The following is a 245,130-nucleotide window of genomic DNA, read 5'->3' as shown; positions in this document are numbered from 1 at the left end:
TTTTAAAAACAATGATTTTGACACCTTGTTGAAAGTGATCAATATTCACACTTTTTTGGAAATAACTTTAATAATTTATATTTTGGCACTTTATGTATGACACTTTAATTAAAATTTTCTAACAATTTTTGAAATTAATTTTGGCACTTTTTTGGTAATAAGAAGTCGATTTATCATTTTGACACGTTTTATGAAATAATTTGTTACATTTTTTGAATTTTGACATTTATATATTACTTTTGGTATGCTTATGAACATAAAAATAATAATTTTACCATCTTAACAAGACTAAGCCATAAATACCACTAATTCTTACTATCAAAAATTGCAAGTAAACCCTAAAAATTAAGAGATGTAACCCTTCAATATTTATAACATACAACATTTTATGCTTTACATCTTATTAAATAAAATTTTCAAATTTCAATATTTATTTACTAAAAACAAACATTAATACAAAACTAAACTATTTTAACATACTAATAGTACTATTAAAACAACACTAATATATTTCAAACAAAATAAATATTATTCTATAACTAAAAATCAAGTCATATCTAATCAGTGGGAGAGTAATTATCATTTTTTAAAAAGAAAATATCTTAAATTCGATTCTCACCTGATTCACTCCGTCTTCAGCCTGATAAAAAAAAATATTCTTATTTGTAACTAACTAATGAATACTATGACGATGAAGCTTCCAATTTACCCATGAAGGAGATAAAACAGGAGTAGGCTCATATAAATCCATGGATTTATTTCTTCCACCATGATCTTCTTTCCTTTTATCCTCTTCAATTTTACAATTATTCTTCATTTGATCTTGCAAAACTTTAACTCTCCATACCTTAAAAGTTTGATCCAAACTAGCACTAAATACTAAGAAATTAATCTCATCTTTAGTCTCCTTTTGTAATAAAGTAGCCAAACATCTTATAGGTCCTCTATGTCCTTCTAAAACCGCAACACATTCATGTGACGGTTTTTTCTCATTCTGTCTTCTAAAAATCTTAATTGTCGAGTCTTCTGATCCACTTAACACAAGGTTGTCTAAGGAAACGAGACAAAATATTGCGAACTGATGACCTTGAAACAACGAGTCGTTTTTATTTCCTAAATTATTATTGTATTGAGAAGAGATTATCATTTCTTGTTCCCAAAATTTAATGGACCCATCAAATGAACCGGAGTACAAAAAACTATTGTGATTTTGTGATGGGGATGTACTTAATGTTAAGGCATTAATTGGGGAGGTATGAAAAATAAGGACCTTAATAAGGGCATGTGAGGTTTCCCCATATACCCTTAACCACATTTTGACTGTCCCATCTGATGAACAAGTGAAAAGGTACCCATTTTGTTGGTTAATTACCATATCATTAATTTTATTTGAATGACCAATGAAGGAATCTATACATTTTCTTTCTACTAATCTCCAAGCTTTAATAGTTTTATCAAATGATCCTGTGTATAATATCCCTTCAATATGGTAATAAGCCATGCATGAGATGATGTCCTTATGTAATGGGTTTATAGGGTTTGATATAGACTTATGTTGTTGATGTGACATTGGTCTAAATATAAAGGTTTTGAAATTTGTAATATTTGGTAGGGTAGTCACTTTTTTAGGCCTAAAATTAGGGTTGGTGTGAAAACTTTTTATGTTCCATACCCTGATTTTATGATCTTTATGTGAAGTGAAAAGCATATTATCTTGAGTGATCATAGTTCGAATTTCACCTGAATTAGTACGAATGTAGCCTTTTGTATGACAGTCGAGTGACTGCCATGCATGGATTCTACGACTTTTTGACCCTGTTAAAACCAGATCTCCTAAAACTGCAATGGAGTATACATCTCCGTCGTGGCGGAGAGAGGATATGCAACAATATAAGAGTGAAGAGTTTTGAGATGGGTGTAATGATGGAGAATGAGACCATAATGATTCCGGGCTTTGTGGGAATAATGGTGATGATGATTGAGGGAAATGAGTAGGAGAAAGGGTTTGAGATAGGTGATGAAAGCTTGGTGATTGATAATCTTCTATAATCTCTTCTTTGAAGAAGGTTGAAAGAGTTTTTTTACCACTAATTAGTAGATTTTCATTCATTTTTAGGAGAATAAATAATGAAGGAAAGAGCTAAGTTGAGGGAAATATATTTATATATATATATTTGATGTTTTAATGTGAAAAAAAAATTGAATTTTGTGGTGAACAAATAGGGGATTTAAGCATGGAGGATCATGCATTTAATTGAATGTCAAAATAGTGGTTAATTGTTAAATGACAATGGTCCTTTCAATGTTAGTAAGAATACAACTACAACCTTTTGTTTTGCAAAAATATTGTATGCAAAGAGTATATAATTAATAATTTAGTGTGTTATGCATCTTTTGTTTTAATTTTGAGCTATTAAATCATTGGTCATAATTTCTTAATCTACTTTAATTGTATGTCGTCTTTTATCTCTTTTTAGATCATAATTTTTATAAGCAAAATATTATAAATATAACGATGAGAGGGTTATTATGAGTATAATGATAATAGATGAAAAACTGTAATTTACAAAGGCTAAGATTATTATTCAAACAAAAAATTGAGACACAATCCATCCCCCAAGCACAAAACTACACTTTTAACCACTAAACCACACTTTTTATGTAATTATATTGTCATAGAATCAACATTTTGCTATTGTATACTAAACTAAAAATTTTCACGAGAGTCGGGCCCCTTTGAGCCTTTACAAAAATCCATCACCGGCTCACCGCTAATGCTATAATATACTCCCTTCTTCTATCTCAATCTGCCTCATATTAGTCGTCCAAATAATTTTATTTTGTACTGGATTTTTCGCACATATTAAGAAAGATAAAATCTTTGAGTTGTAGTGGATATTATTTTAATTAAATAGTAGTGTGAAGTGATGATTGTATTGGAAGTATGAGGTTTATAGCGGGTATTATTTTAATTAAATAGTAGTGTGAAGTAATGATTGTATTGAAAGTATGAGAGTGAAAATAATTATAAATAAAAGAAAAGGGGTACATTAAAAGAAAAAGGGGATTTTAAGGGGTAAAAGTGGGATAAAAACTTTCTAAAAATAGAAAGTATTCTAAAGTGGAAGAACTTTTGAAACTACCCATTATATTAATACGAAAGATAAAAAAAAAATAGAGAGAATATCTATTTTGGGATAAAATCCTACTATTTTTACACACTTTTACTCTTTATTTTTTTGTTTCTAATTTCTAAATAAATTCACCACTTTAACTCATCTAACTCAATCTCTTAATCTTTGTTTTATCAATTTAGGCAAAATAACTAGGACAACAGAGTATACTTTTTTATCATTGGAGTCATATTTTTTGAGTAATACTCCCTCATATTCACTTTAAATGTTCCATTTGATTTTGGCACATTTGTCAATGCTTATACATATTTTCAATCATAAATATCTCTACTCGTGTTTGAGTAAAAATTATAAAAAGTTGATATTAATAAAATTTACAATAAGACAAATCTAACAAGATTTCACTTGCATATGTTTGAACTTATAGATTAAAAACAAAACACATTATAAGAGTAATTGATGAATAGCGTTAAAAAATCAAATTGAATATTTAAAATGAATAGGAGGGAGTATAATGATAGAGTTAATACTTTTTATTTGCATCTTCTTTTATTTAATATCTATTTATTCTTTATAGTAGCACGATCACCTATTACTTAACTGATCATTTTCTTATTAAAATCCAATTTACTATTCAAAAATTAAAACAATCATTTTTGTTGCAAAACATACCTATTTATTATATTAAATCATTGTTGATAAATTAGTACACAATTATTATGCATCCAATAATACATATTAATTTTAGTTTCAAAAAAATTATACATCTTAATTTTATTATTATTTTTTTTTTTGAGTTTTTTGAGCGGTTAATGTTATTGTTGGTACACCTCATTCTAGTGTGCATCATGGTCTAAGGGTAGGCGGACCAATGTAATAAAACTTCTACTTAATTGCTAAATTAAATTTTCTCCATAACATTCATTGATTTTACAGGTTGACAATTGTGTCCCCCAATTAATTAATTGTAAGGTACATATTATCTTAGAGCCATTTTCTACTATTATTAAGTTAATTTAAGAATATTAGATCCTATTTCCGTCGGAATAAGTGTAATCCCCAAGTTAATTATAAATTTGTTACCAGTGTGAGACAATAAAAATTCACTACGACATTATAATATATTTTTAGTGGAATATATTTAATGATATTTAATTTAAATGTCATTATTTTAAATTTTTAATGGTATATACAAGTTTTCTGTAATTATGTATTCAATAGATTTTTTTGGCTTAATTACAAGAGGTAAAATGTTGTGTTTATATATACATCAAGCTACCTAGGGTTTCCTATAATAAAAGATTACACAATATGAAATTCCCTTAATTACAAAATCTTAGTTTCCATATTAAACTAAATATTCTGATTTATTCTGATTTTCTTATATTCTAACATTCCCCCTCAAGTTGGGTCATAGGGTCACTAACACCCAACTTGCACAAAGTTTCTTCAAAGAGTTGCATCCCTACTACCTTTGTGAGGATATCTGCCAGTTGGTTCTTAGACTTTACATGAGGGAGCTTAATCACATTTGCTTCCAGTTTTTCTTTTATGAAATGTCTGTCGATTTTGACATGTTTCGTCCGATCATGTTGCACTGGATTTTCGGAAATATTGATGGCAGCTTGATTGTCACAATAAAGTTCACAGCTTCTTTTGGGAGTAAATTCAAGTCATGTTAATAGCTTTCTAAGCCATAGGATCTCAGTAATCCCCTTTGCAACCCGTCTGAATTCTGCTTCTGCACTGGATAAAGCAACGACTTTCTGTTTCTTGCTTCTCCATGTTACTAAGTTACCTCCTACAAGGGTAAAGTACCCTGAGGTTGACTTTCTGTCATCTTTGTCACCTACCCAATCCGCATCTGTGTAGGCAGTAAGGTTTAGGTGTTTATTCCTTCGATATAAGACTCCTCTTCCGGGGGTTTCCCTTAAGATATCTCAAAATACGAAACACTGCTTCCATGTGTTGTGTTTACAATTTGTGCATAAATTGACTGACAACTCCTACTGCATATAAGTGATCTATATCAAAGAGCACCAACATCAAAAAAAAGATGGATCATCAATTTAATGGCGCCTCTATTAATCATTTTATATATATATATATATATATATATATATATATAATTACATGAGTTTTGTCAAAATTACTTTCTGAAAATTGTAAAAAAAAAAAATTGTAAAAAAAAGGATAAATTTAAAAAAAAAACGATCTTCTAGAATTTTTTTTAACAATTTATTAAAGAGTAGCTGATTATAGGATTCGAGGGTGTCGATAACATAATACTTAAAATTTTCAACTTATTTTACAATTTTTGTTAAAAAAATTTATAATAATTTATATTTTATGATAAGGTTTGGGCACTATCATGATCTTTAATATAGGCCGATATGTATAGATTGGTTTAAATAAAATCAATAATTATGTAATATATATATTTTCAGGTTGCCTTGTTCAAAAAGAATTTCTTGCAGCTTCCAAACAATACAAATTACTTTGAATTGTATATTTTGGGAGCTGGAGGTAACCAAAATTATTTCATAACTTACGGAAATGTTAAATCAGCCGCAAGAATTCAAGATCACCTATGTCCTAATGCTGCTCATCGTTGTTATAACTATGCTAATAAAGAACCCAAGTATGCCTTCTTTTTCCTTTTTCATACAAATTTATTTATTATCTTCTTTATTTTACAAACTTCTTAAATGAAACGGTTTTACGGTGATACCATTTTTATTGGGCTGACCCATACATATTTAGTGTGTTACTACCATTGTTGTCGCATTCGAAAATATGAGTCATTACTAATAAAAATATTCTCTCTATTTCCCTGAATTTACACATTTGGATGCATATGGTGAGAATTCATCAAAGAAGTGGAGGGAATAACAAGGGAGTATTTTTTTTATAGTTATCGGAAACCTAATTAAATTCATCAAAAGTTAAGATTATTGATAAGTTTGATAACAAAACAATTCACTACATTAATATTGAATCTGTCAAAATGATCGATTTCAACTTAGGTCATTGTTGATTGGGTTGTTTTTACTTTGATTATATAATACCATATATATCCTTAAAGAGTAAATTGAGGAAATACATTTTCAAAATTCAATAATCTACTAAAATTATTTTAACTAGTGGATTCCGACTCAACAGATATTGTAATTAAATTTAAAAAACGGATCAGATAATAATTGAATTTGACTCACTCAATTTGAATATTTGATCATCAATTTGAAAATATGTAGTATACTTTATTCCATAAAAATTAATTAAACTGTTACAATGTAAGAGCATTTTAAGTCAATTACAGAGAAAATAATTTTTGCATAAATGGTTATAAATATTGCTTAAAGACAAATTCATAGTTTAATTTATGATAAATATTGACAGAGAAATTACATTAGACGAACAAGTAATTTTGCAATACACATATGCAAGATTCTCCGACTTAACTTCAAGAATAGATGTAAATCATGTCAGCCTACAAAAGAGGATGTCAAACGATGTTTTTGGTTAGAATTTGATCAAACTGTAAGTTACTATAAAACCATTTTATTTCCTGCGAGCTATTTAATAATTAGTTTTTTTTATTGGTTTTTGACTTTTAATTTTTGACTTTTTAGTTTAGCAGACAATAAAAAATATTTGGTTATTAGATTGTAAGCTAGTTAAAATTTTAGTTTTATTCAAAACTTAAAAGCTACTCGTAGTAAGTTTTTTCATTAACTTTTAACTTTTAGATTACTTTTACTCTAATAAAGTCGATGTAGCCAGCAATTAATTTTATCGAATATCTCTTTGATTAACACTTGGCTTAAACAATAAGTTTATTAATAGTGCTTTCATCTGGTCAAATCAGCTAATAATTCCAATCAACAGCTCCAACTCACACTCATATATGTCAAAGAAGCCTTGTATATATAATACTTTACTTTTTTATGGTAATTTTATTTCTAATAATTAAAAAAGAATTTATTGTTTATATAATTTTCAGACATTTGTAGTCGCTTCTACTGAAACACCTGGAAAAATGTTGGAATGGTGAGAAAACTTAATTAGCACATGCCTTATATTCAAGACTTCAATATTTTTGTTATTAATCATTTTATTGTTCATGTTTAATGTTGTCTATTTTATTTGAAAGTGGCTAAAGAATCTTTATACGGGTCGAAATCTCATCCTTCTCTCCTTTTAAGTAGAATAATACAATAGTTGAGAAAGACGTACATCGTTGTTCATACTCTAAGATTTCAATCACCGGCTTAAGTTTTTTGTTAAGTTGATTTCTTAATAATTTACTCATTCTTTATTTGTATCTAATTTTGTTTGCAATGTGTAAAATGATTTTGCATAGGTATAAAAGCTTTTTCGTTAATGATTTATGTTCTTGTCTAATAAATTTGCTTGTAATTTAGGTACCGGGATCATGTGGTTTGGACTAATAAAGAAATGAACCTAAAACTATCCAACTATGGTTTTATGACTCGCATTTATACTCCTATGGTAAGTCCAAATGCTATTTATTTTCAAATATTCACGTATGAGACTATCTCATTGTGAAACATGTTTTATATATAAATTAAATAGTTTAATTAATAAAAATATAAATTATTACTTTCTCTGTTTCATTTTAAATGTCATTTGTTTTTTGTATGTTTATCATTACACTTATTCAATATTTAATAGGAACAATTATGTATAATTAAAAATCATAAAAACTAGATATTAATAAATCTTATGTTGCGACGAATCATAAAAGATCTGTCTTACTATGTTTAAATGTGTGGATTAAGAATAAAGTACAAATTAAAAGTGATTAATAAATAGTAACCCAAAAGCAAATAAGACGTTTGAAAAAAATGGAAGGATCGTAGCATATAAGCTCTTTATTTCAAGGTCGTCTCATTGAAAAAATGTCTCCCACAAATCACAATATAACTCATTATTTGGTCAAATATATTTTTTATCCAATAATTATTTTTACATGTGACAATAATGTTTGTATTGACTTGACTTTATATATATATATATATATATATATATATATATATATATATATATATATATATATATATATATATATATATATATATATATATATATATATATATATATATATATATATATATATATATATATTCTGAAGAGAAAAATAGTATGTATATTACCCCCAACTTTTGTAGCTTGATATTGATATACATTTTAAAAATTTGTTTATTAATTAGGTAATAATTCAAAAGTTGAGGGAATCTGGAATTTTTGCTTCTGTGGTTGCATCACCACAAGCTCCTTCACCAGGCCTAGAATCATCATCAATGCGAAAATTTCTTTTTGGTAAAAAAATAATTTTGCATTAAAAAAAATAATTACATTGTGATCGAGTAAAAAGATTGTATAAGTGGTATACTTCATCATCTCTAGAAAATTAATTATTTCGCCATTTCACTAATAATTTTCTAAAATTTCTCATAAAAAATTGTTATAATTTTATTTTGGGTAAAGATTCTATAACTTTATGTAAATCTCAATTAATTTTTTTTTCCTTTTAATATATCTACACAATTCAAAATTTTATTGTATTATCGCAACTCATCCAACCAAAATTAATTTTGTTATAATTCAATAATCCATAGTGTAATAATTTTTATGGATGGATACATGTGATTTGTGAGTACTAAACTACAGCCAAATGTGACCAAGAAATTTTTGCCAAAATTAACTGAGAAGCTCATACTTTCAAATGACTAATCAATGTCGCACTATTTGTTTCACACATTCATGTTAAATGTCTTATATTCTTATTTAATTTCCTTATTCTTATTTATGTTATCATAGAATCCAAATATATACACGATTGCTATCTAATTATTATTTTTTCCTTAGCTACATCATAAGGATAATTCAATTGAATTAACTACTATAATTTCAATTCAATTACTTGATCGTTAAAGTTCAAATAATTATTTTTTTTATGAAAAATTACCTATAATAATAAAATTATCCTTTTAATGATTTTCTTACGATAATTGATTAACTATGAATAATTTCAATCTTGGAGATTATTTTCCTAGAGTAAACCCAGTAAACGGATGACTTGGTAAAAAAACATAAATTAAAATTAAATATCAAAAAAAATGTTTAAAATATTACAAAAATTTCTGGTTTTTTAATTATTCAAATTTTTTTATGTAAATTTTCAAAATTTTTCTTTAATTTTACATTAATTTTTAGTTAAATTTTTTGGTGAATTACCTACTATAAATGGTCATCGAATTATACAAGCTTATTATATGCAAATATCCCTTAAAATTAAAATTATTCATATTAATCAATAAGTGAGATTATTATATGAAAAAATTGTATTATTTTAGATAATTTTTTTAAATTAAAATTTTATGATAAAATATATATATTTTTTTTGGAGAACCGCGTGCTAGTAAGCAGAGAGTGACATGTACAAATAGTAGTGTTTCGAAACACCTGGTTAATTACCGCGCCAATATCAATATCAATATGCCCAAAACATTTTCATATACATTCCTACAACATGCTATTAGGGTTTCGAAATCTCATCAATTTTAGGTCAATTCTTCTCTAATTAACATATTTTTCCTAATTACTACATATTGTTTCAAATGAATTCTTCAGTGAGAAATTGTGTAACCCATTTTTGAATATCAGCACTTACAGTTGTACAGGTTTACAGAAGAATCTGAATAACAGAAAATTGTTTGCGATTCGAGTGGGAGTAATGGGTTCTGGTAATAAAGAGAAAAGGGCTAAACTTTCTGTTGCTGTTAATCCTAATTCTCAAGACAATGTCCCAAATGTTGGTTTTATATACCTTTTTAGTCCTAAATGTTGATTTTGTTCCTGTTTGCTGTTTTGTTTATCTGGGTTCTTTTATTTTTGTTCATATATGTATGTTTTATTATACAGGAGAATGTTGTGGGAAGCAAATTAGCTGAAATTTTAAGCTTAAAAAAAGACCCAGGAAGGGTGGAGAATTTGACAGTTCAAGAACTTAGAACAGCACTAAGGTGACTTTTTATCTCCTTCATTAATAGAAATTTTCAAGATTTTCTGATTTTTGGGTTGATAATTCGGAATGCTTTCTAAGATACATTATTGAATTATCTCTATTAGCTTGTAGCTCTTTGTTGGTATATCCTGGTAACCAATTCACTCTACTATTTTTTTTTTCTTTATACTTGTGTTTTACATGGTCTTCCTTGCATGTGTTTGTGTCAAGGAACCAACTCAACCAAAAGCTTAAGCCAATGGGTGAGTCCCTAGGATATCTCATATACTCTAAAATGTCCCCTCATACGCGAGCCATTTGGGCCAAAGTTTGGATTCAACACAAGCTCTGTTTATACTTGATGGAAAATATTAAGGGGTGGTTGAGATTTGATTCTATGTCCTCTTTGTCACGTTGAAATTTGATACCATGTCATGAAACCAACTCAACCAAAAGTTTAAGCTAATGGTAGAGAACTCAAGATCTTATACACTAACAATTTGACCATTAATTTCTTTAATTTTGTATAGGTAAGAATTATAAAAAGTTGATGTGCAACTGAATATTAAAAAGAATTAAATAAGAATTGAATCACTAACTTCCAAAAGTTCTATAAGTAGGACCACATGAATAGTTAGTGTGAAGTATACAGAAAGATAACTTTTGGGTTGAGATTATGGTAACGTTTGATGTGGTTGTTTTATCACCGAATATCGGTTGAAACCATGATATTCTCCATGGATCAACCCTAAAACGCAGTTTTTTATGCCTTTATGATAGGGCCTGGTTTGAAAACCTTGTTAGATTTTCAAACCTTCTATAACTGGGCCAATATGATACGATGTGGCTTTGTTTTTCTATATGGTGTGAAGGGCAATATACGTACTTGGGGAATTTGAGTATGAAAATGGTGTTTCTTTGTTTAAGATTTTCGAGATTGAAACTTTAACAAGTAATCATTACGGGTTGATGTTGGAATGTGTATTCATTTTAAATTATTCACTGGTGGTGCTTTTGTAGAAACGTTGGAGCACCTTCCAAAGGTCGAAAGCAGGAGCTTGTTTCAGCTTTGAAAACTATTTTGGAAAATGGAGTTGATGGTAAGAACTCCAAAATGCCGACTTCTCATAGGAGTATATTATGCGGTAGTGATTTGGTTTTTTTTTTTTTTGTAGCATGGCATATATTTGTGTTCTTAAAGTGTTGAAATGTGGCATATGAGCAGGTATAAGTTCCGTGGTAAGTGAAAAAGAGTCTTCAGAGGAGCAAGTTTTGAATCAAATCAACTCACCAAAACGGAAAGTGAATAGAAAGAAAGAAATAAAAGATGAGACTTTAGAGATCGATATTGACATCAAGACAGTGAAGCAGAGTACATCCGTGAAAACTGGTCATATATCTGGTATAGATCTTATTGTTTCCCTAAATTGAACTGCACATGCCTGTGTTGATGAACCAAGATTTCCCATTTACGAATTGTATGGATGCATGTTGTTTTTGCTATATTTTTAATCTATAGTCAATACTAAGAGTTATGTTATGGGTATTTGAATGGGGTTAATTGCAGCAGGAAAAAAATGTTCTGCAGAAAGAAAAGTGGCTGCAGAAGCTACTAGCATTCATGTGAAAGTAACTCAAGAGGTTGAGGAATCCGCTTATGAGAAGGAACCTTGGACTAGGTTTGCCCACAAAAAGCCTCAGAAAGGATGGGTTGCTTATAATCCTAGAACTATGAGACCGCCTCCTCTTACGCGTGCTACAAAATTTGTGAAGCTGGTGTCTTGGAATGTAAATGGTTTGAGAGCACTACTGAAATTGGAAGGATTCTCTGCACTCGAGCTTGCTGAACGAGAGGATTTTGATGTTTTATGCTTGCAAGAGACCAAATTACAGGCGAGTATATTGTAATTACAATTTTTTTAAAAAATTCATCTAAATTATTACTGAACACTGTTAGTAATGTTGTGTAAATATTATTCTGATTTTGCTGAGGCTAATAGCTGTGGAGGCAAATCCTTGCATATTCAGTTCCAGTTGATTTTGATTAACCAGAACTAATGTCACATGATTCGCTAATTTCCTCGCAAATCGGGAATCAAAAAAACGAATTATGGTCACTCTAAGGCTATTTTTGGTCATTTTAAGAGAATCGCGAATTCAAAAAGCGAATTAGAAAACGAATTATGTAACACGGTGACCAGAACATTTCTATGGTTATCTATTTGGACCTTGGAAGCTAAGTTGACTCCTAAAGTTACAGTTTAGTTATTGGATCATCTATTAAGGAAGCAACTTAGATTTCATAGAATTGTGGAATTGTTTCGTGTGGTAGTTCCCCTTTTCTTTATTGCTATCACTATTCATTTGTGACGCTTCAATGAGGCTGTTGGCTTCCTAACGGCGTGAAAAGATAGGAGACAGGGAATTATATGTACAGTTGTACACGACCTTACTCTTGTGATTATGGATGTGTTCCTTTCAAATCCTTGATTATAAGCTATCCTATTTTCCCGTTTGCATTCTTGTGTTAAAAGAGTAAAAATGCTAGCCAGACATGCTTTTGTTTATTGTTACTAGGGGCTGTTTTGTATCATTGGAGGTTATGCCGCATCGTTTTGTGTTTGTGCGTGATCAATCATCAATGTAGAATGCAACTTCGAATCGTCATTTAATTCTCATATAATAGTTGAATAAGGTTACTTAGTTCCTTGGAACCCTACAGTGTCACATGATTTGCTAATTAACTTGCAAATCACGAATAAAAAAAGCGAAATTATGGTCGATTTTAGGCTATTTTTGAACCATTTTGAATGAATCGGAAATCTAAAAGACGGACTAACTAGCGAATTATGTTTCGGTGGAACCCACATTTAGGGCAGTTAGCGGGAGGGTGACTTTGACCACAAATGACGTAAAGCACCCAATGTTGTAGGTTGGTCTAAATAGCAACTTCAATAATGTAAATCACACTTTTAGAATCTAATGGCGGACCCACGAAAACTTCCTGAAGAAATAAAAGTGGTTTTTCCTTGCCATCTTTGTGTTATTGACCAAAAATGTTCACCGACTTCATGTTTGATTGAAACCAAATTGACTATAAGAACTGTCTTCTCTGCTGTGAAACATGAAGTTTTTTATAAGGTTTAAACACAAATCATATGTAAAAAAATCTTGAAAATTCATGCACTATATATTGTTGTAAGACATTACCGTCAAACTTCCAAAATCATGCCTTGTTGTAAATAAAACATAATGGAATGAAGGATTTTATGTCCTTTTCTTTACTATTTTTTCTCTTTCTTGAGTGCAATGAACGCGTGAAAATTCTTTATATGATAAGAGAGGTGTACTATATCTGAAATATATGGTACCTTTGCCAGGAAAAGGATGTCGAGAGAGTCAAAGATCTTTTGGAAGGCTATGAAAATAGTTTTTGGACATGCAGTGTAGCCAAAGCTGGATACTCCGGCACTTCAATTGTTTCACGGGTATAGCTAGTGAACTTGTGCCCTTTTTTTCAACAATTATTATAGTTGATATTTTTTCTCTATGTGCTAGATAAAACCTCTATCAGTGCGATATGGCCTCGGGATATCAGACCATGATACAGAAGGGCGTGTGGTGACGGCTGAGTTTGAGTCGTTTTATCTACTATGTGTATATGTTCCCAATTCAGGAGATGGCTTAAAAAGATTGGTATCGGTTCCTTTTCATTTCGGAAATATTATTGCGATTGTTTTTGTCAGGTCTCGGGTGTGTTTATATTCATTTTAACTAGTGCTTTTGACATTAGGCGTACAGGACTACGGAGTGGGACCCCTCTCTCAGCCATTACATGAAAGTAAGAATAAATTTTGTTATTTGTAGAATTTGTGCCGTGCCCATAAACTAGATTTTTCGGGTTCCTGTTCTCTTTTCCCACACCCGACACTCCACACATATAAAACCAAAAAAAATCGTGCTTGATATTTAAATTATTGTATTTTTTTCCTGTCTATTGAATACATTTTTCTTGATGGCTCTTTGAGACCGATCTTATAGTCTTTGATTACAAAAGGGCGGCATTACTTCGTATGTGTGTTCTCTATTCTAACATTTACATTTGTCATGTGATTTTGTTCTAGCTGTTGATTGCTGGTATTTCGTAAACTCCTTTGAATTTTTGTGTTAAAGACTGTTCTATTTTTGACTATCAATTACAGATCCATGACATAGCTTTTCTTTGCGTCCGGCAGGAACTAGAAAAATCGAAGCCTGTAATATTGACGGGTGATCTGAACTGTGCCCATCAAGAGATAGACATTTACAACCCTGCCGTAAGTCATTTCAGTTCTGTTAATCTCCTAATCTACAAAATACAATGTGATGTGTAATTCCTTGCTTTGTTATCTCCTAGAAAATGGATTCAAAACATGGTTAATATTTCATCACATTTATTGTCGCATAAATATGCCTTCTGGGACCTCTTATGTTAGGCGATACTCGAGTTGAGGGGCTCCCTTTAATCGCGACTTCCTCGTGATGATGAGGGTTTTGGTCTGTTTTCTTACCCGCCCTCCCCCGCCCCCAATTAAAAACCCTTTTACTTTGACGCATTGGATTTTTCTGTCAATGCACTTGATCGCCATCAAAATTTCCAGGGGAATAAGCGAAGTGCTGGATTTACAATCGAAGAACGGGAGTCATTTGAGAAAAACTTTCTGTCAAAGGGATTTGTCGATACATTCAGAAATCAGCATCCTGATATTGTGGGCTATACTTACTGGGGTTACAGGCATGGTGGACGTAAAACAAACAGAGGTATTAAACTTTTTCCGTCAACTTTATGCATCTTGCATACAACAATATTGCCAAAGCCTTAATCTCAAAAAAAATAAAAAACAATAATCTGGTTACGCCGTCTGTGGGGATCGAACCCACGACCACGTGGTTAAAAGCCACGCGCTCTACCACTGAGCTAAGACGGCAGTATTTGTCATTAACTTTTTATGGTTATATATATTTCTTACTCATGAATCATGATTTATGTATTCGGACAACATCATGGCTCCATCTTAGCTTCCATTTGATCAAATTTCTCCTAAGCTCGTTCTGTTTCTCGTATTGAATTGAATTGTATTCGTATTGAATTGAATTGAATTTTGTGTACCAATGGTGTTAATCTTCATGATCATGGATAATACTATAATCTTCACTAATTCCTTATATGATTCTTAATACCCTTCTCATTACCACGCAGGATGGCGACTAGACTACTTTTTAGTCTCAAAACAATTAGCCGACCAAGTTCACGACTCGTATATACTCCCTGATGTAATCGGTAGTGATCACTGTCCCATTGGCCTCGTACTGAAGTGCTAGTCTAACGCCCAAGTTTAGATCTTGAAATGTTTTCCGAAGGTTTCAAATCAGTCGGAGGGGAGAGTTTTGAACCGTTGTATGAAGGCATCAAGCATTTAGGAGTATTAGTTTCGGGGGATAATCTCCCCCGCCTTTTGGGACATGGTGAAGTTGGGTTGATCGAATGAAGCTTATGCTTTTTTGTCCAAATTATGTAGGTTTATTCTCTTGTAAAACATTGGGAATGGCTTCCGCAAAAATTTTGGTTTTCATTAAGAATTAATCTACAAATATCATTAATTCTTGATATCTAATTGTTTTTCCTAAAATGATTTTGTATTTGAAGATTTGTAACTCTCTAGTCTAGAGTTAGGTACATTAATGATTATCTTGTTGGATCAACTATTCTTGGTCGCACTTCTACATAGAGAATCCCTGCAACTAATATGTCCAGTCAAATATATTATTGTATAATTTTATCTTATCTTAGCGCAAATAGATGATTGGGTGGTTAAATTGTCTAATATTGGTGTTTCGTAAATTAGCTAGTTGAAACAACTTACTGTTATGAATAACAAACTATTCCTAATAAGATTTTCAAAATTAACCACTCCAATCAACTATCGGGTATAGTCGTATAGAGATTGTTTAGCAAAGTGGCTTATCGAGTAATTTTAGCTTATTTTGATACAAATTGAAAGTTGAGTTGTTAAACTAGGAATGCTAAGTAAACTATATGGTTGAAAATGCTTATTGTTATGAATAAGCTATTTTTGAACAAGCTGCTCATAGTAACCGATTAAACAATTTAATAAAATCAGCTGGTCAAATTAGTCATAGTAATCATCTAGCAAGCATCAATCAAGCTATGGATTGTTTGCGAAACACCTAACATAATCTAGTTTGAGACTTTGAGTTATTATGTGTTGAATAAAGGCTATCTTTGTTGCCATTGGTCAGAATAATGTGGTCAATCCATCACCGTCGATTCATCCGCGTCTCTTAACTCAAAATCCAAACGAAATTACAAATTCAGGCAATTTCGACAAAACGAGAGTAGTTTCTACGTAAAGCGACGCTTTTTAAGTGTGAGAAGGAAAAACCATAATGACTTCCCGGCGACGAGTTCCGTCAACGTCGAACGGCGGAACTACACCGTCGAACAAATCCCAAATCGACGCATCTCAAACACAATCTTCATCATCAATTGAAGAACCAAAGATCACAATTTCAGCTTCGAAATGGACCAAAATCATCATACTTTCTTCTCTTTTATTGCTTCCTTATGCTTACCTTCTCTTCTTTCACTTTAAAATTGATGAAGAACTTAAGCGATCTATTCTCATCAATGGTGCTCTTAGTTTTGCTGGTTTTCTGTTAACTGTGAGATTGATTCCTGTGGCTTCTCGTTATGTAATTCGTCGAAATTTGTTTGGGTTTGATATTAACAAGAAAGGCACTCCTCAAGGCAATGTTAAAGTGTTAGTCTATTTTCTTTTCCTCGATTTTTGCTTGTTTTATTTGTTGATTTTATTGCTGGGATTTTGATGGTATTTTGTAAAATGAAGTAACTCATAGCTTAATTTAATTGTTGGATCATTGATTTTAATATTTTATATTATTTTCTAGTTTTGATTTGATTTTGGTCCTTAATTATATGATGGAAGATTAAACATTTCATTACCTGATGACATTAAGTGGCTCCCATGGGGTTTGAAATGAAGGGTCGGATGTTTGTGACCTTGCCCTTGATAACAAACAAATTTTGTTTATAGTTGAATCATGGTAACAGATATGATTGAAGATAACGGGATGATATTATTGTTAAATTGAAATAATATTGATATTTTCGTGAGATGATTTTTGTTGGTGGTCTTTGAGACTATTATATCAATTTGAACTGGGATTTATGAATTTTTATGGGTTTTTGGTGATGACATTTGGGGTAATATGGGTTTGATCTTTACTTTTGGCTGTCTGTTTAGAGGGACTATAGGAATCTGTAAAAAAAAAATGTCAAGGAGTTATTTGAGGTTGAGACTTTACCTCCAATTCTCAACTAAAAGTATAACATAACAAATAAAGGATTACACTGTTTTTAGCCCTAGAGTGAAGAGGCTCATCTTAAATCTCAATTAAAAATGTTACAATTCTCGTTCATATTTCCCATTTTCCAAACACTCCTATATTAGCCTTGTAATGTTGGGAAAATATTTTGTTTTTGTGTTATATGAGATTATGGGATGTTTTGGCAAAATAGAGGTTCATGTTAAAACAGATGATTTGAGGCAATATCGATGTTTGGGAAGTCAAACTAGCCATTTTTATGTATGAGAATTGAGAAGTAGGAATTTGATGGATTTTAGTGAATGCGTTTTCATTTGTGGGTTCATGGGACTAGTCTAGTTTTTTGCTCTTGGATTTGTCAGGAGCTGTTGGATTTCTAATTTATGCCTTGAATTTTTGGTGTATATTTTGCAATTGAATTATGTGCATTGTGTACGCTCATTGTAGTGTTTGGTGTATGCCTCTTCATGCTTTTGTAGTTTCAACTTAATGAGTTTGACTATGATATTGCTAGTTAGGGAACCATCACCTAGAATGCGTGAAGCCATGATGTTATTTCATCGAGTGTTGATAAGGTCGCTGGATGAATTTAGCTGTAAATGTCATGAGTTTTTTAGGTTGTCTAGCTCGGACAATGACTTCAACATACACGCCCCTTATTTGTTGCAAACTACATCGTTCTTTAATTCTTTCCAGTATGTAGTTTACCCTCTGAATTCTTGCTTATCTTTGTGCCATGTATTGTCTTTAGGAGTCACAATGGTTTTTTTTTTTTTTTTTTTTTTTTTTTTTTTTTTTTTTTTTGAAATAGAGGGAAATGGATGTAACTTGTAAGAGTTGAGGAATATATCTAGGTTAATGACTTGTAATGAGGACCGGATTTGGGCTCTTACCATTAGTTTTCACTTGTATTTGTCTTCTCTTTTGCAACTTTCCTTTCTTATGTAATGATATGGCGTACTGATATGCAGACCCGAGTCTTTGGGTATAGTTGTGGGAATTGTCTTTCTGGTTGTGGCAATATTGTTTCAACATTTCAACTTCACTGCCGATTCCGTTGTAAGTTCTTGAACTACTTTAAATTTCTTTCATTTTGCTCCTGAATTTCTGGCTAATTATTTTCCAGTAGTTTTTTTTGGCATGTATTGTTTTATTTCGATATAAGTTTGTTGTCTGTTAATATGGAATCTTAAAAAGCTGTTCACTTTGGCCTTCTTTTGACATTGCTGTTGTAGTTGTAATGTGTAAACCCACATATATATTGTTGAATGGTTGCTTGCTACATTTTTGTGGCATGAATCATAGGGAACAATGTATCTGCAAATAAGTACAGTATTCATATCGTAGTTATATGATTCAGAATCTTCACGGGTTCTTGTTTTTCATTATTTTGTGGGTGGTGACTTGGTGCTAGAGAGGAATGCCACATTGCCACTATTTCCAACCTTCGCCTCTTTGGTCACTCACTTGCAGACAGCTATCGACTGTTGTAGAAGTGTTGTGGCCTGTGGGTGTTAACAGGCTGAATGCCCCTGCCCATATTAGAGAAAATAGTGAATAGCAGTAGAAAATACTGAATAGCAGAAAATGGGGAGGAAAAGGTTGTAACGTAATGTGTAAAGAAATGGATAAAAAAAACCCATTAAGAGTACTTCGAGCTACTCTCATTCCCATTAAATACACTGTAAATTCAAGCATAACTCTATTCTTCCTTCACCTTATAGACTAGCCTTTTGGGGTGAGATCTCCTATTTGATCTATAACAATCTGCTTTCTAACTGACTCACAAATGAAAACAAGGAAATCTCCCTAATCAAATATGTAACTTTCATGTTTAGGCCGTTGACATTAAGAGTAATTAACTATTCTGGATATTTGGGAGTTGCTATGTAGATTCCTCCTTGAATATAGAGCCACATATCCTGGCATGTTATCAAGAAAAGTATTCACATTACTCGTACATTGTTTTGCAGTGGCTAGTTGAGTATAATGCAGCTTTGGCATCCATCTGCTTCATGATTTTGCTTGGATTTGTGGACGATGTTCTTGATGTCCCATGGAGGGTGTAAGTATCATGTTCTTTGAAGTATCCTTCTACTGATTTTTGGGGATAAAATTCATACTGAAGCATCTTTTTTGTGCATGCTAAATGCAGGAAATTAGTCTTGCCTTCTTTTGCTGCTCTTCCTCTGTTGATGGCTTATGCTGGTCATACTACCATTGTAATCCCAAAGCCTCTTATTCCATATGTTGGACTGGAGGTGTTAGACCTAGGTAAAATGCATTTGTTAGTTCGTATTCTTATTAATACAAATTCAATAAATGCAGCATTGCTTCAATGTAACTATGATTTTTGATTTCTTGTGTTCCCATGAGTTTTAGAGAGAAAACATGAAGCGTGTTTCATCATTCATTTATTACATGAAGGCTTTCAAATGTGTGAGAATCGGGTCTTGTTTTGGTTGGAGCAAGTACCACTTTCCTCTGGGTTCTATTCTCACCTAGCCCTCCCCTTCCATCAGCATCTTCTATAATTAAAAAAAATGGCTTTGAAATGTTTGATGATTAGGAATCATGATTCATGTAGATCATTATGTAGTGCTCAATTAGCATGATCCAATGATCTAATTGTGACAATGTTCAATCACTCCCAAAAGTTCCCTGTCTTGTAACTTTTAAGAGGGTAATAGTTCTTTGTCCCTTAGAATTTGCTACATTGTAGTTTTCTGTATGAGAGGTTTTTTACCACAATAAAGCAAACTCAAAGGGACAAAGGAGTATCTTTGTCAAAGTCTGCAGTATGTGTAAGCTTGACTTGAGGGGATCGCTTCTCATTCCATGTAATGGTTTTTGTTGTGATTTCAAAAAATGTTAATGCCGACTTCCAATTGGTGGAAGGAAGCCGTTGTAGGAATATGCTTGATAATTTGATGTTGTGCGCTTTAACTTTCCTGTTATGTCATTGCTGTGATTTGTGAAGTCCTTCTAATTTTGGCATTGCTATCTTCCAATGTAAGCAGGTTGGATATATAAATTGTATATGGGCCTTTTGGCAGTGTTCTGCACCAATTCTATCAATATTCATGCTGGTATTAATGGTCTTGAAGTTGGGCAGACAGTTGTCATTGCAGCTGCTGTAAGTCTAAACTTTTGAATTTTTTTCACTATACTCCCTCTGTCCATTTGAATTTGCTACACAAGTAACACAACATCCAAAAAGCTCTCGTTTCGATTTGCAAAACGAGTTCAAAGAGACAGAGGAGTAAGTTTTTTTCAATCTGATCAATTGAGTTGTGTTCAGATTCTTATACATAATATTATGCAAATCGGAGCATCTACGGACCCGGACTATCAGCAAGCTCATGCATTCTCTATTTATCTTGTACAACCTTTGTGCGCTACTTCTTTGGCTTTACTCTCTTACAACTGGTAATTTTGATATTTGCTGAACGACTTGCATGATGTCCTAATATGTTAATCGTCGTGTATCCTCACTTACCTTTTTTCTTATCTTCTAGGTATCCTTCTTCAGTGTTTGTGGGGGACACATACACATACTTTGCGGGAATGACAATGGCTGTAGTTGGCATTTTGGGTCACTACAGGTGAAAGTTCTTCCTCTTGTTATTGCTAATGTTATCATTTGTATTGTAAATATGTAACTCTTAAGTTTATCTGTCTAAATCTTAATCGTGCTCAAAAACTTTGTGTTTGGTGTATCGGTGTATCCTGGTCAATTATGCGATGTTGCTGAAAGGATCAATTAGAAACAACCTTTGTTTTTACAAGGGTAACGGCTCATACGTTCGACCCCCCCGATTCTATCCTGGTGGGAGCCATATGTAATGGAATTTGGTTAATCAAATTTTGGTTTTTTTAGACTATAATGTCGCGTTTTCTGATTTGTAATAGGGCTTGTCTCTAATATTTCATATTTTCTGATCTTTCTTGAATAATTGTACAGCGAAACACTATTGATTTTCTTTGCTCCTCAAGTCTTGAATTTCCTCTTGTCACTTCCCCAGGTTAGATTTTCTTACTTTCTTCTCATTTTCCTCTTCCCTTGAGCATTGCTAACGTATTAAGAATTCGTACCAGCTTGCTGGAATTATTCCTTGTCCTCGGCATCGTCTCCCAAGGTAATCCTTTCTATTTTCTCAACCAATGATAAACTTCTCTCCGGCCTGAGCTGACGATGACTCTTTTGGCAGATTTGACTCTAAAACAGGACTGTTAACAGGGACAAAGGATGGGACGCTAGTGAACTTCTCTTTAAGATTGTTCGGAAGGATGTCTGAGCAATCGCTTTGCATTGTTCTTCTTTCTCTCCAGGTGATCTTGCTAGATCCTCTACGGTCCTTTTTCACATGAATCATACCATTAGGGGCATGTTCGGATTTGTGGGTGTACTAATGTAGCTATTAGATATTTAGTTGTCTAATTAGTTGTGTAGCTAATATTGTTTAGTAAAAATAGTGGTTAATGGTAAAAGTAATTGGTTTTAGAACATAATTTTATTGTAATCCTGAGAAAGAATGCTTATTTACAGGCTCTAGCTTGCGGTTTTTGTTTCTTACTGCGGTGGCTCCTTGCCGGTTGGTACAAGTAAGCGGTTTTAGAGAATTATTGAAACGAGTCCAACAGATAATCAGTGTCTTTATCGCACAAGGAGGTGATGCATCGTGTGTCTTCCCCTTGGAAGGACGTCTAATTTGTTGCCGAGCCAGACTGGAGAATTAGGCGAGAATGGAGTTTACGTTCTTAAATTAACATTGATAGTGTGAGGGAATGCATGCATTGATGCTGCATTGTAACATCAACTACAGGTTGAAGTTCAAGAATTCTATGTTTTTCTTGGGGAATGAGTGTTCAAAGAAACAATTTTTATACAATTTTGCCAAAACAAAAGATGAGTAGTGGAAACTATTTGTTGTGGTTTTGAAGTTTCAGAAACTTCGTTCTATCCTGCTCTTTGAACTTTCGTAGTCTTTGATCCTTCTCTTTTCGTCTTAAATCGTAGTCTTTGATCCTCATATTAAGATTCAATATAGCATATTGAATAGCATAAAATCAAGTGTAACATCTAGTTTTGTTTAACAATTTAAACAAAACGTACAATGAGATAGTTCGTTTTTTATCTTTCTTTAAAATTAGTTGTTTGATTTAAACATAAGCTAACAAAGTGTTTGTCTACTGTTCTATTGTACTACAATTTCTGATTCAGCCTTTGTCAGTAAAAAAGGGGCCAAAAACAGGGGAGCAACACTGTAGTCTCTCCCACTCTACAATCCTACAAGCAACACTCCAAAAAGATACATTAATTTCCATTCTCGATTTCTGGTACTTGAGTTGGTACAAGTTTATAATGAGCATGGCAATCTATAAATCATCAACTTAAATCCAACAAAATTGAACAAATAGATCTATCTTCCTGCTAATGGCGAATATGAAAGGCAGTTCGGTATCAGCAAACCAACTTCAATCCACATCCATCAACTTCTCTTCTGAAGGGGTACTGCTTGACCATAATTTAATGGTCCTATCATGCGCAACAGTCACGATGCTTTGTCCATCTGTTTAACAATGTCGAGCAATGAAGAGAGATCAGAGAACACAAAATCATGTACTCTTCAAAAATCACAATTTACAGTACATATTTTTGATAACCCAAGTAATCTGGATCAGATTGCGCCCACCAACTATTCCCATGGGCCCTGAAAGTAACGACCGGAAAAACTTCTAGTGGCCCTAAGGGAACTCGAACATGTGAACTCTAGGATATAATCCAAGAGCTCAACCATAAGAGATATACTTTTTTTAATATAGTTCGATTTGATGCCACCAATCGATTTAGCGGTTGTTGATTCAAAGCAGATTTTTACAATATGCATATAAGCAAAGCTAATCTGACAAATTTTCCGATTAATGTGTAGCACACATAGGAATGCGGCAATGCAGGTCTAAAAGATGTTCATGAGTTATAATTTAAGCCTCTAAAAGTTCAGAATTAATCATTTATCAAGAAAGTTGAGACTTGGGACACGCCTCAAGTCTCATTATCCCTCAAACAAACATCCCCTAGGCCCTATGAGATCTAAGGGAAATAATATGGTCACCACAGACCCTATATGTATTTTGAGAGACTAGCTATAATGATCAGACTCCCATAGGCCATAGCTAATAATGACTGCTTAATACGAAACTGCTTGAGAGCTTAACATGAGCACATACGAAACTGCTTGAGATATTAAACCGTTTTCTGGCGAGATATAAAGGTAAAACTTACTTTCATAATGAAGGTAGCTACTTTCACAAGGTCATAAACAGAGGAACAGGCAATGATGGGATTTGTTATTATGTGACACTGCTAGCTTGCACATATCGGGATTTTCATGCACCATTGAAAATGATAACTGACCAAAAAAAAGATCTTACCTTCTGTAATATCTAAGGATGTAACTCTTGCTTCATGCCCTGACAATGTCTTTACTGGCTTGAAGTCTCGAGAAGACCATACCTGCAAAAATAGGATCAAATTAGACAAAATATTCTTAATGGGCAAAAACCTTATAGAAGGATGTTATTCCACCAATGTAAAGTGACAAATCTCACACCTTAGCAGTTGTGTCGTATGAAGTGGTGACCAGATAATATCCTTCCTGAGGTTCATATTTGACCCGTGAAATCAGCTTTGAATGTGCTGGAATAATGTACAAGGATTTTTTCTTTCTCAAGTCCCAAATCCTACAAGTGTTATCCTCAGAACCAGTGGCCAAATGATAGCCATTAGGAGAGAAATCAACTCCAAGAACCTGATAAAAGAGACCACACAGAACAGCACTCGCAATATTAGAGCAGAGAATTTAGCCTGCATAACCATCAAGAAGAAAAGAAACTTACAGGTTTGACATGTCCTTCCAAAGCAAGAATACTTCTTCCTGTTCGAAGATCCCAAACACGTGAAAGAGAATCTAGACCACAAGATGCTGCCAATGATCCATCAGGATGGAAACACATGCCATAAACACTTCGGCTATGACCTTCTTGAAGAAGCAACTCTGCACCACTTTCAATATCCCACAGACGCCAAGTTTTGTCAAAACTTGCAGTGCCCAAGTACTTCCCAGATGGATGGAAGGCAATACGAGCTAGTCGGTCTAGATGACCTTCAAACGTTCTCAATTGAGTACCCTTTGTGTCCCAGAGCCTTGCTGTACGATCAGCTGAGGCAGTTGCAACATTCTCATTTACAGGAGAAAATACAACATCAGTTACATGCTCAGTATGTCCTTTCAAGGCAGAGACCTTTCCCACCTGAGGCATACTCCATATCTTGGCAACCCCACTAGAAGAACTACAAACAAAACAAAAAATAAATAGACGATCATTATCCACCTTCATCAAGGACAATAGTTTTCAATCTCATTAAGAAGGGAAACACATGATTGATCTTTGAAAAGCACGGTGAAGAATCATTTTCTCCATATAATTACCTTGACAGATATATCAGCTCACAAACTACCTATCTATGTCTATATGCATAGCCAACTAAGTATTAGTTAATTAAGAGTAATGGAAGAGGAAGAACAAAAGAAGCCCTCTTACCTTCCCCCACTGCACATGGAATGATATTTGAAAGGTTCTGAATGACATAAAACAAATCATAAAAACATATGTAGGTGAAGGTGATATTTTAGGGGAAAGAAATGTTTTCTTTGATTAAAAAAAAAACTTCAACATCTTCAGAGAACTTTTTATTGACAAGCACATGACAGATAGCTAGAAATTATGATTAATTCCATCACAGAAAAAGTCACAGCTTCCATTACTTTAGTCTTCAAACACAAATCATTTGACATTTGGCAGAGACTAAACTCTATAGTCTTTGCAACTACTTTTTATCCAACCAAAGGAGTAGTAGATTAGAGGATTGAATAAAATACCATGTAGCGAGCATACTCCCATCCTTTGAGAATGAACATCCCCAAAGTGGACGGTCATCACCATACTCACTGGAAGTCAGAACAAAAGTTTCAGCCTGTTTAAGAGCCCAATCTATCTCAGCATCCTCATCTTCATCTGGATCATCCCTTTTCCTCCTTGCACGCTGCAGACGCTGAGATGCTTTAACTATAGAGAACTCTGCAATGCATTTCCGAGCCTCCAATAACTCTTGCGTCCCTTCTGTATAAAATGGATACTGAATCATTTCATCTTCAACGACATCCTTAGAAGCCGCTTCCTCCTCTTCCTCATGAATTTTCAGCAACTTCTCCAATTGACCCTCACTGTCGAGCTTCGCCATCAGCATTCGAAGTCGGTCCCGTCTTTCCATCTCTCTCTCCCCAAAGAGAGTGATGGGTTCACCAAGACGACGAAGCCGAGTCCGCACTGCCATGTCGTTTGTTGGCACAGCTAGAGCAGCAGCTCGCCGCTTCATCATGAGATCCCGCATAGCCTTCTCCTGGCGTTCTCTTACCTGTCGACTTTCCTCTGTGATTTCATAATCAACAGAGGAATCCTGTGCACCCTTTCCCAGACCCGGTTCATCATCAGATTCTGATTCACTTGGTTTTACCTCGCCATTTTGCACCACAGATGGTTTAAGCACAGGGAGTCGAACAGGGAGAGGTGCTAATGGTCTAGGAACTACATGAGGCACAGGTAGAGGAGCAATTGGTGGTACAAGTACTGGAGGTGGAGCTGACAAAGGTGCAATTATCGGAGGAATTGATGGAGGCACAGCTGTGATTGGAACTGAAATGGTAACAGCTGAAGTTTCCAGCATCTCAGTGTCAGCCACAGGACTTGTTTCTGGAGCTGGAACTGAAGCTGAAGAGGGATTCTCTTCGTCTACCTCCATTATACCTATTCAAGATGTGAAATTAACCTGCAGCCCATATAACCTTTTAAGAAGCTCTCAGCTTATCAACAATGCTGCTAATGCACAATGATAAAGCAAGTTCCAACGACTAAAGCACAAAATTGACAAGCAATCATTAAAGGTAAATGGCCACAGATTTATGCCATCTTACAATTTTAATATAATATTAATATAACGATAAGGCAAATCTTAGAGTTATCGTATCAAGATATCATTTGTTACATTCTCCAAAGCTATTAAGAACTATAGTCAAAACAACACGACAATTAACTTTAGCAATCATCGACGATAAGTTGACATTATGCTCTTGGCTTACTAATATCATGTATATAGAACTTCAATAACAACCTAATAAGGGTATTTGTAATTCACAACAATCAAACCACAACAATTAGTAGCTATTATTCTCAATTTAATCAATCAAAATCACTTTCATAGTCAACTAACATCATCACCATTACTAATTATGCACAATAATAACCAATCGACCAAATCTTAAAACAACTTTTAAAGTTATTTAATCAATCATCACCAAAATATAGTATAAAACACACATTATTAATAATTTCATCTCTAAATCCAAGCCCTAATTACTACCCATATTTAATTACTACCCATACTAAGATTCGAAGAAACTAATACAAAATCAACAAACAACCCATAATTTCAAATCACACTTCAAACCCTAAGTTATAAACATATTTAATTCATCAATCAAATTCTTACCCACCAAAAAGATTCAATGAAATTAACACAAAACCAACATCAAACTCAATACACTTGATAAAACTTCAATTAAAACTAGAAAATTAATTAGAGAATAAAAGAGATGGCTTACAATGGAGGAACTAGAAAAGGGTAAGATTGTAGGTGGTTGTTGTGGTGGTGGAGGACCACGGTGGGGAGTTGATGGCACTAGGGGCCACCGGCTGCTGTGAGAGCAACACGCAGCCCTGCTCGTTGCTGGGAACAGGCGACACAGCCCATTGCTGCTCGCGATTGTTCGTGGGGAGGAAGAGGGCCTGCCTTGCTTGGTGGTTGCTCACGGTGAAGGAGAAGGAAAGCAGGTGGCCGGCCGGTGGTGTGGTGTGCCGGCAGCTGCTGTTTTCTTTTGTGGGCCGTGAGGGAGAGAGAGTTTAGAGAGAAGAGAAGAGAGGGGGAGTGACGGCGTGAATTGAGTGAGAGAGGGAGTAATACCCCTTAAAATCCTAACTCGTCCTATTTATTTAATTTATACACTTATTTATTGATTTGTTTACTTAGAATCTAAAAACATTGGTAGCACCAACATAAAAAGTATTGACGAGCAATATGTAACACTCCAACTAATTCATAATGGATTAAGTATTCAAGGTCATTCTAAAATAATCAACAGAGTTTTTCTTTTAGTAAATAAAAGGTCTAAAATTTTCATTACGCCAAAACATCAAGCATAATAATCATTGATGTTCTTATTTTGTATTCAAAAACAGACATCGCAAGGTTCCAAAGAAAATCTTAAATGCTCGCAGCAATTTACCTATAATCTTCAGATGTATAAGAGGAAGAAGAGAAGAGTAAGAATCAAAGGGCGAGTGATGGTGAAGAGTAAAAATCGGATCTTGAGAGCCTGAAGATGATAGCTGTTTCTGCCACGGGGATGATAAATTACTTTAACTGGTCACAAATTTAAATTCACCAATGAGAACCACCTATATACTCAATTCCCAAATTGACAAAATTTACTAATAGCAATCACAAAGTCACCAATATTATGAATACCAAAAAAAATCTCAAATTCAGTAAAATTACACATTCAAAACTAATCAAACATCAAAGTCAGTTTAACAAGTTTGCTGAGCATTAGTTCTTCAAAGTTTAGGGTTTCTCTTAAAATAATATCAATTGTATATAGTGAAAAAACTACGCAAATCATTAAAAGATAAAAATATAATCCACTGAGAAGATTGTTAGCCAACAGCGAAATTTGTAACCCTAATTTATAAATTTGAACAAAACAATTGAAAAATTATTTGAAATGAAATTAGAACATAACTAAAAGTGCAAATACCTAAAGCTACGAACAGATAAAACAATAAATTACTCCATGCTAAAGAATAGATATTTGCGAAGGTGCTTACCAGAAAAGCGTCGCCTGCTTTGCGCCAGCCACCAGGTGACGCTCGGCGTTTATAGCAGTACGCGAGTAGCGTTGTAGGAGTTCCTACTAACTCAGTATGAAGTAGTATCTTTCATACTCCTAAACTTTCACCATAATTTTTTGAAATAATGTCAAAATTAACCAAATTCTTTTGAAGCACCTCTTGTATGAGACTGAGATCAGTCTAACAAAAGGCCCATTAATATACAAAAATTCCGTGTTAATCTAATATATACACTTAAAAGTGATATTTGAATGTAATTACGTTTTATACTCTTTGATCGATCAGTGATCGACTATAATTTAAATGATTAATTAGGGAACAGATAATCTCTTGAGAGACCGTCTTTTCTAAAGACTACTCTCAAGAGCTTAGCCTATTAAATTTCATTAAAAAAACTGCTATCAGGCTAAATTCATTTAAAAAAAAAAATACTGTTAGGTTCAAAATATCACGCGTGTGAAATGGAATGTAAAAGGTAACTGTCCATCTTCCTCTTCCCCATATTTATTACTTCCTCGAAATGAAGAAATCATTTTTTTTTTCATCTCCTTTGTACAAGCTTCAACTGTACTATCATTGTTTGCTCCTCAAATCATCTAACAATGAAAGATTTGATGCTTGAATTCGATTGTAATTATTCGAATACAATGTTCTAATTTTTTTTTAAATTAAGCTTTATCGATGGTGGGAAACAATAAAGTTGAAGAAGCCAACAATGTCTACCATTTGGAGAAAGGTAATAAAAACAATTGTGCTTATAAATTCATATATTTGGGGATATAACCAACGATAATTGGTATTATAACTATGAACATTTGATATTAGGTTGACTGAACATACTTTTTCTAAAAGAGTTTGGAGTTTTAATTCTGAACATTTGGTAATATAATTATACGTAATTGATATTATAACTATGCATGTTTGCTTGTATGATTATATATAGTCATATGTATAAAAAATGTGTTAAGACCCCAACTTGAACGTATAACCCCAACTAAACTATATTATAACCCCAACTAATGAATGTTATAACCTTTACTAACTTGTGTCATAACCCCATTTAAACAATTTTATAACCCCAATTAAATTATGTTATAACCCCAACAAAACAATGCTATACTCCCAACTACATTATGTTATAGACCCACCTAAAAAATGATATAACCCACACTAAACAATGTTATACTCCCAACTACATCAACCTATGTCAAATGTTCATAGTTATAATACCAATTATATTTGGTTATATTCCAAAATATATGAATTTATAACTGCAATTGCTTTTATTACCTTCTCCCAAACAGTATACATTGTTGTCTTCTTCAACATTATTGTTTCCACCATTGATAATGCTTATTTTTTTTTTTAAAAAAAAGAACAGAAGATTGTACATTTATAATTACGATCATTTTCAACAAATAAAATCTTAAATTTTCACACCTTTCAAAACAATCGAATTCCCACATTAAATATTCCATTGTAATATGATTTGAGAAGAAACCCAAAATCGTATAGTTGAAGATGAAGAGGAAGTAAATCAACCAGAATGATATACTTGAAGAAGAAGATGAAGAAAATCAATATCAGGCAAGAAAGAGAGAGAAATTAAAAGAATCATAAATAGAAATTATAAGGATATTGACTAAAGAAGTTTTAAAAATGGAATAAAAAGCGAGTAATTAATTGTATTTGATTACTTTTTTTTTTAATTTTAAAAATAGGCCGGCCCAAAATAGGATAAGTCTATAAGAGATGGTCTTTAGTAAGAATTGGTGTTAGAGAAATAATTTAATATATGGAATTTTATTATTCTTTAAAATACTTTTTTGGTCCAATATTTCGCCCCATTTGTAAATGTCAAGGGTAAAGAGTTGGATTTTGTAGATTAAAGTGGTGAGATTGTTAAAATAAGAAAGTATATAGATATATTTAAATTTGTGGACATTATATCCAAAAATAAAATATGGTAAATTTATTTAAATAAACCAATCCCTCTCAATTTGTCTCACCTCCTATTTCAATTTGTTATAATGAATTACTATTTCACTCTATCATAATTTTGGAACAAGACATCACCATCCTATATTCTATCTTGTATATTTCCTCATTAGTTAAAAAAAGACAAAAAATTAACTCATTCAACTTGATTCTTTAAACTCTATGTCATCACCCTATAGTGCAAAATCAATAAAAGCATCAATATTCTTCAAACACCAAAAATTGTATGCGACCTCCTTACGCGTTGCAAACAAAAAAATTTTATACTTCTCGAATTCAAGTCTTAAAACATCTTTTAAGACTGAAAAAGTCAAATTTAACACTTAAAACCCCTACTCTAAACCTCAGTGTTCCTTCTCAAAAGGCTTAATTTAATTTTTTAGTTATCCTTTTCTACTCTTAAAGCACTAATTCTACCATTTAAAATGTCAATTCTAACTCTTAAAACCCCTATTCTAACAGTTAATTTTATAATATACTATTTACTCCAACTGTAAAATATTTATTTTAAGACTTAAAATGTCTATTTTAATGGTTAAAATTTTGTCAAATCTAAGACTTAAAGTGCTTATTTCAAAGTTCAAAATGTTCAATTCAAACTTTAAAATGACAATTTTAAAATTATAAGCCGGATCCGTCAGTAATTGCACGATCGTCTCACCGTAGATTTGTTGTTCTTCAAAATACTATCCACATAGGATAGTTTCTCTTAAACTGAATAGTTACGCCGGCATTTAATTAGAACCAAACTACACATTAATAAAAACTAAAATAATATAAGTACTAAAGGTACACTATTGTAAAAAATAATTTGAAAAATCTTAGTTATGTGTAGAATAAAGTAATAGATAATAGTTGAAATATACCAGAATATATCAAAAGAAAAATGTGAAGTAAGAAAATAAATATCTAGATAAAATCCTAGCTAACTACTAGAATGTTTCATAACAAGTATAAAAAGAGTATTATGACAATTGCATCTTGTATGTAGAGTAAGAAGCTTTCATAAAAACAAAAGATTGAGCCATGAGCTCAAATCACAAAATATATATACAAAAATAGAGAGATTGACAAATGAGACATGGGCTCATATAAAAATAGTAGTGAAAAGTGTATAGGTACGAAACAAGTGTCCCACCAAAAATATTATTATACAAATTATGATGTAATCAAATGTCTGTATACAAAAAATATAATATAATATCTATTTAAATTCAACTATAATTCTACGTGCGCCCAAAACTTCGATCAACTAGTACTTGGTGCTCAAACATAAATTACATTGATGGAATAGTTGTAATGACGGAGATCTCTTGAATAAAATTGCATTTAACAATATTTTGCATATATGATTGGTGTTTGATTATTAATTAATTTATCTTATCATGACAACTAGAAGAAAACGTGGTTCCAAATTCGTTTTGCCATTTGAAATATGTGACATTTTATCTTAGAAAATCAGAATTTATTATTAGAGTTGTAAGTATAATAGAACGAAAAAAAATATTATTCTGAAAAAAATATTTATTAGGGTCATCGGGTTCATTTTAAATCACGTGTTTCAGTTTAGTTTAAAATCAGATTTTGTTTCCACATAAATTTACATAATTTTAAATTCATTTTGAAGTCGGGAAAAGTCAAATTCGATTACAAAGTCAAATAAATATAAGATTATCGAGTCTGTTTTGAACACCTCAATAATTTGAACTTACAAGAACACAGTAATACAACTACGTCAAATTTAAGAATCCTGATATAAATATGAGCCTAGGAAGGAAGAAAATAGAGATCATAAGCAAAGATTCAACATCTTATTAGTAGTAAAGTTTCACTATATTCTTCATTCCAAGTTCAAGAGTCTAAAATGCAAAAGAGGATGCTTTCTTACAATCGGATTGTTGTGCTTCTCATTATTGCCACAGGTTAATTTTCTTCACTTTTGTCCTTTTAAGAATTCTTTCTTTATGGGTATGTGTTGTCGTCTCTCTTTTTTTCCCAAATTTTAATTATAGTTTTCTATGAATCGATACATAATGATTAGCTTAAATATGCGATTTTTTACAATATATCTGATCTAAAAATAAACTGAACTATAGATATAATATATGTTTATTGTTTATACTCAAATTTTTGTCTTAGGATTTTAACATATAAAAAATTTGCATAATATCAATTCTTGTTGCAAAGAGTCAAACAACTTTTATTCCTAAATAAGGATAATCTCCTATAGCTACGCAAGAGCGAGAGGTGATTTAACCTTATTGTAAGTAATGAAAATCGAATCTCTATTAAAAAAGTGAAAAGAAAAGTTTTCAACCAATAAATTCACTCGTAATTCTCAACGTTAAACAATGTTTTAATTAATATTGGATTTATACCATTGAACCAAAAGGAATGGCTTTAAACAAACTCAATACGTATATATAAGTATATAACATTACAGAGCTAGAATTTAGACTCGGGCCTACCTAAGTTATGGTTAGAGTTATTTTTATAAAAAAACTCTATCAACATTCATGAATAATTGTGTAATATATAACATGAAATAATGACCGTTGACATTGAAGTATTAGTATTCAACTCACGAATTCTGAATGTGCGCATTTCTCTTTGCCTACTCATTAGAGGGGGCATGTGTATGATTTGTCCGCTATCCTTCTTCTCCTTCGAATCCTGTTTTATGCGGGATTTTAGGTTGCTGACTCTTACTCTGACTTTGATATTAATAGTGATGCTGCAACTATCGGTTGTGAACGCACAAAAGAAATGTAAACCTCTAGGAAAAGAATGTGTACGCAATGCCGGACAATGTTGCAAAGGGTTACGTTGTAGGCGCTTAGAATTATTAGGCTTTAGGTGCGCAGTTCCAAAGCCAAAAAGGCCCAAACTGGTTAAGGAGCTAGCACCACCACCGATTGAGTGCGGAGGATCATGTTTGGATGCATCAACCTGTTGCCCAGGACAAATTTGTACTCAAACTATATTAGGTGTTGGAGTTTGTAAAGCCGATTCGAATTAAGAATTCATCGAACTTGTTTCGTGAAAAGTTTGAGGTTGTGATTTTAAGGCTTTAAATTTCAGTCGTAAATAAATGTGTTTCTTCGTAAAAAGATTGAGGTGTTTTATGTGTTTACCTACAGATTGATGTTTCCAAATATAAAAAGAGTTCGACGAATCTGAACTGATGATTCATCAAAATCAATTTAAGTTTTACGGTATTTAGTGTATGCTTTCATTATTACGAAATTGTGAGAGGATAATGTTTGGAAATCATAATAAAATTGTACTATGTAACCGTGTCATTATTATATGTAGACTAAAGAGAATTTATTAATGAATTATGATTTTTCCTAGTGTATTTGTTTTTTTTTTTTTTTTACTTTATGTTTAGTTTGTTGCCATAAGATGCAAAAAATAATTTTGTTTAATTTGGAAAATATTATGTCGTTACTCCTATCAACCACTTTAATATAAAAGGTTATTAGGAGTTTTTTTCTTTACATTTTGATTAAACTTCATTCATATATTGGTGTGTAATTAATAAAAGCATGACCAAGATTACAGTTCAAGAGATAATAGTAAAACATTATTAACAATGTAAAAAGAGAAAAGACACCCAAATTAAGGTGTTTCATTAAATTAGTGTAATCGTTACATTCACGGACCACCAAACACATGAATAATCTTTATTGTTGTATGGAAAACAAATGCAAGAAATGAAAAAGTTTATTTGCAAAGCTTGAAAATAAAACTTGTGGTGAACAGAAAATATAAAGTTAAATTACTATTCATAAAATTATTCGTCGTCTTTGACTATGTTTTAGACTTATTTATATCGGCATCCATAGCAAAAACTAAACATAAGAAAATTGTTACTTAAAATAATTGAACCTTTAATCTATGCAATATCAAGTCTTCCTTTACTATCAAATCACCAATTCTCTACTACTTATGTAACAACTTATTTAACAAAATAGTAGTATATAATCAAAAAATCTAAAGGCGTCGAACTAAAAGATGGATCATAAGAGTGGACCGCAAGCTGGTTCAAACACTAGCCAATTCCAATATGACTTAGTCATAACCAACTTCCATTTAAATTTTAACCGATTTACTACAAAGAAAGGAATAAGAACTTTAGATTTCTAAAGAACTAAATTTAATGACATTAAATAATCAGCAATCACTCTTTTTCTACAAGAAGATAAGTTTGAGTTTCGAACCTTTAAACAAGACTCTATATAGAGTATCAGTTACACACAAGATTTTTTAAAAGGTTTTCGTAGATACCTACTAAATATATTCTTCATGTTCACAAAGAGGGCACAAACACTAATGCCCATTTGTTCAACCATCCATTGATTTTAAATCTTCCAAACATAGCTAATAAATGAACAAAAGCATGTTTAGGGAAGATACTCTAAAATCTAATACTTCCCTGATGTTGTACCTTAATATCCAACATAAGATTTTGCTGGCCGACCAAAGCAATTTATGTGCCCTTTAATCTAACAAATCTTCTTAGAGATAATACTATTAAAACTCTTTGGAGGAAATCCTCCAAGATTCCTTTAACATAGTACTCATCGTTTCATCTATAAGATGAACTATCTTACTTATTATAAGCAGTATGTCAAATTTACTTTACTAATTATAATAATAATCTAAAATTATAATTTAAAAAAATATTAAAATCGATTCTATAAATTTATTTAATATTTAAAACATCCATATATGATTCATCAAGATATTTATAACTTTTTTTTCTTTTTGACAAAGATATTTGCACCTCCCATCACCCATTCAACACAAAAATCAACATCGAAACTCAATCCCTTGGGCATCTCACACAACTAGTATATCAAAAATAATATCCACCCATAAAATGGTCCAATATTTTCACACGTGCCAGTACACAAAATCTTCCCCAATTTGCAACCTCTTCTCACGTGCCACTTTTTTCTCTTATTTAAATACTAACCGCTCTTTAGATTTCTTCTTTCTACTTGGTTTTCGTATTTCTTACCGGAATATCTTCTTCGCCGTTGTTGTTCCTCCATTGATCAATTTTCTCTCTTCTAGGGTTTCTATTCCGGTTAATTTAATATCCTTTCTGTATTACCAACAAGTATTTCATTCATTTTTTTTTATATTTTAATCGATTTCGTTTGATTTTCATCTGATATTGCAGGTGATTTTGATCTGATATTGCAGGTGATTTTGATATGCCGTATTTAGTGAGAGAAAATCTCTTCATCGGAAACATTGGCGATGCTGCGGAGATTCTGGAAAAAGGAAGCTCTGAAATCACGCATGTATTATCGGTGTTGAGTTCGGCGTCGATTTCATTTTTTTCGGAATGGCGTAGCTCGCTTGAAATTCCAGCGAAGGAAATAAAGAGAGTTTTTGCTGGTGATTCTGAGTTTTTGGAAGGTTCTAAAAGTGCACTTTCACCTGAGAAACTTGTTTATAATATGGAATATGCTGGAAAGGATTTAAAGATTGTGAGGATGGCTGTACCTATTAAGGATACTGAAGATGAGAATTTATTGGATTATTTGGAGGTTTGTTTGGATTTTATTGAAGATGGAAGGAAAAATGGAGCTACTTTGGTTCATTGTTTTGCTGGTGTTTCAAGGAGGTACTATATCTTTAATTGTTGCAGTTCTGATTTTGGTTTTTTTTTTTGGTTACCTGATTGTTGAATTTGTACTATTTAGTGTCCAAGTAAACTTAATGATAAAAGGAATAATCTTTAAGTGTAAGAACTTTAGATTAGAATTAAAACGATCAGTGTAAACTAAATTTGCAAAACGAAAAGAGCAGGAGTATATATCTAATGTTTTGTAAAGCATGTGGATGTATATTATACTTTAGTTATTCTTTCTGTCCTAAATTATTGGTTAATAGGGAATGAATGTCTGCTGATGGAAAGGTCGTCGTCAAAAGACACTTAGTTTGATAAGGAACGACACTATCTTGATTACCAAGGGCGAAAAGTTTGCTCAATTAAATGACTTAGTGTGATAGGGAACAATACGTTCTTGATTCAACAAGGGCATTTTCTTGATTCAACAAGAGCGAACAGTGCGCTCAATTAAATGACTTAGTTTGATAGGGAATGATACTTTCTTGATTCAATATAGGCGAAACCTTTTTTACTGGTTTTAATTAAATGATCAGTAAGTCATAGGATACTGAAACTTGGATTTATCTACAGAAGTGGTCAAAAGGAGAAAGAAGCTTTGGGTGATACTTTTTTGATTCGTAGTAGTTATACTACTAAATTAGTTGTTGTTTGCATTTTAGTCTTGGATTTTTGACATGGAAGATAGTTTTCGGGAGATTATTTGATTCCGGTGAGAGTTAATTAAAGACGAAGAGATTAGGAAGTGTTATTCAGTGTTTGTGTAACTGAAAGGATGCTCCTACTTTAAACTGGTTTTGAATTGATGGGAGGGGGTTGTTTACAGCTAGCAAACTTGATTGGAAAGGCATGCTAGACAATGTCATAACATTTTGATATAGGTTTCAGTTGCCGAGCAGTTCACTTTTTTGTTAGTGATAATCTTTAATCGCCCTATTACTTTCTTTCCTGCTGAATTTATTGGTTTCATTCTTTTAGTTAGAAAAGGAAACAGGATTTACCTTATGGAGGGTGAAACAAGAGTTTTTTTGGATAAAGAAAATTTTGGGAAGGTTACTGGGGTGAGAACTTTTTTTATTTGTAAACCAAGGCAAACATATTTCTTACATGTACGTGATTACTTGTTTCGTGGTTCCTTATGGTATGAACTGTGTGGCAGTATTTACTGGGTTGTGATGCAAATTGAAGATCAGGATGCAGTTAGCCTCACATACAAAAGTATAGGCTACTCATAGAACTACGATCATTTTTCCAATTTTCTATCGTACTTTAATATCTATCGGTTTGGAAATGATGTTTATGGTTATTTGTAGGCCATTTTTAGAATTTCTGTTGTACCTTTTGGTATTATATTGATCATTATTGTAATATTGTAATAGAAATGAGCTCTATTCAGCTATTTCAGTGTCCTTTTGCAATTTGCTAATCATGTCCTGGATATTTTCTGAGCCTGTGCCTATAGGCAGTAATAGAAATGACCTCTATTTTGCTATTCTAGTGTCCTATTGCAATTTGCTATTTCCTAGATATTTTATGATCCTGTACCTAGGGGCATTATAAAGATCATATTTGCAATATTTAAATGTAAATGGCCTACATTTATCACACATTTCCCAGATATTTTCGAGACTTACATTGCAATTGCTTTTTCAGTTTTCTGCTTTGTCAAGTCCTAAAGGGTTTACACCCTTCTTTGCATGTGTTCGTTGCAGTGCAGCTATTATTACAGCATATTTGATGAGATCTGAACAACTATCTCAGGAAGGTCTGAGAGCTCATTATTTATATACTTTTTGAAGTTTTTTTATTCATCTGTGAATTTTGTTTCTTGATTTTCTCCTGCCTGTTGGCTTGTGCTGTGAAACAATATGCAGCTGCACTTGAATCATTACGGGATTGCTGCGAGTTTGTTTCACCTAATGATAATTTTCTAGAACAGGTGAGAGAAGTGCTTTGCAGACAAGAGCTTCATGTTATATTACATTTAATGCATTATACTCTCAGCTTCTCAAGTGTCAATTTCATAATTATGGCTATTACATTTGCCTATTTGCAGTTGAAAATGTTTGAGGAGATGAATTTCAAGGTTGACCGTGGTAATCCCAAATATAAACGTTTTCGTTTGAGGATACTGGGTAGGTTTTCTTTGTTAGCCTTATCATCACTGTATCTTATTTATTAGTCTTTCTTAGTGCCATTCGTTGATGTCTCTTTTTTTTGTCGTAGCTATGTATATTTATCCTATTATAGCAGCTGCTTGCCTAGTTCATCCTGACGCTCAGACCAACTATAGACTTTGGATATAAACTTTTATGTTGGTATATGGATCCTTCCTAAGAATATGCTTTTGAGGTAACTACAGGTCGTGTAGTTCTGTTTGTTGACCAAAATAATGGTTGATTCTTATTTTGATGGGACCGAATTTTTATAGTTTTATATGTCAGATCATGAGGTACTATACTAATTGTATACTTCCTCTGGATTTTAATAGTTAGTTACAGTTACTGTAGCAACTACTATTCATCAATAGATCTTAATTGGTATATATTTCTCCATGTATAATGTAAAATATAGTCAAGTGGGATTTTGTTTGATTTGTCTTAATACATATTTTCATAATATTAAATTTTTAGAATTTTTTATCATATGAAGCTGAAGATATTAAAGATTGCAATTGTGCATTGGTTAGCGTGAAAAACAAAAGTGTAGCAACTATTAAAAAACAGAGGAAGTAAATGTGCTTTTTCTATTTATGTGAAGTTGCATATGATATTTGTTACGAAGGGTCAATCGGAAACATCCTTGTTAGGGTAAGGTTGAGTACACACGACCCTCCATACCTCATCTAGGTGAGAGCCACTTAAAGGCATTGGGGTGATGGAATGTTATGTTGTGTTACGTTATCTAACATGCAGCTGTCTGAGATCATTCTTTCTTTATTTTCTTTATTCTGGCTGTTTATAGAAATCAAGTCCTGTAGCAGACAGCAATGTGAAGATCCTATAAGGCCATAGCTATTTCCAAGTTTCTAAAGCAAAGACATTAATCTATTTTTTCACTTCATTTCTCTTTTCAGCCGTAGCAATAACTTGTATCTTATAGTAGTAAAAGAACATTAGCAAATAGCAGTATAATAAGCTTATAAGTCCATAATTTGCTAGTTTCAAAAGCAAAGACAGTCTATCACGTCTAAAAGCTGAGGAAACAATATTCTTATTTCAGGTGATTCATATAATCGGGGGCATAAAATCGACAGTTCCAAGTTTGGAGCAGATCCTGGTTTGCCGCGAGAAGTTGAGTCGACTAATCCTGAAACATTGCCAGATGGTAATAAAAGTTCTACTGTGGCTTACCGTTGTAAGAAATGCCGGAGGGTTGTTGCTGTGCAAGACAATATAGTAAATCACAATCCAGGTGAAGGTATGACAGCCTTTCAGTGGCAGAAGCGAAGAAGTGGAAATAACTTTAATAAACCTGATGATTTTGGATGTTCTTCTATTTTTATTGAGCCATTGAAGTGGATGAAAACAGGTATTGCACCGATTCTTTCTTTCATCGTGATCCCTGTTCCTTTCCTTTTCCTCGTCTTTATTTTAGAAAACCATTTCAAGAATAGTGACGAGGATTTGCTCTAATGAGGTCTTGCTGAATCATTTGTTCCATAAAAAATCGTCATTTTTTCTTCGGGAGGGGGTTAGAGTGTGGAATGTCGATAACACCTTGTTAAGTTTACGCTGCTGATCTGACCCCCTCCCTAAATTTTTCCTATTTAGTAATATGAAGAGCTGATTTAAACAACACGACTTATAGATATTTTACGGGAAGGGGGAGGGCCGGAAATTACATGAAGTTGCATTGTTTAAGGTTAATTATTGATCAAATACACCATATGATCATACAGTTGAAGAAGGGGCGATTGAGGGGAAGCTATCGTGTGTCCATTGTGATGCTCGCTTGGGCTATTTCAACTGGTCGGGTATTCAGTGCAACTGTGGGAGCTGGATCACCCCGGCATTCCAACTTCACAAAAGTCGGATGGATATCAGCACCGTCTAACTTTCATTGCCCATGCTGTTGTATCTTTCTCTTTACTATGCAAAACATAAGCCTTGGATTACGAGGTGTTATCAGGAAACTTGTTCGCTTTCGGAGCCTTGGAGCTGGTTCCTTAAAAGCACATAACACAGATGCTGGGTGACACCTCAACTTAATCACTGGTTCAAATTTACATTTCACTGGAGTTTTAAGCAAGTTTTTTACTCTACTTGAATATATTTGTAACCTTTCAGGGAATATGCTTCTATCTCTACTATTTTGTTACAACACTTGAGTATAGAGAAGCCCTTAATTATATGATGAAAATTTGGTTCAAGTATTAGTGATATGTCATAATTTTGGCTGACGAAAATTAACCTGATTTTTAATTCGAGTCTAATATATAATTCCTTCCAGCTTATATTGAACAATTAGGGTATTTGTAGTTTGCACAACAATGTCAAAAACCTGATTTTAGTAATATAAGTCGGCTATATAAACCAAAATAAATTAACATGAGAATGTCGCTAACAAAAATTATATTTCTATCAATCTGATCAATTGTTATATGAAAGCAGTTATGTTATCACTTTGACTCTAACTAGGATAATCGTACGAGTTACCAAACCTCATGACAACTTTATTTCAGATACAAGAGAACGAGATAAAAAGGCATGAAATATAGTGATTACTTTCCTGCGTTTCTAGTACGAAAAGATTTACATAAAAAGTACCACCTAAAGCGGTACAAGTAAAAATTGTCGGCTTATATGCACCGCTCTAACCGAGTTTTCCGCATTCAAGGAAAAAATAGGAGGTAAAAATTATAGGCCGAAGAATTCTAGGCTTGTTACAACGGAACCCATTACGCACAGATGCAAGCAACCTTTGTTTTCTCGTCTTTCCTAATTTCTTCACAACTCGACTATTTTAGTTCATTACCGTATTTAGAGGTAAAGAAATGAATGAACTGCACTACAAGAATCCAAAACGAGCCAATCCACTAATTTAATGGGCCTGCGCTTCAAGGAGGATATTTGTGGCTACATTTACATCATTTCTAGCTTGTACAAGTGCTTGTCTGGCGGAGTCTTGGTTGAATCCCATCGATACTAACATTGCAATGGATTCTTCTGATGGTTCGATAGGTCCAACAAGAGGAGCCGAGAAGTTTCTCTGATTTAAACAAAAATAGTAAAAAATGTCAATTTAAGAGAAATATTTTTACTTAAAGTAAGAAGTAACAATTACAGGCCGAAAACTTCATATGTTGATCACAAACACGGATGTAACTTGCGATAAATGTCGACTCCATAAACAATTGACCAATTTTATCGATCAACCCAAACATAGATTGGATTGAAAGGAAAGTATGCGAATGTAATTGAGTTGAAAAGCAACATACTCTAGGGTTTTGAAAAGCAATAATCACCATCACACTTTAAACATCAAAAACTATGCATTTCATAGTAGGAAATCAAAAGGGGACAAAAATTTTTCCAATGCATAATCACAAACCTTGTAGTAGTTTTTCTATATAAAATAACATTAAATTTCTAACATTCTCGGTTTACCATCATTTAATAATAATAACCAAACGGACCGTTACGTTTGGGGAGGGGGAGGGGGGGGAGGGGTGGGGAAGAAAAGACAAAATTGAGAAGACAAAGTCAAGATTCAGATATACTTGCCTCGACTTGTCGTCCTGCATACGAAGGAGCAGAACTTGATACACTCCTAATTCCATTTGCCGATGATGGGCTACTCGTAGACAGCCAAGATAGCCGTGAAAACAGTGAAGCAATGAAATCAGGCAACTGCAAACATGAAAATCAAGGTGGTGCGTTAGGAAATATATTCCCTTGCACAGATACCGATTCTATGAGTTATGACCTAAAAATTTAATCTACATCATAAAATCCTTTCGACCGAATGGATATCCACCAAATACCACCCCTTCATCTCAGAATAACAAGTTAAAAATAGAAATGAAAAGAAACAAAACGATTGCCAAAACCAGGGTTTAATCTAGGCCCGGGCTTGCCTAAGCTATGGCTCGGGTCATTTGATCGAAAACCCAATTTTGATTAAATTGTGTACATATGACACAGAAAAATGACAACCAATTTTTAGTTCAGTACACGTGCAAATATGAGTATTTGGACCACCCTATACTAGTATATTGGATTCGCCCATATAAATAATTGTTGCCTGAGGAATTAGTTATAAAAGGCAACGCAAAGGGGCATAAGAAACTCAACAAGTGCATTAATTGCAGAAAATAAATGTCAATAAGGACTTTTAAGTGAGAGATACTAAAAGGAAACAAAGAGGAGAGTATGTATAGAAACTTTTCCATCGTGTATGTAATTTCAAGCGAATGACCGGGCATCAGAGGTCGGTAGTCAGTGGCAACTTTGCAGTGGCTAGGCAAGCAAAAATTGAAGCCAGAAAACCGCCGCTTCAAAAAAATTATATAAATCAAATTCATTCGTATCTTCTTACGATAAAATCAAACACTAAAATAACACGATTTGAACATTTATATCCTGTAGACTGATTTACTGAAAAGTCTCAAATCTTATCTGCTCTTTCAAAGCAGAGTGTGGATTAGATTATGGTGCTTTGAAAACTCGTTCAAACGCCAAAGCAAACAAATCTTACAAGACAGGGAGTATTCTTTGTGGACATCTTAAAATATCAGCCATCAGCATACGCAAAGTATAGCGAACAAATACATATGACTCTTTTCCACCGAAACATTAATAATATTCCATCACCCCAACGCCACTAAGTAGCTCTTGCCTATTCGGGGTTGGGGGTTTGGTTGTATTCAACCTTACCCTTGTAATACAAAGAGGATTCTACAGAAACAAGAGGGAGAAACTGAGTTTATGAATAGAACCTTTGCTCTGCGGATGTAAAAGATGTTCATACGGTATAAAGAACCAGCTATGATACCGCAAATCCCCGGCAGAATAGATCTTTTCCAAGAGGATAAAAGCAGCTGCAAAGTAAAAACCGCGTAAGGACAAGATTGGAAAAAAGAAAGGTGTTGAGAATTATATAAACTAAGAGGTGAAGCTGGAAAAACCGCAAGGAGCGAACAAATTACACATGAGAGAAAGATAGCCGCTAGTAATTCAAGTTACCTGAAGACCAGCCAGGTAAATGAACGACTTATCAGAGAAGCGGGAACCAAACACTCGGAATCGAGTTGACACGGGAATATCAAAAAAGAAAGGTACAAACGAAGCAAAGATCAGTCCATATGGTCCAGACGTGATAAGGGCTTTGGGATCTGCAGTAATACATAAATAATTAACATCAAAAATCAAAAAAAAGCATTTAAGCTTTTCAAAAAGGATGAAAATATACCAACTTTACCAAGGGATCACACACAAAATCAGAAAGTATGCATAAATAATAAATAATTGCGCAATTTAATTTTTAAGCAACTTTAAGGAGTGGGTTGCATTATTCTAATTTAAAGGCATAGGGATTCAATACATATGATAAGTGACAGCTTGAATTAGTCCATCAAAAAAGAAAGCCCAAAATGTTCAACATAATTGAGTGAAACAGTGAAGTGTTTAGATTTGTTCAATAAACATAAAAGTCAAAAGTAATTTCCTCCAAAATCTCCGAAACTTGCTATTAATATTCAAAGACGGTTTCTAAGGCGAATTTTTATCATTTTGAAAGTGTATCTGAAAAGTAAGGCACAGTCTTTAAAGAATGATTTTCTACGATGAATTGCTTCCGAAATCATTTTTACTAATACGGACCTCTATAAGATGCCACACGTGGTCAGAATAGTCACTGGTTGGCCTGAGTCCTCAAGCTTTCACCAGGTTCTATAAGATTCCATAAAGGCCAAACACTATAAACAGATATACACCTATTCTTTCCTGTAACTAAGGATGTAAACTCCACATCAGTATTGCCTTGTGTCTTGTAGTACTTACAACATAAAATAGTACACAAGACTACGACAACTAAAACAATGACAAACCCTTAACCCCAAAAGATTAGGGTTGGTAACACGAACTAAAGTTCTAGTGGTCATCCATAGGAATTCTCATTCTTCATTCATTTCAATTTTCTACCATGTTCACCTATAAATTTAAAATATTAACACGACCACTATGTAGCTTATAACAGACACGGAAAATAAAATTTTAAACACAACCTTTCATATGACTTACAAATCATCTCCATGTTCAATTTCTAAGCGACAAAATCAGTTTATTAGCCAGTTAAGCAGAAAAGATTTCAGTGTAACTATCTTTATGTTACGAAAGTTCTTGAAATTTTACTGATAGTAATAGCGGAAAATTAATCATAAATCAAAAGCTAGTCTTGATTATTAACACTACACACCTCTAAGAAGGGCTAACGTAAAACTGCCTAGCAAGAACGAAACTGCCAGTGAGAATAGAATAAACACCTGCAAAGAGTTAAGACAACAGTTAAGTAAAAAAGCTGGACAAGTTTAGCAAAGAATGCTCATTAAATTGGGATCACTCCTTCCTTCCCCCCTCTACAGAAGAGAGTGAAGCAGGCTACCCATACGGCACCTAGTGCCCTTACGTACAATAGATTAGGGTCGGCTACATATTCCTAAATCAATAGCTCAGTGGAAAGTTGGTACAAACTAAAACATATTCCACTTCTAGGGGTACATATTTCATTGGCATTTTGATAAATATTTGCAACATTCAAATAGGGGGTACATGTTTGAATTATGGGGATGCATACTTTAAGTGGTATTTTTGACTTAAAAAACATGCGTACCCCCTTACTTAATATATGTACCCCTTTTTAAAAGATATGTACCGTTTTGGCCTGTGTGTACCAACTTAGTTGTTTTTAATTGACCCTGCTCATGTATATATATATATATATATATATGTGCGTGTGTGTGTGTATACAATTTAAATTACAACACGTTATCAAAAAGATAAAACCTATCTTAATTGTAATGAATATAATATGTAAATTGCCAACAAAATAGACGTTAATGTAGTTCACGACTTCACATATATGGCCTTTTCTTTTCTTTTCTTATCCATCTATTAAATTCAACAAAAATATTTGGAACAATCTATAGTTTGGACTTGGATTATTACGAGGAGACCATCCAAATTAGGATTTGTTCTACATATGTTTCCTAAAGAAAAAGAAGAGTTGCATACATCAACTGCAAATTTATCTATTTTTTAAAAACAATTAGCCAAGAGAAGCAATGACAAAAAGTTCAAGCAAGCCAACATTAGGTTTAATGAAAAATGACATAATATTAAAGCATCAAGTGGATACAATATTCTAAACTAATAATTATGGTTAGTCAAATGGTATAGACCATTATAGGAAATATGCCCATAAAAAGCACATTTGATATAAGGTGATGTAATATAGAACTAAAAATTTCATGGAGAAATTTATGATTATTTAATACTCACAGAATACTTATTGGATCCAATCTGTCTTTCAAACACTCGGAAGTAATACAGCAAATATAATCCAAACATCATCTCAGGCGTAGACGTAAATGCAAAGGTTGAGACAATGACCTTCCAAAGTTGAGGTTTTTGGAAAATATCCTGCACAAGGAATTAAAAAATTAAGTACAATTATTATATATAATAGACACATGCTCTGGCCATTTATTTTTAAGAGAAATCAGCTCGAAGGTTTCTTGTCTTAGGTACTGTATGATCTTAAAAAGAAAAGAGAAATGAGAGAAAAGATGTGTCATCACATATTTCTAATTGAGTATATACTATATTAGTAATCCAAATTCATAGAGAGATATGCCATATGCCACCCATCAGAAATCAGACCATGAATTATACTTATTAGAAATGAAAATCATATTAGATATGACATAGAATATAAAAAAGATGCACACTTTCCTTTACAATTAATAAAAAACTATCAAAATCTTTCCACTTTAAGGATCAGATTCCAGAAAAAAACTATAAAAACATGTAATTGCCAATTGCTTAAGTTGTAAAAGAAGAAAAACATGAGCTCAAAACTTTCAGATTGGATCCAAATGGTCACAGACCACAAATTTACTACGTTCAGAAGATAATCAAACTAAGGGTCCAAAGTGAAAAAAACAAGCACCTCACATTCTCTGACATAGATAGCTATAAGGAGCTCAGTTTAATAGTTAAAGTTACTAGACTGAGGCATAGTGCTCCACCAAGGTTATACATGCCTATATCGCAACATAGAAGCAAACATGGAGCTTTCATCGCTAATTTTAAAAAGGGTTTAACAAATAGCCCATGCATAACAATAAGGCAAGATCTTCAACCAGCCTGTGAAATCAATTTACTATCCAAATCCTCAAGGAAGAGTATGCGAAATACCCCTAGGCCCTAGCATTTTAGACTCCACCAGCCACAAGGGCTAGAAAAACTATCAACAAATTTACTCACAACAATACAAAAAATTCCCAATCCAATACAAAGCTTCTGACAATCTGTTGTCATACCTAACGCATAATGTTTTGCCAAAAAATAACTTCAAAAAATTTCCTTTTTAGTTTGTCCGAAGATGATTGCTACATACCTTTTTGGCATGCTTTTTCTCTAAGTTGGTTATGTTTTCATCGTTCTAAAATGTGTCTCTTGTCCTAATGTTGCACTCAAAATGGGACAGAAGAGCGTATGATTATATCTGATGTTAGAAAAGAGAAAGGTTGAAACTCTGAAAAACTAGATAGGCCGAAGATGACGTGGATAGCAACATAAATGAAGAATGGCATGAATAACTGAGATTTTTCGAATCATATGACAATAGAAATGAATGAATGGAGGAAGAGAATATAAGTGGATAATTATTGTATCTGATTTAGATAAGTATTTGAGGTGACTAATAAAGTAAAATCTTTGTTATCAATGATCTCTCATGTTGTAGTATGTATATGATGTTGTTGAATAAATAAAATCTTTGTTAACAACGATTTCTCACATTAATTTGTTTTGTTTTATATAGCCAACCCCATATATAGGATTGGGGATTTATTATGAACTACAACCAAGCTCCATTTAATAGGTCTTACGAGTAACGAAAACGGAAACAACTTGCTATTATAAGGGTGTGCTTAGATTGAGAGTAAATATCTAAGGGTAAAAAAAGTTAAACTAATGGAACAAAGGTAATTAGAGATGCAAATGAAATAATTGAAATAATAGTAAAAGAGGTATAATGAAAGTAAACTAAAAAAGATGAATAAAAAAAGGATGATTTCCATCACTTGGAGGAAAAGATTTTCCCTACCCTCCCCTAGGGTAAATTTATACCCAAAATGAGGGAACTAATTTCCATTTATCTATTTTCATTACTTTCTAACCAATTCCTTCATTTCTCTAACAATTAAATTCCTTTAATCATCTATCAAACTAAGTTTACACTCATCTAAACGGATCCTAAATATTTTTCTACCACAAGAAACTATCGTAATGTATCCTGACGGACTAAAATGCTCAATTCATAACATAGAATTTCTCTAATTTTGTTCACCGTTTAATCGAAAGCACAGATTTTTTCAAAATTCCAAATAATATCTCACCATTCTCCTAGTGTGGCTTGAGCATTCAACTACCAAAAAGACACATTAGAAGGGTCTGGAAAGACCCTCAATAGTCAAGGGAAAAAAACTTAATTGCTAACAAGATTCAAGAGAATCCTCTGAGTGCAACTTATCAACTATTGGATCTTATAATAAGCTTAACTATATAATACAAAAGATACCATTACAAGACCTATTGAAAGTGCCTAAACCTAAAATTATAATTATGTTTCAACACTAATTGAGATGACCATGATCACTTCATAGAGCAAAGAATCCATGTTAGAATTAATATTACCGAGAAAACCGTAGTACCATACCATATTCAACAAATTAATAAGCTTTCAATTTTTCATTTTTCAAAATATGCCCATCAAAATTCAGAAATACAAGAGCAAAATCAAATATAACACAAAATCTGAAGAGAGAAAAAAGATCATCAAATCTTGAATTATTACAAAGGCGGCATCAAGGTATCAAATACTCAAATCAGACAAAATTCACCAAAATAGGCCACAAAAACATCACCAATATGAATATAACAAACTTAATTAACCAACAATGCCAACAATTTAATCCCAAAAGATTGAATTCGGCTAAATGAACCAATAAATCAATCTCACTACTTGTCCACACATATTCTCCTTCTATATTCCAATTTTTTCAATTAAAAAAACACCAGAAAAATTCAGAACACAAAATTCATCAAATTGGGTAAAGTTTGATTTACCAGATATGATAATCCAATCTTATTAGAACGTCCTTGAAGTCCAAAAAAAACGGTAAAGAGGGCAGAGAAAATGATAACAGCTCTAGTTACAGGAGCATTATCTGCAATTAAGACAATCAATCACAATTCTTCATCAAATCGTCATCATTTATAAGCAAAATCAACAAATTTTAGAAGATGGGTTATTGATTTTGGACAATCTATGACATGGGTATACATCAAATTTTGCGTAGAAGAATTCACACGATAAAAATAATACTCACTGAATCCAGATGGTCCGCCGTTCATCTTGCACTTCGGGCGATTGATTGATCTCCTTCTGAGGTTTTCTTCTCTACCTTCCTCACTGATTAATCTGGGATGTGTTAATTTCTAAAACCAAAGATTGTTGCTTTTTACCCAGAAACTTCGCTTTTCCTGGGATTTTTCGTCACAATACAAAGTCACGTAGAATATTAGAAGCAGAACTTTTACCCACTCGTCGGAAATTACTGATCTCAAATCACAATAGTGAATAGACTATTGATTATATTGATTTATCGAGTGTTGGCCATCTAGAAGTGGTGGAGAAATGACACACTAGAGGCCAGAGGGTGGTCAAAAAGCCCACTAGTCCGGGTCAACTCTGGATCAATGGAGATAAAAAATGGCTCGACCTTGAATGAGATTTGCTAGGAATAAAAATAATTATTATTTACTAATCTAGTAAATTACATGTGGGTGACAAATATTTATAGGTGTATGACTCTAATGATTCTGTTTTATTTTTATTAATCGTAAGAAATAAATTAAAAATTAGACGGATTGTATTTAAAATTGATTTGATTTAGAATTTGAAGACTAAGAAATTAACCGACTAAAAACAAATTATAAATAAATTGTTTTATTAAAAGCATCATATTATATCATACATACTAATAAAAATGTTGAAAAATAATATATTTCATCTTTATAATGCCTTGACAAATGAAATTATTTTAAGGGATTATTATAGCAATCATAAATGCCAATACAAATATTGAAAAATGACATATGTCATCTTCAGTAAGCCTTGACAAATAGAATTATTTTAGTGGATTATAGTTGATTACATGACAATATTTACCTAATTTAGAATTTAATTTTTTTAAATTGAAAACTAAATTAGATAAACCATATATATAATTTATTATAGCAATTTTATTTGTCTAACCTAAATTTAATGCGTTTAATTAAATGAAAAAGTGATTTATTCAAAAAAAAATTTATAAAATCAATATTTTTTTTGGCTTTAAAAAACATGTTTTCGATAAATTTAATCACTATAGTATATACCTGCATTATTCATTGAACTTATATTTTTTTATACATTTCATGCTTATAAATTTATTCATTGCACGAATTTCTATACTAGTATTACTGAAATTGTCTACTAATTAGTAGAGTGTTATTTACTCATTATATATATGTAAATATGTTTCACAAATTGTTGTGAGAGACGTCTGTCCGTGAGACGCATTAGATATATGGACTAAATAGTCTATTTAATACAAATTATAGAGAAATAAGAACATAGACTTTTTATTTTAAGGTTTTCTTTTTAAAAGACAGTCTTTTACAAGAATAGCTAAATATTTATGCATTGAATTGTCAAATTAGTTATCAATAATTGGTATATTATCATTGAGTTTGTAACATTGACTCAAAACTCTGAAGAAGGGAATGTGTAACACTCCCTAGCGCAAAGAGGCTTTAACGAGGATTAAACTTTCAATTGTGCTATTCTACTTGATTAGAGTTTTGGTTTTTTTCGAGTTAAGCTTGATATAAAATTTTAATTTTAAAATTTGTTTTAAAAAATCATACTTTGGGTGTTTTTTTTTTTAAATCAATCTTTAGTTTTATTTTTTTTAAAAATCTCTCATTTTTCTTGTTTTTTTAGTAGAGCTCCCTTGTTTAATGGCCTAAAGAACCGGTTAACTCATTAAAAAGTAATTAAATTTGAAAAACCCTAAATCAGCAGCTATATAATCTCCATCTTTCTGTACGGTTTGCTTGTCGTATAGACATTTTCTCTCCCTAAGTAATGAATTCTCAACAAAATCTTAGTGGGTTTTCTTCTAATTGTTCAAATTCTAAAAATATGGAGGGGTGAAGCGTCTACATCAATTGGAAGCCAAGCTCCGAGTTGCAAGTACTTCTAATTAATATTTGAGGGTCCCTTAATTTATATAATCATGTATAGTCGGACATCTTGTACTTGCCTGAAACCACTTTATTTATGAAGCTAATTGTGATAACCATCGTCATCATCATACTCAGTGTACCTCGCCCATAGAATATTATGATCAAGATCTGGGGAGGAAGGTAAGGCGACAACTCATACCCATAAAGAAGAACGCGATTTCAACTTTAGAAACGTACCAATTGCAGATTGATTAAACGTGTAGGCGTGTTGCATAATTGACCAAATCAGCTATTGTATTTGACAAATACACACAAGGATCCAGGATGGAAATGTAACTTCAACGTCAAAATTTGTGGAGTTTTTGGACAAATGAAAATGACTTGACAGTTGACAACTACCAACGAATCTTAGCAGTTTCCAGAACTTGCTGTATATTATGTTCTGTACTATTAATGATACTTGCCTGAGAATAAGACAATGGCGTCTATTAGATTCTTTTGTTCCAATGAATGAATACTAGGTACTATGTATGCCTTCTACTATCAAATTGTTGGTTCAAAAACTTAGATTACTCAATCATAACTTTAATTCACTTTCGAGGTATACTGTCTAAATTGCACCGAAATGAAATGAGATCACAAATTATGAGACGGATTCACCGAGAAACACACCTCATACATGAATTAAATAGCCCATCTCGTATATATTATAAGAATATAGACTCTTTGTTTGAAGCTATCTCACCAAGCAACGATCTCACATAGTAGATGTGTGAATAAAAGTGATATGTATGACTAAATTGTGTAGAGTTGATTTAGATTGAATAAAATGAGCCGACTTAGTGGTGGCTAGTTTGAGTTCTAGAGAACTTCATTATTTCTTAATCGATTAATAATACAATTTAGGTCTAGAGAGCACGGAGCCCACATCTGGTGATCTTGCTTAAAGCATTGTGTTGATTGTTTGTACATTTAATTTCGTGTTCTTGCATTAGAATCCCGAATTTCTGTTTTGAAATTCGAAATCCAATTAAATGCAATTACCATCGATCTTGGACAATTATAAATTGGCGAACTGCCTTAAATCTACATTCAGAACATTTGTATTACCAGAGGTATGCTAAATAGGCAATGCAACTTCATCTGTACAAGTCCAAATGCCTTTGCACATTGCAAATAGAGAAACAAAGGCCAACTTTTTGCATTCTCCAATCTCAAGCTAAACATTGTTGGTATCTAAAGTTTTCGGTATTTACGGTTCTTAAGGTAGCTAGGCGAGGCTCGATTGCTCGAAAGGGTAAAAAGATGCATTACTAGTTTAAGACTTTAGTTGGCCATAAGCTTTTCCAAGTAGCGATCTCTTCTTCATTGTAGATTTTTCGGATGCCTCCATAGAACCCATCACCCTCGTTTCCTTCTTCTCGATGACTCTTCCTGCTCACGGTCATTTTCCTCCATCTCGAGCCAGGGGCGTACTGGTTGAACTCTAGTACTATCATGTCTGTCACAATTAGAGAATTTAGTTAAGAAACGAGCTAACCGATTCTAACTTGATAAATCAAATCGACATGGTGATTATTGTCTAGTCTAGGTTCGTGTGGCAGACAGTAGTCAAGGTAGTGTGTACGTAGTTTACTAATACATCAATAAAACTAGGAAAACCATTTCTATGTCCCATTAAAATTGCAACATTTGACCCTGAAAGCTCTCACATGAATAGGTCAAATATAGCAATCTCTGTCCACAAAGGAGTAACAAGGAAGAAAGGTCATTATACGCCAAAGATAATGATGATTTGTGAACTAATCGGACCATGGTCAAGGTCATGGTCATCAGCCCAGTGCCCCACATAAAGTCTGGGTCCGGGAGGGGAGAGGTAGCGAACAAACCATACCCGTACCCCTCAAGGGAGAGCGAAAGTAGATGAAGAAAATTGGACCCTTTTCTACTTTCTAGATATCAAGAGTTTCTATCTCTACCTTAGTTACCAAACTATAAAGCATTTAAATGGGTTGTCCTATCCAACTAAACAGCAATCCATTTTCAGGAGACCATTTGATAGTTTTCTATCACCTCAAAAATACCATCTAACCACCACCTAAACCTTCAAATTATGATCATCTAAAAATTGGCTGGTCTACCTAATTGCTTGATGTGATGTCGTTTTACTTCAAACACCGCAACCTCTAATTTATTATATATCATTCACTCGATCAATGACAAACAAGTTATTTTGCCAAATCATTCTAGCAAGTAGTTTAACAGCTAACGTAACAACTAGCAAATCAGTCAATACTATTAGCTCCAGCTGATGGTCCTTATTTGTGAACTATTGTATACTACTAAATCCCATGAAATTTAAGCACAACAATAAATCTCAAAGACCCATCAACACATAAGACCTGAACTAGAATAAGTTCCAATACAAGGGCAATAATCCGAGCACTTGTCGGCGAGTTTTGCTCCGTAAAGTGGGGATAACACCTTACGATTTCAGTAGTGATCATGTATAGCCACGGAATACCACCAGCGTATTTGTCGCTGGCTTAATAGCTCCGTAGCTTGTGCAAGTCTGAATCAAAAGTTACCTTTAAATATAACTATAAGAACAAAGACAATGTATCCTAACCAAGATCATCAAGGGTATTTCAGAGGGTAAATTCTACTCTAAGATAACAAGATAAGGCGATATTCATCTCGAACTGTAAATGACGAAAGAATCAAAAATCTAACATTTGTATATCAGAAATTTGCAATATTAAATTGAAGAAAGATTCGTCATGTGACAAGATGATCGATGAATTCCTCACCATTATCGTGACAGATGCAGTGATTTTCATTTCGGGTGCATGATTCTATGTGACCAACGACTCCATACCACCAACCTGAAATGCATCAATAAACACGGAAAAGAAATTTGCAATCAGAAGTTATATCGAGTTGATTCTTTGATTACATATCTAGATACACAAAGCACAATAGAACACACCATATGGATACCCTCGGTTTCTTCTCCACTGAATCTCAAAATGATTTCCGGGCTTCAAATCATCCAGACTATCAGACACATGAAGTTCATAAGGTGGGTTATCAACGGGTGGTGCTCGGATTCTACTCCAGGAAATGTTGTCCTCAACTGTCTGCCGCCCGTTCACATTATACCTTTAACACAATAAATCAACCCATTTCAAAAACAAAGCTCCAAATACCCAAAAAGTTATCCTAAGTATCATCCAATATCAACTTGAAAAGCATCATGCTACAAGATAGATATAGGCTTTATTCTTTCTCCTAACACAAATAAATCTCATGAAAAATAAGTTCAAATAACTATTTACAACTAAAACAAGTTCAAAACTTTACATACGCTTCATCAAGGCAATAAAATTTAGGCACTAAATGATGTGCACATTTTATTTATGTGAACTGGAGATGGTGTTTGTTACCAAACATCATTCGGAAATAACATTTTTGTAATCACTAACAAGCGTAAGATTGCGTACATCTGACCCCAACCCTGCCCTTAGTGAGAACTGAGAAGGGCTTAATGGCATTCGGGTAATGGAATATAGTTGTTGCATATAAGCTTTCTTGGGAGAAAAGAACAAAGCCATGATGCAAGGGAAGAAATATAGAGAACTGATATTCATTTTCTCATAGCTATTAAGTCCTTGATCATTAAGTATAGAGAACTGATATTCATTTTCTCATAGCTATTAAGTCCTTGATCATTAAGGACTCAACTCAACCAAAAGCTTAAGTTGATGGTTACTTTATAACACAGCATCATATGAGAGCCCTTAGGTACAGATGGATGGATGCATCACAAGCCCACTTCATAGGTGGCGCTAAATGTTCCACTTGAATTGAGAGATGGATGATATTCAAACCTGTGACAGTTTCACTAACTTATGATAACATATCAACAAACCAATTCAACCAAAAGTTTGAGCTACAATACTCTATCATCAACAAAGAAGAGATCCTTACCTAGCTTGGAATGTGTCTGATTTTGAGTTGTAGCAAAGTTTAGCATCATAACAAGACAGCACAAATCCATCATGCCCATTCTACACAAACAGAAACAGATAACACAATAAATCATGATAAATCACAGGGACTTCAAAAGAAACAAACATGCTTCATACACTAAACAAGAACATATACAAAAAAATTGGTGTATACCTCACGATTATACACCTGAGCAGGGAACCAAAACTCGCCGTTTTCGAGAGAAAGATACCTACTCATGATTGAATCAGGAGGTAAACAAACCTTAAACTCACTTCTATGTTTTAACTTTGATCTAATCAACAATGACAAAGGCCAAAAACTAAGCATAGACCCAAAAATCCCTCCATTAATGTTACCATTTAAGGAAAGTTTCCTCATATTTTGAGCCATATTCTCATGCCATTTTACAAGAGCAACATTACCAATAACTCTTCCCCATTTTCTCTTCATATGTTTCTCCCACAAACGATTACTCCTACATTTAACTCTTAATTCACTACATACTCCTGCCATGCTACACAATTCAGCAGGTGAAAGTTGCCCTAGAATCAAATCTAAAGCCAAATCTGGCAAATCTAGTAGTGATATTTCCTCATCATCCACCTTTACAAACTCATTAATGGTAGGAACTTTCATCATTGGACTCAAAAGGGTACCTTCAAAAACACCAAAAACAAGCCCCCTTTTCCAAGTATTACATATTAAAGACTTGGTAATTTCTACCCAATACAAAGGGGATAGAAGTCTCATCTTAGCAAAAATGAATGAAAAACAAGATATGAAGAAGTAAAGCATTGGATTTGGACCAAATAGTAAATAATATAATGGTATAAACAAATAGTTCGATTCTCACCCCCTACAGAAAGGATTAATTCTCTTGTATTACCCCAATATAAAAAAATATTCCTAATGGTGCAAGATCTGAGAATCTTTACACCAAAAGATTACACAAGATACACAATATTATAAAAAAAAACTCCTTTATTAGTGGAACCAAAATCTAAGCAATCTTAGTAAATATTTTTTTTAAAAGAAAGTTTGTCAGCCGACATAGTTTAAGTGTAAGGTAGTTAAATAGGTAAAGAATATAGCATAGGATATTAACAAACAAATACAATAGAACTGTATAAATGCTGGGCTAGCTAGATACAGTGAACTGCCACCAACTTTAAGACAGAAAATATTTAATGGGCAAATAATAACTTAAAATAAATTGAAATAAACTGTATAATGAGATTGATCTAGGGTTTAATTTCAATCAATTGAAACAGAAGGGAAAAATAAGAAGATTTTGATATTCAGGGTCTTGTCTTAGTTAGAGCATGTAGTAACTTAGGATTTGATTCTCGCTGTCCAGAGATTAATGAAATTACTGTCAATCCACCAAATTGTGGTCATGAATTGAAAAACCCACATAATGAAATTGTGATATTAGATTATATAAAGCGGAAATCATGGGTAAAGAAAGAACAAAAATGAGGTATATACAATGAATGGAGAAAGGGCTATATTTTAGGGAATATTGGCATTAATTAAGACAGATTGAACTAAAAGTGGAAACCCGAAATAACCCAGATGATGAAAAAGGAGAAAATGGCCAAAATTGAAGTGAATTTGAGGTGTTCTTATGGATTTTAATGAATGGAGGAATATGGGTTTTGTAGTGCATCAACTTTTAGAGAAAGAAGGTAGTGGAGAGCGAAATGAATTACTCAAGCAGTCAAAGAATCGTCTAATGGACGGTGGAGGAATCAATATGCCTTCTATTTGAGAAAATGGAAAGCTACGAATAAGGGTGAATTTAAAAAATTAGTATAAAAATAAATTGAGATTCGAATGTTAGTCTTTGCGCGTGTATTGAATTAATCTGATTATTATTATTTTTTAAAATACTTTGTAAATTAAAGTCTTTAAAGTTTAGTATTTTTACAAATTATAGTTTTAATGTTTATTTTTTTAAATTACGGCCATCAAAGTATCAAAGTTTACAGGTTTAGACCAAAATATAGAATTTCAACCATTTTGGTGGTCGGAATTTTAGATTAAGTGGTCAAATTTTTGTATTTTTACCCTGGACTTGTAAACTTTAATACTTTAATAATCGTAATTTACAAAAATACTAAATTTTAAAGTTGTAATTTACAACTTATATTTTTATATACATAAAAATTTTATAAAGTATTAATAAAATTTTTAATCAAGTAATGCGAATTATATATAATATGTCTTACAACTAACGTTAAGTTTACTTGGAATCTTACCAAACACTTTCAACAAGGCAAGAAAGATCAAAATTCAAAGCCACCATAGAGTTGTGAATTGACATAAGCAATGTTTGTAGAATGTAAGTTATGTTAAGGTATGGCCTTGTTTGGTTGATCATATGGTCAAAAATTCCCACTTAATAAGGGTAATTCATTTGTAAATCAACAAGAATGACATGAATAGTGTAATGGTTTAGTCTTATTATGAGGAGTTAAATAAATAAGAATGGGTTTATGATTAAAATTTACGTCTATTCGATTTTCATTAGACAAACAAAACCTCTTATGATATCGTGATTATCTATTGAAATTAGGTTGTATTAATTCCAGTTGAATAGTATAGTTTAAGTAGAGGTAAATAAATGATTCAAAATAGACATGAATCTGAATATAATCAAATTCAACTTTAAAATAACTTATAAAAATAAAACTGAACTAATAGTAAACCAAGTTATAAAAAAACTTAAAAATGACTTAAATTAACATCTAAATTAGTGATTTAAATGTTTTTATTTACTTATATTTGTCTTATTTTTTTACTATTAAACACCAAATAATCAAAATTTTAATAAAATAGCAAATTCAATTCAAACCGCAGCAAATTCAATAAAATTTAAAAGTACTCTATGTTAGAAAATCAAAGAGAATACATAATTGGTGATATGATCCCAATTTTTATAGATATGATCCAAAAATATAAATCAAAAGATCAAATAAACACCTATAAGAGAGTTATGTCATCATTTGTGTAATGTGATCCCTTAAATAAGCAAAAGTTGCAAATTACTTTCATTAGCTTTGCTCTAACAAGCACCAAAGGTGTCTACTATGCTAGTACGTTCCTTTTGTTATACTTAACATGCTTTTGATAAAACCTTTAAGTACATCTCAAAGTTTCCTCCATAATAAAAATAATTATTTAAATGGATAATGCCTACTCTTCTATTAAAATATCCACATTTTCTTTTCTCATATCTATTTATAATGATAATGCGTAAAAACGCGATATTTTAATTCATATATTACCGTTAAATATGTCTTTCCAAAAAACTAAGCTAACAATAAAAAACTTAGATCACATATCTCTAAATTTTGTATATTTTACAATCTAAAATAGATATTTTCTTTGTCTTAATGGTTTTGGTCGTATTTTGTCTTAGATAATATATTTGAATATTTCACCTGAAATAGAAAATAATTGAGATTCAAATTTATAATCTTTCATCATGTTGGCTATAATAATATGTCAAAAAACAAACTCAACATATATAACAAATTTTTTGGACCAGAATAATTTGATTATTATGTAACTTAAATTTGCTTTCCAAATAAAAAAAATAGTAAGAGGAGCAAGTACTATTTTTTTTTGGTGTTATGATAAATAAGTTGCATTAATGCATATTCATTTATTTTCAAAAAATATTTTGAATGACTTAGATAGTCCAAATCCCTTGTATCTACCACATTTTGCCAACTTCCTTGTGTAACGAACAAAGCCATAGCCAATATGCATGTGCCTTAACCATGCTGTCTATTTTCTGTTAATTAAACATACTTTTTAGTACTTGTTTTGCACCAATATAATTGTATTATTTTGTTTGATGGAGGAATAAATAATAAAGATCTGTATAACATGAGTGACATTTAACTTATAAAGCAGGAATTGTATGATTTGATAGAAAATTTTTTAAATTTTTTTTAAAAAAACTATTTTAATAAAAATTCATCAAACTAAAACAATCTACTAATTGGTCATGGTCATGGTCTGGATTGATGACCATAACCACGATCATGACCAATTAGTAGATCCTTTAATTTGATGTTAAAAAATTAAAAAGGTACCCTGAGACGAGTTTAAAATAAAAAGTTTATATGTTGATAGTTTGTATATTAAGCTTATGTATAGGGCACGTGATATAGTGAGTATGACTATGGAAAATCAAAGAAAGGAAAAGAAAATGTGGAAATGAAAGAATGGATAAAAATGAATATCTATTTTAACCATACTAGTATTTATTAAATTACGTTAGTTGGGAAGAGTTACTTTAATTAGACAAACAATCCCCAAAGACCAAAGGCCAAAGTCTTAAAAGTCATGTGATCGACCATCAAGAAGGTGGCATTTATGATACCTTATAGTTCGATTCAAACCAATATAGAAGTATATAGATCCTAAAATGGAAGGAAAATATAATGGTATGTATGACCGTTGATTAGCAAGGGCAAAGTAAACAATTAATTAGGGTTTTAAATTTTTGTAAGGCTCAAAAAATGTATTTTTATTTACACAGTTAATATTAACTTTACTAAAAATTTAGGTATATTTTACATTTTTACTACGTAATATGAATCATTAACGCTTTTTAGAATTAAAAAAGTATTATATTGTTTATTGCGCCTTAAATTTTTAGAGCTATTTTTTATTTTTCGCTCTGAGGCCCAAAAATAAATGAGACGGTCCTAATGGTATGCTAAATTATAACATTTTTGGATTAAATTTTAACAAAAGTTATAACCGAAATTAAGTGTTAAAAGACTTTTAACATTAAGACTAGGATAAATTAACAGGAATACTGAAAAATGATGTGAGAATTGAAATTCGCACGAGCATAGAAGAATGGGTATGAATGATTTGGGGAAGAATATGTGAATCACACATGCAACGCCAAATTTTGGACGAGAAAGGGCCAAATATATATAATTACAAGGAAGGGAATCTATTTTTTATATAAAAAATATTGTGTAAAGAGATGGGAATATATTGTGTAATGGTCATTTGTATGTCAGATGTCATCAAAATTATACTACTAAAAAGATTCTTCTAATTTTTACTATAAATTATAATCATGATTAATTATTTACAATTTCTTTAAACATCATTGTGCATCTTTTTTTAACGAGTAACAATAATTAGATGTAAATAAATGAATTCCATAGCAAAATGTTTATATATAGGGGTGTTTGGTAATATCTTATTTTAGTACAAATAAAGGAGGGTTGGATCGTCAAAACCTCTAATAATGATGTTCGATAAATTAGCTGGTCTAAACAACTTATCGTAATAAAAAAAAACTATTTTCAAACAAGCTATACATAACAGTGTGTTCAAAATCAGCTCATCAAACCAGATCATAAGATCAAATTGTTAAATCAATCACTCCAATCAGCTACCAGCTATTAGCTATCAATCATTTGCCAAACATCCCGATAAGTAGGATAATGATAATATATTATGATCTATGATTTATGTTCTAGGGAATATAATTTTCATGTGCGAGCTTTTAGGGGCATGACTTTATGTTCCATTGATTCGATCAGTCTTTTAGAGATCTAATTTGGTTGATTAAAGAATATTATGTCCCCTAATTATTACATGTTTTAGCATAAAGACGATACTAATTACTACAATAATAATATGCTCTTACATCAAGTATCATTATCTCTAAAGAAAGTTTCCAAACTACTTTTTGTATATAAATATGATTTTGTGAAGTATATTTTATTCTTTGAACACACTATACACACAACACTTTGGTGTGGTCTAAACTAAGATGAGACATGGGAAGGATGAGAATCTAGAGATTGAGCCTACTGCGCCTACTGTCTGTTACCTAACCATACGATACGAGCCAAGCCAAGAGCGAACCTATTCGCTTAATCCTACAAAACTAACCTAATTAGCTAGTCTCGACAACACTCCTACGTATACACTATACACTTATTATGAAAAGCATCTTAAATCTTGCTAGTTTACAAAAATAGGGGAAATGGAAACATATTGTAAGACAATGAAGTTGAATCAAATTCTGAAATCAATGCTATAATCAAGTAAATGTTTCTTTCCGATTTGGTGCCAAGAACACTCTAGTTTATAATAGCCACACGACACTCATTGAGACACATCAATTAATAGAAGATACCTCTTTTCCCATGCAACCGAAAAAATTTAGCGAAAACACAGGACATGCTAGGAGTTCAACCAGTACACTAAATTAGTTCAAGTTTGCATAAAATTATTATTTTCGTTAAGTATTAAGCATCTGGTAGAATTGTCAAAACCCCATGTACTTACACGAAAACATGCAATACCCTCAACTTCGGGTTCTAAACAAACGACCTTATGTGCCTCAAATCTGAAAAGCACGACACATACAAACCTGACAGCCAATCAGCAGAAGATAGCAATGCACAAAAGCTAAGAGCAAGCCTAGAATTTTTCAATTCCTTAATAGTGTATGACTCTACTCCCACCAAAATTCTCATACAGAAAATACAAATAAGACAATGTGATATTAATGTATAGTGTGCAAGGAAACTGCTTGGATAAAATCTTACAAACCTAACCCTACAGTGCGACCATCTCTTCTTCGGAGCCCAGCAGTGTACTGCTTCTCCAGATCCAGCTGAAGTTCTCTCTGTTTCTCGGCATCTTGACTGCTCGGAGGTTTTGGGTCCACCTTCACCTCGCCCTTCACGCCCTACAATTGGCCATATGTACCAAGGCAACCTCAGACTCTAAAACTGTGTTAGTGAAGAATACTAATTGTGAAAACGTCTTGCTTTAGTGTCTATGACAGTGTAAGATAAATCGCCAACCAATCCACTTTTTGAATTCGCGATTCGCACAAAATAGCACAAAAATATCCCAAAACCGACAATAATTTTCTTTTACAATTCACGATTTATGAGGAGATTAGGGAATTATGTGACACCGGTCTATAATTTCTTCAATAGGCTAACATAATATTCCCATTTACTTTCATCTAGCCAAAAAAATAGATTACTACAAGAGTATTGCAAAGAAAGGAAAATTACCATGAGTTTGTTAAACTTCTCTTGTCGCTCACGATCAGAAAAAAGAGATGTATCCCAGCGGTGGCTAGACTGTATACATCAAAAGCATTAAACAACCCATAGATAAGCACTGTTTAGAACAAAAAATAATAGAGGTTTTTAGTGGAGGTACTAAACAGGGGATTATTATCCTGGTCATTTTCCATCTGGGAATTAAGGTTGTGAACCACTCACCAGCCTTCAATTGGACATGCAGAAGGCAGTTCAGAGTTTGAAAAGCAGTGATGCATAAATTCAATTGTGAGTTGTGACCTATGCTGTTAATGATTTCTTTGAAAACAGAATAAGGGAAAGAAAAATTATAAACAAGCAAGGATTTAAGTGACAGAACGACTTTCATGAATCACAAGAAGACAAATCTAGACAATCAAAAGCAGGAAAGTTTTCTTTTTCCTGTTGTCTGTAGCCGTGACTAGAGATGAGATTTAGAAGTGTGGAAATGGCATAGATATTAATAACTCCAGATTACCTAGATTGAAGCCAAAAAAAAAGATGGAAGATTTTGAGTAGTACCTCTTCGGAAGTAGTGCTCTTTTTATTTCCCCATAGCAGCTTCTTCTTCTGATCAGCGGTCATGAAACCTGTACTCGTAAGGTTCTGATTAACTGCATTGAATAAGATCAATTTGACATCAAAATTTTTTCCACAACGTTATCCAACATTATAAATTGATTTCCAGGGAAAAAAAAACTTAATACAATGCACAACAGAAGCACCAGTTCAAAGAAACATTCCAGTTAATACTTAATAGTTTGTATGCTATAATTTATTTTTCAACTCATCAGTATCGTTCAAAGAAATTGGTATTTAGAGAACAAACGCTTCAAAGACAGAAAAAATATACCAGATGAAAGTAAGAACAGTTGACAGCTACATAGCAACCTCAAGAATGACATCAGCATTTCAGGTTATTATGCAGTCTGTTTCAATACTTGATCCAATGTTAGATTTAAAGAATATGAACACGGGTATTCCAAGTTACATCAATGCTTAATTGAAAACAACATCTTTTTAATTACAATTTGATTACAAGGGTAATGGACTGTTACTTTTGTTATCAAGAAAGTTATCCAAAATCCACCTTTTCACTCCAAATCTAAAATTAACCCAATGCTTCAATATGCAGTTGTGCGCTTCTAAACAACCAAATCACCAGGTCACCTGGCCTTTTGTATCATCCACAAGCAGCATAGTTGCTCCCAGACTCAGTAATGATAAAAACAAATTAAATCAGTATCTCATCGAGAAAAACTCTAATTTTGTGCTAAGCCTTTTACATTCAGATTTCCTGAACTTTCAACCAAATACAAATTCATAGGTTTTGGCATTAGAATTGGGGTTTTAACTCGTAAGTTGTGCATATATTGGAGTATTAAAATGAACGGGGGCAGGAGAGCTGGCTAATAATAGCATTCATATTTTGCTATGACAATCAGCATCCAGCACAGGTGTAACAACCTACAGCGAGATATTCCCTTTGGTAATGATTTTTAAAAGCAGCATAGCATTCAGCTCTGAAGACAGTATAGCTGGAACTTTTGGTCCTTGATATTTTTTAAAGGACTGAAGGAGTGATTTCATTGAGTAAAATATGTTCAGCACTCGCAATCACACTGTGCCATCCTCAATATTACGGAAACAAAAGATGTTTCTATCTTCTAAAAGTTCACACACATTCCCTCAGGACACTTATCTAACCCAGTGCATTACTAATCACTCAGCGAACTGAAGATGTAATTAAAGAGCTTAAAACTTTGCAAACAGGTTGAACTCTAGGCCAATTCCTTGGATTGAATTACATATGGAAAAAGGGTTTGCTTTATTACTGCCAACGGAAAGAATAGTAAAAGGGTCCTAGTTTACTTATACCTATCCAGTACTCATACCAAAAGATTAAATTTTTTGGAACTCTTTTATGTAAAAAGTAAAAGCAAAAAAAAGGGAGAGCTGGAGAGCGGATTCACAATAGAGTTACTGGGTAAGAAATAAGATACACAAACAAAGCACATATTTAGATCAAGATCTTGGCTATCTTATTTACTATACCCAAGTGGCAACAGCACACATTGTTAAACAACCAATGATTTTTCAGTGACTTCTTTTGATATTCAAAAACTTACGGTTTATCACATCCCTGACATTCAAAAACAATGTTCAACCCTTTAATCCCATTCCCAACATATGGGAAAAACTTCATCACTGATACAGCTTTTATCCTTCTACCATGAAATGATATCTGATTCACCCTCCCAAAAAAGATAATGCAGAATGATAGTCATGAGTATTCATTTAATGATAGATCAGACCACCATAACAAGACCTCATAATGAAGAGATTAAAGGCAGAAACATAACTTTAATTTACCCATAAACACATGTGCACGGCAATCCTAATAGCAGAGATGAGTAGAGAGGAGTAAAAGGCACCAAACTACAAGAGAAAGTGCAAAACACTTTTACACACTGAATACAGGCTTTATATTCGCTCCTATTCTGTTCAAGTCCCTTATCTTATGATGCACACCATCTGCCCCAGGATCATCAAAGCCGCCCTTTCCCTAAAACCGTTTCAGATTGGAAGCTAAGCCCAGTCAACTTACAGATAAGCTGGACCCCTGGCTGTTAATCCCCCATTAGTTTCCTATAAAACCAGTAAGCAACCTCCCACACAGAAACCTTAACCTTAAATAGTATCCTTCAAGTAACACAGTAGTAAAAAAAGCTCATCACTAAGAAAAGACTTACCAGAAAAGATATCAAAGTCAGAACATAGGAGGGCAGAGAATGAAACAGGGGCAATAAACCAAGGCTATAAGCTCGTTACAATAAAACTTTCCCTACTGTATGTTTGATCAAGTGGAGCAGCCTCGTTATAAGATAGGTGCAAGAAACAGCATTAATCAAATATAAAAGTAGAAAGCACCATGTACGAGGCATAAGTCATTCTGAATAGAGGATACCATCATAATTCAAGAGCAGATCTATGGATCCAATGATACATAGTCAGAGAAATTAGTATTCAGAATAATGATACTATGTCAAAAAGATATGGAATCTCGACGCTTAGGAAATGAGAAAATAAAAAGACATGGCTGAACATTAAAATTAAAATGTATCTCCCTGGAGTTGCTTTTTCTCATTAAATGCATGGATCTACTAGACTACTATCATAGTACCAGGTTCAAATTGACAATTGACAATTGACAATTGACAAAAGCAAAGCACACTGCCTTCTTCAGTTATCAATTGTCCACTTTTACTTTCGAGGTCAAACTTTTCAAACTTGAAGTCTTGATCTATAACTTAAATATAAGCTGATATAAAATGTGACATAATGAGCAACAGAACAGTCAAAGTTGTGCTTGTCTTATCTGGCACTTTCACCAACACTAGTCAGCAATGTTTTAGGTAAATCATGTAGTTTTGGAGGTCTATGGATGTAGATTGAAGCATTCTTTTTAACTTTCTAACTAAATTCCCCCAGTCAAGGTAAACAATCTTTTCTAGAAGTAATTATACATGCTGGATCTTTACTAATTATGACAATCTCAACCAATATACGATAGCATAGTGAGAACAAAATGTAAGACGACTGAAAGAAAATCCATGTTATTTTACAGAAAGGACAATAAAAAAAAGACAAACAATATATGTCTCCTTTTAAATCGTCTTCGTCTAAGAACATAGCAATAGAAACGGCATGCCTAAAAACAATCCAAATTAGAAAGGAACATAGTTAATGAATTCAAGCAATAACTCTAGCCCTCTCTCCTCTTTTATCTAAGAGCAGCTTTCAAGTTGTTTGACCATTACAAGCATTGAGAAGCTTGGCGATTTATGACAAACAACGGCCCTCAGGTAATTTTTTTTAAAAAAATCTATATGCAGTCCCAAAGGCTTGACATTATCACTAAATAACTTTTTGAATCAGAAAATTATGACAAAAGCAAGTGTTAATTGGCGTAAGATTTGTTTAGTTATTGTTCCCTGTTCCTACTTTTAGCATCTTGTGGGCTACATATAGCATGGTCCTACTTTATAATATCATTAGCTGCCTTCTCAGTTTAAAATTGTGTATCTCAATCCAAAATTCTGCTTCATAAATATCTCTCTATGACCTACAGAATTCATGAGTTGACATCCTCACTTCGAACTCTTTAAAAGGGTGAAGGCATATCCAAATCCCATGTCATGTTAGGTTAACACAGACTTTGACCACTTTATGCTGTGTCAGAATAACGGAGAATCGGGAGGTCAAAGCCATACAATTAATGATAGAAGAGAGTGGGAATATTAAAAGTAAACTCACACCAGAAACATGCTAGGCACTTTATGTGGTAGAAGATTAAGCTAACACCAAGCACATTAAAATTTGTTACCAAATTGCACTAACCTAATTGAGCAGCTCTGATAGCCGCAACTTTAGCAGCATCCACACTTGTAGACAAATCAGCACCAGAAATAGGGCCTCGTTCAGACGACACTTTAGGTGCAAGATCTTCAACTTTCTTTAGAACTAAATTTTGATTTTCTTCTGTCGCAATTTGAAATTCGAAGAAACTTCAATGACAAGGACAAAGAATCAAATTAAAGACATTAAAATTCGAAGAAGTCCTACACCCACCTTTTCTGTTATCACTGCCATAGCTGAACTTGGGCCTTTTTGAAGCAACGTCTTCACTCTCCAAAGCAGACTTATCATCTGATCTTCCTCCTCCTCCTCTGCCATGCCTATCTTCAAGTATGTCAACTCCCTCATTTTTACTCTTGTACTTTGAACTATCTAATTCCTTCATGTCACCACTTTCCTTTTTTGCATAGGAATCACCACGATGCCGCGTCGAATCTACATATGAGGTTTTCCGATCACCTCTGTAATCCCTTGAACTCCTGTACTCCCTCCTCTCATCTTGGTAGTGATCTTTATCCCTAGAATACCTATCACGGTCATCATACCTATGTCCGTGCCTCCCATCATATCTACTTCTATCAGACCACTGATGTGGATACTTCTCCCCATCTCGGTAGCGATCTTTTGACCTATTGTAGTCACTTTCTCTATCTCTAGAATCAGAATCAGTGCCAACTCTAGACTCTCTTCCTAATCGATCAGATGGTTTTGCATTTCTTCCATCTTCGTTAGCATATTTTCCACATCTAGAGCTGTCATCATGCCGATTATCATTGGAGGAAAGTCCATAAGAATCACTGTTGTGACCCCGCTGGCTTCGACCGGAGAACATGTCATCCCCTTTATCATAGTTCCTTCTTTCATGGTAAGAAGTTTTTGAAGTTCCTCTAGAGATGTGATCACGTTTTGGGCTCCCTGAAAATAAATAATAGTCACAGGCCCACAGCTAAGTCTAAATCAAGAAGTCATATAACATGTTAGCAAAAGAATAGACAGGGAATAGAGAAAAGAAAATAGCAGCAAAAATAGGAAGCTGTGAATCTCTAACACGGCTACCAGTGTCAAACTCTGGTAAGAGATCCAAGTGTCAGACGCATCCAGTTCTAATTTTGAGGACTCTGGGATCCCGTAGAACACTCAAATATTAACATCATTTACGTCATTCAAAACAAATGATTTAGGTTAATACTCTTTCATACCAGTAGAGAAAGCACCATTAAGTCCAGTGTAATATTCTAGATGAAATATTGCATCTAGATACATAGAAAGTAAAATGATATAGTCTCACCAACAAATATCATGCTTTTTTTATTACCTTCACCAAATTCATCACCTCAACTTCAAACAATTGTTTATTTTGACAAAAGTCAGCATCTCAATCTTATAAAAGGAGGCATTTCTTTCAACTTTAAGAATGAGGCAATGTAAATCTCCATGAGAATAGATGTTTTGGCTTGATGAGAAAAGGAAGTGTCCATAATGTAGAAATATTAAAACATACAGAAGTCTAAAAAATCCGGCATTATATCTCTTAAATAACTTTTGATTTGATATGTTTCTAGAAAGGAATAAATCGTCAAGAAAAAAGACTAACCATCTTCAGCTGATGATCCAGAAACTGGGGAGTAACGCCTATACTTCCGGATAGTTGCTTCATTCGTAAGCTTGCGAAATTCTGCTTTCTCTTCATTACTTTCTTGGTTTGGCGAGGGTATGTCAGAATCCATTGTGGCAAGTAGAATATGAATAAAGTCCTAAACAAATGTGTGAAGACATTGAAAACATCAGCAGGCCATGTAGTTAACCCACATAACTTGACGATCTGACAAAGTTAGATTACAAATTCCACCAAGGTACAAATACCTTGATTGTAAGTTTAAAAAACATCACCCAAATATCAGTAAAATAAAATCTATTAAGCTTTAAAAAAAATGACATCATATCATGAGGAGCCTGGCTAATAGCAAATACTGATTAGCAAATTGATAACAAGACAATGAAAATTTTATCGTTTGACGTTGAACTATTCATGCATCCTGTCAATTGTTATCACTTTGCAAAACAACTTTTATCATCAACTCGGACTTGTTTTTGCGTCATAAATAGACATTTATACATTCTACAAAAGAAAACAAGCATCATAAATCGATTATATCCAATTCTAACTCTTGGCAATTAACAATGAACAAAAGATTATACGTGTAGCAGAAGCATGAGAAAGAACACAAACCAATAGAAGCCTAACTAGCTACCATCCTCCTAAACACCCGGATAGTATAGCAAAAACTAATTGTAGAAAAAAAAATAAATAGTAGAAGGATAACTGGATAAGGCCCTAATAATTGCAATCAAAAAAATCAAACAATTGACTGCAAACCCAACAATAAAATGGAGATCTTCATTCAACCATGAGAACCTACATTGAAGAACCAAACGCTTCAACTTGTATCCCAAATTCCAAGATATAAATTCATATTTAACCCAAAATCAAGTACTGTAGTTTGTAGCTAAATGACCTTTAAACATATATTAAATATTTCAATAGGAGAATCTAGGTCCGCAAGCCATGGTCTGCGTCATTTGATTAAAGGCTATTAATTTTGCATTGTGTAACACATCACACAAAATAAATGGAATCGAAGTTAATTTAGAGTTGAGTAATTGTTATGATTAAGGGTGACTTAGGCCCTAAATCCATGTTGAATACGCATAAGTAAAGAAGAGATTAGAAGGGGTAACTTGGACATAAGGAATGTTAGCCTTAAAAAGCAACTTTGGTTTTGGAAACAGAAGCAAAAGCCAAGTCGGCTTTTCCTCTGGCCAAGGAAAAGTCGAGTTGGCTTTAGAAACTGGAATCTTATATTGGTTTTTTCACTCGGCTTTTCTGTTCCTAGGATCTTTATTGTAATTGTTTAGTCCCTATGTGTTATAAATAGGACTAAACACATAAATTAGGATATCTTAGTTTTCTAACCCTCTTTCTCTCTTTAGATTACTTAGTGTTTCTCTCTCTCTCGAACTCTCTCATTTCTCAATTGTGATCATACTTCTATTGTAACTCCATTGGAGTGTTCTTGAAGGCAATAAAGACATCTAGGCTAGACCATGGACATAGCCCATTGGGGTGAATCACGTATACCGTTGTGTTGTGTTTGATTACTTCTTTATTGCTTTTACTTTGTTGTTGTTTATAGTTGTTTCATTGGTTCTGTTTTTGGGTCTCAATTGTTCAACCCAATTCTTAAATACTTAAATCTTAGATCTTAGGTAGTGGGGGCTAAAATCTTCGGTATTCAACCCAGCATTTCATAATAAACATCTACTTTCAAGAAACATAAAGCATTTTTCGAAAGTTCGGAAACCTATAGGAATTGAAAACTTAGCTAAAAATTAAGTTACCAAGGTTCATCTTGTAAAAACCAGGAAAAATATGTAAATAACATAATTACAAAAAAAAAAAAAAAAAAAAAAAAAAAAAAAGGTAAAGACACTAGCTAAATTTCATTCATTGCGGAAATCAAATTGAACAAAATTAAAATGAAACAAAGAAGGCAAAAGGAAATTGCGAGCAAAGCCCTAATTATCAATATGCTAACAATATAAATCATAGCTTGAAACCCTAAGACGTCAAGCATTCCATTGAATCAGTACCAAAAACCCTAAATTTAAAAATTGAAACTGAGAGTGAATAAATCAAAGATGAGCGAATCGAAGAAAACTTACAGAATTCAATTCAAGTTGATGATGTCTTCGTTGCTCTTTGAATATAGGATTTCCTGGGTGTTCAACGTAGGCCCTGCCTTGGCCCTGTGTATTCGAAATATCCCATCTACTTGTACTCTTAATAACTACTCTCCATTTTGCTATAAATGTCCTTTTTATTTAATTTTATCCAAATTTGAATAGATTATTTTTTATGAAAAAAATATTTAAAACTACCTAAAGATCATAGGAGTATCTTTTTAATCTCTAACACTAAATTTTTCGAAAGTTAGTGTATCAGTGTATCACCCATGTTTATGATAAAATTCTAAATCAATTTTTAGTTTTTTTTAATTACAGTTAGTGTCTTGAGAGTCGTATCTCACGCTCAACTCATTAAAGATTAATGTCTACTTAAATTATTCTTAATGCTTACTTATTATATCTTTAATGCCTACTTTTAATCTCTTGTCTATTAATATTATTTTTAATGTCTACTTACAATATTTTCAAAAATATATAATAGGCTGACCTAATAAAAATAGTTTTTTTAAAGAGATCATCTCTCATAAGAATTTACGTTCTTATTAACAAAAACTATATAACAGTAATAAAAGTAATGGTCGTGTGAGATAGTGGGTTTATACTAACAAATGGAGTAACTATTTTCTCATGAAATTATTTTACTATATAAGTCATAAATGAGGTTTTTTGTATGAATGTGCAATGTGCTACATGTGTAAGACATCGGTTGGAATTTAGAGAAATTTTATGTGTTTTTATATTTATGATTTTTTATACGGATAATCTGAAAATTTATAATGTAATAGTCAATAATTCTTTTGTCAAAAATGATTTTATCATTAACTATTTTTTTTAATGCGCCCTTAACAATAATTCTTCATGTGCCCTTAACAATTTGATTAAACCTATATTTATTCTTGTGCAACCAAAAATTTCAATACCATTAAATTATCAATAACACTAGCAATAAAAATAAAGGTTTTAAAAATTTCAATACCATTAAATTGTCAATAACACTACCGTTAAACCTATTCAAATAATATAGAATTTTTTTTTATTACACCTTTATCTATAATAACTCCACTTTATCCCTTAAAATTTGAAAACACTACCCTTTCTCTCTTACCCAGTCCTATTTAGCTTTTTTAAAATTTCTGCAAAGTCAAATAAAACACATATGATGAATAAGAGGAAAGTTTTTTAATAAATTTTTATGGGTATTATTATATATCGCCACCGTTTTCATTTTATCGTCACCCCAATAAAATGACGAAAATGTCCTCGGATTTAAAAATTTTAAAACCTCTATAAAACACTTCAAACTCACTCAATAACACTCTTATCACTTCAAAAAACACAAAATCTACACATAAAATTAATCGGAGCTAAAGCCTTAGAATCAAAGTCGTTAACAAAAACTCGGGGTAATTTCTATTTTAATGTAATTCAAAAATCAAAAAAAAAGAAAAAAATAATACCAGTCGCACTTTTTGTGCGATCGGTATTATTATTCTTTTTTAAATTCAAATTATAAAATTTCCTTTGTTTAATTAATTTATTTTTTAAGTTATTGTTATTTAATAAATGTTGTAATAAATTATTTTATTTTAATATATTATTATATTATGATAAAGTGATAATGTTATTATAATAATTAGTTTTGAATTTAAATAATTTATTTAATTTTTAATTATTTTTTAATATAATAATAATATAGTAATTCGAAATTCAAAAAAAAAATAATAATAATAATACCAGTCGCACTTGTGCGACCAGTATTATTTATTTTTTATTTTTTTTTGAATTTCGAATTATAAAATTTCTTTTATTTAATTAATTTATTTTTATTGTTATTTAATAAATGTTGTAATAAATTATTTTATTTTAATATATTATTATATTATGATAATGTTATTATAATAATTAGTTTTGAATTTAAATAATTTATTTAAATGTTTAATTATTTTTAATATAATAATAATATATTAATTAAAATTTAGTTGTTGATTAATTTTTAATATAATAATCGTTAATAAAATTTTATTTTAGTTGTTAATTAAATTTTAGTTGTTTAATTATTTATTAATATAAAATTGTTTATTTGTTTATATGTGTGAATTGTTTTAGTTGTTAATAATTTATATGATTGTAAGTGTTTATTTAATTTACTTAAATGTTTATTAAATTAATATTGTAAGTGTAATTAAAATGAATATAACTTAATGTATTTTTTTATGCTTTTAATTTTTTATTAATAGTTTATTAAAATATGAAAATTATAGTAAATGGCTGGAAATCAGGGAAAAGGAAAAGACTTTTTTAGAGGGTTATTGAGCAGCAATAGTTCTAGGCCGAGTTTACTAAGAGGGGACCCCCATGAGAGGGGGGTTACGGGTTCTGCAAGGCGAGCCAGGCAGGAACAAGCGGCCAGACATAGTCAGGCCCAACGTTCGAGTACCCTAGACCATGTGCGTAGTCGCTTTGAGCACCAGACTAGCTTGCGCAGTAATACGGTCGGCTCAGGTGATGATGATACTGATTACGATGAGTCTGTTAATCGGGAAGAGTCTATCGGTTAGGATGAGTTTGCTGGTCATCCTGTTGATTGGACGCTCGTCAGAGGGCATGCCGGTTAGTTTATGTAACACCCTCAGAATTGGTCGGACTTTCGAAAACACCTTTAATGAAAAACATGAGCCAAAACCTACTCATGGGAGTGTTACCGCCACATCTATTTCTAATAAAATAAATGTAAGGCTTAACGACTAAGAAATAACTTAATAATTTTAAATCCAACAAAGGGTCTTACAACATAAGAAAAGACTGAAACGCAATCTATGTCCATATAAAATTTAAACGACTTAGAAAAATTTAAACTGAAATACGACTCTAATAAAAGCTATATTTCTAAGTGATCCTCACTCCACGATTCCCACGCAATCAATAACCTGCAACATAAGAATGCAAGAAAAACAAGGGAAAAACTCCCAAAATCAGGAAATTCAGTAATTTCAACTCCATCCCGTAAAACGATTAAGTTTGAAAATGATTTAAGAAAATAAAATATAATTAAATTGAAAATAATTTTAGAAAATAATTAATAGCCGAGTTTAAAAGAAAAACAATTTGAGAAAACAATATATATAATATCACATAAACCAATTTATTAATTTGATATTTAATAATGACAAACACATAATCAAATTTTTTAAATTTGAGGGAACGAGAACGCCAGTAGGCCGAGGCTTTACCCCTATACCTACTTCATCAAGAGGTCGTCACCCCAAATAATTCAAGGCCAGCAGAGTAGTCTCAAGGAACCCTAGTGTGCACACCCCTTCTACTTGGATCACAACAAATAGAAGGAAGACCAAACATCGTATCAAGTATCAGAAATAATAATATCTGTCGGCAACTATACTAACCAAACAGGGCAACCTGTTCATCACCCTTATACTTGGATCACAACAAATATAAGAGCTTCATTTTCCTCGTGTTACACTTTACGTGATTTAATATATTTTAATAATTAGTCGCGTGCACACAAACATATAATCAAACATACATTTTACATTTTATTTTATGATCATAGGTTTTCCCAAGAAAAATATATCTCAAGAATATTCAATTGCAATATTAATATCATAATATTTTTCTCCCAAATTCAATCGCATTTAAAAACATCATTAAAATAATAATATAACCTTCATCAAAATAATAATATTATAAGTATTTCCCTTTCAAATTAAACCGAATCTAATTTTGTTATCAAAATAATAATATAAATTTTATCGAAATAAAAATTATAAATTCAAGTTTGACAAAAATAATAGTAAATATAATTTGAGAATATATAGAACATAATATCATACAAAATAATGTCATATCAAATCATGCACTCATTTAAACACATTAATTATCACTTAGCACACAGTACTAACGGGATAGTCCTAATTAGATGGACATTGAGAATTACCTTGTCACGCGATCCTAGAAAACGTACGCTTCTAATAATCTCTGTCTACGAATCCGCTGTCTTTAATATCGAAATCTTGCGTTTTCTCGACTTGAATTTTTAAGCAAATAGGAGATGGAGGAAGAGTTTGTAGGAGAAAAAGGAAGTGTGAGTAATAATGTAATTGAAATTAAGGATAATTGGTTTAATTTATAATAGGTAAGTGAGGTTGGTTATAAGGTTTAGAGGGAGGAGTGGGAAGTTATTTGTTAATGGAGAGTTTTTTTTTTTTTTTAATTTCTGAAATTTATTTATTTATTTATTTATTTATTTATTTATTATTATTATTATTATTATTATTATTATTATTATTATTATTATTATTATTATTATTATTATTATTATTATTTAAAAAATATGGTTGTTACAGTTTAGGATTAGAGGGCATAGCACGACTGGCACTTCTGATCGCGCAGGAGTCAGCCAGGTTGAGGATGCGGCTCCACGGGGGAGGAGGTGCTCACAGTCCGCGGACATGGACTGGTTGATCACATCACCCCAGCCCGGGGGCCCTGTTGACACCAGTTTAATACCCAGCTACGGTGGGCACGTAGCGAAGGTATTTGAGGGATCGGAGCGCACGCCTCCGATTTTGGATTGTCGTCCTAGGAAGAGGACGTTGGATGCGATCATTAGACTGCAGGACATGTCTGATGAGCTGTACGGGGTGTTACCTATCACTCCTCTAGGCCGTCTGTCGTACATAATGCACCAGCATATTAATAGTGCTCTTATTATGACCTTTGTGGAGAGGTGGCAGCCTAATACCAACACCTTCCACATGCCATGGGGAGAGATGACCATAATGTTGCACGACGTGCAACGCATTTTAGGAGTTGGCATTAACGGTTCACTTCCCACTGAACCTGCTGATGGTGACTGGAAGTTTGGCCTGGCCGGTCTGTTTGGGGAGCCAATGTCGGAGCTGCGTAGAAAAGGGGTAATTCACCAGCGGGAGCATTAATGTTGGTGAAATGTTGCAGCTATGCCACCGTTCTCAGTCTCTGGAGACTCAAGCTACTGCGTATTACATGGCTATACTAGGTGCAAGACTATTGTTGGTTGTCTGACACTGTTGCAGACATGGATTTACGAGTACTTTCCATCCTTCCGCCCCCATCCTCGTCAAGCTAATATGCCTAACAAGACTAGGGCGGAGATGTGGTCCCCGCAGAAGCCAATCCGTGAGCTGAGCAGACTGAGAGACTGTAGGAGTATACTGGATTCCATAACAGAGACACAGGTTTTGTACATGACCTCACACATCGTTATACTAATTATTTTAATTTTATATTATGTTGTTTATGTTAATTTTCTTTGTAAGCAGGTGGAATGGACTCCGTACATGACCTCTCCTAGGGCTTTATTAAATGAGCACCCACGCACCGCCTATATCAGGGGTATCACCTGTTTTGATATCGTGGAGGTGAATTTTGCACAGGCTATTCCCCCCCCCCCCCCCCCCCCCCCCCTCCCGTTGAGACCTACCCAAGCTCTGCGACTGGCACAGGGTTTCTATTCAGTGACATTCACTTCTCCGTCTATGTACACGGAGATGTGGAATAGGTTCCCTTATTGTGCCCGTGTTGGTGATCAGGCACTGCGTCGAGCATCCGTTCCTTCAGAGGCTGCCCCTGAGTATATCAACTGGTTTAGAGTGTCTTTCCATACATTTCTCATCCTCGGTGAAAGACCTACTGCTGCGTGTGGTGCAGCGGATAACAGAGTTTAATACGTTAGTGTTTCTGTTTATCTATTTCATTTTTATGTGTCATTACCGAAATTGTTGTCTAATTTTTTGATAATAAAATTTTTTTGTTTGTACAGTTTGCAGCTGAATTTCCAACTCAACTCGCGCCATTGCTGAGGATGCCAGCTGTTGTTAATATGACGCCCCGGGAAAGACAGGCTGCTGATATGTATTTTGGATGAACTTAGAGATTTGTTTGCCGAATGGAAAGAGTTTAGAGGGCATAACCCTTCATAGACATTTATGTTTGTATTGATGAAGAATTTGTATTATTACGCGTTGCGTTTGATTCACTAACATATTTATTCATTAACATAATTATGGAATGAATACTATAAATACAATGAATACAATTAATAAAATGAAAACACTAAGTACAATCAGTACAATAAACACAATCAACACAATAACTACACAACATTGTACTATGGAGTATCTAAATTGAATGCGGCGATGTTATTTTGTTGTGGTCGTTGTACGCCGCACAGTCTATTCCAAAGTGAAATCCTGTTGCGATACTGTCTCTCTAAATCTCTACATGAATTGTTAGCTGCTACTCTCCAATTTTGCTGGACTGGCGGCAATGAAGATGAATCATCGTTCATTAAAAGCTGAATATAATGATTTTCGTTCACCCAAAGAATATGTACAAGTTTATTAACGCCATGCATTCCCCCTTGTTGTCCTTACCGGAAGCACTAAACAATTATACATTGGATTACCATCGGCAGAGCCATAATACACAATTGCAATGTTGAGAAACGTTGCTGCAGAATACAATGCTGTCATTTCCATGTAGTGACTGTACGGGGCATGTCCTTTGCTATGGGCACCAATTCTGTATATAGCATCCTCCACCAACTCTGCTGATAGATACACGCGTGCATATTGATCTCTATGTGTTTCCATTTCCAAACTCATTGCACGTCGTAAAAGAGGCCATGCCTCCTCGCCCCCTAACTATGTGATGGCAATAGCTCTAAATCCACAGTTTCCGTCACCTATAACATCAATCCAATCAAACATGTATGGCGGAAGAATATACAAAATGTGATTTGGCCACGGAAAAAGTGAAAAATCACGACCTGTTGTACCATCTAAAAAAATAACAGTATATTAATATCATTAAAATGATCTAAAACATATATGATTATAGGTAAGGAAATATAGGTACCAGATAAAGTTGAAACTGAAGTTAATTTCAATTGACAATTGGTTTGATCGGTTGCTAGATCTATCACTAGATCTCCCGCGTGATGAAGATCTGGATCCGCGACCCCTTGAGGATGATCTACTGTACTGGAACGCACTTTTGTTTCTCCTGAGGGTTCTGCTTGTCATTGGTCTTCTCTTCCTCGGTGGACTTGCTTGTGGCTTAGGTATATCGGTATCATCAGGGTGTAGTTCATGTTCAAGTACCTGAGACACGCGTCGTAGAACTGCGGGGTCGGCTTTTAAAACTTCATCCACCAACGATTGAAAGTACTCTTTATCATCGGCATTTGAGTGCCGTACTTCTTTGTTGGCGTCTTCTTCTGCCTCTAAGTACTTTAACGTTTTCCAAAATGGATGTATATCGTCCCAGTAACAGTAACACGCGCAGGGTAATCCATGGGTTCTTTGAATGACACAACTACATTTGTCAAAAACATAACTCCCCAAGTTTAACATCCGGTTGTGCTCCATCATCAATTGTTCTAAGGCAAATATGGAAACATGACGATACAACTGTCTCAAACAATTAAGTCGCGACGTCCTGAAATCGAATTCATAGATTCCTGCAGAGCTTGTCTTATCCTTGATTGCTGATTCGTTATCTGTGCGTGTGCCCTTTTAAAGAGGGTATCAAATGAGCTATTACCGTTACCCAAGTAGTACTTAAAGGAAAAGTGTTGGATTTCAACTCTACTGGTAGTCTGGTTACCCAAGTGCAAACAGTCATTCGTCCACGCACGCACAAATTTCTCTTTGTAAGGAATCCATGTTCCAGCCAAATATCGCACGACCCTCCTGTTCCTAGTCGACCAAGTAGACACAATCCCTTCTCACCTGTTTTCAAATTCAGGGATCGTCAGATTGTTAACCAAGGGGTTCTATTTTGTTTGCCTGAATATCTGCCCCTGTTGATTTTTCTTACCGCCGCACAATTTGTCGACCATGTTCTCCACGTCATTGCCAATATGCCATACGCATAATAAATGTCGTACATCTGCATTAAATAGAAATTTAAAATTAATTGAGATATATATATATATATATATATATATATATATATATATATATATATATATATATATATATATATATATATATATATATATATATATATATATATATATATATATATATATATATATATATATATAGTATATAGATCGACAATAATTAATCATTAAAACCTGTTTACCTGGAAAGACAACACGAATAGCTGCAGACAAACCCTCTTCTCGATCCGTTACGATTACGTTAGGCGTCTGAACTCTACCATAAATATCCCTCAACCTCTCCAACACTAAAGAATAAGACACAACCGCCTCATCTCGCATCAAACATAACGCAACCAACAAGTTGTAATTGGTTGGCGTCATTCCAATTATTTCGCAAAGTGGCCACTTTTGCTTATTAGTTTTGTACGTTGTGTCTATGAACACAACATGGGGCTACGAACGTATCATCTGCATAGATGTTGGATTTGCAATCAATAATCTACTTAACTGCCCCTCACTATACAAGTTTGTCCAAACTACATAATTATGCTCTGTGGCCATATATAGACAGTGTTGAAGAGGAGTCCTACCATCCATCTCTTCTCTCCTTATTGACTGTCTTACATTATAAATTTGATTCATACTAGCAAAAACCAGGAAAATTCCTTCTAATTGAAGTCATTATAAACGCTGCTTGCATGCCAGTTGCACTGAGATCTCGTATGTGCTGCTTAATATCAACAGTCATCCTATTTACTCTTATTTGACTATCTCTGTACACCAAAAACGGGTGGTTATGTCTTCCTTTTTCACCAGGAAACACTCTTACCGTCCAAGGTCTTTTCCCTGGTTTACGACTACTTTCTAAAATCATAAATTTACACCCACAAGCCCTACTTTTGGAACCAGGTCAGGCAGCATTGTCTAAGTTATGCAAATCACCCCTTATATTACCATAGCGGTGACATCTTAAGTACAAACTCACTCTAGAACATCCTTCCTTTTGTTTATATAAAGCACGTGTAAATTGAAAACCAATTCATAGTGCTATCTGATCTGCCCAAGCATGTAAATCATCTACAGAATCAAATTCTCTATCGGTAACAAATCTATCAGAGTAATCTATATTATCCCCTAAGTTTTCAAAGTACTGCAAATATAAATTTATTCATAATAATTAAAAGATTAAACTATTTAATATATTAACAATATCAATTAGTTTAATAATTCAAATTTCAATATATTAACAATATCAATACAAATATATGAAATACAAAAATTTACTAATTAAAATACATATATAAAATAAAATAAATTAAAATAACATAAATAAATAATTTAAGTAAACACAAATATATATATAAATATATAATAAAATAAAATAAATTACTATAATATTTAATAAATGATAATAACTTCAAAAATAATAATAATAAATAAAATAAATTAATTTTAAAAAAAATAAAAAACAACCCAATCACACAAAAAGTGCGACCAGACCTAGGGGGAGTCGCACAAATAGTGCGACTAAACCTAGGCTGAGTGGCCTAGGTCCAATCGCACTTTTTGTGCGACTCCCCCTAGGTCTGGTTGCACATTTTGTGCGACTGGGGGATTCTACAAATTTTATTTTTTTTTGAAAAATTTTGAATCGATTAATTACTTACTGAATCGTTATCATGCTCGTTTTGGTTCACCATTGTTCTTCGATGTACACTTTTAGCTTGTTTAAGTTAACGTAGTGTTTTTAGAGAGTTTTAGAGAGATGTTACAGTTTCTGAGTTCGAAAATTATGCAGGGGCAATCTTGGAAATTCAATATATATAGGGTCGCGATAAAAATGTTCGGGATTACGTTTAAACTTTAAATTTTATGTTTTTAAAGTGATAATGGTGTTATTAAGTGCGATTTACATTTGTTAAGCAAATTTTAAGTTCAAGGGTAAATTCGTAATTTTATTAGGGGATGGCGATAAAATGAAAAGAGTGGCGAAAAATAAGAATTGGTATTTTTATTTTATGCTAAAAAAATCCTACCCTGGATATTAATAGGGTTTAAGACTTGGTTCGCCCATTTCAGTAATTCACTTTGCTAGGGTTTTACAGTTCTCTCTTTATCGCATTTCAATCAATATCTCTGCAGCTAAAATGTGGGCTCTTCGTCGAGTTTCTGCGAATTCTATCAAGTAATCCACTTCTTTTTCTCTTTACTTCGATTTTGATGTTTTATAGCGATAAACTTTCTTGTTTTAATTTCCTATCTCTGCTAAAATATTTTCCGATTTTCAATTCTCTTAAGCGAAAGAAAAAAAAATTTCTTTAATTTGTTGTTAAATGAAGTGTATGTATATATTTGTTTTGAAATACCATGGATTATTGTGTTTAAGATTTAAAAACAGGAAACAAATGTTTCATGATCGTTCAATACTTGATCATAATATCAGAGGTGATAAATTTGAGATCTTTTCTTTTTTTTAAATGGGACAATTCCTGATGTGAAATGACCTTATTAGATCAACTGGATTAGATAAAACTCTAGAAGGGATTATTTGAGCTAGAATAGTTTGAAATTGTATTTGTGTATGAGATAAAGGGTAACATCTTTTCCTGAATTGAAGTCTAAATGTTTGCAAACAGTTTTACCGCTTAGCTTATTTCCCGGTGAATCGGTAACTAAAAACAAGCAATTTTAGAGCTGAGACCATTTTGGACGAATTGGGAATTGCCATATAATGGGCAGTTAAGTGGTGTTGTGACTTTAAAGGATATCAAGCCATAGCTTGAGTGTTCTAAATGTAGCTTACTCATTTATCGTTCTTTCTTATTTTCTTTTTTTTTAATGGTGGGAGGAGATTCAAGAAATTACCGATATCACTACATGGTTTTCAATTGTCTTCATGTCATGTTATAAACTCTTTTTTTGAATGGGCCTTGCCTTTTACAATTTTACATACATATTGGTAAATCGTTAAATTAGCCTTGTCTTCCATTGCCTTGTCTTGATTTTGTCGTGTGTATGGCGTTTCATGGGTCTTCTATTTTCATTTGAAAGCCTTACTCGAGCCGAGGGTCTTAGAGGCCATGGCCTCTTTATCTCTTTCAATAAGGTTATGGTCTGTTTTACACCTTCCCCAAACGATCATAATATTTTTGGTATAATTCAAAGATTAATTAGGTTCTTTATATATTCAGGGGTTATGGATTAAATTCAATGACATTTCGTGCTTCCGCTGGAATTGGACCATGTAGTAGTCACATGCAGGACAACTTGACTAATTCCGAGCGTCGTGGCTATACCCTTGATAAGGGGATAACGACTTACACATACCATTGTACAGCACATTTTCCAAATTTGTTCTCCGCTGGATCTTGTAGTTTTTCCACTCGATCTGGTGCCAAGAGTGAAAAAGAAGAACAGGATGACTTGAAATGGGATTTTTCAGAGCTTGACACACCTGATGCTTCTGAGACTACAGAGACTACAGGAGGAGGTGATGATGATAGTGAGATTTCATCTGAATCTGAATCTGAAGTATCTAACGTTGATGAGAATATGGAAGATGCTTTGGAAAATGAGCTTATGAAAGGAATAGAGGTGGATGGTGGGGATACAGAACCCAAAAAGAAGTTGGGTGCTTCACCTTTTGTGAAATTAGTTTTGAGTCAGTCTAATTCATCTTTTTTAAATGCTCTTGATCAATATGTCGAAGACAATGGTATAAATCGCACTGAAGTTTATTCTGCTATGATGAGCTTCAGACGACGCAATATGTTTGTGAAAGTCTTGCAGGTACTTGTCCATATACCTTCCTCTGCGTTCTATTGATGGTTTTGGCATGTGTTTGTGCAAATACTCATTTTTGGATTCCTTTGAAATTTCTTTTTGCCTTTATAATATTGAGCTAGTGATTGCATTATAGGCTGTCTTTCTATTTATTTCCTATTCCCCCAAGTTTATTTTGCATCATTTCAATTAAGACAATGGAGGCTTAAATTTCTACGTATCGTGGTTATTAGCATTTTATTATCAATTAATTGTTTCATATGTCAGCAATTTAGAATGTAATAAAAATTATTATCTATTTCAATGAATTTTTTTGAATAAAAATTTCCCCAGGCTCGATTACTCTGATTGTTTTCTTCTTTCATAAAGGCTTATCAGTTTTGAAATATGACTGCATTAAACATTTTTCACTTGTTGCTGCTTGCGCAAGAGTTGCTACAATGAAAGAGAACAAAATGCATGTATGGCTTATTTACAACTCTTTAATTGCTTACAGATCTTTACTGATATCATGCTAGGTTTTTTGTATCTCCTGGGCCCTTGGCTAGTGTAAGGAACAATTTGTTTCAGGAGGGAGGTGGATTATGTATTAGATCAACTATGACATATGATGCTTTTTCGTTTTGTTTGCGGCATTCACGGTTGTTTTTGCTTTTAGTCTGTCATAATGAGAATTATTGATTGTTTGTTTGCCACGTTGTCTTTTATCTTTTCTGATACTTGGAATATGTAGAATGTTTAAAACTGTGCTCATATTATTTTTGTGCATACCTCTTTTCTTTTATATTCCAGCTGTCAGAGTGGCTGGAGAAGAGAGAAGACTTTGATTTCAAGGAACAAGATTATGCATCTAGACTTGATCTCCTCGCCAAGGTGCGTGGTCTTAATGAGGCTGAGAACTATATTAACAACATCCCTAAAAGCTACAGAAAGGAGTTGGTTTATAGAACCTTTCTGGCCAACTGCGTATTCGTCAATAACGTGGCTAAAGCAGAAGAGATCTTCAATAAAATGAAGGACCTAGGCTTTTCGTTGTCACCCTTTGTGTGCAACCAGTTGTTACTTCTTTACAAGAGAACTGATAAGAAAAAAATTGCAGATGTACTTTTGATGATGGAGAAAGAGGATGTGAAGCCCTCTCTCTTTACTTACCAACTCTTGATAGATACAAAAGGTCTTGCGAATGATATGGTCGGGATGGAGCAAGTTCTTGAGACAATGCAGGCCGATGGTATCAGTCCTAGTCTCCGTATTAAAGCTACTATTGCTCGTCATTATGCCAATAATGGGCTCAAAGAAAAGGCTGAAGCAATTATAAATGATTTGGAGGGAGATGACTTAGATTATAGTCCATGGGTATGCCCCGTTTTGCTCCCTATTTATGCCACTCTTGGCAGGGCTGATGATGTTGAAAGAGTTTGGGAAGTTTGCAAGTCAAAACTCCGGCAGGCTGATTACTTGGCTGCAATTGAAGCCTGGGGAAAGCTCAAGAACGTTGAACAAGCGGAAGCTGTGTTTCAAAAGATGACGGAATCATTTAAACGACTTTCTTCAAGGCATTTTAATATCATGTTGAAAGTGTATGCTCAAAACAAGTTGCTGAGCAAAGGAAAGAAGCTGCTGAAAGAGATGGGAGATAGTTGTTGCGAGATTGGTCCTATTGCTTGGGACTGTATCGTGAAACTATATGTAGATGCCGGGGAAGTTGAGAAAGCAGACTCGGTGTTGCAGAAAGCAGTACGACAGAATCCGCAGAAGAGGCCATTTTACACTTCATATAGATATATCTTAGACCAGTATGCTAAAAATGGCGATGTTCATAACGCCGAGAAAATTTTCCACAGGTTGAGGCAGGCTGGTTATGTTGCTCGTGCTGGGACATTCCACGCACTCCTTCAAGCCTACATTAATGCCAAGGTTCCTGCATATGGTTTTCGAGAGAGGATGAAGGCAGATAATGTATTCCCAAATCGAATTTTAGCTGGCGAATTAGTTCAGGTTGATGCATTTAAAAAGACTGCTGTTTCTGAATTGCTCGATTGAGGGATTATGTCCGATTTTTGCAGCTGTGTGTATTCTTGCAGGAGAAACTGCATAGGTAAAATTTTGCACTTTAGTGTCTTCTGTTAGAATCTCTTCTTCTATTTGTAGTATCTCTAGTATTTTTAATCTGTAGTAAAAGGAATATGTTGTTTAAGTTGTGTTTGCCGTTTTGCTTCCTGAATTTGGGACTTTACTATTTCCGACCTGTTTGATGCACAGTGTTAAAAAATGATAACGATAGTAAAATTTTCGTGTATCCTATGAAGAAAATTACATGTAAAAGTTCATGTCGATAAAATTTGAAATGAAAGGTAAACCGAAACAGTTTGGTCCGATTTTAATTATTTTTGATTAAATCTGTTTGTCTTTTCGTTGAATATGGTGGTGAAGAAAAGCCTAACAACCAATCCATAAACATCTCTGGGATTGATGCAAGTTTTGCTACTATGGTGGTTATAGCTTTTGTTTACCAAAAATAAGGTTATGAGAAGTTAGATTTGTAGGTGACTGTCTTTTTTTGATTAAGTTGACTTTTTTATTCTAGCTGGTAACGTTCAAATTTTTCTTTAACTATTATTTGTCTTATTTTACAAATTAATATTTACACTTCTAATTGCTCCTTTGGGTAATTTCATATTGGTTTGGTGCGGGCCACATGCCCAGCGAGTGGTGCCAGGTATAATATTTCATCCGTTTTGAAATACTTGCTACATTTCTGTTGTGAGCATTAATCATTGTTTAAGGTTATTTTATATATTACAAGTAATGTACAGTAAAACTGTAGTCAAGTGATATCTTATTTGAATCGTCTAATTGCATATTTTCATAATATTAATTTTTTATAATTTTTAGATTTGTATCATTCAACATATAAATAAACAAAATTAACTGTTAAATGTAGCAAGTATAATGAAACGGAGGAAGTAATTTCAATTCAATTCTTTTGTGTCTGCCTCATGATGAATGTATGAACCGAATACAGGTTGAATTTGGCCTAGTTCTTGGTTTGATTCATAATTCCAAATACATTAGGAATTAAGTCACTCTATGAGGATGGGGTTCAAATTCTTCTCATTTTTAGTGACTTTGAAAACTACCATCTTGTACTCAAGTTAATACATGTTTTTTTTTTTTTTTTTTTTTAACATTTTGATATATTTTTTTTAAAGAATTTATAATTTCTCTAATTCATATTTGTGTTCAGATTAAGGATAATTAATACTCCCTCTTACCTACAAACACATTGTCATTTTTATTTTGGGCAATTCACTAAAATCTTTTCATTTCTATTTTTGAGTATGTTTATTTTTGATCTTTTTATTTAGCTTTTAATGATTTCTTTTTTTTTTTTTTTATTGGTCACTAATGATTTGTAAATATTTGAACTGGGAAGAATAAAGCGGGGATGGAGGGATTACTTTTGTAATAACTAGAATGAAAATTTAATTCTAAAAACTTAACCTATACGTACTTAGATTTTAAAATCTTATTTTTATATTATTTTTTAACTATCTTATATTTATTTTATTTATAATTTGAGTACTTGTAATTTTTTATAAAAAAAATGAGATAATTTAAGTTGATTTTTTAAAGATAGAAGTATTTGGATTATTTAAAAAAAAATTCGTGAAATTGGGATTTGGTCATGCCCATTAACGAAATCTAGTAATCAATTCGTCTAAGGTTTGGTCAATAGTCAACACCAAAACATGAAGTATGAGCTAATGGACTAATCTCATCTTAACCACGAATTTGAGCATAGATGAAATTATAAATTATTCTGAGAGTTGGTCTTTTTAAGAGATCATCTCTAATTAGATTGACCCATTATATATTTTTTAAAATATTTTAAGTAGGCATTAAGAATAATGTACATAGATATTTAAAATATTAAAAGTGGGCATTATAGATACGATAAGTAGACATTAAGGATAATGTAAGTATGTATTAAGAATATGGTAAGTAGGCATTAATCTTTAATTAGCTGGGCTAAAAATACGTCACTCAATCAAAGAAAATAGCTGCAATCAAATTTCATTTGTTTCCCCTATTAAATTTTAGTACTTGTCCTTGTTTCGGGTTTAATATTTCGCTATAGTTTAATTTTTTTTATAAAACAAACAAAGTGAAAATGGATAAAAACTTGAATCAATAAAAATATACAATTAGTAATTGGTTATTTATTATTTTTTCTATTTTGAGATTGGCATATATAAAGTAATTGTTTTTAATTTTCTCCCTATTAACCATTTTAAATGGGATGAGAATGGCTTAAATTTATATTAAGACAACAATTCGAGCATGAGTAGAATCATCAAATTTATGTTTTGTGTCAAAACGAGATTAGAATTGTAATGAAATGTTAGGCATCCATAAAAGATGATTTAAATATTTTAATATAGTGAAACTTAAAAAAATATAAATTCATTTTAATATATTTCCAATCATTAATATTCAAATAATTTTATTATTCAATAAAATAATATAATAAAATAATATTTTTATAGCAAATATTCTCATTTTGATTTTTTATCTATATTTAAATTTTAATGAACAAAAACGAGTTTGAAATCTAACATTTCTCAAAGTGACTGCCCACCTTTTATGACTTCTATAAATAATCCCTCAAATTCTCATCGGTTGTCCTATTTAGTTTTGTTTTAATATTCAATGTACTAATTCAATTCTAAATATCTCTAATTGTGCATAATTAAAAATTATAAAAATTTAATATTAATAAAAAATTTATATTGAGACGAATCAAACAAGATCCCACATGACTTTATTTTGACGTCTAGATTAAGTATAAAATACAAATTAAGAGTGATCGATAAATAGTGTTGAAAAAACTAAATGGGATAACCGAAAAGAATTGGAGTGAGTAGTATATAACCACAAGATTCAACCAATAAAGGAAAGTAGAATCCATATATCCCATCTATCTTTCCTTCAATTTTCTTCCCTTCACCAAATTTTCTAACTAATGGCAACCTTCAAAACAATCAAAAATCACCATAAACATCTTAATAATCCTTTCCCTTCAACCCCAAAATCTCTTCCACTTATTCAAGGTAACCTCTTTTTCAATCCTAATTCACTACCTTCTCACCAATTTTACTCCATTGGAAGCCATTTTCAAGCTCTTTGGAGCTCTAAAAATGGCGGGTATTTCTCAATTTCTCATATTTCTAACCCTAAAAGATCAATTTGGTCTACTATTCCTGGAAAAGCTTTTGTTTCTGCTGCATTAGCTGAAACAGAGGTTGAAGAAAGCAGAGGATCATTTGCAATTATTGATAGAAAAATCCAATTAGTTTGTAAACACCAAATTGTTGAAAATATTAAGATAATTAATTATGATCTTAATGGAAATTTAGATAGTAAAGATCAAGATTTTCCATCTGGGTATCTTGAATTTGATCTTAAACAAGCTTTAAATGATGCAAAATCCCCTGTTTTGTCTATAACAGGGAGAATTTTTCAGAAAAATAAGGTCATTAATGGTGTAACTACATTTTCTTGTTCATCTAAGTATTGGGTTATTTTCTATCAAAAGAATGATCATCAAATTGGGTTCCAAATTAAGGTTGGTAAACCAAATTATGAGTTTAATCATCAAAAATCAAAAGGATTAAAGAAGAAATTAGGTCGATTTCGAAATCGAAAATTTGGATTGAATTGGTTCCCTTTAAGAGCTAAAGGTTTTGGATTAGGAGCTATAATGTCCATTGAGGAAGATAATGTTGAGAGGCAAAAATGGTTAGCAAAATCATTAGAGTTTAATAGGATATGTTTTTCTTACTCTAGTGAAGAAAATGAGAGATTTTTTGGGTTTGGAGAACAATTTTCACATATGGATTTCAAGGGAAAAAGGGTTCCAATTTTAGTACAAGAACAAGGAATTGGAAGAGGAGATCAACCCATATCTTTAGCAATTAATTTGGTTAGTTATAGGTAATTTGGCAACACTCTAATTTGTTTCTCTTTTTTTTTTTTATCTATATTATATTATCTATCCTTTTTAACTAAAATTTTCACTTTTGTAATTTAATATAAGTTATAATAGTTTTTTTTTATAATTTAAATCAATATAATTTTGTTGTCCAGTATACAAAATTTAAAATTTTCTTAAAAAGAATAAAACGTAAGATATATTTATATATTTTGATAGGTTCATACTAAACCCCTGAAAATTATTGAAGCATCATATTAAAATAAAATGTGGTACAACAACTATATCATAAAATGGCTTAGTGATTTAGAGTGTAATTTATAAAGTTTAGTTTGGGCTTTTTAGCCCCTTATTTTTTTTAAGTTTAATTATTACTTTAGTTTCCGATCAAAGTTCGTCATTTTTTATTTTTGAGAGCTATTTTTGTAACAAACAATCTTTTAATTATATGACCTAAAAAAAGCTATTTAGCTCAAAAAAAACCGTCTCAAAAAATTTGTAATTTTTGAATACTCAAAAAGATTGATGATTGTGATTACCTACGTTGAATTTATTCTATCCACTATATTCCTTATCCTAAAATAGGATGAAAGCTCCACCTCAGATACCCTCATCAGTCATCACTCACCATATTTATTCATTCAATATTTATAGATGATCACCCTCATTATTGAGCATGAAAAATTACATTTTTTTTCTTTTTGATTTTGAGTGTTTACAATCTTTCTTCTCTAAATTTGATTCCTCATATTACTTTATTAGAGTAATTCATAATATCCTAAATTATACACAAGTTAAAATTTTAATATTGTAAAAGTACATATTAATGGCTAATCAAATTAATAAGAATCCATTTATTTATACTTATAAGTTACAAAATCTCGGCTACTCAGACCTGAAAACTCATGTTCGACACAGGGTGTGTGTCAAAATGTTTGAATCGCTAAATAATGAAAAAATACAATATCAGTGATCTAAAATAAAGTGTAAGTGTCATAACGACGACTGAGTATAAAAAATCCACAGACTAAAATTTACATATATTTCTTTATTTTTGGTGTGAAATCAGGGCAGCTGGTGATTGGAGTACAACCTATGCTCCCTCTCCATTTTATATCACATCAAAGATGAAGTCTCTTTACTTAGAAGGATATGACTACTCTATTTTTGACTTAACTATGCAAGACAGGGTTCAGATTCAGGTATCACAACACTTATCTTCTTTATACCTGACGGAAAATAATTCACTTGAAATGAGCCACCGTGATTTTCTGTCACATTTGATTCTGATAACATATCAATGAATCTTCTCAATTAAAAGTTTACCGATAAAAAGTTAAAAAACTTTTTAATATATTTTATCAAATATCATGAATTGATACATAATAATTTATATTCATTTTTCACTCTTGTTGTCTGATATAGACTATTTACACTTGCTAGGTACATGGAAATTTGGTTGCAGGAGCAATTTTGCATCGAAATTCACCTACTGAGCTTATTGAAACATTCACAGAATCCATAGGAAGACCTTCTCAACTTCCTCATTGGATCATATCAGGGGCTGTTGTTGGTATGCAGGGAGGTACAGACACTGTGCGGAATACATGGGAAGTTTTAAAGACTTATGATGTTCCCATTTCTTCATTCTGGTTGCAGGTAACGTTTTACTGCATTAAAACGGAGAGCCTTAGTGCACCAACTGTTAATGTGTGACTGAAAGGTTACGACTTCGAGTTTTGTTCACAGGCGCTGATAGAGTAGTAGTATAACGTATTGCGCCGCTACTACTACTAGCTTAAGTTTTCGGTTGCATTTGTCTTCTGATATGTTATCAAAAGCCAATATGACTAAAGATAACCAAAAGCTTATGTTGATTGTTGTAGTTCTAAGATGTTATGTACTTAATTAGCCTTTTGAGAAAATGTAGGTAAGGTTTGCCGCCATTACATCACTGTGGTTGGGACCCTTCCTCAATTCCTAGCTTTACAGGGGACGCTTTGTATACCAAGCCACCTTTTTTGAAGAGAACAAAAACCAAATCTAAACATTGTCTTAGACCTATGATATATAAGTTCTATATTTTAATCTATGACTAAAAACAAAACCAAGCGATTACAACAAGATTTCATTTACCCAGCGCTAAAAAATGACTCACACGTAAATGGGTTTTGGGAGGTTGGATGTACATAACTTTACCCTTGTTAGGGATAACAAAGAGGTTGTATCCGACTGATATAGAATAATGACTATGGAAAATAGTTGAACACAATATTGACAAAAACTAAATTTTGCAATGACAGGATTGGGTAGGACAAAGAGAAACGCTTGTAGGATCACAACTATGGTGGAACTGGGAAGTAGACACAATACGGTATAAAGGATGGCAACAACTTGTTAAAGATCTAAACAACCAACATATCAAAGTAATGAGTTATTGCAATCCTTGTTTAGCACCAGTAAGTTCTCTCAAGACAGCCTCATATCCCTAATTGTTGTTCATCCGGGTTCTTATTTGATGTGCTGCATCAAAAGTAAGATAATATGCTAGCTAATTCGCTTGTTGAAATCGTGATTTGCTCAAAATTTCTCAAAACCGACCATAGTTCATCTTTTTCGATTTGCGAGAAAATTAGTACATCACGTGACACTGGTTGCATCCATCCCTAGAATGCAGTTCGGGGTACACTTGACAAACTTGCATGCATACACGTTAAGTGCAAGCATAATCCCTCTCACTAGCGTGTGAAGCATATCTTCTGGTGATGAAGTATATATGAAATTGGTATATACTTCTCTGTCCCGTTGCGTCTGCTTCACACAAGGGATTGACACACTCGTTAAGGAGTAGATTAGTTACTGGGAGAACAAGACAAAAAATTTGAATTGTACAGATGGCATTACAATCTTATCATAGATTTTAATGGTATTTTCTTTCACTTTCTCTGATTATTTACATGATCAATGATGTGCTTGGCAGAGTGATGAGAAGCCAAACAGAAGGAGAAACATGTTTGAGGAAGCTAAGAAGTTGGACATACTAGTGAAAGACAAGTATGGAGAACCATACATGGTTCCTAATACGGCCTTTGATATAGGAATGTTGGATTTAACACACCCGGATTCTGCACCATGGTTCAAAAACATCCTGCAAGAAATGGTAAATGATGGAGTCAGGGGTTGGATGGCTGATTTTGGTGAAGGTCTTCCTGTAGACGCTACCCTTTATTCAGGTATTAGACCTTACTTCATGCTTAAAGAAGAACTAACATATCTATTTTCAAAAAATCTTATTGTATGATCGATAGCACAGGCGAGGATCCTATAGCTGCCCACAATCGATATCCAGAATTATGGGCACAGATAAACCGCGAGTTTGTAGATGAATGGAAATCAACGAGTTCAGGCAAGCAAAAGGAAGATCCCGAAGAAGCATTGGTGTTCTTTATGAGGGCGGGTTTCAAGGGAAGTCCGAAATGGGCTATGCTGTTCTGGGAGGGAGATCAAATGGTCAGTTGGCAAGCAAATGATGGGATTAAAAGTGCTGTTGTTGGGTTGCTTAGCAGTGGAATTTCGGGTTATGCTCTTAATCACAGTGATATTGGAGGGTATTGTGCTGTTAACTTACCTCTAATCAAGTATCATAGGACTGAGGAGCTGCTATTGAGGTGGATGGAACTTAGTGCTTTCACCGTTGTTTTCCGGACTCATGAAGTATGTTTGTTCTTCCATCACATTCATGTTATCATTATCATCTTAAGCATATTTGTGTCTGTAGACATCAAATGTTGCCAAAACTAGATTTGGTATTAGTGGCGAAAGTATGATACTAATATAGGGGGGTGAACACTCGCCCCTGTATGTATGCTGAACTAACTCGGCTACCACTCTTTTGTATCATACATTACACAAGTCAATGTTAGTAGGGTTTTAAATTAAATGATCCGAGCCATGGCCTTTGCAGACCCGTGCCACGGCCTAAGCAGCTTTGGGCCAAGATTCACCCCTAGCTAAAGAGAAACCTTTTTGAAACTAGTACGCAGGCAAGAGAGATTTAGATTGATATTCTACCGATTATTTAACTAGACCTTTAAAGAGCCCTAAAAAACTCACTTGCGAGCTAATTTTCGCCAACACATTGTTCAGTATGTTTAATTTCTCATATTCTTCTAATCTACAGGGGAACAGACCATCCTGCAATTCCCAATTCTACTCAAACCACAAAACTTTATCACATTTCGCCCGCTTTGCAAAGGTGTACAAGGCCTGGAAATTTTACAGAATCCAACTAGTCAAGGTAATCCGATGAGCTAATTAAGTAAAGATCAAATCTTTTAATCACCGAGTAATCCTTATATCGTTTCTAAACTGATGTTTCAAACACAGGAAGCTTCTGAGAAGGGCCTTCCAGTATGCCGACACTTATTCCTACACTATCCCGAAGATGAATATGTGCAAACACTAACATACCAGCAGTTTCTAGTTGGTTCAGAAATTCTGGTCGCACCTGTTCTCGACAAAGGAAAAAAGGAAGCAAAGGTGTATTTTCCCTTGAAGGAAGACGAAAGTTGTTCATGGATACATATTTGGACTGGAAAAGAGTACACATGTACAGGAACTGAAGCTAGGGTAGATGCTCCTTTAGGTTATCCAGCAGTTTTTGTTAAGTCTGGATCTCTTATAGCTGAAACTTTCCTTCAGAATTTGAGAGATTTGGATATTCATTGATTTTTTTTATAGGTATAAGGTAGCTCGGAAATAGCTACATCACGATCCAAGGCCATGCCTCACAATCTAGCCTTGGCAAAGTAAGGGTTTTCAAGTTCAAGGGATGGACTAAAATGGGAAGTATGAAAATTTCTCAGGGACAGAGGGAGTGACAAAATACTGCAGAAACAAACAGCCTGCACTTATTTATACTGACCTTCTACTCAGAGTTTCCTCTATCAAATTACTATTAGCTTCTACTTCAATTTTCACATGCCATTCCGCAACTTTTTTTGACCTTTAAATCAGAAAACTTAGTTAGCTTGTTTGACCATCGGATATCATTGGCGTTTATTGTTAGCTGTTACGCAATATGTATTAGGTTGATGATTTACAAAAATATTTGGTAAAATTAATTGTCAGCTTAGAGAAAAAGCAGGTGCTAATAAGCCAAAACCATGGAATCAGTTGGCGCTTAAAAAGTCATTTATCAAATAAGTTTTAATTGTTTGACCAACCAACAAGTAAAAAAAAAAAATAATTGCCAAACAAACCTTAAAAAATTTGCTACAATCACATTTTGTTATTATTTACAAAATATTGATCGGAGCAAATGGGAGAACAAGACAAAAGGTCAATCCGGTGAAAAAGTGTGTGGATGTGATGAAGTGACCATGAGAGTGTGAGGTCGTGAATAAGATGAGTAGATAAACATGTCTATATAAGAAACCATAGCAAATCTAGAACGAAACGAATACTTAAGAGAGTTACTTGATTCAAGCATGAGTTCAATACTCAAATAAGAAAAAAATATGTATAACCATCTGAAGTATTTACATGAGTAATAAGAAAGCCAACTTAAGTGAAACACAGACTATCAGCAATCAGTATCCATGGATTTATCCTATAGAAATATTGGATAACAAGGGTAGTTTTACTCACCAGAAGGCACTAAGCAATTTCTTTGACAATAGTAGTTTAATGCCTGGTCTTCCACACAGTCTCTCTTAAAAAATCATTTCCATGGTAATAGGAAACTTATGGTCAAAGTTGAAATTAAGGTGACATAGAGCCTTTACGCATTGAAGCTTCACGTTCGATAAGGCGCCTTTCTCTCTGCAAACAAAATCCAACATCAAAAACTGAAGTTCAATCAGCAATAATAACGTCTAAGTGTTAATTTTAACATATGGGGTCGGTTACATGAGCAAAAAATTTTTATACGGGAGAAATCCCGTATTTATATAGTTGTTTGGTTGACATCATAAGATAGCGAATCAACACCAATTGATCCCAACTAAGACAAGGCAAGGGAAGGATAGATGTACACAGTAACATAACCTCACCCCAACAATTACAAAATGTTGTTTCATACAGCGAACAATAAGGATAAGCAAGAAGTACTCACATATTGAATTCTGCATATATAAAAAGAGAAAGTACAGCGAATATCATATGAATCGGGTACAAATGATTTCATAAAAGAATAGGCATATGGATTAGATGTATAAGAAATGTTTTCTATGCTGTGCAATTATCGATTGCAAGTATTAAAGATAGCTAAAATTTCATATAGACGACCATTAGAACAAATATATGGATTCATGCAGCCGACCTCAATCTTTTGATATTAAAGCTTTGGCACTATTGTAAAGATAGCTAAAATGATGCAATATATTCATACTCTTCTTTCCCAATAAGGATGAAAGCAAACATAGTCATAGATAGGTGATATCGTTGACACCAAAACCACATTCAGGCCAGTAAACAAAAGAAGCGCTGCCATTGGACGTGTTCGGTGAGGCATTGGTCAAGATCAAGCTTCTACTCTGGAAGGCAAGTAAACAATATAAGGTCAGTTATATGAAACAAAAAAAATGAGTGTGGAAACTCATCACTAACAAATAAACATTAAACTTTCTTCAGCTCTATTTAATACTAAACTACAACTAACAAAAATATTCTAATGATCATCTACATAAATTCTCTTCTTTCGTTCAATTTTATCTATTATCATATGATTCCAATACTTTGCACTTCCTCTCTTGTTATACTGGTCATTTTTGGACTTCGCCTTCCTCTTCTAAGCTCCTCAAAGTTTCAACTTTAATAGCAACTACCAAACGGATAGTCAATATTTGCGATTACAAAACCTTTTTTATGTCTTTATTTTGAATTATATCTTTTATGGTATGTCCACTCATTCATCTTAACCTACACATCTTACTATAATCTGCCAAAAGCCATACATTTTGATCGTTAGCGTAATAGTGTTCCATGACGCAAGAATTACTCTTTAACCTTTGTAAGACTGGAGTAGTAACATCTAACAAGCATGTGCTCCACGAGGCAAGAAGAACATTATGAGACGCAACATCTCTTTGATACATTTCATCGAACACTTTGTGTGCAAAACTTAATTCATCATCATTCCATCAAAACAGCAAAATCCCAACTACCCAACGCACAAATAAACCAAAAAGACAAGAAAAAACTTGACCCAACAAGCTAAGTTAGTAAAATAATAATCATTCCTGGTCAGATTCTGCCTAAGATATGGCTTATTACTCACTTAGACACACATTCAAGGGGTTTTTCAATCTTTACGGTTTACAAATTTTATATCTAATTAGCAAATGAAATTGTTGCTCAATTGATACCCAAAAGAAAAGGGCTCACCTGAATTCAAATTGAATGTCAGTGGATGTAGTCAAAAGTCGCCGGATTGTTCTCCGGTGGAGCAAGTGTTTTGCTCTTTCCTTGCCCAACCTTTAACACACAACAAAATACTCCTTATTTGCTACAAATACAAAATGTACTTGCTTTATTTCTTATTAGGTGTCTGTCTGATTATTTTATTTTTCATTTATATCGTCTCATAATAAGACCGCCACATATTAGTGAATGTCAAAAGCCACGTTCAGAACATCAGTCACTAAGGCCGCATGTTATCCTGTTATAACGGGTCTATTTCGCAAAATACTGATGAATAAAGTTGGTAGCTGGTATGACTAGCTAAAAGTATTAAGTGATTCGCTAACTGTTAAATCAGTTATACAGAGATGTTCAGTAAAAGTTGTTTCTTGACTCACTTTACTATTAGTCGTTTACTCGTTTAGTTAAGTAAAATTAAGTCAAAAAACCAAAATCAATAAAAAATACTCACAATTTCTTTTGATTTTTGCTTATAAATCAGCTATTCACCTGAGTTAAAAGGCATAAAACAAACATTTTTCTTTTTGCAGTTGACGTCCTAAAACAACAAAAATCAACCCAAACGGCAACCAAAAAACCATAACGACAAACTCTCAAGCCTCTACTGCAGGACAAAATGTACAAAATAGCTGCTGAAAAGCAACAAGAACAGAAAGGATTTTTCTTATTCAAAAGTGAATTTCGTACATTATACATAGGGGTGTATAGTAATCAAAACTATATAGTAGAAAACAAGGGTCCTAAATACAAGTAAAATACTATGAGAATTCTAGTGTAACAAGCTACCTAACATAGAAGTGTACTTCTAAATACTATTACAAAGAAACCTTCTCTAAATACTTTTCCATCAACCTAACAATACCACCCTTTAGAAAATACAACCTCAACAACAGTAATTATACAACATAGAGTTACAAACATTATCGTGCGCGATTCATAGTCGACCAGAACGGAAATTACACACCGCCAGCTCAAAATTGCCAAACCCGAGAGAACATGGTAAGTCAGACGATCCTATCATGTCAATTATTGTAAAATAAGATAGTTTGAGGGTGCTCAATCACGCGGTCTAGCAAGCCATAGAGAACTGAGTGCCCGAAGTCTTGAGAAATAGTCGTGTATTGATAGCAAGGCACGTGCGGATTGTCGAGTTGTTAATATGTTGTGCATTTGTTGCAGTGTTTGTTGACGCAGATTGTCGGCCTGCAGAAAGTATAAACATTCATGAAATATTATCGACAGCAGGTAAAGGAAACACATATTATACAAAACAGCATCATGCACCGAGGAAAGTGAGTTTCAATATCGACAAATCATGGATTTCGAACAGACTTTTCAAGGAAATACCTGGCGCAAGAATCCTTCAAGAGTTCCCAATTTGCCCATAGCCATGGCCATCTGACCCATATAGTTTGCTACATTTCCAGACGAGCCGGAAGGGCATGGTGTACTATTGGCTAATGTTTCGGCTAGAGACTGCTGCAGGGCCTCCATTCCTTGTGATAAGGCTTCTTCAGCCTGTTGTGATGTCTGCTGCAAGCTGTAGATGCCCACTAATTGCTGTTCGGTCAAGGGTTCCAATTGATTCACCAGAAGCTGCATGTGCAACGACGAACAAGTTGGATATGCATCAAGTGCGCCACAAACACAGAATCGGATTTTGTGAGGCTTATGTGAATGGAAATGGAAGAATGTAGAAGGAAAGATCAGTAGGTTCCACTATGTAATTTACTTCCTCCGTCCCTTTGAACTTGCTACATCTTCAGCTTCGATTTGTGAAATGTAGCAAATTCAACTTCCCACCGAATCCTACCTTGTGACCCTTTGTTCCCGAAACTCTAAATTAACTTTTCGAGTTTCCGTTTTTATCCCTCGTACCATTTCGTATTTCCATTCGGGTAACATTTGGACGCTAAATTCTTCGTGGGTGAATAAAAGGCTCACAAAAAGCTCAGGTGTTTTTATTGGTCCATGCTTTGAGGTTAAAGAATAGAGTCTCAGTGTGTTTTTATTACTTACTTCCCACGTTCCGTTATACTTGTTACATTTGACTTTTTACACAATCCAATTTGTTATTTTGATATATATATATATATATATATATATATATATATATATATATATATATATATATATATATATATAACCATGTTTATCTAAAAATATTAATAAGTTAATATCATGAAAGCATGCGATTAGACAATTTAAACAACATCCCACTTGACTATATTTTTTTCTTACACATTAGCCACAATAAATATGATAAGCTTGAACGATGGATAGTTAGTGCCAATAACCATAATACAACAAGTATTTTAGAACGGAGGAAGTATTACGATACTAATGGCTAAGAAGAAATCAACACAAATGATCCTCACCTTTAGGAGTTCTGATGGGCGAAACCCACCAATCCACATGAAGCAACGCTCGGCTGGAGTCTTCCACATTCCTGACAAAATGTGAAAGACATCAGACTTTGCAGCAACACCCTTAAGCCTGAAAATGTCGTTAAAATGGGCAGCTACACTTTCAACGACTGTGTGAAGTTCAGTATCGCTAGCATGTGAATTTACTGCACTTCTCAACTCATTAATCATTCTGTTCTGTTCTTCCACCCATCGTGCATACTCCGCATCAAAAGCTAAAGCACCTACAAGGTAGTCATGCAACAATATTGATCAAGAGTATTCTGCTAGATCAATGAGTGACAACAAATATTTAAGCACTCATAAGGCCCATTTGGTTACTGGTATTAATGGTAATGAAAATCTAATGTAATCTAGATCGAAAGATTGCTTTACAAGGTTAACGATTCAGCTTGTCCTACCCTAATCATTCTTTTTCTTCACAAAAAACATTCCGATCCATTACAACATTTTAAAAATGTGATATTCGGCGATAAAGGTGTTTTATATATTTTATATATTATTATACATATAGGTGGGTCGACCAAACGGGCCATAAAGTAGAATAAAAAAACTATTATATGAACTTTTAAAAAACGGTCGAAGTGGTTAGATTTAAACTGGCTTTGACCCGCCCCGGCCTGTTAAAATTTGACACGCCCGCCCCGACCCTGCCCATTTAAATTTCGACCCGATTTGGTCTGTTGAACACCTCTATTCGGCGGTAATAGAAAATTATGAAGAAAAAAAAAACATGTTGGAGGGTGAAAGCTATCACATTTTATAAAAACTAAAACTAAAACCCATTCCCATTATCACCATATAATACCAATAATTAAACCGCCCGTAAAGTTTATCTTGGAAACTTTAACTGAAAATCAGAAAGAACGCACAACACAGATAAAAAAAGTTAAAGTATATACTATTTCCCCCTATCGCATGTGATTGATCACCAGAATTTGAAATGAAAATTCCCTACAATGAAGAAAGATAAAGACCGGTAAGCATAAACTCCGATATTTGTAATTGCAGCCGACAGAAAAAAGGGAAGAACAGAAGCAGCAAGAAGAACCTGCTGGCGAGCTCGTTGGAGCTCTTGCTCAAGCTGGGTCAGCTTCAGTCGGCTATTTTCGAGCTGTTGTACATACGCCTGATATATAGAAGACAGATCAGTTACTAAGCTGTTTAATGATGTGATCTTTTACAAGGAGCTCAAATTTTCTACAGCATATATTCTGAATAGAATACACACGAGATTTTAATGATGACTTGCCTTCTTCCGCAGTCGGCTTTTCCGAGCTGCTTCGCGATTTTGAGCCAACCGTCGAAGTGACTGCAACATTACCATGAGTAAGCATCTAATAGAAGATCCGGTTGCAGAATATGGCTACAAAGAGATAAGAGAGCCCAAAATCGAGAAATATCAAAATCACCTTCTGATCCAGAGCTTTTTCTTTGGATCTATCACTGGAATCGGACGCAGTCTTGGTATTGATTTGACCAACTTCAAGCTGCATACAAGCCCATCTCATTAATTCATTAAGTCAAAAGAGCGAGTACGAACAAGACGGACGGACAAAACAAACGTTAATGAGAAACCAATATGCCACAACAAGAATCATGGGTAGGTGATTGAAGATTTTCCAGTCCACCCTTGTGATAAGGGTTCAATTTTCACCACATACATGAATGATTAAATTCCCTTTACGGGATTTTCCCGCCATACCCCGTTCAATGAAATAATGCCACAACTTACCCGACTTGCCCCTTACTTGCCTAAAACAACGCGCATAATGAATAGTTGTTCGAGAGTAACACAAGTTGAAAAATTCACCTGCGGATGCCTATCGTCCGCTTCGTCGGTTGAAGTATCCGTTCTAGGACTAGCATCAGCCATATTGGATTCCGCCCAATTTTCACGATGACCTCTAGATACAGAAGCAAAGTTGAGATGCGATTCTTTTTCCAATGACAGCACCTAAAATGTTTTTCCAAGAAGCAAGCATTTGAACACACATCATAATAACGAAAGAATATATATAGCAACTTCTGAAGTCAACTCATGACTAACGATGCAAATAATACCTTATTAAACGAACCAAATTGGAGATCAGGGCCCACAGTCAGACTCGACGACTTCAACGAACTGAATAGAGGGTCTAAAACCACAATATCGACACATCAAATATACCCATCAGCTTTGTACACAAAGAATACAATGAGAAAAGTACAATAATTTCCTAGTTACCGGAAACCCGGAAACTTCGCACCGAAACCCGTTACGGAAACTTCGTCTCCGAAACTCTAGATTAACGTTTCGGAAACTTTGTTCCTCAAACTCCAAATTAATGTTCAAAAGCAAAGCTTTTTCAATCTAAAACTGATAAAGATAATATATTAAAATGACTTCATATGACCGATTTGTTCCCAAAAGTCTAAACTAACATTTTGCGTTTGCCTTCCGTTTCCCGTACTGAATCGTATTTTTTGGTATAACATTTACTCAGGCTTTAACTTTGTGAAAATTCTCACCAAAATCCTGATTGCGCCCATATTACAAGACTTGTCAAAGTCTTACGCCGATAATTTACAAGAGTACTGCATAGATGATAAAAACATTTGTGACAACAGAGAGAGATGTAGCAATACTCACGTCTGAAATCAACATCATCTTCTATACAAAAATCGAGAGACTGCTCAAAAACACCAATTTCAGGAACACGAGATGTATTTGAGTTGTTTCCCTCTCCTACACTGAGGAAATTAAATATCAGCATTAGAAGACCTTATAAAACGGTGAAAAGAAAATGTGGGAAGAACGAAATATTGAAAGCGGGAATTGATTCAAAATTTCTTACTTAACATTAAAACACAAGAAAATGGTTGCTGGCATGCATCAAAACAATTTCTATCCGGAAATGTAAGAAATTCTTATATCCCGAATTAGAAAAATCAGAATCATGACACTGAAAGCTCAATGGACTGCAGAAGCTCTTAGCTCAAAAACGTATAAGTGAAACGCAAGACCAGTGTAACATAATTCACTTGCTAATTCGCCTTTTGAATTCGGGATTCGCTCAAAATTGCCCAAAATCGACCATAATTCGTTATTTTTGATTCACGATTCTTGGGTAGATTAGCGAATCATGTGACACAGTGCAAGACTTACATGCATATATGAGATATTCAAAGTTAGGATTCTGCCTTCACTTGACGAGGGCGATATTAGGGGATAAAATGAGGTGACATTGAATATAAAACAAGAATACGAGTCAAGAAGAGAGACATAAGACAAGAGATGAGGCTTTTATAGAATGAAGTTTTGGTGGAAAGAACTTTGGCAATGGCCTATTAATAGTACAGCATTTTTGGTACATTTCTATCAGGATATTAGGCTTTATTGATTCCAGTCATAAAGAGGGATTGCCATTATTCGCTTCATGATCTAATTGGATATGAGGATTCATCAACTCATAATGAAGATGACCACTTATAGATATCGACTTGATGAGAATTTATAAATGTTAATTAAATGCAACATTTACATAATGTCATGCGCTTAGTTTATCATTTATATTGTCGTACGTGTACTAACAACAACAATGCCGAAGTCTGATCCCAAGTCAACATCTGTCATACATGTAAATTGAACCTTTTTTTTATACGTAATTTTCCACAAAAGACTCAATAATATTTTTGGTTATTAGAGAGCTTTATACGTTATTTAGGTGATGTACCTTTTGATAAAACTAAAATGCTCTTACAAATTTAAAAAACATTTAAGCTAATTGCATGAGCTTATTGTGATTGAGTGTATATAACAACAATTTTAAAAGGCAAACCAACTATAGTTTATCGTTTAGTTTTAATAAACATCTAACAGTCAATCAACCAATAAAATTAGCAATTCAAACCACCTATAATGCCACTATAACTCGAGCTTTCTATTTTTTGCCAAACTGGGACCTCTTGACACGGGAGATAGGCCAAGCTATATTTACCCCCTTATAGATTCGCATACCATATACTATTAAAAGGATTTACTTTTGCCATTCAGCTACAAAATAGACTCCCACAATGTATACTACATTCCCAAGTCCAAAATATTTTCTCCTAAGCTGACGAGAGACTTAAAAGTTGCGAAGTTTTACTAATGAAGTGTCGAGAATTTGCACCTATGCTAGTCGCTAGTTTTTCAGGCGTCTAAGATAGGAACCTAATGTCAAATAAAGTCTTTTCCCCCTTCTCCCGCTAGGCTCTCTACGTAATATCCATGAATCAATAACAGAAAGATTCAAAACTATACTTAGGTGTAATTATGCACGGAATCAGACGGACCAAAGTGTGTGCTTCCCTAAACAAAGAACTGCTCACATTAGAATGCCACTTGCATTGTTATTCATCAAATACAAAGGAAATCACGGGTGTATCCAGCTATGGTCACAAAATTGATACATCAAAATGTGGATATTCTGAAAAAATTAAGACCATGTTCATACACAATCTTACACTTGGTTGCAAATGAACCCTTTTTTCTTGTGGCGTAGAAAAGGAATCTAAATTCATGATTCCATAAAATCCAGCAAGCAATTTACTTATGATTTACACGACACCCACACATAATAACATGATACTTCTGATTGTGATAGGCAAAGCTATTTCACCCAAGAATTATCAACGGTGTTGTTGCATATTTTAAGAGCTAGGTGAAACAAAAGCTTAAATAGCGGCAGAGAATGCCCCTTTAATCCTACTCATATAAAGTTTCAAGGGTAAAGAAGTACGAATACAATATGGATGTATCGAAAAGAATCTCTACGGGAGAAACAGCCACATACCTCTTGCTTAATATTCTGCCCTCTTCAGATTTTTACTAAAAGCACAAAGCTGAGTATCTAACCGATACAACTATGCGCTTATACGACCCCCATGTAAAAGTACAAGCATACTTCAAAGTTCAAAAGCAGCAGATTCCCCACCCACCTTCTAAGAATATTCTATAAGGAAATTTCCTCTCTAAACCATGTAGCTCAAGATTATGATGCACTAAACTATTTCTTAAACCCAACATAGACTCAATCACTCAACATACTATAAGATCTTAGTCTAACATACGACGGTATAACTTATCCGTCATAAGCAGAATCATGTGTTAGTCTAGTGGTCGATGTCTTCGTGATAGGATTCTCAACACCTATGAAAAGGATCGATTCCCCGAGATTCTCCTTACCCCAAAATCAAAATAAAAGCTAACAAATGTCCATTAACATACAACTAAGTTCAAGGATTTGATATCTTGTGTTAGAAGACTTTCCTTCCACCTTTGTCATACGGTTTGATTCTCAACACTTATTGGAATGATCGATATCTCGAGATTCTCCTTACCCCGAAATCAAAAAAAGGGCTAACAAATGTCCATTAACATACAACTAAGTTCAAGAATTTGATCACTACTTAATACAAGATCAATATCTAAAACTAAAGAAAACAAATAATAACAAAAAAGGGAGGGAATCAAGAAAAGGCTAGGAAAGTGACAAATTTGGTGATGAAAAAGAGGAAACTTACACGGAATTAGAGATAGGAATGGCAGGATTAAAGCTCGGCATCCCTGAAGTTAAGCTTGCACCATTTTTTGAACCAGTCTTCTTCACTATTCTGCTACCCATTCAATTATCATCATCACCTTAAACTATCTTGAAACGTGCCACCATTAAATGATAAAACCCACCTCAAAAACCTTTCTAAACAGCTCTTTTAACAATCAAAAAGCTGTAAATTCAGCTAAAATTCAGCTTTTGATTCAAACAGACAGAAACTTTCGGAAACCCCAATGATTAAAAGTTAAAACCCAATAACTAAAACTTCCAAAATCCCCCCAAAAGAAGGTTTAAGATGATACAACCAAAAATAAATTACAAAAAATAGGTATATTATTGATTCAAAAAGACAAACTTTCGGAAATCCCAATGATTAAAACCCAACAACAACAACTAAAAACCCTCAATCCAAAAACAAAAAAAAAATAGAATTAGATGAAACAGCAAAAAAAATTACCTTTACAATTTACAACAAAAAAAATTGGTATACTATCATGAATCTAAACCCAGTATTGTACAATATACAAAGAAGCACTTCTACTTGTTTTGCTCAAATTGAAAATTCCCAAAAACCGTCAAATTTGAAAAAGAAAAAATAAATTCAAATCAAAAGTTATGAACCCAAAAAAAAGTCAACAACAATATTAAGTATTAACATAAATAAAACGAGCAACCTTACAAGAATTGGAGATTTCCTAGAAGCTAAACTTTGACAGGAAAACAGAAGGAAGAAAAAAGGAAAGTCTTAATTTGATGATATTTAAGCATATCAAGTTATTCAAAAGATCCAAAATTTTGATCACTTTGACTTGGTGCCTGGTGGTGGTGGGTATCTTCTGTGTTACTCCTATGTCTGCTAATTCTACAATTTATGTGTTTGTTTTTTACACCCTTGTATTCTACGATAAAATATAATTATGTAAGATCTTATTTAATTTATTTTAATATAAAATTTATTAATATTAATTTTTTATAATTTTTAATTATATATAAAACATAATATTTGCTTACACTCTATTTAAAAGTCATATAAAAATGTAATACTTTATGTTTGTAATAATAATAATAATAATAATAATAAAATAAATAAGGAAAAAAGGAAAAGCTATTTAAACCACTCTCCTTATTAAAGCTCGACAACATACATAACAACATTATCTTGACTTTTTTTGTCATACAAAATTTATCTTTCATTCATATTCATATTTTAATTATAGTTTTTATTTAATAAGCAGAATAAATCAATATGATGATGATTTCAATTTGCTTAAAATAGCAATTCAGAAGAACAAATAAATAATATATCGTGAATTCACAACTCAATGCTTATCGATTTAAAATTTATTAAAAGCCTTATAATATAATCAAAGTTGTTAAAATCGGAATTTTATTTAGGATCGTTTTGGGGATAGAATCGAATCGGTATAATCGAATCGTAGAATTGTACGATTTTACAAATACATTTAAATATATTAAAAGATCTAGTATCTTATTATTATTATTTTTTTTTTTTTTTTTTTTTTTCAAAAGTCTAAATTTTTCTTTGAATTTATCTTTAAGAATATAATGAAATTTTTTAATAATTTGTTTAAATCTTCGTACCGATTAAGAAATTTATTTTTTAAGATTTTTCATGATGGAACATTTGAACTTTATGTGCATATGTAAAAAAGATTAGTGAAATATGGTTCATAAGAATAATTAAGAATACTTGATACTAAATTTGTGGAATCGAATCGTTAAATTGTACGATAGTAGACTCGTGTTATGATTCTACTTCTAAAAATTCTATTCCAACTAGAATTGTAAGATTCTACAAGTTTAAAATTCTACCTACAATTCAAATCGCTCGCTTATTTTTTAGATCGTAAAATCGTCGTATATCAACATGGGGATTTTACTTGAAATTCAACAAACCCATCTTGAATTTTGGACCATTTAATAGAGTTTTTACAATGAAAGAGATACTCCTATAAGAAAATTTTGAAGGTATATTAGATACTCTTAAATGGATAATGATGAGAAGTAGGAAAAAAATAGAGAAAAGGGATGATGGGTTCATAATTACAAATAGATCATTGCAATCCCTTCACTTAAAATGTCTTTTTCTTCTGATACCATACAGTTTTTCCCTTTTTTCAAAGTCACCCATTTAAATACTCCACTCATTCAATTTTTTCAGTGCTATATAAATGAAACCATAAAGTATGATACCCTACTAGGCACTAGCTTTTTTAGGGTTCTTTTTTCTATACAATTTCCAACTATTTTTTAATAAAGTAGTGAAAAATACACAAGGAGCACCGGTAATATAAAAATATTTATAAATATTTAAATTTAGTAAATAATACTTTTGTGGAGATTAAAAATATTATTAAAAATATTAAACGAGGATAATAAGATTAATTATGGCTAAAATTTGTGATATAAATAGAAAGGTTTTTATGAAAACAACAAAATTAAAATGACAAATGAGACAACTTTAAGGAACAGAGAGAGCGCTTCCACAGTTCATTTTAATCATTTGAATTGGATCATATGATCATACGATCTTACGAATAAAATTAAATATGCTATAAAATAATTCCTTAATTAGTATACTTACTAGAAGTTTAAATTTGTAATTTAGAACTTGTTCGGCTTCATTTTTAAGAAATAATATGAAAATTAATTCGATAATCGATTCAAACATCATATTAATACATAACTTTAATAAAGCAATATTTTTAAACATAAATGTGTATGTGAAAAGAAATAGTGAAAGATGGGGATAAGAAAAATCGCTTATAAATTATAATTGATGTTGAGTTTGCTAGATTGAATTCTAGTAAGACGACTAAAAAAATAATAAAGTGAAATTGAAAAAGTTGTCAAAATTAAGAAACAAGGTTGAAACAGTTCGATTTAGATTACAACTGAATTTGATTTATTTCCTTTCACAATTATATGTCAAAATTATTAAATTATTAAATTATAACAAACTAGTTCGATTGGATTTTGAGTTAATTTTGAATCAGTAAAAAATGTCACAAGTTCTTGTGTGAAAAGCTCTATGTAAATGGACTGAATAGCTAAATTAATACAACTATTAGTATCTGGCTTTTTATTTTGAGGTTGTCTCTCCGAGAGACGGCCTTTCAGAAAAATAGCTAAAAAAAATTTAGATGTAAAGAGTGACACAATTAAAAATTGAAATATGTTGTAGAATCATAGTGGGCCACAGATGGTAATGCGCACGTACTCCATAGTCCAAAGTCCATCACCAAATAAGCTCGATGGAGTTTGTTACTGAAACCCACTTGGTGGGCCGGACACGTGAATCCTTTGAAACCTTACTACATTGTACAACTGATTTGGGCCTAGTCATGGCTTGAGAATCTATCCGGTATAGTTATTTGACAAATTCTTGTGAGAGACGGTTCTTTGAGGTTTTTAAGAAACCATTTCTAATTGGGCTGATTCAAAAAGGAAAATATAGAGTAAGTTTCTTGGTAGATATTAAGAATATCGTAAGTATGCATTTTCTATTTAGAATATTGTAAGTACTTAAGTATGTACTCGGTGGGCATTAAGTATATTGTAAGTAGACATTAAAGTCTAAAGATATTGTAAGTAGGCATTTAGAATATTGTAAGTAGGTTAGTAGACTAAGTTTCTCGGTAGGCATTAAGAATAATGTAAGTAGGCTTTTTATGTACTTTTTTGATGGCTATAGAGCATATTGTAATTAGAAATTAAGTATAATATAAGTATGCATAAAAAATACGTTAAGTTGATATTAAGATTTAATGGGCTGGGCTTGAGAAACTTACTGTAGTTATGTTGCAAAATTCTCATTTAAAACAATCTTATGTAGTTTAAAATCGGGTTAAATAACCAATTAATTTTCCTATAATATACAATTTTGTATTTAATATTATTACAATTTTATCTTAATTATAAAGATCTGATATGAAATCTTTGTATTATTCTAGTAATTGGTTAGTCGAGAAGATACTTTTGCAAAGGATGTTTTTGTGGTCACCGAGATTCCAGCCGAGACAGCCAAGTTCATGACGTCATTGACACAACGGTCAATGACGTCACTAAAATTATCTTACAAATGTGATAACTCCACGTGGCGTTTCTTATGCTTTTATTGTATTTATTTGTTTTCTTTTAACGAAAAATAATAATATAAGTGGTGTAAAAATAAATGGGCAGTGGATTGATAATTAGTGTTTGGGGCAAGTGTGAAGTGTGTCTGAATTGTGATCAAAGTGGTTGAAAGTGACATTTTCCTTTTATTTCCATCTAATCTCTTTCGTTGAGCGTATGTTTCACTACATAATTCATTATCACTTTTAAGTTCTAAGTTCGAACATATTTGAAGTGACAGTTTAAATAGTTATAAATGATTTAATTATGTTAAAATTCTATTTTTATTTGAAAATTTTCTACAAAATATTAAACAACGTTTAATAGTACGTATAATAATTTTCAGAATGTTACAGTTTGTTGTATTTTAAATCAAAGTAGCGTCCTTAAATTTTTTTTTACATTTTTATTTATAACTTATATTCCAACAATTAATATTAACGAATAATAATACTTTATATTGCAAATAATTAGACAACTAAATATCTAACAATTTAAATTATACAACTATGTAGACTGCTAACAATTACTTCAAGGGCTAAATTGTTTAAACAAATTTAAACCTCAAAGTACTCATTCTCTTTTTTCAACTCAACTATATATGTCTTCTATTCACTTGTTATTTATGTTACTCTCTAACGAAAAATTAATGACATATAGGATTTTTTATGTCAATCTCAACGAAATTGAGTGAGTAAGATCTAATCCACGCTATTAAATTTGGCGCTTGATGCACATGTTGTTGTTGATGACATTGTTTAGTCTACTATAAGTATACGTCTCTTTATAATTGGATCATTGTGTTTTGAATTTTCAAAGATTTTGATATATATAATGGATAATTTAAGCAGTTAATTATAAAATTAAAAAAAGATTTTAGAATTTAGAATTTCTTATTTATTATCTCTTTCTTCAACTTTAGGGTTTAAAGAGGCATTACGGTAGCAAAGTCTAAGGTCTTTAAAGTGTTAAGAAGTTAAAAATAATTATTAGTCGAAGCTATTGGCTAAATTGACTAATAACTAGAAGTGTTGGTTATTAACCGTTGTTCAAGTCAAATATATAAACAAGTAGTTATAGATGTTTTGGGCAAATTAGTTGTTTGTTGTTTATTGTGTAAATAAAGTCAAAGTTAAAAGTCAATTAAAAAGGTTTTTTATTAATCAAAATATTTTTTGTTGTTTAACCAATTAAAAAGCTAAAAGTTAAAAATCAACAAAAAAATCATTTATCAAACACGCTTAAAATTAAGGTTATATCAATAAAATAATTTTTGTTTAAAAAAAAAAGAAAAGCCATTGGCAATTTCAAAAATGAGAATCTCGTGAAATTGAATAGTAAAGAAAGAAGAAACAAAAAATAGTGAGTCTCTTAAGTTGGTGAGTGGTGGTGATTTATGGGAAAATTTAAGAAAGGATGAGGTTTATGTATCTCTCTCTCATATTGTCACTTCATTCATTTCCCTTCATTTTTTCTCCTTTCTTAATATCTTCTTCGTTCTTGTCCTATCTCTCTACCTTCATTCATCAAATAACTTTGCTTATTACTTAATTTTATATATATATATATATCCCTCAATTCCACTTTTATTTTTTCAGTTTTTATTTCGAGCAGTTTTAAATATTTTTCTCTTTATAAAATTTTCAATATTTAAATTTGGTTTATTGATTTTACCCACTTTCAATTTTGTTACGAAAATATCACGAGTAGATCATAATATTCCCCAATTGCCCTTCGGATTCAATCAAAGGAGCAAGCAATATAATAAACCCATCGACATCACATATCTTTCTATACCAAATATAATAATATTAGATTTTCTTTTATTATTTCAAAAATTAAAAAAATGGCTAATGCAACCCACCAAAACCCTGATTTTCATATCTCAAAAGCTCCTCATAAATTAAACACTAATAAACAAATTGTACCCAAAAACAAACTCTCAAAAAAATTATCCCCAAAACTCAAGACAAAAATGAGGAACCCTAGTTTTTCCAACAAAGCTCTTAAAGTTGTTCATATATCTAGCCCTATGAAATACAAAGCCACCGTGGCTGAGTTTCGGGCCTTAGTTCAGGGCCTAACGGGCCGTGATGCCGTCATTGACTGGCCCGATGAGCCCGCCCATGGTAGTGATCAAAATCAATGTAAAACAGATGGTAATATAATTAGTGTTGATGATGGTGGTAATTATGGTGTCTGTGAGCAGGTGGATAATCAAGATCCTCATCATGATTTTGAAGAGGGCGCTTGTTTTGGATCGTCTGATCTTAGCTATGATTATTTTGGAAATTTCCATAGTGATGTTGATGATCATGACTATGATATGGAATTGGAAAGTCTTCGAGCATTTATGGTCGATGATGATCATTAGTTGAAGAAATGTGATGAAATAATGCATGGTAATTTTTCAAATTCTAATCATGTAAATTTGGTAAGTATTTCTTACTTTATAAAATGAGTATTAAAAAATAATTAAAAGCCATGTGTTGTAATTTTCTAGTTAATTAACTAGTAACTACTCTATAAGCTAGGCTTTGTAACCAGGTTTAATCCTAATTATTTGTTTATATATGTTAATTAATTATATCATGTATGGAGCAAATAATGTACCCCTCCATATTTTTTCTCCCCATTTACTTTTTGAATAGTTTCAATATCTATAAATACAAATTATAAAATATATGTAATAAAAAAAATACCTAAAGATAAATCTAACAAGATCTTTTATATATATATATATATATATATATATATATATATATATATATATATATATATATATATATATATATATATATATATATATATATATATATATATATATATATATATATATATATATATCTCAAAAATCTTAATTAAATTTATCACTCCTTAAAGTAGTATAAGTTTTTATGCAATATTGTTGATTCATTTAGTTATCATTAAAAAAATAAATTTATGTAAAATTGCATCTATGGTTAAATAAAATTAATATAGGAATTTGTAAAAACAATGGGAACATTAGGATGTGAATGACATCATAATAAAATCTTTCCTAGCTAATATTTCCTCAATCTCTAACAACGATCTCATATGGACAGTAAATTTCATCAATTATAATGACTTTACATAACATATATTTATTAGTTTTTGATTTATCAGATATGAGGTTCTTGTTGCTTACTTATGAACAACTTCTAATTTATATCTATATACATTTTATAGAAACTTTTTGCTATTTTTGCTATTTTATTTATTAAATAAGTAAACGAACTTTTATTGAGATTAAGATTAATTTATTGATAAAAGAATTATACACATTCACATGAGGATTAACAAAAATCAAATAACAATAAAAAATATAATAAAATCATGATCGTAGTACATAATTTTTGATACTTTTGTATACCTTCTTTCACATTGTTGTTTAATATAATTTCTAAAAAGAACAATTTTCATATAAAATTGAATGTGATATAATGTTTTGTAGATGGCAGATAAATATTGTTGCAAAACTTTTCATCAATAAATCAACTTCAACCATAAAATTAAAATTAATTATGACCCAAACTCACATATAGAGAGACTTAAAAATCCAATAAAAGAATAGAAAAGATCAACTAACTAGAGAAAAAAAAAATTATTCTAATATAAATATCACTTTTATTAACAAACTGGAAAAATAGCGAAGTATACTCGAATAATAGTATGTAGAAGTATGATACATGATTTAATTTAATACATTATCATTTATTAGAGTTTTCGTCGTCGTCATCATCATCTTCATATAATATACTAATTCATAAATAGTTTGTGTCATGTGTTACTATTACAATACATTTTACAAGCATGTTGCGTCAAGTGTCACATTTACAATGTAATTTTAATGAAATGTATAATATCAATGAAGAGTTTTAGTTGAAGTGTTTGTAATTGAAAAATAACAATTGGTGATAACATAAACTCCATAAATTCATACTAATATTAAAATATAAGTATTAATCTAACCCAAAAATATATATAAGACTAATTAATGTAAGGTAATTAATTTTTAATCCCTTCCTTCATATTCCCAAATGTATGCACTATAAAGTTAGAGTTTACCAAAGAAGGTGACAAGTTTGAGAATTGAAGTTAAGAGTAATACATTAAGAGTAATTTATGTAATCTTATATCTTATCATATACATATTATAATCTAGAAACTTCTATGCCACGTGTAATTATATCAAAGCCATTCCTAAATATAATTTTCCCGCCTCTATATACTACTTCATTCATATTCCAACCTAATAAAGTATATATATTTCTATGCAAGGAGTACTTATCTTTTTGGGTATACAACTTAATATAAAAGGGTTTAATTAATTACTATCAATTGATCATAAACCAAATGGTAATAGTATTTAGTGCACACCAATAGAATATGAAGCACTTCTTTAAAGAATAAGCATAAATTCCTCCACAATGATAATACTTCCTCATTATAACTTGTTGTTTACAGTGAAAAGGAACTGAAAACACCATCTTGATTATTGAGTACTTTACTTTTAAACCATTTCTTTATCTATAATAATAATAATTCAAAAGTGAAGAAATAAGAATATAAAGTATATTTTACTTGGTCACCGAAATTTCACAGGTAATATCAATTCCCTAAATCATTATTTATGAATTATAGGTCATTATATACTTTTGATTATATAGTATGCACGTTTTTACTAATTAGATAACTAACGCTACAAATAACGATTCAGTGCCATGATAATTAGGAAGATGAATCAACTCAATTATCAATTTAGGCTTAAAAATTAATACTCCTTATATGGTACAATATTAAAATTTATTCCCTCTGTTTTTACATTTTTATAATATACATGTGAATTTTTCACTAATTTTATTTTAATATTTTTTTATTGTTTATGATTCTCATCATAATAATATCAAATAGTAATGAAGAGAATCAATATCAAAATATCAAAATCTTTGCTTGTATGGGCAAGGATGTTGTCCGATAGAAATAGCTAGCAACCAAGAAAACACTAAACATATAATTTCTTAGTTCTGAATTATTTGTAACATTAGAAATAATGCACTATTTATTTATCATCCTTAATTATAATTAGTTTTTAATCTATATGTTAAAACATAGTAAGGTTGGAACTATTTGCTTCGTTTCAATGCAAAAAATATTAATATTAAATTATTATACTTTGTTCAATATACTAATATAATTCAATCCTAAATATTTATAATTGCAAATTATTAATAATCATAAAATTTAATATTAATAAATTTTACATTGAGATAAATCAAATAAAATCTCAAATATATTTTGACATCTAGATTAAAAATATAATATAAATTAAAAGTGATTAGTAAATAATTTCAAATAATCAAATACGACAAATCATTTTTGTATCTTTCGTGCATGTGCATTTTGTTATCATTTTTACATTAAGTTCATATACTCACGTAGAACCAATTGTGTTTATTTACTTTTATAATCTTTGTAAAATTATTAGTATTATAATTAAATGATAAATATATCATTTTTGTGGAATAATAAAATTTTACAAAATAATATTTTAAATTTGAATATGTGTTGTTATTTATATAGTAATATACATAAATGTGTCATTATTGTTTAATTCCATTCATAACTTAAACCCCTTTTTTGTAATTTAGCAAGATTGGTTAAAAATATATTATAAATTTGTTTATAAAAAAATGTTTTGAAAACCGTACATATCACAGGTAAATACCTAGTATATTATAAATTCACAACAAAAGAGACATCATAAATACCCATAGTATGTAATATACAAACAAAACACATATGTAACAACATCATATAGTATAATTGAAGATTTTTCAATCACTACTACTACTTTTAATAGTTATCAAGAACATATGAGTTCACTAATTTTATTATACCATCATCATCATACACATTGTATCTCGCTCATAGGAACTATGATTAGGGGATGATGAGGAGGGAAGAAAGACGACAACTCATACCCATAAAGGAGAGTGCGGTCAAAGAGTTCCTCGGCAATTTCAGTATACCTTTCCGAGATTTAATTTTGGCATCCTGTAACATCCCGTTAAAATATCGGAAAAATATAATTAATTAATTTAATTAATTATTTTGATTATTTAATTTTATTAGTTATTTGATTATTTAATTATTTATTTAAATAAATTATTTAAGTGGTATGGGCATATTGTCTTGTAACAAGTTTATCGCGTAATGGTTTTTTGTCTAACAATTAAACCGAAAATTAATTATTTAATTAATTAAAAAATTAAAAAAAATAAAAGGGAGCCAGTTAGGGGAAGCTTTGAGTGGGTTTGTAACTCCTCCCTTAATGCTAATTAAAGGGGATAATTAGCTAGGCTTTAAGGGTAGAATTAAGGTTACTAATTAAACTTACTTTGAATGGTTTTCACATCGGACATTAAATTAAACCACTTCTAAGACCGATGACGTTCTAGTGATAAAGAAATAAAATAGTAATGACGAAATAACAACACAACGAAAGTCTAAAATTACAACTTGAGAACCTACTGGCTTCTTCAAACCAAATACAATCCGATTCAAAATGTGCTTACTAAAATAAAAAAAATAATTAAGTTTGGATGGATTAAATTCTAATAGTAATTTCGGGCACGATAGCCAGCTCGACTACAAGTTCTATTAGAAGAGTCCTCACACACTAGTCCCCACCTGCAAGTCAACCTACTAGTCGTCGAATGACAACATCATAGCACGTTCCAAAGCACATAACAATACACGTCAGAGACAACATACTATGCATTATATTAGTTACATACAAGCAATGAGTTTCATCCTAGCATGCGAAGGCTCTATTAGTTTAATGTCATGTTTGACTTTCCAAAGCCCAACTCATGTCGTTTTGCTCGTCCACTTCGCGTCGACAGAATATTCTCAAAATTTTTTTGGAGGAATACACAAGGGAGAGCTAATCCCAAAGCAATCTCCGACCTAAGACGTTGCCCGTCCTGTTCGGGTCGTCAAAGGCAAAAGTATGCATACCCCCATGGTGACCGTAATGATCTAAAACTATCATGAAAACAATAACAATGGTATTCCATTTTGCAATTAAATAGCCCCATTTGGGTAATTACACAACCATCCTCAAATTTCAATTTAAACTCTTTACAGATTATTTTTGGGGTCTAAATCTTACGTGATATACAACATCACAACATAGAATGAGCACAACATTACTTTACATAACCAATTACAATCATATGGTCTAAGTGTGTACCTTAGTAGCACGATTAAAGCAACTCAAGCGCTTCGCGAGTTGAACCTCAACCTCTTATGAATCGAGGTCCTAAACACAACGCACATACAAAAATCACGTATTAGAACGTGTTTACACATTTAATCCACTCCATACCATTAAAGCACTACCAAAACTTTAAAATTTTAAATGATTCCACCCAAATTTCAGAAATTCCAAAATTAAAAATCTAACCAGTAACTTAAACAACCATTTTGGACAGTTTAGAAAATTCAAATGGGAAGGCATCAATTACCTTGGGTGCCAATTATCATAATTTCTTACATTCATTTACTATTTTTAATTAATTTTAGCGTTTAACGAGTTTTGAATACAACGGATATGTGAAAAGACAACAAAACACACTCAACAACTCGATCAGGTCGCGACTGCTGAGACAGTAGCTGCTGTCCCGAAATTTTTTATATATATAAATTTTTATTATTTAAATCATTAAATCCTCTTAATATTATATAGAATGGTGACTAATAATATAAATAAAGAGGCATACTCAATTTAGAGCTAAAAAATATCACACTAATTTGTATCAATATATAGAAGATAAATCTTAAATAGAACATTTATTTTCAATCTCACTAAAATCACATGTAAGATTCCAACGCAGATAAAGGGAAGAAAATTTGTTTTCAATCTTACTAAAATCACATATAATATTCCAACGCATATAAAGATATAAATCTCCTTAATTTTAAATAGGCAAAATTAATAGTCAAACTTATTGCAATTGTATGCATTTATGTATAGTAATTTTGTCATGAAAGCTACAATAAAGTTATAAGAAAATGTATTTCAGAAGCTAAATTAAGTGGAAAATTTTTTTTTATAGAGGATAACACGTGTCATTAGGTGGTCTTTGCTTTAGTATATAGAATGATGATTAGTTATTTTAGTCTTATGAGTTTATTGTTAGTTGTATTATTGTGTTATTATTATAATATTAGTTGTATTAGTATATTATTACTCGTATTAGTGCATTATTACCATACGATTTTACGATTCGATTTTGAGAGTTGCTTTTGAACAATGTGGTATTAGTATATATTAGTTCGTATTGTATTACTCGTATAGTCATATTAGTGTATTATTAGTCTTACTAGTGTAGTATTAATATATTATAATTGTATTAATTATATTATTAATTGTCTAATCTCCATATAGACCTCTTCACAATGTACAGTTTTCTAATGGAAATCAGAATACTGTTCTAGAAAATGTTGAGCCTAAATAGTTTTTCATAGGAAAAAAAAAAGAAAAAAGGGAAAAAAGAATAAACAAGAGATGGCAGCCCTTCCTAGGGACCAAAAATTCAAAGCAAAAGCTCCTACAGACATCCTGAGTACGCGTCGTGAATTGAAATCAAGCGAAACTTGAAGGAGGAAACGAAAGCGAAAAAGTTTTAGCTTGACTACATATATATGCATTTGTCTTCAATCCAACAAGTCGGTTTCGTATGGATAAATTTCTAGTTCTTACTCGGTGTTTGTGAACCTAGCATGCCACTCCATGAAGCCTTCTTCGAGGGCTTTCCGCATCCATGGGTGTCGGCAGCATTCTAAAGCTTCGGGTATGGTTAGCCATTTTCTCTGCCGAGTGCTCTGTTCAGGCCAATATTCGAGCTCTTCCTTCACAAGTAATGCAAACATAGCGGCCTTGCATAAGCCTTCTGGACTAAAATCATCTTGCAGAGTTTTGCTCTTAAAGTTGTAGTAACCCACACAATCCTGTAAATGAAAAGAACCCTTTTCAAAAACTATAATTGTTATAGCTAGAACGTAAACTAGCCGAAAATACACAGCAGGTTGAATGATTTTTTAGAAAAAAACTGGAGACAGTATTCCTTTCTAAAGACCACTCGATCAATATATAGTTTGATTCGACAATAAATTTAGAACTCGATAATAAACAAAAATTAGAAACAGGGTTTTCAAGTTTACAAGATAGTTTGATTCATAGTGTAGAAATATTGTCGGGGTAACGGTCATGAAATGAATTTTGCGGTCAATATGGGTGTTTGTCAATACAGCCTATATTAGAGGAAATGGACATTTGATAGAACAATTTAAACGAACTATCAGCACTAAGGAACAACATAGACGATAAAAAATTAAAGAACAATTAATATAACAAGGAAAAATAGGACACCCAAAAGTTCTTTATTCCAGAAAAACTATTTAGACTTCGTAACAATAAAATGTTAAAGCATAGAAAGGAATTTTAACATGTAATATATTAGATTGTGCAAAATTGTAAACAACAGCACATTCTCAACTAAAAATCTCTCACCAATAAGTCACCTTTCACACCAGCCTCTTCTATTGCTTCACGCCTCGCTGCCTCTTCAACAGTTTCATCATTTTCCCAGCCACCCTAAATTTCATTATCGAGCAAAATATAAGCTAACGGAACACAAGGGGAAAAAATTATTTTCAATACTGATGTTCATAATAAGCAATCAAGTCTCAAATTTTCCCGGCCCGTTTAGGTTTCTCTGACCCAACCCGACCCCGCCTGTCCTGTTAAGAAATCAACCTCCCCACCCGCCCTGTTGAACACCTCTATTTCACATACAACAGATCTGTACCAGATGCAGGTAACGTTCTAGGTATCACCACCCATCTTTAGACGCAGAAACAATTATTTGGTTACACATTAAAGAGGCAACATTAATCTACAACCAACCGACTCATCAGAAAAAATGCTGAGTTATAAACAACGGCTATAACTCTTCTCGGCCACTCAAGAATTAGTATTTTAGATCGGAATAGAGATTTAAATCTCAGAGGGTAAGTCTTTGATTACAATGGATAAGGGTGCAGCTTCCATCTATTAAAAAATCAACCAAAATGAAGTGGATAAGTGGATTTATCTCCATTCTAATCCATTTCAGATTTCCAATGAGGCCACCCCGACACCCTTATATTTTATCAATACTAGTACGAAGAAAGAAAATAATACTTGTATCTGACCCAATATTAGATCCTCGTGACCAATTACCTTTTATTACGTTACGTAAGTCATTTAAAAAGCAGAATGGAACTTGGGTGTTTGGTTATGACACGCACATCCTCTTACCATTTAAGCTATCTCAAGTTTGGGTTAATTGCTAAGAATTATTTAATCAACACTTAATCAACACCGAATAATTTTGACCACAAATGCGTCTATCAATGGTGACAACTGGGAACAGAGGTGAATGCATCAGTATGTGTGGCAACAAGTAGCAAGAGCCAAGCCAGCAAGGACCAGGAAGTAGGGCGTGGTCGGTGGCAATGGGACAAAGAGCCAATTTGGTGAGAGAAGAGAGGATATGAATTTTTTCATTTTCAAATTTCTTTCCTTTTTTGTGGCAAAGCTTTTGTTCCTCTCATAACCCCTATTCGATTACTTTCCTTTTCTTTAGTAGTCCATATAACATATAATTTCAGCAAATTTACTCCAAATCTTATCCCAGAAGTCTCACCTTCTGTCTATCATAAAGCCAGAATTTTAACGAGCACAAAAGGTATAGGCAAAAGCAGAAAAAATAAAAAAGAAAATCTCATCAGCCTAGTGTTGCCTAGTTAGCTATGGACATCCCATCCGTAACAAATTTAGAAAAGAAATTTTCAACTAACTTCTGCTAAAGCAAATCAAAACATATTGTTGTAAAATTTACACATTGAGGATCATTGTTAACGGAAAATTAGTTGATAAAACTAACGCTAGATCAATGTTCAAACCTTGCAAATATATAAAAACATGCAAAAGAACGAAAAATCACAAATTGAAAAGATGACCAGAATAAGATGGCCATTTGTAAAGAACGTTAAGTAGATGTTCGGTTTTGAATTTGGAATAATCAGGGCTTGAAAGAATTTTTTAAGCTAAAATCCAACAATTAGGTTAATTTTCCACCCCAACCCCGTAAATCTTTTTGCACATAAATTTTTGTATTTGAAATGAGCAACATAAGTTGTTTTACTAAAACACTTAGATAAAAAAGCACATCTCGGAAAAGAAGCCATGTTCCTAGTTACTCTAAAAATATGCATCACCCACACTTTTCTGCAATACAGATAAGTTCATATTGGTAAATATCACAATATAATTCAAGAAAAGAAACTTGATGATCCAACTCAGTTATAAGCATATACCCAATTACCCAACTAACCAACTACCCAACAACTATCTCATATCAATTACCGATCATTACCATTCTTTAGACATGATATTTCAAAGAACAAAGACCTTCAAACAAGTTCCACTACACCAATAACTTGTTCACACAATCCTCCCTACGTCTCCACCCCACCCCTCTTCCAAAAAAATGAGAAGCTGAATAACTTTATTTCTCTTTCAGTTATCAACAGAAGCCCTTTAGGCACTAAATTATCAAGAGCAAGTATGGTTAACAAATTGACAATATGAAAGGCTTAAAGGGTAATATTGTTTTGGGATTAAGGCTTTGACATTAATGAAACCGAGGAAGTCATGAGCCGGTTTAAGGAATAATGCATGCCAATAATAGGTTTATATTTATCCTTTGCATCTTATTGTTTCCCAACACATAAAATTTCTTTTATTTTATGATGTCGGTGAGCCTCAACCCCAAGTGCTCCATTCACACAGTGGCTACAAAAAAGGATAGTTTTAGAAACTTCAAAGTCTGATGTCAATGTTAAAAGATCACTAGATTTCTACAATGTATACCCGGTGATAAGGAGGTTCATGAGCTTATGGTGGATATTTTCCATTTGCATTCACCAGAGGTAAGAAGTGAAAAATCCTTTAAAGAAGTTTTTCTGCATGCCGTTCTCATGCATTTATTAACCTTGTCACCCCGTTTCACCACCAATTTCATCTAGAGACAGGTGATGCGGATTGCAAATTATACACATTCTTAAAGTCAACTCCGTCATTGTGACTTAGAACAGGATAAAGTGACTTCTCTATCTTCTTTGGGGGCTAAAGCCCCTGGACTTTTTTAAAGGTGCTTCGGAGATGCAATTGGAGATACATTGTGTGTAAGGTTCTTGCCATTGCAGTTAAACGCAATAGTTTCGCAACCATAAAATTAGTTAAAACTAATCTAATTCTAATAGGTAATAAAGTGAGTAAGCAACAAATACCTTAGGAAACAAAAGACCGGGTCCACTAGTTGAGTTGATCATAAGTACTTCCACAATCTTCTCAGATTCGGTTCCATCACTTTCATCACAGCTTCTATATCTAAAGGGGATACACCTGCAAATAAACTTCTCGTAAATTTTCCACGAGAATAAAGTTGATCATAGTACGAAAAAAAGATCTAAGGGACTGTAAAAGGGGAAGTACAGTATCTTTTTTTCCTCCTTAGGAAATACAAAAATTGGCTTATCTAAACAAAACCATAAAAACCACTCAATAAAAAACCAAACCATTATGCGCATGCTTACAAACAAGTATAACCACCATTCTGATAACCAATCCGTCTTCTAGCAGTGATTTTATCTGCTACTATGATCCTCTACCCGAAAAGATTAACAATTTGCGAAAATCCCTCCACTTATTCAAACTCATAAAGGTTGAAGACCTGAAAATGTACGCCACTAAAACCCCTACACAACCGGATCAAACTCAATCGATATTACATCTAAAGAACATGCTTGGAGTCAGAATTCACAATATTTTTTGCTAACATCATAAGAGCAAACACAATCAATCAACAAAACACAATAAATTTACTTCTACATATAATCAAGCTTCAATTTACAAATCCAACCTCAAGCCTAGATCTTGCAAATGCACAATGCCCTAACCCATTCAGCCTAAGTCCCCAACCAAGAAAATCATATAAACCCAATAGCAAGAGCAATTTTAGCAATGAAAAAAATGCATAGCACAACACTTGTAAGATTTAAGACCCCATTTTCTCCACATTTTACCATGTATTATATCCATTTCATTAACAAAATCGAACAGTAAAATAGAGATGATAGACCATTCAACAATTGTTTTGCAACATGAATTATATAATCATCCCAAAAATATAACAATGCCCACAATCCCATATCCAATAAATAATCAATATAGAATAAGGAAAATTAAATGGAATTCAAGATTTACGAAAAAAAAGGTCGATTTAATAAGAAAAAGATCATAATCATATGAATTAAACACAACAATAATGAAAATAATGAATGGGAATGTGAAAGAAACCCTGCAACAAGACGACAACCATCTTCATAGCGTTGTTGAAGACGACCAGTTCGAGCAACCAATTCAGACATGTTTCCTCCTTTCTCACAAACTCCAAAAGGACCCATTTTCAACAATGAATCTCATAACTAAACCCACTTTTCAAAATCAATCAAAAAGTACAGAGATTACTCCTTTAAATAATTAATAAATGAATCATTCAATTTCAAGAAAAACCCATGAATTAATTTTGACTAAAATTTGATTTTGAATGCAATAAAACATTGTTGTACATAATTTTTTAAAAATGAAGGATGAATGAGAGGATACTACAGTTTGTTATTGTTCTATTCGCGGTTCTTTCGCAGAAAGAGAGAGGAAAAAGGAAATTACAACTGAAAACAAAAAAGGGTAGGGATGGATGATGTGATGTCGGTTACAATCAAATTACATTGTGGAAAGTAAAGGTGGAAGAAAGAGGATGGTAGGGTTGATTAGGGCCAGGGTAATGGGCCGGGTTGATAGAGAAAATTGAGAGATTAAGGGAAATTTGAATCATTTAAGTGAAAAATATAAAAAACACAAATTCTTACTTGAGACCGTCTCTACAAAAGACTTCTTAATTTTGGGCCAGCCCAAATTTTAAATTTAAAAAAAAAATTAAAATAATAAAATTAAGTCTCAAAACACGCGTGTTTCATATCAAGCTGAGTAACTGTTCAACTTTCATTTACACTTTTTTACTCTGTTTTCTAACATAACTTTCTCTCTCAAACTTAATCTCTAAAACTACTTCCCTTTCAAACTTCCATTAATGATTTCTTACGGTTTCATTGTCATGTTCAAGGCTTCTCAAACTCGTTCCTTTCATCCTCTGATTTTAGTTTTCAATAGTTGCGCTTCCATTAAAGATATGTATTCATTCTTCTCTCAAAGGTGAAATTACAATATTCTGATTTTATGGTTCCATTAAAGCTTTTATTTTAATTTTTTTGGGGTTAGTTGTGTTATATTTGGAATTACAATCTTCTAGTTTTTTTTTAAAAAAAAAAAATTAAGCTTCATCAATTGTGAAAAACAATAATGTGAAGAAGACAACAACGTCCACTGTTTGGGGAAAGTAATAAAAGCAATTGTGGTTCTTTTGATTTTTTTTTTTAAATTAAGCTTCATCAATGGTGAAAAATAATGATGTTGAAGAAGACAACAATGCCTACTTTTTGAGAAAGGTAATAAAAGCAATTATGGTTATAAGTTCATATATTTGGGGATAAAACTAAAATAATTGGTGTTATTTTGGAGTTATAAGTAATATATTTGAAGTTATAACTTAATTTATTTGGGGTTATAACATAATATATTTGTGGTTATAACATAATATATTTGGGGCCATAACATAAATCCCTTGTTCCTCTTTTTATGTTCCTTAGTTATACATTTTTTATAAATATGATTATGTAATAAATTTGCAATTTGTTTATTGTAGTGTTGACAAGAACAAATACGCAAACTGTAAACCTCATTTATTTCTCACCAATGGAAAAGAGGTTCTGAAGCTAACTTCCAAACAAATCGAGGATGTTATGATTATTGGATTTGAAGGATTGTTCAAGATCATAAAGCCTTTGGTTTATATTGTAATTTTGACAAGAACATTTATACGAGTTTTAGTGTATATTGTGGTTTTGACAAGAACATAAATTATTAAGTTGATATATTTGACTATTGTTATTTAAATAGGACAAAGTTGGTATTATAAAATTACATAATTGGTATTATAATAGTATACAATTGGAGTTATAATGATTTACATTTTTTTATTATTGCCAAATTACAGTTGTTGGATTTATAATTTTATAAAATTGGTATTATAATACTATATAGTTGAGATTATAATACTACAACCTTGATATTATTAAATTACACAATTGATTTTATAATATACAATGTTATACTCTCAACTACATCAACTTATGTCAAATATTTTGCAGTTATAATACCAATTATATTTGGTTATATCCCAAATATATGAATTTATAACTACAATTGCTTTTATTACCCTTCTCCAAAAATTAGTCATTGTTGTCTTTTTTAACATCATCGTTTTCCACCATTCATGAAGCTTAATTTAAAAAAACAGACCATGATTTCTTTTATTACCTTCCCCCAACAGTAGATATTGTTCGCTTCTTCAATATCATTGTTCTCCATCATTGATGAAGCTTAGTTAAAGAAAAAAACTACAATGGAATTCAATCACTAAATCTTCCATTGTAGTATGAAAAATTGATTTCTTCATTTTCAAGGGATAAGTTAACATGGGGAAGAGACAGTTAATGATTAAACTTTTCATACTCCTGAATATAATACACGCGCATGGGAAGAAAACAACAGTTTTTTTTTTAAAAAAATAAGAATTTAAAAAGGAGATGTGGGTTGGGCTCTTGAGAGCCGTCTTTACAAAAAACGGTCTCTCAAGAGAGGACCTGTATAAAAAAATATAGGTATGCGATAAACTCATTTTCCAAAATAAGCACGAATTTTTCAGAGCTGAGGTTTGGAGTATAAAGAAGGCTGGTAAAAAAAGTAAAGTTCTTTGTTCGCTATTAGTAACAGCGAACAAAGTTTGACCAGGTAATATGTAACACCCCGACCCCTCGGACCGCTGGTGACTACTCATGGAGACTGTAGACTGGCCCCACAAACCAACACAAGTCTTTCCAGCGCACTTTGGCCTCACTCGTGCGCACCCGAGAACACTTCCCAGGAGGTCACCCATCCTAAGATTGCTCCCCACCAAGCACGCTTAACTGTGGAGTTCTTAGCAAATGAGCTCCCTAGAAAAAAAATACACCTTATTGATATGAGTAGTCTATCAATCTTTTTTCATGCTAAATCTGGGGTATTACATAATAGCTATCTTCGCTGTTACTAATAGCGAACAAAGAACTTGACTTTTTTTACCAGCTCTCTTTGTCCATTGTTTGTGACAGCGAACAAGCTCAAACCTCAATTTTGGGAAATTCGTGTTTATTTTGAAAAATAAGTTTATCCCATGCTTATTTTAAGATATTTTTATATTATTTTGCTTAAATGATTCAAATTTTCGAGATTCGGATTGGTTCTAAATCGATATTGCCCCAAGACATGGGCATGAGAAGCGCTGACATACAGGCAACATATACATGGCTATGCACGACACTTATTGTGTTACGGGATATTGTTTGGTGAATTTGAGTACAGTAAAGGCACGTTTTGTTTCTGTTGGCAGACTATTCCAATATGACTCGACACGATGTTATGTCATATAGTAAAACTAAATGTTGATATTTTTAATTGTATTTGTAACGTATAACAATAATGGTAAAAATTTAGACTCAAAACACGAGACTTACTATATGAAACATTAAAAAAAACGTTTTGTACCCATTCATATCTATACTAGTAAAGTATACAACGTGAAACGTTGCTTTTATGGATATGAAAAGGGAAATATTTTATTGATAGTTGTTTACTACCTAACAAGTCAACAACAATAATGTTTTATCCTAATAATACTAAGTAAATCCCCCACTAGAGACAATTGTAACTTCTATGTTACTCCAATATTAGCATATCTAATTTTTCTTGTGCTTAGTCTTCATCGCATTATTAATTAGAATACATGACTTATTATAAGAAAATTTCGCATTTAATGTCAAAAAATTTTTGTAGGGCTAAAATTAATAGCATTCACAAATTTTCCACCACTAGTGTCTATGTAAATTCAAATTTCATATATATATATATATATATATATATATATATATATATATATATATATATATATATATAAAAGATCTGGCATTATGCATTTTAATTTGATCATCAATTATAGTACAATAAAAGATCACCTTCAAAAGCACTATTAGGATACAAGTACCATCAACATTCAAGACCTGTGGACAAGATTATCATTATCATATTTAGTGTATCCCGCTCATAGAAACTATGATCAGGATTTGAAGAGGAAAGGAAGGTGAAAACTCATATTCATAAAAGAAAGTGCCGAAAAAAAGTCCCTCGACTCGAGAAAGATCCATAGATGAACTCCAGAAAAAACTTAATAGTCAAAAACATATAAATAAAATAAAATACATAAAAAACTAGATAAAAAAATAAAAAATATTATGTAAAAACCAAAAGCGCTTGTGGCTCAATGAATAGAGTATCTACATATTGAGCAGAAGGTTTGAGTTTAACCCCTATTAGGCACAGGTATCTGCAAAGGATTTCTTGATTGCGTGCATTCTCTTTACTCACTCATTGAGGGGAACATATTTAATTTGTCCGAATCTTTCAGAAAAAAAAACCTCACTCGAACCCTACGTTGTGCGAAATATTGCGAGTGTTCTCTTTACCTTTACCTTATCCACATGTCTTGAATATATAAATACAAATCCTTTTTGTTAAATGATCTTAGAACCTCCAAAATTTAGCATAACCGAGTTGTTTCGATTTGCATGCAAAAATAATGGTTCGGCCCATCTTACACTTGTACAAGATATACATCCGCTAGCTTTGACCCATAAAAATCGAACTACTTTCGGAGCGATCCAACCTAAGTACCCTTAATAACTAAGACCCGATGATTCGAATGCGTAAATTAATGCATAGCTGTCGACTAGCTAGTTCAACGCATTAGTAACTATCGATTATGCCTTTCACTGAAGAATAAGTCCCCAAGATTGCGCTGATAACACCGAACACAATAATGGTAGAGCTTATTATCACCTGAAGGTAGGAGGAGGTAACATCAATGGTTAATCAAATACAGTAATATGACTAAATAAAGCATTGTGAATTCTGTTAAATTAAGCAGAATTTATTGTAAGGTGTTTGGTAGTTAGCTTTTACATTGACCTTTTGGTTGGCTTTTAGCTTTTGGTTGTTGGTTGGTCAAACAGTTAAAAAGTGTTTGGTAAATGGCTTTTAAGGCAACTAAAAAACTGGCTTTTAAGCCAAAACAAAAATGCTACTCTAATTAGCTTTTTTGGTTTGCTTTTGGTTTGTTGATCCACTTTTTTCTAATAAGTAGTCAACAGCAAGTACCTAAATTTACCAAATATCTTCATAAACAACTGATTTTTAAAAGCCAACAAAAATAGTTAACATTTTCAACTGGTCAAACAAGCCAACCAAAAAAACCAATAGCTAACAGCCAATTGCCAAACACCCTCTATGAATGCTAGTATATTAGAGGGGAAATACGAGTTGCACACACTCCAAGATATATATCATCCTAAAACCATATAGTAATGAAAAGGATTTCAATCACTTATAAAGCATGCACGACATTTCCATATGAGATAAACCATCCCAATAAATTCTAAATATAATAACACACTAATCGATAATCATACATAAGTTAAATAGTTAAATCAAACCTGCATCTTTGTTGCCTTCTTGCCCACAATTTTTAAGAAGCTTATTGCTGGAAACATCACACACTGCACTATCAAGGGTGTTTAATTAGAGGAATATGGGGATAGAATGAGAATTTATACATAAAGAAGAATAGGGTTAGGGACTTAATTTTGATTAAAGAACCCAAGGAAAGGGACAGATGTTTCACTAATTTTCTATTGAGACCGTATCATCATAAGACGATTTTAATTGGGTCAATCAAACTATTTAAATAAAAACCGCTTTCTGTAAAAGTGGAAAGTAAGGTTTATTGTTTTTCATTTTTCTTTTTGTTTTATTTTTTACTAATGACCCTTTTATAAGGACCTGTCTCACAGTGAAAGTTCAAATACAGGACGCCATGGGCGGTAGATGTTCAAGGTTAAGACTTTATTTCTTTGCATTTTGTTTTAAACTTTTAGCTCTACAAACATTGTTGAATGTTTCCAAGTTACTTAAACATAATCCAAATAGAGTTCTAATGGTAGAAAAAATAGTGTACTCTCAATTGATTAAGAGCATGAGCGGCCTACCACAAGTATGCTCAAAAGTGAACCGATCAATGCCATTAGAAGACCTGCAGAAAAGCCAATATAATGAATGAGTAGCACAATTTACACTCACTATCCTATGTCAAATCCTCAGACAATCAAACAAAGATAAGACCAAGGTTGTTAAAATCAGGATTCTACGTAGGATCGTTAACTGAGTAGAATCGAGTGATCCTACAAATATGTATTAGTGTGCTTTGAATAACTAATTATTAATTATAGTTGTTATTTTTTTATGTTTTAAGGTGTAAATATGAAGTTTTTTACAATTGAAACTAACCTTGTAGACCCTTGTAGGATCATATCGTTATGTTAAATTCCTGTTATGATCCCACTACCTAAATTCTTGAGATAAGTAGGATTGCACGATTTTACTAATATTAAGATCCAACCTACGATCAGAATTGGTCGCCTATTTTTAGATCGTAAGATCGTAGAATCGTACATGATAATCGAAATTCCAAAATCTTCCGTAAACTAGCCGAGTCAAACACTCAAACACACACCCGTATCATTGGGAAACTTAAACATGTAACAACTTCCAAGTAACATAGCTTAGATAGTATATCTATTCTAGCTTAAAAGCATTCATATATAAATTCTTTATACGACCACTTCAATGCATGAAAACACCCAAAACTTATGACCATAATGCACATTGAATCCCAGTGTGAAGTACTTACTGAAAAACGGAACAAGGAAAGCTACGCAAAGTGTAGAAACAACGAGACTGGTCCTTAAAGTGAAGAAACACCAGTTGCTGTTAGCAATATGGGGAGGTAACAACTCTTCTAAGCCTCGAGCTAGTGGGTTTAACAATAATGCATATGTGTCTTGATGTCAAGGAAGCAAATAAGAACAAGTCGTAGTCCTAAGATATGCAGGTATATACTTTATCACTAATATTTTATTGAGATTGTCTCACTGTGAGATGATTTTAATTGGATTAGCCTTCACTATTTTGAAAAAGTGCTACCTGTACAAGTGTGAATTTAAATTTTGTTTTTTTTTAATGTTTTTTTTTACTAATGGACCTTTGGACCTTTTATATGACCCGTCTCAAATGAGAAGGTCTCATACAAGAGGGGCTGATACTTTATTACACCTCATCAATGTAGTATAAGACCTGACCTTAAATTTCCACTTGAAATGAGGTGTGTATGGAATTTGAACTCGTAAATTTCGTCATGTTGGTTTCTCTTAGACTATTACCATATAAGGGACCAACCGACCAAATCAACCAAAAGCGTAAGTTTATGGTGTTGCCCTAAAATGTTAAATTATCTATCAATGTATAATACATTAGGCATATAAAAAGACATTATGTTTATGTGTAAAAAGGATATTTTGTAAAAGGGTTGATCACCTGCACAAACAATAGAGACAATTGAGAAAATCCCTTTAGTTGAGTTGATTATTAGACAATTAAAAAGATATAAAAGTATTTCAAGTTTAAGCCCATTACTTACAGTTGTCCAGAGTGCAACATTAGCAGCAACAGAATGCTTTGGCATGTTTAGAGTGATCTGGGACAATGTGCCTTGGCCAAACATGAGATATCCCATAACAGCAACACTTCCATATATCACAACACACACAGAAAAACTGCAAAAACGGATCATAGAACCGACTCAACCAAATGTTTAAGATGATAGTTAAGACCCCAAAAATATGTTATATCACGCTCCCTCACATGAGTGGGCCCTTTGGGCTAGAATTGTGGATGCAGCACAAGTACTCAACGCCATACTTGGCGCTAATAATCCCACTTAGAAGAAGGGTAGATGAGATTCGAACCCTAATAGCCACTATCACATGATTCACTAATCTCCTTGTGAATCGCGAATAAAAAAAAGCGGATTATGGTCGGTTTTGGGCTATTTTAGGGTCATTTTGAGTGAACTGCGAATCCAAAAAACGAATTAACTGGCGAATCATGTTACACTGCTAATAGCATATCAAGAAACCAACTTAACGAAAAACTTAAACTGATCTTAATTGTTCTAAAATCAACCATAACACACTATGACTCGTTCAAATTTTATGATTACTTCAGCTTCAAATTGATTTAGCAATATCTTTATTGTTTTCAACACAGGTAGTACCTCTTTTTTACTAATTATAACTGATTTGTCGCTTTAGCTTAAAGATATTGCTTAACACAATGATTTTAACTACAATTCATTATTTAATGTTGAAGCGAAGATGGCCTAAATATCATGAGTGAAGACTTTGTACCTGATCATCAGCGCTGCTGTAAATTGTTTCTTGTTAGCCATTGATTGATAGATGTTTGGGAAAACTGAATGACCCGAATAACAGAATCCATACACGCCGATAGCAAAGGGCATTCCGCTCCAATTTACAACTTTTGCTGAGTGGCGAAAACCAATGTCATCGACAACTCCAAGAAGCACAATACAAACCACAATCAACACTGTCGTAATAGCACCACCAGCTGCAAAGTAAAAAAAAAACACAACATTGTGTATTATCATGTGTTCACAATCTTAGTTTAAAACAGTTTGTCTAGGTGCACCTAAGACTAGCGCTTTGGGCCAGGCGAGGCGATTCCTTAAGGCAAGCGCCATTTAATACCTAAAGACATGTGCCCCAGAGTGCCTTAGAGACGCTTTTTGGTCTTAGCCTTAAAAGAAGAATTATTTGATGCGAACACCCATCCGTATGTTTTCTCTTCTTTTTTATTCCCTTTCGTTTTTGGATTCTTTCTGTTAGAGTATATAACATATCCTGGGACCTCAACCAAAAGCTTAAGCTAATGGTTGAGGTCCCACGATATGTTATATACTCTTTCTAGGATTCTTGATTTATTTTTCATTGGATTTCGGGGCGCCTAACAACCAAAAGCTAGCACCTTCACGTGGTGCCTAGAGCTTAGGTTCTAGGAACCCTTAACGCCTTGAAGCACCTCACACCTTTTAAAACTACAACCCCTCTTGTATATGACCGTGTCCTGGGATACGAGTCCATTCAAAAGGTCCATTATACTAAAAGTTTCGATTATTAAGCTATTTAACCCAAGTATGACGGCGACATCGTCTCATACAAGAATTTGTGTTAGAACTAAGTTTAGGACATCAGAGCGTAGTAAAATATACTACCTGAAAGGTAAGAGATCACACGTAGATCCTTCAACCACACCGTTGGTAGTACAATTAGGGCAGTTAGCAATGCAAACAAATGCGTGGGGTCAAGGTTAAAACTACCCCAATGTAAGGCTGCCCCGGGGAATAGTCGAGAAAGATTGTCGCCCTCCAAAATAATGAACTCCACACAATACGACTGCGCAAAATATGAAGATAGTTGGCGAACTTTGAGGGCATATTGTAAGATAATCATTTAGAATTAGCATCTTTTACTTACGTATAGCTCCACATACAACGTAATCTGTAAGAAAAACAACAGAAAGTTAATAGAGAATTGTCAAGCTTATAACTCATACGCAATATTACTAGTACAGAACTCACTGATAGAAATAGACGCCCATATTTCCCAAATGCAGCTTCCCCAATGTCCGGAAAAGTTGTAATCCCAGGTCTACTTTCAAAGCAATGTCTCATAAGGGAAGCTGTATAACAACATACTATAGCAAAGAGGAATAAGAAAACAAGGCTGAGCCAGCCAGCTTCTTTAATTATATATGGAGTAGATAGAAGCCCGATTCCAGCCATAACATTTAACCCTGTAGGAAAACAAGCATAGAAACATAGGCTATGTTACTTAGACTCGTTGTACTATAAAAACATACAACATGTGGTCTAAGTAGTAGTTAGTTGTGGGCTATGTTACTTGGATTAGGGTACTGATGTATGATACTGGTACGTGTCCAAGTGTTCGATACGTCTAAATATTCAATTTTACGCCTAAAATGAAGTGTCTAAGTGTTATACCAATGTCCGAGTATTAAGGATCGGACACGGGAACGTGAAGCAAAATGAAGAGTCTGAGTAACATTGGTTGTGGGTAGCTATAGTTATAGTTGTACAATTATAGTTTTAATGTTCTAAGAACAGTTGCATGCACCACTAAACGCTACTCAAACATCTATTTTGCCTAACAATGATACTTTTTAGTAAAAACGTTTTACCTTTATCGAACCACAAATAACTTTCTTAAACTGCTACGTCAAACACGTCCATAATGATACAACTTTAATTCTGAATGGAGAAAGCAGTATTTTAACTTTATCAAAACCACTAATAAGTTTCTTAAACTGCTACGTTAAACACGTCCAAAATAATATCCTAAATGAAGATACAAAATACTCTTACCATTGAATACAGTTTGAGTAAAGGTGCATCCTTGACCAATTGGTAGTTCTCCACCAAAATCTTCGTGCAAAGATTTCAAAGAAGATATTCTTGATGAAACTTTAGACAACGTTTCATGCTCTTCTTCCTTGTATTTATTGTCATACTCCGGAAGCAAAGGGGCTTTGTTTCCATCAACATCTATGCTACTTTTACTATGCATGCTAAGCATGCTTGGAGTCCGACCAAGCAGTGCGAAGCCGGGGGATGCAGCAAGCGTATATGAGTCTGTCGTCTCTCTGTCAAAAACATAACCATTATAAACGGATAGCAACAACAACATTACACCATCCCAATTTATGTAGTTACAATGGCTCCTGTCTAGGCAAGGTAAGGGGAGTTAGATGTGCACTACCTACCTTGTTTTGTTTTTAATTAACCCTTAATTAATAGATACCATCTACAATTTCACTTAATAGGAGTGCAGAGTGCATATGATTCAATGAAACATTTTCCATCACAATCCTAAAACCAATAAAGTATGGCATATGAAACAAATTTTCTAAATATGGAAATGAGGCAATCTCATGAGGACAACCCAAAAAGGCAAGTGGGCTAATTTCATGAGGATTGAGGGGATATCAAACAACACTTAGCATGGGATAAGTATTGGATTAAGCTAATGAAAGTACAAGAGGATTGATGCACACCAACATACAATAACAATGTCCTAGACTTGATCCCAACAATATGGGAGAATGGTAAGCACTCAACAATTACAGAAAACAATACATATCATGGGACAATTTATGAAAATTATTATCTTGAAGTAATTTTTTGTAGAAGCATAGAACTAAGCAACACTTATTGTGAAAAAATGTTTCTAGACATTAGCACCCAACTACAAGAAAATAGTACCCACATAAATACAAGTCTAGATGAAAGCATCAATTTTTCATATAAATTCTTGGAAAAGTATATCCTTTTTATAGGAGTACTTGCTAGCTATAGGTCAAAGAATCCAAAATTTTAAGAGTAACCGTCCTCAAAACAAGAATCTCAAATAGAGCTATTCAACCCAAATCCATATACGAACAATGTTTCACGGTGAGACCGATACCCTATCACACAAGAATTTGTGAAATTTTAATGCACAACAACAATAACATTGCATAACCCTTGATTCAAATGAACCCAATACATTATTTCAAACAGTCATTCACATGATGGACTTTTCTTCTACATTTATTTCTTATATACAAAAACAATTCCCAATTTATTCAAAATTAGTACATACCACAAGCCATTAATGCATTATGCATCTAACTATTATAAACAAACATATACATACAATTTTGAAAAAATAGTAAAATTACCTGAAACTTTGAGGCCAATTTTGAGAAGTAAAAGTTTCATTATCATCCTCATTATCAACAACATTATCATCCTCTTCATTATCATCACTAAGAAAAACCCCATCAACATCAACATTATAATCTTCTAAATCATTCTCATCTTCCATTGAAAACAGGGTATCATCTTTCACTTTTTCCTCCATAACCACTGAAAATTAATAAAATTACCCAACAACCCAAAAAACTTTTATAATAGGAAAGATTGAATCTTTATTATTTCCCAGGAAAAAAGAAGAAAATGGGTATTAAGAAATTAATAAAAAGACGAGAACTTTGGCAAAGAAACAGAAAAAACAGAGGTGGTGGGTATATATATTTATGATGGTAATTGGTAATGGTGATGACAAAATTGCAAATGCCAAAATGTAGATGATAAAAACTTAAATTAATAAATATAAGTTTTGTAAAACACTTCAATATTTATGGAGGTTCCTTGAGAAAGAGGTGATTATTTAGTTTGATTGGTGAGTATTTCTTTAGGTTGGACAGTTGCAGGCACTGCAAGTTTGTATTTTTGCTCTGTTTTTATAACTCGGGACTACAAGCTACAACAAACTATTGTCTACAAGTGAGGTGCCTTGTTTTCTTTGTATATTTTTCTAAATATTAAAAATATATGAAGAAAAACATTATCCCTATATGTCGAGGAAAACTTATTTATGTGTATTTTTGACGATAATTTGAATAAATTAAGTTTTTAATTATTTATTCACATAAGATGGTATTAGAATAAATTAAAAAAAAAAAAAACAGGTAATTAAATTATTGAGTTAAATTCAAAAGAAATTAAATTAGTTCACTCAATTGCTATATCATGATTGAGGGAGTAGTTGTTCGACTTAGTTTTGATATCATCAAACTATTATGCCTATGAATTTTTGCCATTTGTTTTCTTTTTGACATAAAAATAATTCACTATAATAAGAAAAATCACTAAATTACTCAGTAAATTAGGCCGTTATGAATATTTATTTCTCATAGAAACACAAATATTATTTATTTATATATTTATATCATTTTGGATTTGGAGTAAAGAGAATCATCCTCATGTAAAAGTGAAAGAGATTTTAGTCTTTTTGCAAGTGAAAAAATTAAACCTCTATCACAAAGTATTATCCTTTATGTATGATTAGATTAACCCATAATTTTTGACCTATAATAGACCAACAAATTTAGTTTGTTTTACTAAAAAAAGTTATTTATTTAAAAAATATTTTCAATTTGATTTTTTTTCCTACCTTTTTATTAAAAATAAAAAAAAGTTTAACAACTAATGATACTCATTAATCACTTCTAACTACTTAAGCAGACAAGAGCCTAGTAGGGTTTTAGCTTTCATTTCCATTAATGAATCCTTCATCATTATCAAGCTTCAATTCTCCTTGACAAATTTTGTCTTTTACCCTATTTAGTTTCCCCCTTTTTGCTTCCTCTTTCTAAGCATTTCCCATGAACTGAAAATCCCAATCCCCACCTCTTCAAAAACCCTTCAATAATTCAATAAAATTGTCATTTTCTGCAACTTGTAAGGTGCCACCCATAAAATCAAAGTACCCAACAAAAATCCCTCAAAACGGCGGGTTGTATTATCCGCAGAAGCCATAAGCTTGGCAAAGTTTCAGCTTCTGAAGCCATAGCTATGACGCTTTCTGCTAATGCTTTCTCTTCTAAAGCTTCTTATTATCCTCCCCTTTTATGGGTTTGTTCTCATCATCGCTCTCCTTCGTGGGTTGTTCCATTTCATACTCGTTTCTTCCGTTCCAGCAGAAAATGGTCAGTTACTTTTTTCCTCCATTTCACTTGTATGTGCCCGTTTGGTTATTAGTATTAAATGGTGGTGTTGAGAATGGATTTTTTTTGTTATTTTTTTGTTAAAATGTGTTGTTATTCTCATGGTAAGTAAGCTTTTATATCTGAGTGATTATGGATGGTAGGAAAAAATTAGAATAACTGACGCATAATGATAAACATTGTGAGTTAGTTTATCCGGAAACATTGGGTCTGGGAAGGGCGGGAAAAAAGACAGACCAATACCCTCATCACTGAGTATTGTTGGGCATATGACACAAAAATCCCGCTGAATTTGATTTTACTAATAATCAAACAGGGCAATGTAGACTTTGTTGGCTGATCTTTTTGATAAATATCTAATGGGTTGGTATTATTTTGAATGTTATGTGTGCTGATTTGGTATTTTGAAGTGTATTTCGAGTGTTTGGGTTGGGTTTTAGGAGTACTATTTTTGTCATTTGAGAACTGTTCTGTTTTTGTTATAGTATATCCTGAAATGGTGCTTAGTATCGCATCATCTATTTCGTAGCTCAGCTACCTGAATACAATGGATGAATGGAGTAGTTTTGATATTATCTAGATAGAATGGAATTAACTTGATTGAAGTTGAGAAGATTTTCAAGGGTGGCACGCTGGCATTGTTGGTGGCAAAATTAAAGAGCACAATTGAGATATTATGTGGTTGAGGTGTGCGCTATAGCTTAAAGATAGTGATACTATATGGATCAACATGTAGGGCTTTTAGGAAATATTATTGATGGAAGATGATATAGTCGAAATGTGGATGCTCAAATGGATATATGGTCATACTTTGAAGGTGAGGTAGTGAAACAAAGACATTAAAAGAGGTTTTGGCCTAGAGGTTAAGATTTGTGAGAATCCTGTAAGGGGTTTGGATATGTGCAACGATTTAGTGTTGGCAAACTTGTAAGGAAGATAGAAAGTTGGAGCTTAAAGATTCAAAAAGCAAATGAAGACCAAAAATGATTTGGATGGTTGTAGAAAAAAAAGATATAAAAAATATAATATTATGATTTGGGATGATAGATGATGGGAAGAAATGGGGAAGGTGAGCTTATGTGGACATCCAATGGTATTGATGCATAGTTTATGTACTTGACTTTAATCTTGGGTATTAGAGGCTTTGGTACTGTTGTTGTTGTGGCAACATTAGTGGTAGCCAAGTAGGGTTGTTATAATGTGTGACCGAGTGTTGTTACCTTATAGGAAAAAAATGTCAATTATGAATGTCTATTGACTAATAATCTTGAAGGAATTGTGGTGTTTGGCTTCCAAACTAGTGATGGCACATTGTCATTGGGTCATGCCGTGTCATGCCTTCATGTCAACATGGTTCAATGTTGAGGCCTAGTCATGATCTAACCACGTGACCTACACACAGAATACATGACTTAGGTTGTGTGTACTTGTGTTGTGTTGTGTTTATGAAAAGTTTAGTGACATTTCTTTATCAACCAAGTTGCTTGTTTGAAAGGTTTAGGTCCTCATTATTGTGAAAGCAGGTCATGTTTGTCCTAAAAACAAAAATACTACAACGATGCCAAAACCTTAATCCAAAAACATAGGATCGAATTTATGGATTAAAACAATTCCACCTTTTATAAAGGTTGGATACACTTTAGAAATGATGGTCTTGCACAAGCTTTACAGATATCTATTTGATTGTGCGATGTTGGAATTACTCACATATTCTATTGATGTTGTTATCAAAACTCTTTAAGAGGGTAGATACACTTTAGAAATGATGGTCCAGCCTACTATGCTTTGTATAATCTCTGTTATTTAGATATTCGTCATTAGTTTACAGGGAGGATATGCGACATCGTCCCATACAATACAAGCGTTCAGAAGATGATGAAATCCTAACTGTCATGGAGTTAAAACATCCCGAATCAATGTTTTCAACTGGACCATATGCAAACTCAATAAAAACTAATGGTGTGCACTCTATCTCCATGTAATACTTTATTTTGGCCGCTGGCAATGCAAATTTCTCTGTTATAGTTTGTTCCCAGAAGAATGCATTTCTCTATTTTTCGTTGTTTATGTACTTTAGCGCATGTTATAAGACTCATAAAACAACAAGGATGCTATAGCCCTAATCCTAACTTATAGGGTTGAGTACATGAACTAACACAAATCAACATGGAATATCTATATTCTTATAAGATATGCATCTCAACTAACTTTATTTTCCTACAATGATACGGGTGAAAATTTGATTTGTTGTTTGGTTTTCCACATGTGCTATGGTTATCTTAAGATACACATTTCAATAATCTAATGTTTTCATTTGAGTTCTTTTCTTTTCTTACGACTTCATTTTGTACCTAATATATGCTACTCCAAGCCGACTTGGAGTGGTTGCCTATGGAGTGGTGTCATGGGTTAAGCCAGCTGTGACCTACAAGGATGTTGTAACTTATGGGGGATCGAATGTAATGGATTGGATTTGAAGCCATTACAAGGTTAATGGGACTTTCTCCCACATTGGTTGTATGGGCAACTAATGTGAGTTTTATAGACTAAATGAGCTCTATCACCTACTAGGCTAGTCTTTGGGTGAGTTCTCTTGTATATTCTATAACAAAGGTATTGTTGGCTGAAGATTGTAAATTGAAAATTAATGAGTGCTTCCCTTTGTGAAACTTATCACATAGCATTTCAACCTCAGCTAAAACAAACGAGTTCCAACTTAAAATAAAGGTGTCTTTTGAGAAGTACATAGAGCATTAAATGTGTCTGGTTTGATAAAGTGACATTCCTGGATGGAGTATCTTTTGCCATTTTGAGATAAAAACCCCACACTTTCTGTTTTCTCAACTCTTGCTATATGTCATTTAGGAATGACTTTGAGGCCAAGGAAATATGAAGAATCTTCCCAACCAACGATGGTTAGACTCCCTGACAAAGCACTTTGGATTCAACAGACTTTGTCTGTTAAAAATAGTAAAATGATGTATAGACAAAGTGCAAAAGAGCCAGAAGTATCATCATCTAAGGACACATTAGAGAATTGTGATCAGAACTCTGTTGGTGAGAGCATAAACGCAAGTTCTGGGTTTACTGGCATATCTTCTACTACAGCATCCCACTGTTTTGCTGCCTCTGCTGTTGATGTAGAAGACCATTTTGATCAAACTAACGAGGAAATTGGTGAAGAACTACATGAATCTGATGGTAGTGTTTTCTTTTTTGTTTAATGATTGTTTATCCTCTGAACCATAGAATTCACAATAGCTAAGAACATACCTGTTTATCTTGAACAGATGTCTCTAGAAAAGCCCCTTGTGCCAATGGCTTATCAACAAAAAATGATTTATCCAATATAAACCTATCTGATGAATGGAGTAATGTGACTCTGAAGTCCGCTCTTGACGATAATCAATTGCTCAGGGAGTCAAAAACGGCCCTGTCTGCCAATGGCCTGTCCTCGGTGAAAGAATTGGATGTTCTTCAGGAAACAGATGATTTAAATGAGAATTCTGTTTTACTTGATCTTAATGATTCACAATCTGATGAACAACAAGCACTTCAGAGGAGGCTGTGCTGTATCTTTGACGAGGTTCTTGTAGTTGATAATGTCCTGGCAGCTAGGAAAGTTGTGCATTTACTTACACATGAACACAGGCATCGTGTACATGCATGTGATACTGAGGTACCTTTGCTGCTACAAAAATAATTTTTTCATTTGTGAAGGGCATTTTTGGTTTTTTTGAGATTGGTATGTTGCTTAGGACTCCTTTTCTGTAATTATTAATCATCATGAATCATGATTGGTGTTCTTGTTGTTGGGAGTGACACCAAACAGTTTTTTTTGTGAGATCAATGGAGAATTTTTTAAAAATTAAGAGGCATGTAGAATGGAAATTTCATCTCATTTAAAAAAAATCTTGATGTTTTACCTTATATGAAAAATTCCTAAGTCGGGGGTGCTGAGGCCCCAGTCAGACCCCACACTTGTTGGGAAAAGGGAGCTCTTGCCTTTGTAAATATTCTAGTATTATTGCACTAAGTTATGATCTTTGTGGATGTCTACGCTCTACGGCTGCAGGCTTTGGAACCAGTAGAAGGGCAGTAGAAATTCTAGTGTTATTGCATGGCAGTTTGGTCTTTTTGATGTCTATAGTCTGTATCCACTTTTTCAATGTGTTTGTTTGAAATTGCATTTTTCAATGCATGATTAATGTATGATGATAGGTGTCCACGATTGATGTGAAGCTCGAAACACCTGTAGATCATGGGCAGATAATTTGCTTCAGTATTTATTCAGGGAAAGACGTCGATTATGGAAATGGGAAAAATTGTATATGGGTAGACGTTCTAGATGGTGGTGGCAAGGATATATTGGCTGAATTTGCTCCATTCTTTGAAGACTCATCGATAAAAAAGGTGAGTTATCTTTAAGTATTTTGGATCAATACTTTGGGTGATATATTACTTAAAAAAATCTGACAAATTTGGCACCAAGGATCAATTTTGAAAAGTGTGCTCAGTTGCATACTTTATACTTATTCAGGTTTGAAGCAAATAATGTCAAATGAATACAAGTATATGCCTCTGTCCGTCACCAATGCCTGTCAAAATATGATTGATATTGAATGTTTCTACAGGAACATTCCAGTTTTTAAATGAATGGTGGTATGCAATTGTAGTAGTTCTAGACTAACTATAGTGCTCTAGACTATAGTTGTTGAACAAGGCAACACCCATGGTGGGCCCCTCAACTACAGGGCTCGAGGTGTCTTCTCTTGAGCTCTAAGGAGACTTTCTTGTGCTCCTATGAGTCGTGACAACTTGATATGGCTTTTGTTCATTTTCTTTATCTTGATCTTCTCTATCAACTCAACCTCACGATAAGGCCCCAAAATAATTTCATGTCTTTAGTACATAGCAAACTGCAAGGAGTCGACATTTTTGCTCTAAACGCATCCTTAGCTCAAAATATCACATTTACATAGAGCAAGCACCTCTAAACCTGCATTGAATTAAAAGTCACACAAAAGTGCTATAAAATAGCACTCATCACCGACCTTACTACATATAAAATGTAATAATGTTTCTTTCTAGTTCAACCATTAGATTATGATAGTAACTACCTTGCTTGGATATTCAGACTTGTTGCTGTCTATGATTGGTTTTTGGTTTCATTATGTAGGTGTGGCACAATTACAGCTTTGATTGCCATGTTATAGAGAACTATGGGATTAAGCTTTCTGGATTCCATGCTGATACAATGCACATGGCTCGATTGTGGGATTCTTCAAGACGGACTGATGGTGGGTACTCCCTTGAGGCACTAACAAGTAATCCCAATGTCATGTCTGAGAATAAGGTGTCCCTAAATGAAGATCTAATGGGAAAAGTTTCAATGAAAACCATTTTTGGCAAGAGAAAAATAAAAAAAGATGGTTCTTTGGGGAAAACCATCACTCTTCCTTCAGTTGAGGAGCTGCAAAGAGAAGAAAGGCAACCATGGATATGCTATTCTTCATTAGATTCCATCAGTACTTTGAAGCTTTATGAGAGCCTGAAGTCAAAGTTATCAAAAATGCTATGGATAATGGATGGTAAATGTATGGGAAATATGCTTGGTTTCTATGAGAACTATTGGAAGCCATTTGGTGAACTTCTTGTGCAAATGGAAACTGAAGGTATGCTAGTTGACCGAGCATATCTCTCGGAAGTGGAGAAAGTGGCTATCGTCCAGCAAGAAGTTGCTGCTGATCGTTTTCGAAATTGGGCTTCTAAATACTGCAGTGATGCTATGTATATGAATGTAGGAAGTGACACACAATTGAGAACACTTCTTTTTGGTGGCATATGCAACAGGTATTTGTTGTTTTAATTCCATCATCATCTCTTGTTGTGTCCTTTAAATTTTTTGCAGAAAACATTTTATCCCTTGAATGCCATGAATTTTTTTCTCGTCAATCCCATCAATTTTTTATATGTTGGATTGGGTGCCTTATCTCGTTTGCCTTTTGTTTAGACATTTAAAATGTTTTTTGGTGACACACAATTGTTGGTGTTGTTATTTCAAAATGTTAATGATGTGGGAGTGGAGAACCTATCAGTATAAGAGTAACACTACCAATTCTATTCTACTTCATATTATTCATTTCAATGCTCCCTTTTGACAATCTGTGCCTTTTCATCCATCCTGGGAAATCGTCTATCGTTATTGATTTGATTGGACTACTTAGCAAGTTAGAGGATTCCGGAACGCGTGATTCAGCTTTAAAAACTTTTCCTTTCGCATAATTTCATTTTTTGGAGTTTAATTTTTGTGGAAGAAAGTTGGAGGATCCTAGGCTTGATTAATGCAGATCAGAAATTTTGATTTAGTTGAATTGTCTAGTTCAGTGTTGCCCAGAACTTGGGTCGAACCATTCTTGCTATGTCTGTCTGGATAGTTTTAAAGAAAATGAAATAACATTGTGTTTTTTGATAGTTAGATGGTATTCCTGTTCAATTTGGGGCCCGGAAATGTTTAGGCAAGTTGGAAATTGGAATGAATTGATAAACGTACCTCTTTGGAGAACAAACAAGATGTGAGGATAAATTAAAAGATATAGTACCTATTTTTTTAAAAAAAAAAACTCAAAGAAAAAGGGATGCATACGGGAAATAAGCTAATGAGCCACACCACGAAGTCCTGTGAACGAGTGATTGATTAGCATCGCATATGCTTTTGAGAACCAGTTTGGTTTTATGTGAGGTTGATTATTTTATGGAAGTTATTCATTATTGGCAACAAATGAATTGTTACCGATGATATCTTACATTTATTTTTTGTTTATGTCCCCGACTCTATATATCGTGGCTTATTTAAGATGATAAAAAATAGATTTTTGCAAAGACAAAGGATTTAGAGCCTTTCTGTTATCTTTGTTGACATCAGCTTTTTTTTTTCAATTGTTACAGGAAAAACCATAACGAATGTCTCCCAACTGAGAGAAAGTTTAAGATCCCAAATATTGATAACGTTATTGAAGAAGGAAAGAAGACTGCAAAAAAGTTTCGTGACATTACGTTGCATAAAATTGGTGATAGTATACAAACTGACTTTTTTGCCCCGAGTGGTTGGCCATCGGTGAGCGGAGATGCCTTAAAAGCTATTGCTGGGAAAGTATCTGCAGAATATGATTTTGCAGGTGATGCCTTTGAAGATCCTCTGGTTGATGAATCACATAACCCGGGAAAAAAAGACGTCGACCTTTCTGCTTACGGAACAGCTTATGATGCTTTTGGAAGAGGAAAAGAAGGGATGGAGGCCTGTCATGCTATTGCTGCCTTGATTGAAATTTGCTCTATTGATTCATTGATATCAAACTTCATTCTTCCTTTACAGGTAAATACTCCCCCCTCAACTTTTCATGCATGTGTGTTTTGTGTTTATGCGTGCAGGCTTGCGTATATATACATTTGTATGTGTGTATATATACGATACATACATACATATATATATGATTATATGTAGTCATGCTAAAAGAAAATACAAACAATGCTTAAATATCTTGTCAGATCCCATAAGGCCTCCATTTGTGCTTAAATCTTAGTTCATCGTTGGGCTCTTGTAAGTCTTGATGTTGATTCATGGTGTTGGTATCCATGTTCACCAGTTTGAACTATGCCCTTCACTTTTTACTTGTTAGAAACCTTCATGGGTCATGCTTACTATCATCAGTCATGATTGATGCGTTTGTGTGAGGGTCAAGTGTCTACTAACAGCTTACTCATACACACTGAGAGTGTGCACACATAAACATGGACTTGACGCTTATGTAGAAGGGTATTCGAGTAGAGGGCTGGGAAGGACAAATTCTATTGAAGCAGTAAAAAAGAAACTGAAACGAGGTTATAACGTTAGATTGTAAGTGAAGAAATCATCACATTTGAAAGCTTGCTCAAAACGAGGTTATAGCACCAACTATCATTCTAGGCCAGTTCCTAGCGCAAAACGAGGTTATAGCACAAGCGAGATCTAGAAGAACACGCATACAATAAAATCTTCCTTTTTGCCTTCTAATGCATCACAATAAAGGGTTGGATATGCTTGGTTGGAGTTAAAACATTCCGATCTTTGGGCCAGTTTAAACTCAAGATCTGGAAGCTAAATCTGAACGTTTGTGCTATATATCTCAGGGAAGTCATGTGTCTGGGAGAAACAAGCGTATTCATTGCTCATTAAACATAAATACAGAAACTGGCCGCTTGTCTGCTAGGAGACCAAACTTACAGGTACTTATTTTTCTGAGATAACAGCTTTGAGCATAAGTATAACTGCGAACATTTTTTTTTTGAATTTACAGAGATACATAGTGCATAAATATTACATTCATGCTCTGTAAGTTTAGCTTTGTTATGTAATTTATGCCATTCTGTTTTCATACATTGCTAGGAGTGATTGTACAATACCACATAAGCTAAACTTTTAAATTATGTGTTTTGGAATACCGATACATTTTTCTGCCACCCATCAGAATCAACCTGCTTTAGAGAAAGACCGATACAAAATTCGCCAAGCATTTGTTGCTGCCCCTGGAAACTCACTTATTGTTGCTGATTATGGGCAGGTTGGTCTACTGCCTTTTAATGCTTCACTTATCTATATACACTATTAAAAAAGTTCCTAATTATGATATAGATTTAATTGTTATACCCTTATTGTAGCTTGAACTTAGGATTCTTGCACATCTTGCGGACTGTAAGAGTATGAAAGAAGCATTTGAAGCTGGTGGAGATTTCCATTCAAGAACAGCCATGAATATGTATCCATATATTCGGGAAGCGGTTCAACGAGAAGAAGTATTTCTTGAATGGCATCCTCAACCTGGTCAAGAAAAGCCTCCTGTTCCTCTACTTAAGGTACACAAAAATATTGACTCTTATCTTTGTAATGCAAATTGTAATAGAGGGTTTGATATGTGATGGACGAGCTAGAATGATTCATTTGAACAGCCGTGAGACATGTGGATTTGGAAATGACATGGCCGTGTAAGATAGGGTGCGAGTAGAATTTTTTTATTACAAGTTACTTGCATGTTGAGTTGCTTTTAATTTTGGTGTTCTGTTTTGCAAGTCACTATTCTTTTTGTTTCTAGTTACAATAACATTCTGTTACCTAAATGCTTGTTTTACAAATATTTGGAGGGTCAAATGTACGCCTTTCCCTTATTAGAGATAACATAAAGGTTGTTTTCAGTTGACCCTTGGTAGCATACATCATTTGCAACTTCACATAACTGCAGGTCTTGTATGAGACCGTCTCACCATGAGACGGGTCCATGCAAGCAACCCATTTAATGTTTTTTTACATAATTAATTAAGTAAATGAAAAACTATTTTCTTTTTTCCGATTTCTTTTTAAAACTAAATATTGGGATTGGGGTTGCCCATATTAAGCCGTCTCACGATTAGAAGTCATTAATCTTTGGCTCAATGGAAATAAGGGACCTTTTCATTTCTAGGTAATTTTCCAATTTTATGATTCCGTTAAACTTGATTTCTTATAAAATCTCCAATTTGCAAATTGCAGGATGCTTTTGGCTCAGAAAGAAGGAAAGCAAAGATGCTCAATTTTTCCATTGCTTATGGGAAAACTCCCATTGGACTTGCTAAAGACTGGAAGGTTTCTTCTCTTCCTGCTAAATTGTTTGTAGCTACCGAGTATGTTAATGTTCTTTTTCCTGTAGCAGGTGACTAACTGAGTTTTGGTTTAAACGGCGTGTTGCTGATTTTGAAACTGTCGTATGTTTACTGTTTAGTATATTGTGCTTTTCTGCTTTAGGTTTCTGTCGCAGAAGCTAAGGAAACTGTTGATTTATGGTATAAAGAACGCCAGGAGGTTCTGAGATGGCAAGAAGCACGAAAAAAAGAAGCTGCAAAACATGGTTGTGTTCACACCCTACTCGGGAGAGCTCGTCGTTTCCCTTCAATGGCAGAAGCTTCTAAACCTCAAAAAAGTCATATTGAGCGAGCTGCTATCAACACGCCTGTGCAGGTCTCTATTTACCCCTTCCTTTCTTACCTTTGATTCTCATATGCTCTTGCTTTACGACCTTATGTTCGGAAACTTTTCAAATTATTTATGCAGGGAAGTGCTGCTGATGTTGCCATGTGTGCCATGCTAGAATTAGACAGAAATAATCAGCTGAAAGAACTTGGTTGGAAGTTGCTTTTGCAGGTTTTGTTGGTTTCACCCTTCACTCCTCCCTTTCCTCTCTCTTCTTGTCGACCTTTCCCTATTTGTCTGCATTTGCCTTACTATCACCGGTCACCCACTTCAGATATGTTGAAAGAAGACAAAATACTTTCACTATCTTCAGTTTGTGCACCTGTCTAAAATAATGATTCGCTGATTCCCTCAAACAAGTTTCAAGATTACTTCACACACAAACTTATTAAAAGCTAGGCTGAGGGAAGGGGTAAGCTAGGTGGGACCAAGTGAGAATCGAATCCAGAACCTTACTCGAGGAAGTGACACTTGCTCACACTGAGACAAGACCCATTCTCTCAAATGCTGCCGTAGTTTTTTTAATAGCTACACTTCTCACTATTATGTAAGAGCATTTTGGGAGAATAGGTATTAAAATAATGAGGATAGTATATTTTTGCATTTGCGTAATTACCAAATTTTTTCTATTTTTTAATGGACCCAAAGATTTGTAGTTCTTTGGTTTGAGAATAAAATAGACTATTGTAAAATGACTCGTTAAATCATGTGCACGTCTTATTTTTGTGAAGTTAATGGTGTTTGTAAACAATGGTCATTTGTAACTTATTAGAAAGAGAAGGTTGTGTGTATACAGCCTCCCCAAGCCCTGCCTAAATGGGAGCCATTTAATTGAAGTTCTGAATTGACTATCATGTCTCTTCTTTCATTTCTTTGCCTTGGGAAGAAATCTACTCTTTTTAGATGGTCACTATGTGCCGGAAAAAGAAAAAAGAATCATAACAACGGATCATCACCCTAGGTATTTTACATGAAATGTTAGTACAAAAATTCCATCAATGACATGGGTAGGGTATCAGTTTTGACTTAAAAATGTAAATTTGATTCAGTTTAATGTCTATTTTCTCCAAGATTTGTGCTGAGAAATTGCTTCTTAGTTCAATATATGTTGGATGCGATTGTAAATTTTACCAAATTCTCATTCATTCTCGAGTGTGTTTATAATGTAAAAATGCGGTAACGGTTGCGATTACGGTAACGGAACAGTGATGCAATAACGGGAGTAATTCGGTTATTTTAATTCCTAAATATCACTTGAAACCATAAGATATCCTTGATACAGCCTAAAATGCGGGTCTTTTTACATCTTTTACAACACGGGAAATATCAGGTCGTTTATTTTGAAAATCTTTATAACACTGCTGATGCGATGCAGCCTTGTTTTTACACAATGAGTGTGACTCATGTAATGAACTACTCTATTTTAGTGGAATATAACGATCATTATTATTCTTAAAGCAGGTTCATGATGAAGTGATATTGGAAGGACCTTCAGAATCAGCAGAAACAGCAAAGGCAATAGTAGTTGAATGCATGTCGAAACCCTTTAACGGAAAAAACATTCTTACTGTCGAGCTTTCCGTAGATGCTAAATGCGCTCAAAACTGGTATGCTGCCAAATAAGGACCCATCTGTTTCTTCTCTCGGATTGATTTATGGTTCCACAGAACCCTCGACAGGATTCAGGTACCCAGCCAAATATTCGTTGACTATGCTAAAATGAGACGCGCCTATTTGAAACATGTGATACTTGGGGCCATTTTGTGTGCTAGTTGTCCCAGTGGTATTTTTTTCATCAGGCGCAGCACTCGGAGCGTTACCAGCTGATTGTCCATGTTTGGGTATCGCTGCTATGAAACTGAGTAAAATCAGACATTGTACAGCGTGCTTATAGAGCATACAAACGCGTGGGGCGAGTTAGGAGTGTGAGGCTTGAGTTCCCCTTTTTCGGGCATTGTGTAAATTTGCCTTTTGTATACTATAGAAGATGGTAGGAAACCTGTTTCGGCAAATGTTTTGTCCTGCGGTTATTCGACCTGTTTTGTGAAAAGTATGTAGTTGTTCCTACCCCTTGTTTCTACTTCCTTTGTTCGTTATATGGCACATCGAAATATCTAATATTATGTTTGTAATTTAAGCAAATCAAATTTCATTTCGTTTGGTTTTAGTTTATACTCCCTCCGAACCAATTTAGTTGTCCCATTTTCTTATTTGGCAAAGTCATTTTAGTTGTCACATTTCTATTTTTGTCAATCTTTTTTTACCTAAATATCTCTAGTTCACACACGTAATTACGAATATACCTCCACATACCTTACTTACCCAACTACCCTTCACTACTTATCCTTTTTAATGGACCCCACACCATTTTTAATAACCGTGCCCAAACAAATGGGACAACTAAATTGGTTCGAAAGGAGTATTAAAATCATTGGTGTGTAGCTCTAAGAGGATAGATAGCTCTCACTTGAAGCCCTAAATCTATATTCATTCTCGTATTGAACAAGTATCTAACTTGGATCAACAATCATTGGTGTGTAGCTTAAGAGGATAGATAGCTCTCACTTGACTTAGTTTTAGTAATCGCTCGTTATTAATGGTGGCCGGTGGGCCATTAACGTTTAAGATAAGGGCAGTCAATCAAGTTAAAAAGTCAGCCCATTAATCGTCCTCTGTTAATACCAACGAACGATTGTTGAATGATTTTTTAACTCGGTTTTAGTAATTGCTTATTTTTAGTAATAGCGAACAATGCCATTCTTTAGGCTTTGACTGAAAGACGCTTATTTTGGGAAACAAAATTTTACCATGCTCACTTTGAGAATTTTTTTTAGAAAGTTTATTTTTTACAAAATTTCGGGTAAAGTTGAGCAAGGTTTTAGCCATGATGTAGGCGGCATGAGCACAACACAATACGACTAGTGCTAGCAGCACTATTAATTAGCTTTACTCATTCTTAAATGTATGGCCCCTTAGACTTGATAGTTTCCAATAGACACTAAAAAATTGATAGAAAAAAAGGAAAAGATGGACAGGCACGCGACATGACATGACTTGGCATGGGTGACCCTCCTTTATCATGTCGTGACATGTCAAAGGCTTGGCTTTTGATGAATAACACATGATACAACCTGTGGTTACCCATATTTGTTCATATATATGATCCAACTCTTTTATAATACTGGGTAAGTTAAGGAAGTGAGAATTTAAAATAAGGTTAGTGAAAATTGAATTGATTTACACGAAAAATGTAATACATGCGTCAATTCGTTTTACCTTTACTTGTGTGTTTCAAGCATACTACATGGACAATAAAAAGTATACTTAGACCATTATTTCTAAAGATACTAGACAGTTGTACCGTAACTTAGTATAAGGTACTCTACTCATGCTAGACAATAGATGTATCATGTATGTGTTTGAACTTGAAACACAATGTATAGTAGCAATAAATTCCAACTTAAAAGAGCCACTACAAGTGACAAGACTATGAAAAGTCGATCGGAATTAAAAATAACAACTACTAAACTACTATTTCGTGCCTTTAAATTTATTCCATTTTTATATTTAATAATATTTTTTGATCAGATGAGACAAATTCTAAATAATCGGAAAGTAATTTTGTAGAGAATAGGATAAAGGGTGGGGAATATTTTTTTTTTGGATGATTTTAGGAATTAGTTCCTATTGCTCGAAATGAGGTGTTTTTCTTTGGGTCAATTTGGTAAGATTCTATAGCATGTGGCTGTTATAACGGATAAGTGTCGATATGCCATTAAAATTTAAAGGTGAGCATTCAAGACATGCTCACAATTTTAATTCGAAGAAAAAAATAACACTTCTAAGAGGGAATAAGATGGCTACTAGGACCCACAATGTCTTTACTCTTGACCTTTAGATACTTTGAAAAGTCCTCTTGCAACTTGCGAGTTGCAACTAATAAAATTATACTCCCTCCTATTTATCTTAAGAGTTCTATTTGACTTTTTACAGATTTTAAGGAGAGTTAAAAGTGGGATCTTAAGGGTAGGAAAGAGAGTGATATTATGAGTTTTTTAATATAAAGAAGGAAAATTAGTATGGGTAACGAAAAGTATAATTGAAAATAGAATAAAGTTACTAAGGGCATAAAAGTCAAAAACCCATACCAAAAATAGAAATAGAACAATTAAGGTAACTTGACCATAAAAGAAAATGGGACACATAAGCTGAATAGAAGGGAGTAATAATCATCCCGCTTGCGAGTAAGTGTCATATTTTTATTTTGAATAATAATATTTTTTTTATTTGAAATTAAGTTAATCACCAGATATATACATAAATTTTTTGAACAATATTACTATTCACTACAATAAGTTTTTTATTTAGAAAGCTAATAGCTTAAAAATTGTGTCATGCATGAGCACCACACACTTAAAAAAAATACATAATTTATATAGTTGGAAAATTTTATGATAATTTCTATGACTATCTTATTAACTTTTGAATTGTTTATCATTCTTTACTACTTTGTTTATTTTTAGTTACTATTTTGTAAATTTTGGATGTTTTTATGCATGATTTGAATTATAGGTCATATGAACACACATTGTTAGTTAATAGTTATGAAGATGGTAGACCAATAAATTGAAGTTCTTAGAAATTTTATTCATTTACACATTACATTGAAAATTTATACTTTTTTTTATTCATATTAAGTGTTCTAATTAACTGATCACATTTGCAAATTTACTATTTCTATCATTAATATCTCTAATTGTGAATAATAAAATTATAAAAAAATTGATATTAATAATCTTTTTATTGAGAAGAATCAATCAAAATCTAGCATAGAATGTTATAGTTTAGAGATTAAAAAATAAAATACAACTTAAGAATGATTGATGAATAGTGTCAAGTCAAATGAGATACTTATGCTGAATAGAAGGTAGTGGACATATTTGACAAATTAGCTTATTTCTATCATTAATATCTCTAATTTGACAAATTAGCTTATGAGTAGCTTATTTTGATACAAATAGAGAGTTGAATGGTCATCCAATGCTAATGTTCGGTATATTAATTGGTTGAAACAACTTACTGTTATGAATAAACTGCTTTTGAACCAAGTGTTTATAGCAGCGAATTTAAAATCAGCTGGTTAAAACAATTAACAAAATTAACTGATTAAATCAGTCACTATAATCAACTATCAACTACCAAATATCATCATTTACTATACATCCTGACATAATTAAAGCATTATTTGAGCAAAAGTTCCAAATAAATTAGGGCCAAAGATTTAAAATAACAAGATCAGATAAAACATCCATACATCCACACTTCTTTCTTTTCCCATGAGAGGCAAAGAAAAAAAAAAACAACGCTTCCCTTTCCCCATTCCCCACAACACGACGCCTCCTATTTCTTCGTCTGTATCGTTCCCTTCATATAAAACCAATACGAGAGGCCAAAACCAACTGATAACAACTCTCTAATCCTACAGAGGAGAGAGAAAATCTTACCACTTTACCATTCCACTCTTCGGGTGGTCCTCAGCATTTCCTCATCCTATTCATTTCCATTTTCTCTCTCTTCCACACACTCTTTCTCTCCCTATCTTCTCCTCCAGAGTTCAGTCTTTGAGGTTTTGAATACTGATTGATTGTTCATCAATGGCGCTTCAATCGGCGCCGAAGCTTTTATACTCTTCGCCTTCGGTTTTTTCAGTCAATGAACGTCTTGTTTTCGCTGATTTTGTCGGTCTTTCTAAGAAGCGTTCTCGTCGTCGGAGAATCGTTGGAGGTTCTAGAAACTTACCGGCCTTTTCTGCTATTTTTTCGACTGTTAAAGCGGTGGTTGATGTTGATCGTGTTAATCGCAGTGATTCTGTTTCCAATACAGAATCTACATCTTCTAGTAACTTTGACCAACAGGTTTATTATTATTATTTGCTACTTATTTTCTTGGAGTTTCTGCACTATTTTAGCTGTTGTGTCTATATATGTTTTTGGATGTGATAATCGGATGAAGTCTTGTGGAATTGTGAGTTGAAATATGAAATTCTTAAGTGATTACAGTATGTGAAGCTCGATCAATTTTTGTTTTATAATATTATCATTTTTTAAGTGAAGATTTTTTTTTTCTCGGAATTTCTGTTTTTTTCTAGTTTGTATTCGCTTGATGTATTACGCCTATCGGTTGTTAATCCGGTGAAGCTTTGTTGACTAGTTTAATAAGTTGCTTTGAGTTGAAATTTTAGGCTGATGACAACAGTTTATGAAGTTTCATCAATCTCTGTTAGTTTACTTAGTTATAATTATCAGTTTTGTTTATTTGGTAATTGTTTAGCTCGATGCTTTGAGTCAAATTGCATTCTAAATTTTGACTGCTTTATTTTTAATTATTTATGTGAAATTATTGAAATGTATGGACTATGGATTTTTGACTCTTAAGTGGCGACATTTTTATAAAGGCAGTGATTTGCTAAAGTAGAGTTAGACAAGATACTAGATAAAAATTCCTACTTTGTTGTTCATTGAAAAATATTTCTCATATTAGTGTTCTTGTAGGTAATGAAATTTACTTATTTATAATTTTTTTGGTTGGAGACTCCAAGCCTCTAGCTTTTGTTTTTTAAAAGTACTTAATGATTCTTTTGAAAGGAATTGCACTTTTTTTTTTCAAAATTCAAGCTATTCTATAAAAATATGAAATAGGAGAATAATAAATTGTACTACTATAATTTGTACTTCATGAGGTATCAAAATCTAAGATATAGCTAAAGCAAAAAAGATAATCAAGTTCTTGAATCAATTTAGACTCTAGAGCATATGATGCATTTTGCTAGAGAGGTGTTTAAATAGTTGCAAGTCCTACATAGTGAACTAAAGTAAATACCACAATAAAACTTTAGTTTTTAGATTATTGCTATAATTTTGATCATCATATCTCTTGTTTTATTTTTTGAAATAACCTATCCAAAAGAAGTACAATGTAACAATGATATATGTGATGAAAAGATTTATACTTACATGAGAGTTCCGTACTTGTATTATAATGACTACAAAAATAGAAATTTATGGACTTAAAAAATAAGTGTAAAGATGATTTTGTTTGACTTGGTTTTCTCATCACCAATTAATCACTATAAGCTTGTGAATTGATATTCAAAGTAATGAGGGAGAATAATTAGCATTGATGGACAATGCATATTTCAAAATGATATTTTTTCATTGACGCTTATTGTCAATAGTAATTGTTTATATTTAGGAGTTATTTTGAGTTTTAGAGCTTAACATTCTTTAAGTACTTCTGAAAAGATAGAGGCTTCGAGTCTCCAAACCAAAAAATCTAGCTCCTTACCTACAAGAACTCTGATTTGAATTATCTTTCAATAAATACCAAAATGAGAATTTGTATCTTTTCAAACATGTTTCTATTTTTTGGATTGCATTTCAAAATAGTTGTTTTTAGTTCAATGTGATATACTTTGTTTCTTCATTTTTTAAATTTTGTTTCTCTCTTCATCTAGACTATCAGTTGAGATGGTCAATGTTACTAATTGTTGAAAGGTACCTGTCGACTTGCATTAGCAATAAAGTTAAGTTGTAGCGGTCAATTAAATCTTGTTATAGTCACCACTGTAAGATCTAGAAGTTCTTTAATTTAATTAATGTTGATAAAGTTAAGTTGTAATGGACCTCTTTCCTCCTTCAACCCAATGAATTTTCCTTTGGTGTCTTTAGGTAGTCAAATATCAATGTGGGCATGGAAGAACCAGAGCAAAATCATAAAAATCTCACCTTAATTCTTTTTTGAAAAACTAATTGAGAAAAAAGTTTGTAGTCAGACAATTAATTGATTTTTGAAGGATTAAATTTTTAAAAAGCTTTGAAGTGTGAGGAGAAATTCTTCTAGAGAAAAATGGATCCTCTATGAGAGGAGGATGTTCAAACTACTATTTACATTGATAGATGATAAACAATTGCAACTAGACTTCTTTTAAGGGTTTAGCTTTGATGATGATGGGTAAGAATTTGGAAGAATGATGTAGTTTTTTTTTCATCTTTTTATTTGATTTGTGAAGACGCTGATGAAGTTGATTCGTCGTTCACTTGCGCCACCATTCACCATTGATGAATCAACAAAATTAAGTAAGAAATATAAAAGGGGTGTGAGAGATGCTACATAATTTCAAATATGTAATGAATGATCCTATAAACAAATTAAGGTAAAAGATAATATGGAAAAATGCTCTAGCGTCTAGATCCCAAAGTGTTGTTGCATAGTGATAGCATATTGGTGTAGCATAGCAGTAATTGTTATTTGTCATAGAATTTTGTGCAATTTTTTTTTACTATGAAGCTTTGTTTTTATTTCTTATAATTTTTTATTTTTTACTAATTTTTATTGGTATTAAATATACTTTTTAATTAGTATTTATATTAAAACTAACGATAAATCATTCCTTGATTGGCGTGTTTGTTAATTTGATGCCATGTAATCATAGTTTTAGCTATGAGACTTAACCTTTACAGGGGACTAAATTTAGCTTTACACTCTACGGTCATAAGATTTTTGAAGTATATTAGTGACTGGAGTAGCAGTTTTATTTCATTTTGAATAATTTTCTCTCAATTTTGTCGGGTTGGGATTAAGACTTTGACATTGATGTTATAGATATTTTTTTGTTGGTGTTGGCTGTAGGGGAGTGGTGAGGATTAATTTGTAATGTTGATTCTCTCCTTTTAACTTTCATATTTTCCAGGTTGTAAATTTGGAGGATATACTTGCAGAGAGAGGAGCTTGCGGTGTTGGTTTTATTGCAAATTTAGATAATAAGGGGTCACACCAATTAGTCAAGGACGCCCTTACTGCTCTTGGCTGCATGGAGCATCGAGGGGGATGTGGATCAGATAATGATTCAGGTGATGGTTCAGGAGTTATGACTGCGATTCCTTGGGATCTCTTTGATGACTGGGCAAAAGACCAAGGTATTGCACCCTTTGATCGGTCAAACACTGGTGTTGGAATGGTATTTCTGCCTAAAGATGATCTACTTGCAGAAGAAGCCAAAAAAGGTAAAAGACTTGAGCTGTTGTAAATGACTTTTGGATTGACTTTTGGCTTTTGGTGTATTGGTTGGTCAAAAAGCCAAAACTACGTGTTTGTTAAATGACTTTTTAGCCAGGTAAAATGAAAAGGCTATCTTTGTAAGCTTTTTTCAATAACTTTTGGCTTGTTGGCCTACTTTTCCTCTAACCAATACTTAATTTTACCAAACATCTCGCGGACTTATTTAACTAGCTTAAAAGCCTACAAAAACCGCTAACACTTTTAGTTGGTCAAATAAGCCAATTAAAAAGCCAACAACCAATGACCATTTGCCAAACAACCCACAATCTTATTTCTTTGAAATTCTTATTTTTCTTGTTTTTGAGATGGGAAAGAGTATAATGGTACAAAGCTGTATGGAAACAGGTAGAAATATCTTATACTTTCTTTTGTAGAACATTAATCTGTTTTCCTGGGAATAATTAGTGCTTAGAATTTAATCATAAACCAATTGGTGTGATTCATTTATTTTATATGTGAATGGAAATAAAATGTAGATCTGAATGTCTAGTGGTGTTCTGTGTATTAAAAGTTTTAGATGATAATGCACAGGCTGGACATTGAATTGCATATAGAGTAAATTTAGCATTGAATGAAAATTTTCGCATACTAAGCATCTTTTGTTCTTTTTGCTTTCATAATGACTTCTGTGCATGCTGCTCTTTTTAGTTATACCATTTTATTTTTGGTCTTGCTTAAAGATAAGGAGGCATTAAAGTTTCTACAATCTCACTTATTTTTGCAGTTGTTCTAAAAATTTTTGCTCAAGAGGGTCTTGAGGTGATTGGTTGGAGGTCTGTCCCCACAAATGTTTCTGTTGTCGGTCGAAATGCTAAAGAAACCATGCCCAACATACAACAAGTTTTTGTTAGAGATTTTAAAGATGATAGTGTTGATGATATTGAAAGAGAGCTCTACATTTGTCGGAAATTGATAGAAAGAGCTGCGAGTTCTGAACCCTGGGCGGCTGACCTTTACTTTTGCTCTTTGTCTAATCAGACTATTATTTACAAGGGAATGCTTCGTTCAGAGGTTCTTGGGATGTTTTACTATGATCTTCAGAATGAAAGTTACTCATCACCATTTGCTATTTACCATCGAAGGTACAGCACAAACACTAGTCCTAGGTGGCCACTTGCCCAACCAATGAGGTTTCTCGGTCATAATGGGGAGATCAATACCATACAGGTTGACTTTTGAGTCTTCATTTGAGTTTACATATGGCCAAATTTCAATTCTTTAATCATCAATAACGAAATGTGCGATTCTTATTCAGGGAAACTTGAACTGGATGCGTTCTCGAGAGACCTCACTACAGTCGCCTGTTTGGCATGGCCGTGAAAATGAAATTCGTCCTTATGGAAATCCCAAGGCATCTGATTCTGCCAATCTTGATAGTGCAGCAGAGGTAGTTTACTTTTCTTTTCTGTAGGTGATATACATTTTCTGTAGATGATATACACAAAGTTGAAAACCTTTTATTAAAATGTTTCCAACTTTCAAGGGTTAAATGATATTTTTTTCCGCAAAGCGAACTCATGCTTGCAACACATGCAAATGTGTGCTATAAGAGCACTTTTAATACCAAAGCAAGAGTCATTGTTTGATTTCCATGTCATAATAAGGTTGAAGATCAACATGCCATGTCTGTCTTTTACTTGATGAAAATTTTGTTCACAACAATAGTCCCCGAGAAAATTTATAAAAACATTTCTGGGGTACTTACAGGCAAGCCCATGAGGCATCATTTGGCACCTGACTGATGTATTCTCTGGGGAGGTGTGTTGGCAATGTAACTGATTCAGGAGAATGAAGTGAAAAGTTCTTTTAGATATTCCCCCTTTGTTTTCTTTTCTTGCATTTTTCCAAGAGGAAGACTGAACACTGAAGTTTTGCAGATTGTATACTAAGACCAACTTATGCGTTCATGGGCATTCCTGCTGATCCATTAATTTATTTTTTACTTTATATATCACCCTGATGCTGTTGTTTCACGAGTTTCGCTGTTTGATGTTGATAAAGGAATTTAGGAAGTAAGAAGGGCTTTGAAATTTTGTTGTTTTACTCTGCTAATCTCCTTCTATAGTCTATTGGCAAGCTGGAGTATGCCCTAACTATGCTTTCCCTTCTCTTTTCTCTGGTCTCCTTTTCCTCTGCAGTTGCTGATAAGAAGTGGCCGTGCTCCAGAGGAAGCATTAATGATTCTTGTCCCAGAGGCATATAAGAACCATCCAACCTTGTCAATCAAATACCCTGAGGTGATTCTTTTACGAGCTGAAGTTAATTTTTCTCCAGATATATGTGATTTGCACGAATGCATGTGAAATGGCTCTAGAGTCTAGATACAAGAACTATTGGGGGCATATTTTAGTTTGTTGGATTGCGATGTACAATTAAACAAAAATTTGAATCTTCTCTTACACAACTTCAGTAAGGTAAGTGTTGTGTTTAGTTGGCTAACTGTAACTTTTTCTTTTCTAATGCTTGTTTTTAGGTTGCGGACTTCTATGATTACTACAAGGGGCAGATGGAAGCTTGGGATGGACCTGCCTTGCTTTTATTTAGGTGAATTGGTGCTAAATTTAGTTCATTATTGAATGTGTGTCTTAAGAATTCACTGTAATAGTTAAGTTGAAATTATGGACACATGCCTGTGTTTGATACTATTACCTCAGGCCATGTAACATAGTTCACTCGTAGATTTGAGGCCTTTGTCCTTGTGGAAATGACAAAAGATACAGGCATGGATTGCAGTTGTGTTTTATTGACCATCAATATTTGCCACTTATTGGATTGGAAGTGGTAAATTTAACTGATTTGGGGCAATTTTATCTGTTTGGGGGTGGGGTGGAGTGGGCACCTTTCCATCTGCATTATTTCACTGTTGAAAGAACTAAAGTATTGCATACTAGAACTAAGATTTGAGACATTTGACCAAGTGGCACAGAACAAGCTTTTGCTTGTTTTGTCTTATAAACTTTATAAAAGGTAGGATAGTTAACTGATTGAATTGTAAGCCTTTTGAAATTTTTTTATATTAAGTTTTGTGAAATAATCTTCTCTTTTTTAAACTGTATATCTACCACAAAAGAATGAACCTTGGGTTGAATGTACATTTTATACTGTGAAGTTCCAATTGGTTGACTTGAGAGTTGAAATTTTTAGAATTATTTCATTAGTTCAGATAAGCAATTTGGTTTCTTCTGTGTTGTGATTTTGCAATGATGTTTCTTGTTGCAAGGCTCATATGTATTTCTCAGTTATGTCTAGTTGTAGATGTGTTTGCTATAAGGTCATTTGGGAATAAACCTTGTTTTACAAGGGTTAGGTTGCACATATCCAACCCCCTAACCCACCTAGGCAGGAGCGTAAGTAGCAGCCACTCGATGACACTAAGTTCAAGAATGAAAATGCATGGGTTAGATGCTTTGGATCTCAAAATGCTGAGTTTTGTTTGACTGACTTGACAATTTGGAAGTTTAGATATTGAAATCATTCTTCTTGTGTTTCCTTGACTAAACTACATTTTCATTTCATGTTGTCAATGTCTCGTAGTGATGGAAAAACTGTTGGTGCTTGTCTTGATCGAAATGGTCTTCGTCCGGCTAGATACTGGCGCACTGTAGACAATGTCGTCTATGTTGCATCTGAGGTATCCCTTTTCAGTGCTATCTTCTTTCTTTTTCTGGTCTCATGGACCCAGAGATTTTTAGGAATTGAGATAGCTAGTTGTAATTTCAAGTTTGTTGCTTATGAAGAATCAATAAAGTGGAGCTGGTGGCAATTTGCTATATATCTGTGTTATTTAGTGGTTGGAGTCTTAGTGTCAGATCATGCTTTTCGTGATTTTTGGCGTTTCCTTTTCGGTCCTTTGATAGGTAATAAAAATTTGCATTAAAAGGTCACTAGAGTTTGTAGTTTCAAGTTTTGTATATTTCGAAGAACCAATAAGTGGAGCTGATGGCAATCTGGTATATATCTGTGTTATTTAGTGGTTGGAGTTCTTAGTGTCACACCATGCTTTTCATGATTTTTTCATTTTTTTTTTCCTTTGATAGATAATAAAAATTTGTATTAAAAGGTCACTAGGGCAGTGGTATCAACCCAAACAGCACATAAAGATGAGATTGAAATCCAAAATTTCAACTTTTCAAGGAGACTTGCAAGTTACTTATCTCTTATATGTAATTTTATTGGCCAATACGCTACTCAATCTTTAGCCCCATGAAGAATATCTCGAGAAAATTAAGGGCGCATAACTTATACTCATTGGGGTCACTTGAATTACACTATACAAGATTCCTCAGATATGTGAACTCTTGGATTGTTGAGTTACTAATCTCTTGTATCAAAATCTATTGGCATATTTAAGTGGTGTTCCTGGGCTGCTTATGCATATCTGTGTATATTTCACCAAGAAATTGATTCTTCCGGGTCCTATCCTCATGTAGGCTTATTATCTTGAGTATATTCAACAAAGACATTAATTCTTCCAGGTCTTATCCTCATATAGGTGGGAGTTCTGCCAATGGATGAATCTAAAGTTACAATGAAAGGCCGTTTAGGACCTGGGATGATGATATCAGTTGATCTTCTTAGTGGTCAGGTTTGTACGTTTTACTACTTTGCAATTGCTTGATGATGAAATTGTATTTTCTTGGTTGTATCTTACTATTTTTCAACAAATGCCAGTGGATATTTTTCATTTTAAACTGTTCTTTGAAAAAATCCAATTGATTGCTACTTGCTTGAATGTAGTTTTTACATATTCTGATGATGCATTCCTACTTTTTCTTTCATTCTGCTTTACAGTTCTGATTCTGGAATTTTTTTAAATTTTTTTTAATGATAATGTCTCTTCATGATAAAAGAATGAAAAGAAAAAGAATAGTTTCCTGACTCCTATCTACTGAACAGTTTGCTGTATGTTCAAATTTTGTGAAAAGATTTTCCCATTGAATGGATACTTATAAGACATCACTTGTATCTACTTTTCTTATTTCGTGGAACCTTATGTTTTTGGTGGTATACAATACTCTTGGAAAAATTCTACTCTAGAAAATAATCTACATTTATAACTATGCAGCATGGATAACTGCATTTACTTACGAATTTGAATCATCATGGTGGATTTGTTTCTATTTGAGTGGTCAATTTGGTTTCTTTTTAAAAAATAACGCATGCCTTTTCCTTTATGAGTGAATTCGTCTTGTTAGTGTAGTTTTATTCTGCCAGTTTCATATCTATAAAGGAAGTCTCAATTGAAACACATTGACGGTTCACTAGCTGTTTAGCAAGAGTTACACAGTTGCTTCAGCCATTTATTCTTGTGGATTGAAACTGCAGATTTATGAGAATACTGAGGTCAAGAAACGAGTAGCATCATCCAATCCTTATGGAAAGTGGGTGAAGGAAAATATGCGTTTATTGAAGGCCGAAAACTTTCTTTCAGGAGCAGTTTTAGAAAACGATATGATATTAAGATACCAACAGTAAGTTTTTTGTAATTATACTGATTAAATTTCCTTGGTGTGCTGGGCATAAGACCTGAGTGGTAGTTTTTGTCTTTAGATGATCTCAATAATTCTCCCCTTTTGATGTGCAAGTTCCTTTATCACTAAGTTATTTTATAATCTACTTGTATGGACTAAGAACTTGCTGTTCTCTGGCGGTGTGAAAGTTGGTATTACTAATTCATATATTTTTCAAGGTGAACTGATGACTAGTAACTAGCCATCAACAATGTTCCAGACTTGAACATCGCCTAAAGATTTGTTTTATTGGTGGCATCGGTAAGGGCGCCTTTCAGGATAATTATTGTGTCAAAATTGGGAATCTCGGTCAAATAATGAATTTAGTTGATTGACCGAATTTGTTTTCGTTTTTGTCTGCCAATTATGAAATAATGTTTCTAATATGAACTTGGTGAATTGGCTATGTGTCATGTGACCGTGGAAGGATCTTGGACGGATCAATAACCATATAATGGTTGCAATTTATATTTAACTATTACTCCTTCCGTTCCATAAAGTTGTTCCCATTTGTTATTTTGAGTTGCTACATTTGTTGTTCCTATAAAAAATCTTTTTATTTACATCACAAATTTTGGAAATAATTTACCTTGTTCATCTCATTTTAATATTTTAATAAAGCTTGTGGTCCCCACATATCTTCTACTAACTTCATTTTAGCATTTTTATATTGCTTATGGTCCCTATATGTTTTCCACTAACTTTATAAAATTACTTTTATAATTGTTGTGGTCTCATATTTTTTCCACTAACTTTCTTTTAATAACTTTTTTAAAGTTTATGATCCCCTCTTTTCCTTCATCAAATTTATCATTCAATAAATATATCTACCATCTAAAAGATTCTATTTTTCTTAATTCCCGTGAACATTCCCTGTGGGAACTTCATTAAGAAATGGAGGGAGTAGATTATTAGAGTAAACCTGGGCTCATGTTCTGTGGTCTGCTTGCTGCTGCATGATACTATGACACAGTATCCACAAACCATCTCTATTGCATGGAATTAGTGGTTCTATGACCATATTTGTAGACTCGCCATCATGACTGCTTTTTGAGATGTTAAACCATCTACCTGTTTGCCTCTTTTACATTGCACTTGTAATGTGTGGTAAAACTTCACTGACATGCTGAATGGTGAGAGGCTTAAAAAGTTTGTGGAACAGATTCCCCTCTCTTCACGGGCAGAAATATGACCAATTAAGGTTTTAGAATACTGATTCTTGAATTTTTTTATTAAACTTGAATTTCCATGCTGTAAGAAGTGATTTGCTTGCATTTGCATCAATTATGAATTTGAGCAGAACTAGTAAGATTTTCTGATGCTGGAGTTGTATTGATTATGAGAGGAAATTGGAAAAGTTTGTGGGCATTTCTTGTATGTTCAGTGGTGCTCTTAAGCTGCCTGACTTGCTTTCAGGTTATTCCCTGCTAGTACTGAAATTTCTTAGAGCACTTCCATGTTGTTTTCTGTCGATGGGCTGATGATGATGCCTTCTGCATAAATGAAGTTTTGATAGACAGTTCTTAGATGTATTCTACAAGTCGGTGGCCTGAGATGTTTCAAAGAGAACAAATTAATAAGGGTATTTTGAAACAAATAAAAGATATAAAGCACATGCTTTTCAGCCTCGGTCCATGTCCTGAGCGCTGGTCCATTTCCACCGACTGACATATCTTTTGATGAAGTCTGAACAACTTGAAATCTGGATGATTGTTTTTTTGTTAAATTAAATGCATTTAAATTGTTCTTGATTTTTTTTTTAAATGCTCTTCTTGACAGGGCATTTGGTTATTCGAGTGAGGATGTCCAAATGGTTATTGAAAGTATGGCTTCCCAAGGAAAAGAGCCAACATTTTGTATGGGAGATGATATTCCTTTGGCTGTCATGTCTCAGAAGCCACACATGCTTTATGATTATTTCAAGCAACGATTCGCCCAGGTTTGCTTTGTGAAGCTTTTAAATAAATTTGGGCACTTGTTGATCTTGTGATACGGCACAAATCTAAGGATATTTTTAAGTGAGCGTAACAATTTGGTAGTGGATGGTGAGAAAAAAAAGTAAGAATAAGGGTGAGCTTATCCCTCATTTTTATTTTAAGGCTCCAGACCTTGCTACATCAAGTCATCGATTGAGCCCTAACACTTTATGCAATTAATTTTATCTTTTGTAAATAATTCTTTTTCCAGATAATAATGTACGCTGTGGTCTTGGTTGACTCTTCCCTAAAGTTACCTCTGAAATTAATTCTTTTTAAGTGAGACAAAATGTGGGTTAATGTACTGGACAGAGGAAAGAAAAAGTTTGATGAAACTAGAATCATGAAGTTTATATTTGGGACTTCCCAAAAAAAAAAGACTTTAATACATGTATGAATCATCAAATTTCTTTGATTTTTACTCTTTAGCTTGCAAGTAGTTGTGTGTGACGTCATGTTTATATGAGAAATGGATCCTTTCACAAGAAATGCACTATAAAAAGCACTATTGCATCCTACAATGGAATTTTCTTATGATTATATTTGGAATCTTACTATGCAGTCCACCTTTCTTTTCTATAGGTTACTAATCCAGCTATTGATCCTTTGAGGGAAGGATTAGTCATGTCACTTGAGGTCAACATTGGTAAGCGTGGGAATATATTGGAGGTTGGACCTGAGAATGCTTCACAGGTTTGTCAGTGTCATTATCCTCACTGCTAATTTGAATGTTCGGGTTTATTTATGGGTTCATCATTTTGGATCAATGGTTTATGTTTTTATGATATTCTAAGTTTGACATTTGATGTATTTCTATGGTTTAGGTTAGTTTGCCCAGTCCTGTACTGAATGAAGGGGAGCTGGAAGCTTTAAAAAGTGATCCCTTGCTGAAGGCCCAAGTACTGCCAACTTTTTTTGACATAAGGAAAGGAGTTGAAGGCTCTTTAGAGAAAAGACTTAATCGGTTAAGTGAAGCTGCTGATGAAGCTGTTAGAAATGGTTCCCAGCTGCTTGTTCTCTCCGACCGTTCTGATGATTTGGTATGCTCTTTTTCTCTGAGCACCTTTTGGTGTTTTTGTAACTCTTCATTCCCTTCACGAGTGAGAAAACCAGTTCTGGGCCTTGTTAAGATATGTCCGCTGGCTAAACTTTGTCCCTACATTAACGATAGCCCATTTGCTTGGCTTCTTCAAGCCGAGTTGGACATGATAAACAGTGAAGACTAGCGAGACTAGCATTGTTTTTATCTGCTGGCCAAATGAACAAACCTATCATGACTGCCTCATCCCTCCAATCTTCGGCCAATTGCTGGATGACTGATCTTAGAATTGAGGTTCACATAATGATAGCAAATGTCCCTATTCTGAGCTTTTTATCTGTCTTTGTCATCCTGTAATGCTGAGCATTAAACCCAGCCTTTGCATGACTTGTTAATTTGATAATACAATTCCCTTATTCTTTTGGTTTTCATAAAATAGGGAAATTTAAGTTAGTAAATGCATGTAATTATGTTTTAGGGTAAAGAAGATGATAAATGAAAGACAATGAAAGAAAATCTGTAGGTGATGGATAGGAATAATTAGGAACACTGTAGGAGCAGATGTCAGAACATATTAATAAAATAAATATAGAAGTTGGGATGATTAATATTTCATGTTTTTTTAAGTGCACCGCATCTTCCTGCGATGTGAGAGTTTCTGGGAGAAATGGTGCAATTAGGTAAAAGTATATACCATCTGTAGTACAAGACTACGAATTTAATGATGGCCTTCACAACTTTGCCATCTAATAGGAAAGTTGTGCTCTCTACTTCACACATGTGTTTTTGCATTACTTTCTTATGCAATGCAAAACCCCTCAGCCCTATTAAAAAGAACATTTCCCCCATGAGGATCTAATCTGGGAAAAATCCCTGGGAGATGATGCTAGAGTCACTGCTCTAGTACCTGATTCTCATAAGCATAGCTAGCTTTGAGATGTGTATATGTATGTTGTTTGTTGGCATAGGAATCAATGTCTTCATGGTTTTTAAAAAGTTTTACTGTTATTTTTTCTCCAGGAAGCAACTCGGCCTGCCATCCCGATACTCCTTGCTGTTGGTGCTGTCCACCAGCATTTAATTCAAAATGGCTTGAGGATGTATACTTCTATTGTGGCTGAAACTGCTCAGTGTTTCAGTACCCATCAGTTTGCTTGTTTGATTGGATACGGTGCAAGGTCTGTTTTTATTTTTGCTTTTGAAACTTGGTTATGCTTTCCTTTCCTTGGAAACATTGTGGCCTCCAGAGGCACAACCCTTGAAAATGAGAGGACCACATCCTCTAGAAGTCTTCAGTTATTCAGATTAGACTGTACGGCTGTACCTGAAGTAATAACCACTCTAAAACCTCAACTAAGAAACAAGGGCAACGAGGATTGTGAATGTGTCGATGATAGGATTTAAGGAATCATCCAAAAGCTTGAAATCCATCAAAGTAGTATGTCTGTGCCTCTCTTTTGCTTTGAATATTGAAAAAAATTTAATGCAAAATCTGGTGACAATTCCTTCATGGTGTTTGTGATTGAAGGTTGGATGGTAAATAAAGCATGTTTGTACTTTGTACCCTATAAAGGAAATCCTTAAATTTAAGAGGCAGAAGTGAGAGCAAAGAAGTAGTAATATATAACTTTTTCTGTACGCTCAAATCAATATTGTTAGGGACACAATTCACTTGGTGAAATGTCAACTAATGGATGAAGCGTTGATGCCTAAATGTGTATGACTTGTTTTCATGTGCTATGCCAATGCCATTCACAATGTTATGTTGCTTCAATGAACTGCCATTGTGGGACATCCTAAAATTATGGCAATGGTATAAAATTAGGATGCTGATATAAAATTAGGATGATATAAGAAAAGGATGTATTAGCTAGTTCATTATCTCAAAATTTTAATCAGTGAATGTTGCAGGGTGTGGCTTAAGTATTTTGGTATAAATTTGATAATACAGGTTAATGTTGAATCTTACCCTTATCAAAACTACAAGAACTTAATGGGAATTTTCCTTTTTTGTTGTTTCAGTTTTTAGCTTGGTGTTTTCCCTTAGCTTAGCTATTTGAAAGGCATTGATGGTAATGTATGGATCATTTTGCAGTGCCATTTGCCCGTACTTGGCATTGGAGACATGTAGGCAATGGCGGTTGAGCAATAAAACTGTGAATTTGATGCGAACTGGGAAAATGCCCACAGTTACTATCGAGCAAGCACAAAAGAATTTTTCCAAGGTTTGTGAATTTCTTATGATATGCTACTGCCTCCCAACCCTGAACGAGATGCCTAAGCTTTTTTTGTCCTTTGTATCCTTAAATGTTGTTGCTAAACTTTACATGGCTTTCACCATCCACCCTTGTCACCTGCCCCTTGGGTTTAAATCCTCAAATCCCTCCAGCTGGACTGCTTACCCCTACTGACATTGTTAAGATAAAATCAATTGAATCAATCAAGTGAAAAGAATTCTACTTTTTTCTACCACTAAGACTATGTTAAAACTATTTTCTTATGAATGGCAAATTATTTTTTTTGTTAAAGACAGTCTGGGTTTATTGTAATGGCTGTTCAAGAAATGAAGTTTCAGGAGGCCAGTTATGAAATCAAAGAGGGAAAGAAGTGGTTTCATGATAATGGAAGTTCATAATTTTTTTAGATATGGATACAAACAATTAAAGAGTTTAGAATATGTTCATCCAGAGAGTGCAGTTGGAGTATTCCTTTCTAAATAATAAAAAAGATAAAAAAAATAGATAGTTAGAATGTTAGTGTGCTAGACTGGAAGTGCTGGATGGTTAAAGCCCATGAAGTATATTGTTCTAAAGAAACTAATGGCTTTCTTAGAAAAGGTTCAGAGATAGTTATTTAATAGCTGTAAGAATTTGTTCATATCTCCTGTATTACATCTAAAAGAGATTTTTTTTAAGTTTTTCATTGTTATTACTACGTTCAGGTTGATTATATCTGACCCCAAACCAGCGGTCAGGAGCCACGTAGTGGCATTGGGGTGATGGAATGCCTTAACTTTTGGCATGATATTGTAAGCTAGATATTATGTTAAAGGTCTTATGGAATCATTAAACTTATATAGTATAAATTGCAAATTTTGTTGTCATAATATGCTCCCATGGCTAGAACCCCTATTGACACCTTAGGTGGGTTTTGACTCTATTCATGTAAAACATAGTTAACTTCTTCTAACCAATTGATGCTATAGCTGACTAGCGGCAGTAACCTCCCCCCTCCTCCTCAAAATAGGAAAAAAGAATGATGGATTGATTGTCATTAATTCTTATTTAATTAATTATTTCATGTTGCTTGTAGGCTGTTAAATCTGGTCTGCTGAAGATTCTTTCAAAAATGGGTATCTCACTGCTTTCTAGGTATGTGTTTCTTAACTTCTAGTTTCAACATTATTACTTTCTTGTGGTCTGTTCCCCTTCCTTCCCCCTGGTAGTCCTTCAAATTTTCCGCAATTCTAAATGAATTGAGTTTTGCTCTCACTTCATACTGTAGTTACTGTGGGGCTCAAATATTTGAGATATATGGATTGGGAAAAGATGTTATGGATATAGCTTTCAGAGGGAGTGTCTCTAGCATTGGTGGATTGACTCTTGATGAGGTAAGCTTAAGTTGCTGATGGATCTGTATATAAATCTTTATAGTTCATTATATGTCATCTTATAGTATGACATTCATGCATTTGACAGCATGCATATGGAATAGTCATTGTTACTTAAAACGAAATTCGATACGATACAAGAAACGGAATATGGAACAACAAACGCTAATTTAGAGTTTGGGAAACTTAGGTACAATTTTTGTTCACAACAAAAAATAAAAGGAGTAAAAAAATGTAAGATAATAATAAAATGGAACAATAAAAAAGCAAAGGAAAAAGAAGGTTTTGGCACTAAATGTTTTGGGGTTTGAAAAAAAAAGGACACGTAGTTTCAGAAACTTTAATGTAGCGTTTTGGAAACGAAGGTTCCTAAACGGAATTCGGAGGGAAGTTTCCGGATTCTTGTAACTATGAGAATGGTTATTATGTGCTAATCAAATAACACACACACATTTAGATGGATTTGCTTTTACCCAGCTGTTTGAATTTATTTGATTTCTGATTTCACAAAGTAGCTTGTTTTCCCTTTTCCGAACGGACTATTTATCCTCAAAAGCTCTCGTATAAAAGGAGAAACTATACAATTAATGAAGAAAATAACAGAGGAAGTATATTGGAGAACATTTTTTATCCAAATTTTTAAATCCTTGGACTTATCACTAATAGGGTAACTGTAGTTTTAAATTTATCATCGTAAATAACAAGTTTTCGAGCACACGATACTCGTGCACAATGTTAGATTAATCTTGGTAGTCCCTGTCCATATTTAATAAATAACTGCTGGTGAAGGTATATTGGTGGTGTGTGGAGAGATAGAGATACTTTTAGCAACTATATTCTATATCTATAGTGATAAAAAAGTGCCTTAGCTTTACATGCATAAAACTAGCTTTATGATGAGCATGTTCTTTAGATAACAATTGGTGATAATTGCTAATTTTTGTTATGGTGATTACAGTCCATGGTTAATTTTGACTTTTCTGCTGTATTCTTTTCTGTAGCTTGCACGAGAGACTTTGTCGTTTTGGGTGAAGGCGTTTTCCGAGGATACAGCCAAAAGACTGGAGAATTTCGGATTCATACAATTTAGGCCTGGAGGTATTGCTTGCTTGCTGTTGTTTAGTTGTGCGTGTTCCAGAGTTTGACAAGATAATGACATGGTGTCTTTTCACTGGTTTTCCTTTTTGAGTGAGGAAACTTTGCACTTGACTAACTAGAGTTTTGAATTTTGAAGTGTATGGCCACAATAGTAACAAATAGCTTATTTTGTGCTGTCATGTTGGGCCAGATTTACCCGCCTTTAGTGTTTTTTTTTTTTTTTTTTTTTTTTTTTTTTTTGCTGTTTACTCATATGGGTGGTATCAGGTATGAGTCATATTCTAGGTTAGACTTGTCAGCTTTCATGATTTTTGACATGCGTAGGGGCGGTTGTAAGGGCGTGCTGGGTGCTGGACCGCACAAGGCCCCCAAAATTAAGGGCCTCTTATATTGAAAAATACGAAGTGAATCAGTAACTTAGAGTAGAAAAATTGATAAGCTTTTTACATTAAATGCATTGTATTGAGTTTGAACCCCACGAACTTAATTTTTGGAAAATGGGCATGCTATTTACTACTATTTTATTATCCTCCCAAGATGATTCACTGACCCTCCTAATTTTATGTCTCCTCAAAACATGGCTAAATGACTAAATCCTCAAGCAACTCTTCAGTCTTCATTATGTCTCTTTAGTTTAATATCCAACCATATGTTACTTTTATCGTTTTCGAAATATTTGGGTTGGTTTTCATACATCTACTTTATGTTTTTATCATGTTAATATCTTACATAAATTACTATGTGGGATTGATTTTCGTTGCTTGTTAAAAAGGTATGCTCTATTCTAGGTTTGACTTTTATTTCAAATGAAATTGCTCATTAAAAATAGTTAATAGAGGGCCCGTTTTTTTAGAAAAGGAAAGTACAAACACGGCCTCCATTATCTTTGCTCTGCCCCTGGACATAGGGAGCTGGGATGTTGACATATAGCTAGAGTTGGGTGCCCGTGACTAGTCATTTGTATAGATATATTTGGGATAGTAGAAAACGTTTGCATGGTCTTTATAACCAACATGTAAATGTTTCAAGTTGACTTTTTTATTGGTTCATCGTTCGTGTTCCTATTCTAATTTTATGTATACTTACAATCTCATGTTTCAGATGTTTCTTTTCTCTCTTTACACGTTTCATCTGTTAATGTCCTTCGAAAGTGTTGGGGTGAACATTAAAGTGTCACATAAAGATCCCTTATCCTTGTTGGAGTGTCAAGTGTCCGCCAGTATCAGCTATGATGAAAAGTCTGAGTTGATGGTTTTTGGGTACTCAATATTCTGAAAGTATTTGCAGCTTGAAAAACTTTAAAATAAATTAGATTATCTTGTTAACAGAAAAATCTTCAGAAATAATATCAACGTTTACAATTTTTTTGATTAATTCCTCTGGATTTTCTCAGAATAATCCCACTCCCCTGGTTTTGATTTTCTCCAAACACGAATATATAATTGTGTTGGGAAGGTTCATGTTATGTTACCTTTTTTAACTTAATGGTTTTGAATAACTTATTCTAGAAGGCCTTGCAGGCTGCTGCATTGCTGCTCTGTTTTGTGAGGGTCAGGGAGTTTATGACTTTATATTATAGTCAGTAAATAGATTCTTGGGGTTTTGAGAAGTTATCTAGTATATGTGTTCAAATCTTTTGAATTATTTCCTTGTCTATATTTAAAAATTGATTGTTTACTTGCTACTCCCTCTTTCACATGTTTATTCTGATTCATCCCACTTACTTTGCACCATTTTTTTGGGAATGGTCTTACTCCCTCTCTTTTAATCTCATCCGCAAACTCATTCTCTCTCTTCATCAGTTCATCTCATATTCTCATCCACTTGTGTTTTGTCTTATTCTCCAACTACAAATCAATATTCCAACTTCAAATAAAAGGTTAATTTCAAAGGGAAAGAAGCAGTATTTTACAATGCCACCTTTGCGCTTGTGTAATCTAAATGGAAAAGGTGTTGACATGACTATACAGTACAGGTCTTGGGCCGTAATCCCAATCCTGGTTCTGTATTTTAAAATAATGTTTCTTTTTGCTTGATTTTTCTCTATGCTTCATATTAGAATATTGGAACATGATCTTCCTAATGTAAATATGTTTGACTCTGCTATTTAACATTTTATTATTTTGTTGCTGTGAAGCAATTAAACAGGGTTTTATACATAAAAATACCCTTGTAGCTCATTTAAGTCTTCATTTTGTCTACTTGATGTTGAAAATGTTGTGTGATTTCTGACTTTGTTTTTCTTTTTCAAAGGGGAATATCATGTAAACAATCCAGAGATGTCAAAGTTGCTGCACAAAGCTGTCCGCAACAAAAGTGAAAGTGCTTATGCAGTTTATCAACAGCATTTGGCTAGCAGACCTGTCAGCGTGAGTTTTTATTTAGCCCTTATTGACATAGAAGTAATCTTGCATCTCATTCTGATTGCCTAATTTTGACTATTTTGCTCATACTGTACAACTAGAGGAATGCGCTTATAGTATCTCTTGTTTTATTTACTGTTGTCTTAATTCAGTTTGTTAGATTTTCAGTCTATATATGGGCTCCTTGTTTCTCTGTTGTTCCATATTGATTTGAGAATTGAACTAATTCGCTAATCACTTGCTTCACTTGCTTTCTCTTGCATTCTTATCACTTGCTTCACTGTTAGACTTTATAGTTAGAGTATCTTGAGAGCTTGTATCTGAATCTTCTGATTTGAGAATTGAACTAATTCGCTAATCTGTCATTGTGTTGAATAATTATATCCCGTTTCTCAAAATTTCTTTACTTAACCTTGTAATAGTTCCTGCGGCGAAAAGTTTCCAATTAGAGAGCTAATTTTTGCATCAAATTAGGATTTATATTCTTATTTTTGTTGCTTGCTCCTGTATTCATGAACACCATTATCCCACCAGGGATAAGTGATGGATGTTTTGTCCTGTGACTATTTACGATTTTTGGAGAAAATAGCTATAGAGTGGAGCTTTACTAAAATAGCATGTTCCTTTTGTTAGGTGCTTCGTGATCTTTTGGAGTTCACAAGTGACCGATCACCAATCCCTATTGGTAAAGTGGAACCTGCTACGTCTATTGTTGAGCGCTTTTGTACTGGTGGGATGTCTCTTGGAGCTATCTCTAGGGAAACTCATGAAGCAATTGCCATTGCAATGAATAGGTTGGGTGGGAAATCTAACTCAGGAGAAGGTGGTGAGGTATTCAGTGTCTTCTAGAAAAATCTCCTCTTAACCATCTTTATCCTCTTATTGTGAATACCATTTTCTCCAGTGTTTGGGTCGTTGTTAGTGATGGTATTAGTTTTTCTCAGGATCCAATCAGATGGCGCCCCCTCACAGATGTCGTTGATGGGTATTCTCCTACCCTTCCTCATCTAAAAGGTCTTCAAAATGGGGATACTGCAACCAGTGCCATCAAACAGGTAATTTGATATTACTTGCGGTTTAGTTAGTTCCTTGCGTTGTCGTAGCTATCATAGTTTTCTGATTGCTTCAGATGAGCATCTGTGGAGTCCAAAAATTTAGATATAATTTCATACAGATTCTTGATTCTGTTCTTATGGAAAGTTGACACTTAATTTTTGAATAATGAGAGTTTTTGATCTTTTTCAGGTTGCATCCGGTCGTTTTGGTGTTACTCCAACATTTTTGGTTAATTCCGATCAATTGGAAATCAAAATTGCACAGGGTGCGAAGCCTGGTGAAGGGGGCCAGTTGCCAGGGAAGAAAGTTAGTGCATATATTGCCCGACTGAGGAACTCAAAACCCGGTGTTCCTCTTATTTCTCCACCACCTCATCATGACATTTATTCTATAGAAGATCTTGCACAGTTAATTTATGACCTTCATCAGGTAAAAAGCCTATGAGATCATAGAAAATCCCCATGCGATAAATGTAGCTCTTGCTAATTGTGGAAATTAAACAGATTAATCCAAAAGCCAAGGTATCAGTGAAACTCGTCGCGGAAGCTGGTATTGGCACAGTAGCTTCTGGTGTAGCCAAGGGTAATGCTGACGTTATCCAGGTATTTGAGTCTTTTTTTGTACCTTCATTTAACATAGTTGCCTTCCTCTGCCTCATAGGTGATTATTAACCGCTTCTTCAATTTTCATTTCTTCTCGGTTGCTTGTTGTAATTTGGTTCTGTTACTATGAAGGTCAAATGTTTTGATACTTTATACTTGATTAATGAACATCTGATTTAGCGGAAAATATATTGAAAATAATAAATGGATTTAAAAGCTTTATATTTTCCTTTTGTTTTTAGATATGCTGTATGGGATTAAGGATTGGGTATTATTGTAATCATGTTTATTTGGTGACTGGCAAGTATGGGATAAAGTATCGAATATTAGTTCATTTTTATTGAACTGGTATGGTCACTACTCACTAGTGACGTGTAGTTTGTAGTGAATAGTGATAAGGTTTATTGTGAGTAATTCATGTGCAATATTTCAACCGATTCTGTCACTTTTCAGCTTCCATCGTATAAATTGCGAATGGTGGGTCTTATTGTGAGAATTCTTTCTGGATATATCAATGTTTATGCCATGCTTGCATGTCAGCTTTGAAATGGTCAGTTCTTCGTTTTTCTTTAACTTTGGGACAGATGTCTCATTGTCATGGCCTGATAAGTCATAAGATACATTTTGAATCTGAAGCATGGGATCCTAACTGCAAGAGGTTTTCTTGCAAATGAATGTTCATTACTTCCTTTTTTATTATGGTGTTATATGAACATCTAATAGATTATTTTTGTTATTACTTGATATTAGAGGCCCAATCAAAGAGCTATTTGCTCATGTAGATTTACAAGAATTGATGATCCTTTTCTCATGGCTTTTAGGATGCTAGAATTGTGTTTACAGAAATCCTTTATTGGGACATGCATATGTTTTTTTTCCAGTTTTGCAATGGACTCAACTTGCTGTTGATTGATTTACAGGTATCAGGACATGATGGTGGAACTGGAGCCAGCCCTATAAGTTCTATTAAGCATGCCGGTGGTCCTTGGGAACTTGGACTCACAGAAACCCACCAGGTTTGTGTAGCAAAAATGTCACAAAGAGTACCTTGTTGGCTATAATATCTTTAATAATATATTTCTGAAAATATATTTCAGACCCTTCTTGCAAATGGACTTAGAGAAAGGGTCATTCTTAGAGTTGATGGAGGATTAAAAAGTGGGGTTGATGTCATGATGGCTGCGGCAATGGGTGCTGATGAGTATGGTTTTGGTTCCTTGGCAATGATAGCTACTGGTTGTGTAATGGCTCGCATTTGCCACACGAACAACTGTCCTGTTGGAGTTGCTAGCCAGGTATATGGAGCATTTTGTTATAAACATTATAATCACCTTTTTGTCCTGTGGTTGTCTTTCTAATGTGTTTATTCTTGCATAAATTACTCAGAGAGAAGAACTACGTGCCCGGTTTCCTGGTGTACCTGGTGATCTTGTGAACTACTTTTTATATGTTGCTGAGGAGGTAATTAACCTTTTGCCTGATGCTTAAGCTTCTGAGCTCTAAGTTTTTTCTGAAATTGGTGGGACATGTGCTGGTTTTGCTGTTATAGGATTGATAAATGTAGCTGGAGAGTGGTCAAAGTTTGAAAGCAAGCTTGCCTAGTCCTTATCTTATGCAATAACTTTTTTAAAAAAAAATGAATTTCAGGTAAGAGGGATCTTGGCACAGCTGGGTTTTGAGAAGTTGGATGATATAATTGGGAGAACAGAGGTTTTAAAACCAAGAGACATCTCTTTGATGAAAACCCAACATCTTGATCTCAGCTATATACTCTCTGTATGTCCTTTTTATCTAGATAGTCTGTATCTCTTAAAGCATGTTTTATTTTCCTTCTTACTGGAGCGAAATCCTTCCCGTCTATTTTCAGAGTGTTGGCCTACCAAATTTGAGCAGCACTGCCATCAGGAACCAGGAAGTTCATACCAACGGGCCTGTACTGGATGATAGAATACTTATGGATCCTGAGGTAAGTTTTAGCCAAAGAGATTAACATCTGAATAATGAAATTGAAATGAATTATTAATTGCTTTTGGTCCGATCAACATGTCAATTTTTCATTTTTGATTCAAATGTGTTGTCTTTTATGTTGATGCTGCAGTTGGTATTGTTCGTATTTTCTTATTCTCCTTGAGAGTCTTGCAATGGCTTATACATGTTTGTTTGACTTTGGCACATTCTTTTATTACCTAGCTTGCTAGTTGGGAGAAAAAGCTTTGTAGCTAGTTTACCAGATAGGATTACCGTTAATGTTTGGGTATGCAACAGGCTATTCTTTCGAGGCTCAGTTTTGTGTAGATAGTCTTTATGCTGGTATTTCTCACTACTATCATTTCACGGTTGGACTACTAACAAAGTGAAAAAGAAATGCTCTTTTGTTTTCCATGTTATAGCTCACTTTCCTATTTTTGGTTCCCTTTTATAATGTCTTTCTGAATTATCACTGTGCTAATACGCTGGTGGTTCAATAACCCACTCATTAATCTACATGGATACTTTTTACGAACAGTAAGTTTGGTAGAGTATTGTCTTGTAAGTGCATTGAGACAAACGTAACGATGATGGTTGTATTGAACAATTGCAAAAATGAAGAGTGACAGACTTAGTGAGAGGAAGAATTATTTGTGTATGGAATAGATTAGGCCACATTAATGTAAATGACTATATGTTCTGCTTACCTGTCTTCATTAGTGAATTTGACAATACTTCCATTTATGAACAAAGGTTTTCAAATATATCATCTGCATTAATTGAAAGGTCAATCTCTGCTTGAAGGTGAACCCGCTATATAAAGTTCGTCCTTAAGGGGATAGCTCACCTTACAATTTTTTGGGGAGAATCTGATAATTAAATTAAATAAATCAAGATTTTACCGTGACTGCAATTTTCAGAGATGAAAAAGTGAGCCTATACACGCTGGAAAAAGATTTAGCGATGGTCAGTCATCTCCTTGCCTCACGGTTATGTTGCGAAGACTTTCTCCTTGAGTGTCTGTCGCAGAAACACAAAACAAGTTGGATTGTTTTGGATTAATTTGAGTTTCTTTCTTGATTCTCTGGTTTGTAAGTTGGTTAGAATTGTCATATGTCAAAATATTTGGATATTTGAAGCCATAGAAGCTGTTCTTGATGAGTTTTTAAAATTGATACATTTATATGTCAAAGGTTCTATTGGTATTGCTTATCTGTGCAAAATTTTAACATGCTTTCTCTGATATCCTTACAGATTATGGATGCTATTGAGAATGAAAAGATTGTCAATAAAACAGTTCAGATTTTCAATGTGGACCGTGCTGTTTGTGGCCGTATAGCAGGTGTTATTGCCAAGAAATATGGTGACACTGGTTTTGCTGGGCAGTTGAATATAACGTAAGATGTCTCTTTGTGATGAAAAATCGTTTAGCAGAAGAGTTGCCTTTCATTCCTCTACTTTTATTCCTTTGAAAACTTTCAGAGCATTCAACCTTCTTCCCTTGCAGCTTTACAGGGAGTGCTGGTCAATCTTTTGCTGTCTTTTTGACACCTGGAATGAATATCCGCCTTGTTGGAGAAGCTAATGACTATGTAGGAAAGGTATGGCTATTCAATTCACTGTTATTCTCGAACTTAACTTCATTATAGGAGAATCTGCAGCGAGCTCTAACATTCTCATTTCAATTGAATCATTTATGTTCTTTGTATAATATATTTACTGGCCAATTGTAGTTATTCATGAGTTCGTGTAGTTTCAGATGTATACAACTGTTTCACGTAAACAGCAAGCAGGATTTCCTAGAACTTTATGGAGTACATTTTTCTAAATTCAAACTGCTTTGAGAAATTAGACTGGTACCATTCTGTTAAATTTGAAAAGGTCAAGATTACAAGTTTATGAACTCTTGGTAAAGTAGTGGTTTTATGCTCGATATTATGTTTCAAATACTTCAGTAATCAACTTAAGCTTAGAGCTGTTGAGACTAGTACACTTGAACTAATTTATTATCCCCAAAATTGAGCAACAATGCAAAGACTTAATCCCAAAATATGTGATTTGCAACATGAACCAATACTAATCGAAATTGTCATGAGAGATTGTCAATGACTAGTGGCTAGGTGAGGAGAAGCAGGCTGAAAAGCTAGATCATAGTTGTCAGACGGGTCAAAATCCATATTTGATAAGAAAATTTTAGAAGTTATGGCGGGCATGGTCTATTCTAGGCTTCTAGCCATCTGCCCTCTCCTCTGCCCCTGTGGGTAACAATAGTTATAATCCTCTGTCCCTCTAAGGATATTAGCAAAGAGGATATTTGTATTTTTTTCAAGGAAATGTGGTTATTTGGTGATAAATGAAGAGAGAATGAATTTTATAGATGAAACTAAAAGAGAGTTGAAATATATGGATGAGATTAAAAAAAGTGGTGGACCATTGTTTAAAAATAGAAATGATGCAAAATAAGAGGGATAATCCAAAATGAAAAACGATGCTGAATGAGAAGGAGGGAAGGGAGTACATCATTTAGCCCCGTCTAGCACTAAATATACACTAAGTAAGAAAGTTGACTGAAAAGTTCAGAAAATCACAATAGTTTTTAAATTGACTATATCGGGTTCTTTTGCCCTAGATTGTCATTGTTTTAATTTTGACAATAAGGAACAACTTTGTATTTGAGCTTACGGTGAACAGTGAGCACAACATATGTATGAATCTATCACCCACTTATCCTGTATCCTTCATCTCTATCTTACAACATGGCCAACAATTTGGATTGTATTTATATCCTATATGGATTTCCAATTAGTATGGTAACAATTGAATATTTGCAGGGTATGGCTGGAGGTGAGGTGGTAGTTACTCCTGCCGAAAATCCTGGATTCTGCCCGGAAGATGCTACAATTGTTGGGAATACGTGTCTATATGGAGCAACTGGAGGTCAATTTTTTGTTAGAGGTAAAGCTGGGGAACGTTTTGCCGTAAGGAATTCACTTGCTGAGGCTGTTGTTGAGGGTACCGGTGACCACTGTTGTGAATATATGACTGGTGGTTGTGTTGTCGTACTTGGAAAGTAAGTACAGTTTATTTGATTAGTACTTTATGAGTGGCACAGATAATGAAGACGCTTTTCTTATCTTTCACTTCCATTACATTTGGCAGAGTTGGTAGAAATGTTGCTGCTGGTATGACTGGAGGTCTGGCATATATACTTGATGAAGATAATACTCTCATTCCGAAGGTTAAATTTCATTTCTGAAATTATTTTCAAACTTACATATATAATTGCAGAGGGATACATATATTTTCATGTATACAGACATGAAATAGTTGTTGCTTTGTCATTCTATTCCTAACGGTTGAAACTGATTAAAAAACCTGATACTGGCTTATCTATAGCTTGGATCTATACTCTGTTCAACTCTATTCTGCCTCTTTTTTTATTTTGAATTGCTTGTGAAATTTATATTCTGATTCTGATTGCTGCATGTACTATTACATACAGGTAAACAAGGAAATTGTGAAAATTCAGCGAGTGACAGCTCCTGTTGGGCAGATGCAACTAAAGAGCCTTATTGAAGCTCATGTTGTAAGTAATTTAATTGAATTGAATTGTTGAAGCTTCATGTAATAACGACATGTATAATATTCGTCATCAAAAAATCTTGTAGACTTCCCGTGATTCACATGCATTAGCAATTTAGCATCCAGTTTACTTCTTATCTAACCTTGGGTTTTCATAATTCTGCCAAGATTTGAAAGTTGACCCAGGCATACATTAGATCATTGCTTAACAACCGTGAATTTATGAAAGACAATGTGACCGTGCTTTTAATTTAAGTTAGTTTGTTTAATCCTCTAGTGAAGTTTGACAATGGACATTACAAATACAAATCAACTGATCCACTACATTTTTTATATCTCTTTAATGCCGAGCTATTTTCTTTTTTCCTAAAGAAAAACGATCATCGTAATTATTTCACAAGTACTATGTTACTGTAGGAACCATGACTTATAATGAAGTTTAACACAATATAATTTAGGAAACTAGAAAATTTTGATGATTAAAGATCACTAACATTGTGTATTTTCTATTGTAGCCTTTGCATATATATTATTTTATGAGCTTTTACATACACGGTTTAAACGAAAGAAATGATAGTTTCTGTAACATTTTTATTATTCTTGAATACACATGGAGAGAAACATGCTCCATAAGTATAAGGCTTATGTCATGGCTCTTGATTTGGATTAGTTGGTACTCACTACTCAGTCAATCTGTTTCTAGTGATGGAAATTTTAAAGTCAAATCATGGTATTAATGAAAAAGTATTGATTGATGTAATTACAAATTTATAATATATAATCTTAGAATATATGTTTAATTACGTTGTAGATCTTTTTTGTGTAAAAGGATTGCAAATTTACTTGCAACAAATGTAGCATCCACTTTTAATAAGATACAACTAACCTTCCATAATTAACTTCTAATTGTATAGGAAAAAACTGGAAGTACCAAAGGTGCTGCCATTTTGAAGGAATGGGACAAATATCTACCACTCTTTTGGCAGTTGGTTCCACCTAGTGAAGAAGACACCCCTGAGGCTTCTGCAATATTCGACCAGAAGACTACTGAGGCCACCTTACAGTCTGCATAGAGAAACTGCTGAAATACATCACAACCTCTGCCTAAACATGTCCAGACTCATAGTATGACTCTTTGCAAATAGTATTTGAAATCAGATAAGCTTGGAGTTGAAGAAGAGCCTCAGTTTCCCATTTTGTTGAATGTATAGGGATCGATTATGGAGCTCGTCTATGCCAAAACCCCATACTTCAGCTGAATTCTACTGGCACGAAATGAAGGTCTTCATTATCTCGACTTGGGACCTGATCCATTCATGAATGTCTTCTATAAGGGGAACCGTATATAACGCAACTGTAAATTCTCTTGTACTTAAATACTCCCTTTTTTCTTGGGTGTTATTTTCTTGAGATCTCTTCTGAGTTCTTAAAAGTTCACATGATCATGTTTGGATCATTGTTATTCGTTATTGATTATTATTGGCCTGCAGACAGACCAGTGCTATGTGTAATTTATGGATAACTTGTGCAGATGCTTAATAATTTGAATCAATATATTGCTGATTTCTAATCCACGAAACTGCTATGATATCATGTTCCGTGACTTAAGAACTTGGAGATGTCGGGAACTTTATTTTGACTGCTTATGTCTAAATTTAATGGTGTGCATGAAAAAATTGCTGAGTCGGCTTAACAAAACTCGAATTGAGCCAAAGCTTAGGACTGAGTTTTCACCATTTTGAACTTGAGTAGCCCACAAGCCATCAAGTCATATTGATATTTGATATCCTTAGTTATATGAAATGCTATATTCTATATACGTTATGAGTATTGTGTATTTTTCAGTTTTTGAGTTGGATTCCCTTTAGTCTTTTTGAAAAAATTGGATAGCTATCTGTTTCATCGAGATTGTTACTAATGTGACAGCTATACATTCATATTTTGATGATATGAGTAGAGACTCATGAATTTTAGACTTTTCTGAAGCCAATTTTGAAGTGTGATGATAACTACTGATTGGGTGCAATTTGGATTGTCAGAAACTGAAATAGATGCATTGCATCTCTGAATAGAGTAGACATAATATTCTTATTCATCATTCATCAACTCGTGGTAGGATAATCATAAACATACCTCATCAACGTACACTACTAATTACCGGTCACCACTCCAATATCAATTTTCTGCTTCCTAATTATTCATTACAAACAATCCTTGTTTTTACGTTATTTGATTTATTGTATTATTTTATTTTTTGTATAAGTATTATTTTGTGTATGTCTTAATACAATAACTTTATAACATTTTATTATGCACTATTTCTTAATCTTTCATTCATAAGTCGACACTCCTTACATTCCATTTTACTTAGTTATACTCTCTAACTCGTATTTCTTAAAAGGTTAGTTCACACTAATTAGTGTGCACTAATCCATGCAAAACAATTTGATTATTTTAACCCTAAATATATCTCTACTTTTTGAAATATGCATTGTACGAATCATACGGGATTTCATTTAATTATGTTTTTTTCGTATACATCAAAAATAAATAATTATGTGTTTTATTTTTTAAAATTTTACTCAAAATAAATAATTATGTATCATATTTTATTAAATTTGACATATAATGCTCGTTATGTTGAAGTTTAAAATTTTTTTATTATGTACAATAAAAATGCAAATTCTTTAATTTAACTTAAATTTTTTGAAATCAAAGTGTTTTATATGGTTGAAGAATTGAAAAGTGAGATATTTATTATATTCTTCCTTCTTTGATAAATTTGGAGAATACTCTAATTCATAGAAAAAAATAAAATAATATTTTTACGATTAGACATTCGTTGCCAAAAAAATTAAATTCCTTTATGAGATTTTTCAGTGGGACCTCCAATAAAAAAAAAAGTAACACAATATATTTTATTTTAAGTATTAATATTACTACATGCAACAATAAAAAATAGCTAGAAAAATTTAAAAAAAATCTACTGATCAAAGCAAGCTTGTATATTGTATTCTAATTAGCAACTATTTACCTATTCTCTTACATAACATCATTAACTCAACTAAATGAAAACTCTTTAAATCAAATTATTTGTTAGCACAATTTACTTATTACTCTTAATTTGTATTTTATTTTTAATATTTATAAATTAAAACATAATCAGATAAGATCTAATTTAATTCATATCAATGCAAAGATTATTAATATTTACTCTTATCATATTTTATTATATCTTATAAAAAATATTAAATAGCGTGAAAACGTGAAAAAGTTAATATTTTGAGAGTATTTTAAAGGAGGAGACGAACCTTTAAAATCAAATGACTATTTTGGAGGAACAGAATAGAATGTCTTTTGTACTAGTATTTTTTATAATAAAGTAACAAAAAGATAATCATCACAGTTCTAATCAAAATTCTGCAGACGAAGTTATAAAAATACACATAAAAAAACTAAACAGTGGTGGAGAAAACAAGATTAGGATGAAGATCGAGAAATATTTTATTAGAAGGACTAAAGGCCAAACAAAAAAGAAGAGCCAAAAGCAAAACAGGAACAAACAGAAGCATCAACGGTGGCGGTGGAAGCGGTGGCAGAAAAAGTGGCAACACCGCTAGAACCGCCGTTATAACCACCATCACCATTATTGCTGATCTTCTACTACAATAACTCATCCAATATCAACTATATTGGAGTATTATATATATGAAATTAATATCCCAAACTTAATTTTTTTAGAAGAAAATGAAGTATATGTTTTTTCCTGATATAGTATATAATATTGTAGGAGGAATATTCAATATATACTAATAACTAGTTCTAATAAGAAGGGTTGTACTTCTTTTGATTATATTATAGGGTAGATTGTGAGAATGAAAAAAGATAAATAATAATGAAGTATGTGTGTGAAAAGCAATATTTGTTTTTCAACTTAATTGCTATTTAAAGTTTTTTTTCGTTTGGATTATTTCATTTAAGAAGAGAAATTTAATTAAGATTTTTGAGGCATATGTATTTAATTAATGTGTATTTTTCATTTTTTAAGATATGTTAAATTCGTCTTAATATATATTTTTTTATAGATATATATAATATATTAGATTTAAAATTTACTTTATAAATCGTGTAAAAAGTAAATGAAAAAAAAATAATAAAAAAAAGTTGTACTTGTACTTGTTCTTTGTTGAAGAATGGTTTAAGTTCAGCTCATCTTGTGGGATTTGACTCTTGGATTGCTGCTTACTGCTTAGTAGTACAAATTTTGTGTGTTTTTTTTGAAAATATTCAAAGAATTTTGAAGAGATGAAGTAATGAGAAGAAGCGAGAGGGAACTGGTGAATTAAATGAATGTGTTGTTGTTGGCATTAGAAGAGAAAGGGTCAAACTTAAGGTTATCGGTTCTGCTCCATTTGATGAATCACAATTTGTATTTTACTAGATAGATTCTCGTGTAAAACACGGGTTTTATAAATATTTATTGATATAAATAATGATATTATTTTCTAAAATTAATTCATTTACAACATAAATTTAATTACTAAATTTTTGAATTTGTTATGATATTATCATTATTAAAGTGAGTAGATAATATATTATATTGAAATTCCACATGGTAACATCTAATTTTTATGAAACGTCAGTGGTAGTTACTTTTGTAAGATTTTTCTACATGGTAACATCCAGTTTATGCGCTATCTAACTGCCGTAGCATTTTCCGTTAAATTCTTGTTAATTTTTGTTTAATTCATCATTTTGTAAGATTTTTCTACACTGCATTCAGTTTTTGCTCTCAGATGTTTAATTCACCATTTTAACGTTTAATTCACCGATTAATTTATCAACGCTCTTAGATGTTGTAACAATTTTATTTTCATTCAAATTATTGACATTATAAAGTTCAAAATGTGCATTACAAACACTAATAAATAATTCAAAAGAAGCATTTTAAAAGCTCAAAAGATGCATTTTTATAAGTTCAAAAGGTGCATTCCAAGCACTAATACATATCTACTTAATTGTTACAACATTTAAGGGCGTTGATAAATTAATCGGTAAATTAAACATTAAAATGGTGAATTCAACATTTGAGAGCAAAGACTGAATGCTTCCATGTGGAAAAATCCTGTCAAATGATGAATCAAACGGAAACTAACAAGAATTTAACGGATAATGCTACGACACTTAGATAGTGCATAAACTGGATACTACCATGTGGAAAAATCTTATAGAAGTGCTACCACTAGCATTTCATGAAAACTGGATGCTACCATGTGGAATTTTCCTTTATTATACAACATTATTAAAATATATATTCCTAGTAATTATTGATAATTGAAAAATTTATATTTAAAAATTCTTCAAGACTTCAACTGTGATAGATATAAGGAAGGATGTAGCTGAAAAAATAGTCAAATTAGTTAGCTTATTCATTTTATGGTAATAAAATATTTATTATCTAAGTTAAAATGAAGATTTACATGTTTTTTTGGTTATATAAGAAAATATAATATTTTAATAGATCATCACATATAATTATAGTCAATTAACAAATATTAATGAATTAATTGTTTTCCAAAATATTAAGTTAAATATCAAAAGTTTTCCTGTCAATAATAGATAAAAAGCGAAAAAAATTTTAATGACAGTGTAACACGTGTTTCAAGTCATATCTTCATTAACATATTTTATTGATTTATTGATTATTGATTGATTATTGATGATTGATTGATTATTAATGCATGCATTAAACATAAACAAAGGAGATCTTGTTTGACTCGTGCCATGATTCATTAATATCTAGTTTTTATAATTTTAATTATATACAATTATCGCTATTAAGTATAGAATTAGTATATTGGCAAACGTGTAAAAAGTAAATGAGATATTTGAAATGAAGTAGAAGGAGTATTATCTAATATTGTACTTTTTCTTTCCTTGTTTTTTTTTTTTTACTTCATCATACTTGACTTCGGCACTATTTATCAAGCAAATTGACTTTCATATTGTCGATAGTGTGTAAGTTAAAACACAGTCACTTGAAATCTTATTTGAATCTTTTAAATTCAACGTTCATTAATTTCTAGTTTCTATAATTATTGTATATGAATAATTCAAGATGTTAACAATAAAATTCGTACATTGAAATGTGAAAAAGCAAATCGTGCAACTAAAAAAATAGAGGAAACATTAAATTACACGCTATCATAAATTTAGTAACTTAAGAATTTTATATAGAATCTTGCTAACCAACGCCTCAAGGCAATTGTCAATAAGGGTGTGGAGTATTAACTAAATATAGCATAATAAATTTATAATCTATCATTAATTAAGCTATAAAATATATTTTATTTTTTATTTTTTATTTTATTTTTTGATTTAATCTTTTAAATATGCTATTATTCTTATTAAAAAACACTCATGTGGTCAGCTTTTGCCCTTTTATATAGTGATGAATGATGATTATGTTTTTACTATTAGCATTCTTTCTAGTTTTTAGTTTCTAGAACATGTACTCCATTCAATTGACCTAACTATTTTAGGTAGCCATTGATTATGCTACTAATTTTGTTAACTCATTTTCACCAATATATTTGATTGAATTTTTTTAATAATAACTAATTCATTAATAAAGAGTCATATGATATTTATAGTAGAGCTAAAAATTAGCAAGTACATAACAATTTTAACCAATTATAATTTAAAATTAACAAAACTACGATCGTTGTATATGAGATCTGACAATTCTGAATATCTTCTTCCACATCGCTGTTTGACACAATCTTCTACGAGGGGTATTTCAATCTGTTGTAGTCTTGGCATTGAATTGAATTTGATGTAGTTGATGGTAATTGCAATTTTGGTGTCTGCTACATTATCGCATTAATTTCTACCAACAAATTAATAAGAGACTAAAATTCATAACTCTAAATTCTCACGAGGAGAGATATCAAAACCCAATATATGGGATACAACTTAATAAATAGGTAGAACAACTCTTTTGTAGGAACAAGACAAATATTTATTCCAACCATATTCAAAAAACTTAAAAACGAAAAAATTAAAGGCTTACTATCAACCAAAAGGTTAATAATAGCCCCAAACAAATTATAGAGATTAGGGTTTTTTTTAAAGAGAGGTGAGAAAAATCATTGACTTTTGCATGATTGTTCTTCGAACGTATGTCATTTTCGTTGTCCATATGCTTCCACTATAATCAAAAAATGGTCTAACATTTTGAACCTTCAAAAGTTTTTCCAATTTATAAATATTCTATCACGTTTTTTATATGAGAACTCTTTAAATTAGAAATTTAAATATAATATTTCATCTCTTCAAATCTAATGATAAATTTGATGTTAAATATATTCCTTTTAAAATGAAGCTAAAATATATTAGAACTCAGACTTTTTCTGGTGTTGATCTTCGATACCATATCAAAGAATAAGGTTGAACTAATGGTTACAAATCATATAAGTTATAACCCATAATATATAGAATATACTTTATCATAAATTATGTGTAGTCTTTTATACGTACATAACTTTCCTATTGTTTTTATATTGTATAAAGATAATTTTATCAAAACAATAGTTTTAAGAAGCACACACAATACATTAAAATTCAAGTCGCTAATTTTCTGTTTTATTTAGTATTATACATGATTTAAAAGCAACAAAATTTCTATTTTAAATAACTCAATTTATAATCTAAGTAGATTAAATTCAAACTTAAATTATACTCTGCTTTTAAAATATTACCATTAATAATAATATATAATAAATAAAAAAATATCATCATTAGCAACAAGGTAATTGAAATAAATGAAATATTAACTAGTAATTGGAAGGAGGTATGATTTGAGTTGAGTTGACAAAAGGGAAACTATTGGGAAAGTAATAAATGTTGGTGTTTTATTTTTGTCTCCAAAGGAGGAAGTTTTCAAAGCATGAAATAGCAAGTAGTTACTTGTCTCTTCACTTTGCCTACTTTGTTGAACATTTATTTTACTCTTGATTAATTTCCAATGTATTTGGTCATTTTGAAATTTCAATAAATTACCATTTTAGATCAGATTGAGTATTTTGTTCAAGTTATGTGGTCGATTTCGGATCATATAATTTGGATTAGTTTAGTATCGGGTCTGACGTCCATGTGAGTTTTTATATAATTAAATTTATTTTTAAAGTCGGGTTTTAAAGTCAAGTTTGATAACAAAATCAGTTAGTCGGATAGATATTGAATCGTCAAGTAAACACTCATATTGTTTGACAACAAGAAGAGGTAGGGATACACTAACACCTAGCAAATAGTGTATTGTCTCCAAGAGATGTTAGATTTTGTGGTATTATCATACCCACGGTACAAATTTGATGAGAATAAACTTTACTGTTCCATTATCTGAGTTTTCTTTTCAAGGATTTTTATGCATAAATCAAGAAAAAGGAAAAAAAAAATACTCCTATTTTAGTGGGTGTGTGTAGGTGGGGTTATGTTTTTTGGGATCCTTTGGACAATAAAATTGATAACCTTTTAATAATTTAGAATATTCTCTAAAATATTACTCTATATTTACGTATTTAGAAGATACTTTTCTCAAATCTAAAATCAGCTCGTTTTATAAGAAACTGTTTCACCATGAGACGGAGTCCATATAATCAATTTATTAAAGTTATAAGTAATCAATTTAAAACTAAAATGTACATTAAATCAATACATAAAGATGGTCTCACTATAAATATGCCTCGTATTAGAAGTTGTGATTTAAAATTGAGGGGTATATTCTCAAAATTATCACAAAAACTTGGGTGAGACCGTCTCACTTGTGAGACGCGTCTTATTGGGCCGGCTCAATTGTATGTATTTTTTACCAATTTTACAAATTAAAATGTCAATTTCAAGAGTTAAAAGACCAATTTGAAGGCTTAAAAGATTAATTTTAAGGATTTAAAATTAACATTTTAAGTCATGAAATTTGACAATTTTAAGACTTAAAAGGTCAATTTCAATACTTAATATTGTCCTTTTTAAGTCTTATTGTCCTTTTAAGTTTTAAAATTAGTATGTCAGAATATTCTAAAAAACTTATTGTACCTGAGCCAGTTGCACGGCTAAAGCCGTCTCACATGAGAGTATCTGTAAAATTATACCTTTATAATTGGGTATGATTTGGTTTACCTTTCATTGGGTCAGTCCACAAGTTTAATTTTGGGCTAGGAAGAATTTGGGCAACTTTTGAAAATTTAGATCTGGTTATAAAGGCTATTGTGGTTTCTACTGATCTATTAACTTTCAATTGAAATTAATTCATTTAAATTTAATTTCAATTTAATAAATTGATCAAAAGTTATTGTAAGAGACCGTCTCTCTAAAAGGCGGCCCTCTCACAAGCAGATCAATAGATTCTTAAAAAATTCACTTATTGCACGTGTTTATAATATGTGAAGATGGTGATTATGGCATGTGAAGTAGGTGTTTATAATATGTGAAGTAGATGTTTATGATATGTGAAGTTGATGTTCATGATATGTAAATAGGTGTTTAATATCTTGCGAAGTATGTGTTCATAATAAGTAATGTAGGTGTTTATCTTTTTTCGTAAATATTTCACATATCATAAATACATAATTTACGTTCTACAAACACCTACTTCGCATACCATAAATTTTGTGCATACTGTAGTACTAGTAAGTAAGTGTTTTTGGTAAGTAAAGTAAATGTCTATGGCATGTCAAGTATATATGATATATCAAGCAAGTGTTTATCTATTTTCCTATTTTTTTAAAATTTGGGCATGCTCTTAAAGATGGCCTCTCAAAAAGATTCTCTTTCAACAATTGTGTTAATTCGTTAAATCTAACAGTTGTATTGGAATATATCTCAAAGAACATTCAACATCATAATTCATAAATCTCCGGATTAATAAACCCATCATATCTATTTTATATTTAGCTTATATTGTTAAATCATTAGTAAATTTATACTCTTTACGTTTCATTAAAATTGCCACATTTTTATCTTTCTAAGTAAAAGATTCTTTTAGGAAAATATACAATTTAATTGAAATGAAGTAATTTTAATATTTTATACACTAGTCACTATGAATACATTGGCATTTGCTCTTGCTTTTGAAGAAGGGACAGCAACACTCCTTTCAGCTTTTCAAAGTTTATGTTATTGCTTCCGCCCATCTGTTACAAATTTAGAATGAAATATATATATATATATTTAATATATGTTGTAAATAAATATTAATAAAAAAAACTTAATTCAGCGTGAATTAGATTTGAAATTTCTGAAGTTTTAATTTTGCATTTAAATTGTAGAAGAATATGCTTTTAGGATGGTTGTACTTATAAAAAGCCAAATATAAAAATATATTTTATGAAAAATAATTACTAATTAAATAATTATATATGTTATGTGCAACATATCTTAAAATCATAAAAAAAATTTTAGAAAATAAATTTACTTATTTATTTTCTTATTGTAAATATAAATTTTATTGTAATTTAAATAATCTTATGCAGGTTAAATCACTATAGTATTATATTTCAATTATAACGACAATAAAGTTATTAGAATTTTGAATGTCCAAAATAATTTCATTGTGAGGAAAACCTCATCATACAACATTATGTATAAATTTTAATTGATTTTCATTAAAAAATAGTAAAAAATTTAAATATGACCCTTTATTTTTTCAACTTGTCTGGTATGAGTTGGGTTTAGCATAAGACGGGTTCATATAATTTGTTTTTTCTCTAATTGAATATTTTAAAATTGTAAGTTATCATTTTAACACACTAAATATTCAAGGGTCAGGCTAATAGACGTAGTTTCATCATGAGTCTGTCTCATTTAACAATTTATATTATTTTTTTGTTTTAGTAATTTTTATATTTAACTTCAAAAAAACTTTCAACCACTAGACTAACCTATAATCCTCAAACAAAAATAATTTTTTAAAAAAATAATAATAATAAAAAATATACTCCACTTACCCAGAAATGTAAGTTGTAAAATGACCTTCCACCAAAGGATTGGAAAGAAGAAACATGAATAATAAAATGACCATTGATTTCAAGCAATAGAAGCACTTCAGATATTATTATTCTTTCCAATGTTGCTGATATTTGTATCACCATTTCTTTATCATCAATTTTACTCATACTAATTGAACAGGACGACGTCGTTTCCTTAATTATGCAATTTTTTGATTTTTCATCATCATCCTTAATTATATCACCAAAATCTCCTTGTAGGCTTGAAATTTTTGATAAAATGAGTTTCTTTTTATGAGTAAGATTTTCTACTTCCATTTGTAACTTCGGGATATACTCCAGCACTCGTGTTACCGTTGCTGGAATGCTTTGTTTTTTCTGTAACAATTTTTAATTAATTTAAACCAAATAATGTAATTAATTACTACACGAAATAATAATGTTAAAATCTTAATCGACAATAATATAATAAGATTTGTTCGACTCTATCATCTAATTAATGCTCCATCGTAAATTTCTAGGTAAAATAAAACATCATCATTTCCGATGTATTCCGCTAATAGGAGTAAAACAAAACATAATATTTAATATTTTAAGAGAAAAAATATAATCATTTGAAATTTTATTTTACTTAAATCGCTGCATATTTTCAAAATATCAAATTTTTAATCACGTATAACTTTAATTTAGAACTGCATAAAAAAAAGTGTTGAGTATAAGTAAAAAGAATAGATGAAATATTTTCACAATTAGAGAGTTTCAACAACTCACAATATCTAATTAATAAGGAGTAATTTTTTGCAAGATTTGATAGGATAATTCATGTAACCATTGCTAGAAGGTTTTATTTTATGTAATTAAATAATTTTTAAGCACGAAATAAATTAATTAAAGATAGTTGATTATTATTGTTTTAAATGATTATGATTTATTTAATCCTATCAAATAATGGTAATAAATTTATTATAAATAAATTTTATATTGAAAAATAAAACTTAAAAGTGATAAAGAAAATTTAAAATGTTATTTCACAAATAAAAAGTTATTTCAAAATCTAATAAATTAATTTTGCGCAAGATAGCTGAGGATTCTAGATATATCACATAGTAATATTTATCTAAAATTGGACAATGCAAGATTGGATAATGAAATTAATTACATACCTTTTGATGAATTGCAGGGAGCAAAGCACGTAACGAAGAATACATGTTGTTAATCTTCTTTCTTCGTTCTCTTTCACTTGCATTATGATTAAGCTTCTTGTTTATTATTGGATTATCACAATAATTAGTAGAACTTGTACCTTTTGGCGATCCACTTCGTTTAATTTGATCATGATCATGATCATGATCATGATCATTTGATTGATCTTGATTATTATGATAATTTTGATCTAATTGAGTTATTTGTGAATAATTAGAAATAAATGTACTATTATCTAAGGCAAAATTATCAAATACATGATTAGTCTCTAATTGTATGGGATAATCCCATCCCAAATTAGGGCTTAATAATGGAGACATTGCCAACATTTTTCTGGAAATATTTTTTGAAATTGGAGATTGACTTTTTTAAGGGTGTGATTAGCTTTTTCTTGGGGTTTACTTTTTTTGTTAAGGGCCAAATCAATTAAGCTCTCTATATATAGTATGAGGATGGAGAGGTTTTAAAAATACTAAGTTGTCTATTTTTTTATTACCAAGATAAGGATTATACTCTTTATAATATTTTACAGATAAGAGGAGAGTGAAAATTAATTAAGAGTAAAAAGTTGACGCTACATACATTTTAAAAAATCTATTTTAATTTATTATACATAATTTTTTATATATAATTGGTACAATTCACAACTTAACATATCTGCTTATGACCGATATAGCATATATGCTGTCCAATTTGTAAATAAGAAGTAAATTATTATGCTACTTGACTCTAGGTAAATCTAGTCATCTTCAATATTATCATGGGATAAGAATATGTATTACACACATTTTTATATATGAGACTGTTTCTCCTTGATACGCGTTTTATACATGATTTGAATAACCTAACTAATTAGTACAAATTATTTAGTATATGAATTCTTTACTATGAGATTGTCTTATCAAGAGACAGTCTCTTACAAAGTAGCTTAATGTATTAACTTTGTATTAATCATATACATGTATATTTAAAATATTAGTCCAATTGGTAACGTGCATGTCCTGTGTATGCTCGTGCCCTATTATTTTATGCTTACTCATCATTAAATAAGATAAGATCTAATTTACTTTCTAGCATTTACGACCCGTTTGGTTAGTGATACTAAATGGTGGTAATATGAATAATTTATATTTATAGTGTAAAATTTCATCAAAAGTTCCATATCATTCCTATGGTAATGAAACTTTGATTACAAAAAATATTTTGTTTATAAATTTATATTACCACCTAATACCACCTCTTCCAATGGTAATGCATTTATGAAGAAAATGAGATGATTAGAGTTGGACAAGCATGGCCATCAAGATAGCCAAGAGATTTTTCAACTAAAATTACACTAGTTTCATTCTCATTACCACCGTTTATTATTAACTACCAAATGGGCCGCTAGTGTCATTATCGAATATTTGAGGCTATAGTTGTTCATCCAAAATTATTTTTAATTTATGACGTGTTTAATTATTTGTTTAATATTAAAGTAATATGAAGTTATGGTATTATTATAAAATTAACGTCAAATAGAAGACGTTGAAGGATAAATAATTTGAATCATGATCATATCCACCATTAAGAATCATTCTACAAGAAATTTGCTAAAAATAATTTAATTTACGGAATCACGGTTTGATTTGAATTGTTGAAACTGAAACCGATTCAATTCAGTTAGATGTTTTAATTCAAAATTTTGGTTTTGATTTAAAGTGAAAATCAAACTTCAATTTTAACTAAATCAACGATATTAAACGTATTTGTACTGGAAGTTAAACTAGGTTTATAATAAAAATGTAATAACTTAAATGGTAAAATATAACGACAAGAAGTTAATATAATCACAAATTATTCCGAGAGAAGGTTTTTTTAAAGATTATCTTTAATTGGACCGGCTTATTATATATTTTTTAAAATATTATATGTAGGCATTACAATGATGTAAGTAAACATTTAAGATATTGAAAGTAGGCATTAAAGATACGGTAATTAAGCATTAAAGATAATGTAAGTGTGCATTAAGAGTACGGTAAGTAGACATTAATCTTTAATGGACTGGGCTTGAGATACATCTCTTATAGAGACGGTCTCTCAAAAGACTAGCTGTAATATATTAAATGAATTTAGTGGCGGAGCCACGTTGGAGCCCACGGGATCATGTGACCTTAGACGTTTTTATAAAAAAATTCAAAGTAGACTCTTTTATTGGTAAGAGTAAGAGTGTAAATTAATACTAAAATCTTTTGATGATAAATACTCTCTCATTTTAGTAATTTTGTCTTATTTATTTATTTTATCTAATTTTTTTAGTTAGGTCAGTTGATTTATTTTGTTTCATTTCCTTTTATGGTATATCGTATTTAAAATTTTAGCAAGTAAGGGTAAAATAGTTGTTAATTTTATAAATAAAACTCTATAGAAATTTCTTTCATTAGTTAATGTCCTCTAAGACTCTGAACCTTGAATCTAGCACTTTATGAATTAATGATACCCCATGTTGAAGTCTGTACACACTAGTGTACTACTAAAAGTCTAAAACTAAAAGTCATTAAATTAATGCACTTTTTCTTATTATAAAAAGTTTTAAAAATAAACAATAAAGACAACTTATTGATCTCTAAGAATAATGATAAATTATAGAAATAATAATAAAATATTCTCATTATTCAAATACTTCTATATCTACTTTCTATTATGATAATTATTTTTCAAAGTACAATTTGACATTTAATAGAAGTATAAAATATTATAATCATGATAATTTAAATACAAAAAGATTCTTTTGGACACCAATGATCTCAACATTATTCGAGTTTGCTACATAGTGGGATGCATGCATTCTAGGTTGCTTACTTCTTTTTCTAATTTCTAATTTTTTTATTATTTTTATTTTTATATATTACAAAAAAGGATTTAAGGGCACTAAATTAAATTAAGGGCATGTAAACCGCGCGTGCCATGGTGTAGTATAGAGTACACTGAAACGAACTTATCCTACTTGGCCTACCGCAGGGCTCGTGCCTCCCTAACAGTACTATTATTTATATTTTTTTTTAATTTTCAATTAATCATATGAATTTAAATTCTTTAAAATTGCCGATGCTCACGAAGTCGGAAATAGTTATTGATTTTGATTAAGAAATTACTATAGCCCTCTAAATTACTTAATAGTATGGGTGTAATTTGGAAATATTAATTTCATTTAAAAATATAGATTTGACTAAAATTTAGTGTTTGATAAATAAAAAAGAATTTAAATTTGGATTTGAGTTAAATCCACAATTGTTATAAAAGTGGTTAAAGATCAGAATTTGAAAATGACTTCTCAAAATTTTTCATTAATAATTTTTCATAATTAAAATACACAATTTAAAATGAAATATTTATTCTTAAATACAACCAGCATTCCGATGCTCACCGCTAGAAATTGCCTGTAGTGAACTTTGCAATAGACTTGTGAGTTATGAGTTGTGACAAGAAAGTGGTTAAAGACAAAGGAAATAGTGACATTCCAAAATTTTGTCCATTCAATTATATGTCATCATGTAAATTAGAAGTAACGATTCTGGTCTAATAACATTAGGTTAGTTAAGATAATTTATGGCTATGATTACATACCAAGCTATTGTAAGTTATCAAGTTTTAAATTTCGTGATAAAAGATATTTAGAAATTTAGTAATACACCAAGGTGAATTGGAGTGAAGTAAACGACAATAGATTTAGATGTAGCCTTGTTTAATGTTTTAACTGTTTTAACTTACACTATTTAACAAGTTATATCTTTGAAACTGTTAATAACTAAGTATATTTGTTAAGTTATTTAAGATTGTAAGACAACATTGTCTTAGATTCAAACCTTATTATCAATGTTTTTAAAAATAATATTTAATACATTAATATTATTTAATGCTAATCAAAGTCATCTTTAATAAAGACAGAGCAGTGCTCAAAGTATTTCCACGAAGTGAAGGTCCAAAGAATTAAGAGTAAAGGTTTTATAGAGACAAACTTTACCCTACAATTAGGAGTCGTACAAACATGTAACCTTTTTTGTCACACAATGACACATGAACTATACCTTCTAGATGAGTTACATGCATGTTTATAGCTTAATAACGTACAAATATTGGGTAATCAAACTATTAAATGCTATTTGGTTGAAAAAATTTAATGTCATGAAATTAACTAATATACAATAAGTTGTTTACACCAATAAGTTTAAGATTAACTGATCAAATCTGTTTATAAATTATTTAGTCAAATATCAAGAAATCAATTCAATGAAAAGTTTAAAATGATAATTATAGCCCCAGGATATATCATGTACTATACTCCCCCTCATAAAAGAAGTTTTTAGACTGCAGTTGTGGATGCAACACATGTCTTCCTTTACTATAAATAAGTGGTAAAATAGCGATGGCAAAAAGGCGACTTGAAGCTACTCATCGCGCTATCGCCTTTTGAAATCTGGAAGTTGGAGAAGAATGGGTGACGGAAATAGATTGTCGCTAGGTGATGAATCAAGATGGCGACGGAATGGCGATGAACTACTCTCGTCGTCTGTATCTGCAACACTCAATTTCTTTTTAAATTTAAAATGCGATGACTGGAGTTCATAGCCAGCTCGTCGCCATTTTAAAATTTTTAAAAACACCTGGCGACGGGCAGGCTAGGAGAAAATTCTGCTCGCCCCAGAAAAAGCTGATCAACTATGTTGCTCTTGTCAAATTCGAGTCAGTTGTGCTGATTTCCCACACGCGGGCGACGGACAGGCTACCATATTATGATCGTCGCCAGTGCCCAAATGTCAAACACTCTGAATTGTTTCTTTTCCAAGGCACTTGGCGATGGCACGACTACCACCATAGGGTTGTCGCCCACCTCCAGTCTATTTTAAGTGCTCTGTCCTTCTCTATTCTTCTCCCTCTAAATTTCTTCACTCTTTCACAAAATTTCTCCACACTCATTAAACTTAAGTTGTAGTCGTATAGAAGACCAAAGCTTTCTTCAATCTTAAACCCCAAACCAAAATCAAAAACACCCAAATATCAAAAATACCATAACTATTCCTACTCTAATTCTTCATCTTCAAGCACTATTACTAGAAACAACAGTAGCAATTTTTCTTCTTTTCATGATCAATATGGTCATTATTCTAGGAACTCCACTTTCTCACCATATATGGATACTACCACTTCCTCTTCTTCTTCCTCTAACGTTCCAGCTTCAATTATGGTTGATGGGTTAAGTCGGGTCGGGTCTTAAGTCGGTTGCTGTTCAAAAGGATTCAAATGGCCCATATGTAGATTTCAGGCAGTCCATGCTTCAAATTATTGTAGAAAATGAGATATATACTAAAGATGATCTTAAGCAACTCTTAAACTGTTTCTTGAAGCTAAATTGTCCTTCTCTTTATGGGACTATTATTCGGGTTTTTACTGAGATTTGGAATAGTTTCTTCTTCTAGTTCCCTAAACTTTTATATGACTTTGTAACATAAACTTTTATTTTATACTCCCTCCGATCTTATGAATTAGTCCCATTTGCTTGGGCACGGATATTAAGAATTGTGTGGGGTCCATTAAAAAGGGTAAATAGTAAAGGGTAAGTAGTGAAGGATAAGTAGTGAAGGGTAGTTGGATAAGTAAGGTATATAGGGGTATATTCGTAATTACTTGTGTGAAGTAAGGGTATTTAAGTAAAAAAGGATTGCCAAAAATAAAAATGGGACTAATTCAAAGGTTTTGCCAAATAAGGAAATGAGACTAATTCATAAGATCGGAGGGAGTATATAGTATGTATTTTTTGTTATAATTTTAGTATTATGATGTTATATATATATATATGCACGAAAAAAAAGCAAAAAAAAATACAAAATCTAAAATATAGTGGCGAGGGGCTGGCGAGGGGTTGTGTTGGTCACCAAGTTCTGAAGAAAGAGGTGAGGGGTTGGCGACAGGATATGTTGGTCGCCATTCTCTCACCATTTTAGGCCATTCTCTCACATGAAAAATGGCGAGAAAATAGCGTCCACTTTTATTTAAGCGACCACCAAAAAGGCGTTCGCCTTAGGACTGTCGTTAGCCCGTTGCCCGGTCCACTTTTTGACCATTTAGCTATCAAATGGCGATGAAATGGTTTGTCTCCATTTTATTATTTTTTTGTAGTGCTTATACAAAGTGTTTAATATTGAATTTGACATAATGAGGGATGAAAGAAATTTAAACTCGTGACATAGGCTTCGAGTATTAATATGTTAACTAAGAGTGATGGTAGAAGCCCTATAATGTTTTATATACTCTATTATTTAATTAGTCATTTTAATCAACTATCAACTATTTGTCTAACTCTCCACACTAAATCTCACTTTGAATAGTAGTGTCAAGAAACAGCAATATCAGAAGCAAACACATAAATTTCTAAATCAATTGAATTCACATTATGGCCAACCCAAATTCTATAAAATTGTAATTGAATTCAATTATACCCGATTTCAAAAATGTAACTAATGCAGTTAGCATTACATTCATCTCCAGGTTGATCATGTATTAAACTTAATACCAAAGTATATATGATCAAGAATCGAATCTTGTCAAGTTGGAGTAAATAGTACTCCCTCCGAACCATTTTAGTTGTCCCATTTCCTTATTTGGCAAAGTCATTTTAGTTGTCACATTTCTATTTTTGTCAATCTTTTTTTACCTAAATATCCTTAGTTCACACATGTAATTACGAATATAACCCCATATACCTTACTTACCCAACTACCCTTCACTACTTACCCTTCACTATTTACTCTTTTTAATGGACCCCACACTATCCTTAATAACCGTGCCCAAGCAAATGGGACAACTAAATTGGTTCGGAGAGAGTATAATATAAAAATATATAAGCAAAGCTTGACTGTAATCCATATATCCCGGCGGTCATCTCTTAAGTTTTAGGGCCCTATGTATTAATTTTATCTTAAAAACTTTTAGAATTCAAGAAAATAAAAAAAAAATACTAGTATATGATAAAATTTCTCTATCTATTAAAAATATTAATATTTAATTTTTTATTAGTTTATTACTCTCGTATAAAATAACATATATCTGCTCGAGATAATTGAAATAATAAATCAAATAAGTACAAAAATGGATTTTTGGGGCTCATTGATAACGGAGCCTTATGTTGTAGACCGCACATGCTAATTGATGGTCATGTCGCACGTACAAATTAGGATGAGGGTGCGGGTAGGTTGAATGAGGCGGACCAAACCCTTTATCAAAAGTGATAATAAAAGAGATTATTGATAATAAATCAATTCAACTGATCAAATGCAGGCATAATCAGCAATCAGCATCAGTAATAATAGGAAGTTTTGGTGATGATAAGCACAAGGCAAAATGCAACAAAATCACCATTATTACGACGGGAAGGAAGAGCAGCAGTGACGGCGGCGGCGGCAACGTCGGCGGTAACATTTGAGGCAAAACAAGCAAACACAAAGCTGTTATCATCATGCCCATAATCGATCTATATCCACTCTTAACGTATATATTGTGTTTCATCTTCATATATAGACTAATAAATATACAATATAATTATATAACAATAATATATGAACAAGATATAAATATAAATGATTAAAGATGTGGAAATGATATAACGTTTTTAATGACTAAGCTAAAGAGGAGTTTGTTGGGTATATTTATATGGAAAGCTGGTTTAGAATGAAGGAGGATTATATAGTCATTTGGGCTGAATTTAGAACACTTTTATAGATTGTGAAATAGGCGATAAAGTTACAAAATAAAAATTAAGGGGTTGAAAAAATATATCCCAAAGTGAACTAGAGGCTAGGTCGGGTTCACCTTGCATTGTCGGCATGTATATTGAACCAATTCGAACGTGATTTTTTTATTATACACTTATATTAAATAATTCAATATTAATAGTATTTTTAACTAAATAACTCGAGCTATGTTTAAACAAGTAACAACTTATCATGTATAAGATTGTTTCACCATGAGACAGACTTATACAATTAATTATTAATACTTTGAAATTGTAATTAATCACTTTAACATACTAACTATACATAATCTAGTCCAATAGATATGGTCTTACTATAAGACGATCTCATTTAAGAATTTGTAAAGTTAAGATTTTAGGTTTATAACCTTGTATGTGATGGGGTCCACATGAAATAAAGGTGAAGAAAAAATGTGGGGGAAATGTAGTGCTGTAATGTGGACCAAATGTTGATCAAATTGTGTTGAGATTTCTTTTCGTTGTTTGTTGTCTGCTATAAAATAAGATGTCTTGATACAAGTAACCAATAATGCATGTGTGTTACGACATGGGTTTTGGTTGACTCATATCATGCATTACATGCGTCTTGGACGGTCTTTGTATTGTGCATTCCTAATATTACTACTTTCTTTTTTCAACATGTTTTGGGTTGCACGAAATTACCTTGAATTGGTGGCGGTTTTTCATGTATTGTTACGTTCAAGGTTATATGTACCATGTAAGATAGTTGTGCGACTATTAGATCTTTAGTAAATTTAAGTATTGACAATTAATTATTTGTTAGAGAAAAAGTGGGTCAACAAGTCAAAAGCTAACCAAAAAGCTAGCTGGAGCAGCTTTTCATTTTGGCTTAAAAGACAACTTTTCAGCTGCTTTAAAAGTCATTTACTAAACACATTTTTTGGCTGTTTGACCAACTAACAAGCTAAAAGTCAAAAGCCAAAAACCAAAAGCCAACTAAAAAGCTAAGCAAAAAGCTAAGAACTCATGGTAATTAATGAACGTTGACTTGCATATATACTCACTTGATGAGGTTTACTATATTCCAAAACCATATGAATCATGATATTAGAAGGATTATCTACCAAACATTATATGCAAGTTCACAATCCACTATTTTAGTGATGTGAGATCTTTCTCACATGTGAATTACTTTCAACATTATCTAAGTATCAACCTAGTTGTAATTGTTGTATAATATTGTAATTTGTTATAAATTTACCTATTTATGCAGCTATGTAACTATTAGGTAAACATAACGATTTTGTTAGCTGTTGGAATATAATTTGTTGAGAAAAATGTAAAGATAACTTAAATTGTTGTTACTGATTTTGAAATGCTATAAGTTATATCGTTATGAAAATTAAATAAGTAATTTATTTGTATCCCTTAATACTTCATAAACTTGTTATATTTTATCCGAGTGACTCAGGGAGCACTAAAATACAAATCATAAATATCTTTTTATAAGATTCATACAAACAATTATTTAGTGTACATGTTCTTACAATCGGAATTACATTTATGTTTTCAAAATGAAAAATGAAAAAAGGACACTATTTATGGATTAGTGCCTTGCTTGTTGGAGTAAACTTTTCAAGAAAAATCCATGTATATGATGTAACTTTATGTTTTTTACAAAATCATATATCATTTCAAATGAAAATGAGGTGCATGTAACTTGTGGGTTTAATATTATTTTTTATCAAGCAAAGAATATTCTGTTTTGTGATTTTCCAAATTAGGTAAGTACGTTATAGGGTGGGGTAAAATACACATGAAATTTCCAAGCCTTGTTTATTTAATTTTTTTTTCATAATTTACAGTCTAATTAAAAAATATATATTAATTCTGATTTATTCACTTACATTCAAGTACACTTTTATACATTTAATTTATTAATTTAATCATTGATATAATCTAATTACGTGCATTAACAATTATAAAATTAACTGAAAATCAATTCAATTTGAATTGATCAATTTAAATTGAGACGATTCAAATAAAATCTCATATAAATATGTTATTTTAATTTTTAGATTAACCACAGAAAAAAGAGAATTTGGTGAAAAGTGAATTGACAAATTCAAAATGGGTGCAAGTAATTAAAATAAGAGGAAGTACATATTTTACCATTTGAGTAATTCTTTAAATAATTCATTTATTTTAGAAAATTAAAATTAAAAGATCGTATATTTTTCCTCCGTGATATAATAAATATCTCATATTTGAATTAATATATAAAAAACCCACATTTATTTTATTGATGCATAGTAATTATTGATCATAAATAAAAAGAGGGTTGCCATGAGCAAGAAATACTTCTTAATCCGGTCCAATAATATTATTTACCTTTGGTACAGTGATTAAGAAATTGAGTATAACCATTTAGGTTAGAGTAGTAAAATATTTAGAAATAAAAAAGATAATATAAAAAGTAAAATTATAGTATAATATCTAAAAATGAAAATTAGAAAAATTTAATGACACATATTAAAATAAAATAAGACAAATTAATTAAATGGAACAAAAAAGTATTGATGATTATTATGTTAGATTGTTACGTTGATTATTTTACAATAATAAAGGGCGTGGCTGCATTCATTTAACCTAATTAACTTTGTTTAACTTAAACCTACTTAATTGACCTCAAACTTCTTATGTCACCTCCCTATTTATTCATTCTAGGTCTTTTTTGATTTTACGGTTTCGTGCCCTCTTATTAACTTTTTAAGTTCAGTCACATTTGAAAATTGAATTTTATATAAGATGAAGTATGTATTATTTTTTTATAACATTTTCAATTTATTATCGTTGCGTTTTTATTTTTCTCGATTCATCTTATGTTCAAACAAAATAAAGTCTAATTACTCCCATCCACTCTATAAATTTCGGTAATTATTTATAATAAATATTTCTAAATCAGAAGACAGTTACATCATCAAACTCATAAAAAGCTTAAGTGTCGACTATTCATTGCAAAAATTTCCTTCCAACATTTTACTTAAATTATAAGTAACATACGTTTTGTCAACATTTAAATATGACTATCTCTTTGTAAGTTAATTATATTATTTATTTAAAATTTGGTATTTTTTGTTTGAATTTAAATTTTATTGAAATTATTATGTTTTCTATAATATATTTTTACACGTGTTATTAATAGTTACAAAATTTAATATTGGAAAAATATATTTATTTGTAGCAAAAAATGGGGTGTCTTTAAATCCATAATTATTACTCCTATATATTGTCTAAGTAGTAAGTACGAATCATTTTCTCTTTTTCAGAATAAAAAAATAATATATATATATATATATATATATATATATATATATATATATATATATATATATATATATATATTGAAATATTCCGTGAACTAAATTTTCAAAATTAATTATTAAATAAAAAGAATACAACGCATACAGCTTTGTGAAGTGAAAGAATATACTCCTAATGTTATTAATTTCTTCAAATTAATTTTGTAATACATATAAATATGACGAAAAAAAAATAAAGTTGTGCATTGCATAGTACTATATCTAAAAGGATTAATCTCCTTCTCATATCCTAATCATCCTCACATTACCCGAATTTGTCAAGTCTAATCCTTTCATATATAGTTAGACGTTAGTCAACTTACATGTTCCACCATCTTTTTCCATTTTCTTATGAAAAATACAATTCAAAATATTTAAATTAGTATATTGTTAACTAGTTAGTCAATAACTAATCAACTTGTTCATATCATCTTCACTTTTTCTAGAATTCATCTTATTAAAAATCATTTTCATGAGAAAAGTATGCTACAATATAAATCTTAATTGTTTTCCTAATTGTTTGATTGAAGTTGTGTGAAAAAAAAATTATTTATTAAACCCTTTGTTCTTTTTTATTCTTCTCGTTTACTTTTGGCACAGTTTTCAAGGCAAATTTTAATATCTCTAAATACGCATCATAAAAAGTTATAAAAAATATATAATAAAAAAGTATATATCAAGATGAATCTTGTTGTTAATGGTGACTCAATCTAGTAAGTTACCATTGTTGAAGATGATGAACAGTAGCAAACGCCGAATTGGCGTCGGTGTGGCCAATGTTGAAGAGGACTCGGCGTGGTATGCTGTTCTTGAAGCAAATTTCCAGAGACTAACGTCGAGTCGGCGTCCGTGGTGTTTGGAAGACAGCCGACTCGGCTGTGATGGCTGCCAAAATGCATTTATTCCAGAAGAAGAAGCCGACTCGGCGGCAATACGGGATAGAGAAAAGCTGAGTCGGCTGCGGTTACATTTTGTGCGAGGAGCAGTTTTCAATTTCCTTTGGCCGGTTATTTTGTGATACTTGGTACCCAAGTGTTTTGTATTTATGTTTTATTATAAATACTTCGTTTTATTAGTACTAGGGCTAATGATTCACAAATTGAGAGAGATCACAAGAGAGCCATTATAATTTGTGAGTGTGATTGCAATTCATCTTGTAAATTCTTTGCGATCATAGTGAAATTATTTGATCTCGGTGCCGGTGGACGTAGCTATCACATTGATAGTAAAACACGTTAAATCTTTTGTGTCATTTTCTTATAGTTTGCATTGAATATCTTATTGTTTCATTATTGTTTATCGACCTTACTTCCGCTGTCGCACAAAAAATCTAACGAGATGTCACATGAATACATTTTATCTTATATATATATATATATATATATATATATATATATATATATATATATATATATATATATATATATATATATATATATATATCAAAAACCTTAAATAAATTCCTCATTCCTTAAAGTGAAATATTCTAAACGGAAAGAACATTAAAGAACAGAGGGAGTACCACCAACATATATATGGAGGTAGAGGTGTTCATTTGGATTATTGAGTTGATTTTGAGTCGGGTATATATTTCGGGTTGGTAAAATTGAATCTTTTATTTACATGGTTTTTATGTAATTTTAGATTCAGTTTGAAGTAGGATCAAAGACAAATCCAATTACATATTTAGGTAAATATCAAATCGTTATGTTTATTTTGATTGAACACCTAACGTGGAGCCCAATTTAACTTTAAAACAAATAGACCATCTCATGATTTTATTCCCCAAAAACTCATAGAATCAATGACCAATTGTAAACATGGTTAATCGGGGTACTCAAATTTCAATTTTATTCTTCACACGTTTTAGTTTAGCACGTTACTTTAAATTTAAAATATTTTTATTTTAGCTAGTATTCTCATTATTTTCTTTAATTATTTTCAACATATTTTTTTTTATTTCTTCACTTTAATCATATCTACAACAATTTAATTGTCTTTACAAATTTCTTAATACTTTCAATTGTTAATATTATTGTTATGAAGTTAATAAAAAAGATGTACGCCAATATTTTGAGTATATTTGACACAAAAGACAATCATACAAATCTAGTTACATACATTGCACCAAGTTAAGTAATAAGCCTAGCAATTAGTTCTAGACATGGAGTATGATTATATTAGAGATGACATAAAGAAAAAAATTGAACGTGATATGCTTGGTGAAGAAGAGACGCCATTGTTCGAAAAAGGTGTACTAGATGTTTGTTAATGTCCCAAACAAACCATTATAATTATATTAGTAGAAATGTAACAAGATTTTCAACATATGAGGTAGTACTAATATTTACGTCTCTTGACTTTGCCCTAGCATAGCCGGTTCATGTGTGGGTATTTTTCTAAGTGTTCGATATTGTTAAGCTATGTATGAGGTTTGGTTTTGAAAATAAAAGGGTTATTTAAGTAATGGAGGAAAATGTCGAAGATTTACTGGCAGAGAAAAAGTGGAGCCAACTTCTCTTGAAGAGCCTTTAAAAAAAAGTCAAGTTTACTTTTATTTGGCCTACTAAAAGTTGACTCGACTTATATTTGCAAGGACAAATTTTAAAAGGGTTAAGGTTTTATAACATTTGAGAAATTAATCATTTAAAACGAGTGAATTAAAAAAATTATTAGTACAATAATGTGCTTGAATTTAAATATATCATCAAGTTGGGTTTAAGTGCTAATAGATATACATAATATAATGATTCTCAATTTAATTCTTCCTCTCCTTTCCATTTCATTTTGGTCCATAAACTAAGCCCTTGTTTTTTTTAGTCACTCAAAAGAATAAGGCAAACAATCTAATCTTTCCTTCTTCACCTTCGAACCAGAGACCCAAAAAGGAAAGCAGATTAAACCCTTCCTTCTCCTGATAATCGAAATTTAGGGCAAACTAAATTTCATTCATCTCCTAGCTTGAGTACTCACAAGATTCATTGCAAGCTTCATCTCCTTGCCATCATTTTCGAGTGAACCAAAACTCCATGAGTGTGCTATTTTTCTTGATTGATTATTGGTGTAAACAAAATTAAGGTTTGAATCTCTCAATTTCTATGTGTTATTTTACTCCATTCTTCTCTCATTCTTCTGATTTTCCTCTCAAGAATCGAACCCTAGCCCATCTTTGATTGGATTTTCAATTTACATCAACATTTTGTGGTTATTTTTCTCCATTGAAGGAGAATTCATAAAGCAGCAGTCGAATCCCTCTTTCCAAGACCTTAAAATTCTGCCGAATGGGGGAAAACAAATGAGGTTTGGTTCTGTTTGATTAGGCATCGAGGTTCAAGCTGGAAATTTGTTTTCGAATCTTATTTTTTGTTCGTTCCTTGCTGCTGTCAAACAGAAGGTAAATCCTTCCTGATTCCTTTTTGCTTTTCCTTACCATGTATTAAACCCTAAATTTTGATAAATCTTGGAAATTTATGAGTTAATTAGATGAGTTCTTAATTGAGAAACTTCATTGTAGGTTTGTAGTTTAGCATCGAATGCTCTTTCGTGATGTTGTGATTTGTTATGCTTTAGGAGGCGATATCATTGAGGATCCTTTCTAGTGATCGCAGAGAACCAGACTTAGCTCCTTGAAGCGTCTTTGGTGATTGTTGAGTAGTAACAGTCCCTTAAAGGGGTCTGATCAGACTATATTTCTTGAAAATAATTTTATTGAAACTATTTGGAAATTAAAATTTGTTGAGACAAATGTTGTGTGACCGCTTATGTTGATATTATGATTGGTCAATGGTTCGGGCTTGCGAGCTGGTCATTGACGGAGTTGAGGGACATTGCCGAGGCGAGATGTCATTTGGATATTGACTAGCTTCACTTGAGAGCGACATGGCCTTAGAGCTATGGGGCACCTTCAAACTAGACTCCCTGTGCGCACATAGATTTAGGAAACTAATGTTCTTTTAAACCTATGATTTGAATTATTGTGTTTTGTTGTTTTGGATTGTTACTTCTCATTCTGTTCAACCTGACTCCCTGTTGTTTCCATCTTTTAGATTGTTTACAAATCGGAACCGGTCGGAAATGATGGGCTAGTGGTGATGATTAGAGTTACATGGATGATATATTGAGCCGAGTTCATGAGAATTTGTAGTATTGTATTAGGTTTTTGATAAATGTATATTAGACTTGGTTGTGTTGGTTATATTGGACTTTTAGAATAACTTTTATGATTACTTTGTATTTTAGTTAGATGTTTGGTTTGAGAATTAGTTGAGTTAGTTACGTTAAAGAACTGGTGACTCTTTTGCTCAAGTTTTAGAAGTGTGATTTTAATTTCTTGGAAAATAATCCCCGTGATAACCCTATTTACTTAGTCAACGATAAGTCGGGTTGTTACATGTTTTGTTTTCTCAGCATATTGTACTTGTTTGTGAGTATATGATCTATAAATACCTCATAATACACGTACGTCGTTATGTAATTCTCATTATAAGTAATTCTATCTCAATTGTAATCCTAAACTTTTAAGCCCTAAATACCTAGTTCTATTCTTCAATATTAGAAACCTCCATTTATAGATCACCTCCATTGAATTTCTTAGAAAAATATACTTTTTACTAATTGATAAATAAATATAGGCCTAAGGACATAACTTATATTGGATAAATCTCAGTAACTCTCAATGTTGATTGATAGCATTGATTTTATAATTATTGCTCATATATATATATATATATATATATATATATATATATATATAATTTTGTGGTTTCCGTCAATCAAGGGCTTTACCACCATACTTGAGATTCGGCCATTTCATAAATTTAGCATTTTATAATTTTTGTCCATAATTTTAATAATTAAAATACAGAATTATAATAAAGTAGTAATTTGTGGGTATGAATTGTGAATTATGAATTATGAATCATGAAGCAAGCGAATATGGAGCACATGAGTTTAGGGATAAAACGAGTGAATATTATATGGGCTTGATAGATAAAGCCTCATCATACAACCCTTGGGGTTGGTAAAATTGTTCTTCCCTATACTCACCGCTTCTTACCAAAATTTATACCTAATCTATCTTGAATAGGACGAATATAGTGCAAAACGTAAAATCTTACCCGCCTACAATTCTAGGTTAGTTTAAACCATTTAATTGAGCATCAAAATGTGGTTTTACCTATTTGTACTTATTCAATTTTAATTTGACTGCTTGTCTTAAGTAAAACAATTAATTTTTGTATATTTTTTTATCATAAGGTAGGCTAGCTGAAAAAAAAGGGTGAGAAAATAAATGAACCTAAGATATTTTTCAGAAAAAATAATATTTACTATTTAACTAAAATAAAAGTCAATTCAAATTTTTGTATGATACAAATTCATGATGGCTTGCTAATTTTCTACCTTGATAAATGGGTTATCAACAAATAATTAAGATTAAAATGTAATCTTAAGAAAAATAAAAAATATAGCAAACTTTATTCCATAAATATAAGATTTTTTATTTTTAATTTTTTTTTGTTCAATATTAAAAAATATTATATTTAAAAATATTTAAAACTAATACGATATTTTTAAATTTTTTTAAGAAAAACAAAATTTGGATAAATGAAAGGAGAAAAAAACAACTTCGTTTTTTCGACTTCATCACTAAACCTAGGAGGGCTTAACCTCAGTCTCAGTTTCAGTCTCAGTCTCAGAAGACACAACCACTCTTTCTTGCTTGATCTCCATTAATTATCCTCCATTTCAATCTCTATCACTGCCTGAAACTTGTCCTTCCATATCCTCAAACCTCCATTACTGTCCAACAAGAAGAACCACAATAATCCATTACTGTCCAACAAGAACAAATACAAACAAAAGCCAGAAATTTTCACGACGATGTCAATGGTGATGAAGAGAGTAGGATCTTCATTCTTTACTACACATCTTCGTGGTCCTTCATTTCCTCATACTGGTACTTTTTCTTTCTATTTCCCCCTGTTTTACCAGTCTTCTATTGAACGATTACATTGCCAAAGTTATGATTATCGTCAATTGATTATTCAATGTAATTTAGGGTTTACTAAAATTGATGATGCCCTTTATCTGTTTCGCCAATTGAAATCGTTACATCCTCCACCTTCTATCATTGATTTTAATCTATTGTTTTCGACCATGTTGAAGATGAAACCGAATCCCCCTTTTTCTACTGTTATTTCTCTTTCTAGGGAGCTTTATTTGTCAGAAATCCGTCCAGATTTGTTTTCCCTCAACATATTAGCTAATTGTTTCTGTCGATTAGGCTATGTAGATTATGGGTTTTCGATACTTGCCATTATCATTAAGTTAGGACATGAAGCTAATATGGTTACCTTCAATACTTTACTAAATGGTCTTATTCGGTCTCATCGATTCCATCAAGTGGATTTGTTGCTAGATAAAATTATCTATCTTGGCTTTCAAGCTACCGTTGTTACTTATGGAGCTATGTTTAAAGGTCTTTGTAAAGTAGGAAACAATGTTGGTGCTCTTCGTTTACTTGATAAATTGGAATGTCATGGACATTGTATTCCTGATATTGTTATATATAGTACTATTATTGATAGTCTATGTAAAGATCAACTTTTACCACAAGCTCTCAACCTCTTTGCTAAGATGAAAAAGAAGGGCATTTTCCCGGACATCATTACATGGGCTTCATTACTTCATGGATTTTGTGAAGCTGGACAATTGGACGAGGCAATGGAGTTGATAGATAAAATGGTGATTGAAGGGGTTTCTCCTAATATTGTCACCTATAATACTCTACTAGATGGCTTATGTAAAGTTGGACAACTTAAAAAGGCAATAGATGTGTTTTTATCTCTCACATCTAAAAGATTAAAGCCAGATTTACATACTCACACCATAATGATTAGAGGACTTTGTAAAGGAGGTTTAGTTGGTGAAGCATATGAGCTCTTCAAGAAAATGGAGGATGATGGATGTTCTCCGGATGCGTGTGCCATGAACACGATAATCACGGGATTATTTAAAGCTAATCATCTTTGCAAGGTTTTTGAGCTTGTAAATCGTATGACTAACAAACAATTCAAGGCTAATGCTACCACAACTTTATTGTTTCAAGGTTTATTAACTCATGACAATGTTAGTGATGCACAAAAGGAATTAATTGTACAAATTTTGAGATCTAACAATGTATGTAATTCAATTTGAATTTTTAACTTTGATTATATTTTGACGGATCTAAGGCTCTGATATTGTTGTTCAACATCATTGCATTATGTTCATGCTCAGTTGTTCACTACCAATCTTCCATGATCTTAGCAATGGAGTTGATGGATAAAATGGTGAGTGAAGGGGTGTCTCCTAATATTGTCACCTATAATACTCTAATAGGTGGCTTATGTAAAGTTGGACAACTTAGAAAAGGAATAGATGTGTTTTTATCCCTCACATCTGAAAGATTAACTCCATGTTTACATACTTACACTATAATGATTAGAGGACTTTGTAAAGGGTGTTTAATTGGTGAAGCATATGAGCTCTTCAAGAAAATGGAGAATGATGAATATTCTTCTGATGCACTTGCCATGAACACGATAATCATGGGAATATTTAATGCTAATCATCTTAGCAAGGTTTTTGAGGTAATAAATCTTATGACTAACAAACAATTCAAGACTAATGTTACCACAAGTCTACAACTTCATTGTTTCAAAGTTTATTGACTCGTGACAATGTTAGTGATTCACAAAAGGAATCAATTGTACAAATTTAAAGATCTAACAATGTATGTAATTCAATTCGAATTTTTAACCATGATTTACAATGTTAAGGCTCTAACATTGTTATTCAACTTTATTGCATTATGTTTATGCTCAGTTGCTCACTACATGAATTTCAATTTCTTCGTTTGATAATGTTGTTACTTGTTAATATCTTTACTTTAGCTTTATTGAAGTTAAAGTATACATTCTTTTGGCTTTCTCCAAATGTGTCGTTAAAGTGTTCCCCCTCAAACCACATAATCTAGTTGCTTAAAGTATTGCACTCTATCTTCTCGTTTCACTATGCTATTACACAATATTCAAAAGATTTCTTTCTTCAAGATGGTCCTAGAGACGCAGGTACATTGCTTTGCCCCTAAAGTTTTGATGTCTCTTTTGTGTAAACTTCCAAATTGAGTTGGGTTAAGTAGTTCTAGGAAATATATTGGTCCTACAATAGTTTCCAGTACGTTGTATTGTCAGCATTTGAGGGTGTTGTGTGCATTGATTTGTACAAATGTTGAGGATGATGCTAAATTTTTAATGAGCATTAATGGGAGTAAGGGAAATTATTGTTGACACTTTTGAGTGATGTTTTTAATGGATTTAGGTTCATTATACGAGGATAATTCAATGGAAGGGATGAATGTCTTCTTGGTTTGCTGTAATCAAAGAGGAAAGAGAAGAAAATGGATGTGATTTGGTTGGAATGTTCTCTTTTGTCACTCTTGCGGATTGTATAGAGTAATCCTTTTGGTTTGGTAATTTTTTGTGGTATCAAGGTGCTAACTTGTTGCTTAGTTTGATGCAGAGTTATTTTGTGGATAATCCAATGAAAGGAAGGAATTTCTTCCTGGATTGGTGAGGTACAAAGAGGAAAGGGAAGAAACTAGATGAGACCATGATTTGGTTGGAATGTGCTCTTTCGTATTCACTCTTGCAGATTGTATAGAGTAATCCTCTTGGTTTGGATAGATTTTTGGGGAATCAAGGTGCTGAATCATTGCTTAGCTTGGTGCAAAGTTATTAATATTAGTTTTGTGTTTATTGATGATGAAAATAAGTGAATTGATAATCAAAGAGCAAAAACAATCATGCAAGGATGTGCAACTTCTTGTCAAGATTGCCAGCTCATGGCCGTAAGAACTTGGACTACGGACAAAGGCGGCCAAGGTATTAATCTCATGCTTGATTAATTATCATAATGGATATAAGCAAAATGGATCTTTGATGTAGTACACGAGATTTCACAATCAAGTATTATTTAAAACAACCTTTTTTATTAATACAAGAGTGAGGTTGAATACCATCCAACTCCCCTTAATGCCTAGGTGGGAGCCTTTTTGAAGGCATTGGAGCAATACTGTAGTTCTATTATATATTTTTTTTAAAAAACTTGTTGAACTACATTTGTGTCAATTATCACTTCATAAGACCTTTAGCCAGCAGCATCGTGGATTGCTAGGAAATGCTCTCCAAATCTCCACCATTCTGTTACCTACCCGCATAAGAATAAAGACTTACATGTGTTGTATTATCTTCCAGTTGCATTTGTTTATTATATTTTACAAACTCTTGTTGTCTTCTTTGAGTTGCCCTTGCACAATTTTATGCATATGCTTTTCAAGCATTATGGTGCCTTATTGTGTCAGAGGCAAATAGGTACTTACATGATGCATCTTTGAGTTACATCCACAATTTTTTTTGTTTTCCATTATTGAATTTTTGTGCTCTGTGATATATTTTATGAGTTATTCATTTTGTATCAACATATTTTTGGCGGCCTTTGTTTTTCTGTGATTTCATTACCGGCCTTTAGCTTTATGTTTATACTATACTTCCGCATATGACTTGATTGCTTACTTTGAGACACTTATTTGCCCATTGAGATAGATCGTTAATGGTCAGTTCTTTTAGTGAGATATGAGATAGCAACCCAATTTGTAGGTGAGGGCATAGCAACCCAATTTGTATGCTTGTAGGACCGTTTGCCTTGGGTTTAATTCAAGCTTGTTCTTATATTGTGAATGGGAAAAGTTGAAAACAAAGTTGAGATATTACATGAATGATGAACTGAATGGTAGCTTTTAGTAGAAAAAACCTTCTATCAATCTTACTTCTTGATGGATTGATATATTATGGTTATTCGTCAAAAGTTTCAAGAATCTTAAGTATTTTAGGAAGTGTTTAGCCATCTTTTGATCGTTAGAGACGAGTGTTTTTAGCCATCTTTGTTTTTGTTCCAAAGAAAGAAGTGCACAGAACCAAGGCAAGAGTTTTCTGCTTCTGATATTTTGTGGAAGTGTTGATGATTGGGAAAATTTTCAAACCTTTTGTGCTTAGGGGATGGATGAAGTTGGTATTTTCTTGGGAAATTAATTATATGGTGTCAAATATTAGAAAGGAATCTGTTCAGATAGTTTCACGTGAAACTTTGAAAGAGCTCTTGGAGTTAGAGACTTGGAGTAATAATGAGGAACTGTATAAGAACCGATTTGGAGAGTTTCGGCTTAAGGGTGTTAGAATGCAATCACTTGAGAAGGAGGTTTGATTTAAAGGCATTCGTCCTTTGTTTCTTTTCAATGGAAGTGAGTGATTTGTTGCATTGTGGTTTTTGTATGAACTTTTAACTTGACCGGGATATGATTTAATAATGTAAATGTCTTTTTTGCCTAAACCAATACAAATATCTCTTGTTTTCGAAGTATTGAAGGCATGGTTATTATGTTGCAAAGTTGGAAATCAGCATATACCACGTGGACTACTAAAGTTTAAAGGGATATGAGTCTTTTTCTTGAAAGGATGTGATAGGGTTTTGAAATGCCTATCAGTCTATGTGTTGGGGAACCAGACAAACATGGGATATGATTTTTTGTACTTGAAGTCCATTATCTCATACTTGTATTTGAAATCCTATGAGTAATGATTTTTATGTGAAAATATTGCATGAAGCTGTATTAGTACCCAACAGATTGATGGTTATGACAAGTAAAGCTGATAATTCCTTGTGATACTGTTCAGTAAATATTATGTCACCCACTATTCAAGTTAGTAGTTGCACATATAGACAAATGGATGTACAGGCTGTTAGATTACTGACTGAATGAAAATAAAATCTTTTTCTTACAGCATTGAATTAGGGATTACTTCTGAGTTCTGGGTCTTGAGCAATAGCTGTAAAAATGATACTCCTGTCCTGTGACAATCTAAATGTCATCCCCATGGTACAAAATGTAACAACCGTTCTTTCAACTTTGTAGATATGGCCGACAATGAAGAGCTTGGAGGAACTTGAACTAGATGTTAACACACATAATGATATGAATCTCATGTGGAATTTTCAGGTACGATTCTCTAGAGATCTTTGCTAGTCATTCCAGGTTTTGCTGTAAAGAGGAAATATATGTTAACCATCTTCTCCGCTTAACGGATCTTGTATTTTATTTTTTATGTGGCTCCACACTTCACATTGCAGGACTGGAGTTAAGAACTCTTTTGTTGGCAATTGTCACAAATGTTCATTGAGTAAGTGTCCAGGCAAAGACGAGGAACCCAGAAAAACTGAACGTAAGGGTCATCTATGTAATATTTGTTTTGCGAGGAAGGTGAAGCCGTTAGAAATGTGTTATTGGCTCTTTGATGGTCTTTTAATTTGTGTTGCTTTTCTTTTCTGATTTAGATATAGCCAAGGAATAAGTAACTAGAATTTTTGTTAATATGGTATACAATGCTAACAAATTTGTTTTTCTGTATTCATTGATGTTATGATGTTATTTTTGTCAGAAACTCATAGTATTGCTATTGGCCATGGAGGAGTTGGTGCGCCTCTTATTGCATTGGCTAGTTCCAAAGCTGAAGTGAGTACATTAATACCCATCATATCTTTGTTATTGATAAAAGTATGAACTATGACCTGGTGCTCTAGTGGCTTACCCTCCACGAGTTTTGTATAGTTATTGTTACATTTTGGAGACATTATTTTGAAATGTATTTGTTCGTGGTGAGAGTTTTTATTGTCATGAGGGTTGCATTCTATGTTACTTGGACTCGGGTACTGATGTCGGATACTGGTACGTGTTTAAATGCCGGATACGTCTAAATATTCAATGTTACACCTAAAATGAAGTGTCTAAGTGTCATACCAATGTCCAAGCATCAAGGATTGGGCACAGGTACGTAAAGCAAAATGAAGAGTGCGAGTAACATAGGTTGCATTGTATAAGCTGTGATTTTGAATAGATCTCATGGGTTGTGGTCATGTGGACATGGGTTTTTATCTTGTTTTCTTTTTTCTTTTTTTATTGTGTGTGTATGAATAGATCTCATGGTTAATGTTTTTTGATCCTGAATTTCTGACAATTTGTTTTAGCTCCTTCCCTTAATATCCCTTCAGTAGTATCTTGTTCACCTATTAAAAAAATTGAACTATTGATGTCTTGTAGGATGTTCATGAAGCAGCTACTGGAGCTCTTTGGAACCTTGCCTTCAACCGTTGTAATGCACTGCGGATTATAGAAGAAGGTGGTGTTCGTGTCCTTGTTCATCTCCGTTTCTCTTCTGTGTCGAAGATGTCGAGGTTTATGGATGCATTGGCATCAGCATATATGTTTGATGGAAGGTAAGTATTTAAACTTTGTTTGCCTTGTTTACATAAGTGTTGAGTTATCTTGAATTTGCCTTCTTGATATGTGGGAACTAATGGTATTTCATCAAGATTTGTGGGGAAAACATCTACCTTATCTCAAACTTAGATTCAAAATGACTATTAATTCCTGCACGACCATGTTGCATGACTAAAGGTGTTCAAAGCTGATACGGTGATTTGATTTTTAATGGACCGACCTTATAACCGAATTCGATTTTGACCAACTATGCAAAAACCAATATGAGCACAATGTCCAATTTCGAACCAATTTAAAGCACCCAATTTCATAATTTCCTTTGTTAGATTATTTATTTACTTATATATAACTTTTTGGAATTAAGAGTCGGACATTATTGTTGTTTATTTGCATATTTAAATTACAAAAGAAATTAGTCTAAAAAATGTCAATTAAAATGACAAATGTGACCCATTGATCATGCTCAAAGTCATTTTGCCCTCTACAAGCGGCTATGATAAAAATGCGAGTTTTTTTTTTTTTAAAAAAAAAAATAAATCAAATGTAGAATTTTTAAAAGTTAACCACTTAAAGGTTTGATTTTTAGTTTTGACTTTTCCAAAATTAATACAGAGATCAAAATGTAAATTGTGCTGTTATTCTAGAAGTACATCTGCCTTTGATTTTGTATCAAGATTTGCAGTTGATCTCCGTTTAAGTTTCCATATTTCTTTACATGTATTCCTTCCATCTGTGACAATTGACAAACATGACATGTTAATTAATTAAAATATATATTTGAACTTATTACCATTAATTATAAAGAAAATAGAATAAAAATAATAATTACCTTCCTTTTCTGGCAACAAAATTTTATTCTTCTTACTAAAATCATGACCATTACTTAACACCTAACTTTACCTCATTAAAACTATTATTTAAATAAAAGTAGATAATTATAGTTTACTTTATGAATTAGATTCGAGGTTAGATTCTATGAATCAGAATTTATGAGGAAAATAAAATAAAAAATTATTATTGTGCAAGCATGGTCTTTGGGGTATAATATATGAAAATAACATAATTTTTTTTTGCTAAAATTCTAAAATTAGTTTTTCAGTATTGAGACCAAAAAAAATTTACAAATTATAATTGTTAGATATTGACCCAAAACAAAAAATAGCGGAAAAATTAGTATAGTGTAGCTCAAATTTATTGACATAAAACACAAAATTTACCTACTTTTTAGAAAATAAATTGTATCAATCGAATTCAATTAGATATCTAAATACTATTAAGATTTAACAGATCTAAATCGTACATCATCATGATAATAATAGAATGTATGAGTCTAACTAAAAAAAGCCACGATATATAGCAATAATAGTAATAATATTATTATTATTTTTATTATTTGTATAAGAAATTTAGAGGACATCGGCACGCAGTTGCTAGCATGAGATCATCAAATGATTTCAACGTTAAGGTTAGTGATAATAAATTCAGTAAATCTAGTCATATTTTATGATTATAAATTAAAAATCAATTAATACGAGTGTTTTGATGGAAAAATGGACATATTTTAAGGGATAAAATTTAAAACGAAATATAAAAAAGAATTTAGGAGCTGCAAACATTGAAGAAAAGATAAAATAGAATTGTTTAAATGATTTGGGCTTGAGCAAAGACTAAACGAATCAATAAGAAGGATAGAAAGTTAAAGCTCGGGAGTTAAAAGCTATAATCTTGTAAAAATGAAGGGAGTAATAATCGACCAAAAAATTAATTTGAAAATTAAAGCCGTAGAATATGTTATTTATATCAGCCTATCATATATTCTCCTAAAGTCTAGAAAGATGAAAAAAAAAAATACTTACCAACAAATGTATAGTGTGAAAAGCTCTTCCAGTAAAGGATTGAAAAGAGGAAACATGTAGAATAAGATAACCACCCTTCTCTACTTGCATTAGAACTTCTGATAATGATATTCTTTCCAATGTTGATATTTGGATTACCATCTCCTTATCACTCATCTTATTTACTGAAACTGAATATTTTGATGATGATTTCTCTTCAATATTACTTCTTATTTTTCCACTCTTTTCTTTTATTAATTCCACTGAATTTCTTTGTGAAAATGAAGATTCTGATAATAAGAGCTCTTCTTTTTTCTGTGCTAAATCCTTCACTTCTTTTTGTAGTTCTGGTATGTACTTTAACACCCTTGAAACTGTTGCAGGAATACTTAGTTTTTTCTGTAGAAAAAAAAACTTGGAATTAAATCATGTATCGATTGTAGCGTTAATGATTAATTGTCAAGAAACCAACTAAACTAAAAGTTTAAGCTGATAGTTGAACATCCAGAATATGTTATATATTCTAACACGCTCTGTCATACGAGAGCCGTTTGATCTAGAAGTGTGGATGCAGCACAAATCTTCCGCATATCCAATGCTAAATATTTATATGAGTGGTGGGTGTGATTTTAACTCGTGACCTCTTGTCATGTTAACTCTGATCATGTTAAGAAACCAACACAACCATCAGCTTGGCTTAAGCTGATGGTTGGAACCCGGAGTATGTTATATACTCTAACATCTAAGCAATCTCTAATAATTTTTTTAAATAAAATACTTACCATATGATCAGTTGAGGGAAGCAAAGCACGTAAAGAGGAATACAGACCATTGATCTTCTTCCTCCTATCTCTCTCACTTGCATTATGGTTCATTTTTCTATCAGTCGCCGCAACTACACCACCACCACCACCACCACCAAGATCAGCCGAGCTCGTACTCGGGGGCGATTCGCTTTGCTTAACATGATGATCATCATGGTCTTTAACTTGAACTTGTGAGCAATAAAAATCAGGAAGAAATATGTTGTCTAAGTCAAAATCTCCAAAGGCTTCATTTGATCCTATTTCAATAGGAATAGGGTATTCACATGGTACAAAAGGACACATTTTTCACTTGGTAGATTATAAGGGTTGTTTTCTTAGATGCTTAGTTTTTGGGGATATCTTGTGAAAGACAATAGCGTCCAAGAGAAGTTGGGTTTATATAACCTAGATTACTTGGAAAAAAAAAATGATATTCATAACTCTTAAAAGTATATAGAAAATAAAAAAAAATTATTATACTAATTATATCGTTTCATATGGAAATTTGTAAAATAACCCTTATAGTATAATGTTGATTTTTTGATTTGAAATAAGGAAAATCTCTTACAATAAGTCTTTAACCATTAGGTTAACTCACAACACTCAAAAATAATTGTCTTGAACAATATAATTAATGCTTATACACAGCTCGTACCTTCGCATATATCGTAACTGGTATACTTTCTCCGTTCTTTTACATGTTTTGTTTGACTTTTTGCGCAATCTAATGTGTTATTTTAATTTATATATTGAAGCATGCATAACTAAAAGTTATATTAAAATATGCATAACTATATTTTTCTTTACATATTAGCCGTAATATACAACATATAATGAATAATAAAATGACCGTAATGTTGTAGGATGTATTTCAAAATTGAGGACGTATATAAAAAATGTTTGGTGATATATTAATTACTTGAACCAATTATGCATCACAATCAAGTAATTAAAGTTAATTTAGTTAAAAGTGTGCGTGAGTGCTTAGCATGATGACTAAGCTATTAGGTTTGGTTAAGTGTGGTTAAGGTCATCAATTAATTATCTAAAATTTGTAAGTGGTAGATTGAGTGTGAGATTTGTATTTTATATTATGATGAAAGTGTGTTATGTAGATGATGTACATGTGGTGTCCTTAAGCTTTCATGTTTAATTATATATTATTATTACATGTGGCATTGTTAATTATATTTTTATGATTAAATACCAAAAAAGTGGTCCAATAAGATGATAGACTTTTGGTTATTGGGCCTTATCTCTTAAGAGTATTTGTTAGGCCTTTTTGTATTGATCTTTTGCACTTTGTTGTTTCATTTCATACCTAAGTTTAGTTTGTCTTGTAATGACTTTACTCAATAAAGCATGTTCATAAATTAATAGATTACAAGAGAATTGTAGATTCATTTTATTAAAATCCCTGAAGGCGTAAACCTCTCAATTCTTATTATTGTGGGTTATTATATCTCTTTTTTATTGTATGATCTTTAAAAGATTGAGGTCCTTTGTTAACCATTGATGATAAAATAGGGATTAAAATTTACGTTGGTAGGTTTTGTACTTTTCGCCAATAATATAACTGGAAGACACATCACCAGTAGGGCTACACTTGACTAATGAACTATATGGAATTTGTTGATACATAACACAAATTGTTATGAGAGACGGTATTGCCGAGAGACGCATTAGATATATGGGCTAAATAAGAATGTGAGCTTTTTGTTTTGAGGTTATTTCTTTGAGATACAGTCTCTCACAAGAATAGTTGAATACATAAAGCCTCTTTTTCCTAAAGCCTTAGATAGTCGGACACCTGGAATGAGCTTATAACTGCCCTTATTTGTAATTCCATATGATTATTATACTTCTACATATTTATCTTTGCATTATATTCAATTTGAATTGTTGTTCAATCGTTTGTGTTATCAATTACGATAAAAGAGTGTTTATGTTTTGAATAATGTTCCTAATCAATAAACACTCGTTATAAATGAAGTTTAGTTGTGTTTTCTGAATGATATTTGCTTGAATAATTTGGATTTAAAGACATGCATTACCCGATGCTATTATAAATCAGCATGTCTTGTATGAGACCGTCTCACCGTGAAACGAGTCCATACAAGCAGCCCATTAGGGAAAATATAAAGAAAAACAACGGAATTCGAATTGTTCAAAGTTAAAAATTGTTTTTTTTAAGTTTGGGCTGACCCAATTGAGACCATTTTATGGTGAGACGATCTCAATAAATAATTAGTGATTATAAATAGTTTTTTACCAAGCCGGGTTGTAGAAGGGGTTGCAGAACCCACGAAATTATTTTCAAAAGTGTCGTATGTTATTTTTCCAAAACAAACTGTCAAAAAAATTCAAAATAAAACTCCAGTTTTATCAAAAACAAAGTGTCACAATCTTATTAAATTGTCAAAATTCTAAAGAAAAAGAGTGTCATTTTTTTCCGTAAAAGCTGTCGAATAGTTTGTCAATGAGTAGGGCACAAATTTGATCCAAAAAGTATCACAATTTATTTCAATTGTAGTGTCTACAATGATATGGAATGGTTAAAATTATGCATAGAAATGTATACAACTATTTTCCAAATTGGTGTCACAAATTTTATCCATCCTAAAGTTTCCCAATTTTTTTCAAACGAAGTTTCACAAAATACAAGAAAAAAGAGTGACAAACTTTTTTTCCTAATTGCAATAATGAAAGGGAAAATGTGTTGCGAACTATTTTATATGTTGTAACCATTTTGATGTCAAAAATATTATTAAATGGGTCACAAAATAAGTCTAATAAAATATCAAATATGTTTTATCAAAAACATAGTCAAAATTGCGTCAAATTTTTTAATCAAACGTAACAATTAAAATAATTTGTCATCAATATTATAAAAAGTGTCTTAAGTTTCATCCAATAAAAATATCGAAATATTTCAAAAAAGGTATCGCAAAGTTTTCAAAAACAAGTATCAAATTTCTTTTAAAGAAGTCACAAATTTAAATCAAAGTGTCAAAATATTTGACGAAAAGGTGTCACAAATACTTTTATCATAAAGTATCACTAATTCTTTATGTAAATACTGCACAAATTTTGTTAATAAAGTGTTAAAACAAATTCTTACACAATGGTGTCCCAAACATTATCCATGTGACATAAAGTTCACAAGCTTTTGTTCAAAAGTGCCACAAAATTTTTCGATAAATAGTGTTAAAACATGTTTAATAAAGTGCATAATTTTTACTAAAAAGTGCCACAAAATGTCAGCCAAAAATCTCCCAAATTAAAAACAAGTGTCACATGACTTCAAAATTAAAGGTAAAACAAAATTTTACGAAAAAAGTGTAACAAAATTCTTACCAAACAAGTATCCCAAACTTACAAAAATGTCAATTTATTCTAGAAAGTAACACAAAAATTTTAGAATAAATGTCACAAATTTTCACAAAAAAAGTGTCACAAATTTTCACAAAAAAAGTGTCACAAATTTTATAAAAAAAATTCACAAAAATTTAACAAAAAGTGTTAACAAATATTTACAAAAATGTCACAAATATTTTACAAATAAGTCTCACAAAAATTTTTGAGACAATGTCACAAAATTATTAATGAAATATGTGTCATAATATTTTACGAAAAGTTTCACGAATTCTTCTACCAATTTTTTATACAAATTATCTTGAAATAGATGTCCCTGAATACTTATCAAAAAGTGTCACAAAATTTTTATAAATTCGTCACAAAATATTTTTGCTTATTATTTATAAAAAGTGACAAATTTTTTGCTAAAAAGTGCCACAAATTTGTTTTCTTTCACAATAAAGTGTCACATAACATTTACCCAACAGCGTCAAAATATTTTCACACAAATTGTCAATATTTTTACAAAAGAAGTACAGGATAAATTGTCACAAAGTTTACACCAAAAAAGTCTCACTACTATTTTAGGAAAGGTGACATAAATTTCACAAAATAATTGTCACAAATATTTACTGAGAAAGTGTCACAAACCTCCCATCAAAATAGTGTCACAAACAAAATTTTTATGATAAAATGTCACAAATTTGTCATGAAATTGTGTCACAAAATTGTTACCAAAAAGTGTCACAAACTACTTTTTTACAAAATAAGTGTAAAATTATTACGAAATAAGTGTCACGAAATTATAACATAATTTATTTTCTCAGATACTGTTGGCTATTGGCTGTTGAATAGCCAAAAAAGTGAAAACACATTTATTTTCTGAGATAGTACACCACTCAGTTTTCTTATATCTTATGGATTACTGTTTACATACAACTAGCTGTACAAACTCAAGTTCCATAGATAGTCTCAGGCCTTAACTCATCTTGATTGTTGCCGAAAGAATACGAGTGATATGCATGCTTAGGTATCTACACCTATTCTTTGTGCTACCTGGATCCAAAAACATTATTTATCTCATTGAAATTTGCACAAGCATTTGATATAGTAGATATGAACGATTATAAATTAATACTTCTATTACAATATTGAAATAAATTATAGTCTTTTAGCGACAATCTTACGTTAATCTGTTTGGTTTATATAGCTAACTCCATATTAACTTTATCTTTATCTCATTGTTGTTTAGTTTTCTTTGGTAGTAGATTTGAATGATATCCAAATACTTATCCTTAGCCACAACATTGTACAGTTTTTTTCCCAAGACCTTTCTTGGTTCTAACAAAACATCCGGGACTAGCTAGGGACTCCCTAATCCGTCTTCACCGATCATACGAGAGCAAATTTCCAAAAGGGGCTAAATTATTTTATATGTTAGTGAAATGATTAACGGTCCAAAATTCGTGAGTTAGAATGACGCTTTATGTTAATCATTTGTTCTTATTTGCTCTAAAAGCTAAGTTAGCACATCATGTAAAATTGGCGTCATAAATCACTAATTGATGTAGAGGGTGTTCATTCGGTTCATCGGGTTGATTTCAAATTGGTTCAAAGTCGGGTCCTTTGTATGTTGCTTTTTACATTGTTATAAATTCGTTTTTCAAATCAGGTCGAATCAGATTTGGTTACAAGGTTGGTCTGGTTTGAACGCCCGCTTAATCTACTGCCATTCATTTCGAACTCAACATGAACGTACCTCTTTAAAAGTATGAACATCGCAACCCCAAAGCCAAGTGTCACAACCTGCATCTCTCGCACCCCATATATCGTTTCTCCGATCATCACCGACATGAACAGCATCCTCCGGATTTACTCCTACAAGATCACACGCCTTCAGAAATATAATCGGGTTTGGCTTCTCTGCTGCAACCTGCTCTCAACATTTCACAAAGAAATCCGATTTAGAAGCAGTAACAGAAACACATCCAAGCAGAAAAATACAGTGCACACGAAAGCCTCTTACTTCAGCTGAAACAGCAACTGCATCGAACCAGTTTTCACAATTCAGAGCCCTTAATAAAGGCCTTAGTCGCGTATCAAAGTTTGAGACGATTGCTACTCGTACACCCTCATTTCTTAGAGCCCGAAATACATTTCCTGCATTTGGGTCACAAAGCTTCCACGCCTTGAAGCAAAAACTAACATCAGCATAAATCCTCCACGTACGAACCTATAGTTACTAGGAAACAAGTCAAATTCCTTACGAGAGACAATGAGTTTTGATCAATCGATATATATTGTCAAGGAACCATCTCAACGAAAAACTTAAGCTGATGGTTGAGGCCCCAGGATATGTTATATAATCTAACACGCCCCCTCGTGGTTGAGATTTGAACCCGTGACCTATTGTCACGCTGGCTTCTGATACCATGTCATAGATACATCTCAACCAAAAGCTTAAGCTGATGGTTGAGGCTTCAGGATATGTTATATACTCTGTCTGGTTTGACATATATCAATGCTAATCAGTAATAATCAGTTTTACTGGAAAATTAGACTAGTTCCTTAGAGAGACACGAAGCATATGATCAACTTATGAATGTTACTAATCTACCTTCTCCGTCATATAGTAGTTATATAGCTCTTCAAAATACTGCTTGTCTGAACAACCAGTGGAAAAAGATACAATGAATTGCCAGAATGGTCTACCATCATCAACATATCTGCATAAGGAGTGTCATGATAATTAATTCCTCTGTTTCGAGTCATTACCATTAGATGTTAGTTTTTTTAAGTACAGGATAGGCCGAGAGAAGGGAGGGGGCTACGAGAATCGAACCTATAAGTCTGACCTTACATGAAAAAAGTGATGCATGTTTCACCTGAGACAAGAACTGATTCTCTACCAATATTCTATAAAACATTGGTAATTATCATTTATGTCATATTACCATCCTGTCTAGAAAATGGAATTATAGGATCACAAATGGGCACAACATACCAACAAAAACCACTCACAAAATACACATAGAAACTTGTATAGAGACAAGGATGACCATAACCAAACTTGAATTCACAATTTTTGAGTGAAGTGGCATCCAACATACTATTTTATTAACAAAAACAAGAAGCTAACTTATAGAGTGTTTTACAATCGATTGTTAGTTATTGGTTGTTAGTTGTTAGCTGTATGACTAGTTGATAACATTGACTTTTTTATTAGTTGTTAAGTCAACGTAAGGGAACGAATTCAAAAAGTCACAAAGGAATCACAAGTCACCACTTCTATCGAAAAGTCACCAGGGAATCAAACCTAGCTACTACTTCCTCTATTCCACCAAATTTACCTCACTTTCCTTTTTAGTCCTTCTCACCAATTTGCCCAATTTCTATTTTAATCCACATTCTTTCTTTAACTCTAACCCACTCATTTATCTTAAGTTTTTCGTCTCATCCACATATTTCTCCTACGACCCGCAAAATTTTTTTTGTCTGATTTTTCTTAGTTTTCTCACCAAATGCCTATCGGATAAATTTGAGACAAATTTGGTGGGGACGGGGAGAGTAATAAGTATTACAATTTCCTCTCTCTGTTCTTTTTTGTTTTCCTCGTTAACCTTTTGCACATTTTTTAAAATAAATTTTGAGCCTTTATATATATCTAAATACGAATCATACAAAATTATAAAAAATATATGATAAAAAAGTATACCTTAAGACGAATCTAACGATATCTCACATGGATATTTTTTATCATCTATATATCTTAAAAAATCTTAATCAAATTTCTCACACCAAAATAGAATATTGTAAACGAAAAGAATATTAGGAAAGAAAGAGAATACAACATAGGGGAACAAATTCATAAGTCCACATATGGGATCAGACATAACTAACACACTCATGTTGAAATATAACATATTACACAAAGTACATAGCCAGCTTGAATCTTGCTGAAGAAACTGTTATAATTTATTCAATTAACATATCCTTCTAATTACGATTTGGATAAGGATTAAGAAGCAGAACATTAATTACAGAACAAAAAGGAAAAACTGGACGGCTAATAGCAGAAGTTATAATAACTATCATAATTAAGCAACATTTGATAATTCTTTATCCAATTATCCAATGTTATTAAGTGACTTTCCTTATACAAAGTTGTAGAATTAGATATACACAATCCTTAATAACAAACATTATTTCGAATGAAAGCGTTTAATCATAAATTAAAAAACAATTAAGAAGAAGATGTAATCAAACCTGAGACTAGATCTTCTCCAAGGTTGTTCATAAGCCCATCTATATCTACTCAAAATCTCATTTTCTGAATACTTCACACCATACTTCTCCCCTATTTGCCTATATATCTGCATCCAACAATATCCACAATATGTTGTTGAATGGTACACTTCATAATACCCATGACCCACCATTTTTTTCTTCAATTTCTTGATTTAAAAATCTGATTTCAATTAAAAAATTATTCATAACACTTAATTTTTTTATATATTTTAATAAAACATTTCTAAAAGCCACTAAATACTACTTTCAAAACAAAAATCAATAGATATTAGGAATCAAAATCAATTAATTAGCAATTCGTCCATATCTTAAACCCACTAATTGCCTCATTTTGAACAAAACCCAATAAATTTTTAAATTCAACACCAATGATTTCTCGAAAATATGGAAGAATAAATGCTAAAAATGATTAAAATGCCCTTTTCCATATGAAACATCATATCAGTTTATATAAATCAAATTAATAAGAATAACATTCTTCTGTGTTATACTCGAACCGAAGTTCTCTAAATAACATATAGTAACTGTAGGATCATAGAAAAGGCAAATACCTTAGAAGTAGATTGAGCGGGAACAAGAACAGTGCCAACAGCATCAACAAATAAAGCTTTATGAGTAATATTACCACCATACAATGATTTTCTATAATCTTCATAATCTTTTGACCAAAACCCATTTCCCATTTCTGGGTCTGATACTGCTGCTGATATTAATTCTGAGTACGTTTTCTGGGTAATTATCTTATTTTTGCTTCTTTTTAGTATCTGGGTAACTATCTTGTTTCTTAACATACCCATTTTTGCAGAGATTTTTGTTTTAGAAAGTTTAGTACTATGTATTAGTTCTAATCTAAAGAAGGATAATTAGGGATTTTATATATTTTCCTGGTTTGAATGATTGCTAATTTTGGGACTGGTTTTTGATTTTGAGAGTGAAATAACAAAATAGGAAAAAAGGAGGGTGAAGGAAAGAAGCAAGGATCAAGGAGGGAGGGAGGGAAGGGCGGGATTGAAAAATAATATGGGTTCATACTCATAGATAAGTAAGTGGTCTTTTATTTATACCAATATTACAATAATGCCATTAGTTTGTCGATCATAGTCTATATAGATTCGTACTGGAGGCATTCAAAACAGATAATTGAATCGAACTTTGATCAATTTTTAAAATGAATTTATAATGATATAAAATAAATGTTGATATGTACAAGATTTAATTTTAACCCAATTTAAAATCGACCTAATAGTATGAATGAATACCTCTCACACATATCTCACCCAATTTAAAATCGACCTAATTGTTTTAATAATGATATCAAACTGGAAATATTATTTGATATATTTAATTTTTTTTTTCGGGATAAGGGTGGATAATCTCTAAAGGTCGTAGGTGGTTATGAAAATCAAAATTTTGTTACAAAGGTGAAGGAAAAAGAAATAACGAAAAAATAATAGATAAGTTTATTTCAGCAATTATACCCAATAAACGGGTTTGTATTAATTTTAATGACAATAAATAAGTGAGTTTATTTTCATCAGATCGAGCAAAAATTAGTTTATTCTTGATAATTTATCCTATTCATACAACTTTGCTTTCTATTATTTAAGATCCTCTTATGTCTTAGCTAATCAAATGACAAAGGCTAGTTATTTAATAAACTTGTTCAAGAAGAGAATTGACTGGATACATATCCGATAAAAACATTTATGTTCCTTTATATTATTTATTATGGTAGATTATAATCCTTATACAAGCTTGCATAGGGCAAAATGACGGAACCAAACCACAAATTCCTATCTTTTTCCACCACTTCACTAACAAATTTCAATTTACCAGTATTATCCTCCAAAACTTGTAACACATTACCATTTTCATCTATTTTTACAGCCAAACCAATTGCTCTTAATCTAACAAAAACTTTAACTAATTCAACACCATTAAATGGAAGTTTAAGAATAGCATTTCCTATAAAAGGAAATGAAAGAATCCACTTCAAAAACTTTCCTCTTTTAGAATAAAGTCCAACCCAATATTCCCCTTTTGAATTCCTCCTTATATTGTCCGGATAACCTGAAAGTTCAGCTAAAAGTTCAGTACTTCCTGCTTTTTGGGTGTTTTCAAGCCAATATTTGATGATTTTACAAGTAGTTGTCTCAACAATTAGAAGAAATTTCCCATCTTTGTCTAAGGATACTCCATTTGGGAATGTTAGGTTGTCTAGAACCTTCCTTGCTTGTTTTGTTTCTGGGTTGTATGTTAGAAGCCTTCCTGATTTATCATTGCTTAGAATCAACGACATATATTTCCTGCAAACAAAGTCATTTAATTTGCTAACTTAATTGCATTTGTGTATTACACTTTGTCTTATATAAGACTGTCATAAAAGCTTTTATTATTGAGCTATTTAACCTAAATATAAGGCATGTCTCATGGTGAGACTGTCTCATATAATGCGTATTATTTTTTGCAAAATAATTACACATAATAATTCGAACTTTTCATGATTTTCTTACAATAATTCCACCTATTGATTAACCACGAATAATCTCAACCTTAGAGGGTATTTTTCTTGAGTGAACCCGGTAACCCGATGAATTGTTAGAGCAAGTTTTAATTTTTTTTTCAAAAAGATAAATTAAAATAAAATATCGAAAAAAATATTAAAAAAAATTCTGATTTTTTTAATAGTCCAGAATTTTTATGTGTCAAAATTTTTCTCTAATTTTACATTGATTTTTAATTTTTCTCTAATTACCTACTATAGCAGATCATTAGGTTACCCAAGCTTACTCTAGGCAAATACCTCAAAAGTTAGGATTATTCATGGTTAATCAATAAATGTGATTATTGTAGAAAAATCATGAAAAGGTTGGATTATTCTTGGTAATTTTTTTCTTATTTTTTTTATTAAGAAAAATCAATAATTGAGATTCAAGACAACGTTTTAAATTAAATTACTATTATAATTATTGACTCTAAAAACTAACTCCAATGATATATTAATATATACTGCTTGTTTTATATGAGACTGTTTCATCGCTAGACGGTTTATATAATTAGTCAATTTCTTTAATTCATCACTTTGAAATTATAAGTGATTACTTTAACACACTAAATGTACATGGGTAAATCCTATAAAGATGGTTTCACCATGAGACCGTCTCATTTAAAAATTTATATTCTTAAACGAAACGGTCTCATGGTAAGACCATCTCTATTAGGTTGATCCATGTACATTTAATGTGCTAAAAGGATTATTTACAATTTTAAAGTGATCAATTACATAAAAAGGATAATTATATGGATTAGTTTAATGATGAGACGGTCTCATGTAAGATGAATCGAAAAAGTAGTGAGATGTTGAGTTACCTTCTAGGATAAAGAGTACTGCTAGAAGTAAAGTAAACAATACCAGTCTTCTGATCAATGTCCAGCCCATTAGTAAACCCTAATGGTACACCTTCAACTTCTGTTACTACTGGAGTAGCAAGCCCACCATTTGGGCCCACAACTAATAGGCCCAAATAAGCATCAGCTATGAACAGTTCCCCTGTCCTTTCATTGAAGCGTAGGCCCAATGGCCGTCCGCATTTATGTTCTGTTTCTTCGTGATTGGATCGATTTTGACACTCATCCCTGTTACCAAACCGTAGAAAATGGGTCATATGCAAGGCCCAAATTTATAAATAGTTTCAACATAAATGGTTATTTTAGACGGTCTCACTAAAAAACGGTCTCACTAAAAAACGGTCTTCATACTTGAATTAAAATAGGATTGTTTAAAATAGACTCAATGATTCGACATTTATTTAATCTTGTAACCGAATTCGATTTGATCCGACTTTAAAAATGATCTATAATTATGTAAAAAACAATTTGGACAAAAGAACTGACATTGAACCAACCCGAAATATTTGATTCAAAATCGACCCAATGACCTGAATTAACACCTTTCGGTAACACAGCCGAAACTCATTCAAATTAAGAGAATATAATTTCTTATTTTAAGGTTGTCTTACAGAGAAATAATCTCTTACCAGAGTAATTGATAATTGATTAAAGTTTGAATAGACTACTTTGTTTAAAGAATTTGGTAGACTTCATAAATATATGTTTTTAATTTGATTGTAAATTGTTAATGAGAAAATAAGATTAAATGTATTACCATCTTATCATAATAATAGTTTTTGAGTTCATCGCGAGCATAAAATGGGCCGCATTGACTAAAATCATGTGTTTCGATTGAAAATTTTATTTTGTGAGCATAACTAAAACCGTATTTTGTAACTAAGAATGAGGGAGAAGAAGCAAATTAGTTGGATATCGCATTCATGATTATATTCATTTGAGAGTGATGGTTTGTTTAATTTCACCAAAATTAGGTTATCTTTACAAACAAAACAATGAAGTAGCTCTAACTGTCTCTACTACTTACACCTTACATCATGCATCAACTATTTTTATGGTATTTAGTATATTTAATCATTTCACTCCAACTTATAACCAATTAATAATTACTTGTATAAGCATTTATAATAATTATTCCTTCATGTCAACTATTTTATCCCTTTTATTTTTTATAGAAAAGTAAAAAAATAGAACAAAGTAAGTTAAAGTAGTGAGATATTTAGAAATAATAGTAGTGGGATATTTTAAAATAATAGAAAAAATATTTATATAATATAAACAAATCAGTCATATCTAAAAATAAAAATAGAATAAATCTATTAAAACATATTGAAATAAAAAATAAAGCAACTCAAATAAAGAGAAAATTATTTTTTGTCAAACAATCACCCTTTACGCAACGTGATTGGTACGAATTAGTTTTAGAATGAGTGATTTCTTTTAAAAAAAAAATCCCAATACACATGAATGGAAATAAAGTGTGTCCTATAAAACTTAAATACACTGGCCTCTAAAACTTCCCCAAATATTCTATTTTTCATGCATGGTGTAACTTTTAAATACTTGAACAATAAAATTGATACAAAACATTTTATTCATTAAGATAAAATACATTCCTAAATTCTACTCTAAATCAAGACTAGGTATTAAAGTATTAGTCCTTATTTATTGTTATGACATTAAAATTTTTTTTATTCTTTTCACCAATTTACCGTCTACCTAAGTCAAGACCTACACTCAAGCATGTTCCCACGTCATATTATATACCTATTCTACCCATTAGTTCCTTTTATTTTTTCTGTCACTATTCACTTTTCACTCTTAATTTGTTTTTTATTTTTAAATTATAAGTTAAGGCGTAGTTATGTCGGATCTTATTTGATTCGTCTCAACACAAGGATTATTACTTTTTATAAATTTTAGTTAAGAATAATTAAAAATATTAAGAGTTAAAAAGTTGTTTTGACGAGTATAAAAAACTAAATGAAACTAATGGATTAATAGGAGATAGTTTTATTTATTTATTTATTAGATGAGGTGTCGCATAATGGAGATTTAGGGATCGAACATTATTCTCGCTGCTTTAATTCATTAATAATATTGGCTCACCCTTCACATAAAATTTTTTTATTATTTATTTATTATGTTTATTTATTTATTTAATTTTTTGGAGAAGATTTATTTATTTATTTAATTTTTTGGAGAAGATTTTCCATCCCATGATACTTAAAATAAAATAGAGAAACAAGAAATACACCTTAGAGAAGAAGTAAAGGCAAAATCGACCCAACGCCATAGAAGAGGGTCCCACTTAATAATCCGGCCATCTGAAACACCAGCATACGGACCATCTCCGGCAGGATCAAACGTGAAACTTTCGGGGCCGAAAGCGCCTTCTATTGAGAAAACATCTAATAACTTGGAAAATTTTGAGCCATTAATTTCGTTGGTGTAACGAAAATATGTGGTGATAAGTACGGCACAAATGAGAACAATTGTGGAATACGTTAAAATTTTCATTTTATCATTAAGATTTATATGATGATAAAATGTTTTTTCTTAAAAAAAATTTTGGATGCTGTTGAAGGTAAAAAGAAGAGCACAAAGATTTGTCCAGAATAAAATATGTTGTAGTTGCTATATGAATTCTAGCATTTATAAGTTCCATCTTATTGGGACACTGGGTCCTCAAATATGGAATAGAGTTTTACTAAAATCATCATTATGATTAGGAAAATTTTTTCAGAATAATAATCTCATTCATTATTTATCTGTTTGTGAATAATCCATATTATTGATTATTTTTAAATAATTCGACCTTTGTATATTATTTGATGATAGCACCCCTTTCTATATTTTAATCGGCTATTATATAGGTACCTACCACCGAAGAGGAGTAGGGTAAGACCAACAAAGAAGCATAAGGGGAAAGAAGAAGTGAGTGTAACGGCTAGTAGATACCTACAGTAGCCGGTTAAAATGTGAAAATGGGTGCTTTCAGCAAATAATATACAAAGGTTGGATTATTTAGAAATAATCAATATTATGGATTATTCATTGCAGATGGACAATAGGTGGGATTAATCTGAACAATTTTTCATTATTATTATTATTATTATTATTATTATTATTACTATTATTTATTTTTCACCTTTTTATTGATCGATACTAAATTTATTAAATATAAATTCTTTATTACTTATTTATAATATATGAAAAATGTCTTTGATTGATATGTATATAAGGAAATGAACTTTTAAAAATATATTTTCCTTATATTTTTTAAATGTATGAGTATTTTGAGTAATAACAAAGTGAAACAATTTTGTAGAATTAGATTTCTAATACCCATATGCGTAGGTATACCAAACATTGATAAAGTTCGTTTTAGTGCATTTGTAGAAAAAAAAAAAAAGATGATGTTAATAATTTGGATTGGCAATTCGGTCCGAATTCGACCCTAATCCGATTCGATCCGAGGAAAATAATACGATTCGAGTCCGAGGAAAAGGTTATCCGACTCCAACTCCAACTTCACGATTCGTATCCGAGTTAGAGACGGATCGGAGTTGAATCTTATTAAAAATCCGACACTCCGACCCGACTCTAACTCTGAAGGAAATCAGACTTTGAATTTGACTTTTAACCCAATATTTTTTTTCCTTTAAAACTCTGGACGTGACTAATTCAAGCTCTCTCTCATACTAATTGTAATTTTCGATTTTGAAAAACTACTTGGTATTTTTATTTAGATCAATCAATTAAAATACGACAAATCAGATCAAGAGAAATAAAATACGCCAAATCAAAATGCGAGAAAATTTTGTTAAATTGTAGTATTAGGAATGTTTCTCATGTTAAACTTGAATTCAAAGTACATATTTTTTTGTTAAATTGTATTTGAAAAATATATTTTGTTAACTTCGTATGCTTTAAATCATTAGTACAATATCACAACGATAAAGTTTGATAATAATCCAACTCCGTATCCGATTCCGTTGAAGGTCCGAGAGTCCGAGTCGGGGCAAACTTGGAGTATGCATAATCCGACTCCGAGTGGAGGTGGACTGAAAAAAAAAGTTCGACTAAAATTCGGAGCAAAGTCAGAGTATGTATAATCCGAGCCGAGTCCGACCCATTGCCATCCCTAGTCATAGCTTTCTTGATAAATAAAGAAAAAGATATTAGAAACTTAACACTGCTGAATCATTGATTATATTCAATTCTAGGGTTGGATTTTCTTGGCAAAATGAGATGAAAGCTAATTGCCTAATTCTAAACAAAAGTAGGAAATTTGTCTTAATTATGTCTCCAAGAGAAAGAGCACTAAATTAATTAAGCAAATATTTTAAGAAATTAGGTTCATGATTAATCTTTGAAAGAGATAGTTGAACTTCCTCAAGTTTTAATAGTCCTACACGGATAAATTAGTAAACAAAGAGGAGCTAACATCAATAATTCAATTTAAAATATGGGAAATTCCACATTGTAGCATTTAGTTTTCATGCAATGCCAATGATAGCACTTTTTAAGAAAATTCCACATGGTAGCATTCAGTTTATGCACAAACTAATTGCCGTAGCATTTTCCGTTAAGTTCTTGTTAAATTCCGTTTAATTCATCATTTTGTAAGTTTTTTCCATATGGTAACATCCAGTTTTGTTTAATACACAATTTTAACTTTAAATTCACCAATTTAATGTTTAATTCACCGTTTAATTCATTAACGTCCATAAATGTTGTAATAATTTTGTTTTCACTCAAATTGTTGGCATTATTTAAACATTAAATTGGTGAATTTAAAGTTAAAATTGTGAAATAAACAAAAACTGGATGCTACCATGTGGAAAAAACTTACAAAAAGATGAATTAAACGAAATTTAACAAGAACTTAACGGAAAATCCTACGGCAATTAGTTTGTGCATAAACTGGATGCTACCATGTGGAATTTTTTTAAAAAGTGCTACCATTGGCATTTTATAAAAATTGAATACTACCATGTAGAATTTCCCTTAAAATACTAATCTGATGTTTTTCTATTCTAATAAATTTGCTACATTTATCTTAAAATATCTGTAGCATATAAGAAGAAAAATGTGACATATATTCTATTCAAAGGAGGAATATTTAAAATGACTTTACAAATTAATATTGTTAGATATTTGCCTTAAAAGAATAAAATATATATGAAAATTAAGTTCTTGTGAATATTTTCTACATATATATATTTATCAACACTATCATGAATTTAATACATTAAAAGCTTTTGATAACTACAACTATTGAAGTACCGTAAATATATATGTATTTTCCATTTTCTTATTTCATTTATAGATGCACTCTCTAAGGGAGCGTTTGGTATTAAGAGAGAAAAGAAAATGAAAAGGGAATGTATAAGAAAGGGTAAAGATAACAGTTTGTGTTATTGTTAAATTTTGTTTGGTATAAAAAATTTAAAAGTATGAGTAACAAACAATAAAACTAACAAGAGGGCCATTAATGATGGAGCTTATTGTATATAATTTTGTGAGACTGTGGAGAGAAAGGATAATTGTTTTCATAACTTTTTAAGAGATAACAAAGTAATGATAACCATTACCCTCAAGTAATAGTAATAATTATCCAATTTTTATAACAAACAAGTAATAGATTGTGTTAATGAAATCCGTTACCTATAGCAAAAAATACTAAACCAAACAACCCAAAATGAGAGAGACAACTTACATCAAATATGAATCAAAATTAAATATTCATGAAACCTTAAGTGTTAAATACTCTATTGTAAAATCTGAATTATTGGCATTTATGCTAATTAAAAATGATTAGATATTTAAATAATTTAGTTAATGTGGAGTTATCCCAATAAAATTAAACTTAATATTTTAATTTGATAAATTTGTTTTTTTAATTTAAATAGTAAGCTAGTCATCCGCACTTCAAATATAATATGTTTCTCTATATGATACGAGTACTTATGTTGCGTGAGTTGTTATCATTGTGTACTCACATGCATTGCTTTCAAAACTATGACCAAAAGAATCTTGATAACATGCACTAATCCAAAGAATCTTAAAGGAGCCAAAAGGTTTAATCTTGATAACATTTATGCACTAATTCATATTAGAATAACAAGATATAATCATGATTTTATTTTTATTTTTTTTATTTTTTAAGCTTTGTTATTGTTCATGCCGTTTTAGTTGTTTTCTTGTGAAAATGTTATCACTCATATCTTCTTTATGCAAGGCTCCTACATGTTTGGGGTAAAACCGACCGCATTACTTAGTACTCCCTGTGAAAGGAGTACAAGAATAGGTTGTCCGTCACCTTCCCTTACCTACATCCTACTTCCGAGCGGGACATTAGATATAATGATGATGATGATTCATGATTTTATAAATTAATTTAAAAATTAATTATACATTATAATTATCGAAAAAATTGGCTTTGAGATTTAGGATGTCAGGAAAACAAATATTATGGACTCCTAATTATTATATATACAACATGAAAGAATCAACAATTTTAATTATAGCTCCTAAGATTTGGGATATGTTGCTTTATGTTTTTCTAATATTTTTGAATGGATTTAGAGCATAAGTCTCACTTATCCTATTATAAGGTCGGTCTTAAACATTTTGCAAATTCTAATTTGAATATTTCTATATAATAATACAATAATTATATAGTTACAAGAAAATGCACCTTAATGAAGAAGTGAAGGCAAAGTCCACCCAACGCCGTTCACGTTGAACCCACTTCACAATCCGACCGTCGGAAACTCCGGCATATGGCTCTTGACTGGCCGCATCAAAGGCGAAACTTTCCGGTCCAAAAGCGGTTTCTATTGGAAGAGTTTGCAATAATTTTGGACCTATTTTCTTCTTGGTGTAACGAAACTTATATGTAGTATTGATTAAAGAAAAAATTAGGACAATTATTGAAGTTATAAGAAACTTTGATGATTTCATTTTCTTCTATTAGATAGAGAGCTAAGAAAAGAAAGGTGGAGGTTCAATATATGAAAATGAATATGTTGTTTTTTAGTAGGCAAAAGTGATATATATGATGATGATATATATAAGTTTGTCTTCAACTTCCTTTTTGGTTGAAATGAAATAAATATTTTTAGATTTGGGAGTAGCTAGTTGGGTGTTACAAAGAATATGAATATTAAAGCATATACAAGTATATCATCAATTATGACTTAAAAAGATATTGTTGTTATTTATATCCTCTTTTTGTAGGGCTCCTATTGTTTGGGGTAAAACTGATCGCTTTCCTCTAGTCCTCTCTGTCAAGAAAGTACGGATATGGATTGTCCGTCATCTTCTCTCACCCAGACTATGCTTTTGGATGAAATATTGGGTATGATGATGATTACAATATTAAAGGGGTTATAATCAAATTAAATATTATTCAATTGAACTAATTATTTATATTTTATAATCACTTAGGATTTACAATTAGTCCATAGGAACATTACTAACTATACATTTTAGGGGGAGTTAGTAGTTCTTGAGTCACTAATCACAAGCTAGCACATATGTAGTTTTTGCGAGTATGCTATTAAGGTATATTTTTATGTTTTAGATTCTATGATTTGTGATATTTGTTTGGAATTTATATAGTTGAATTATAAATTATGTAAACAAATCTACGAATATTCAAATCTGCTCCATTCTATTGACCGTAACATAGTTATAGTGAACTTATCCATAAGTCAATATTCATCAAAACTCCTATAATATAGTAATAATCATTATCGATCGTCATATCTAATATATCACACTTAAAGAAGCTATGATCATCAGAGTCTTATGAAAAGGTTTGAAAGACATTAAACTATATCCTTTTCATAGGAAATAGAGCTTTGCGGTTAAAATAATTGTCAACTTCCAATAACATCTTAATAAGATTTTAAAAAAATATTATTCATATCTTGATGATATAATATATATATATATATATATATATATATATATATATATATATATATATATATGCTTGAATATTCATAGACTTTGTAACACCCAACTCCCAAAGCCTATCTTATTAATGGTATGAATATTTACTCATTTTAATCAAAAGAAGTTAGAGACAAACTCATATACATCATCATCATATAAATCCCTTTTTCTTCTTTAACTCTTTTCCTAACCTAGTAGAAGCACATTTGATGAAATCAACTAATTTTCTTTATTTTCAAAAATTATCCAATTTTTTTCTTTGCTCATTACTACATATATTCGTTACACCAAGGAGAAAAAAGGGTTCAAAATAAATTTTTACAAGTTTTGCCGATATAAGGCGTTTTAGGGCCGAAAAATTTCCAAGGGCCGTACGTAGTGTTTCCGACGATACACGATTACGTAGTAATGATAAAAGAAACATTTTGGAAAATTGTTGAAGTAAAAAGAAAATTTAATGAATTCATTTGATTCTATCAAAGAGAACTAGGAAAAGAAATGGAGGTGCAATATATGTAAATGACAATTTGTTGTTTGTTAGGCAAAAGGGATTTATATGAAGAATATGATGAGGTATGTATAAGATCAATAAAATTAGGGGCGAGTATAGGATATTTCTATATCGTGGATTATTAAACACCCACCTTTATATATTTGCTGAACTAATTCAATAATTATTTTTAAGTTTTATATGTTATAGAATTTAATATTAACAGAGTTGTTAATCAAATGATTTAAATCATGACTTAGACTGGCTCGGATTTAGATTTTTCTTATATAAGATTGAAGTAAATAAGATCAGATAGAAATGTGTGGTAGTAAACAAAACAAGAATGAGGACAATTGTTGAAGCTAGGAAATAGGTAAGGTGGAGGTTAAATACATATGATGAAGAAAACAAAAATGTTGTTTGGTAGACCTAAGGGATTATATGAGTTTGTCTTCACTTTCTTTTGATAGGAAGAGATAAATATGAGTTGAGTATTATCATCTAATATTCCATGACACGGATCATTTAATTAATAATTTATTAATATTTAATTTATACAATATACAAATATGAGTATCTAATCTTATTTTATACTAGTATCGTAAATTCACCTTTGTTATATACCCAGAATATAAATATGAAAGCATAATCTATATCTTTTCAATCATATTAATATTAAACTGGGTTTGGAATATTCAACTAAATGAAATATTATTTTGGTTAATTGAGGAAGGTATTTTGTACAAGTACAACATTTGATTAATTGATGTCATTGACTCCCACCTAAGCATAGTTTGAAAAATCGAATTACACAATTTAATCTTATCCTTGTTAGCAAATAGCATTTTCTATTTCACATGAATAAAAAGGACATATGATTGAATAATCTATCTAAATTTAGTCCATTATAAACCGAAACCAAAAAACTATAAATCAGTACTATTCCGGGCCATATTAGTGGTACAATCTCCCATTCTAGATTATTACATATGCACATAAACTACATGGCCTAATACTTATTACTGATCCACATTGTAAACCCAAATAGAAGGCATCATAACAGAACCAATCCACAACTTTCCATTCCTCTCATCTACTTCACTAGCATACCTCACTTTCTTCCCTTGAGCATCTTCCAAAACTTTAATCACTTGTCCTCGTTCACTCAATTTCACTGCAATCGCATGGTGCCCTCCGACAAACAAAGCGTGTAGTTTTTGTACAACACTAGGCGGGACCTTAATCAGCGCGTTCCTGAACCAAATGTTTCTAAGCATCCAATCAGCCAAAACGGTTTTCTTAGCATGAATTGCAACCCAAAACTCACCGTTTTGGTTTCTCCTTACATTGTCGGGATAGCCAGGCAACTCGATGAAAGTGTCAAGTCGACCTGCATTGGGACCCTTAAGCCACAGCCTTAAGATCCTACACGCTCTAGTTTCTGCTACGAGCACAAATGAACGGTCTTGGCTTAAGGCCACTCCGTTTGCAAAGGCAAGATCGCGGACTAGGACAGTTGTTTGTTTGGTTGATTTGTTATACTTGATGAATCTTCCTGTCGTATCTCCGCTTAGAATTGAATGCATGAAATGCCTACATAGAAGAACAATACTTTTACAAAGAATTAACTAATACATTCATGGATTTATATGACAATTTACATCACTAAGACACAAATATAGGTGAATTAGGCCCCATCAAGCATGATCAAGGAAAGAGTTGATACTATACGTGAATCTAAATACAAGTGTCAAGGAAACAACTCAGCCAAAAGTATAAGTTGATTGTTACGGCCCGGATATATGTTATACACTCTAAGTCTATCACGTCCCCTCAGTCCTTTAGGCTAAAAAGGTGTGGAAATAGTACAAGTTTTCCTCATACTTGCAGCTAAATATTTTAACTCGTGACTTTCTGTCACATTGGCTTTGATACTATGTCAAGGAATTAACTCAACCAAAAGCTTAAGTTGTTGGTTGTAGCTCAGAATATGTTATATACTCTATCAGAATTTCATATTACCGGTTGGAATCAAGTTCAAACAAGCAAGTTGATACTTGGGTGACAAGCTAGCACAAGCGCATGAGTAACATGGTTTCACTAGACTCGGAGGGTGTGATCAGCTAATTGTTTTAACTAAGAGTAGCTATCAGTTAATTAAGGCACTCTAGAATGACTTAATGTAAGCAAAGCTACCCAAAATTTTTGTTCTGTTTGTAGCAATATAGAACACATACCTTTATGTCTTAAGGAACCAAGTTACAAGCTACTACCAAATATTCAACATAAATGCATACCTTCTACGAAGTTTCGTGCTCGAATCAGTGAAGTAGATGATATCCTCTTCTTCATCAATATCCATGTCATTGGTGAAGTAAAGGGGCTCGCCTTCAGCCTCATCCACCACCAACGAGGCCAAACCTCCTTCAGACCCGACTCTATGAAGACCTAGGTAAGCATCAGCAATATAAAGATCTCCGCTTTTCTGCTCAAATCTTAGACCTAATGGTCGTCCACATAAATGTTCCAGTTCTGGTGCAAATGGGCGCGTACACTCCTTTCTTCAAATACAAAAAAATCAAACGAGGATGAGAATCGATAAGTTGAGAGTTTTTCAGGTCAAATGTAGCAATATTAGTGGCACAGAAGAGTGATTCTAATGAGCATGTTAAATGTCTTAGCATAGTTTCATATTCCATCAAGACTTGTCAAAACAACCAATCGAGTTTTTTTGAGTCCAATGAGTCGGGATTCGAGAGATTTATTATAATTTTATTGTTATTGGCTTGTTGCTATAACCTTTTTACGAGTAGTCTAGTACGGTATAAAATGGGGAAAGGAGAAAAATAGGTAAAAATTGCATTTAGATTCTTTTCCAAAAGTAGTACTCCTATAAATTCACCTCATTAACTATTGTCCATTTATTTGCCTCTAATAATAAGTTATTGCACAAAAACTGTACCACCATATTTAAGAAACATTAGACACAATCACACAAATTTATGACAAAATCTGGCTGACCTATTACAACCTTGTCAAACATACGCACAAGTTCAATACAAAATTTTTTAAATGTTTATGGTGTTTAATTTTCTTTCCTTCAATTTATTACTTCCTCTTATTCAATTTATTTGTCCCATTTATTTTTTTACAGTTACCAATATAATATTTTAACCTTTAATATTTTTATTTGTGCATAAATAAAAATTATGAAAAATTGACAATGAATGAAATAAAATTTTACTTGACTATATTTTAACTTATTGATTAACAATAAAATATAGATTAAGAGTAATTAGTAAATAATAACAAAAAAGTAAATAAGACATGTAATAAGAATAAGAAAGAATATTTAATAAAAAAATATATCCACTATAAAAATGATTCTATATTTTTCTTATTCTTTTGAGAAACTTCGTTAAGAAAGGAAGAGAATATATCTTCTAATTTTTTAATTCCAAAACAAAAATGACATTATTTGAAAGTGAAGAACAAATGGAGCAAAAATACCTAGAAGAAGAGGTGAAAGCAAAAGGAACCCAAGAAGAGGAAGCAGAATCCCACTTAAGAATCCTCCCATCAGCAACACCAGTATAAGGACCCACACCAGAAGGATCAAAAGCCAAGCTCTCAGGTCCAAAGGCAGAGGGCAATGAAATATTCTCAGAAAGATGAAGAAGGTTATGGGAATCTGTGGGAAAAGCTGATAATGGAAGAGGAGATAACAATGGAGGAAGATAAAGAGCTATTAGTGTTGATAATGCTAAAAGTGCTGATGCTGTCAGCACCATATCTGAACTTTTACTCATTTTTTTTTGGGTATGTTTTGTTTTGGGTAGGTTGTGGATACGTGGGTGGTTTGAGTAGGAACAATTGTAGTAGTAGACAGTAGACTACGAATAAAGAGTTTAATCAGATTTTGATAAGTGGTGGTAAATGACTCTATTCTGTAGCTGATTGACTTGTTTACCAAATCCTGATTACTCTCCTATTAATCTTTTGTACAGCTCTGTTGAAGTGTGAAATTGTAATTGGGGTAGCCTTTTTTTGTTATTAATCCCAATTGACTACTCTTTTGTGCCACTCAAAAGTTAAATGATGTAAATAGGACAGATGGAGTATTAGAGATTCAACCAAAAATGAATCTGGTTTTAAGATTTTATTGGACTCACCTCAAATCCAACACTAATTTATATTGGGGTTTAATTTTTTTAGATTTAATCGGTTTAGATCTGGGTCTAGGTTTAAGCCCAAAAAATTATACTCCCTCCAATTTATTGAAAAAGGGACATTTACTTTTTGACACTATTCACTTATTACTCTTAACTTGTAGTTTATTCTTAAATTATAAATTGAAACATACTGAAGCGAAATTTTGTTTGATTCGTCTCAATGTAAAAATTATTAATATCCACTTTTTATAATATTTCGTGATGTATAATAAGAGATATTAAGCATTGAATAAGTACATTCAATAATGTGAAAAAGTAAATGTCAATTTTTCTATGAATTGAAGAGAGTATTATGTTTTCAAGGTCCTCAAACCTACACCTGCCTAGGATAAGCTTTAAACTCAAACCCCAAACCCACCCTAAACACAAATACGATCTAAGTTTGCACTAAACTCATAACTGGCTCATTATCCAATTTATAAACCATTTTATTTTCGCAAATTCTTGTATGAGACGGTCACAGCGGGAGACGCATCCCAAATATTAGTTGAATAGTCCAACTTATACAAATTTTAAGCTTATAGACTTCTTGTTTAGGGTCGTCTCACCAAAAGAAAATCTCTCCATATATTTGACCTAAATACATTATACACCAAACCAGACATTACGAAAGTAAAATTAATGATATATGAACTATTATTAGTTAAAAAGTTTAAAGCACATTTAGAAATCTAGACCCATCCTGGATCCAACCCAACCCAATCATCGATCTTGTAATCAAGTTTGGGTATTCATTATCATTGCCATCCACTATTTGACAGTAAACAATGATATAAGTTGTGTTTAAATTCTTCATGGGCTGGTCCATCACTTTATTACCTATATTCAATTGAATGTAGTTCGAGCCCATTACTTAGCCTTATAGATCAGAAAAGGGAAAAAATTTAAGTAATACTCCTTTTTTACTAACCAATTCATGTGCTCAAATGACTTTAAGGTCTCAATAATAATAATAATAATAATATAGTCCGTTTTCTATGAAACCGTCTCATTATGAGACGAGTCCATACAAGTAAGCACATTTCTCTAAGTGATCACTTTGAAACTGTTGATTATTGGTGACTCGAATCGAGTCTTGATCATGATTGTAGATGAATTGAAGTCGAATGAGTGAAGATGGAGGTCAGAAGCTGAGCGACGAGTCGTAGCTTCTCCTTTGAAGTTGCATTTTTGGGTCAAAATGTTTGCAACGAGTCATTGCTCACTGGAGATGACTCGTCGCTTTTGACGGTTATGCGTTTTGTCTTATTTTCACGTGGGTTTTGATGGTTATTTGAGTTTCTTGGAGCCCAAGTATCTTTTAGTTAGGTTTTAGTATATATATCTCCTTTTATTAGTGCTAGGGTTTTATGATTCACAAATTAAAAGAGACCACAAGAAAGCAATTATTATTTGTGAGCGTGATTGTAATTCATCTTGTAATCTTTGCATTCATAGTGAAATTGCTCGATCTCGGTGCCGATGGACATAGCTATCACATTAATAGTGAACCACGTTAAATCTTTTGTGTCATTTTCTTATTGTTTGTTTGAATTTCCCTATTGTTTCATTATTGTTCAACGACCCGAGTTTCGCTATCGTACAACTGATATTATAAGTGATCACTTTAAAGTTATAAGCGTTAACTTTTAAGATTATAAAAAAAACATCACTTTAAAAATAAATATATATTGGGCCAACCCAATTACAAATGATCTCACCATGAGACCGTCAGTCGTCACATATGAGAATTTGTGATAATAATAACAATATAATAATAATAATAATGGTATTAACAAATGTACTTACGCTGAACATTAAAGGATGTACTATTTACATACATTTTAAACTCACACTATATACGCAATCAACTTAAAATTAATAACCAATGTAACATGATGTGATATAATAATCAAAGGTTGATCTAATTGTTAAAGACCATATTTTCAACCCTTTTGATAAAAGCTTAATTTTCATCATCGACTGAAAATCAATTCCTCATCCCCTTTTGCAAATTGGAAATACTCTCTATCCCGAATTTAACAATTTTAATAAAATTAGACAATAGAAGCATACTATAACATGAACACAACAATCTAGGAATGTTTGAAAAAGAGAGAAAGTGTGTATTTACTATTTACTTATTTAGTGTACTAATATTTTAGGTGGATTCATTTCTTTTAATAAAATAATTATATATTTTAATACATGAGATAAAAATAAATTATAGATTTTAATAATTATATATTTGTGAGGTTAATAAATAATTCTTATGTGGTAAGATGTGATAGAGTAAGAGTGTTGTTATTTTACTTTATCTTTTTTAATTTTATTTATTTTAATATTATTTATTTTTTTTATGATGATTTACAAATCACTGTTATTGATTAGGAATTTTTAAATAATTTCATGTGAATCCTAACCTGAGTTAATAGTACTAATTTTCGTACAATGTTGATTAAGAGAGAGTACTATGAAGATTTGACATGTTACTGTTCCTGAAAATGAATAAATCCTGTTGCTCTCATTGACCATGAACAACTAATTAAATTTTAACATTTAACTAATTAAACTGCAAATAGTCTAATTTCAATTAATTGTATTCATTTTGATAATCAATCAATATTGTTACTGCATCCTAAAGAATTTCAAAGAAGGTGATATATACAATTGCCAAGGTCAAAAATTTAAAACAATTAAAAGTGCGTCAAAATGTGAAAAAGTATGGATAAGATAAAAAATTAAATTTAAATATGTTGATGAGAATTAAAGATAGAGTGTAGATTATGTATAAAAATAAAAATTAGGTAAATTTAATAGATAAATTAAAAGAAAAATTAGACTACTTTTAAGGGACATAAAAAGTATATAACATATTTTGACGTGATTGAAGTTTATATCTCTGGGATTAGACTTAAAGTTTTCTGATACAACTACCCTAGGCAAGATAGACATTTTACCTGAGGTTCAGAATAAAAAAGGGGCTTAATATATCAACTCAACAAATATTATCACGTGGAACATAAAATACTGTTTGTAAAATTGTAACTTTACTTTAATTTAATACTTCAACTCATCTTGCATTTTTTTAGATTAATTCTTTTATCAATTAAGAAGGATTGACGATCTATATTTATAATAATAATCACAAATATATAAGAGTTTGTCTCTATTATTTTCCTTAAAATGCCATGAAAGACATAATATGCAATTATGAGTCTTACAGAAGTATGAACATGTGAAAATTCCAATATTGACTTAAAGATCATTATTGTTAATCAAAGCATAATCACAATTTAGTGGAAAAAAAAGTTTGCATTACCATAAACAAGTAATGATCTTCACATAACCATAACTTAAGCATTAAGCTTTGCATATACAGGTTGTGAAGATATTCATAAGATTTGTTTGCTAAAAACACCCTAACATGGATCTTATCCAACTCATAATCAAAATGTCAGAATATTTGTACTTTAATATACACAATTTTTCTTGGTACTATAATAAAATAACACTAATCCAGATTGGATTATGCTAATTGTCTCCCATAGAGATTAACAAAAAATTAAATAAGTTTGCGTAGTGCAAAAATTACATTGATCGCATTGTAAAGATTTTTAACAAAATTAATTATATTTCCCGCGTTACAAAGGTGTGAAAAAAAATCACATTTTAAGTCGTTTCAGAAATATGTTTGATATTTGGCGTTATGATGACCGCATCAACATACTATCTATGCAAGTTTGACGGTGTTAAAATAAATTATATCGAAACGACCTAACATGGATAAAATTACGAATAATCAACTACTCACAAAATACTGCCGAGGTAGATCCCTAAATAGGAACCACTTAATTACATTGAACAAAAATTAAATTACATTTATGTTCAGCGTAAGATGTATACAGGTTTTCATCAGTTTGATCAACACCTCTCTTTCTATCCCCCCCAACCCTTCATAATATACATCTCTCCTTATCATCTCTACAAACTCTATTAGGGTAGATTTTCTTCATTACAAGAAAAAATAGCAAAGGGTGAATATAAAAAAGTTGAGGTTAAATAGGAAAATAAATGGATCTACTTTGATCAGGTCACATGATTTGTTGATTTCCTCGTGAATCTTGAATCAAAAAGTGAATCATGGTCAGTTTTTCGCAATTTAAAGGCCATTAGGAGCAAATCCTGAAAAAGCGTATATGATCGGTTTTAGGATTTGGGAAATTTCGAGTGAATTGCGACTTAAAAAAACGAATTGGCCGATGAGTTATGTAACATTGAAATCGATTAAACTGCCAGTGAAGTAAAAGAGGATACTGCCCTATATTATTAGACCACAGTGGTAAGATCATTGTATCTTGGTCTAGTTCTATCGGGCGAGAGTCCATCTTCCATGGATTTTCGCTTGCTATTGTTTTGTTGTTGATGTACCTGTACTTGCGTTTGTTGCGGCTGTTCTTGTTGAATTTTATGAAGCTCTTCCTTTTGTTGTTTTGGTTCTTGTTCTTGTTCTTGTTGTGGTGGAGGCGGAGGTGGTGGTTGATCGACGGGTATTGGCTCCGGTTTTTGACAATCTTCAAGCAATTGTTGCTGTTGTTTCCCATATTTGGCTCTCAACATGTGGGGTTTGAGCCGATTTACATCAGACAACCGCATGGGCTTAAGGAAGAATTCTTCCGCGCCTTCCTCCAAGCATCTGATATATTGAAACAGTTTAGATTTGCTCAGTGATTGCATTTTCTAGGACATAATCAAGAGCCAAATTGTTATTTCTGTCAAGGAACCAACTCAACTAAAAGCTTAAGCTGATTGTTGAAAGCCCAGGATTTGTTATATACACTAATATACCCCTCACACGAGAGCCCTTTGGGCAAGAATTGTGGATACAGCACAGACCCTCCTCATACCTGGCGCTAAATATTCCACATTAAATGAGTGCTGATTGAAATTCAAACTTGTCACGTTGGCTTCTGATATCATTTTAAGGAACAAATTCAACCAAAAGCTTAAGTTGATGGTTGAAACCCCGGGATATGTTATATACTCCAACATTTTCAAGGTACGGAAACAGATTTTATAGAACTATTTATAAGAACTTTCCATTCTTGGTCATTGATATGAAATCAACAGTTTTAAGATAGCGCAAAAACTAGGTTGCATCGCAAAGCATCAGCCCCACTGTAAAGGTTACCAAAAAACCAAACCAATATTCCCACGTGGCAAAGGTGTAATAAAACCATGATTTCGGGCTTTTTCAAGAACTATTCCTTGCTTTCGGCCAATTTGGCAATACCGCGTGTCGCTACAGCGACCGCCACTATTACCGCTTTTTTGCACCACAATAATGAATCAATTGTCGAAAGACATTCTATAATTATTTCGTTTCTTAGTACTTCTAAAATTACCTGGTGATTCTAGAAGGGACATTCTCAGATGACATTATAACTACTGGTATGTTTTTCAGTGATGAGGATTCCTGCAGAATTGAATACTGATTGTTAGCCTTGGACCATTAACCATAACCAACATCGTATTTGTCATTTTCGAACATATTTTGAGGCTTCATACGAATCATTATGTTCGACAACACCAGCAAAAACCCGCAAAGAAACAACCCCATGAAAGTACAAATCATGCAAATTCGAACCCTCAAAAGCCAAAGTCTGGAAGCCTAGACGAGAGCCACTTGATGACATTAGATTGATGGAATGTTATGGTTATTGAATCATAAAAAGATTTCATCGAATAAGAGAGCAGGAAAGCCCGAAAATTCGCAACTAGATCATTACTCTTTTATCATCCACTATCTCCCCTCTTAATTATCAAATTCGGGGGCGAATCTAGAATACTAGTACAGTTGTGAACACTCGCTCTCAACATATATACTAAAGCAACTTTGCTATTACTCTTTTATGTTATATGTTAATACACAATTCAATATTAATATGATTTTTATTCAAATATCTTGGGTCATGGTCTATGCAGGCCCGTACCCAAATTTTCCTATCATGTCTTAGGCAGACTCGGATCTAGATTCTCTATCCATTCATACATACTCCTTAAGAATAACAAAGATCGTTACTTCTTTATCATCCCATTATCCCCCTTCATTATTAAATTCTCAATTGCAAAGGCGAATCCAAAAATACTAGTACAGCTCCGAACACTCGCTCTCTACATATATACAGAAGCAACTCCGCTACTACTCTTTTGTGTTATTTGTTAATACACAATTCAATATTTATATGATTATTAATCAAATAACTCTGGTTACGGTCTATGCATGCCTGTATCTAGAATACCCTATCATGCCTAAAGTGCAGACTCAGATCTAGATTCCCCTGCCCATTTATACATGCTCCTAACAACTAGTAAAATAAGACTCATTCTAAAAATTCAACAAAATATTCAAACTTATAAAAGAAAAAACAATAAAAAAAAACCCAAAAACAAAATTGGGTGGATCAAATAGTATAGACCTGATCATGGGCGGCTCGGCCCGAAAAAGTGAGTGTTTGGGTACCAAAATATGGCCCGATGGGCGGGTTTGGGCAGAAAATAAGTGGCCCGAATTTTTTGGGGACGGGTTTAGGATTGACGTTTGGCCCACGAGCTGGCCCGGCCCGCATCAAGTGGCGTCCATTTTCTTTGTGTTGAACATTAAAAGATTTCATGAATTTGTACTCTCTCTTCTCTCGTGAGTCATTTGAGAAAACAAAGCAACGAAGGAGTATGTGATTGCTGGTTGGGCTCCAAAGGTGAATGCATGAATTCTTATAATCACTTGATAAGATATTATTAATT

At 32.3% G+C, this 245,130-nt stretch overlaps 23 protein-coding genes, 1 long non-coding RNA gene, 1 other non-coding gene and 1 pseudogene across 53 annotated transcripts in view; 11 read left to right on the top strand and 15 right to left on the bottom strand.

The window, feature by feature from the left end:
• Nucleotides 1-673: 673 nt before the first annotated feature.
• Nucleotides 674-2,110, bottom strand: LOC130825910 (protein JINGUBANG-like). The gene has a single exon (XM_057691370.1). The coding sequence runs from the start codon at nucleotides 2,108-2,110 to the stop codon at nucleotides 674-676; it is 1,437 nt and encodes a 478-aa protein (XP_057547353.1).
• A 7,529-nt stretch (nucleotides 2,111-9,639) lies between these two features.
• Nucleotides 9,640-15,813, top strand: LOC130826158 (DNA-(apurinic or apyrimidinic site) endonuclease, chloroplastic). 5 transcript variants are annotated; one of them, XM_057691721.1, is made up of 12 exons: nucleotides 9,640-9,725; nucleotides 9,842-9,972; nucleotides 10,083-10,183; nucleotides 11,185-11,264; nucleotides 11,390-11,566; nucleotides 11,732-12,057; nucleotides 13,545-13,652; nucleotides 13,723-13,860; nucleotides 13,958-14,005; nucleotides 14,400-14,480; nucleotides 14,805-14,964; nucleotides 15,404-15,813. In XM_057691721.1, exons 2-12 carry the CDS (start codon nucleotides 9,895-9,897, stop codon nucleotides 15,523-15,525), a joined length of 1,419 nt encoding a protein of 472 aa, XP_057547704.1. In that variant the 5' UTR covers nucleotides 9,640-9,725; nucleotides 9,842-9,894; the 3' UTR covers nucleotides 15,526-15,813. The 5 variants fall into 5 exon arrangements, with proteins under 5 accessions (XP_057547704.1, XP_057547703.1, XP_057547700.1 ...); XM_057691720.1 differs by having other exon boundaries at nucleotides 9,643-9,725; nucleotides 9,834-9,972; nucleotides 11,735-12,057; XM_057691717.1 differs by having other exon boundaries at nucleotides 9,643-9,725; nucleotides 9,825-9,972.
• Nucleotides 15,060-15,131, bottom strand: TRNAK-UUU (transfer RNA lysine (anticodon UUU)). The gene has a single exon. It is a non-coding gene; the product is annotated as a tRNA-Lys (tRNA).
• A 597-nt stretch (nucleotides 15,814-16,410) lies between the features above and the next one.
• Nucleotides 16,411-22,524, top strand: LOC130825164 (uncharacterized). The gene is made up of 11 exons (XM_057690242.1): nucleotides 16,411-16,985; nucleotides 18,543-18,630; nucleotides 19,545-19,636; nucleotides 19,727-19,845; nucleotides 20,592-20,707; nucleotides 20,873-21,000; nucleotides 21,090-21,176; nucleotides 21,536-21,596; nucleotides 21,670-21,710; nucleotides 21,783-21,903; nucleotides 22,121-22,524. The coding sequence occupies exons 1-11, from the start codon at nucleotides 16,612-16,614 to the stop codon at nucleotides 22,178-22,180; spliced, it is 1,287 nt and encodes a 428-aa protein (XP_057546225.1). The 5' UTR covers nucleotides 16,411-16,611; the 3' UTR covers nucleotides 22,181-22,524.
• Nucleotides 22,525-22,886: 362 nt separating this feature from the next.
• On the bottom strand, nucleotides 22,887-28,809 carry LOC130825163 (U4/U6 small nuclear ribonucleoprotein PRP4-like protein). Of its 6 annotated transcripts, none has more exons than XM_057690237.1 (7): nucleotides 28,576-28,809; nucleotides 27,975-28,111; nucleotides 25,515-26,461; nucleotides 24,472-24,925; nucleotides 24,186-24,383; nucleotides 24,007-24,088; nucleotides 22,887-23,144 (listed from the first exon to the last, which is right to left on the bottom strand). In XM_057690237.1, the coding sequence occupies exons 3-7, from the start codon at nucleotides 26,432-26,434 to the stop codon at nucleotides 23,050-23,052; spliced, it is 1,749 nt and encodes a 582-aa protein (XP_057546220.1). In that variant the 5' UTR covers nucleotides 26,435-26,461; nucleotides 27,975-28,111; nucleotides 28,576-28,809; the 3' UTR covers nucleotides 22,887-23,049. The 6 variants fall into 6 exon arrangements, with proteins under 6 accessions (XP_057546220.1, XP_057546224.1, XP_057546221.1 ...); XM_057690241.1 differs by having other exon boundaries at nucleotides 25,515-26,439; XM_057690238.1 differs by having other exon boundaries at nucleotides 27,975-28,083.
• Nucleotides 28,810-35,541: 6,732 nt separating this feature from the next.
• LOC130825023 (uncharacterized) lies at nucleotides 35,542-40,652 on the top strand. Of its 3 annotated transcripts, none has more exons than XM_057690048.1 (7): nucleotides 35,542-35,692; nucleotides 35,812-36,238; nucleotides 37,957-38,009; nucleotides 38,119-38,183; nucleotides 38,301-38,379; nucleotides 39,467-39,775; nucleotides 40,146-40,652. In XM_057690048.1, exons 2-7 carry the CDS (start codon nucleotides 35,823-35,825, stop codon nucleotides 40,298-40,300), a joined length of 1,077 nt encoding a protein of 358 aa, XP_057546031.1. In that variant the 5' UTR covers nucleotides 35,542-35,692; nucleotides 35,812-35,822; the 3' UTR covers nucleotides 40,301-40,652. The 3 variants fall into 3 exon arrangements, with proteins under 3 accessions (XP_057546031.1, XP_057546030.1, XP_057546032.1); XM_057690047.1 differs by having other exon boundaries at nucleotides 35,561-35,692; nucleotides 35,789-36,238; XM_057690049.1 differs by lacking the exon at nucleotides 35,542-35,692 and adding an exon at nucleotides 35,710-35,725.
• Nucleotides 40,653-40,801: 149 nt separating this feature from the next.
• On the bottom strand, nucleotides 40,802-49,274 carry LOC130825024 (rhomboid-like protein 20). Its single transcript, XM_057690051.1, has 8 exons — nucleotides 48,861-49,274; nucleotides 48,598-48,698; nucleotides 45,745-45,885; nucleotides 44,663-44,729; nucleotides 43,432-43,580; nucleotides 43,185-43,286; nucleotides 41,971-42,096; nucleotides 40,802-41,455 (listed from the first exon to the last, which is right to left on the bottom strand). The coding sequence occupies exons 1-8, from the start codon at nucleotides 48,883-48,885 to the stop codon at nucleotides 41,288-41,290; spliced, it is 879 nt and encodes a 292-aa protein (XP_057546034.1). The 5' UTR covers nucleotides 48,886-49,274; the 3' UTR covers nucleotides 40,802-41,287.
• A 2,332-nt stretch (nucleotides 49,275-51,606) lies between these two features.
• On the bottom strand, nucleotides 51,607-56,572 carry LOC130825836 (F-box protein At2g26850-like). The gene is made up of 5 exons (XM_057691278.1): nucleotides 54,949-56,572; nucleotides 54,754-54,833; nucleotides 53,753-53,925; nucleotides 53,574-53,648; nucleotides 51,607-52,264 (listed from the first exon to the last, which is right to left on the bottom strand). The coding sequence occupies exons 1-5, from the start codon at nucleotides 55,570-55,572 to the stop codon at nucleotides 52,077-52,079; spliced, it is 1,140 nt and encodes a 379-aa protein (XP_057547261.1). The 5' UTR covers nucleotides 55,573-56,572; the 3' UTR covers nucleotides 51,607-52,076.
• Nucleotides 56,573-61,033: 4,461 nt separating this feature from the next.
• On the bottom strand, nucleotides 61,034-70,238 carry LOC130825714 (uncharacterized). 3 transcript variants are annotated; one of them, XM_057691091.1, is made up of 7 exons: nucleotides 70,029-70,238; nucleotides 67,900-68,059; nucleotides 66,519-67,220; nucleotides 66,288-66,428; nucleotides 62,409-62,500; nucleotides 61,857-61,925; nucleotides 61,034-61,556 (listed from the first exon to the last, which is right to left on the bottom strand). In XM_057691091.1, exons 2-7 carry the CDS (start codon nucleotides 68,030-68,032, stop codon nucleotides 61,146-61,148), a joined length of 1,548 nt encoding a protein of 515 aa, XP_057547074.1. In that variant the 5' UTR covers nucleotides 68,033-68,059; nucleotides 70,029-70,238; the 3' UTR covers nucleotides 61,034-61,145. The 3 variants fall into 3 exon arrangements, with proteins under 3 accessions (XP_057547074.1, XP_057547076.1, XP_057547075.1); XM_057691093.1 differs by having other exon boundaries at nucleotides 61,034-61,519; XM_057691092.1 differs by having other exon boundaries at nucleotides 66,288-66,425; nucleotides 70,029-70,173.
• A 9,831-nt stretch (nucleotides 70,239-80,069) lies between these two features.
• On the top strand, nucleotides 80,070-84,164 carry LOC130826151 (pentatricopeptide repeat-containing protein At1g80270, mitochondrial-like). The gene is made up of 3 exons (XM_057691709.1): nucleotides 80,070-80,188; nucleotides 81,195-81,792; nucleotides 82,579-84,164. The coding sequence occupies exons 1-3, from the start codon at nucleotides 80,151-80,153 to the stop codon at nucleotides 83,827-83,829; spliced, it is 1,887 nt and encodes a 628-aa protein (XP_057547692.1). The 5' UTR covers nucleotides 80,070-80,150; the 3' UTR covers nucleotides 83,830-84,164.
• A 2,568-nt stretch (nucleotides 84,165-86,732) lies between these two features.
• LOC130826148 (uncharacterized) lies at nucleotides 86,733-94,228 on the top strand. 2 transcript variants are annotated; one of them, XM_057691701.1, is made up of 8 exons: nucleotides 86,733-87,783; nucleotides 88,851-88,983; nucleotides 89,225-89,440; nucleotides 90,085-90,240; nucleotides 90,762-91,014; nucleotides 91,095-91,495; nucleotides 91,962-92,078; nucleotides 92,168-94,228. In XM_057691701.1, the coding sequence occupies exons 1-8, from the start codon at nucleotides 86,813-86,815 to the stop codon at nucleotides 92,507-92,509; spliced, it is 2,589 nt and encodes an 862-aa protein (XP_057547684.1). In that variant the 5' UTR covers nucleotides 86,733-86,812; the 3' UTR covers nucleotides 92,510-94,228. The 2 variants fall into 2 exon arrangements, with proteins under 2 accessions (XP_057547684.1, XP_057547685.1); XM_057691702.1 differs by lacking the exon at nucleotides 90,085-90,240.
• A 1,625-nt stretch (nucleotides 94,229-95,853) lies between these two features.
• Nucleotides 95,854-104,091, bottom strand: LOC130826150 (transcription factor TGA2.3-like). Of its 5 annotated transcripts, none has more exons than XM_057691703.1 (12): nucleotides 103,888-104,091; nucleotides 103,177-103,304; nucleotides 100,262-100,362; nucleotides 99,694-99,767; nucleotides 99,443-99,586; nucleotides 99,042-99,119; nucleotides 98,882-98,941; nucleotides 98,681-98,758; nucleotides 98,532-98,583; nucleotides 97,582-97,853; nucleotides 96,551-96,799; nucleotides 95,854-96,406 (listed from the first exon to the last, which is right to left on the bottom strand). In XM_057691703.1, the coding sequence occupies exons 2-12, from the start codon at nucleotides 103,275-103,277 to the stop codon at nucleotides 96,260-96,262; spliced, it is 1,356 nt and encodes a 451-aa protein (XP_057547686.1). In that variant the 5' UTR covers nucleotides 103,278-103,304; nucleotides 103,888-104,091; the 3' UTR covers nucleotides 95,854-96,259. The 5 variants fall into 5 exon arrangements, with proteins under 5 accessions (XP_057547686.1, XP_057547687.1, XP_057547689.1 ...); XM_057691704.1 differs by having other exon boundaries at nucleotides 103,883-104,075; XM_057691706.1 differs by having other exon boundaries at nucleotides 103,177-103,266; nucleotides 103,883-104,074.
• A 4,576-nt stretch (nucleotides 104,092-108,667) lies between these two features.
• LOC130826147 (uncharacterized) lies at nucleotides 108,668-109,994 on the top strand. The gene has a single exon (XM_057691700.1). The coding sequence runs from the start codon at nucleotides 109,192-109,194 to the stop codon at nucleotides 109,717-109,719; it is 528 nt and encodes a 175-aa protein (XP_057547683.1). The 5' UTR covers nucleotides 108,668-109,191; the 3' UTR covers nucleotides 109,720-109,994.
• Nucleotides 109,995-115,782: 5,788 nt separating this feature from the next.
• On the bottom strand, nucleotides 115,783-121,294 carry LOC130826146 (nudix hydrolase 16, mitochondrial-like). 2 transcript variants are annotated; one of them, XM_057691698.1, is made up of 4 exons: nucleotides 120,841-121,294; nucleotides 119,772-119,886; nucleotides 116,947-117,030; nucleotides 115,783-116,384 (listed from the first exon to the last, which is right to left on the bottom strand). In XM_057691698.1, the coding sequence occupies exons 1-4, from the start codon at nucleotides 120,945-120,947 to the stop codon at nucleotides 116,133-116,135; spliced, it is 558 nt and encodes a 185-aa protein (XP_057547681.1). In that variant the 5' UTR covers nucleotides 120,948-121,294; the 3' UTR covers nucleotides 115,783-116,132. The 2 variants fall into 2 exon arrangements, with proteins under 2 accessions (XP_057547681.1, XP_057547682.1); XM_057691699.1 differs by lacking the exon at nucleotides 116,947-117,030 and having other exon boundaries at nucleotides 120,841-121,258.
• Nucleotides 121,295-124,743: 3,449 nt separating this feature from the next.
• On the bottom strand, nucleotides 124,744-133,004 carry LOC130826145 (amino acid transporter AVT1A-like). Of its 2 annotated transcripts, none has more exons than XM_057691697.1 (12): nucleotides 132,463-133,004; nucleotides 131,108-131,385; nucleotides 130,304-130,518; nucleotides 130,200-130,223; nucleotides 129,938-130,118; nucleotides 129,054-129,273; nucleotides 128,285-128,420; nucleotides 128,162-128,181; nucleotides 127,499-127,644; nucleotides 126,798-126,841; nucleotides 126,246-126,308; nucleotides 124,744-125,592 (listed from the first exon to the last, which is right to left on the bottom strand). In XM_057691697.1, the coding sequence occupies exons 1-12, from the start codon at nucleotides 132,642-132,644 to the stop codon at nucleotides 125,500-125,502; spliced, it is 1,602 nt and encodes a 533-aa protein (XP_057547680.1). In that variant the 5' UTR covers nucleotides 132,645-133,004; the 3' UTR covers nucleotides 124,744-125,499. The 2 variants fall into 2 exon arrangements, 1 of the variants encoding a protein (XP_057547680.1); XR_009047027.1 differs by having other exon boundaries at nucleotides 125,512-125,592; nucleotides 126,246-126,313.
• An 814-nt stretch (nucleotides 133,005-133,818) lies between these two features.
• Nucleotides 133,819-146,486, top strand: LOC130826144 (DNA polymerase I A, chloroplastic/mitochondrial-like). Of its 6 annotated transcripts, none has more exons than XM_057691690.1 (14): nucleotides 133,820-134,274; nucleotides 136,121-136,251; nucleotides 137,158-137,493; nucleotides 137,583-137,971; nucleotides 138,514-138,705; nucleotides 139,472-140,145; nucleotides 141,241-141,667; nucleotides 142,462-142,557; nucleotides 142,800-142,892; nucleotides 142,990-143,184; nucleotides 143,855-143,947; nucleotides 144,107-144,319; nucleotides 144,413-144,502; nucleotides 145,793-146,486. In XM_057691690.1, the coding sequence occupies exons 1-14, from the start codon at nucleotides 134,141-134,143 to the stop codon at nucleotides 145,952-145,954; spliced, it is 3,225 nt and encodes a 1,074-aa protein (XP_057547673.1). In that variant the 5' UTR covers nucleotides 133,820-134,140; the 3' UTR covers nucleotides 145,955-146,486. The 6 variants fall into 6 exon arrangements, with proteins under 6 accessions (XP_057547676.1, XP_057547679.1, XP_057547673.1 ...); XM_057691691.1 differs by having other exon boundaries at nucleotides 136,114-136,251; XM_057691693.1 differs by lacking the exon at nucleotides 142,462-142,557 and having other exon boundaries at nucleotides 133,819-134,274; nucleotides 136,114-136,251.
• A 3,151-nt stretch (nucleotides 146,487-149,637) lies between these two features.
• On the top strand, nucleotides 149,638-177,824 carry LOC130826142 (ferredoxin-dependent glutamate synthase, chloroplastic). Of its 2 annotated transcripts, XR_009047026.1 has the most exons (34): nucleotides 149,638-150,246; nucleotides 153,081-153,393; nucleotides 154,173-154,615; nucleotides 154,704-154,835; nucleotides 155,587-155,685; nucleotides 155,922-155,992; nucleotides 156,983-157,079; nucleotides 157,941-158,033; nucleotides 158,774-158,919; nucleotides 160,738-160,897; nucleotides 161,517-161,627; nucleotides 161,759-161,974; nucleotides 162,994-163,151; nucleotides 164,069-164,198; nucleotides 165,286-165,344; nucleotides 165,478-165,583; nucleotides 166,585-166,681; nucleotides 168,935-169,050; nucleotides 169,678-169,875; nucleotides 169,989-170,099; nucleotides 170,290-170,529; nucleotides 170,604-170,702; nucleotides 171,623-171,718; nucleotides 171,800-171,997; nucleotides 172,089-172,163; nucleotides 172,350-172,478; nucleotides 172,570-172,668; nucleotides 173,925-174,067; nucleotides 174,178-174,271; nucleotides 175,502-175,740; nucleotides 175,830-175,908; nucleotides 176,173-176,256; nucleotides 177,167-177,377; nucleotides 177,464-177,824. XR_009047026.1 is itself a non-coding variant. In XM_057691689.1 (33 exons), exons 1-33 carry the CDS (start codon nucleotides 149,986-149,988, stop codon nucleotides 177,323-177,325), a joined length of 4,851 nt encoding a protein of 1,616 aa, XP_057547672.1. In that variant the 5' UTR covers nucleotides 149,638-149,985; the 3' UTR covers nucleotides 177,326-177,824. The 2 variants fall into 2 exon arrangements, 1 of the variants encoding a protein (XP_057547672.1); XM_057691689.1 differs by having other exon boundaries at nucleotides 177,167-177,824.
• Nucleotides 177,825-186,349: 8,525 nt separating this feature from the next.
• LOC130826141 (transcription factor bHLH101-like) lies at nucleotides 186,350-188,787 on the bottom strand. The gene is made up of 3 exons (XM_057691688.1): nucleotides 188,419-188,787; nucleotides 187,256-187,633; nucleotides 186,350-186,442 (listed from the first exon to the last, which is right to left on the bottom strand). The coding sequence occupies exons 1-3, from the start codon at nucleotides 188,785-188,787 to the stop codon at nucleotides 186,350-186,352; spliced, it is 840 nt and encodes a 279-aa protein (XP_057547671.1).
• A 4,262-nt stretch (nucleotides 188,788-193,049) lies between these two features.
• Nucleotides 193,050-193,914, top strand: LOC130825909 (transcription repressor OFP1-like; annotated as a pseudogene).
• Nucleotides 193,915-202,331: 8,417 nt separating this feature from the next.
• LOC130826140 (uncharacterized) lies at nucleotides 202,332-203,958 on the top strand. 2 transcript variants are annotated; one of them, XR_009047024.1, is made up of 2 exons: nucleotides 202,332-202,961; nucleotides 203,138-203,958. It is a non-coding gene; the product is annotated as an uncharacterized LOC130826140 (long non-coding RNA). The 2 variants fall into 2 exon arrangements; XR_009047025.1 differs by having other exon boundaries at nucleotides 203,082-203,958.
• A 1,219-nt stretch (nucleotides 203,959-205,177) lies between these two features.
• On the top strand, nucleotides 205,178-213,803 carry LOC130825908 (pentatricopeptide repeat-containing protein At1g63080, mitochondrial-like). Its single transcript, XM_057691369.1, has 5 exons — nucleotides 205,178-206,752; nucleotides 206,785-207,198; nucleotides 210,579-210,662; nucleotides 211,102-211,175; nucleotides 211,761-213,803. The coding sequence occupies exons 1-5, from the start codon at nucleotides 205,448-205,450 to the stop codon at nucleotides 211,831-211,833; spliced, it is 1,950 nt and encodes a 649-aa protein (XP_057547352.1). The 5' UTR covers nucleotides 205,178-205,447; the 3' UTR covers nucleotides 211,834-213,803.
• Nucleotides 212,576-214,884, bottom strand: LOC130825907 (transcription factor bHLH101-like). Its single transcript, XM_057691368.1, has 4 exons — nucleotides 214,558-214,884; nucleotides 213,797-214,174; nucleotides 212,770-212,830; nucleotides 212,576-212,670 (listed from the first exon to the last, which is right to left on the bottom strand). Exons 1-4 carry the CDS (start codon nucleotides 214,882-214,884, stop codon nucleotides 212,576-212,578), a joined length of 861 nt encoding a protein of 286 aa, XP_057547351.1.
• A 3,868-nt stretch (nucleotides 214,885-218,752) lies between these two features.
• On the bottom strand, nucleotides 218,753-223,526 carry LOC130826139 (uncharacterized). Of its 2 annotated transcripts, none has more exons than XM_057691686.1 (6): nucleotides 222,798-223,526; nucleotides 222,205-222,311; nucleotides 220,556-220,664; nucleotides 219,965-220,171; nucleotides 219,698-219,871; nucleotides 218,753-218,994 (listed from the first exon to the last, which is right to left on the bottom strand). In XM_057691686.1, exons 1-6 carry the CDS (start codon nucleotides 223,041-223,043, stop codon nucleotides 218,965-218,967), a joined length of 873 nt encoding a protein of 290 aa, XP_057547669.1. In that variant the 5' UTR covers nucleotides 223,044-223,526; the 3' UTR covers nucleotides 218,753-218,964. The 2 variants fall into 2 exon arrangements, with proteins under 2 accessions (XP_057547669.1, XP_057547670.1); XM_057691687.1 differs by having other exon boundaries at nucleotides 219,965-220,126; nucleotides 222,798-223,523.
• Nucleotides 223,527-223,619: 93 nt separating this feature from the next.
• On the bottom strand, nucleotides 223,620-232,756 carry LOC130826138 (protein STRICTOSIDINE SYNTHASE-LIKE 10-like). The gene is made up of 3 exons (XM_057691685.1): nucleotides 232,361-232,756; nucleotides 225,616-225,882; nucleotides 223,620-224,552 (listed from the first exon to the last, which is right to left on the bottom strand). Exons 1-3 carry the CDS (start codon nucleotides 232,624-232,626, stop codon nucleotides 223,973-223,975), a joined length of 1,113 nt encoding a protein of 370 aa, XP_057547668.1. The 5' UTR covers nucleotides 232,627-232,756; the 3' UTR covers nucleotides 223,620-223,972.
• Nucleotides 232,757-234,946: 2,190 nt separating this feature from the next.
• LOC130826137 (protein STRICTOSIDINE SYNTHASE-LIKE 10-like) lies at nucleotides 234,947-238,215 on the bottom strand. Its single transcript, XM_057691684.1, has 3 exons — nucleotides 237,626-238,215; nucleotides 236,413-236,676; nucleotides 234,947-235,708 (listed from the first exon to the last, which is right to left on the bottom strand). Exons 1-3 carry the CDS (start codon nucleotides 237,922-237,924, stop codon nucleotides 235,135-235,137), a joined length of 1,137 nt encoding a protein of 378 aa, XP_057547667.1. The 5' UTR covers nucleotides 237,925-238,215; the 3' UTR covers nucleotides 234,947-235,134.
• A 3,876-nt stretch (nucleotides 238,216-242,091) lies between these two features.
• The window catches only part of LOC130826136 (two-component response regulator ORR3-like), a 5,606-nt gene continuing 2,567 nt past the window's right edge, over nucleotides 242,092-245,130 (bottom strand). Inside the window, exons 4-5 of the mRNA XM_057691683.1 lie at nucleotides 243,732-243,802; nucleotides 242,092-243,022 (exon numbers count right to left, since the gene is read on the bottom strand). Coding sequence (XP_057547666.1) covers nucleotides 242,656-243,022; nucleotides 243,732-243,802 — 438 coding nt within the window. The 3' untranslated portion in view covers nucleotides 242,092-242,655. The remainder of the gene's footprint in view (nucleotides 243,023-243,731; nucleotides 243,803-245,130) is intronic.

Source organism: Amaranthus tricolor, chromosome 10 (genome assembly GCF_026212465.1).
Source record: "Amaranthus tricolor cultivar Red isolate AtriRed21 chromosome 10, ASM2621246v1, whole genome shotgun sequence".
Classification (NCBI taxonomy): Eukaryota; Viridiplantae; Streptophyta; class Magnoliopsida; order Caryophyllales; family Amaranthaceae; genus Amaranthus; species Amaranthus tricolor.
This window is presented reverse-complemented; position numbering and strand designations above follow the sequence as displayed.

Bases quoted from the DNA above. Each gene is read 5' to 3' on its own strand.
- LOC130825910 (XM_057691370.1), bottom strand. From the start codon at position 2,110: ATGAATGAAAATCTACTAATTAGTGGTAAAAAAACTCTTTCAACCTTC.
- LOC130826158 (XM_057691717.1), top strand. From the start codon at position 9,691: ATGCTATTAGGGTTTCGAAATCTCATCAATTTTAG. The intron at 12,058-13,544 runs GCGAGTATATTG...TACCTTTGCCAG, and splicing joins TGCAAGAGACCAAATTACAG to GAAAAGGATGTCGAGAGAGT. The intron at 14,006-14,399 runs GTAAGAATAAAT...TGCGTCCGGCAG, and splicing joins CTCTCAGCCATTACATGAAA to GAACTAGAAAAATCGAAGCC.
- LOC130825164 (XM_057690242.1), top strand. From the start codon at position 16,612: ATGACTTCCCGGCGACGAGTTCCGTCAACGTCGAACGGCGGAACTACA. The intron at 21,177-21,535 runs GTGAAAGTTCTT...ATAATTGTACAG, and splicing joins GGCATTTTGGGTCACTACAG to CGAAACACTATTGATTTTCT. The intron at 21,711-21,782 runs GTAATCCTTTCT...CTCTTTTGGCAG, and splicing joins CCTCGGCATCGTCTCCCAAG to ATTTGACTCTAAAACAGGAC.
- LOC130825163 (XM_057690237.1), bottom strand. From the start codon at position 26,434: ATGGAGGTAGACGAAGAGAATCCCTCTTCAGCTTCAGTTCCAGCTCCA. The intron at 24,089-24,185 runs GTGTGAGATTTG...CTATTTTTGCAG, and splicing joins CATACGACACAACTGCTAAG to GTATGGTCTTCTCGAGACTT. The intron at 23,145-24,006 runs GTAAGATCTTTT...ATTGTTAAACAG, and splicing joins ATCCTTAGATATTACAGAAG to ATGGACAAAGCATCGTGACT.
- LOC130825023 (XM_057690048.1), top strand. From the start codon at position 35,823: ATGCCGTATTTAGTGAGAGAAAATCTCTTCATCGGAAACATTGGCGAT. The intron at 36,239-37,956 runs GTACTATATCTT...TGTTCGTTGCAG, and splicing joins TTTGCTGGTGTTTCAAGGAG to TGCAGCTATTATTACAGCAT. The intron at 38,184-38,300 runs GTGAGAGAAGTG...GCCTATTTGCAG, and splicing joins ATGATAATTTTCTAGAACAG to TTGAAAATGTTTGAGGAGAT.
- LOC130825024 (XM_057690051.1), bottom strand. From the start codon at position 48,885: ATGAACGGCGGACCATCTGGATTCA. The intron at 45,886-48,597 runs GTAAATCAAACT...TTCCTTGTGCAG, and splicing joins AGATTGGATTATCATATCTG to GATATTTTCCAAAAACCTCA. The intron at 41,456-41,970 runs GCAAGTATATCT...TGTTTAAATCAG, and splicing joins ATGCAGGACGACAAGTCGAG to AGAAACTTCTCGGCTCCTCT.
- LOC130825836 (XM_057691278.1), bottom strand. From the start codon at position 55,572: ATGCTTTACTTCTTCATATCTTGTTTTTCATTCATTTTTGCTAAGATG. The intron at 53,926-54,753 runs GTAAGGATCTCT...ATTGTGTTAAAG, and splicing joins TCAGACACATTCCAAGCTAG to GTATAATGTGAACGGGCGGC. The intron at 52,265-53,573 runs GTGAGGAATTCA...TAATTGTGACAG, and splicing joins CTGCATCTGTCACGATAATG to ACATGATAGTACTAGAGTTC.
- LOC130825714 (XM_057691091.1), bottom strand. From the start codon at position 68,032: ATGGATTCTGACATACCCTCGCCAAACCAAGAAAGTAATGAAGAGAAA. The intron at 67,221-67,899 runs GTTAGTCTTTTT...ATTTATTTTCAG, and splicing joins TGGATCATCAGCTGAAGATG to GGAGCCCAAAACGTGATCAC. The intron at 61,926-62,408 runs GTACTACTCAAA...TGATGTATACAG, and splicing joins AGAGCACTACTTCCGAAGAG to TCTAGCCACCGCTGGGATAC.
- LOC130826151 (XM_057691709.1), top strand. From the start codon at position 80,151: ATGTGGGCTCTTCGTCGAGTTTCTGCGAATTCTATCAA. The intron at 80,189-81,194 runs GTAATCCACTTC...TTATATATTCAG, and splicing joins GTTTCTGCGAATTCTATCAA to GGGTTATGGATTAAATTCAA. The intron at 81,793-82,578 runs GTACTTGTCCAT...TTTATATTCCAG, and splicing joins TGTTTGTGAAAGTCTTGCAG to CTGTCAGAGTGGCTGGAGAA.
- LOC130826148 (XM_057691701.1), top strand. From the start codon at position 86,813: ATGGCAACCTTCAAAACAATCAAAAATCACCATAAACATCTTAATAAT. The intron at 88,984-89,224 runs GTATCACAACAC...TACACTTGCTAG, and splicing joins AAGACAGGGTTCAGATTCAG to GTACATGGAAATTTGGTTGC. The intron at 91,015-91,094 runs GTATTAGACCTT...TCGATAGCACAG, and splicing joins AGACGCTACCCTTTATTCAG to GCGAGGATCCTATAGCTGCC.
- LOC130826150 (XM_057691703.1), bottom strand. From the start codon at position 103,277: ATGGGTAGCAGAATAGTGAAGAAGACTGGTTCAAAAAATGGTGCAAGC. The intron at 98,759-98,881 runs GCAAGTCATCAT...TCTATATATCAG, and splicing joins AAAGCCGACTGCGGAAGAAG to GCGTATGTACAACAGCTCGA. The intron at 96,407-96,550 runs GTATTTCCTTGA...TACTTTCTGCAG, and splicing joins TTGAAGGATTCTTGCGCCAG to GCCGACAATCTGCGTCAACA.
- LOC130826147 (XM_057691700.1), top strand. From the start codon at position 109,192: ATGGCTAATGCAACCCACCAAAACCCTGATTTTCATATCTCAAAAGCT.
- LOC130826146 (XM_057691698.1), bottom strand. From the start codon at position 120,947: ATGGGTCCTTTTGGAGTTTGTGAGAAAGGAGGAAACATGTCTGAATTG. The intron at 119,887-120,840 runs GTTTCTTTCACA...GTTTATTTGCAG, and splicing joins GGTTGTCGTCTTGTTGCAGG to GTGTATCCCCTTTAGATATA. The intron at 116,385-116,946 runs GTGAGAGATTTT...TTTCATTTACAG, and splicing joins GTGTGAAAGGTGACTTATTG to GATTGTGTGGGTTACTACAA.
- LOC130826145 (XM_057691697.1), bottom strand. From the start codon at position 132,644: ATGGAGGAAAAAGTGAAAGATGATACCCTGTTTTCAATGGAAGATGAG. The intron at 130,224-130,303 runs GTGAGTTCTGTA...TTTTTCTTACAG, and splicing joins ATGGGCGTCTATTTCTATCA to ATTACGTTGTATGTGGAGCT. The intron at 129,274-129,937 runs GTAGTATATTTT...TTTACTTTGCAG, and splicing joins TGTGATCTCTTACCTTTCAG to CTGGTGGTGCTATTACGACA.
- LOC130826144 (XM_057691690.1), top strand. From the start codon at position 134,141: ATGACGCTTTCTGCTAATGCTTTCTCTTCTAAAGCTTCTTATTATCCT. The intron at 141,668-142,461 runs GTAAATACTCCC...TATATATCTCAG, and splicing joins ACTTCATTCTTCCTTTACAG to GGAAGTCATGTGTCTGGGAG. The intron at 144,320-144,412 runs GTCTCTATTTAC...TTATTTATGCAG, and splicing joins CTATCAACACGCCTGTGCAG to GGAAGTGCTGCTGATGTTGC.
- LOC130826142 (XM_057691689.1), top strand. From the start codon at position 149,986: ATGGCGCTTCAATCGGCGCCGAAGCTTTTATACTCTTCGCCTTCGGTT. The intron at 165,345-165,477 runs GTATGTGTTTCT...TTCATACTGTAG, and splicing joins GGTATCTCACTGCTTTCTAG to TTACTGTGGGGCTCAAATAT. The intron at 165,584-166,584 runs GTAAGCTTAAGT...TCTTTTCTGTAG, and splicing joins GTGGATTGACTCTTGATGAG to CTTGCACGAGAGACTTTGTC.
- LOC130826141 (XM_057691688.1), bottom strand. From the start codon at position 188,787: ATGTTGGCAATGTCTCCATTATTAAGCCCTAATTTGGGATGGGATTAT. The intron at 187,634-188,418 runs GTATGTAATTAA...AAATTGTTACAG, and splicing joins TCCCTGCAATTCATCAAAAG to AAAAAACAAAGCATTCCAGC. The intron at 186,443-187,255 runs GTAAGTGGAGTA...AATTTGTAACAG, and splicing joins TTTACAACTTACATTTCTGG to ATGGGCGGAAGCAATAACAT.
- LOC130825908 (XM_057691369.1), top strand. From the start codon at position 205,448: ATGTCAATGGTGATGAAGAGAGTAGGATCTTCATTCTTTACTACACAT. The intron at 206,753-206,784 runs AATTCAATTTGA...CTTTGATTATAT, and splicing joins TGAGATCTAACAATGTATGT to TTTGACGGATCTAAGGCTCT. The intron at 207,199-210,578 runs GTAATAAATCTT...TCAACTTTGTAG, and splicing joins ATCTTAGCAAGGTTTTTGAG to ATATGGCCGACAATGAAGAG.
- LOC130825907 (XM_057691368.1), bottom strand. From the start codon at position 214,884: ATGTGTCCTTTTGTACCATGTGAATACCCTATTCCTATTGAAATAGGA. The intron at 212,831-213,796 runs GTAAGTATTTTT...AGGTAAAGTTAG, and splicing joins TTCACACTATACATTTGTTG to GTGTTAAGTAATGGTCATGA. The intron at 212,671-212,769 runs GTAATTATTATT...CAATTGTCACAG, and splicing joins TTTGTTGCCAGAAAAGGAAG to ATGGAAGGAATACATGTAAA.
- LOC130826139 (XM_057691686.1), bottom strand. From the start codon at position 223,043: ATGGGTATGTTAAGAAACAAGATAGTTACCCAGATACTAAAAAGAAGC. The intron at 220,172-220,555 runs GTAGATTAGTAA...TAGTAACTATAG, and splicing joins ACTACTATATGACGGAGAAG to GTTCGTACGTGGAGGATTTA. The intron at 218,995-219,697 runs GTACGTTCATGT...TTTTGGATCCAG, and splicing joins ATGTTCATACTTTTAAAGAG to GTAGCACAAAGAATAGGTGT.
- LOC130826138 (XM_057691685.1), bottom strand. From the start codon at position 232,626: ATGAAATCATCAAAGTTTCTTATAACTTCAATAATTGTCCTAATTTTT. The intron at 225,883-232,360 runs GTGCATTTTCTT...GTTTGGTAACAG, and splicing joins GCCTTCACTTCTTCATTAAG to GGATGAGTGTCAAAATCGAT. The intron at 224,553-225,615 runs GTAACTCAACAT...CTTTGTTTGCAG, and splicing joins AGTACTCTTTATCCTAGAAG to GAAATATATGTCGTTGATTC.
- LOC130826137 (XM_057691684.1), bottom strand. From the start codon at position 237,924: ATGAGTAAAAGTTCAGATATGGTGCTGACAGCATCAGCACTTTTAGCA. The intron at 236,677-237,625 runs GTATTTTTGCTC...TTGTATTTGAAG, and splicing joins GCTTTCACCTCTTCTTCTAG to AAAGGAGTGTACGCGCCCAT. The intron at 235,709-236,412 runs GTATGCATTTAT...TCTTCTATGTAG, and splicing joins AGCACGAAACTTCGTAGAAG to GCATTTCATGCATTCAATTC.